Here is a 251377-nt window from a genome sequence, read left to right as displayed (position 1 = left end):
CTCGGGGAGGGGTCCGGACCAGGACCTTGGCCTGGGCTGTTTTATGAGGAGTGACGTGCTGGGAGATCCATGGGGTGGCTGCCACCATCTCGAATGCACAGGGAGCCCTGGGCTCGGGAGACCCTGCAGTGCAGCCCTGAGGGGTAGCAGTAAGGAGAAGGGTGAGCTGGGTGCAGTTTCTTGACCTCAGCTAGTACCAGGCCAACTGCGGAGTACCCAAAATGTTGGGGTCTTGTTCGGGGCAGAGCACCCAGAACAAATGGGGTTTTCATTCTTTCTTTATCATCTCCATCCCTCCTTCTTCTCCCTCTCGCGCATTCTCACACAGGTTCAAGCCCGCGCATGCACGTACACTCTTTCATGACCAGCTGTATCTGCTTTCATGATCACACACGCGCATAAGCCCCCATGGCGCCCACGTGCTCTTATGAGTACACATGATTTCATGACTCCCAGGTGCATGTGCTTTCATAACCACACATGTTCACTCTCACGACTGTACACGCACCACATATTGGCATGACCGTAGACATACGTCATGAGTCCTTGACATATGACCACACACAATCTGTCTCGCCATTATGTGTACCTACCCACCATTATACATACCCACTCACTGCCCATGCACACGCTCTCAGGACCCCGTTCTCATGACCATACTCTTACCCACATGCACTCTCACGGCCATCCATACACACCACACATTCTCATGACTCTACTCTTATATGCTGTTGCATGGATGCACATGTCCCCCCACACATTCTCTCTCTCTTTCATAACCACCCCCCACACCCTCTGTGACCATGTACACACACACTTTATGACGCAGTTCTGAGTACTCTGGGCTTTTCATGCCCTGGCAACTGACAGCACTTCCCTCTTGTGTTCCTGACGCCCCTCCGGGAGGCTCTGGTTTCTGCTACGTGGCAGCTCCCTAATCTATGGGCTAATCTACTAATGCAGAGACTGCTGAGCTTTTTTTTTTTTCAATGCCAGAAGAACCATATTTGGCCTGCAGTTTTGGACCCCTAGTTTTGAAAGATTTTTATTCTCCAAATATGCCACACTGATTATTTTGTTTCTTCTTTTGCAAACAATTTTTAAGGACATATATGAGTGTTAACCAATGGCTCTGATGAGCAGAAGTTGGCTAGGGTTACTGAACTTAATGAGGTAAGTTCAGCAAAAGCCATGTGCTGTGTTCAGGGGTGCAGCCTTCATCTTGGTTGATGCAAGTATATGATCTCTGGGAGACCTTTAGAATATGGGAAAGAATCGGTGGCCCCCCAGTGTCACCTGTGCAGCCTTCTCAGGCTGATTGCCCTGCGGCACTGATGTGCTGACTCTCCGAGGGAACAGGTGTGTTTGTTTAACAAGGGCCTTCTGGAGACGGTACTTAAACTTACAATGCTTTTTAGAGTTGGAACCCTTTTATACAAAGGAAACCTTAATCAGATGTTCAGAAACATTGACAGATTTGGAAATTAAGAAAAGGGAGTTCAGAGTCCTTTGCTTTTGCCTTCCCTCTGTGCCATGGTATTGTCCCTGAGCAGCCCCCAAAGGTACTCTCTCAGTCTGTAAATCCTGTCTTCTTTTATTTCTTTAAAGATTTTATTTATTTATTTGACAGAGAGAGAGAGAGAGAGAGCATGCAGGGGAGGGTCAGAGGGAGGAGCAGGCTCTCCTCAGAGCAGGGCGCCAGTTGCTGGACTCGATCCCAGGACCCTGGGATCATGACCTGAGCCGAACGCAGACACTTAACCGAAGGTGGACGTGCTTAACCGACTGAGCCACCCAGGCACCCCTCCCATCTTCATTTAAAGAGGTAGTTGTGGGGCGCCTGGGTGGCTCAGTCGTTAAGCATCTGCCTTCGGCTCAGGTCATGATCCCAGGGTCCTGGGATCGAGCCCCGCATCAGGCTCCCTGCTCAGAAGGAAGCCTGCTTCTCCCTCTCCCACTCCGCTTGCTTGTGTTCCCTCTCTCGCTGTGTCTCTCTCTGTCAAATAAATAAATCTTAAAAATAAATAAATAAATAAAGAGGTAGTTGTGATGACTCTACTTTTGGGTATTTTAGAAGAGGAAGTACTAGAAGAAGAGACTCCCACTCCTCCTTTCCCCACTAGCCTTTGACGTTAGTCCCCCTGGGGTGGTGATAGTGAGGGTGACCATACAGCCAGGTGTGTCTCAGCTTACACCTGTGTCCTGGTGTGATTGTTCACAGTGCCTCCATTCATTCTCAAGAAGGGCCTGGTTTGGACAGTAAGTCGTATGCTCACCCAAGTGGGAGGCCATGTCTCGGGAAGAAGTGGCCCAAGCCTAACTTCTGGGGAGCAGCTGGGGAGATGGGCTTCACAGAAACAGGCCCAGGGGAGCCTGTTAGATAGAGACCTCGCTCCCTGTGCCTACTTGAATGTGAGCGGCATGAGGACATGGAGGGCCTGGGTGGCCGTCGGTGCCCACGGGTCCTTTGGTAGCATTTCATACTCCTCAGATCAGTTTCTGTCTTATCTCCTTGGACCCACATGATGACCTCGAAGATCACTAGAGCGTGTTATGTGTTAAGACCTTCATCTTCCAGTTTGGGAACCCAAAGCCCAGAGAGATAAAGTCTCACTGCTGGTCTTTTCGGGGGCCTAGAGAACTGGGTGCTTTTGAAGGGATTTGTGCAGCCATGAGAAAGTGTCAGGAGAGCTTTTCCAAGAGTTTTCCTCTGGCAATGGCTTCCTCTAGCTATATGGATTTTTAGTTTTCTTACTGTGTTCAGAGTGGGCCCGGCCTTGAGGTGCCTTAGGAGTCTAAGGTGCTAAGAGTTGCCCCTGAATGCTGGGCCGTGATCCCAGCCCTCTCTGTATGTTAACTCCGGTGATCCTCAAATCAGCTGTCTGAGGTGGGCATTGCTATCATCCCCTCTGGGCTCATTTCACAGATGAGGAACTGAGGCTCAGAGAGATTAAGTATCTTTCCCGAGTCACATGAGTGGTCAGTGGAGGAGTCAGCATTCAGACCCATCAGTCTGCTCCAGAGTCTTCCTCGCAAAGCAGGAGTGGCCCCTGTCTTGCTCTCAAGAAGCTTTACTTTTCAGAGGGCAAGATAAATGAACCTATTCCCAGGCCTTGAGCCAGTTTTTACCATTTTGGAGTTCCTCTTCTTTGAACTTGGGCAGGGATGGCCTGCCCAGGGACGACCCTGTCACGTGTGCCTGTTCAGTTCCATGTGTGTTGTGACCCTGCGTTGGAGTGTCCAAAGATAAGTAGGACATGGTTCTCACGCCCGAGTCTTCAGATGAGATGTTGTGGCACAGAGAGAGGTCGGAATGAAGGGCCGTGGTGGGTCCATGGAAGGGTCGATCTTACCTAGGGAGGAATCAGAAAAGGCTCCATGGATGAAGTAGTGTTTGAGGTGGCCTTAGAAGGGTGATCAGAAGTTCCTTAGGCTGACATGGAAGGGGAGACTGAGGCAGGCTGGGTGAGATGCTAGAAGGTTGTGAGCCATAGTCAGTCCAGGGAGCATGACAGTGAGCAGGGTAGGGAGTAACAGAGGAGGAGGTTCACTGGGCTCTCAGAGGAGAGGAAGAGTGAGGGCAAGGCTTTTTGGGGTGGTGGGCTGAACAGGGAGAGGGACGGGGGAGGAGAAGCTTCTGGGTTAGAGGGAAGGAGAGGTGGCTGCTAAACGTCATTGCCCTGGGACCATAGTATCTGAAAACCGCGCAGGGTGAGGGGAGGCCAGGGCTGTTTCTGAAGTTCCTGCAGGAATGTGGTGTGGTGTGTGGGGCTCAGGGGACTGCTCACAACTCAGTTTGGAGCCCCTACGGGGGACGGGGTTGGGGGAGAGATTCGGGAGGATGGCGGCTGAGACCTTGGGCGTGGGTCGCTTCCAGTGGGGAAGTGGCCGCTCGGGAGCATGGTGGCAGCTGTGCAGAGGCCTTCCTTCCCCAGGGGGACGGGTGGAGGAGGGCCGAGACGAGCGGTCCCTACGCTGCCATGGCCTTGGACGAGGGCAAGGAATTGTGACGGAGTCATGGCCGCTCTTCCCCTTTCTCAACCTCCATCCCCTCCTTGGAGTCAGACAGACTGGGATGGAGTCCTTGTTCTCCCTCTTCACAGCTCTGTAGACTTGGGCACATGACTCTGAGACCCAGTCCTCACATCTGCGGAGTGGGAAGAATTGAGTCTTCCTTGTGGGCAATTGTGAGGATTAAAGTAAGTGAACGTATGACGACCGATAGCACAGTGCCTGGCATGCGGTAAATAGTAAGTCAGAGGGGCACTCATAATTGGTATTATTTTCCTGGAGGAGAACACCTCCCTTCCTCTGGTCAAGTGGGGGCACGGCCCCCCTCTCTTACCTCATCGCCGACACCCCCTCTTTGCCTAGCTCATGGCCCACTCACACGAGCACAGCGCCAGCCAGCTTTGCCCTGGCCCTTTGGCCTCCATGAGCTCCCTCACCAAGGTGGGGCCGGCCTGCCATCTGGTAGGGCAGTGGGGAGCCAGCCCGCGCGCGCGCTTGTGGCTGGCCAGAGCATCAGACCCAAGTGCACAGCCCTCCTGTTTGCGGCGAAGAGATGGGGGTGAATTTTGAGAAACCAGAGAGGCCTCCGATTTGCCAGACACCTGGTGCGGGTCTGACACCCACCCCCAACATGCGCACGCACGTGCTCACTCACCCCCACGCCTGCTCTCTCTGGAGCCCCCTCCCTCTGTTTCACAGCCTGCCCACACTCCTCACTGGCAAAGCCCCTCAAATGCTCACTTTGGGGGCTGGTAGCTGTCGCCTCGGAATCAGGACCTGGGAGTGTTACTTAGAAATGGTGCAGGAGTCGAGGAGACTTCTGTTAGGCTGAGATGATAATTGCGCTATTTAAAGCTGGCCCCGGAGCCAGGAGCCAGGTGTCCCTGCGTGGCTGCCCTAGAGCTCCCTTCTGCTCTCCATGCTGCACCAGCAGGGCCAGGGCGGGAGGGCCCGGCCAGCCATCTCGGGGCATCTGCCTGGCAGCACCCTCTGGGCTCGTCCTCAGCCTGCTCTCACGATGCCATTTCACTAGGGGAAGCGGAGTAGCTCCCTGGCACCTGGCTGGGAGGGAGGCTGGGAAAGGGCCGGTGGCAGCCAGCTTCTCTGTTGCCAGAATGACCAGGAGGATTTGGGGAGGCCAAGTTGGACCCAATAGCTAGCACATTACCGCGGGCGGCCTGAGGTCTGTTCTCCCTTCCTGAGAACTTCCCAACCCCTTCCCTGTAAGGAGCTAGCACCACCCCTCCCACAGGCCTGCCTTTGCCCACCACTCATGGTCATTCACACGCCCCTGTGATCCTGCACTGCTTTCTGCTTTCCCAGCCTCTGTTTATCTGTGATCTCCTCCCTCGAGGGTGGGCAGAACAAGGGTCGTGGGTTCCATCTGACAGCAGAGCTCCCAGCAGATGGTGACAAGCCCAAGGTCATCCAGCTGATCTCTAGTAGAACTGCAGCCTAGGTGCTCAGAGTCCCAGCTCTGGGCTCTCTCCTCTCTACTACACTGTGGGATGCCTGGGGATCTGTTGGGCTGAGGCTGCTCCCAGGCCCCTGAGCTCCTGAGCATGCTATCCTCTTCTCCAAAGGACAGATTCTGCCACAAGGGGCCCCTTCTCCAGCCTGGCCTTCACTCCTGCTCTTTCATTTTTTCCTGGGGTGGGGTGGAGGAGTGGGAGGAATGAGAGCCGGGCTGCTGAGGAGCTTGGAGAGGTCTGGTGGGGGGGGGGGCATCGTGGCGTTCAGCCTCACAGATCCGAGCTTTCAGGGTGAAGGGTCCTGGACACAGTGGGTGGGAGAACCGGAGGAATTGCTGATATCAGCACCAGTGAGTTACCAGTCCTGGCAAGACTGGGCTGGCAGCCCCTCCTGTCCACTCCCCGCTGCTCTGTGGGGCAGGGATGTTGAGGCAGGGAGGGTGCAGACCGGGGTGCTACTTTTCACCTCTGTCTTTTGCTGGGACCCTGCCCTCCGCAGTGGCTGTCCAGCTTGGGGAAAGGGTCCTCTGGGTTAGTGTCTGTGTCTCGTCTGTCTGGGAGCATATGTGTGGCCGCACACGTATGTCCCAGGTCCCCAGCGTTCTGCGTCTGCCTGTATGCGTGTGTGGCCGTACCCCCGTGCCAGCCTGAACTCCTGAGCCCTCTAGGGAGGGCTGTGGGGGTGAGCTCAGGAGTTCTCAAGCTGGTGCTCTAGCTTGTGTCCGATCCAGGCCCACATTCCTCCCCAGCCTCCCTCCTGCTGCTCCTATTTCTGCCTGGATCCTGAGTGCTTGGGAGTCGGGGGTGGGGGCGGCTGGGGGGGGATGACAGTCAGGTTCAGGTGGAGGAGGCTTGGCCCTTCTCTGGTTTCCCTGCTGGGCTCAACCCTGCCACAGGCTGGGGGCTGCCCAAGGTCTGACTCCTCACGTTGGGTCCCAATACCTCCTGTCCCCTCCCTGACCGTCCCAGCCTGCCTGTTGCCCGGTCGGCCACCTGCGGGGTGTCCCTGTGTCTCCCAAATGGGGAGAGGAGGGAAGGGAGGAAAGCACCATTTATGGAGCATCTCCTGTGTGCCCATGGCTGTGCTGGTGGCCTCATGTCCTGTTCCTCATGCGGCAGGAGCTCTGAAGACAGCTTCCTCCGAAAACTGATCAAACGGTGGCCTTCCAGCAGTGGGCAGGGGGGTTGGAGGCTGATGGCGGGCAGAGAAATCCCCAGCTGCAGCCGCCTTCCCGAGCACACCTTCCTTTGCTCTGACCACTGGGCTCAAGGCGTCACATGAGCCAGGCTGTGCACACGCTAACCGCCCTAGCTGGTGATGGCTGGCAGTGCCAGCAATGGACAGTTACACAGAAGATGCCCAGCCACGAGCAAGGGCCCGTGCACATCAGGGGAGTGACACCCCGTACCCCCACATGACCCTGGGGTCCTTTGCATCGTTCAGCTCCTGCTCCAACACAGAGGTGGTGGGCCACGAATTCAGCATGGAAGCCTGCTCTTAACCCGGTTTCAGGAGTGGGGATGATTTGAGCCAGCCTCTTTTCCAAATGATGGGCATGGAGCAGGTCAGGGCTGTCTGCCACCCCAGTGTCCAGCCCATGCCTTTCCAAGGAACCAGACTGTGTCAGTGGTCAGGGTAGGAGCCACCCTGCTCCTGTTTCCTATGACCCTACTAGCCCACCCGGTGTGGACTCCCACCCACGAAGAGCCCTTTAACCCCTTCTGTGCTTACCTGGGCCTAAGTGCGGGGGAGAAGGCCATGGTGGGGGCAGAGACCCTATTCCCCGGCCCCCCACTTTCCCACCCCTGGGTCTCAGGAGGACTCTGGGCAGCCTGCTGCCTGCTCCCTTGCCACTGACTGAATCATTTCTATATTTGGCCAGTGAGGCACGTGGGTGGGGAACCACTCCACTGCGGCTGCACTTCTGACAGCTGGGGGTGGGGAGAGCGGGAGGCGGAGGCTACGGCAGGCAGCAAGCTTGTGCATTCCTTGGGAGAAGTAAGGAAGGCTCCATCTGAGTGAGTAAGCCTGGAGCAGGGCCATGTGCCACCACCTCCCTCTCCTCCCCCACCCGATGGTCCAGGTCCTGTCTCCTGCCCCCACCCCCGCCCCTGGATGCCCTTCTCAGCTGGTCCTCATGGCAGGCTCTTCTTCCACAGACCGCTGCCCTCCAGCAACGATGGGTGTCGCTAGACCCAGCTGGGACTCGGCCAGGCCCCAGCACTCAGCCTAAGCGAAGGGCCCTCTTCCAGCCTCGCTCTCTCTGCCTGTCATGGCCACACTCGGCTGCTGCCCGCTTGTCTGGGGACATAGGGCACCCAGCCCCAGCCCTGAGAGCTTAAGCCAGGCGCTCTGGCTCCATTCCACAGGGGCGCCCCGGGCACCAGGCCCCTTTCAGAGCAAGGGCAACTGATGCCATGGGAGAAGCCCCCGCCCACCTGTCCACTCGCCTGGCGCTGCCCGCTCTGAGACCCATGCACTGGGTCCCCCTGGAGGCGCCAATCCTGTGAACTCCTCCCCTGTCCCCCGACGCTGAGAAGGCCCTGCCCACCCCCACCATGTGTGAGGTGATGCCCACAATCAATGAGGGGGACCCCCTGGGGCCCCCCCACGGCGCCGACGCTGACGCCAACTTCGAGCAGCTGATGGTGAACATGCTGGATGAGCGGGAGAAGTTGCTGGAGTCCCTTCGGGAGAGTCAGGAGACCTTGGTGGCCACGCAAAGCCGGCTCCAGGACGCCCTGCATGAGCGGGACCAGCTCCAGCGCCACCTTAACTCCGCCCTCCCCCAGGTAAGGCCACATTGTCTGCACCTCCCTCAGCCCCTGCACTTTCCCCTACCCCGGCCCAGCCCAGATAAGCTGGGCCCTCAGCTTATCTGCATCTATTTGCATATCAACAAACGGAATTCACAGAGCATTTAACTTTCCTTTATCTCCCTACATAAATCCTTTCCCTGTCACTCCCAAGCTCCTCAGCCTGGAATTGGCTTCACCTGGAGAAAGGGATGGAATTTGGTGCTGGAAGAAAACCCAGCCATAGCTGCCCACTGCAGTGAACCCATGCGGCCAGCAGGTGGCACCCTAGACTGGAAAGACACCTCTGCCTTGCCGGCACCTCATCAGTGCCCTATTCTTGGAGGTGGTGGGTGGGGAATCAGAGGGTGGAAATGGAGAAGCCTTAGGAGATCATCTAGTCCACCAATTATTGCACAGATAGAAAAAACAAGAGGCATTGCATGGAAAATGCTAGGCAGAGCTGAATCTAGAAGTCAGGTATCTTGACACCTGTCTTACCCTCCTTAACAACACTACTGCTAGCAATGATAGTCACCGTTTCTGTGTGTTTTCTATGTATTAAGCACTTTGTGCGCAGTTTACCTTGCTAAATGCTAACAGCAATGAAGTTGGTACCACCATCATCTCGATTTTACAAATGATGGAAGGTGATGCTTGAGATTAGCCAGTTGCCCAGCGTGTGTGTGTGTGTGTGTGTGTGTGTGTGTGTGTGTGTGTGTGTGTGTGTGTGTGTGTGTGTGTGTGTGTGTGTGTGTGTGTGTGTGTGTGTGTGTGTGTGTGTGTGTGTGTGTGTGTGTGTGTGTATGGGGGGAAGGGGTTGCTGCCGGGACCGGGGAGGCAGCCGTGAGGAGCCACACACATGCCTTTTCCCCACATGTGGGGAGAAGAATTAGGGTGAACCCAGGTGGGCTGCAGAAAGCTCCTGCCCAAGGCTCAGAAGTTGTGGGGGCAGAGTCTTGTGATGCTTCATCAACAGGGATATGGAGCCCTGCTGGTGAATGGGGTTCACGAGGCCCCGAACAAGCCGTAGATTGAGGAGCCACACACATGCCTTTTCCCCACATGTGGGGAGAAGAATTAGGGTGAACCCAGGTGGGCTGCAGAAAGCTCCTGCCCAAGGCTCAGAAGTTGTGGGGGCAGAGTCTTGTGATGCTTCATCAACAGGGATATGGAGCCCTGCTGGTGAATGGGGTTCACGAGGCCCCGAACAAGCCGTAGATTGAAGGAGCCAGGCCCTGCCCTTGGGGCTCACAGACTAGAAAGGAGATAGATAAAAAGCCAAGTGATTGGAAGACCAGGCAGGGGAAGAGAAGAGTGGCCTCAAAGGCTGTTAAAACAGCATGGATGGTAGAAGTCACTTGTGCTAAGTGCTTTCAATACATTGGCTCATTTAGTCATTGTAGCAACACGGGAGGGAGGGCTCTACTTCTATCTTACAGATAAAGGCGGGGCTTCAAAGAGGCTAGGTAACTTGTCCAAGGTCCCACAGCTAACGGGACAGGGCTGGGATTTGATTCCAGCCCCACACTGGGAGCTGCAGGAAGGCAGGGATTATGTCTTTCTTGTCACTGTGTCCCCAGGGAAGAGCACAGGACCTGGTACACGGTCAGTGCTCACAGTACTTGTGGTTGAATGATGGGCTCCTAAGCTGGTGCTCTTGAGCTCTGTTCCAGACAGTACTTAGAGGAGGGACACAGCCTTCCACGGGGGAGTCTGGAAGGGTCCCAAGGAGGTGTATCCTTTCAGACGGGCTTTGAAAGATAGACGTGATTTCATCAGGTGGTGACAGAGGGTTGGGCTTTCCAGGGGGAGGTAGCCCACTGAGCAAAGGTGTGGAATCAGGACGGCTTGCTGGTGACTGGACATAGCAGGTGACCCAGGTTGACCAGGTCTTAGGGTGTATGAAAAGGAACCATGAGAGAGAAACTTGAAAACCAGCATAGGAAGCTTCTATTCAACATTGTGGACAACGCCGTGCTTTGGGAGATTGTCCTGGCAGCAGTGTGTCAGATGGGCTAGAGTTGGGGAGGAGGCTGATGTCCTGGGGTGGGGAGCCCAGGGCGGGGCCGGGGGGAAGAGAGCACAGGTCCTTTGGTGGGGGCGTCATGGTATGGGGCTAGGGGCGTACCGAGTCCTGTCTCTGGGTATAAGTATGTGTGTATGTGTGTGTGAGAGTGAGTGAGTGTGTGTGTGAGAGAGAGTGTTTGTGAGTGTGAGCGAGCGTACGTGGTGCGTGTGTGAATGGGTGTGCGTGGGAATGAGTGTGTGTACGTGTGAGAGTGAATGTGTGTGTTTGTGGTGCGTGCGTGTGTGTGTGTGTGTGTGTGTAACCTGAGGAGTGGAGCAGCACTGGGGCTAGGCCTGGCTTTCTGGGTGTGAGATGTTTGGCCGCCTTTGGCCATGGCCTTGACAAAAAGGCAATAATCAAGGAACGGGGTTAGAGGTATGAGGCTTCTCAGGCTCTGGCATCCCTGGGTCCCTTGGCCCTTTCCCACAGCCTTTCTTGTCCCCTGTTGCCCAATCTGGAGTGATAAGAAGGGGTTGCTTCGGAATTCTTCCTTCAATCATGAGTCCGTGGTGGATGAAGGAGGCTTCAGTTGGTAGAGGACCGCAGCCACCGTTCAGTCACTCCCAGGCTCTGGGCATCCACAGAGTTTGGGTCATGTCTCTGAAACCTTTTCCGGAATGGGGTGATGTCTGCTTGAATAAACAGGATACGACGGACCTGGAACTGTGGGCCGGCCTCTCACCCTTGGGCCCTGGCCCTGACTGAGATGGGTGGGCTGGAACCGTGTCTCCGCGTGTCTGGGTCTGACAGTGTGGGAGCAGGGCTCCTCGAGGGGACACTTTGAGCATGGGTACTCGGTAAGGCCAGAGCGAGCGCCCTGGCATCAGGCACCAGGATGCAGCCCTGGACTAAGGAAGCGCGATCCCTGGGATGTCGCCTAGAGCCACATGGCTGACCGGGCAGGTCTGCAGGCTCCCTTGCTTTCACCCACATGGGTCCTTATTTCTGTCCCCTTATTTCACCAGCCACCTGTAGCTTGCAAAGCCCCGGGGAGGGTGTGGGAGGGAGCTCCCTGGGGCACTCGCTTCAAAGCCCCCTCTCTTCCTTGTCTAATATCCGCCAGTCTCTGTTGGGGCCTCACTGTGCCAAACCAGAGGTGAGACTCCCCTCCATCTGTTTCTAAAGGATAATGTCATTAAACAGAAATACAAACTAGGGGAAAAGATAGAATTGGGTTATATTGTTGGCTTGAGGAGGAAGGGGCTGCAGAGCAGATTCGGTGACTCTCTCGCTCTTGTTTCCACCTCTGTACCCCCCTTGTACCATAACACATACTTGGAGTGCACGGAGGACCCAGAGACGGGGACCCCTCTGGGGGCACACATGCTAGCTGCAGCTTATAGCCCTGCAATGTGGATGGGTGGGGGCTGTTCTGGGAGCAGGTGCCAGAAGTAAGGGATGGGTGAGGAGATCCCACCACTGGTGTGGGCATGCAGGACACTGGTCAGGGGGCAAATCCCCGAGCACTCAGGGGCCTTGGGGGTTTTCAGGAATTTGCCACCTTAACCCGGGAGCTGAGCATGTGTCGGGAACAGCTTCTAGAAAGGGAGGAAGAGATATCAGAGCTGAAAGCAGAGCGGAATAACACAAGGGTAAGTGGGGTGACCTGGTGTGTGTGTGTTGGGGGGCGAACCCCCTGACCAAGGGTGTGGCCAGGGCCGGGCCCATCCCCGGCCCCGTGCTGACCTCTTCCTGTCTTATGTTCTGGGGTCGGTGCTGGGTTTTTCCACCCGTAGATGGGGGTGGCCCTGGGAAGGTTGGGGTCCTAGGACAGAGGCCAGGGCTGCTGGCTTGGGGAAGATATTCAGTTGGGGCAGCGGCTGTTTACTGGCATGAAGCATTTCAACATTTTAACAACGGTGCACACGGCCCCACTCATGGCTCCTCAGCGGTCACGTGGCCCTGCTTCTAGCCCCTGGGGCACATGCTCACAGCCCTCCCTCTTGCCCTGCCCTGCGCCCTGCCAGTTGCTTCTGGAACATCTGGAGTGCCTGGTGTCCCGCCACGAGCGGTCGCTGCGGATGACTGTGGTGAAGCGCCAGGCCCAGTCGCCTTCAGGGGTCTCCAGTGAGGTGGAGGTGCTGAAGGCCCTCAAGTCGCTGTTCGAACACCACAAGGCCCTGGATGAGAAGGTAGCCGGCGGGGCCCACCGCCTGGCCCACCCCACCATCCAGCCTTGCCTCCGTGTGTCCCTCCTTGGCGATTTCTGCATCCCGTGTTGAGGGAAAACTGCCCTCTAGCTTCGCAACTGGCCCCTCCTCCCACCAACCTAATTTCCAGGTCCTCCTGTCAGGTTCCCGCTCAGAGATGTGCCTCTTGGCAGGCCCCTCTCTTCGCCTTATGCCCCAGTGCTGGTAGATCAAGCCAGGCTCCTGCAGCCTGAGGCCCGTGGGGTCCCTGTGTCTTCGTCCATCCCCCCTTCCCTCTGGCAGGTGCGGGAGCGGCTCCGGGCGGCCCTGGAGCGAGTCACCACCTTGGAAGAGCAGCTCGCCGGGGCCCACCAGCAGGTAAGCTGCCTGCCCTCCCTCCACTTGCAGACTGCAGCTCCCGGTAGCCAAGGCGAGTTCACTGCTTTGCCCCCCCTCTGTTGTGCATTGGATTTCTTCCCCAGTCATGGCTGGAGACCGCTAGCCAACTCGAGGCTGGGAGGAGGCAGGGGACTCAGAAGGGTCTGGAATATACAGGAACTTCTCTTTGACTCACTGCCCTGGGTGCTGTGCCCTACAGGTGTCTGCCCTGCAGCAGGGGGCCGGGGTTCTGGAGGGAGTGGCAGAAGAGGAGGGGACTGTGGAGCTGGGAACGAAGCGCCTGTGGAAGGTGGGTCATGGGGACTTGCATGGCAGGGGCAGGGTGGCCCCCAGACGGGACGCGAGGGCCCCACCCTGAATTTGTTCAGGAGAGCAAATGCTTGAATGAAATTTGGGGCTTTCTCCCATATTCCAATGTCTCTTTCCTTCTTTCCCCCACCCCATCTGCAAAGAAATCGGTAGATATTTTGTGTGTCTACCCAACATGCTGCTAGGCACATAATATGTTGTCCACTTGAAGGGTTAGGCGCCATCTACCTTGTGTGTCAGTGTCAGGCCAGATCCCTTTTCTCTCCCGGAGCCTTTGTTCCCTTAGTCAAGCTCCTTCTTGGGTTACAAGATTCTGAGACAGCAGGTAAACAAGAAACTACTGTTTTTCAAAAGAAACGCAGGAGAGCAAGGGTGTTTTGTTTGGTCCCTGTCTGGAGCGAGCTCCTGGGGCCCAGAGGAAGGACGGTGGAGCTGGAGGTGTGTGCGGACTTTGGAGGCAGGGCTGTCATCTGCTCTGGGTGTGCCGTCCCTGGGGTGGGCCAGGGGCGCGGGCTGCCCTGGGCCCTGATGACCGACTGATGGCTCACTGTCCCTGGAGGATGACACGGGCCGGGTAGAGGAGCTGCAGGAGCTCCTGGAGAAGCAGAACTTTGAGTTGAGCCAGGCTCGGGAGCGACTGGTCACCCTGACGGCAACAGTGGCCGAGCTTGAGGAGGACCTGGGCACAGCCCGCCGGGACCTCATCAAGTCGGAGGAACTGGGCAGCAAGCATCAGCGGGACCTCCGGGAGGTGAGCTAGGGCCCCGGCCTGCCCCCATCTGGTTGCGTGCGGGCACTCAGCACTCCGGAGGGCAGCTGCCAGGATGCCCTAGGTGTGGAGGGAGGGCCAGGCCGGGGCTGGGGAGCTTAAGACTGAACACTGGGTGGGGTCCACTGTGTGGAGGAGCGGCGGGAGGGCTGGGTCAAGGTCAGAAACTGGCAGGGAGGCATGGGGAGGATACAGGCAGCCAGACGTTGGTGGGGAGATGCAGACAGGATGGGGGCAGGGAGAAGCTGATGCGCTTCCCTCCCGTCCCCTCCTCTCCCGCCCTAGGCTCTGGCTCAGAAGGAAGACATGGAGGAGAGAATCACAACACTAGAGAAGCGCTACCTGGCTGCGCAGCGCGAGGCCACGTCCATCCATGACCTCAATGACAAACTGGAGAATGAGCTGGCCAATAAGGAGTCCCTGCACCGCCAGGTAACTCCTCCCGCTTGTGTGGGGGCAGGCACTGTACTTGACCCTGGCGGTCCTGAGGATCGTGCTGGAACCTTCCCCTCGTGGCCCAGGAGCCCCGGCATCATGGGCAGCCTAGAACCAGGTTGTCCTTGGCTTTTCTGGCCTGTCACCTGCTCTCTCCTGAGGCGGGGCCATGAGGTGGGGGAGGCTTCGGGGCTCCCTCTTGACTCTTGGTGCCCCCGCTCCCCCCTCCGCGGTGCCAGTGTGAGGAGAAGGCCCGGAACCTGCAGGAGCTGCTGGAGGTGGCAGAGCAGAAGCTGCAGCAGACGATGCGCAAGGCCGAGACGCTGCCAGAGGTGGAGGCTGAGCTGGCTCAGAGGATTGCAGCCCTCACCAAGGCAAGTGGGTCCAGAGCCCCGGGATCTGCCTCTGTCTCCGCTTCCCGAGCTCTTACAGAGCCAGGCAGTGCGTGGAGAGAGCGGGAGGCAGGCAGGGCTGGGAGCCAGGAAACTGCCTCTCACTGCACGGCTCCGGGAAGCACCCTGTCTGTGTCTGTCTGTTGGAAAAGTAATCCCTGCCCTCGTCACCCCTCAGCGAAGTGACGGTCCCCTGAGGAGGGCTGCAGAAGTCCACGGAGAAGTAGATAAGACTGTGCCGAAGCAAAATGTTTTGATGATCATTTACACTATTGTATTAATAGTAGCTTTTGTTGGGGGCTGGAGTGGAAAAATTAGGACTTTCATCTCTGGAAAGATGAAATCCAGGAGGAGATAGGATCAGAGTGGGTGGGGGGCGGCAGTGGGAGCGCAGGCTGAGCATGCCTTTCTTCATCAAACTGAAGCGTTCTGGATCTAGGGACCAAGTCTGGCTGCTTGAAGACTGCAGCTTTAGGATTAGTAAAAGGGAATAGATTTGTACCTGATGGATAGTTAACTTTATGGAGGAATAATTTCTAAGAGGTAGGCAGGCTGAGATCATCGTTGAAGCTGGAAGAGCTGGGTAAATGCACGCACCTAGACATGCGGTGGGCTAATCAAGAGAATTTCAGAGTGTTTGCAGCGGGTTGGATGCTTTCAGGGGGACCTCATGTGGGGTCACCAGAGCTACCCTCCCCCAACCCGTGGAGAGAAGGAAATCAGCAGTGGGTAAGCAGCAGGCCCCAGAGCCTCTGGAGGATAGAGGCTGGCTGCTTTGAGCATGTCATCATCTCTATGATGATAGGGTTAGACTTGGCGGTGTCAAAGGTCTTGCTCGCTCCTTGGGATGCAGTGCTGGGTTTAAGTGCAGTAGAGGATGCCACGTGTGGGATGCTGAGCTGTCAGCTTTCTTATCTGCCCAAACTGACAGGAGGGGATGGACTGAAGTGATTCAGATGTTCAAATGAGTCATAGTAGGGGGCTTAAAGGAGGGATTTCCTGACTGTAGGATGTGTGCTGGTCTGGAATATCTTGTCAGCGGAGACATGGGGTCTCCATCTCTGGAGACACATGAGTGGAAGGGAGTCCACTCTGCCTGGGTGGGTAATAACCATGGCTAGCACTTGCTGAGTGTTTATTGCATCCTAAGTGTTTGCCATGGATTATCTCATGTCGTCCTCACAATGGTCCAGTGGGCACAGGGGCTGTTACTATCCATATTTTACAGTTGAGGCAACTCAGGCACATAGAGATCCAATAACCTGCCCGATGTCACACACTGGGGAAGAGAGGGGGTCGGGATTTGAACCCAGGCAGTCTGGCTTGCATTCATATTAAGTGCAGGTCCATCTACCTGGAAGCATAGAGGAGATTTATGGTAGCTCATGCTTTCAAGTGGAGATTTTTTCTGGACGTGGGGAGTCCATTGGGCTGCCAGCTCCAGGATGTTTTAAGGCAGGCCCTGAGTAGGAAGAACACTTGGCAGGGAGGAGAGAGTGCTTGGGAAGAAGGGCAGTGGTGGTGGTAGTTCTGGTCCAGGGTGAGAGGCTGAGGGCTGGGCTTCGTTTGTACCGAGGCCCTGATCCCCGAAGAGCCCCCTGGCACAGGGTGTGTGGGATGCGGGGCCTGAGCAGGAGGGCAGGGGATCTACAGGCCACACTGACCCGTGTCCACCTCCAGGCTGAAGAAAGGCACGGCAGTATTGAGGAGCACCTGCGGCAGCTGGAGGGGCAGCTGGAGGAGAAGAACCAGGAGCTGGCGAGGGTGAGAGCACCGCGCTGGGCTCTCAGGCCCTCTCCTTGTCCCCAGAGCAGCCTCCCAGGATGGCGTGTGGACAGGCCTGAGAAGAGTGGGAGCTGGGAGGGGCCTGGCCAGGGACAGAGCCATAGAGGGGCCGCAGGAGGTGGTCGGGGGAGCTGGAGAGCGGGCTCCGGGAGGACGAGTAGGGGACGGGTGAGTGGGGTGGAACCAGGCGGGAATGGGCGGCCCTGGGGTGACCTGGGACCAGGTGTGCTGGCTCTGCAGGTGCGCCAGCGGGAGAAGATGAACGAGGACCACAACAAGCGGCTGTCAGACACCGTGGACCGGCTGCTCAGCGAGTCCAACGAGCGCCTGCAGCTGCACCTCAAGGAGCGAATGGCCGCCCTGGAGGAGAAGGTGCGGTGGGTCGCGGGCCTGGGTGGGCGGGGCTGCCAGGGTGGGGCGGGGCGAGGGTGTGGGTGGAGCCGAGGGGAGGAGTTGGGATGCGAGAGGTTCGTCAGGGGCGGGGTGTGTCTGGGACGCAGACCTGGGTGGACGGACCTGGGGAGGCTGGAGAAAGGAGGAGCAGGAGGGGTGAGGAGGGGCGGGCTGGCCTGGAGAGTGGGGGCAGGGAGGGGAAGGCGCCGGCCGGCGCAGGAGTAGAGGAACCGGGGCGGGGTCCCTAGCTCCCAGCTGTTCTCCCCCAGAACACGTTGATCCAGGAGCTGGAGAGCTCCCAGCGGCAGATCGAGGAGCAGCACCATCACAAGGTACCAGCTGCTGGCCAGCCCGCCAGCCTGGCAGGGCCGGGCTTGCGGTGAGGAAGGAACATGACTGTGTTTCATGCAGCTGCTCTGACACCCAGCACCACGCTAGTCTGTGTACAGACGTGATTTCGCTGATCCTCGCTAGCGTCCAGCACGGTGGATGCATCGCCACCCACATGTAAAGAAGAGACGGAGGCCATAAGCACAGGGCATAGGGTGGGCCCCAGAGGCAGGGCCCAGGGTACGATTTGGTGGGGCCTCAGGCCAGGTGAGGCAGGAGACCTCCGGTGATTCTGAGAGGACTTGTCACTGGCCCTGCCTCAGCCCCGTCTGTGAGGTCTGGGTGGGCACCCTGCTCCCCTCAGCTGCCCAGCCGGTGTCGCCATGCGTCTGTGTGGTGGTGAGGGCTCCGCAGGCCTATTCCAGTAGCATCCTTACCAAGACAGACGCTCTCCTGGCCCTGCCCTCCGCCTGCCCGCTGCCCGCCCTTCTGCTCACTTTCCAGTTGCACCTCTTCTCTTGGTGTTGTCTGTAGGCCTGGCCGGGGGCCCCTGGCTTTGGACTTTGCAGGACACTCTTCTGCTTCTCCCCAACTCTGCTGTCCTCTTTGTGCCTCTCTCCCCTTTCCGCCCCTCCCTGGCCCCACCCTCACCCCGGGTCTGCCTGGCACAGGGCCGCCTGTCTGAAGAGATTGAGAAGCTGCGCCAAGAGGTGGACCAGCTGAAGGGTCGAGGGGGGCCGTTTGTGGATGGCGTCCACTCCAGGTACTGGAGCGCGGGAGGCTGGGCGTGCTGGGATGGGGTCCTGGATGGACCCTGAGGAAGGAGACTTCCTCCCACCAAAAGACCGCCCAGGACCTCAGGGTCCTCCTCCTATCCAGGGTGGGACCCTGAGGCTCCCAGAACGTGGCCAAAGTCACCTAGCTCACTTGGGCAGCGTAGAGGGAGCACCTGTCCTCTGAGGGATGCTGAGAGGCAAGTAAAGAGAGGATGCTCCTTCCCCAGAGCCATGGGACACGGGCCGCACTTCCTGATTCCTTGACAGAGGACATGCCATTGAGAGGGGTCTGCTGAGTTACATGCTCACCTATGTCCCACAGGACTTGCTCATGGAGAGTGTCTGGTTCATTCTAGTTCCTCGGAGACACCATCTTTAGGGCTCTGGAGGATTGTTGCTTGAGAGTTAAGGACCACACAGGTTCAGGCAGCAGGCAGTGGGCAGAAAGGCAGCACGAGAGACTGACATGAGGCATCCAGAACTTCCTCACAGTTGGAAGTTGAGAGGCCACGTCATGGTTGTGACCTCCCTTTTTCTGAAAACATTGTAAGAGGTGGAGAGTGGTGCTTTTCACCTGCTGCTGGAATTAGGTCCATGTTTTAGGGAACTTCTGGATTTTTCTCCACATTCTGTGAAGTAATTGACGTTGAACTCAGACCTCAGTCTTGCTGCCACTTCTCTGCCCAGAGAGGCAGGGTGAAGATTGAGGATACTAGTGGGCGATGCCCCTCAAGGTTCATGGCTCCTGGCTGTTTTCTTTCCAAACCAGTCTCACAGGAGGGAGTCTTTGAGGTTCCCTTCAGTCATGCTTTTGCTATGTCAGGGCAATAGGGATCCATTTCCCTGAAGAGTGGTCACAGGAAATGTGTACATACACATTTGTATGGAGGGGTAGGGCTTGCATTAGGGGAAGGGACATTGAACCTGAAGAAGAGAAGCCTGGGGGTGTCTGGGGTGGTAGAGACTTAAGTACCATCTTCAAGTTCATCAGGAATTATTGTTTAGGACAGCGTGGAGAGAAGCAGGGAACAGAGACAGGGAATAGCAGCTGGGATCCCTCTGACTTCTTCCTTTCCATAGGTTTCTCCAAAGAGAACCCCACCCCCACCCCCAATGAATACGACTCATGACTCAGAGAACACCAAGTTATTTCCCGCTGCTTGCTTTCCTTAATGGCTGAGCATTCTTGGCTTTGACCATAGAAAGACTGGACCCATCATGGGATTGGGACTGAGTTGGAGAAGAGAAGAGGGGGATAAGCAGGAACTCCCTTTTCCCTGCTCCATTTCCCTTATCCATTGTAGGCTTGCCCTGTCCCTCTGCCCTGGGCCCCCTCATGGGTTCCAAACTGGGAAGGCATCATAGGGAAGAAGAAGTGTCACTAGGGAAGGCGTCCAGACATTCCAGAGCATCATTACTGGGATTCTAAAGCCTCAGGGTTGGAATAAACCCAGGGGGCATCTAAGTGGTTTTTCTAGCCCATGTATCTGATAGAGTGTCCGGGCCTCCTGAAGCTTCCTGGGGGAAAGGGAGTCGGCCTGGGTTGAATTTCCGCCAGGAACTCAGTACAGATTATGGGGAAATCCAAGGAAAGTTGCTGAGGAGAAGACAAAGAAACAAAGACTTTAGGGATTAAAAGGACCTTCAGAGACCCGCCCTTGCAAAGTCCCTCAGTGCCCGGAGCTCTCCAGCCCCGTTCTTGTCAGATGGCCCGAGAGCCAGGGTTGAATACCTCTGATGGAGAGCTCAGCTCTTTAAAAGCCACCAGTTGCATCATAAACCAAATCTTACCATCCGAAGGTGCTTCTTATGTTAAATGGAAAGCTGCTTCCCTAGAACGTTCTCCCCTGGATCATTCTGATCCCTGGGGCACCAGAGAATAAATCGAATCTCTTGTTTACACGGCAGCCCTTAAACCATTTCCAGTAGCTTTCTGCCAGCTAAGACTTCTCTTCGCCAAGCCAAAGATCCCTTAACTCTTTGGACCTAGTGGGTGTGAGCTGGGGCTCTCAGTCCTCAGGGCTGGTCTTTTCTCCCCCCCCCACCCCGCCGCGGCACCCCTCCCCAACCACTCAAGGTCGCACATGGGCAGCGCAGCGGATGTGCGGTTCTCCCTGAGTGCAGCCACCCACGCGCCCTCAAGCCTGCACCGCCGCTACTCAGCGCTGCGGGAGGAGTCTGCCAAGGTGAGGGGTGGAGGGGTGAGTGTGGAGGGGTCTCCCCGGGGAGTTTGGGGTCAGTTCGGCCGTGTGCCTGGCTCCAGTTTCACAGACGGCTGGCGTGCGGTGCAAATCCTCCCCCCCCCCCCCCCGTGTGGACAACAGCTGCAGCCCTGGGGTTGGGGCCATTGTTAGCTGCAACAGCTGTGCCCCCTCGCCTTGGCCTCCTGGTGGGCAAGTGGTGGGGCTGGCGGGCGGCCAGCCAGTCCCTGAGGCCCTACTGAAGCGTGTGCACGTGTGCCTGGGGGTGCAGGCGTGTGTTTCTGGCAGTCAGGGTGGGAGATGCAGGGGTGAGATGGAATTGGCCAGCTTTCTGGAACACAAGCTGTGGTTTATGGGGGAGATGAGGAAGGGATGGCAGGTTTAAGTGGCCCTGGGGAGATGGCACCTGAAGTTTTCTGAGAAGCAGCTTTGCGTTCCTGCTGAGACTGCCTGGGGGGCGGGGAGGGGGAGCAGGAAAGAACGGGGCAGAAGAGGACCAGGACCCACCTCATCTTCTATCTGGCGAAACGTGATTCCATCCTAGCGCCATAATTGTTAAGCATGCTGTGCCCTGAACCCAGGTCCTCCCTATGCTCTGAGGCACTGCAAGATATAGGTTAGAGAAGGAGGGAACTCCTAGCCTGCTGGGGGAGGATTCATCTCTGCCCTTAGGAAAGCCCTAGTCTGATGGGGTCACAGTCTGAAGGGATCTCTTTCTGCCCTCTCCCTTTCCTCTTTCTGTTGATAAGAACACAGCAGGTGCCCAGGAGCTAGAAAAGAGCCCTAATGGGAATTTGGGGGTCTGGGTCCTAGAGGATGGGGTTGGAGCACCTCTCTGTCCCTGGCCCCCCTGCTCTTCTGGCTCGCTCAGCCCACTTCTGTCCTCTTTCCTCTTCTGGGCCTTTATCCACTGAAGAGGTTGGTAGGGTGACTTCTGAGACCACCACTTCTCAGGGCTGGGTACGGGATCCTGCGATGTGCTGAAACCCTGGGAGACGCAGGACAGACAGGACTGCTTGGCTTCTCTTGTACCCTGGATCTAGTTACTCTTTGAGAGTTTGTATTCATGGAAAGGGGTAGCCTTTATATAGTGCCAGACACTGTGCTAAGTGCTTTCCATGCATGTCCTCACTCTGTTCTCACGATTACCTACAACGTAGGTAGGTACTATTACCATCCCCGTTTTACAGATGAAGAAACTGAGGCCCAGAGAGGTTAAACAATTTTACCTCCGTTGCACAGCTAATAATCAGATTTCAAAGCAAGGCAGTTTCTTTCTGGAATCTGTTCCTAACCACTCTGCTACCTGGCTCCTTGAATTGGGGTAGTATTTCTTAGACTCTAATGGGCAAATAAATCACCTGGGAAATTGGTTAAAATGCAGATTCTGAATCAGTAGGTCTGGGGTGGGGCCTGACATTTTGCGCTTTTAACGAGTCCCCAGGAGGTGCCAGTGCTGCTGGGATAGGTGGGGAGGGGCCTGCTCCTCCGCAGTCTGGTGTGTCTTATTCCTACTCTTCTCCCCTCCTTTACTAAGGACTGGGAGCCCTCTCCACTGCCTGGGGTGCTGGCCCCCACAGCCGCCCCTGCCTTTGACAGTGACCCCGAGATCTCCGACGTGGATGAGGATGAGCCAGGGGGTCTGGTGGGCTCCGTGGATGTTGTCTCCCCCAGTGGCCACTCGGATGCCCAGACCCTGGCCATGATGCTGCAGGAGCAGCTGGATGCCATCAATGAGGAGATCAGGTTCGGGCTGGGGCGGAGGGTCTGGGAGGTGCCTTGTAGGACAGGGGCCACTTTAGGTTCGGGCACTGCAGGACAAATTCTACGTGTATCTGCTTGTCTCTTCTAGCTGCCCCTCTGAGTGCTCAGTCTAGGGACTCCGAGCAGGGGGCATCAGGCTCCATACCGGATGGAGAGGGGTGAGACCTCAGCCTGACTTCTCGGGCTTCATTTCCCCTCCCGGGGCTAGGGAGGCTGTGTTCCTGCAGCTCCTGCGGCTGAGACTGGAGACCCCCGACCGAGACCACCTCAGGGGGAGAACTTTGTAGATGCTCCGGTCAGTCTGCCCCTGCATCTCTGGGGGAGGCAGCATTATTTCCGTTGTTCAGCCAAGGGAACCGAGACCAGAGAGGTTAAGGGATTTGCCCGAAGCCCCACAGTAAGTGGCGGGGCCAGGATTCGCACTCAGGTCTACACTCTGTGTATTGTAGCATTCCTCCCATCCCTAATGAGGCGTCGAACAGAAACCCGTGGCAGGGAAAGCGATCAAGACCTGTACTTTACCCTGCCTTCGTAGGAGGTTTGTGAATGTTTATGACCAGCGGCAAGGACAAATCTGAGCCAGAGGGCTCAGAGCTCATAGGGCTATAGGGGACATCTGGTTCCATGGTTCCCGCACTTTTGGATTTCACAGACCAGTTAGAAAACACACACACACACACACACACACACACACACACACGAGAGAAGGGTAGTAACCTAGGGCTGCCAACTTTTATTCTGCAAAGGAACCCATGAAAAGTAACTGCTGTCCCCTATCACAACCATTCTACAAAAGAAAGGGCATATTAACACCCCTGACGTTGGAAAGACAGACTCAGAATAAAGACAAGTCCAGCTCCTAACGGACAGTTGGCATTGTCACATCAACACATGCGTGTGTGTACATGTGTGTGAGGCTGTGTACACACGCCCCCCCCCCCCCAGGATTATCATGGGTTTTCTCATTTTTCATGGAACACGGAAAACTCCATCAGGGGTCAGCGTCAGTTAAAGGACCTGGGTTCGGGGACGGCTGGCTTGGACATTGCATGGGTCTCGTGGGAAACTGAGGCCAAAGAGTCTAACCCTAGGTGGTCCACGTAGTCAGTGGTAGGTCAAGAATTCTGCCTTCCAGGCTGGTTTGTATCCCACTGACTAAATTCCTCCTTTGTTGAGCTGGGGAGTTTTGTTACGTGAAGTCAGCTAACAAGACAGACAGAGGAATGTTTCTGAGCTGCAGTGGGAAGATCGGGCTGTGTCCACGAGGCCTGGCGTGTCCCAGCGATGCCTGAAACAGTGCCGCGTTCCCCTGGGCATTGCCTGCTGCCTGGGGTCCCAGAGCGGGGAGTGCGGTGCCGGCACCTGCCTCCTGCTGGGCCTCGCTGGGGCCAGTGTAACGTCTGGTTTTGCTTGCCTCCCAGGATGATCCAGGAAGAGAAGGAGTCCACGGAGCTGCGTGCCGAGGAGATTGAGACTCGAGTGACCAGCGGCAGCATGGAGGCCCTCAACCTGACCCAGCTGCGGAAACGCGGCTCCATTCCCACCTCTCTGACTGCCTTGTCCCTGGCTAGTGCGTCCCCCCCGCTCAGCGGCCGCTCCACGCCTAAGCTTACCTCCCGCAGTGCTGCCCAGGACCTGGACCGCATGGGGGTCATGACCCTGGTGAGAGCCTTAGGACAGTTGATGAACAGCCCTAGTCAACTCTGGGCTCTGCTTTGGGGGCTGGCCGAGGGTCGCTGCGAAGGCTTGGTAGGGCTCACTCCTTCTCAGCTGGGCCTGGCATCCTCTTCCCACGACGTGTGTAGACCCCAGCGTGTCAGGCGGCCAACATGTCCCTCTGGCCTGCGCCCGTCATGTCTTCCGCAACCCTTTCTCTTGGATAAGTGCAGAATGCTTAAGAAACTCACCCCCTGCCCATACCTCTCCCTCTCTTCCAGAGGTGGCCTTGACTTATTTTTCCAGGCTAGCTTTTTTTCTGCTGGGGTATTCTCTCTCGGCCTGTGTAAGGCACTGAATCCTATCGTCTCTTCCTAAGACCACTGGGCTACCCTTGGGGTGGACTTTTGGGCATCCGGAGGGTGATGCTGAGCTCACCCTTCACTCTCTCTTCCAGCCCAGTGACTTAAGAAAGCATAGGAGGAAACTGCTGGTGAGTGCTGCCCGATGACCCAGGTACTAACGGGTGAATTCTCCCAGGCCCTTCCCTTTTGGCTTCTCTCCCCTGGCTGGGCCCTTGAGTCTGAGTCTGGGCTCAGAGAGGGCCCCGTTCTTCCCACTGCATTTCTCCAAGCTCCTCTGCCTCGTCTGGGCTGGGTAGGCAGGCCCCAGATCTCTCCCTCTATCCCCTGACGGCTTCACTGTCTGTTCAGTCGCCAGTGTCTCGGGAAGAGAACCGAGAGGATAAAGCCACCATAAAATGTGAGACTTCTCCTCCTTCCTCACCCAGGACGCTGCGGCTAGAGAAGCTTGGCCATCCAGCCCTGAGCCAGGAAGAAGGCAAAAGGTAAGTGGCACGGGCCCCACTTTGAGTCCCTCTACGGCCAAGGTCATCTCATCCCCCCCTCCTGCCTCTGGAGGGACGGAGTCTCACCTGTCCAGGTGTCTGAACATCTCGCTTCTCTCTGAAACACTGTCAGGGAAGGACATTCCCATGTCTCCTTCGTCACCTGCTCTGATCATAACCTGCACTGCTCCCCCCCCCCCCCCCGCAACCTCTGCTGCTTACCCTAAGTCCTTCCAGAGGTCTTACTCCCAGGTCTCCTGTTATAATGAAAGCATGTTTCTTTTCATTCCGCCCCCTCGTGGCCGTCCTGTAGTGCTCTGGAGGATCCGGGCAGCAACCCAAGCAGCAGCGACGGCAGCCAGGACTCCTTGCACAAGGGCGCCAAGCGCAAGGGCATCAAGTCGTCCATCGGCCGCCTGTTCGGGAAGAAGGAGAAGGGCCGGCTAATCCAGCTGAGCCGGGATGGAGCCACGGGCCATGGTGTCTGTCCACGTCCTAGGGAGTGGGTGCAAGCAGAGGGGCCAGAGCAGGAGGGAGTCCTGGGATCCTGCCTTCTCCGCCTGCCTCCCAGGGGGCCCGTGGGTGGAAGCCACAGGTCAGGCCGATTTCAGCTCCGGAGAGGAGAGGCGAGGCAGGTGGTTTGGGTTAGAGCTGTTTCACAGGGCCAAGGGCTGCCGCAGGAGCCGCTGGCTCCCACCACTGGAAGCGTCCGGCTGCAGGTGGGTGGCTCTACTTGGAATGCTGTGGAAGGGATTCCTGTATGGGCGAGAGGTTGGACCTCTGAGGTTTCTTGCAGTTTGAAGGTTTTCTGAAGTACCGTGCTCAGGACTTTCGGGAGGAATCTCTGGGTTCTTTCTTGAGGAGAATCGGTTCTTGATTAGAACTTATTTCTAGTACATCTGGCCTCCAGGATGCAACATGTCATAATGCCTATTGATGGCTTCATAGATATTCGGAAATGCTTGGGCGGGAGTAGCATTACCACTTCTGTGCTAATATAAAGTTCTTGTGTGTGCTTGGCACCTGGCGGGTACACAACAAATGTCGGCCGTCTTTCTCTGCCCTCCCCTATTCCTGCTTTCCTTTCCTTCCTCCCCTCCCTTCCTCCTCTTTCCCTCATCTACCAGTCATTTGTTCAACAGACATTTATTGAATAACTACCGTATACAAGGCTCAGCATTAGGTGTTGTTGGAACAATAGGCCTTTCCCTCAAGGAGCTCAGTGTCTCCTGGAAAGGAAAAAAGATAATATGTATATAAAGAGATGATTCCAGAACGGCGTAATGATAGCAGTATGCTTCAGGTGCTTCTGGAACGCCGAACTCGGCCGTGGAGTGGTAGGGACACCAGCAGTGGCTTCCTCTGCTAGGCAACCGCTGGGCTGAAGCGGGAAGGCTGCGTAGGAAGTGGCCAAGCCAAGAAGAGTTGTGTGTGAGGGGACCGGGGGTCTGGGAGAGGTAGGTTCTGGGTGCAGGAGCTCTGTACACAATCGAGTCTATTCAGAGCGGGGGAGAGAGAGGCTGGGAGGAGTGGAGGCGTGGCTGTGGACCCTAGGCTGGGCCCAGCTCAGAAGGGCCTTGAGAAGTTCTCCCAAGGCAGTGGGAGCATTGACAATTGCGTGCAGGATGAGGGCCTGATTGATGAGAAGAAAGGAACCTCTGAACCCAAAGGCATAATTAGACCTCCCTGCACCTCAGAGAAGGTGGGGATCAGAAGCTGGTTAACTGAGTGAGGAGGAAGAGGAGGAGGAAAGGCACCTCTCGCCTGGGTGGGGAATGAGGTGCAGCACCCTGCCCCCAGCCCTCAGGAGCTGACACAGATGGGGCTGGGAGGGGGCCAAGAAGGTCTGATCTGTGGAAGAGGTGTTCTGTGGGAAGTCTTAGGATTTTCTACGCTCCCCGCACCCCGGCGGCACCTAACCCTGAGACGGCATCTCACCTCGGCTTCTGGATCGCCCACACCTACGGCCGGCCGCACTGTGCGGTGTGCCCAGAACTTGATGAATTCTAAGATGTGGCGCCTGCCATGAACTCTGTAGGGGTCTGGTGTCCTTTTCAGGAGATCCTTAATAGAAGAAGACTGAGCTAGGAATGTTCCCCCGTGGGGTTCGTGCAAGTGTGCTTCCTGAAAAAGAGGCCGAGGGGCACGTCTCTCAGTGTGTCCGTCTTCCCACCCCCAGCCGGGTCAGGATAATCCTCTCTGAGCCCGGAGCCCACTCACGTCTGGCTCTCCGGATTTCCTTTGCACCTTGGTTTGGAGGAGAGCAATGTTCGGTCTAGGTTTCTGCTGCTGAAAGGGTAGGACAGCCTTAGTCCATCTGGCTGGAAAATGCCTGCAGGGTTGAGGCTCTCTGGGGGAGACTCTCTGGGCTGGGGGACCCGTTTGATGCCACTGTGGGGCCACCCTGGATGTAGGGACATCGAGCCGAGGCTCTAGGAATAATGAATGGTCCCATCAGGCCTCCTGGGTTGTTAAACATCGAGGAGCCTCCTGGGGGTCTGCTCCCCAATCCTGGCCCAGGCCAAGGGAGGAAAAGGAGAGGGCCTGGCTCACATGTCTTCTCTTCCCTTCTAGTTCTGCTGACAGACTCCGAGCTTGGTCTGCAGGAGCCCATGGTGCCTGCCAAGCTGGGGACCCAGGCAGAGAAGGACCGGCGTCTGAAGAAGAAGTAAGAGCCACAGGCCAGGGTGGCGCCCGGCACCTCACCCGCTGTCCTTCCCTTGGGTTGCCATGGGACTGAGCATTTCTAGGTGCCACGGGACTGAGCTCAGGCAGCCAGAACCGGATCAAGGCCCTTTCTGAACTGAGTTGGCCTGGTCCCCCTGGGCACAGCAGGGACTAGGAGGTGGTTTTTACTATGACCCAAGGGAGAAGGAGGCTGGGGGGCTGTGGGAAGGTGACCTACGACCTGTGGGTCTCTCGCGGAGCAGACTGAAATGTCTGTGGGTCAGGCCATGTGCAAACAAAGTCAGAGCCCCTTGCCCTCTGGGGATGGAGAGGAGTGCTGCCCCATGGCTTGGCATCATACTGCTTCAGGCACAGAGCAGGGGTAGCAGTCCAGTGGTGGGGAGTTGGGTTGTGGGAGTCCCACTTAGCATAGTCCATGGCCCCTGGAGTAGGCATGGTTGGGAGAAAAGGAGACTAGTGAGTCTGTTCTTCCTCTTCCTGCAAGACACCAGCTGCTTGAAGACGCCCGCAGAAAAGGAATGCCTTTTGCCCAGTGGGATGGCCCTACTGTGGTCTCCTGGCTGGAGGTAAGCCTAGGCAAAGGGAGTCTACTCAGGGGGCTGGTGGGAAGGTTGTGCGGTGTGGGTCGAGGACTCCTCGGGTAGGTAGAGGGGTGGTGTCCGTAGAACTTTCCCAGCTTGTTTCTCCCCTTCCAAGTACACATGTGGCATGCCTAGCACTTAGCCCCGCTCCCTTCCCCAGCAAATGCCCGTACCAGTTACTGTGCAGGGCAGAACTGATGCCACTTACTGCTGATGCCTCACAGGTAGCTTGGTTTGGGTTAGGGGAGCTAAGTATCACTGAGCCATAGGCTTTCACAGGCAATTTGACTCCCTCTATAGGCTGTCCCCTGGACCTGATCACTCATGTGATGTTGGGAAAATCCCCACACATTCTCAGGCCTCAGATTTTCCATCTGTAAAATGGGCAAGAGAGGCATTTGGTGATTGTCATCTCTACATTTCTGAATTCTTCTGCTCTGTGTTTGCTCTTTTGAGACCATGGATGAGGCCTGGCCCTTGCTCCTTGATATTGTCAAGCTCCTGGCAGTGGGGCCCAGATCTTGGGGAAGGGGCTGAACTTACCCCCTGTGCCCGTATCTGCAGCTCTGGGTGGGGATGCCTGCTTGGTATGTGGCAGCCTGCCGGGCCAATGTCAAGAGTGGTGCCATCATGTCGGCCCTGTCGGACACGGAGATCCAGCGTGAGATTGGCATCAGCAACGCCCTGCACCGGCTCAAGCTCCGGCTAGCCATCCAGGAGATGGTGTCGCTGACCAGCCCCTCTGCCCCACCCACCTCCAGGACTGTGAGTGGCGTCTCCCTCACCCAGGACGTTTTTCGGAAGTCCTGGGATAGTATTTGCAAATTTTCCCATTGGTCTTTGGGAAGATGGTAACATTGATTCCTGCCCCTTCTAGTCCCTCAAAGGGCTCAGCCTGGTCTCCGGGGTGGCGGGGGCGGGGGGGTGACACTGATTCCAGGAGGCTCCCAGCAGCCTCGTTCCCTGCCTTCACATACCACTAGTGGGCCCCATCTCCCTATACCCACTGTGCCAACAATTGCAGATCTCTGGGCAGAGTTTCCAAGGGCAGGGCTTCCAGGGGTTCTGTGTTGTTGCTGGACTCAGGGAGGCGGAGGGACAGGGCATTTGTCCTGGTCCTCCAACCTCTCCAGCTGAGTGCAGACTAGTCCATGGACCCTTAGGGTAACATCATTCACTGCTGTCCGTTTCTTTGATGGGGATTCGCCCCTTTTCCACGATCGGTGCCATTCATTCATATTCATTCAGGAAATGTTTGTTGAGCATTTCTAGGTGCCAGGCACTGTGCCGAGCAGTGCAGCTACAGTGATCCGGGGAGGTGCTCTGAGCCAGACAGTGTGCGGGGCTCGGGGCCGGGCCTGTGGGAGGACTCAGGGGAAGGAATGTTTGTACTTGTCCCTGGGGTTCCCAGCTTCAGGGGAATCTTGGGGACCCACAGACAGGACCTGCTAGGTTCCCTTTCTGCCTACAGTCTTCCGGGAATGTCTGGGTCACCCATGAAGAGATGGAAACTCTGGCAACACCCACTAAAACAGTGAGTCTGGCCCTGGGCCTTGGGCCTGGGTTGGGGCTGATGACCCCCATGAGGACGAGGGGAAGGTGGTGGGAAGTGAGAGGGGGTTGCAGTCGGTCTAATATGAGACTGGTATCCCTGGTGTGTGTTGGGTTCTGTTCTCAGGTGGTGGGCTGGTGGGAAAGGAGTGGGATTGGGAACAGTTTGTGTGTGCTGGGGGATCCGTCTCCGGGGGTCCCGAGCTCTCCCTAGGCCACTGGCGCGCTGTAGTGGAGAAGAGCTGGCCTTGGGGATGGGGAGTGCTTTGCTCTGCTCTGGGCAACAGAGTCCTTGCCCTTGTGCTTGATGCTTGCTGGGGGGCCAGGGAATGGGAGAGCCTGGCCCTTGTGGGGCTCCCAGCCAAGCCTGCGAGGTGTGGGAGTGTGTTTTTGCCACACACACATTTGCTGTGCAAACACAGACACATGCACCAGCCCTGTGTTCTCTCTTGACCATCCCAACAAGCTCTCCTTAGTCACCCTTCCAGCCACTGGGGTGTCTGCTCCCTCTGTTTGATGGGGCCTAGGGTGGACGCTTCCAGGTTCCTTGACTCTGCCTATTTCCCCTGACACGCTGCACTCGTTCCCGCTAGGACAGTGAGGAGGGCAGCTGGGCTCAGGTAAGACTCCCTTCTCTGTCCAGAACCACCTCTCAGGAGTTCAGGACAGTATTTTCCCAACGGGCTCCCTGCCCAACAGGACTCCCTGAGTCCCAGTCTGTTTACGTCCCCTCTTCGCACGGAAAGCCGTGGACAGGTTTTCTCCTCCCGCTGAGGCCCCCTCCCTCCTCATTCCCCTCTAGCTACTTGTTCTGGTTTCTCAGGATGGCCAGTGGGGAGCCTTAGAAGGCTGTGTCCCCAGCACACCTGCCTCTTCCCCTCTCTTCCCGGGAATAATGAGACTGAGATGGGTACAAATCCTATTCCTCACTGCATCCCTCAGGGGCACCCCTGGTGAGCTGGGCAAAGACCTTTTACTCATTTAGTTAGTAGCCAAATATTTATTGAGCAGCTACGAGGTGTCAGGCCTTTCTAGGCTCTCTGGATACAGAAGTGGACTCTCTTATATTCTAGGGGAGAGACAGGCAAGAAACACATAACACACCCATGATCACTATGTCATGGGGCGGGGCTCTAAGTACCGTCGAGGAGCACTGTGGATACTTCAGGGGACACCCAACCGGGTCCTGGACAGATCGGTCATAGTATATTTACACAGTGAAACCTCCAGCAGAGGAAATAGATGAAATTTAGAAATATTATGTCAAGTACAAAATCTAAGCCAAAAGATTCATGGAATTTTATACTAAAACTCAAAAATAAGCAAACTTAATAAAATTTTTTTTAAGACAAATACACATCGGAGATCGTAAAAACTGTAAAAACATTTTTTCCAGCAAGGGCATGATAGAATACTCAGCATAGTGGTTACCTCTAGCCGGGCAGCAGGGGATGGGGCGGGGAAGGCGGGCATGGGGGTGGACACAGCCGTGGGATAGCGTGGCTGGTGTCCATCGATGTTGACTTCTTCTTTATGCTTAATAATGAACCTGTGCTACATTTATTTTTATATGTCTAACGATTTCATTTTAAAAGATAAAATCAGTGTTTCAAGCTAAAAAAAAAGGAAGTAGGGTAAGGAACCAGAGTGACGGAGGAGTGCTGTTCCTACAGTCTTTCTAAGGACAGGTAGACAGGAGGCCCTGTGTTGGCAGGAGGTGACAAGAGAGTGGGTGGAGGGGGGCGGCCAGGGGGCGGCTGGGGGTGCGCAGAGGCGGACGGCATGGGGGGGTGGCCGGGGGGGGCGCGGGTGGTGCGCGAAGAGGGGGGCAGCCGGGGGTGTGTGTAGGGTGCTGGAGAAAGCAACAGAAGGCCTGGGGAATTCCTGGACTGTACACCAGAGCTCAGAGTGCTGAGTGTTTCAGGTGCAGGCCTTCACCTGTGGCTTTTGAGTTCTTTAGTCCATACGTAGCTCTTGGATAGATGTGGGAGGCCACTCTGTGGTCCTTTGAAACTGGGCCTGTCCCCTGGGCTCAGTGGGCTAGAGGCCGGCGGGGAACCAGGAAGGCAGGTCAGCCACACAACACCACAAATGCATTCCTGAGTCGACAGGAAGGACTTCATATTATCTGCTGCCTGGATAGCTGCTTCTGTTCATTAGTGTAGATAATTGATCCGTGAGTAGAACCATATCATTCTGAGATCTTAAAAGGTGCCATTTAAAACCCCCACCTCCTACCACTCCCAGCTTCTTAGTGAAAATAAGCTGCCACGGTGGATGGAGGGATTTTTCTCTCCACCGGGTATGCCGGCTATGGCCGGCTGGCACTGCCTTCCTCCCCGATAGCCGCTCTGCCTTGTTCCCCCAGACCCTGGCCTATGGGGACATGAACCACGAGTGGATTGGGAACGAATGGCTCCCCAGCCTGGGGCTCCCCCAGTACCGCAGCTACTTCATGGAGTGCCTGGTGGACGCGCGCATGCTGGACCACCTCACCAAGAAGGACCTGCGAGTCCACCTGAAGATGGTGGACAGCTTCCACCGGTGAGCAAGGCCAGAGCGTGCCGCAGGTCTCCCCCAGCCCTGGGGGGGTCTGTCTGCAGGGATCCAGGGGCCTCCAGCTCCTTGTGTGGCCCGTCTGGGCGCTAATGGGTCTCCCGCTTGTGAAAGCCGGATCCTCGTCTCATCCTGCAATGTGAGGGAGGATTCGGTTCTCTCACCTCCAGCCCTTAAGACACAGAAAGTCATTCTTCCCTAACTTCACATTCTTGGAGATTTCCCTCCTAGGTCTGCATTTCATTTCTTTGTCTTTGGGCTTGCTGAAGTTTCTCTGTTCACCCTGGGGAGCCTCAAACTGAAACCAGTGTCTCGTTTCAGGGTCTAATTCCTTCCAAGTTGAGAGGAAAGGTCTTTCTGGGCCCTAGTCCTGCCTGCATCCCAGATCTGAGCCTCTCAGCTTTGAACCCATGCCCTTTGGTATACGGGATGCCATCCAAGTCTCTCCTCCCCTTTGCTGAAAAGGTCTTCTGTTCACAAGTGTCTGCAGCAGAGGTCTCCACGGCTGGCAGCCCGTGGGCAGAATTTGGCCCCACAATTGTGTTTTGTTTGGCTGACACGGTATTTTAAAGATTATGAATTTAGTTGCCAGCATTTAAACACTAGAAAATTTTACACAAAGTTCTGGATGTCTGGCTTCTCTTAAAAAACTGGAAGCTCTGTTGACACATTCTAGCATGGAGACAGCCAGCTGGTGCTGGTGGTGGCCGCCCTCCTGCCACAGGTAGGCGCAGTCCCCAGATCCTGCTTCACTCACTGTGCTACCTGCTTGAGCGCAGGGGGCACTTGCACGGGGGAGCAAGGTGGGTGGTTATATTCCAGGGGCTGACAGTTGTTAGGAAGGCTTTTTAACATCTAGCTTCAAATCACACAGAAACCTTGCTCTTTGAGCCAGGTTCTTTGTCTTTTACCTCTAATGCCCACGGCCGCCCTGCAGGAGAGGTATGACCCACCTCGCATATTCTGAGTGCCACTCCGCTGGCAAGTGGCACAGCTGGTGTTCAGACCGAGGAGAATGAGAGGATAATGCGACGAATGTTGGGGCTGGGAGCGTGTGGCTTTTCAAGGTTCTCTTGGGGCTCGTGGTCTCTCTGACTCATCAACCACAGAAAGTTCAATTTGGAAGGGATCTAGCTAGCTTCCCCGTTTTATGGGGGAGGAAACTGAGGCACGGGAAGGAGCATCAGGGATGGTAGCCAAGTCTAGCCCTCTTGCCACCACACCGCAGAGCCTGTGATGGTAGAACTCCCTACTGTGACCTCCCTCGGCACTCCCCCACCCCTTCCCAGGGCCGAAAGGGAATCTTTTGTCTCTGTCCCAGAGGCTGCCAGGCCTGGCTGCACCTGTCCCTTCCTCAGTGATTGATAGGGCTGGGGAGAGAAGGGCTGCTCCCCTGCCAAGCTGGGATGCGCCTGGTCGGCTAGCGGACCAGTCAGCCCGGCCCCACCCAGCATTCTGGAGGTCCTCCTGGTGACCCTCTGCCCAGGCCCCAGGAGAGTCTCAGGCTGCACACGTGGTTTCCGGATTCAGCTCTAAGTCTGGAGTACTTCAGGGTTTCTAAAGCGTTTCCCTGTTCCTTACCTCAACGACCTATATACCTGTTTTTATTCCCCTTAACATTTCATAAGCATGCTCTTATGTCTTTAAAAATTCTTTTAAATCATAATTTTTATGGCAAAACACATTTAAAAAACCCTCCTTTGTGTGAGGAAAACAAGCCCGACAGAGACCAGGAGTGTCACCAGGTGACATGGACTGGGGCCAACATCCTTCTTTCTTTCTTTCTTTTTAAAGATTTTATTTATTTGACAGAGAGAGACACAGTGAAAGAGGGAACACAAGCAGGGGGAGTGGGAGAGAGAGAAGCAGGGGAGAAGCAGGCTTCCCGCTGAGCAGGGAGCCCCACATGGGGCTCGATCCCAGGACCCTGGGACCGGACCTGAGCCGAAGGCAGATGCCTAACGACTGAGCCACCCAGGCGCCCCAACATCCTTCTTTCTTGACGTCGATTTCTGAGCTCTTTCCCTTGGAGCATCGTGTTCTCTTGAGCAGCTTTCCTAGAGAACTGGCTGTTTTGATAGGAGAGCTGGCACACATAATCATCGGCAGCGTTCTCCTGATAGTGGTACCATTGCTGAGCGCCTGGATGCTCCAGGGGCGGGGCCGAGCCCTTCCATGCACCACCACCTGTGATGCCCATGGCAGCGCTGCAGGAGAGGGGTGGCCTCATTTCCACGTGCTGAGGGCCACCGGGCTGGGAAGTGGCACCGCTGTATTCAGACCTAGGTTGATCTGACTTTAAATTTTCGCCATGCAATGCAACAGCTTTGAAAGTCCTAGGACTTGGACAGAAAATGATAGCAAGTGAGACCAAAAGTAGACAGAAGGCATTTCCGGTCAGGAGGTGTGTGTGCTTCTGCCGCCTCCAGCGGACCAAGGCTTAAACCAGTGGCTTGAGCAACAATTGGTTGCCTTGGGCCAGAAAAGGGTTCCTAGAAGTAGTGTCTGTGAGCTGTGAGGGATTGTTCTAGGAAGCAGGCCTGCCTGGGTGGAGCTGAGGGGAGAGAAGGAGGGAGTAGGCAGCATGATTTAATTTCACAAGGAGATGGCCTCAATAATAGAGCTGGGAACGTCTATTCCTCCATTTGATAGATGACAAAACCCAGAGAGGCTGAGTGAAAAGCAGTGTTCGAGTGAAGGAAGAACATTCTAATGAAAGGTGGGATGAGCTGCCTCAAGAGGTCGTGAGTTCCCTGTCTCAGAGGTGCTCGGTACAGGTGCTCACACTGCTCAGAAGGATGCTACACTGGTGACACCTGCGTGAAATGGGGGCTTGGACTGGTGGCCTGTGGGGTCCCTTCTAACCTGCAGGTTCTGTGGTTCTTGGCCTGGCTTATGATTATTTATTGAATGCTTACTCTGCATCTGGTACTGTTTAAGTACTTTTAGTACTTTCTGTGAACCATTTCATTTCATTCATTAAGCATTTATGGTGTTGACTATGTGCCAGGCACTATTCCAGGGGTTTGAGATAGATCAGTGAACAAAACAGAGTTGCCCTCATGCAGTTTACATTCTAACTGGGAGAGACAGACAAGGAACGATCTATCTATCTATCTATCTATCTATCTATCTATCTATCTATCTATCATCTATCTTATTTATCTGTCCATCCATCCATCCATTAACCTATCTATAGTGAATATATATACTATGTTAACAGACAAAAAGTACTAGGAAAAAAATTAGACCAGGGTAAGGAGGATTGGGAGTATGGGCTGCAGTGGTGATGGTGGTGTTGCAGTTTTAAATCAGGTGGACAAGGTGACCATTGAATCGAGAAGATGACATTTGAGCAAAGACTTAAAGGAGACAGGGGGTGAGCGATGCAACAGATTGGGGAAGGAGTGTTCCAGGCAGAGGGAGCAGCTAGTACAAAGGCCCCGAGGCACATAGGCAGGCGTAATGTGCTGCCTGTGTTTGAGGAAGAACAGAGGTGTCAGTGTACAAGGGCAAATCATGTAGCATGCGTAGGTCATTGTAAGGACTCTGAGTGAAATGGGGAATCAAAGAAATATCTGTAGGGATCTTTCTGTATGGGTCAGATATCTGTAGGGTCATTCCAGAGCCTAGAGAGTGGGGGGCTGTTGCTTCATTCAGAGAACTTTCCTTCCATCAATCAGACCCATACCCTGGCTGAGAGGGAGGACATGGGTTGGGCCTAGGAGGGGAAATAGCCTTGGGCTGGGTCACATGTAAGCCCTGGGAGAAGGAGGAACACGCCTAGGCTGGGAGGCTCTTTGAGCTGGAAGACGTGGGCCTGGACATGCTATGGCTGCTGGTGGATGTGGAGCAGAGGTGGCAGGAATGTGGCCCCACTGAGACTCTGGCTCAGGGAGGGCTATGTGCCTGCAGAACCAGTCTTCAGTATGGCATCATGTGTCTGAAGAGACTGAATTATGACCGCAAGGAGCTGGAGAAAAGACGGGAGGAAAGCCAGCACGAGATCAAGGGTAAGCTGGTAAAGCTCAGCGGGCCTCCTCTGAAAGGCATGGAGCAGCCTTGGGGGAGCAGGCTCCTACCTTGCTGTTCCCTGCCCTGGGTGAGTGGTGGGGAGAGGAGGCATTCTGTGCCTCAGGGAAGCTCCAAACCCAAGAGGGAAGACTCAGCCCCAGTCTGTGTGATGAGGGAGACATAGTCCATGACCAAAGGACGTTGCCATCTGGTGGAGAAGAAACAGTCCCTGCCCAGTCAGCTGTAACCCCCTCACCCCCAACGATGGCCACCAACTGGACAAATGCAGCGAGTCCCCTAGGATTCCTAGCACTAGAGACTGGTATGGGAAAGTGCTCATGGAACTTGGTGATCTGGGTGGCATTGGGCAGGAAAGAGAGACAAGTCTTAGAAGACCCTTCAAAGGTGGAAAAATAAGAGGACCATTCCAGCCTGGGGGCAGGAGAGGGCCCAGGCAAGGGCTCTGGGGAGAAAGCCGGGAGCCTGACGGCCTGGCCTTGCGTCCTATCGGCTGGCAGGGATGGAGGGAAGTGAGGCTTGTTCTCTAGGAGCCCAGGTGCCAGAGAAGACAGACCGAAGACAGAAAGCAGGGTAGACTGGTGCTCTGGGTCCAGGGAGCCCCATTTCTGTCCCCGGAGGGAGCGTGGCCAAACCTCTTACCTCTTCCTGCCCCTTTCCTTGTTCTGCCCCCCAGATGTGCTCGTCTGGACCAACGACCAGGTGGTTCACTGGGTCCAGTCCATTGGGCTGCGGGATTACGCAGGAAACCTGCAGGAGAGCGGCGTGCACGGGGCCCTGCTGGCCCTGGATGAGAACTTTGACCACAACACGCTGGCCCTGGTCCTCCAGATCCCCACGCAGAATACCCAGGTGGGCATCCTTATCATCAATCAGTCTCAATCTCGGGCTCCCCCTCTGCCCCACTCTCCCGCTCTCTCCTGCTCACACACACGGGTTTATGGATTTGTTGGGGGACCATTCTAGGGCCTGTCTCAGAGGGGAATCACAATGGCCTCAAACCTCCAAGTGGTCCCGGTGCATAACCAAGCTGCCCAGGGAACCAGTGTCCTTGACATACAGAGCCCGCCCAGCCCTGGCCCACAACACTGTGTTCATCCCCTCCCTGCCGTGGGCACCCTTTCCCTCCCCCGACTCCATCTTTGCCTTTGACACTCTGCACCTTTTCCTCACCCTGCTTTTCTGACCCGACCTTTCTTAGAGGAGAACCAGCCCCGGGGTCTGAGGTGATCAGAGAGCCCACTGTCTCCTTTGTCTCCCACCCTAAGGATCTGCCCCAGGGCTCCCAGGCTTGAGAAAGCTAAATATACCAAATAACACAGCCCAGAGCCTCTCCGTGCCAGGGCTTTGTCTCCCCATCACCAGCTCAAAAGATGAGACATCTCCTTAAATTACATTTCATAATTATTATGGGGCTGTCATCCAAGACCATAGCTAAACTCTCTTGAACCTATTTATATGTTTGGCCTTTCTAACTTCCTGTGGGCAATGGACTCTCGAAGTACTACCTGTTGTGCAAAGTACTTTCTGATTTTATTTGTCCTGAACGTGTCCCCGTCAGGCTCCCGCTGGGGAAGGAAGGGCACCACCTCCTCCTCACTGACTGGGTTTGACCTGGCCTCACCTTTGGTCATTTCATCAACACTGATTGTGTTGCCTCGGGGCCCAAGCCTTTGTCCCTCCAGACAGAATGGTCTTAATTCTTTTAGGCTTTCCTCATATAGACTCGCCTCCATGCCCTGATCATTTTAGCCACCCTTGTCTGGACTGTTTGCAGCTGTCAGGGCTCTTGAAATTCAGCCGCTAGAGCCACAAAAGCTATTCCGGGAGCAGATGCGTGTTGGCTTGTGTGAGGGTTGGATGTGTCGTCTTGTAATTCCGGGGGGCGTGTTGGCCTTTTGGGGGTGTCGGGCAGCACGCAGGGCCAGTGTGTCCCATAGGCCCTCTGCGGTGACCCCTCCAAACCAGTTAGAATGGAGAGCACAGATCCCCTGTTCTCTAAGAGCTGACCCCTGCCCCCCATGCGGTTTTCTGTACGCGCCCATCTCCGACCTCCTCTGCTTTCTCGCCCGCTCCCACAGCCTGGGGAGACGTTGCTGAAGTTTGTGGCAGCTTCACCTCTCACTGCCCGGAGGGGCAGTGTCATCTGGATACTTGGAAATTGACCATGCTTTTCTCCTTTCCCATTGCTTAGGAGAATATCACGTTCTAAATACTGACAGAGGCAGGCCTTCTGAAGCTCTGGGGTTACCATTTTCCACCCAGAAATGGGCTTGTTCTTCTCTGTCGTTGGTCTCCTGTCTCTAAATGTGTCTGGGTTTTGTGGCTAGCCGTGCATCTGCAAAGAGCTGCCAGAGACCTCTCTGGTGCCTGCTAACCTTTCTTGTTTTCCTGACTGGTCCATTTAGCTCAGCTCTTAGAGGAAGTGGGAGCTGACCCAACATGGAATTCTTCATTAACAATGGTTAAAAATATCTGGTGGCAGTTTCGAAAATGTTGTTGTTCCTGGCATTTCCCAAATCTCCTGCTGAGTAAGGCTCCTGGGAGGCTGAGTCAAGGCCTGTAGGCACTAGTCAGCCCAAGGGCCACCAACATCTATGACTGAGCAGTCCTCATGGTTTAGATTTTTGATGTGGAGCCTTATGAAATATGTTTCTTTAATCTAAATAAATTAAATCCTTATTTTCCATGGTCTACATGCTTATTTACCCCTCCAGAAAGATAGGAATGCATCATTTTCCCATATAGACAGCTTATGGGGCTTTCCCCCAGTAAGTGAAGCCTGCACATCCATGCATTCTGTGGTCCTACTTTGTTCAAAGTTAGTTTTCTAATGTGCTCCATATGAAAGAATCCTAACAGGAGCAAGATGGCATAGAGGTCATTAACTATACCCCCCCTATCTCTCCGTGTCTCACCCTGTGGACTCCAGGCACGCCAGGTGATGGAAAGAGAGTTCAACAACCTGTTGGCCTTGGGCACAGACCGGAAGCTGGATGATGTGAGTACTTGGCTGTGAATTAGGGGCCTTTGGGATTTGGGCATTGTTGGTTCTCTGGGTTGAAATCCATGAGTTGTGCTTTCCTTGGGCTGATGATTGGTGGGGTGGCCTAAGGGAGGAGAGCTGGAGGGGTTGGGGATGAAGTCAGGGAGTTCAGGGTGGGGAGGGGCAGGGCCAGACCTAACAATAGGCCTAGGGAAGTCTCCATGAAACTCCTTGTACAAAAACTAAAGGCTCTTATGTGTTATACTTCTAGCATCTTCCAACTCTGTGCCCCACTGCCCTCCTAACCACACAGGATTGAAGGTTCCCCCCAAAGGCCATCTCTTTGGGAGCACACCTTTTTCTTCATTTCTCAGACCCCATCTCTCAGTGCTCTCGGCACAGCATGACTCCAGCCTGCTTCTCAGGATTCCTATCTCTAAAAGAGTGTGGTTGTTCGGAGGTCGGCATTATGCTGAGGTCCTTAAAAGAAGGGTCTGCTTGCTGGTTCAGCCGTGCAGTTTGACACACTGGTCCAGACGTTTATCAGTGCAGCTTCCTCTCCAGTTCTACTCTTGAGATACCTTCAAGCCAAGTTAAGGTTCTCCTCTCCTGGCCCCCCTGGCCAGTGAAAAACCAGCCTTTTCCCCTGGGTTTCGTCAGGCCTTTCCCTGAGTTTAGGCTGTCCTAAATGTCCGGATGTCCTGAGCTGTAATGCTCCCATTGGAGATGCCTGCCCAAAGGTACCTGTCCCCTGAGGAGGCAGCCCCCTCCTCAGCCCTCCTCCTCTTCCCCTCCCCTCCTCCCTCCCCCCCACTCACTTTCCCATCACCAGCCTTGCGTGCCTTTGCCTATCTGGTCAGGCTTGGTTGCCTTGGCTCCAAACAAGTTAAAAAAAGAGCCCAGATTATTTATTTTTAATGTTTCCATCTTCAATCAGATCTGTTTCTTCTGCTCTCCAAGGTCTGTGTAGCTTCCCTTTCTACACACCCCTGCGCCGACCAATGCCTCTGTTTAGACTTTTGGGCCTCTTTTTTGGGACACCATTAGTGTTACCTACGTATCAATCTTTCTCCGTTGGGTTTAACAGGGCTAAAGTCCACCTTTGTGGAATGACCGTTATGCTTCAGTAGATAGGACACACTCAGGAATACACAGAATTTGTGGAGGGGTGTTTTCTTCACAGAGGCACCTTGAAATTTGGAGTGTGTTATTTACACACACACATAATGTACGTGTGTGTTTGTGTGTGTGTGTGTGTGTATTCCTGTCAAGGAGATAAATTGCCAGACCCCACCAGCTGTCCCCACTCCCAGAGATCTTAATTTTCTCAATGCCCCTGCTACGTGGACCCCCCCCTTACTCCCCCCACACCTAGGATCTTAGGTTTCTTTGATGCTGCTTAGAAAAATGATGCCTGTATATCTTAGTATGGCGCTTTCTAATTAGAAAGCTATTTATTCCTTCCATCCTTACAAAAATATTCTTTGAAGGCCTACTCTGGGCCAGGCATTGGCCTAGGCAGAGGAGTGTAGTGGTGACAGACATCTCATTTTATGCTCACACTCATCATGTGGGACAGGTTATTATCCCATTGGACTGACTGATGAGGAGCTAAGCTCAAAGAGGTAGCCTCCCTGCTGTCACACGCTGTTGCATGGCAGAGCAGGGATGGAGTGAAAGTGGATCCGATTCCTCTTCTCTCCCCCACATCCTGCTGCCTCCTGGAAGCATGTAGGGCTAGCCAGCCTCTCTGGCTTCAGACATTGGGGTGGGGTTATTGAGTAGATGATGTCATCTTGGCAGCACAGAGGAATTCCTGGGATGCAGCTAGGCGTGGGGCTGCAGAGGACCGGTTCTTGTAGGAAGCTCAAAGGTGAAGGCCAGGTTCTGGGAATAAGGTGGGATTTGGTGGTGGTGGGTGCAGGGGAGGTCGGAGATCCAGGGAGACTACTTCCTGTCCAGCCATCTAACCGCATCAGCAACCTTGAGCTGTCTCTTGAACTGTTTCCTCTGTCAATTCTGGTTCTCAATTTCCCCTCTCTAGCTTCAAGGCCCTGGAGGGTTGCATCCAATTCTCCCCCTACATGGAGAGCAGGACTCCAGGGAAAAGAAGAGAGGAGCAGGAAGAATATCTTTTAGGGGACAAATGATAAAGACACAAGTCTTAGGGTTGGCAGAAGGTGGAAATGGAGAGAGAGAGGGAAGGAAGCAGGGAGGGAGGGAGAGAGAGAGAGAGAAAGGGAAAGCACTCTGGGCTAGGTTAAGGGCAGGATCATGGAGCGGACAGAAGTGATGAGGAAAGTTCCTGATGAACTCACAGATGGGATGCCTGCATAGGAAGCCAGCTGCCATCCATTCATTTAACAAATATTTACTGAGTGCCTACAGTGTTCCCAAGCACTACCTTTGGGGCTGGGGATACACTGGTTGGAACAAAAAAGATCATGGTCTCTGTCCTGTGGAGCACAGAATTTGAAAGTGAGAGGGAAGGAGTTGAGGGAGTGGAGGGAGAAGGAGAGGGAGAGCTTAATGAAATAATCTCATAAGTACATGAAAAAATGATACTAGGGTGGGTGCTGGGACAGAGGCACATGGTGCCAAGAAATGATAGAAGCATTTGGCCTCCTCAGGGCACAAGCAGCAAACCCCAAGGGCTTGGGGCCGGGAGGGGTTGTTGAGGCAAGAACTGGTGGGTTAGTGTCCCTTGTTCCTCTGGCAGCTCTCTACCTGTACCAGTTCTGAGAACACAGGGGTTGGCTTCGGGGTGGGGGAGATTAGACATGGCTGCCAAGCAGGGTGGAAGCGGGCTCTTCAGTGTGGGCTGGGGAAGCCTGTGCAGAGGGGTATCCTGTAGGGTTATGGCTCTGGGTGCCCTTTGGCAGAGAGAATTTGGAGACTCAGCTGGTAGATGGCAGAGGCCTTTGGAGGAGCCTGCCTCTGATCGGCCATCCACCTGACCCATCACTGTCACTAGGTGCTCTCACTCGATCCCATTAGGGATAGGCAGCCTGAGAAAGAGGTAAGACAGATAATGTCCTTCCTATTTTACAGAAACGGAAGCTCAGAGAGGTCCCTTAACTTGCCCAGGGACACGGAGCTAGTAAAATGGCAGCCGGGTCTCCCGACTCCTGGCCGGGTGCACTTCCAGCGCACCGGGCCGAAGCCAGAGTGAAGGCAGGAGGCGTTGCGGGGGTGGTGGCCGCTGCCCACTTCCCATGGCATGAGGCTGAGGGGGGTAAAATACTCGAAAGGTCAGTGAGCCTCCGCAGCCCGGGTTGAGATGACGGGGCTGGGCGGGGCAACAGTTCCAGGATGCTGCAGGATGGTGACAGGTCGGACCAGCGGGGACACCACCCCACCTGGAGGCGGGGAGTCTCAGAGCCTGCAGGAGCCCCTGGGAGTGGTCTCCTTCAGCCCGAAAGGGGAGGTGACCCTCCCCCCCGCCCCCCGCCTTCGGGCGGGCCCGGAGGGGCACCCCTAGAAGCGGCCGCGAGGGCCCTTCGCGCAGGCAGCGAGTGAGGGCCTCCGCGTGTCGCGTGCAGGGCGAGGACAAGGTGTTCCGGCGCGCGCCGTCCTGGAGGAAGCGCTTCCGGCCGCGGGACCCGCACGGCGGCCTGCTCGGCGCCTCGGCGGAGACGCTCCCGGCCGCCTTCCGCGTGGCCAGCCTGGGGCCGCTGCAGCCCCCGCCCGCGCCGCCCAAGAAGATCACGCCGGAGGGTGAGTGACGGGCTGTCGGAGGGGCCTGCGGGCGCCGCTACACTAACGCTGCCGCTGCCGTCGGGCCGGCGGGGCGGGCCGGCGGGGCGGGCCCCCGGAGCGCGCGCACTAACCGCCGCCCTGTGTTCTCCCGCGGCCGCCGACTCCTCCCAGCCGGGACGGCGGGGGCGCCGAGACTGGAGCCCTCCACGGTTCGGACCTACTCCTGCTGAACCCCTCCCCTCCCGCCCCGGCCCTCGCGGGGGTGTGCCCGTGGCGCGGGGTAAGTGGGCCGGGCCCGGGCCGCACGTCGCCCCCCCGCCACCCCGCCCCCGGCCGCTGCTCGCGCGCGCTGCCCCGTGCTCGGCCTGCCCCTTTCTGCTTCTGCCGCCGCCGCCGCCGCCGCCGCCGCCGCCGCCGCGCCTGGCGCTTGCAAGCTTGCGCTCACGCCTGCACCCCCTGGCCCCCCGGGACGACTCCCCGCTCACGGCGCAATGCCTCTCTTTCTCCCTCTCTTTCTCTCTCTCAGCTCGCTCCCACTATCTCTACGGACACATGCTCTCCGCCTTTCGGGACTAGCCACGGCTCCCAGGGCCAGCGTCCTCCAGCTGGGCTTCACAGGCTCAGCTGGCCCCGGCCCCTCCTGCTCGTCCCCCGTCCTCTCACGGCTCCTAGTCTCGTCGGTGACTTTCCAGTTGCCCTGGATCTCAGAATATACTCGTGCGCCCCCTCGGCACCCCACTACCCTGAGTCCCACCGTCTGTCCTTTGTGAGTCTCTTGTGGCTGTGGCTGGGTGTCCACGTTGTCCGTGCTTGGGATCCTGGAGAAGGGACAGGACAGCAGCAGCCCAGGGCCGGGTGTGACTGCACCCTCCTTCTTCTGGACCTAGCCTGGTCTGGACTGTGACCTCCACCAGAGTCCGGCACATGGTGCCAAGGGCTGGGGCTGGGACCTTCCAAGAAAATGGCACTTCAGACTCTGCCTTGCGCAGGCTCTTGGGCCTTCCGGTCCCTGTGCACATCCCAGCTGTCTGACATCTGGTTCCGGCACTCCCAGCATCACCCCTTTCCCACCTCATCTCCACAAGGGCAGCTCCTGTCTCCAGGACCTCCTTGGGGGCAGGGAGGGGGCTGCAGAAGGCCCCGTTCTCTCTCAGGATGGTGAGGCTGGGGGAGGAGGAAGGCTAGGGTGGTGATTCCAGGCCCTTGCTCAAGATGAATCCCAAACGTGAGTTGGGGAAAAATCTGAGAACAATGGGCCCCTGAGCTTTGAGCCAAGGTTAAGGATGGGGAAACTCTCAACCCTCCCGCCCAGTGAGAGGTGCAGGCCGGCCAGCTAGAGGGAGAGCCAATGGCCTGTGTTAGTCTTAAGCTCCAAAGGCAGGGGGAATGCGTCCTGTCCTGCCCCAGCCATAAGGTGTAAGGTAGAGCTGCTGTTGGGGCAGGGCTGGGGGGTCGCGTGGGGTCTTGGCTCCGGGGCAGAGGAGAGCTATCCATGCACTGCGCACTCTGCTCCCAGTATTCCTTCCCTGCTGTCCTCCTCTGCCCCACCTCTTTAGTAATCCAGCCCCTAAGAATATACACAATGGGTGGATTGAAGAGACATTGACCTCCAAATCAGATTTGGGAAATGGTAGTGTGAGGCTCTCTTCCCCTGATCTCTTGGGAAGAAAATAAAGCTTCCCCTTCCGTGAGTCTTATCCCAGGTCCAGGAAATCCAATGTTGGTGAAGGCCCTCACTCTCCTGCTTGCCCTTGAATCACCCACCCCTTGTTCAGGGCTCTTTTGGTGTGCAGGGACTGCCGCCTCCAGAAATTCCGGAGGACCCCCCCACCCCTGCCGCCCCAGCCTCCATCATTTTAATTGCTTTCCTCAGCTGCTTGGTGGCAACCGGGGCTTAGGGATAGAGGTCCCGGTTTTGTCGGAATGTCATTCCCAAGAAACCCCTCCTCCTTAGCCACTTCCTCATCCTGCCAAAATGCCTGGAAGTGTTTGGGACCCAAGTTCAGGGTGAGGTGATGGACCCCAGTGAGAGGAAAGGAAGAGTATCTGGAGCAGGTTTCCTGGAGAAGCGCCAGTGCTGAGCCATCCTACAGGTGGCTGAGCAGCTGGTTGGCAACCTGATCGACTTGGGTTCTGTGCAGGGGCTCGGCTAGCAGGTGGGATAGTGGGTCAGAGCACCCTGGCCAGAAGGAGCGATGGAGCGATGCCAGGGCTTGGAGCCTTCTGCTGTTTTTCAGTAGAGAAGAGGTCCACCCGTGGTGGGGCCGAGTGGGCTCCCCAGGTGTGGGCATGGCAGTCAGCTGCTCTGATTCTCTCTCAGTGTTCCTTGCCCTCCCTGCCCGGCAGGCTGCTGCGAACGGAGCTGGAGGCGTTCTTGAGCAGCAGATGAGTTGGATGGAGAGAAAAGGCCCCTATCCCTGGGTAATGGATGTTAGGATTATGGAGAAACCCCTAAGATTGGTGGAGTTGGGGACCACCAGGCCCTCTGTCTGCATCAGGGGACTTTTGATGGACTAGCCAAGTGGAAGATTCAGCCCCAGCTTCTCCTCCACAACTTCACCCTGTCATGGTTGGCCATGTACCTGGGTCTGTTCAGGGCATCCTGGGGAGTATTGCGGGGAGGTGACGGGCAAGAGAACTCGTGCATACAGTGGTGGAAGGCTTTTATCCTGGTGTCTCCCTTGCCTCACAGTCAGTGTAGTTTTGGAGAATCGCCAGTGCCCCGAACCCCCCTCACCAGCCTCCTGTATCTTGTCGGTTCCCTTCTCAGTACTGTACTGGCTCAGTGCATCAGGAATGGGTGTGTGGTTGTGGATGAGTGTGAGTGTGGGTGTGTATGTATCAATAAACAACCTGGTTTTAAGACAACCTACACATGGCTCTGGTCTTTATTTTATTTTATTTTATTTTATTTTATTTTTAAACTTAGAGCTCAGCTGACCCGTCCAGCTTCCTCCACAGTCCTCTGGGAAGTAACAATCTGAGTTTTAAAGACATAAAGTCAGGAACCTTCTGTTTACTTACCTAACTATGGGATTGCTAGAAAGGCTAATGTTCAGGTTGCCTGCGCCAAGGGAATTAGGAAGAGGAGTGAGGACCCTGATGCGGGGCTTGACTTCTTCCTCTTCTTCCTCTCTACTCAGCTGGTCCAGCGCCGCCCTCCTCCTGGCCTTTCACAAGGCTCCCAGGGCCACTGCCCCTCCACGGCCCCTGCTCAGATCACCCTTTGGCTCATGCTGCAGCAGCTCCCTCTACCTGTCGATCAGAGGCCCACCCCCTCCATGTAGTGTGACGGGCTGCCTGTGACTTGGCCCCAGTGCCCCCTCACTCACAAGTCTGAGTCCCCCGAACTCAGGAACGTCTGTCCCTCGGCCCCATCACCAGAAGGCAACATGAGTGCCTCTTGCCTTCCCTTTGCAGCAACAAACCTTCCAGACCCACGTGGAGCATCACCTGGGAGGCATGACCAGCCCCTCCCCAGCAGAATTAGATAAGCAATGACCCTTTGCGCCCTGGCACTCTGCACCCCACCATGCTAGGCAGTCTTTCTCCTCGTCCGTTCCCACAGGGGGCTGTGAGGAAGGCCCTTGGGTCTGTCTTATTGATCTCCGGGTCCCCAGATGGACACACTCGAGTGAATAAATGAATCAACCTTATCTCAGAGGGTTTTTAGGATTATTATTAAATAAAGTAAAATTTACTGGGAACTATTGTGTGCCAGATACCGTTTAAGCATGCTCAGTGTATTAGCTCATGTAATCCTCACAGCCCTGTGATGTGTTATCTTGGCTGTTTGCAGAACAGGAAATTGTAAGGCTGAGACCACACAGCTGGTGAGAGACAGATGTAGGTTCCCAGGCTAAGTCTTCTGACTGCAGTGCCTTGTCCTTACTACAATATGTATGTTAAAACTCCTGACCCAATGCCAGGACTGCCTACCAAATGTTACTTTCTTCTCTCTCTCTCTCTCTCTCTCTCTTATTTGCTTCTGTTTTAAGTGAGCTCAAGCCTCTGCCCCTTGGCTCCCTCTGCTCCAGCTCCGTTTCCCAAACCCACACTCATGTGGTTACTTGGCTTCTGTGGACTACGTTTCTTCTGCTCACCTAAATTGTGGACTCCTTGAGAGCAGCATAATAGACCAAATCCTTTCCAAGGCTACCACAGTCCCAAACACTGATGGCACAGGGTGGCAGAGTCCATGGGCACAGGTGACAGGATGGGAGCAAGACAAGGCAACCTGTGACGCAGGAAGGGCACACAGAGGAGGGAAGGTGCTGGCCTTGTGCCTGCAAGCCTCTGGGGGTCCCTTCCCACCCACTCCATGGAGGTAGAATTGACCAGCCATGGTGGCCAGCTGGCTACAGGATGAGATCTGAAAGAATCCAGAAGAACTTTTTCTTTTTGGATTGAAAACTGTTTCCCAGTGTTGCCATCCACTGGGATGGGGAATGTGGAAGGAGTGAGCGTACGTGGAAATGTGAGTTTAGTTATAGACATGCTGAACTTGAGATGAGACCCCAACATCATGTTTCTGTCAGTGTTTGTAGAAAAGAAAGAAGATTCTAGATTTCTTTTCTAGAACACTCTCCTTTGCCTCCCTTAGGAATGTTCCAGGAAGAGTGAGAGGCAGAGTCTGTGCCTGGTGGTTGCCTGTGGCTGGGAGGAGAGGCACCGCCAGAATTGCCATGGTGTGGAGGTTTGGGGTTCCCACCCAGGCCTGGGCTATGGGTCCTTAGCCAAGACCCCAGCCGAACCCGGAACCTTCAGTCCTTCTTGAGCTTTGGTGCACCACCAGGCACCTCAGCTCCAGCCTGGAGCCCAGAAGCCAGGAAGTCAGACAAGTCCAAGGGATGTGACATGTTGGTGATAGGGTTCTATCCATGCAACAGACACCTGATTTGAGGGGGCTCCTCTCCTCTCACCTTCCATTGTCCCCCTCCACCTCCTTCTCCAGGTGGTCCTACCAGCTACTATACTGGCAGCACTGAAATCGTTTTCCAGTTGGCCAGATAGATGACCTTGAGAAGTTGGATACCTAAGCAACCAATGGTACTTGAAGCAACAAATAGTACTGGAAGCATTCTGCAGTTCACGCTAATTAGCTAGACACTCTAAGAAGTTCCTATTTACACACTGACAACCCGTATGCCAATTCCCAGTAATTCTTATCTTTACCTTCTAGAGGGTTCCCTGAAGGCCATTATTAGCTAACATTTGATTAACCCGGTTTGATTTATTGCAGGTACTTCCACTGGAGACTGGATTTAAGTTAATTTCCCTAAAGAACTACCACTCATTATTCATTAATTGGGGTCTTATCTGTAATTTAATTGTGAAGGCTAAGCATTTATTTTAGGAAAGGCTCAGTGCTTTGATGACAATTGTTTATTCTGTGCAAATAATGGGTGAGGTTGGGCTTCCATTTGGCAAAGTTTGCTGTTCACACCTTTGAGATCTCAGCAGCTTGTCGCTCTGGTGGGAAGCTTAAGGACTTAAAGACCAAAGACGAAATAGGTACACAATGGCCACCCCTGACAATGATCAGGAACAGTTGACCCTGATGGCCATTACTGAGGACTGTTCATCCTTACCAGGTTAGGAATATGAACCTCAGTTTCCAATTGACATGATGAGTGAAGAAGAATAAACTTAGAAAATATGTCAGCCACTCCAGAGCCTATCAGCTGTGTAGTAGAGACGAGTACCCTTGTCCTTTACTGCCCCTAGCTCCCCAATGAGAAGCAGGGCAACTGAAGGTGGGATTGTATCCACCCAGGAGCTTGGGAGACACCAGGGACAGAGGAAATGAACTTGAGGGGAGCAGACTCCCCCTTTGAATGTGTAGTTTAGCGTTTTTAGTGGATAGTAAGGGAGTGAATGTAGGCTTGAGAGCCAAGGTGTTGCACCCAGGCTTGTGGATCTCCTCATCTCCAAGTGCAGCGAGTCAGGGGGAGCTAAAAGTCATGCAAATGACGTAGGTATTCCTCTCCGGCCGTTCCAAGAAGGTGAGACTGTAAACACAGGGACACGGACTCAAGAAGAAAACCCCACAGATAGGGCAGATGAAGCCAGTCTGTGACTCCCAATAGGCCTAACCCTGACTGGTTGTTGGAGACAAATAGGCCCCGGGGTGGGGGGCTGCTCCCTTCTGCACCCTCACCTTGGTCTGTGAGCCTACTCTGGGGTTTCCTTCTTCTCTTCCGTGAGCACAGTTTCTGGGAGTGGGGAGTTGGCAGCCCTCTTCAGGAGCAAGTCTGGAGGGCAGATATGAGAGAGATGGTCCCACTGAGCCCAGAGCAAGTGCAGAATGGGTCCCAGAGCCTGGGAGGTTAAACTGGGCGAAGTCCCAAACAGGGGCCCTGAAGAATTGGGTGGGCGCTAGAATGTGTCACGCTCCGAATCCCCAGACTTCTGTAATGATTCTGAAACTTACAATTTGCAATAAATCAGACATTCAGCCTAAAGCAGTTGGAGTTAATAAAATTTTTAGTAGATGTTCATGGTCCATTCAAATTCTAGCTCCTGCTATCTCCCCAGCTAGTCCTTATGTAATTTATGTCCAGAATCTTCTCAATTTTCCACCCACCTTCTCCCTTCAGCCAGTAGTTGGAAGATACAGCATCCCATGAAGAGAACCCCAGCTTCTCTTCCTTTGATTGTTCTTTGTGAGGCCCTCCCCCTGCCCCCAGCAGAACTGCCTTCATCCGCTGAACTGTGGGCAGGGAGCCAGGATCCCCTTCAGCCTGGAGAGACGGAAGGGTGTGGCGAGGGGGACATGCTGGTTGGCCTGCAGGGAATGGACAGTGTCTGACCCCAATCACGCTGACCCCCTGCCCCCAGCAGAACTGCCTTCATCCACTGAACTGTGGGCAGGGAGCCAGGATCCCCTTCAGCCTGGAGAGACGGAAGGGTGTGGCGAGGGGGACATGCTGGTTGGCCTGCAGGGAATGGACAGTGTCTGACCCCAATCACGCTGATTTATTCACCTCCCACTTTCCTGCAGGGGCCCTGGTAATGTCACACCAGAGGAGAGGCAGGGATTAGGGAGGGGAAACCCACAACTTCCCACTCTACAACCCCACCTGCTGGCAGGGGGATGAGTGCTGGGCAGAGAGAATGTTCATTAGTTGGAAGGGACTGGACCCCTTGGGATTTAAGATGGAGCACATATACTGGTGCAGTGTCCATGTGTAAGGAAGCGTGCCACAGAACGCTGGCCAGGCTTTCCTCCGGATCTCGAGGTGTTTGTGGATCTGGTCTTCACCCAGCCAGTGGACCACATCCAGCTTCCTTCGTGGTGGTAAAAAGAGCAGGGCTCGCAGCACCTGGTGACCACCAGCAAGATAGCTGCTCAGCTATCTTTTGGAGCTGCTTTTGGAACCTTACCAGGTCCAGTCCTCAGGAGGCACCTGAGGGGCTTGTCTGCACCACTGAGGGGGAGGGGCAGGAGCGGCAGGCACCCCCTCCCTCCACATCATCACAGACGCTCTTCTAGCACCCAGTCTTTATTCATTTTTTAAAAAAGAAATCCAAATAAGTTAGCAAAAAAAAAAAAAAAATTACAAAACAATGTCAAAACCACACGATGCTTAGTTAAGAAAAGAGATCACCCCAAGAGCCCCTGCCCCCCTCCCTGCCTGTCCTGGCAACTTGTGCACAGGAGACCTTGGTCAGATGGCGGCTTTACAAACAACACAAAACATAAAACCACTGGAAGGTTCCCAGGATTCACTGCAAAAGCTTGGCCCCCCAGGGACTTGGGAACAGAGGATTGTTCCTCTTCCTTTCTTCTCCCTCGATTCAGGGCAGGCCCAGCCCAGCCACTGGCATCGGGAAGAGACAAGAACAGGAGATGTACACAGCCCGTCCTGCTCAGGACACTGTCTTCAGCTCTCAGACTGTTCCTCTTGAGGGGGTGGAATTGGCTGCATTATGAACAAAGGGAAGCTCCTGAGTTTGCCCCCCTGAGACGGGGCCCACACGAGGGGCACTCTGGTCCCCTACTTTATCTCCCTGGAAACAGGATGCTCCTTGCTCTAAGGAGTCGGCTAAATGAGAGCATCCATTCCCTCTCTGGGTGGCGAGTTAACCTTATATGGATGAGGAAGGGGCTAGTCTGGCATTTGGCAGCCCCAGGGCCGGCTTTCCGGCATCGGGACAGCCTGGCTTGGGAAGCCCGTGCTGCAGAGGTGGTGGCATCTGTGGCCAGTGTGGGGGGCTCCCACGGACGCCTGGCCTGGCAGACGGTCTCAGTTAGGTATGGTTTCATCTGGAAAGGCCACAGAGACATCTTCCACTGTGATGCTGTCCACAATGGAGGTGAGAGAGTGCAGGTTGTGGGCATCCGTAGGGTCAGCTGTGAGCAGGTGATCTGTAAGGAGAAGGGGGGAGGACATTACCTGGGTGGTGAAGGGGGTTTCAAGACCCAGGACAGGGAATGAGCTCTTTGGGGCTGGCACAGGTTTGCCCGGACGGATAGGTGAACAAAACTCAAGAATCCTACTCCCAGCCCATGCCTTTCCTAGTGCCGGGCCTGCGTACACTGAACGCATGTGCCTCCTCTCTGAACTCCCCTACTTGGCTTAGAATGCGAAAGCAGCTACTCCGAGGTGGAGCCAGGACGGCGCATCCTGGAGACTGGAACTGCCCTTGGCTGGCCCAGTCGCACTGACTGACTCAGCAATTCCCAGGGACCCCTGGGGGCCATTCTCCTCTCCATGGAGAAGGTCAGGCCCCAGGCATGGGCTGGGGAGCCGTAGGAGGCCTAGACTGATCCTTAGCTGGTCAAGGTCTTGAGGAGGCGTAGGGCCTTGTGGCTCACCATTTGGGGCCCCAGGTTCTGCAGTTCCCTGGAGAGACCAAGGGAAGAGGGCTGGAGCAGAAGTAAGGTAAAAGGAGACGACTGGGCCCAGAGACAGGCTGATGGGGTTGAGCCAAAGTTCTGAGGGTGCGGGTCTCACTTACCCCCTGTGTTGGGGCCAAACTCCAGTGTGCTGCCCCACTCTGGACTGCAGGAGGCGCTGTGGGAGCTGCATTCACTGGGCACCTGCAAGATAAGGGTGAAGGCCCAAGGTCAGAGCGCAGGCCATTTTTGTTGGTGTCTCTCTGTCCAGTTCCAACGAGCAAAAGCTCCCATTGTGGGGTTGGAGGGTGGGCCATAGGCTGCAGCCCTCCAGCCCAGGGCACCCCCAGCCTCAGGATCTTCACAATCAGCAACTTTCATGCCCCCGCCAGGCCACAGGAGCCCCTGCTTCCAGGCCTTTCCTGTCCTCCATCCTGGGTGGCGATTCTGTCCTGGCAGGACACCCAGCATAAAGGGGTCCCTGGTTTTCCTGACTCTGGGATAAGGGTGGAGGATAAGGGTGAAGGAAGCAGGTGCAGGCCGGCTGGGGCTCTGGGAGAGACACTGGGTAGATGTTCTCTCTGCTCAGCCACACACACGGGATGGCGTGGGGTGGGGGGTACAAAGTGGCACTTGGCCACTTTCAGGCCCCATCCCCAGGCGCTGGGATTAATTATCACTCCCACCCAGGCTGACTCTGGACTTGCTCTTGGATCCCTCCTTCGGTCCTCTGCCACCCCCCTCCACGTCTGCTTCTCCCCACTGCCTTTAGCTTGGCCTGAAAGGACAAAGGGACACCGGAGGTCAACTGGACAGCCCAGCTCTGATGAAAGAGGGGGTCCTGTGGCCCCTGTAAGATCCCACCTGCCACCTACTCCAACTCTCTGACCGAGCCCCACACTGGGGTCCCCAGGCTGTCCAGGTGCCTCCTGTGCCCCTGCCCCTGGGGCACCTGGGTGGGACAGCCACTTACCCCTGGCTGGGGCCCGCCCCCGCCTCGGTAGCGGAGGTCCCGCTCTTCCTGGTTGAGGGAGCTGAGCAGGGCCTGCAGGCGCTCGATGTACTGGATGGCGCTGCGCAGGATCTCCACCTTGGGCAGCCGCTGGTTGGGGTTGAGCAGGGTGCTCCTCTTCAGGGCCTCGAAGGCCTCATTCACCTTCTTGAGCCTGCGCTTCTCCCTCAGTGTGGCCGCACGCCGCCGGTCCACCGACACCGACTTCCTCTTGCACACCTTGCACGCCCACGGCAGGCACTGGCCCAGGCAGTGCTCGGGGGTCCCCAGCCCCTTGTCCTCAAGGGGCCCTCGGGCCTCGGGGCTCAGGCTGAGCTCAGTCCGCTCATAGCCTGGTGGCTCAAAGGCCTGGAGGTGGACGGGCAGGTAGTTCTCCCCGTCATAGAAGTGGGGTTCCTGGTAGAAGTAGGGGGATGTCTCATAGAGCTCCATGGGGTCGGAAAAGCCTTGTTCCTGCCACCGGCCCCCAAGCTCCTGCAGCCCCTCACACCAACTGCTGGGTGCCATTTAAACCCTCCCTGCTGGCATGGAACCAGAGATAAATATAGCCAATGCCGCAGAAACCTGAGCCCCCCCTAAGCTGTTGCTGCACATCAAGACGTTTACAGTGGATTAGATGTGATTCCCTTCCCTCTCCCCCCAGCCCCCACCCCCCCCCAAAGCCTGCCTGCCCCAGCCTGGGCTGGCTCCTGTGCACGGGGAGGGAGGCCGTCGGTGTAATTTGATTAGTTTTCATTTCTCAGCAGCCCCTGTGGGGCAGGGGAGGTGGGGGAGGACACACATTCTCCTCTCATCTGCTCCTTTCAATTACTCCTAGCCAGGCGGCCTGCCTGCTTTCCCCTTGCTAGTCCCAAAGAAGTGGGGTGTGGGGGGGAGCCGAGGGGAGGGAACAAGGAAGGGCAGGGTTCAAGGCTGGAAGGGGCCTGAAGAAGTCAATGTGTCCATCCCCCTGCCTCCTGACAGCACTTAACCAGCCTCCATCCATCAGAAGCATGAGACCACTTCAAATTCGGGGCATGTTTGGGGGCTCAATGTCCAGGGTAAGAAGGAACCTGGACTTTTGGGTTTCCAAAGCAGCCTGGACATCTTAGGTCTCAGGTCTCCTGTAACGGGGGAAATTGAGGTAAGAAGAATTTTTTGGTCCCTTTGGCAGGGGTCAGTAGAAGTTTTCCCTTTGACCCAGCTGGTCAGGGGCAGAGCAAGAATGAGGACTTACAGGCTACTCCTTGCCACCTTCCCCGCAGTAGCAAGGTCAGGATCTATTAAATCCTCTGTCTCCTCCTTCTCTCCCTCTGGATCATTTATCTGTCCTTCTGTGTTGCTTCTTCAACTCCGTTTACTGCCCCATCCGGGCACCCAGGTTTTCCTGGCTGCTTACTGTGGGTGGGGTGGGAGGGAGAGAAAGCAGAACCCTCCAGACTCACTTTGAATCTCGCCTCTCCTTGGCCACCTGGTGTGGTGGTTCTGCATCTTCTCGTCTAAGCCATCAGTTTTACACGTAGTGTGTAGGTCTCAAATGTCAGTGGGAGGAAGGACTACTATATCTTCAGGCTTCTCAGTCCATGGTCACCTCTCAGCAGAGGGTTTGCGGTCTGAGAGGACCAACGTTCCCAAGACTGTGGGCTGGCCTGAGAGACCAGCAGTGAACAAGCTCAGCCCTAGGGCTGAAGAGTTACAGGGATGCCCCAGGCAGGGTCTCTGCCCTCAAGGACCTGACCATTAGTAGACCCCAATGGTCACCTAGTTCCCCCCAACCCATGATTCCTGAGTCCCCTTCACGGGTGGCCATTGTCCAGCTGCTGCTGACCTCACAGGGCAGCCTATTCTACTGACGTGCAGCTCTGGCCACAGAGTGGCCTTCTGGATTTTGGACTGTGATGTGCTTCCCAAAAATCCTTTGGTCCCGTTTTTTCTCTAGGATCCTGTGGATTAAGTCTGATCCCTCCTCCACTTGACATTTGAGATTGTTATAAGTTCCAACCGGTGGCAATAAGAGGAGGAGGAATGGTGCCGGGGACTCAGAAAGGACTTCTCAGGGGTGGTGAGACCCATATGGAGCTTGAAGGAGCCGGCTTTCTTGCCGCTCATGGTTTATGGTGAGGAGCCAGGAAAATGCTGGTGTCTGTTTGGGGTAGGGACTAGAGATGAGGAGGGGTCACAGCTGGGCAATAAAAAAAACCCAAGCATGTTGAGGGAAGCAGTGAGGTCTTCACTGGGTTCTTGGCTTCCCCAGTGTGGCAGCAGGGGGGACTCTGGGTACTCAACCCTGCTTTGACCCTGCTTTGACCAGCTGGGCTGAAGAAGAAGTGCTATTTCTAACACACATCCTGCCAAGCAAAGAGAAAAGAAAAAACTTGCCTCAGTTTACACCCTAGTCCTATGAGCCCTGAGGAAAGAAGTGATGTGGAAGTTACTATGGAAACCGAAAAATTGCATCGTTTGGTCCTTTTGGGATGCAATCTGCCTTGCCCCTAAACAGGTGTTCACATCCTCTAAAAATGGAAGCAGGAAAGCTGGGCTTGTTCTGATTTCCAGGATCTTACTATCTAGTTGGCGAGCATGGACGCCGAAATGTGAATGTTAAACTGTAATGTAAGAGAGAGCTATTTTAATTCAGCAGGAAACATGGGGGCTGTGATCGATTGCAAATGAGTGGGCTCATCAACCCAGCATTTCGGGAGTTTATAGAAAGTCAAAATCACCCAAGTCTGGTCTCCGTGGAAGGCTTGAGGAGGAGGAGAGTGCTGGGCTGGCTCTCGGAGAACAGGTGGGATTTAGATGAGAAGAGAGGAGGGGAAGGTAGCTCTGGGCAGAGGGTTTGCACAGCTCTCAGGCTTCCGGTAAGTAGGCGATTTGACAAGTCTGTAAAGATGGGAGGAGGCCCAGCTGGACATGGGTGGACTCGAAAGCTGAGGCCATAGAAAACCATAGCAGTGATCTAGGAGTGAGGTGCTGAAGGTTCGAGCCACCCACTCAGAGGCGGGAGGATGGATTCCACTAGGAGAGGGTGTGTGTTTCAGGGGCAGAGGGCGTGCGTGCACGCGTGTGCGAGAGGGCTGTGGTCGTTGTAGTAATGAAAGAGCACCTGGCACATGGAAACACCCAATAAATATCGGTCCCTTTCCTTGCTTTGTCCTCCCCATTCCTGGCCTGTATCCCAGGCTATTGCCCTGGCTGTCACTGCCTCCAGGGGACCAGAACAGCAGGAGCGGGGGAGGGAAAACCTGGCCCCACCCCAGGTGTGTATCTATTTATTCACTCACTCTTTCAATCAAGAAACATGTACTGCACACCTTGTGCTGGGTGTTGGGGTCACCGATGTGAATAAGAGGCGGTCTTTGTGCCTGCAGCATAGTCACAGTTGAGTAAGGAAGAGGAGTACACAAAGTTATCTAACGAAGCTAGGCAGTGTTAGCTGGTAAAAAGTGCCATGCTATAATCCAGAGAAAGAATTTACTAACTACTCCCCTTCCTTGGCTAAACCCATTTTCCTAGGGGCCCACTCTGCGTCAGTCCCTGGGGCTGGGGCTGGACCTGGGTGAGAGCGGGGAAATAGGCTCAGTGCCTACTCTCTGGTGGAGGTGTGAGTTTGGCCTTGTGTGTGTGTTGTTTGTCTCTAACCAAGGGTGAGGGCAGAGCTGGAAGGTTAGGGTGATCTTCTGTGTCTGGGTTGCAATGAAGCCCTGTCTGTAGATGTGTTTGTGTATGTCTGTCCGTGTAAGTGGCCTGAGAACCATGTCAGGGCCTAGCTGTGGGGCACAGACCCTCCTAGGACTGAGAAGATAGAGTGGCCCAGGCATCTCTGACCTCAAAGCCCTGATGGGGGGATTGGTCCTCTACCCACCTTGTTCCTCTTTCATAGCTGAGCTGTGGAGCAGCCGCATCTAGGGGCTTGGCCTTCCTCCCCTGCACACTCGTCCACCCCATGCAGGCTGCCCTCTGATGGATGGGAACACATTGGTGCCAAGCACAGAACAGCCTTTGTGCTCGGCCACCAGCGGTGATCCATCAGCTCTAACCTGACAGCAGGGCGTCGGGCCTTAATCCCCACCCCTGCTGGCTTGGGCACACAGGGCCCCCTGCCCCAACTGTAGCCTCCTCCAGCCGTCCTGCTCCTTCCAGAGGAAGCCCTTTTCCCTGGCTGGGGCTCCAGGGCCAAGCTGTTTGTGGCCCCACCCTGTCTCAACTCAATTCTGTCTATTTGCATGCTGTGCTGATCTCATTTGCATGGTAGTGGTTGGGTTTCAAAATGCCAAGAAATCCCCTTCACCTGCCTCTTGGGTCCTTCCTTCCCCCTCTGCTACCCACCCAGTCCTACTCTCTGACTTTCAGCCCCTGCTGACCTCACAGGTGGGCTGACCTGGGCTGCCATGTTGCTGGGCCAACATCAAAGCAAGTTTCCCATTCTGGAGTCTCAAGTGCCTGGCAATAGAGAAACAAAAAGGGGAAGAGTCTGGAAAGGGTGTGGGCTTCTGGCTTCTCCAAACAGGCCCCACTTTTTGTTTTCTTAGCCTGGGTCTCTGGGTGTTATGGATGAGAATTAGGTGGGGTTTGGGTGGCAGGAATGTGTGTATATTTCTAGGGCCTAGATGCATGAATGTGGCATACAAATCAGCTTGATTATTTGGGGAGCGGTAACCTCACAGCAGGGTGAGAACCCATCACAGAATCATAGAGTGTCAGAGCTAGGAGGTAGCCTAAGGATTAGCTAGTCTACCTTCTTTCTTCTACACATTGGGAAACTGAGGCCCAGAGGCGGGATGTGACTTGCCCAAGGGTGCACAGAGCACCAGTATCAGAAGTATGAAGGGTATTGGCCCTTGGACTGCCTGATTTTAGGCCTTGGGGCTGAATCCAGGTGTCTCCTCTCCCTCCCTGAGGCTGACAGGTGAGGAACATGCTTCACATGAGTACGTGCCTTCCAGGTGGGAGACAGTGAGGGAACTGGAGGTGCTCTAGGAATGGAGAGTCCAGGAGATGTGGAGAGATGAAGACAGGAGAATGGGGTGAGAGACACTGGGCTGGGGAGACCAAGGGAAGCCTGGGGGTTTGAGACAGGAGGAGAGGTCTAGAGGCAGATGGGAGCCCCAACTGAGAGGTGAGGAGCAGGGGGGCCCTAGGCCTCCGGAGGCCACACATTGTTTCCATTGAGGACTGAGCATCAGATAACCACTGGGAAATCCGTCCCTGCCTGGAATCTGGAGCTCAGAGCCAGGCTCATTCATCAAGAATCTCTGGCCTTGGGGTGGGGGAAGGTGTGGGCCTGGAGGCGGAAGGGAATGGGTCCCCCAGGGAGTGGGGGTCATGGGGGTGGTGATTGTTGGACACAGAGCACAGAGCTAGGTTTAAAAATAACCAGACCAGGTTTCAGCAGAGTGTGTGACCATGTGAACCTGAAGGCATTTGGAAAAATGGGTGAGGATTTCTTATGAGTATTCCATGTTCCTATGTGAGCTGGGCCTTCAGCTCTGGATTAAGACAAAGACTGTGAGGAAGTTAAGGGCAAGTGGAAGAAGAAACCCTGGATAAGGGTCGGGGCGTGATGCTGTCATTTCTCCTCTCTGGTTCTCTGTTTCCCCATTTGTAAATCAAGATGCTGATCTGAATGATCCAAATGGCCCTTTGAGAGGGAACATTCTTTTTCTGACTTAGCCTGTGGGTCTGGAGGAAGTGCTCATAGGGTCAGAGTAGGACTGTTTGGAGAGTTGTTTGAACGGGGCCTGGCCCTAGAGAATGGACTTGTAGGATCAGAGAGGGTAGGCTTCCTTGGATTTTTTGTCCTTTCCCCATTTCCACTTCCACTCCCATACTCAGTCTCACTGAAAGGCAACCAGATGGTTCTCTGGACTCATTTCAGTCTCCCTAGAGCTGGCTGGCATATATTTGTCATACTTGCCCTCAGACTTAGCCCCCTACCTAGCCCCCTTCCTTTCTAGTACCCCCCCCATTCTGCCCTCTCTGTGGATTCAGAAGCCTTCTGCCTTCCCTGTGGGTTCAGAAGCTGCCCCACCCCCTTCCACTCCATGGACAGCTTCTATTTCTGCCTCTTTGACAAGTTGTGACATATTTGGGAGCAGCTGCTGCCTGGGTGGAGATGCCTTTGCTTTTCTCCTGGCTCTGTCCTCTCCTCCCCAGTACCTCTCCCAACAGCCACCCCTTCCCAGAATGTGCTGGCAGACCCTCCCTGCATTCCCCTCTGTGGAACTCAGACATCCAGCTTTTTCTCCATTTCTACAGGAGTGGCCCAGGCTCTAGACTAATACAAAGGGAGCCTTCTGGGATAGAAAGTCAGGTGGCTGGGTGTGGGGATAAGATCTCTTCTGCCAAGCCCCAAGCTGTGTGGTTTGAAGCAAGTCTCTTCCTTGCTCTGGGCTTTATTTTTCTATCTTTAAGATGTGGGTGATGAATAATGTCTTCCCTGCCAACAGCAAGTAGTTTTGCCACCTGTTAACTGTAGGAACTTGGGAACTCTCCCTGTGCTATTAATCCCATTACTCTTGTCTTCTCTAAAGATTTTATTTCAATGTGACCCACAGAGAAAAATCAGTCAATTGAAATGGATTCAGAAATGATAGGGAAGATAGAGGGGCACCTGGGTGGCTCAGTCAGTGGAGTGTCTCTTTATTTTGGCTCAGGTCATGATCTTAGGGTTGTGGGATGGAGCCCCCCCCCCCCCCCCCGTGTTGGGCTCCTTGCTCAGCGGGGAGCCTGCTTGAAGATTCTCTCCCTCTGCCCCTCCCCTGTGTGCATATGTGTGCTCTCTCTCTCTCTCTCAAATAAGTAAATCGATCTTTTTTCTTTTTTTAAAGAAATGATAGGGAGGATAGAATTAGCAGGCAGGGCCATTAAAAAAGCTATTATAAATATGCTCAGTATGTTTAAGGATTTAAAGAAAAACATGAACATAATGAAGAGAGAATTAGAAGATACAAAAAGGAATTACAGTTTCACCAGATAGGATTTATAGATTAGTCTGCTTTTGTTGCCTAACAAAATACCATAGACCAGAATGGAAAGCAGAAATTTATTTTCTCACAGTTCGAGAGGATGGAAGTCTGAGATCAGGGTGCCAACATGGTTGGGTTCTGGAGAGAGCTCTCTTCCTGGTTTACAAAAGGCTGCCTTCTTGCTGTGTACTCACTTGGCCTTTCTTCAGTGCATGTGTGTATATATAGAGAGAGACCAAGCTCTCTGGTGTTTCTTCTTGGAAGGGTTGCTAATCCCATCAGACGAGGCTCTCACCTTGATGACCTAATTACCTTTACAAAGCCCTGTCTCCAAATACCATCACACTGGGGGCAAGGGCTTCAACATATGAATATTGGGGATAACACAAACATTTAGTACATTATATATTAATAGCGGATTAGATGTTGCAGAAAAAAGTTCACTGAATCTGAATACAAAGCAATAGAAATATCCAAAATGAAACACAGAGAAAAATAATATATAAAAAAAATTTCACTGACCCATGGGACAATATCAAGGAGACTAACATACAGGTAATTGAAGTACCAGAAAGGGGCAGAAAAATGTTGGAAGAAATAATGGCTATAAATTTTCCAAATTTGATGAAAACTATAAACTCATAAATCTAAATCATTTATCCCCAAAAGGATAAACACAAAGAAAACCACACCATGGTATACATCATAATCAAATTTCCAAAAACTGGTGGTAAAGAGAAAATTTTAAAAAGCAGTCAGGAAAAAGAGGCACACTATATATAGGAGAATCAATATTGATTTATCATCAGATACTGTGAAGGCCAGAAGACAATAGAACAGCATCTTTAAAGTGCTAAATGAAAAGAAAAACTATAAACCAAGTCTTCTATATCCAATAAAAATATCTTTCAAGAATGAAAGTGAAATAAAGACTTTTTCAGACAGAGAATAGCTGGCAGAATTTATCACCAGGAGATAGTTACTATAATAAATGTTAAAGGGAGTTCTTTAGGCAGAAGGAAAATGATACAAGAAGGAAACTTGAATCTGCAGAAAGGAGTGAAGAGCATCAGAAGTGCTAAGCATGTGGGTCATATGAAAAGAATTAAATTCCACCCCCAAGAAACTTAAAAATGTCTTTAAAAGATAGTTGCCTATTTAAGGCAAAAATAGTAACCATGTGCTGTAAGGGTATATAATATAAGAATAGAATGTATGAGATCAATAGCACAGAGAATGGGAGGTGGGAAATAGAATTATACTGTTACAAGGTTTCTACATTATATGTGAAGAAGTATAGTATTATTTGAAGGTAGAGTGTGAGAAGTTAAAGATGCATATTGTTAACACTAGAGGAACTTCTAAAAAATAAAATGTAAACCTACAACTAATAAGCCAATACTAGAGTTAAATGGGAATATTAAAAAAATATTCTGTTAATCTAGAAGAAGACAAGAAAAGAGACAAAGAGGAACAGAGAGCAGATGGGACAATTGAAAACAATTTGCAAGATGGTAGATTTATCCCCAACTATATCTATAACTGCATTAAATGTAAATAGTACAACTGGATAAAAAGCAATATCCAACTACAGGCTGTCTACAAGAAATTAACTTAACATGTAAAGACAGGTAGGTTGAGAGTAAAACGATGGAAAAACACATACCATGCAAACACTAATCAAGAAGTGTTGGGCTACCTGGTTGTCTCAATCGGTGGATCGTGTGACTCTTGATCTCGGGGTTGTGAGTTTGAGCCCCATGTTAAGGTGTAAAGATTACTTAAAATAAAAAATCTTAAAAAAAAGAAGAAGAAGTGTGGAGTGGCTGTATTAGTGTCCAGAAAAAGTAGATTTCAGAACAAGAAATATTACCAGGGATAAAGAGAAATATTACATGATAAAGGGGTCAATTCATCAATAAGACATACTAATTTTTGAATGTCTGTGCACCTAATAATAGACCTTCAAAACAGATGAAGCAAAAAATGATAACACTGCAAAGGAAAACTAGATAAATCCAAAATTTTAGTTAGAAATTTCATTTTTGAAAAATTTTTATTCTTTAAGTAGGCCTCATGCCCAGCGTGGAGCCCAACATGGGGCTCAAACTTACAGCCCTGAGATCAAGACCTGAGCCGAAATCAGTAGTTAGTGGTTAACTGACTGAGCCACCCAAGCATCCTCGGTAGAGATTTCAAAGATCCTTTTTCAGTAATTCCCAGAACAAGTAGGTAAAATTAATATGGAAATAGAAGACTTCACTCATTCCATCGATTTGCTAACTGATGTTTGTAACGATAAGTGGCACATGGAACACTGACCAAGGTAGATCATATGCTGGGCCACTGAAAGTCTCAGTAGATTTAAAAATACCATAATAAAGAGCATGTGCTCTGAATGCAATTGAGTTAAATTGGAAGCCAGTAACAGAAATTTCTAGAAAATCCCCCAAAATATTTGGAAATTAAACTTTTAAATAACCCATGGATCATTACTTACTGATCCCTTTCTGTCATGCCCTGTGCTGAGTGCTAGGTAAACTGTGTCTCACTTAATCCTCACAATAATCCCCACAAAATAATTACTATTATCACCATTTTGCAGATGAGGATCTGGAGCCCAGAGACGGTGGGCAGCTGGTAAATTATAAAGCCAGGACCAGAAACTCAGATCCATCTCATGCCAAAGCCCAGCTCACAATCAGTTATGTTGTTCAACAGTCAATTCGTTAGAGCATTTGAGATGGACGCCCCAAATAGCACTGTGCTGGGAGAGCCCTGTTGGGCCTGGGGTGGGGGTGCGTGGCTGCGCTGTTGACAGGTTGCTTGCCTCCTCTCAGCTCCCCATCCCCGGTCTCACCCCCAGGCTTGTTGCTCAAGAGCCTTCCGTGTGGAAAGTTTCGCACTGCATGTTCCCTTGTGCTCTTGCCCAGCCAAATTCGGCTCCCCTGCCCCCAGCCAGCTCTCTCCATGGCAACCTCACTGGCCTTTTGCAGGTGCTCCATCCAAACTCTTTCCAAGTGTCCCTGGTCTTCCTCTTCCAGGGGTCCTACTTCTACTGCAACCCCTCCTGGTGCCCCCATCCTGGCTCCCCCATCCTGGCGCCCCCATCCTGGTGCCCCCATCCTGATCTCAGTGGGCCTACTCTCTGCTTCAGGCCTTTCTGGAACTTCATCCCCGGGCACTCAGTTCCAAGCAAGACCTGAGACACTATGCTCCTCGGACAGCCTTCTCAGACCAGACCCACTGTCGCCAGTCGCCTGGAATCCACGGTGATCAGAATATCCCCAGGCCGTCCAGCACTGCTCAGTGGCTTGCTTTTTCTTGGTCTTTTACTTAGGAGACCCTTGAGCCAGACTGCCTGGCTTGTAATCCTGGCATTGTCACTTTTGAGCTTTGTGACCTTATATAAGTGACTTGACCTCTCTGTGCCTCTACTTTTGAATTCTTTTAATAAGGATAAAAATAGGACCTGTCTCATGGAATTGTTGTATAGATTGAATGGGTTCATATTTATAAAGTGCTTGGCACTTAGTGACTACTCAGTTAACTTAGGTCTGTTATTATTACTGAGCCTGCCTTCGGTCCTTGTCTCCTCCATCAGACTGGGAGCTCCCTGAGAGCAGCAGTAGTGTTTTATTCTATCACTCTATCATACTGGAAGCTCTCTGGGGAGAGGGGCTGCATCTTCCCTAATGAGCCGGGGGCCCCCCGAGGGCACAAAATGTGTCTCTACCATTAGACAGGGACTGTGTCTGTGTCCTCAGGCTCTGAATTTCCTTCTTTGCTTGCCCCTCTGTTCTCAGGACAGGGATGTGAATGTGGCAGGCCCAGGGGAGCCCCCAGGAGGTGAGGATATTGCAGGGAGCAATGTTGTTGCTCCTGTTGCTGTTGAGGGAGCCATGTAGACAGATTCCTACCCAGGGCAGGGTGGCCCCCAGAGAGAGTTGGGCGGCTCTTGGAATGACGTCACAAGGCAGCCTCCAAGGGCTACTTCTGTCCTCAGGAAGGGGCCAGCCAGGAATTGTCCCAAAACCTTCTGTCCATGTCCACCACTGAGGTCATCAGCCCTCAGCACAACCTTACTCCTTTCTCTCCATCGGAAGACCGGAGATGCGGCTGACACGGGGTAAAGAACAGTCCGAGATGCCATTGAATCCTGCTCTGCCACTTGCTAGTTGTGTGACCTTTTATTCATTTACTATCTTGGAGACTTATTTTCACAGACAAAAGGCAATTAGAAAACCCGTTTCTCCGGGCATATCATATACTCAATAAATGTTTGTTGAATGAATGAATGAATGAGTATTTGTTTCCTTTCTTTTGGGGGCAAGGGTTAGGGAGTGGTACAACCAGCCATGCTTCTGGTAAGTTGAATTCTAGCATCTGCAGGCTGAACAGGTCATTGAGATGACATTTAGTTCATTCCCAGCCTTTAATCCATCCCAGGCACACACTTAAATAAGCTCCCAAAATGGAACCCTTGGTAATGCATTCCCATGCTTGGGCCGTGAGAAAATCCCTTCTAACATCCCTTTACCCCCTCCCTACCCCACCCTTAAGGGCACATCATAGGCATGTCTTGTCATGGACTCTTTTCTGTAGCTGGGATGAGGAACGTGGTGTACCTCCCTGAGTTGAGAGTCAGGACATCTGTATTCTACTCCTAGCTCTGCCGCTAACTCCTATGTGGCCTTGAGAAATGGAAGCTAGGATTTGCTGAGTCTCTACTGTGTGCTGGCCACAGTGCTAAGTGGTCTATGTACGTTACCTCCCTCATTTCTCACAAGTGTGTGGAGTGAAGACAGAGTCCCCGTTTTACTAAGGGGAAACCTGAGGCTCAGAGAAGTTAGGGAATCTGCATCAAATCCCACAGCTTGTAAATGAGGAGTTCCTGTCTCTGACTCCATAGTTTCTTTCCATCGTGCTAGGCTGACTTCTCTAGGGGCCTCCGTGTCCTGATTTGTAAAACAAGGGGATTGGATTCAGTGTTCCGGAAGGTCCCTTCCAGCTTTGGCATTTTGTCACCCCCTGCTCAAGACCTCTGGAAGGATCTTAGGAAATTGGTGCTTAGCTTCCTGGCTTGGCTTCCCTGTCCTTCCCCGGCCTTCTCTTTTGTTTGTCTGTCCCCAGGCCCTCCTCAGAATCCTCTTCAGTAAGTTGGTGTGAGACAAGAAACCAAATGTTTCCCTGTAGTTGGGGCAGATCCATCTGTTGCGTTCCCCGAATAGCGGGCTGTGGGAACACTGCGTTCTGCCCTCCAGCCCTAGTGCCTGGAGTGTTTTCCCTGAGCAATACTGCCTATTTGCATTCCCCTCTCTGTGGGGACTTGGGCCAGCCCAAGGCAGGACCCATTTGCTTTTCTGCATCTGAAAGCAGACGGCCTCCTGGTGGTAGGGGTGGGGTTGGGTGGACTTGCTTCCCAGGCCCAGGGATTTTTCCTCTGTAGGCTGTTTTCATTCCTAAAGTGCCAAGCCTTGCACCCTCAGACCACTGATGGAGTTCACTAACTCGCATGCTCCATGCCTTCACTCCATCTTGGCTCCCCCGCAGTGGACACAGAGCCCTGATTTCAGATTTCTAGTCATGGCTTCTCTCAGCCTATGGTTTGCTTTTCTGCATTTATAGATGGGGAAGTTGAGGCCTTGGGAGGTGGGTCAGGAGCTCGGACTGGGACAGGAACTCATGTACCCACCCTTCCCCAACTGGGCTGGACTCCCCACCCCTGTCTTTCAATAGGGCTGCTTTCCCAACAGTGTGTCTGGCTTCCCAAGTCTCCAGTTGCCCTATTTCTCATCTTTCTTGGCTGTAACCAGATTTTTGAAAGAGACTGCTTCCTTTGTTGGCTAGTGAGCTCTCACACTTCCTGGTCCAGGGGTGAGGAGCAATGTTTTCTTAGAATCCCAAACCCAGAGGCAGCTGCCTTCTCCATCTCATGTCGCGTGGTAGGCATTGGCTGGTCAGGGGAAGCACCCTGGGTCCAGAGCAGGATTGACTCAGGGGGACAATGTGACTGTCATTCCTAGGTCATCATCAACAACTACCTCACCATTTAGGACTTTCCTGTTTACCAGGCACTATGATAAATGCTTTATACACACAAACTATTTGGTCCCTACAATAATTCTATGAAGTAAGTATTATTATGTCAATTTTCAGACTGGGAGTCATGGTTAAGAAATTTGTTAACGGGGGCACCTGGGTGGCTCAGTCATTAAGCGTCTGCCTTTGGCTCAGGTCATGATCCCAGGGTCCTGGGACTGAGCCCCACATCAGGCTCCCTGCTCAGCAGGAAGCCTGCTTCTCCCTCTCCCACTCCCCCTGCTTGTGTTCCTTCTCTCGCTGTCTAGTAAATAAACAAAATCGTAAAAAAAAAAAAAAAAAAGAAATTGTTAACAGTACTAATAGAAGGTGGAGGCAAGAATAGAACCCAACCTGGCAGACTCCAAAGTTGGTGAACCGTCTCCTCCATGAATGTCTACTATCTCAGGCTCCAGCCTTAGGCGACCTTGGTGAGCAACTCTTCTTTACAGTGGGTAAACAGTAGGTATTCAGCAAGTGCACGGGTAGATGCTCACTACATACTTACTGATTAGCTGAGCTAAACAGCTAAACAGTGGAGTCCCCGTCATCAAAGCAAGTCCCTTCTTTGGCACAGAATGAGAGTTCGGGTCATTTTTCCTTATCTGGGCTGAACTGAATGTCATTCTCTGTGAACTGGGGTGAATTCCTGGCTCTTTGGGTGCTGGTGGTACCCACTGGGAAAAGTGAAAATGTCATGCAGAGGGGCACAGAACTGTAAACAGGTTGAGGCAAGAGGCTGGACACCTCGACCTTCCAAAGAGCTGTTGCAGAAACGGTGAACTGCATTGAGCTGCCTGGGGATTTGCTTATTCTGAGACAGACAGCCTCGCTCCTAGAGTCATGAATTTAGGAACATTCCATCCACCCATTGGCGGGCACGCCTGGCACCGTTTCCTGTAGCCCTGGGAGTGGGTGTTGGCATGATCAGTGATGCTCATTGTGCCTTATTCCCTACCACGTGGAGCTGATGGAGACAAGCCTCCTGACTTGTCTTCCTTTTGCTTTGCTCTTGCTGGCTGTCCTTGCCAGGGTTGGTTCTTGGCTGTGCGGGTGGGTAGCCAAAAACTTGACTTCTGACCTCTGACAACCCCAAGCCTCCCCCTCCCCCACACTTGCTAACTCCAGTGAAACCATAGCTGCATAGATGATCAGAGCTGAGAAGAATCTCAGACCAACTGTCTCGTTTTAAAAGAGGAAAAACTGAGAGGTAGAGAGGAGGAAGTGACTTGTCTAAGGTGACAGATGGTAGAGTGGGGTAAGCCATATTGGACTTTAGCAGCCTGCCTGCCTTGTCTTTGAGAGCCAGGAAATAGTCATTTAATATACATGTAATGTCTTCTATGTATAATCACATTGCCTCCCGCTGAGCGATCACCCGGCTGTACACACACACGTACGCACACGTACGCACACGTTGTCCAGGCCTCCCTTTGGTACTGCCAGCTCACTGCCCCCGTCTACCCCATCAAAGTTCCTGGGCCAGATTTTTGCCCTTGGGATCTTGCCCCTTTAGGTGGCTACGGGCTGATGTGACAGTGGAAGATATCTAGACCCTTGACCTCTCCTCCTTCCCACACAAGCCGGGGTGCCAGGCAGAGAGCTTCATCGCTTAGAGTTATGAGGCCTTAGGTTGGTTACTTACCCTCACCAACCCTCAGCTTTCTCATTCTGAAAATGGGCATAATAACACACTTAGCTTGACGCCTGGTGCCCAGTCGGCTAATAATGTGTTAGTTACCATGTATTATTATTAGTGGGACCATTATTATTCCTGAAAGCAATTCTCTGGGGGATCTCTTACCTAGCTGAGAGATGGGGCTGGGGTTCCATAAACTTTCCATGATGGGTCCCCCTTTCCCCCGCCACACACACACACACACACACACACACACACACGCGCACGCACAAAACACTAGCATTCTAGGAGTCCTTGGGGAGGTTTCAGTCCCTACCCTGGCCCCATCCATTGTCAAACAAGCCCGTGGCATTTCACGGATCTCAGCTCTGCCTGTTGCGAGTTATAAATAACCCCTGGCCATCTGTTCTGTGAAACCCCAATACCGAGCCCAAAAGCAGAAGCTTCCTAGATCCCTGTCTCCATCCTTACCCATCTTCTTCTGTTTCTGGCAGAATTTTTATTTTCTCTGCTTTAGAATTTAAAGCTCTTCCCAAGCCTGTGTGTGAATTCTCCATCATTGCAGATGTCGAGGAACTCTCTGGGGAATGGTTCTTTTGGAAGGAAATGCCCATTTAAAGAATTGTCCATGGCCGGGCAGGGTCAGTGGCTACACGATGGAAGGTGCACAGAAAACCTGCTGGGCCTATGAGGCAGGTGCCCCCCTACAGCAGAGGAGCTCAGAAGCAGTGGCTCTTGGAGTCCCCAGAGCTAAGCAAACCCTCAACCTTGTTGGGGTGATGAGGCGAGAATCCCTGGGCCCTTCTTTTGTTCTCATTCCTGCCCCCTAAAAAGACATAGGAGTCCTGTGTGCCCTGGCCCCTCTCAACCTGCAATAATTAGCTAGGTGTAATATATATTAGCTAAATACAACAACTGGTTAATCTGGGTGGCTATATGCCATGGACTGACTGTTTTTGTCTCACCCCACCCCTCCAAATTCAGATGTTGAAGCCCTAACACTCAGTGTGATGGTATTTGGAGATGGAGTCTTTGGGAGGCAGTTAGGGTCGGAAGAGGTCATGGGGGTGGGGCCCTCATAATGGGATTAGCGCCCTTTTAAGTAGAAACAGCAGAGAGCTTGCCCTCTCTCCATGTGTACTCACTGAGGAAAGGCCATGGGAGCAGAGCCAGAAGGAGGCTGTTTGCCAGCCAGGAAGGAGGCCCTCACCAGAGCCTGACCATGCCGGCACCTTGACCTTGGACTCCCAGCCTCCAGAACACTGAGAAAATAAATTTCTGTTGTTTGAGCCACTCTGTCTGTGGTATTTTATCATGGCAGCCTGAGCTGACTGACCCACTATATAAACATATTGGTCAGGACACTTCCTCTTCTCAGGAAGAGCATTTCAACAGGGCCTTCCTGGAGACAGCATCAGTGACTGTGGTCTGCTTCTTAGCTGAGACCTGGGATAGCAGCCACCATGTTTCTTCCACCACAAGCCAATTGATCAGAAATCCGTATGGATGTGAGATACAGAAAGTGTTAAATGTATCACATTTTACTAAATAGAAAGTAATATTTATAAGTTACAATGTATAACAATAAAAATTCAACAAACACTCACAGTCTGGCTATTTGAAGGAACGGCCTGTGGCAGCATTGCCTTTGAATGCCTCCCTAATCTTACCCATTCCCTCCTTGAGCTGAGGTAACCCTCATCATTAATTCTGTGCTTACAATTTCCTTGCTTTTCTAGGGCGCCTGGGTGGCTCAGTCAGTGAAGCATCTGCCTTCGGCTCAGGTCATGATCCCAGGGTCCTGGGATCAAGCCCCACGTCGGGCTGCCTGCTCAGCGGGAAGCCTGCTTCTCCCTCTCCCACTCCCCCTGCTTGTGTTCCCTCTCTCACTGTCTCTCTCTCTGTCAAGTAAATAAACAGAATCTTAAAAAAAAAAATTTCCTTGCTTTTCTTTACAGTTTTATCACATTTCTATCCCAAAATGAGACATGGCTTGATTTCATACGTTTTTGAATATTTTATCACTGGAATCAAAGTATACATCTCTTGAGCCTGGCTTCTTTCGTCGGTGTTGTGTTGTGTTGCTATTCACTTTTTCTTTCATTATAGCGCAGGTTCCATTGCGTAAATATACCACAATTTACTTCTCAATTCTATTGCTGATGGAAAGGATGGATTTTTTTCCCCAGTTTGGGAGTTCTGGGAGCTACACTGCAACAGATGTTCTTCTCCACGGAAGAGCTGCTCTAGGGTGTGTATACAAAGCAGTGGAATTGAATTGTTGCCTCACAGAGTAAATATGTCTTAACTTTGTTAGATAATGTAAAACCTGTTTTCTAAGGTGACTGCACCGATTTATACTTCCACTAATAGTGATAATTGTCAAACTTAAAAATTTTGTTTGTTTGTTGGGAGGGATTAAAATGGTATCTTTTGGGGCGCCTGTGTGGCTCAGTCCATTAACCGTCTGCCTTCTGCTCAGGTCATGATCCTAGGGTTCCGGCATTGGCCCCGCTCAGTGGGGAGTCTGCTCATCCCTCTCCCTCTGCCTCTCCATCCACCCCCCGCCCCGTTTGTGCTCTCTCTCTCAAATAAAGAAATAAAATGTTTAAAAAATAAAATAAAGTGACATCTCTTGTGGTTAAAATTTGCATATCCCTGATGACTAGTAAAGTTGAATATTTTTTCAGATATTTATCAGCCATTCATATTTCTTCATTTGTGAAATTCCTGTTTAAGTACTTTGCCCATTTTTCTATTAGATTATCATTTTCTTATTGATTGTAGGAGTTCCTCGTATTCTTTCTTTTTTTTTTTTTTTAAAGTGGGCTCCATGCCCATCACAGAGCCCAGCGTGGGGCTTGAACTCACAACCCTGAGATCAAGACATGAGCTGAATTCAAGAGTCAGACACTGAACTGACTGAGCCACGCAGGTGCCCCTCGTATTTTGATAGTAGTCATTTGTCAGAGAGAAGTACGACAGATATCCTCTCTCACTCTGGTTTCCTTTTCACTCTTAAGATGTCTTTTTGCTTCTTTTCCTTTAGAGTTAAGGATTTTTGTTCCTGTTTAGGAAATCTTTGCCTATTACAAGGTCATGAAGATACTTTTTTCTGTTTTCTTCCAGAAGTGGGTTTTGGTTTGTTTTTTTTTTTTGACCTTTTACATTTAGGTCTTTATGTCTGAACTGAGTTTTGTTTGTGGTGTGAGGCTGTTGGTGTCCCCAGTGGCAAAAGCTGCTGGTATCCCCACAGAGCCAGCTACTGAGGACCCTGATGGCACTGCCATGTGACTGATATTGATAGCTCGCACCCTTCCTCTTCAGACATGTCAGGTGAGCCAATGTCCCTAGCGATCTTTCTTTGTGGGTATTTTCTATTTTTGCTTCATGCTGTTGCTATAGGTTCTTAAATGGACTACTGAGACCTCCCAGGGCTATTTTTTTTGTGGATAACTGTCTGTTGTTTTTTGTGGGGGAACAAAGCCTGCTGTCCCCTACTCTGCCATCTGGGTGATGTCACTCCAAAGTTGTGTTTGCTGTTTATGAATTCTAAATCTGCAGTTATTTGTCTTTAGAATTTTAAAGATGTTACTCCATTGTCTCCTGGCTTTCACTGTTTCTGTTGAAGAGTTTGCTAACTGTATTAGCTCCTTTGCAACAATGTGTCTTTTTATTATGCCTGCTTTTAAGATTTTCTCTTTGGCTTTGTTTTCTCCAGTTTTACTGGAGTTTTACAGTTTTACTATGATGTATTTATGTTTTGTTTTTTTTTTGCGTGGGAGGGGTATGGATATTCTTGAGTCTATGGCTCCATTTTTGCTGTTGTCTTGTTTTTTTTCTTCATTTCTCTTTTTCCTGTGTGTGTGTATTTTATTCAAGTATAGTTAACATACATTGTTATATTAGTTTCAGGTGCACAATATAGTGATTTGACAATTCTATGTATTACGCTGTGCTCATCATGGTAAGTGTGCTCTTAATCCCCTTCATCTATTTCACCCATTCCCCCTACCCACCTCCTCTACCATTTTGGAAAGTTCTAGGGTTTGCAATACTTATATTTCTTTTTTTTTTTTTTTTAAGGTTTTTAAAAAAAATTTATTTGGCAGGATGAGAAGAGAGAAAGAGAGAGAGAGGGGTGCCTGGGTGGCTCAGTTGGTTAAGCAACTGCCTTCAGCTCAGGTCATGATCCTGGAGTTTCAGGATTGAGTCCCGCATCGGGCTCCCTGCTCAGCAGGGAGTCTGTTTCTCCCTCTGACCCTCCCCCCTCTCATGCTCTCTCTCTCTCATTCTCTCTCTCACATAAATAAATAAGATCTTTAAAAAAAAAAGAAAGAGAGAGAGAGAACATGAGCAGGTGGGAGGAGCAGAGGGAGAGGGAGAAGCAGACTCCCCACTGAGCAGGGAGCCCAATGTGGGGCTCAATCTCAGGACCTCGAGATCATGACCTGAGCCAAAGGCAGATGCTTAACTGACTGAGCCACCCAGGTGCCCTAGAATGCTTATATTTGAAGTATCTCTTCAAATACTGCATCTGTTTTATCTTTCTTTTCTCTTCTTCTGGCACACCAATTACACATATATTGGGATTTTAACTATATACTATGTGTCTTACACATTTTCCACCTTTTTGGGAGAGTGAATTTTAATTTTTATCTGATTTTTTTCTATTGATTCATCTTCCAGTTTACCAATTCTTTCTTTTGTTTTGTCAAATCTGCTGTTAGACCCATCAAATAAATTATTTGTTGTTAATTATGTTATTCTATTTTTCAGTCCTAGGATCTCTTCAAGAGAAGAGAATCTTTCAAGATTCTATTCCTCTGCTGAAATATACTGTCTTTTAATGTATTTTCTTGAATACGTTAATCATAGTTATTTTCAAGTTTGTGTCTGGTAAATAACAAATCTGAATCACATATGGGTCTGGGTTTTCCTCTTGGGGATAAGGGTCTTTTTTTTTTTTCCTCTTGGCTTTCAATCTCTTGTGTTGCCAATTTTTGACTGATTGCTAGATATTGTTTCTGATAAATTATAGAAGCTCTAGATGATGTTAACTTCCTCCAGATAAGGATTTAATTTTCTTCTGGCAGGCAGATAGATTATGATCAAATTAACTTGATTCAATTGAGACTGGTCTGTTTCCATAGTACCCTTACTTCTAGGATCTAGTTCTTCCAGTGGCTAAATTGAAAGCCAGGGGCCTTGAACTCTAATTTGTTTCTCCTGAACCGTAGCATTGCCAAAATTTCTACTTTGTGTCCTGAAGCATTGCCTTACATATGCACAATTTAGTCAAATTACTTGGAAAATTGTCTTTAGAATGTTGGGATCAGCTGAGTACATTTCCCTTTTCTTTGGACCTTGGCCCTTCATCCAAGATGGCTGCCATGGCTTCATGCTTTCAAATGGTTTTATCTAGATTTTAAAGTTCTCAGTGTGAGGGATGATCTGATACCAGTTACGTTTTTATAAGTAGAAGCAAGTCTCTCCCCCCCCAGATTAAAAGCTCAATAAGCGCAGGGACCATGTCTATCTTGTTCTTCACTGTATCCTAGTTTCTAGAGCAGTGACTAGAATATAGCAGGTGCTTAATAGATGGGGCAGCGCAGTCTTGGCTTCTACATGGGTCACATTGGTGATGTGATTTGCCTCAGAAATTGCAAGTGAACCTCAAAATCTGGGCAGATGCTGCACCTGAACCACTATGGTATCTCCTGTGATTTTAATTGGAATTGCATTGAAACTATCAATTTCATGGAGAATTGACATCTCTATAATTTTGTGTATTCCAAACTACAAATAAGATGTCTCTCTCCATTTATTCAATTTACTAAGAAAGGCAACATAATAGATTAAGAGCATGGATTCTGTGGCTAAACTGCCTTGGTTCAAATCCTAGCTCTATCACTCAGTAGATTTTTGATCTTGTGATAGTTTCTAGTTTCCTCACCTGTAAATGCAATGATTATAATAATAATATCTTTCTCATAGGGATGGTTATGAGGAATTAGTAGGTTAATAATTGTAAAGCATTAGAAGCACTTGATATGTAATGGGTTTTGCACAACTGTTATATGAAATAATAATTCCTCTTTAATGTTTTCCAATAAAGTTTTAAATATTTCTTCATAAACAACTTGCAACCTTCTGTTAGATGTATTCCTAGTTACTTTATATTTTGATGTTATTTTGAATGACCATAGCTTTAAAGCTTGTATTCTTTGTTTTTGCTGGTTCATGGAAATAAAATTAAGTGAAATTGATTTTTTTATATTGATATTTTTGGTGAGTAACCTTGCAAAATACTTCAATTTGTTCTAATTACTTATCTGTGCATTCTTTAGGATTTGTCATACAGATAATCTTATCATCTGTGGAAAATAACAATTTTGATTATCCCTTATCAATTCTTATAACCTTTCCCCTCCCTTCCTTTTCTCCTTTCCCACCTTCTGTGTCTTGCTTAGAACTTCCAGATCCGTGGGGGTGATAATGTATATTCTCTTCTTGTTCCTGATATTATAGGAAATATTTCAAGAATTCACCATTAGGATATAGTGCTTGCCGTGAGTTTTTTAAAGGTTATCTTTTATCAATTTCCTTCTGTTTCTAGTGTGCTAAGAGTTTTCATCATGAACAGATATTTAATCAAATGTTTTTTTAAGTAGCAAGTGAGATGATTTATCTCCTTTAATCTGTTAATGTGGTGAATTACATTAATTGGTTTCTTAAAAAAATGATGGAACAACATTCATTCCTAGAATAAACCCTTGGTCAAGATGTATTATATTTATATACGTTGCTATATCTGGTTTGCTAATATTTTGCTTAAATTTTGCATGTATATTCATGAGAAAAATGGCCTATAAAATTTTGTTCTCATACTTTTTTTGATCTGGTTTTGGTATCAAGGTTATGCTAGGCTTGTAAAATGAGTTGGGGATTTTTCCCCTTTTTATGTTTCTAGAAGAGCTTTTTTTAAAGATAGGAATTATTTATTTCTTGAATTTTTGGTAAAACTACTGACTCAATTCCCTTATTGGTTACAAGACTATTCAGATTTTGCAAGTATTTTCCTAGAAATTTTTCCATTTCACCTGAAGTTCCAAAATTTTGCACATAGAAATTTTCTTAATATCTCACTATCTTTTTAAAATCCTTGTAGCTTATGTAATTTTGTCCCCTTTTTCATTCTTTATTTTTTTGTGTCTTCTCTTTTTTACACGATCATTCTTGCCAGAGTTTTATCAATTTTATTAGGCTTTTCAAAAAAGCTCACTTTTGGCATTATTGATTCTCTCTATTTTCTATTTTATTAATCCTGGTTCTTATCTTTATTGTTTTCTTCCTTCTACTTTCTTTGAGTTTAATCTATTGTTCTTTATTAAATTTCTGAAGTTGAATGGTTAGCACATTAACTTTTAATCTTTTTCTTTAAAGATTTATTTATGTATTTTAGAGAGAGAGAATGAGAGAGCGGGGGTAGGGGCAGAGGGAGAGAGAAACTTAAGCAGACTCTGTACTGAGCACGGAGCCCAATGTGGGGCTCCATCTCATGACCCTGAGATCACCACCTGAGCCAAAATCAAGTTGGATGCTTAACTGACTGTGCCACCCAGGTGCCCCTAATTTTCAGTCTTTTTATTTTCTAACATAAACATTTGAGATCATGATTTACTTCTAAAGTGCCAGTTTAATTGTATTTTAAAAATTTGACATGTAGTGTTTTTGTTTTTAAGCTTTTGTAAATATTTTTAATTTCCATTATAATTTACTCTTTAATCTATGAATTATTAAATGTTTTTATATCTCTTTCATGGATGATATTTTCACTAACAATAATTCTAGGATGAGAGTTATATTTTTAGTATATTAATGATATAACTTTACTGTCCTCTGGCTTTCACTATTGATGAAAAAAGCAGTCAGTCTAATTGTCCTTTACTTGAAGGTTATATATCTTTTCTCTCTGACTGCTTTTAATATCTTTTCATTCTTTTGAATTAAAAAAAAATGAGGCATCCTGAAAATTTCACTGTGATGTGGTCTAGGTGTCGATTACCTTTTATTTATACTGCTTGTGATTAGCTGGGCTTCCCAATTTAGTGGACGGTTATCAGTTATCTATTCTTCAGTCCCAAGAAAATGTCAGCTATTAACTCTTCAAATACTAAGTCACTCCTTCTCTCTCTCATGTCTTCCAGAATTCCAACTTAATTTTTCTATCATACTTTCCATCTCTTTGTGTCTCTGAACTGCATTCTGGATAATTTCTTCAGATCTGTCTTCCAGTACAATAATTCTCACTTCAGCTTTGTCTGATTTGCTGTTAAATCTGCCACTTCATTTTTAAAACATTTTTTTTTAATTGGGAAAATGCAACACAATTCAGAAAAGTGTGAAAAAAATAAACATACATCTTAACGATTATAAAACAAATTCCAAGTAGTCACCCTAGAAATAGAACATTACCAATAGTCCAGAAACCCCCTGTGTGTCCTTTCATGATCTCTAACCCCTTCCTCCATGAGAGGTAACCACCATTCTGACTTCAATGTAGTTAATGTCTTTGCTTCTCTTTATAGTTTTATCAGCTCTGTCCATTTGTGTTCTCTTTAATAATCTGTATATATTTGGAGTCTTGCTTCTTTCATTCAACATGCTGTTTGAAAGTTAATCCATGTTTGTACCAATGGTTCATTTACTTTCACTGCTGTGAAGTAGTCTATTGTATGAATATATTATGCGTTTTCATTCTATTTTGTTGGGTTGGTTCTTCCCCCTTTTTGAGGAGGAACCACTTTTAACAATGCTGCTATGAACACTGGCATATGTATTTGTATACATATGTATATACCATTGTATATGTATGCTGGAACACACATGTAGGAGTTTCTCTAGGCTATATACTAGGAATGAACTTGTTGGGTCACAGATTGTGTATATCTAAAATTTTCCTAGATAATTCAAAGCTATTTTCCAGAATGGTTGTTATACTAATTTTAAAATTTCAGTTTTACTTAATTCATTTTGAGAATTTTTTTTGTTCTTCTTCAAATCTGTTTGACAATACACTCCCTTGCTCTTTACTCATTTGTTAAATGTCTTCAAGTCTGCACTTTTACTTATTGCATATACTATTTCTGATAATTCTAAAACAGAAGCTATGCAGGTTTGATTCTGCTGTCTCAGGGCTTCTCGACCTTGACACTGTTGATATGATGGGCTAGACAAATCTTTATTGTGGGAAGCTGTCCTGGGCATTGTAGGATGTTTAATAGCATCCCTGGTCTCTACACACTAGATCCAGTAGCACATATTTCTCCCTCTCCAGTTGTGACAACCAGAAATATCCCCTGCAAGGCAAAATTGCCCTGGACTGTGAACCACTATGCTTTCTGGTTTTTTTTCTTCTGGGACCTCACTCATGGGGTCTTGTTTCCTTGTGTTTTGTGATTTGTTTTTACCATAAGCTCATGTTTCTTAGAACTATGCCTGTGGAAATTCTCCAGTGCCTGGGTTGAAGGTGTTTTCTTCCAGGACTGTTTTTTCATTTGATACTGCCAGGCACCTGAGGGCACTGGCAGCTCAAGATCACAAAAAAGTAAATTCTTGGTTGTAATTATTTGGGCCACCCAGGTAGTGTGAATTTGGGCAGCAATTCTGCACAATGGCTAGCTGGTAGTTATTAGTTCTTAAGAGAGGTATTTTTCTGCCTTCTGTTCAGTGCAAATAGGTAGAGCATGGATTTATTTTGGCAAGTAGGTAGAGCATGGATTTATTTTGAATTCACTCATAATAAATTGTAACCTTTGGGCTCCAGGTTTATAGGTTTATTCTGGGAGTGCAGACTCCTATTAGACTCCTCACCTTTGACAAGCCCTCCAATGCCTTGTGAGGTTTGTGAAAGTTGAAGCTCATTGTAAATGTTGACATCAGTGTGAGGATTCTCTCTGGCTCCTGCTTTCACGACTTTAGGCTTCCAAATTCACCTTTCATTCTTTTCCAGACAACTGACGCATTTAAAAAGAGGTGTTTTTGTTTGTTTGTTTGGTTGGTTGGTTTGGTTTGCTTTAAGAAAAAGCCCCAAATCAATACGGCTTTTATTGAGTCTTTAAAATACCACAAATAAGTCTGAAAAGTCATCTGGCACTTTGCTGTTTCTGTAGCTGGACAAATTAGATCTTATTCACCAGCCTGCTCAGAAACATAGATACCATCCCCAAATGTTCTGATATACTTGTTTTAATTGTTGTGGCTTGCTGAATCAAAATAGCTGAGTTTGATACAAGTTCAATGTCATTTCCTTCAAGAATTTAACTCATCTTTCTGGGCTTGAGATACTGAACAAGCAACACCTAGCCTCATCCAAACCCTGTGGATATATTTTTCATCCACGAAATTTTAGGTTTCAACTAGGGAACCATTCTCCTGAGTAACAACATTGATGGGGAAGTGAGCATACCCGACCTCATCTTGTAATGGAAGCCCAGTGTAACGCCCTTGATCGTGTTCTGTACGTGACTACAGATAGTGCGAACGGTAGCCAGTCCTTTTCTAGGTCCCACCACTTGTCAGCTCGGAGCCTCTTCTTTTTCTTTTCAAGGAGACTGAGTTCTGCATCAGTGTGACTGAAGTCTCTTTGCAGGGATCCTCTGGGGACCTTCAGAGTAACAGTGCATCAGAGTGATGTCAACATTTTCTGGAATGTCGGCAATCTTTTGTTGAGAATGGTCTTCATTCTTACAGTAGATGAGGCAGAGTAAAAAGAGGTTTTCAATGATTTTGTCCAGTATTTTTAGTTGTCTCTTGTGAAAGGATCAATCAGTAAACTCCTCTGCTATACTTTAGAACCTGAAGCCCACCACTTTTAAAAAATTATTAGCAATAGTGAAGCTAGCTGAACAAATGCATGGATTTTTAGCAGCCACAGAGAAGCAGTACAAACTAAATTAACATAGTTTATACAGAAGTACACCCCTGTGCACTTATGCTAGATGTGGGTCAGTTTTGAGAATATCAGTGAAGACCATGAGGACAGGTGTTTAACAAAGGGAGCAGTGGAGTGTCCTTCAGTCCAGGCAGTGTCAACACAGACCCCAAGTATACATCGCTAGTGACAGTTTCAGGGGTAGTCTCAGTTGGTATATGAAAAGAAGGAAATGGAGCCAGGCAAGATGGCGGAGGAGTAGGAGACCTGGATTTTGTCTGGTCTCAGGAATTCAGCTGGATAGGAATCAAGCCATTCTGAACACCTACGAACTCAACAGGAGATCGAAGAAGAGAGTAGCAACAACGCTCTGAACAGAAAAGCGACCACTTTCTGGAAGGTAGGACGTGCGGAGGAGTGAATCCGAGGCGATATTCGGGAGGATAGACGGCAGGGGAGGGGGCCTCCGCCAGCCACTTTTGGCAAGTGATAGAGCCGCGTAGCACAACATTGGAACTTTTAGAAGCCGGCTCTGCTGAGGGACGTTGCTCCAGTGGCTAAGCTGGGGGTGGAACCCTCTCAGGACAGCGTGGTCTCAGGACCCTCGGGGTCACAGAAAGACCGGGGCTACCTGAGTGCAGCAGAGCTCCCAGGTATTGGAGCGGGGAAGCCGGCTGCAGAGACGGAGCCGAGGCGCGGGCTCTCAGCTCAGGGTTGCCATAAACTGTGATCCGCGGCCCAGTCGGGCCACTGCTCCTCCCTCCAGCAGGGACCCAACAAGCGGCAGAGCTGGGGAGACTCCCCTTCCTCCCCCAGGAGGAGCAGCACAGGAGCGCACCGCAGGGATCTGCTGGGTTTGGAGACTCCACACGGGGGTCGGGTGCCAGAGATAGAAACGCTTGGTCACAGGCTGGGTGAGCACAGAGTGCGGCCAGAGACGGGGGAGACGGGAGTGACTGACTGCCTTTCTCTGGGGGCACACTCAGGAGCGGGGCCCCGAGTTCTCAGCTCCTCCAGGGTGGAGATTGGGAGGCTGCCATTTTCACCGTCATCCTCCAAAGCTGTACCGAGAGCTTGCAGGGAACAAAAGCTCCCGAGAGCAAACCCCAGCAGATTACTTAGCCCGGACCAGCAAGGGGGGTGGGGGGGGGGCAATTCCGCCTCCGGCAAAGACATTTGGGAACCACGGCAACAGGCCCCTCCCCCAGAAGATCAGCAAGAACAGCCAGCCAAGACCAAGTTTACCGATCAATGAGAACGGCAGAACTCCAGCGCTAGGGGAATACTGCACATAGAATTCATGGCTTTTTTACCATGATTCATTAGTCTTTCAAAGTTAATTTTTTCAACTGTTTTTTTTTTATTTTTCTTTTTCCCCTTTTCAACCAACATCTTATCAATCCCTTTTTTAAAAAAATTTTTTTTTATTTTTCATTTTTAGAGTCATATTCTATCCCTTCATAGTAGTTACCCTTATTTTTGGCAGATATATATATAAGTTGTTTGCTCTTTAAAATTTTGAGATACAGTTTCCTCTAACATATCAAAATATACCCTAAATCTCTAGTGTATGGCTTTCTTCTAGTCTCCTGCCTGATCACATTCTCTCCCCCCCCTTTTTTTCTTTCTTTCTTTCCTTTTTTTTAATCCTCTTCTTTCTTTTTTCAAACATCTTCTTATCAATTCCTTTTTTAAAAATTTTTTATAATTTTCATCTTTACAGTCATATTCCATCCCTTCATTGTATCAACCCTTATTTTGTACATATATAAGTCTTTCTTTCTTTAAAATTTTAGGAGGCACTTTCTTCTAACAGACTAAAATACACCCAAAATCTGGTGTGTGCCACTGATCTATGCACCAGCCTGATCATATTTGATCATATTCTGTTTTATTTTGTTTTGTTCTGTTTTTGTTTGTTTTTATCTTTTTCTTTTTCTTCTTCTTTTTTTCTCTTTCTTTTTTCTTTCTTTCCCTTTCTTTTCCCCTAGTTTCAGGTCTTTTCTGATTTGATTAGAGTATATTTTCTGGGGACGTTGTTAACCTGTTCGCATTTTGTTCTCTCATTCATCTGTTCTCCTCTGGACAAAATGACAAGATGAAAAAAATCACCTCAACAAAAAGAACAAGAGGTAGTACCGTCTGCCAGGGACCTACTCAATACGGACATTAGTGCAATGTCGGACCTAGAGTTCAGAATCATGACTTTAAAGATACTAGCTGGGCTTGAAAAAACCTTGGAAGTTATTAGAGAAACCCTTTCTGGAGAAATAAAAGAACTAAAATCTAACCAAGTCAAAATCAAAAAGGCTATTAACGAGGTGCAATAAAAAATGGGGGCACTAACTGCTAGGATAAATGAGGTAGAAGAGAGAATCAGCAATATAGAAGACCAAATGATGGAAAATAAAGAAGTTGAGAAAAAGAGAGATTCTGCCCTCTGGACCACGAGGGCAGAATTTGAGAGATAAGCGATACAATAAGACGAAACAACATTAGAATAATTGGGATCCCAGAAGAAGAAGAAGAAAGAGAGAGAGGGGCAGAAGGTATATTGGAGCAAATTATAGCAGACAACTTCCCTAATGTGGGGAAGGAAACAGGCATCAGAATCCAGGAGGCACAGAGAACCCCTCTCAAAATCAATAAAAATAGGTCAACACCCTGACATCTAATAGTAAAACTTATGAGTCTCAGAGACAAAGAGAAAATCCTGGAAGCAGCTCGGGAGAAGAGATATGTAACCTATAATGGTAGAAACATTAGATTGGCAACAGACCTATCCACAGAGACCTGGCAGGCCAGAAAGGACTGGCATGATATATTCAGAGCACTAAAAGAGAAAAATATGCAGCCAAGAATACTATATCCAGCTAGGCTGTCATTGAAAATAGAAGGAGAGATAAAAATCTTCCAGGACAAACAAGAACTAAAGGAATTTGCAAACACGAAACCAGCCCTACAAGAAATATTGAAAGGGGTCCTCTAAGCAAAGAGAGAGCCTAAAAGCAGCATGGACCAGAAAGGAATACAGACAATATACAGTAACAGTCACTTTACAGGCAATACAATGGCACTAAATTCATATCTTTCAATAGTTACCCTGAATGTAAATGGGCTAAATGCCCCAATCAAAAGACACAGGCTATCAGATGGGATTAAAAAACAAGACCCAAAGAAGGGCAGAGTGGCAACATGGCAGCCCCGGGAGCTGGTGACCCTCTCCATGCCAAGAGTGGAAAGGCCCCTGTGGCTCAGCGCATCGACCCAACTCGGGAGAAGCTGACTCCCGAGCAGCTGCAATTCATGCGGCAGGTGCAGCTCGCCAAGTGGCAGAAGAGTCTGCCACAGCGGCGGACCCGGAACATCGTGACCGGCCTGGGCATTGGGGCCCTGGTGTTAGCTATTTATGGCTACACCTTCTACTCCGTGTCCCAGGAGCGTTTCCTAGATGAGCTGGAGGATGAGGCCAAAGCTGCCCGAGCCCGAGCCCTGGCAAGGGCATCAGGCCCCTGAACCGGATGGGCACTGCACGTCTCCAACCTGCTGGAGCCCCTTCACATGATGGATGATGCCCTATGACCCTGTCGGAATCAAAGCCTGCACACAGCATCGTTGGCCTCAACCTTGAACGATGATTGAGCCCAAGAATTTTCTGCATTTGTCCAGGTCAAGAGAATATTGCCCACTTTACACAAACTGTGTCCAGTCACTGAGCCCTTGTATTTTGTTTCTTTGTTTGAGAGTTATACGTCCTTGGCTTTTCTCAGGATTTCTGACTTTGTGGTTTACCCTCTTTACCTCCCAGGGGCTTAGCTGTTGTGCATGTGGCAGCTCTGTGTAGTGTTGGAGCCTAAAGTGGGAAAGATGGAGTTAGGCTGAGAATAATAAAACTGAGTCACCTCAAAAAAAAAAAAAAAAAAAAACAAGACCCATCGATATGCTGTCTGCAAGAGACTCATTTATACCCAAAAACACCCCCACATTGAAAGTGAAGGGGTGGAAAACCATTTACCATGCTAATGGACACCAAAAGAAAGCTGGGGTGGCAATCCTTATAGCAGACAAATTAGATTTTAAACCAAAGACTGTAATAAGAGATGAGGAAGGACACTATATCCTACTTAAAGGGTCTATCCAACAAGAAGATCTAACAATTGTAAATATCTATGCCCCCAACATGGGAGCAGCCAATTATATAAGGCAATTAATATCAAAAGCAAAGAAACACATTGACAACAATACAATAATAGTGGGGGACTTTAACACCCCCCTGACTGAAATGGACAGATCATCTAAGCAAAAGATCAACAAGGAAATAAAGACTTTAAATGACACACTGGATCAAATGGACTTCACAGACATATTCAGAACATTCCATCTCAAGGCAACAGAATACACATTCTTCTCTAGTGCCCATGGAACATTCTCCAGAATAGATCACATCCTAGGTCACAAATCAGGTCTCAACCGGTACCAAAAGACTGGGATTATTCCCTGCATATTTTCAAACCACAATGCTTTGAAACTAGAACTCAATCACAAGAGGAAAGTCAGAAAGAACTCAAATACATGGAGGCTAAAGAGCATCCTACTAAAGAATGAATGGGTCAACCAGGAAATTAAAGAAGAATTAAAAAAAATTCATGGAAACCAATGAAAACGGAAACACAACTGTTCAAAATCTTTGGGATGCAGCAAAGGCAGTCCTGAGAGGAAAGTATATAGCAATACAGGCCTTTCTCAAGAAACAAGAAAGGTCTCAAATACACAACCTAACCCTACACCTAAGGGAGCTAGAGAAAAAACAGCAAATAAAGCCTAAACCCAGCAGGAGAAGAGAAATCATAAAGATCAGAGCAGAAATCAATGAAATAGAAACCAAAAGAACAGTAGAACAGATCAATGAAACTAGGAGCTGGTTCTTTGAAAGAATTAACAAGATTGATAAACCCCTGGCCAGACTTATCAAAAAGAAAAGAGAAATGACCCAAATCCACAAAATCATGAATGAAAGAGGAGAGATCACAACCAACACCAAAGAAATACAAACAATTATAAGAACATATTATGAGCAACTCTATGCCAGCAAATTAGATAACCTGGAAGAAATGGATTCATTCCTAGAGATGTATCAACTACCAAAATTGAACCAGGAAGAAATAGAAAACCTGAACAGACGTAAAACCACTAAGGAAATTGAAGCAGTCATCAAAAATCTCCCAACAAACAAAAGCCCAGGGCCAGATGGCTTCCCAGGGGAATTCTACTAAACATTTAAAGAAGAATTAATACCTATTCTCCTGAAACTGTTCCAAAAAATAGAAATGGAAGGAAAACTTCCAAACTCATTTTATGAGGCCACCATTACCTTGATCCCCAAACCAGACAAAGACCCTATCAAAAAGGAGAATTACAGACCAATATCCTTGATGAACATGGATGCAAAAATTCTCACCAAAATACTAGCCAATAGGATCCAACAGTACATTAAAAGGATTATTCACCACGACCAAGTGGGATTTATCCCTGGGCTGCAAGGTTGGTTCAACATCCGCAAATCAATCAACGTGATACAATATAGTAACAAAAGAAAGAACAAGAATCATATGATCCTCTCAATAGATGCAGAGAAAGCATTTGACAAAGTACAGCATCCTTTCTTGATCAAAACTCTTCAGAGTATAGGGATAGAGGGTACCTACCTCAATATCATAAAAGCCATCTATGAAAAACCTACAGCGAATATCATTCTCAATGGGGAAAAACTGAGAGCTTTCCCCCTCAGGTCAGGGACGTGGCAGGGATGTCCACTCTCACCACTGCTATTCAACATAGTATTAGAAGTCCTAGCCACAGCAATCAGACAACAAAAAGAAATCAAAGGCATCCAAATTGGCAAGGAAGAAGTCAAACTCTCACTCTTTGTAGATGATATGATACTTTATGTGGAAAATCCAAAAGACTCCACCCCAAAAGTGCTAGAACTCATACAGGAATTCAGTCAAGTGGCAGGATATAAAATCAATGCACAGAAATCAGTGGCATTCCTATACACCAACAAGAAGACAGAAGAGAGAGAAATTAAGGAGTCAATCCCATTTACAATTGCACCCAAAACCGTAAGATACCTAGGAATAAATCTAACCAAAGAGGCAAAGGATCTGTACTCAGAAAACTATAAAATACTCATGAAAGAAATTGAGGAAGACACAAAGAAATGGAAAAACGTTCCATGCTCATGGATTGGAAGAAAAAACATTGTGAAGATGTTAATGCTACCTAGAGCAATCTACACATTCAATGCAATCCCCATCAAAATACCATCCACTTTCTTCAAAGAAATGGAACAAATAATCCTAAAATTTGTATGGAGCCAGAAAAGACCCCGAATAGCCAGAGGAATGTTGAAAAAGAAAAGCAAAGCTGGCGGCATCACAATTCCGGACTTCCAGCTCTATTACAAAGCTATCATCATCAAGACAGTATGGTACTGGCACAAAAACAGACACATAGATCAATGGAACAGAATAGAGAGCCCAGAAATGGACCCTCAACTCTATGGTCAACTCATCTTTGACAAAGCAGGAAAGAATGTCCAATGGAAAAAAGACAGTCTCTTCAACAAATGGTGTTGGGAAAATTGGACAGCCACATGCAGAAGAATGAAACTGGACCATTTCCTTACACCAAACACAAAAATAGACTCCAAATGGTTGAAAGACCTAGATGTTAGACAGGAGTCCATCAAAATCTTAAAGGAGAACACAGGCAGCAACCTCTTCGACCTCAGCTGCAGCAACTTCTTCCTAGAAACATCGCCAAAGGGAAGCAAGGGCAAAAATGAACTATTGGGATTTCATCAAGATAAAAAGCTTTTGCACAGCAAAAGAAACAGTCCACAAAACCAAAAGACAACCGACAGAATGGGAGAAAATATTTGCAAATGACATATCAGATAAAGGGCTAGTATCCAAAATTCATAAAGAACTTATCAAACTCAACACCCAAAGAACAAATAATCCAATCCAGAAATGGATGAACATGAACAGGCATTTTTCCAAAGAAGACATCCAAATGGCCAACAGACACATGAAAAAGTGCTCAACATCGCCCGGCATCAGGGAAATCCAAATCAAAACCTCAATGAGATACCACCTCACACCAGTCCGAATGGCTAAAATTAACAGGTCAGGAAACGACAGGGGTTGGCGGGGATGCGGAGAAAGGGGAACCCTCCTACACTGTTGGTGGGAATGTAAGGTGGTGCAACCACTCTGGAAAACAGTATGGAGGTTCCTCAAAAAGTTGAAAATAGAGCTACCATACGATCCAGGAATTGCACTACTGAGTATTTACCCCAAAGATACAAATGTAGGGATCCGAAGGGGTACGTGCACCCCAATGTTTATAGCAGCAATGTCCACAATAGCCAAACTGTGGGAAGAGTCAAGATGTCCATCGACAGATGAATGGATAAAGAAGAAGTGGTATATATACACAATGGAATATTATGCAGCCATCAAAAGGAATGAGATCTTGCCATTTGCAACGACGTGGATGGAACTGGAGGGTGTTATGCTGAGTGAAATAAGTCAATCAGAGAAAGACAGGTATCATATGACCTCACTGATATGAGGAATTCTTAATCTCAGGAAACAAACCGAGGGTTGCTGGAGTGGTGGGGGGTGGGAGGGATGGGGTGGCTGGGTGATAGACATTGGGGAGGGTAGGTGCTATGGTGAGCACTGTGAATTGTGCACGACTGTTGAATCACAGATCTGTACCTCTGAAACAAATAATGCAATATATGTTAAGGGAAAAAAAAAAGAAGATAGCAGGAGGGGAAGAATGAAGGGGGGGAAATCGGAGGGGGAGACGAACCATGAGAGATGATGGACTCTGAAAAACAAACTGAGGGTTCTAGAGGGGAGGGGGTGGGGGGATGGGTTAGCCTGGTGATGGTTATTAAAGAGGGCACGTTCTGCGTGGAGCACTGGATATTATGCACAAACAATGAATCATGGAACACTATATTAAAAACTAATGATGTAATGTATGGTGATTAACATAACAATAAAAAATTTTTAAAAAAAGAAGGAAATGGAGCCAAACATCGCCTACAGTTAGACCACACAATAGGTGCATTATCCAGTGCATTCTAAAATTCAAGGAAGAGTAAGTCTTCTTGGTGAGCGTAATTCACTTTCATTGTAAAAGTTCCGTGGAGATGAAGCCCCATTGATGGGGCTGATGCTCCATGATTTATTTGGATGTATCCTCAAGTTTATGAAAAGTGGTCAAGAGCACTGTGGTCAGACTGCCAGGGTCAGAGTCCAGGCTCCCCCACTTAAAAGATTTTGCTTCTTAACCTCTCTGTGTCTCTGTTTTATTATCGTGAAATGAGAATAATTCTAGAAACTATCCCACAAATTTGTTGTGCAGTGTGTATGAATAAGTGCCCATAAGACACCAAGAATAGTGCCTGGAATATATAAGCACTCAATAGATGTTAACTTTAAAAAAGTAAAAAAAAAAAACCACACACACACAAAAAAACCCACAAAAAGAACTCTAGAAACTTAAAGCAAAACTCATACTTAGCAAAATCCAAGACTTTCTCCTAAAATGTGATGCCATGTCCATCAGATAGCACTGCATTTCTTTTTTTTTTTTTAAGATTTTATTTATTTATTTGACAGAAAGAGACACAGTGAGAGAGGGAACACAAGCAGGGGGAGTGGGAGAGGGAGAAACAGGCTTCCTGTGGAGCAGGGAGCCCGATGTAGGGCTCGATCCCAGGACCCTGGGATCATGACCTGAGCTGAAGGCAGATGCTTAACGACTGAGCCACCCAGGCGGCCCCAGCACTGCATTTCTTTACCATTGGTGGTTTCACTGTACTCAGAGTAGTCAAGCAATAAGAAATTGGTCAGTGGTCAGTCACTTTGTCTGTGGGTCCAGCTTAAGTTCAGTGTGAGCACTTCCTCCATCTAATACATCAGCAGTGTTTTACTTTCAAGATGAGAGTGTTTACACGTCTTGTCACATCAGTAACACGTGAGCTGCCTGAGGTCTGATGAGTTGCATCCTTCAAAGTCTTTTAATTCCCTCTGGTGGGAAAGCAGTTCAGTAAATCTTTCCGACAACTTTCCATGATGTCATCACCCAATAGCATCAACATAAACAATGTCTCCATACTCTGCTTCATCTTCTTCCAAACTTCCAATAAGCCAACAAAAGCCCACAAAGAAAGAAAATTCACAGTTTTGGTGACTTGCTCCGTGGAATCATGCAGTGAATGTGATTTTTGCAAAGCGCAAGGTCTATACTCCTCAAACAAATGATGCCATGCAAACTCCTTTCAATGGGACTAAACTGCTGAGACCCTTCTGCCGCCATCTTTGCCTTTGTTTGTTTGCCTAGCTATCTGTAGTGAGCTCTGTTTTTGCATGTTTATAGCCACACTCTTTTTAACAACCTCTTCTTGGGAGGTTGAGGTCTGGTTTCGTCAGAAGTCTCTGGTGGACTGCCTTTCGGGACCAGGGGGCCAAAGTCTTTCCCTGGTCTCATGGAGAAAGCCTAGCCTGCTAAGTGTGAATCTTGCTTTCAGTTTCTGCACTTTTTGCTTGTTTTCTTTAAGTTAGCATTTGTTGGGCACTTACTCTGTGCCAGGAACTATTCTAGATGCTTTCCATGTGATTCACTCAACTGGAAAGGCAACAAGCAGCCTAAGCCACATTTGGCTCTTCTCAATGGGGTAGGAGCAAAGCAAGAGTGAGAGGTCCAAGTCACAGCCATCATCTGCCTGCAGACGCCCCCTGGCCCTGCACTTCCTGACACAGTTGATGGCTCTACTGTCCAGCCAACATCTGAGGCGGGGACCTCAAAGGACCTCCCTCCCTTCCCACATCCCATGTGCTCCTGGCCCCACATGGTCTCTCCCTCCCTGGCTTACCACTATTGCATCACTTTTCACATCGATCTGGAACCATCTCTCTCCCTGTCCGTCTTCCCCTCTGAGGACAGAGACTGTCTTCCATCTCTGGATGCTCAGTGCCGTAGCAGACTCTCAAAAGATGTTCATGGGATAAATGAATAGTGTCCTTTCATTTCTACATAAGAATTTCTTGAGTTAGTCCTTCTGTCCCTGTCCCATTAACTGCCCCAGTTGAGGCTCCTGCTCTTTCCCATCAGAACTCTTAAAGTCACCTCCTAACTGATGTTCCTTCTCTCCACTTAGGCTTACTCCCGCCCACTTTCCTCATCCTCTCAAGGGACATCTATCCAAGGTACAACTGAGAGTGTGCTGTTGTTCTGATTAAACACTGCAATGCTTCTCTTTGACCTTGAATAATTCAAGGTCTCATCACATGCCTCTGTTTCTCCTGAGCCCTCTGTTTAGCCAGGCTAAATGGTAGTGTATGTGCAGTGTGTGTGTGTGTGTGTGTGTGTGTGTGTGTGTGTGTGTGTGTGTGTGTTTAGGTTTCCTTGCCTTTGCACATGTGACTTCCACCTGGGATGCTACCCCTTTTCTTTACCTGCCAATCTCCTGCCATCCTTTGAGAGCCAGCTCGTGAGGACTTCCGGGACTCTAGAGCCTCCAGCTTCACAGGATTAGATCTCTGGTTGAGCATTTGTTGATTGTCGTTGCTTACATATCTATGCCCCCCTCTCTCCCTACCTGCTAGGCTCGAGTCCCTTAAAATCCTGAGCGTGGGATTCCTAACTCCTTGGTAAGCTTTAAAAAATACTGGAGGCAGCAGGAGGGAGGTGTACATCTGTGTGCAGTGAAAACTACTTTCAGCCGAAAGACCCTGGAGGAAGAACCCGAGTCGACACTGTGGCTGACATGGCTGCTAAAGATGGTCCAACCCCCAGAACATGGGCTTTTACTCCAGCCTCCCTGCCTCATCTCTCCATCTATGCGCTCCTCCCATCCTCTCTTCTTCTTTTCTTTTATTCATTTGCCTTCCCTTCCTTCTGCCTGTTGCTATTTAGCATTAATCATATATTGCACAAAACAATATTATAGCAATGGTAAGGGAAATAAGTGATAATAATAGTGTACCCACAATTCTGCTACCACAACAAATCCGATTGTTTTCATTTGTTTAGATTCCCTTCCCATCTTTGTTTGCCCATGTCATTTTGCAGAGTTGTAATCATAATGCAGTTTTAATTTTGTAGTCTACTTTTTAACTTAATATCAGAAACATTTTCCATGCTCCTACATAGTCTTCATAATTATCATTTTAATGGCTGCATAATATTCCGTAGAAGATACGCCAAGTTTTACTTCACTGTTTCCTTTCTGCTGGACGATTCCAGTTTTTCCCTGTTGCAGAGAGTGCCGTAATACACAGGATCTTTTACAAAATTCTTTTTCTTGTTCCTCCCTGTTCACTTTTCTTTACTTTCTCCTCTTTTCACTCTTTCCTGTGTCTCCTTCTACCTCCCCTCCTTGACCACAGCTGTCTCCTAGAACAGTAATTTGCCCCCAAGTGGATATGGAAATCATCTTAACAGGACCCAGGATTTTGGGGAAAAAATTACTACAAATTGGTTATAAAATGCTCCCAAGGTCACTTTTGCTATTTTTGTACCCTTAAAACTGTAAATGGTAAGCCTTCTTGCCCACAAGGGGTAGGAACATAGGATTAGGTAGGACTATGAGAGAAGGCTCAAGCCTATGACAGGGACACAATGTTTGTAATGGAAGAAAAAGAGAGATGACCCGAATGTCTATTGATAGGGAAATAGCTAAGTAAACCATGATCTGTCCATGCTCAGAATATTATGTATCACTTAAGGAGATTGTTGTAGGGATGCCTGGGTGGCTCAGTGGGGTAAGCGTCTGCCTTCGGCTCAGGTCATGATCCTGGAGTCCCGGGATCGAGTCCCGCATCGGGCTCCCTGCTCCGTGGGGAGTCTGCTTCTCCCTCTGACCCTCCCCCTCTCATGTGCGCGCGCTCTCTCTCTCTCTCTCAAATAAATAAATAAAATCTTTAAAATAAATAAATAAATAAATAAAATCTAAAAAAAATAAAGATATTGTTGCAGATTTGTATGTACCAGCTTAGGTAGATAAGCCTTTTTTTTTTTTTTTTTAGTGAATTTAGTTGCGGAATATTTGTAGTTACAATTTATATAAAAAAACAACAGCAAAACCTACACCCACATGAGTACCTTATATTTTCTATGGATATATACAGACATACATGCTGGTAACAGTGATCACCTCTCTGTTTAGGAGAAAAGGTGTGGATTTGGGGGACCAATCAAAGGGAATCGGAGCCTGAACTGCAGTGGTTTCATTTTTGTTTTAATCAAGGAAAATGTATTCACATATGGCTTGTATAACAAAAAAATTAATTAAATGAATGTCGCCACTGTTGTGTCTTTCTGTTTGCATTGTACACTGACCAGCCCGGATTCAAGCGCTGTCCGGGAGGAAATGGAACGTAATAAGAGAATGCTGCTAAATATGCAAATGTCCTTTTGGGAAGAGTGGGCTTTTTGCTCACCGCCCCCCATTGGTATGTAGGTTGTTTCAGACAGTACTGGTGGGCCCAGGGTGGGGAAGCTCTCCCAGGAGGTGAGGAGGCCCCTGACTCAGTCCCTCCCTCTCAGCCAGTCCTCCCCACCCCCATCCCAGCAGGTGGAAGCTGAGGGTTTTGAAGTGTAGTCTCTTGCCCTGAATCCTGGATGGAGGACAACAGATGGGGCCACACAGCCTTGCTGCTCAGACCGAGGGGAACAGGTGGAGGCTTTGGGGCCAGAGTGTGAATGCTGGCGATTCATGAGTGGTGCAGGCAGGCGGAGTGCCCAGCGTCAGGCCGGGGACAGCTGGGCGGCACGTGGGCGGGAGAGGGAGCAGGGGCACGGGGCTGGGCTGGGTGGGTGGGTCCGGCCGGCCACGGAGAGGACGCATGAGAGGGCAGAGGATAAGGGAGGGAAAGAGGGAGAATTCCTCCCACCCACCCAGGGGGGGGGGAGGTCAGAGGTCCCAGGCTGACCTGAAAGGCTTAGGGAGCAGCAGGATGAGTAGACATGGTGAGGGAGGAGAGTGTTCCTTTTCTGCCTTTACCCTCCTCCCCCATTCCCAGCTGTCCTCTACCTAGCCCTAAACCCGAGGCATTTGGGCCATTCCAGCAGCTGTGCCAGGCCTTTGGCTGGGTCAGGGCTGGGGCAGGGGAGGGAAGCAGTTGCCCTCCCCCCCCCCCCCCACAGACAAGGGTTAGGAGCACGGAGGAGGTGACCAGGTTGGGAAGTCATGAACACATGACAGGACAGTCCATGCTTTTCTGCCCAGAACTCCCATCTGCCTACGGCACACCTCACCCCATTTCTCTTTAGTTAAGTGAAAGAGTAGGAAAAGTAAGAGAACTGTGAATATAGTGATGATTATTAGTAACATTTACAGAACACTTACGGTATGCACAGGACTTTTGATTTTGTAATTTATCACTGTATCCTTCCAACAGCCCGCTCTGAAAGTACTATAACTTCCATTTTACAGGTGAGAAAACTGAGGCTTCTTGGTTAAGTAATGTGCTCAAAGTCAGACACTTTGACTTTGAAGGGACAGAAGTAAGATCTGATGTCAAATTTGTTTGACACAAGGGACCAAACTCATAACCTTTGAGGAGGACTGAATGAACAAATTGCTCAGCTGAGAGCCAGCAGTCCCCCATTTCCAGAAGGAGCAAGAGGTGGATGGGCCTAAGTGAGTCTTTTTCATTGTCAGAACTGAGAGCAGTTAGATGAGGTAGGGTGGAAGGTAAAGGAAGCTAGAAAATCCTTTTCTATGGAGTTTTTCCCAAATAGGAGCAATCCCATCCCTTTGGACTGGTTTAGGAGACTTGGCCTGGAAAAAAGGGAACCGAGCACTTTGGGTTGAGCATCAGGAGATAGGAGTCTCTCCATTCCCTCCGGGTGGGCAGGTTTGCTGGCATTCCTAAACCCCAGCCCCTCTTTGTCTTACAGCTTTCCGTATGGGCAAGACAAAGACAAAGACTCCGGGGGTGGGGCGGGGGGGGGATCGGGGGGTGGTGCAGGGACTCCATCTCCCTCTGGCGGGGTGCACTCTGCCGGTGGAACATCTCCCCTGACGCCTGGCGCAGTGCACCTGCGAGTCGCCCTACCCCCCTGAGCCCAGATATGGCTCCTTCTCCCAGCCTCAGGAAGGCGGCACAGAACCGGCTAGGGTTGGGAGCGGGAGCTGCGGGAGTGGGGGCCGGCCCTGGCCAGCTACTCGCCCCACGCCCAGACTTCCGTTCGGCCAGCAGGGGGAGCCCGAGGCCCAGGCAACGGCCCTGAGCGGGGCGGCTTCTTCTGGGGGCGGTTGCTATGGGTGCGCAGATCCACACACCACTCGAGCCTCAGTTTCCTGGTCTGAGAAATGGGAAAATAATTATACTTTCTTCATCAGCAATGTTATCAGAGTTAAATGAGTTCTAGACAATAAAGCATTGCTAGACTTTCTTCTTGTTCTCTTGTACTATGTTATCCTGATCATTCAGCCTTCAATAAATGTTTCTGGAGCTCTCCTAGGCACTAGAAACCCATTTTTAGTCCTGGATGAAGCCTGTCTAACTTGTGGGCCACGGACAGTGGTAAAAATGGAAAGGCTTGGCAACTGGAGGGCTCCTCTGTGCCTCCCAAGCCCCTGACCAGATAGAGTGGGTTGCTCTTCGGTGTGGGTGGACATGTCCAGCAAGCTCCTGTTTATTCCTCTGACCTGGAATTTGGGACTTTAGGGTAGGCCGCAGAGGAGGCAGGGAGCCCAGGCCACAGCCCACCTCTCCCCCTGACTGTAGGAAAATGCACTTAGTGCAAAGACCTTTCACACCCCAGGGCTCTCTGGTGACAGGGCCTTGGGCTCAGGGCACAGGGGCAAGGCAAATGTGAATGGAATAATCCCCAACTAGCATTTAGAGTTCTGCTTAAAATCAGGCTAAAGCCTGGAGCTGAGAGAATGGGCTGAAGCCAGAAGCTGTGGCCAAGCCTGAGATTTTTCAAAGGTCTCTTGTCTGTTGTTTTCCCAAGAATATGGCCCCGTTTGGATGCTGCGGTGATGGAGTCGATGCCTACTGGTTGGGCTTCTGGCTCCCATCCCTGCTGGGCGGGTCTTCCGTCAGACCATCACAGTGGAAGCCTGTGTGCATGGCTGACTTTCCACTTTGCTCCTTCCAAGAAGCCTTAACTTCAGCCAGCAACCCCCCACCCCTGGACGCAGTCCCCAAAGCACCTGATGAGGAATTCAGTGTGACCAGGTGACTGTTCACACTGGTTATGCTGCTTTTCAAATTCCGGATGTTTTGTTCCCTTGGTTGGACCGCAGACTGAGAGGGGCTCGTCGTGATGTGTTGCAAAGAACCTGGGAATGGGAGGCCGGAGCTCATGTTTCAGTGCCAGCCTTTGGTGGTCCCAGGCCTCCCTCCGAGCCTCTGGGTTCTGCACCAGGCAGCAGGACGATACCTCGGATAGATGTGACAAAGGTCCAGGCATGTGGTCCGGCCCCTCCTTCTGTCTGTATCTCCCCAAAACAAGTGAGAACACATGTTCACACAAAAACTCATACACGAATTTCACAGCAGCCTTATTTATAATAGCCTCAAAGTGGACACCACCCAAATGTCCATCAACCGATGAGTGGATCAACAGTGTGGTACAGACGCTCGCAAGACTATTACTCAGTCCTCAAAAAGACACATGTACTATACAGGTGAACTCTGAAGACATTATGCCAAGTGAAAGAAGCCAGCCACAAAGGACCACATGTTGTATGGTTCCGTTCATATGGAGGCTCCAGAACAGGAAACCCCATGGGGACTGCAAGCAGATTAGTAACTGCCTGGGTCTGAGTAAGAGAGGATAGGAGTCAGGCAGTGGGTGCAAGGTTTTTTGGGAAGGTGATGAAAATGCTCTCAAATTAAACAATGGTGATGGCTGCACAATTCTGTAATTATGCTGAAACATCATTGAGTTGTACACTTTAAGTGGGTGCACTTTATGATAGGTAAGTTAGGCATCAATAAAGCTGTTTAAAAAATGCAACTGGGTGTTCTGAATTTAATCTAGAAACTCTCCTTCTGCCCCTCCTTCCCTCTTTCCCCCAATCCTCATGGCCCTCTACTCTCTCTCCGAACATACAGAAGGTAATGGGCCTACTTCTCTTTCTTGAGGGGCAAGGGTACTGTTGGATGTGTGGGAAGGAATAGGAAGCATTTAGGGAGTCTGGATGCCACCCTGCCTAACCTACAACGGAAGCCACAGGAGCTCCCCTGCCTTGATTTCCCCTTCTGCCCACTGTGGGGAGAGGAAGCAGGGGCTCCGGGGCCTTGCATTCCTGAGATGGTGTCTGGGGAGGCCAGAAAGGTGGGGAGAATGGCGGGAGGGGGTGGGCTGTGCAGGGAGCTCTAATGAGTCTGTTACATGGTGGAGCTGACTCGGGAATCTTCCAGGCAGTGTTGGGGTGCCAGGTGGACTGCACAGAGGTACTTCTTTGGCTGCAGTCAGGGCCAGAGAAGCCAAGAAATCCATGGCTGGTGCCCTGTGGGCTGGGGTCAGGGGTGGGGCCAGACCATGGCCTGCCAGATGAGGGGTTGCTGGTGCTTAGGGAAGGCTGATTCTTTAATTGGTCTGCAATGTGGCAGGGCAAACTGCTGGCCATGTGTCTGGTGGGGGCAGTGGGGGGGCGGTGGGAAGTGGGGGAGAGACAGGCTGGGGCAGGAGGCCCAGGGGCCTGCCCTTAAGACTCAGTGGGGGTGGGAGGAGAGGCGCTTGGAGATGGTGGAAGCTAGTACCTCCAGGTCTGTGAGCATCCAGAGCTCTGTGCCCAGCCAGCTGTCATCAACCACTTAGGATCCTTGACAAGTGGGGTCTGTTCTCAGTTTCTCTTCCTTCTGATTCATCTCTTCTTTGCTCCTGCTTCACTCCCTCAGGCTATGAGCATGCTCAGATCTCCCCACCTAAAACCAACCTCTTTTTGACCCCACTCTCCTGCAGCTAACAGTCCATCTTTTATTCTCTTCCCTGCCAAGCTCTTTCAAAGCCTTGTCTGCACCCGCGGCCCCCCTTTCCCTACCTGCTCCAATGTTAACTCAGGAGATGGTGCTTCTACCCCCGCTCCTCCCCCTTCTTGTCACCAAATCCTATCACTTCCCCCTCAGATCCTTCACGGCTGCTCTCCAGGCTCAAACCACTCAGCACCCTTCTTCCTGAAACACCTGCTAGCCTGCCTCCCCCCCCCCCCGCCCCGCCCGGGCTGTTCTTCTCAGTGCCGTGGGCAGAGCTGGCTTCGTTCCAATTTTTCTTGCATGCCCCCCCGAGTGATCTCCTCTCCCCCAGAGCTTTGACTGCCACCTCGATTGAGATGACCCAGCTGGAGCTCTGACTGTCTCCTGGGCCATTTCCACAAGCCTGCTGGCCCTTGCGCCTGGATGTCCCCTTAGGCCCATCCCGCCCAGTCTGTCCTCCTGCCCCCAGCCCCTGAAAGCTGCCTCTCCTTCTTTGTGTCCATCTCACAGTCGCCAGCATTCCCCAGGAGCCCCAGCTAGAAATCCAAGCCATAGCCTCTCCATCCTCCCTGGCTGCTCTGCGTGACTGGCCCAGGAGCCTGAGAGTCCCATGTGATGTCTCTCTCGTCCATTCTCTCGGTTTCCACAGCTTCCTCTCATGTTTGCCTTTTAATCTTCTTTGGCCAAGACAGGTCTTCCTGTTTTACCACTCCCTCCTCCAGTCCACTCTGCACAGGGTCACAGAATGGTCTTTCCAAAGCATCCTTCAGATCCTTCCCCCTCCTGCTCAAAAATACTCAGAGGCTTCCCATCACTAATAGCGTAGGTCATGATATCTGTCTAGTGATTGACAACCTGAAAAGTACTTTTGCACAAATAAAGCAGGTAAAGTAATTATTCCTCTTTTATGGAAAAAAGGACTAAGGCTCAGAGGGGTGCGGTGAGTGGTTGGGGTTCACCCAGTGCTAGAAGGGTGAGCCGGGCCTGGGGCTGAGGCCTTCTGGATTCAACTGGGTGCATGGCCCACGTGAGTCTTCTCAGCCTCCCCTGGGAGGCCACCAGCTGTCACCCTGTAGCCCAGCCTGAGGTGAGCGCCCTAGCCAAGGCCCTGGTCTTGCCCAGAAAGCCCTCCTCCATGCCACCAGAACTTCTCCACAAACACAGAGCATCCTGCTCCTCCTCCAAGGCCCCCAGGCCGGGCCAGCCCAGTGAGCTCTCTGCCTTCTCTGTGGCATCTGGAACGTACCTCCTGGAGCTTTAGCTAATTCTAAGCAGGCTTGACGCTAGCCCTGTCCTCTGGGTGCCACACTCTGAGCTCTTGGACAGCACCTTGGAACAGTGCCATCTTCATTGTAGGTCCCTAATAAATACTAGTTGAGCAAGCCAATGAGTGGATGAGGTTGCTGGAGGTTCTCTTCTCCAAGAACCCCTTCCAGACCAATGGGTTCAGCGATTCTAATAAGCCCCTGACCCTCCTTCCAGGAGTAAAACACACCACATCTGTATCAGTCTCAGCTCCGCCAGCTGGCTTCCCTTTAACCTCTCTGGGCTTCAGTTGACAATGGCTTTGCTACCTGCCAGGTGTGTGGTGAACATTAAATGGGATGCTCTATGTGGGACATAACGTATGTCTTTCTAAACATTCAATTGCTGTGCACCTGGCACACCTTTATTATCGTGGAAGTGTGCATCCACTCGATGCTGGCTCTGTCTGGGTGTGCTAGCAGCCTCCCTCCCTCCCCTCTGAGCTGGGGAAGCTGTGAACGCCAGCTGGGGTTTAAAGGGCTGGTGTTCAAGGGGTTCCCCGAGGGATCCACGGGGCCAGGGCCCAGAGTGCGGCTCATTTCTGGATGTCTCCCCCTGGCACCAGGCTCTTCCCCATCTCGTGGGTGGGTTTGACCAAATTTACTGCCTCTCTGGGTCTTGGTTTCCTTATCTATATAACAAACACGTTGAGTAGAACTTCAGATTTTCAAGTTTTTTTAAAGCCACAGAGCTCATAAAATCTTATATTCAAATAAAATCTCACACCAGGAACCCACATGTGAGATCAGTTAGAGCAGAGGTGCTCTAGCTAAAGCAGGGGTGGCTTTGTGAGCCTCCAAGACCTGACCCTCCTTCCCAGCCTCGGAGGTCCTGAGGCCCTCTGCCAAGCCCTGAAGGGTCTTCAGCACCCAGTGCTACCTGCCCACCCCACCCCACTGGTGAGAGGGCTGCCGGCCACCCTTCCAGCCGCGGCATTTTTAGCTCTCTTTCATCCCTGCTGAAATTCAACAAGACTGGTGGGAGGGAAGGGAAGACCGAGGTTAGAAAGACATCCTGATCCTCACAGGAAGGATGTGTATTGTTCAAGCCGATGCTCCCCACCTGATCGGAGCTCTTTCTGGAAACTATGGGGGAGACTCGGTTTTCTTAGCTCTCTAATCCCAGTGCTCAGCTCACTGTCTGATACAAAGAAGGGGGGCAATAAATGTTTGTTGAATAAGATAAAAGAATGAATGAATGAACAAAGGAACAGAGAGGCTGAGAAAGAAATGAAAGTGACATCCTGCTTCAGGAACACTTCCGAACCGTCTGGAGGCACTTGGACTAACCAGCCCCGACCTAGGCCATGCCTCCCCTGCCCTCCGGAGCATGCGGGCATGCAGGGGAGTTCTCAGGGTGGGGTGAAGCTCCTTCCCTCAGCATCTCCCCCACAGGAGCCTCTGACCTGGGAGAGGGGAGAAGGGTGAGGAGGCAGAGAGACCTAGATTCCAGATCTGAAGAGGGAGGGAGTTTGGAGGAAGGCACAGCAGGGCCGCGGAGGTGGGGTCCGGGGGCGGGGGGAGGGGGGTGGTCGGGAGGCCAGGGGCTTCCCAGCCATCCAGAAATCCTTCCCCTCCAACCTGCCCGCAGCCCTCCTCCCCCTCCTCCTCAGACACATACTGCCCAGGACAATGCCGAGAAACACCACAGGGAACGAAAATAAGCTCCTACCTGCTGGAAAGGGAAAGAGGCAAATCTTAAAACCTCATCCACTCCCCCAGACTTCTCTGGGGGCCTCACTGGCCTTGCTACCCCCCATTGCTGCTGGTATCCTGAGGCAAGGGTGCTCAGGAATGGCTTCCCTCCTTGGACAGGTCCTTCTCTGTCTAGTTTTGAGAATTCTAGGAAGGAGGGCGTGCAAGGTTGTCCCTCAGGGGTGCTACATTTCAGCCCCCCCTTCTCCCTACACCCCTGCCCTCAGCACAGAGACTGTAGGGGTGAGGGACCTGGAGAAGCCCAGGATGGGGCTCTGGAAGGAAAGAAGTCGGACCAAGAAGTAAAGGGGCGAGGGGGTAAAGAGTAGTCGCCTTGGAGTGTTCAGACTCACCGTGATATTATCTTACCCCCAGAGCCACATGCCAGATAGACGCTTTTCACTGGGTACCTGTAGGAGCCCCCAAATCTGGTACTTGTGGGATTTAGCATGACTGGCTGCACAGAGCAGATTCCAGAATTTTGCCCTCCCTACTCTTTTACTGTTGACACTACTCCAGCCGCCTGGGGTTGCCTACTTGCCTTGTGGATAAAATATCTGCGCTAACCCCGCTCCATAACTCAGCTCATTACGCCCTCGCAACTATGCACCGAGGCGGCATTCTTATGCCCATTTTATGGATGAGGAAACCAAGACTCAGCTGTTCCAGGCAGGGGAAAGCATGGAGGGTCATGTGTCTGCAGAGCACGAGTGGACCCTGGCATGGGGAGCGTCATCTGGTCAGGGGGTCCTGGACATACTTCAAAAGCCGGAGAGTTTTTGGCTCAATGTAAATTCTGGATATCTTGTTTCAGCTGTTCTGCGTGTACCTTCCCACATTGTCCTTTTCCCACTACAGACCTCTGATGTCCCCTTTCTCCTGCCACAAAACTCTCTTCCTCTCAGTCCTGGAATCTGCCCTAGATGGGGTAGCCAGGACTCACAACGTTTCTAGGTGGAAAAGCTTAGCACCCGTGGTCTCCATCTTGGCCATGTTTCCCACCTTAGAATGAACTTCCCAGCTGCTGGAGCAGGAGAGGATGAAAGATGTCATTTGTCTAAGTTGACCAATGGGTAAACGGAAGCCAAGGGAGGAGTCGTGATTTACCTGGACCACCCATCTAGTGAGTGGCAGGGTAAGGCCTAGAAGTCCGCTTCCAGCTCTTCTGACTCTTAATCAAGTGCTCTTTTCAGGGCACCAAATGGCTTTGCTGCCCAGGAGCACTCTGTTTACCACGGACACCCCCACTCCCTCCTGCCCAGAAGACTCTGAGGAGGTGGTGTGTTTTTTTCCAGAACAACTCTCTGGGATGGACCCTCACTGGGCCAGCTCTGTTCTCAAACAGGACAGTCTGATCCCCCAGAAGGCCTGGCCCTTGGAACAGGCAGAGGTTGAGGGAAGAGGGGAGGGAGGGAGAGAGAAAAGAAAGAAGGGAAGAGGGTTTGGGTTCATTTTACCCAGAACTGAAGAAAAACAAATGATCTACAGGTATTATGCAAACGTATCCACTACCTGTCAAGCACCCACAGAAAGAAGAATCGGGGGTGGGCTCAGGTGCCCTCCAGAGCTGAAGATGCTGGAAGGTTAGATAGGGTGATGCAATCACCTCTCCCCCTCCCCCACCCCCTGCCCCAACCTAGACCTGCCTGGGTCTTCCTGGGGTTTTTCTGTCAGCTCCATGAGTGAAAATCAGGGGGCTGAGTGAAAATCAAAAGAAAGCCTTGATCCCCAAAAAACATGGGCCAAGGCAAGGGCTCAAGGCAAGCGGACCGACGTGCAGGTTGGCGTGTTCCCGTGGCATGGGGAGTAAGCAGAATGTCAGGATGCCATTGGGAGTGTTGAGGAAGTCTGCAGGGGAAGCCAAGGGAAAGGAGGCAAAAGGAGAGTGGACACTTCCTAGTTTCTCCAGCTGGGCTCCAGGGGAGTACTGCAATTTTGCTGCCTGAGGCACAGATTCCTTGCTCCCCCTGAAGGCAGAAATGGAAGTGATCTTTCCCCAGGCTGGGTTTCTTCTTCCTCCCCCTGGAAGCTTCAACCTGCCCTGACCCCTCCTCCTAGCTGCTCAGCTTCCCGCCCCAGTCCATCCGCACAGTGCTTCAGCGCAGACCCCCTCAACAGAAGCCGTGTGCTCACTCTCCTCTGGGCAGAACCTTTTTCTTGATATCTGGGGATCCAACAAGGGGGCAATGCCCGCAGGGACTGGTGGTGGCCCGGTAGGGCGGCACTGACTCTCTTTGCCCTCCCAGGCCCATCTCCAATATCCACGAACAAGGATATCTCAGGTCAGGGTCTCTGCAAGGCCACAGTCTTCTGGGTGAGGGTCTGCCCCCCCCCCGGTGGTCCTTGGTGGGTACCAGTGGGCCGCCTAAACTGTAAGTGCAGCAGGAGACAGCCCAGGGAGGGATCGGGGTGGGGCACAGTGTGGAGAGCACTGTGTCAGGAGTCAGGCGCCTGGTTTCTGACTCTGGTCCCCTTAGGATTTGTTGTGTGATCTTATGGAAGTCCCCTCCTTCCCGGAGTCTGCTTCTTTATCTGTAACATGAGGGGATTGGACTGGATACCTTTTGGCTTGGGTGTTGTGCAACGAAGAGGGAGGAGGAGGAAAGAAAAGGGGCACAAGGGGGAGGGGGGGTGACAGTGGCTGAGATCATCTTAGGAAGGTAGGTCACATCTCTGAGTCCCAGTGCCCTCATTTGTAAAATGGACATTGCTAATAGACGAATAGGCAGTTCTGAAAGACAGAGGAGATAGGAATATAATGACTCAGGATAGAGCCTGCGAAGTAACGTGCTCTGGAAGGCTTCCTGAGAATATGCAGGGGCTGGTTTCATGGGAGAGCAGGGTTTCAGCAGTGAGGGGTGGGAGCGTGTGCCCCGGGCTTCTAGCTGACTGTTGGGGGGTGGGGGGGGGACACCCTGGAGCCCTGCAGGTGAGAGGCCGGGCCACGCCGGATGCAGGGGTCGCCCGAGGCCGAGCATCACGCATTGAGAAGGGGGCCAGTGAACACAGGGGAGGCTGCCCGTCTGTCCACTCCCGAGGCTGGATTCACACACCAGACCCTGGAAAAGCTCACATTTTCCCAGCTTTTCTCACCCAGAATCATTTCCTTTGTTTAGAGGAGGGGGTGGGGGAGGAGACGGAGGGCGAGGAGGGAGGGGCCCGCGGGTGCCGCCGCCGCCCCCGCCCCTCCCGGTGTGCCGAGCCGGCTTTTCGCTCAGCTCCCGCGCCGGGGGCGACGGAGGCGCCGGCGCCCGAGTCCAGTCCCAGCCAGCGACCGTCCCCCTGGATCTGACAGGCTGGCCCTAGATCGTGCAGGCATCCCCGGAGCGGGCGGTTGCCGACGGCGTCGAGCTGGGAGGGCGCTTGGACACGACCGTTCAGGCGGCTAGGAGCTCTGCCAGCTCTGGTGACCTTGGGTAAGTCTGTGCCTCGGTTCGCCCCCTGGCTCCCCAATGGGGGATGTAGGAGAGGGCTGAGAGGGGCGACCGGAATGCCCCTTGGGGCAGGAGCGGGCGAGAGTCCCTGGCCTGGGAGGGTCCCTGGAGCGGGACCCGGGCGCTGCTGAGAGGCGGGCGCCCGCAGTGGCTGGGGCCGGTGGCGCCGGGCACGTGTGCGCGCCGGCCGGGCAAAGGGGAGCCCGCGCCCCGATCTGCGGCTGGGCTCCGTCCCCCAGCCCCACGCCTGCCTGCCCAGTCCCAGGTACGACACCAGGGTGCTACCTCTTTAAAAGCGCCTGGGGCTGAGCCTCCGCCGCACCATGTGATTGCTTGAAAGGCCGGGCTGGGAGAGCTGCGACGGGAGCCGGGGACGATGAGCCGCCGGTGCGCGGTGCCCGGAGCCCAGCCCTGCCCGGCGCCGCCCCGCAGCTCTGCGCGCCACCAGGTGCCCAGAACTTTGGGCACCGCCTCCGGGACCCCCGGGTGGCCAGCGGGCAGGATGGTGAGCTCCCTGCAGACTCTTCTGTGGGATGGGTGGGCAGAGCCAGGCACGCGGACCCCTGTGGGGTGTGTGCGTGCGGGGGAGCTGCCTCACACCTGATAAAAAAGCCAGTGGAGGAGTGAGCACTGCTATTTTAAGTTGTTGAACGGAACCTCTGGGAATGGTAAGGGGAGGGGACAAAGATTAGGCAGAGAAAGGGCCAGGGTTCCCCTCCAGCCTGGGCAGGCACTAGATGTGCCAAGTGGGGAACCGCTCCAAAGGCAGCCGGGTTTCTGAGCTGCCTGGGCTCCCCCTGCCCCTCCCAGGCAGGCCTCCCCACCCCAGGCTTCCGTGACCACAGGTGCCTGCCTCCTGACCCTTGGTGCCCGTCTGCTGATGTGCCTGGCCTGTGCCTGCCATGCCGCCCTCCATCTCGGCCTTCCAGGCCGCCTACATTGGCATCGAGGTGCTCATCGCCCTGGTCTCTGTGCCCGGGAACGTGCTGGTGATCTGGGCAGTGAAGGTGAACCAGGCGTTGCGGGATGCCACCTTCTGCTTCATTGTCTCCCTGGCGGTGGCTGATGTGGCTGTGGGCGCTCTGGTCATCCCGCTAGCCATCCTCATCAACATCGGGCCACGGACCTACTTCCACACCTGCCTCATGGTCGCCTGCCCGGTCCTCATCCTCACCCAGAGCTCCATCCTGGCTCTGCTGGCAATTGCCGTGGACCGCTACCTCCGCGTCAAGATCCCCCTCCGGTGAGTCCAGAGCCGCTGAAGGTACCCGCTGCGCCCCACCCTGCGCCACATGCTGGGTGGCTCCAGGGCCATCTAGAGAGGATAAAAGGTAGAGCAGAAGACCCCACGGAAGCCAGATAGTCCCTGGGCCATTGTGCCCCAGCCCTCACTTGGCCTTTCGGTCACCTCTACAGTGCCAGGCTGAGCCGCAGTGGAAGTGGGGGTGGGGGTAGGGCTGGGTAGCTGGGCAAATGGGAACCTGGCAGTGCCCAGGACCCTAGAGCCGAAGCCGCTGCTGTTCCCCTGACATGGCCAGGGAAGCCAAGGCTGCCTGTCCAGCCTGGGGTGGGGGCCTTGGAGGGGGCCACCAAGACAGTCACAGTGAGTGCGGGGTGGGAACAAACTGAGCTCCCATCCGGGGATGTGGAAGGGGCTGAGCAGATGGCTAGAGTGGGGTGAGGGTGTCCGGAGTATGGCCTCCCAGGGGCAGGAGAGCTGCTTCTCCAGCCAGCCCTGGGCAGGCTTCCTGAACACACTCTTCAGTTCTCGTGTTCTCTGGAGTCTGCGGCAGCCAGCTCCACCCTCCACGGCTGTCCCGCTGAACCCAAGCGGTCTGATGATCTCTGCCCAACTTCCACTTACGGGATCTCTGTTGCAGGCAGGAGAGGGGACAGATGCAGGTGCCTGCTTTTAAAGTCCCTGTCCTGTTGCTAAGCTGCGTGTGGCTTTGCCAGTCACCTCAGAGGAGCTGATGCTGGGTCCAGGCAGCACCAGGGTGGGTGGCCTGACAGTGGCGGTCCTCAGGCGGGTGTCTGGTCTACGCTGGGGCCTGTCAGGCCATAATCTCCTCACCAGGCAGTGCCTGGGCCACCAAGTGCCAGTGAATGCCTGGGCGCACTGCCAATCCATGTTGGCCCTGGCTGGGACACTCTTGGGAGGTGTGCTGGCCCCCTCTTTGAGTCTGGTCACCAGTAGATTCCCTTTCTACGGGGGAGCTCCGACCATCCCTGGCACCTGCCATCCCCAGAGTAGCTTCCATATCTGGGACATGGGGCCTCTGGCCTCACTTGGCAACTTGCCCGGGCAGGCCTAGGCGCCCACGTTTCTCCCGTGTGCATTGCATTTGTGCACATTTACCTTTTCAAAGCTTTTCTTCAAGCACCACTTTTTTTCCTATCCTCTCCATGATCCTCTAAGGGAGGTGGAGAAGGAGCTGTTAAAGGAGAAACTTCGGAGAGACCCAGAGGGTCTCCCGAAGCCGGTTGGGAGCACAGCCTAGATTCCACTGCCCACCTTCCTTCCTGACTCCCCCTGTCCCGGCGCCGACATGCCAGTCTCCGTGCCCTGCGTACTTCCCTCACAACCTCGCTTCCCAGGGGAGGTGGGCGAAGGCTGCTGCTCAGGGGACGGGGAGGAGGCGGAGAAGGGGGCCCTGAAGCCCCCCACAGGTGCAGCTGCGGAGGGGCCTTCCGGCTGCCATTCATCCTAAGCGGTGGCTGGGCCGTGCAGAGGAAGCTGGTCTCAGCCCATTAGAGCGGCCTGGGCCTCTGAGCCGGACCATTATAACAAAGTGTTGCCACCTTAGGAAACTCACTCAGATATGTAGATGTAGGAGGGTTGCTCGAGAAATTCTGTCGCTGAGCGGGTGCCAAGGTGAACCAAAGGCCCGATCCTGATGTGACAGTGGTCGCAGGCCTGCAGAACGTGCCCTACTCGCCCTGTGGGGATGGGGGTGGCTGAGCCGGCAGGACTGCAGGCTCGGTCTTCCAAGGCGCGGCAGTGGTTGCTCCTTGCTTTGGCCTCCAAGAGCCGGGCGTCTTGGGGAGCTGTCTTCTGAGGGTCAAGGTAGGGGGGTGCCCAGAGGCTAAGAATACAGGCGTAGGTTCGAATCCTTGCTATGAGTTCCTAGCTGTGTGACCTTGGGAAAGCCACTCTTCACCTCCTGAAGCTTCAATTACTTCGTCTATAAAAAGGAACATTAATAACAGTACCTTCTTCGGGCACCTGGGTGGCTCAGTCAGTTAAGTGTCTGCCTTCAGCTCAAGTCATGATCCCAGGGTCCTGGGATCAAGCCCCACATCAGGTTCCCTGCTCAGTGGGGAGCCTGTTTCTCCCTCTCTCTTGCTTGTGCTTGCTCATCAATAAATAAATAAAATCTTTAAAATAAAATAAAATAAAATGAGTAAGCATCATTTAAAAGAAATAATACTACCTTCTTCCTAAAATGACTGGAAGAATATAAACTCCTATGTATAAAACACTTAGTACTATTATAATGCACTTAGTATTACCTGCAAGCTATAAGTGGTATGTTTATGTGTGTGGCTTTATTAATATTATTAACATATGGCTCAAAGTGGGTGTGAATAAGCAAGCCCTGGTGCCCCGCCCCCCACACACTCATGCTCTTCTACAGCAACACAACCACCCCCCCCCCAAACATGTACATGCACGCACGCACACACACACACAGTGCATTTCCAGGGAGGTTTCAAAATACTGCTGAGTTATATTTATACGTGTCTCTTCCTCCTTGGTGGATTGTCAGTGTGTTTAGGGCAGTGACCTGAGCAGCAACTGCATGTTGTCCATTTCTGCAAATTCTCCAGAATGCCTAGCTCAGTGTCTGGCACAAGGCAGACACTCAGTAAATGTGAATTGAATTGGATGAATTTTCAGAACTCACAGGGTTGAGCCTCCATCAGGCCTTCCAGATGTCTAACCTCTAACCTTCTTTCTGGGAACTAGACCTCCCCTGCATTCTCCTTCAGGGATCTGACCACAGCTGCCCCCATAGCTCAGGCCGTTCCTTTGGAGCCACACCCCAGCAGTGTTTGGGAGGGTCCTGCCCCATGGACAGGAGTCTCCTCAGGGAGAGAAAGACTGTTGGGGTCTAGCTTCTAAAGCCAGGATCCTGGAGGCTGGGCTGACAGGCTGAGCCACTCCAGGCCCTGGCCCATTATTGCCTGGCCCCCCTGAAGGAAGAACAGCGTGACCCTCCCTGGGCAGTTAGAGTCAGCAGGCTGCTGGGCCTGAGAGAATATCTCTCAGCCAGAGGTCCCCCTGCACTTGGCTTGCTGCCCTGACAAGCCAGGCGGAGGCAGATGCCGTGGACACTGAGGAGTACTACTGACCAAGCGCTGGTGAGGCATCTGTGGGGCAGCCGGGTGACAGGAGTGAGCTTGGGCCCTTCAACAAGCAAAGCATGGTTTGGTTAGCCAACCACAAATTTTATTTCATTCCATTTGGCAGAAAGCCAAGAGCGAAAAAAAAAAGCTTCACATCACATAATATGATCCAGTTACAAAAAAAGAAAGAAAGAAAAAGAAAAAGAAAGAAAGAGCTCAAATTGTTGATTCATCAATAGCCCGTGGCCATTTACATGTGTTTTGCATCTTATTTGCATAGCACCTCCGCATGCCTGGTAATCCAAACCCTATTCCCCTGAGTTCCTACTTCTAGGAATCTCCAGCATTCATCTACCACCCCTCACCCTGAGTTTCTTCGGTGGCACTCTGTGGCCTACTCCAGGGGCCTGGTTATGGGGCTAGGTGCCAACAGGGGGGGTCCCCCACCAAAGCCCTCTCTGTGGGAAGGAGCCCTGAGCAAGAGATGTCTATGGCCAGAGAGGTCGGGGTGGTAGGAAGGGGTGGTGGGCCTCTGGGAGTCAGAAAACCTTGAATTTGAGCCTTGCTCCGTTACTATCTAGCTGTGCATCCTTGGCTAAATTCTTCAACCTCTCTGAGCCCCACCCCCCATCTCATCTGTTAGATAACGGGACTAGATCTGAGGCCTCTGAGCTTCCTTTCAGCTCTAACTCTATGGTTCTTCCTTATCATGACTCCTGCTAATGTGGTGTTGAGACCCTGGAAAGTTTGTGTTGGGTTGTGTCTTCTAATTCCTCGGAGTTCTGAGCCAGGCACAATGCTACGTGTTTGTTTGTACAGGCTTCATCCCATTTAGTGTTCCTAGGCTCTCACTAGTAGACAGTATTGCTATCCCCATTCCGTGGACACTTCTGTAGATAAACTGAAGTCTGAGGGCCAGGGAGTTTCAGTGATTTGCCCAGGCAAACATCTTGTCAGGAGCAGAGACAGGATTTGAATCCGGGCCTGTCTAACAGATGTCTTTCACCAGTGAGAACGTATGTATCTTGAATCAGCCGCACGAAGCTGTGGGACTTATGGAGGAGCTTCCTCAAGGCTGTCCGTGGGGTGATTTTTCTTCTCTGATCTCTGCCAACGGCCTCTGCACTCCGCTGGGCCGTGCTGCGCGCCTCCCTCAGTCCTCACCTTCGCTCCAGTGGGCAGCGGAGCCCCTGGCTGGCCTGCCTCTGTCCACAGCTGGAGGCCTGCCCGACTGGACTGCTGCCCCGGGGGCGCCCAGCAGAAAGGGTTGGAGGCCAGCATGTGGGGGCAGGGGAGAAATCTGGTAGATTTCTGGTAGAAATCTGGTAGATCAGGACATGTTCGCTGTTAGGAATCAAGTTAGCCCTTCCCACCCTGGTGAGCCTGGGGCTTTTTGGCTAACCAAAGTGTCTCCTGTGCTTGTACCCGAGCAGGCGACCGCCTGTGGCCTCAGGGTCCCAGAACAATTGTTCTCTATGGTGCCGTCTGTTTCCAGGGGTGGTAGTCTGTCTCCAGCCCCCCTACGGGTGGGTGAGTCACAGGCCTAGAGTGGCTGGGGGGAGAGGAGCCCTGAAGCTTGACTTCCTCACACTTGCAGAAGGGGAAACAACAGGGGCCCAGGGCTCCAGCATGTTCAAGGTCATTCCGCTAGGAGCCCTTTCCTCCTCCCAATCCTGGCTGTCCAACCCCAGCCTCTGGTGTAGAAGGTTTTGGGCAGCAGGAGCCCTTGGCAATTGCCCCTCCTCAAGGAACAGAACAGAGCGTGCAGCCTCCGCAGGGGAAGTCAGCAAATCAGTGGTGGTCTTCGAGGGAGACAGTGAAGAGAGGATGTCACTTTGAGATGGAAAGGGAAATGTCTTTGTTTGAACGAGGGCTAGCCTTCAGGTGGCTTATGCTAAAGAGCCTGCTGAGTGCAGGGGGGACAGAGATTTTAGTTGAGACAAATGTGGATGAGTTTCAAGGATGAAAGAAAGCTTCCCCAGGCTTTCATTGGAACAGCTTCCAGGAGGCCTCTGAGGGCTTTAGGAGCAAGCTGCCCAGGTGTTAATGCTGCTTTGGAAGCAGGCGGAATGACCACGATGCCCTCTAGAGAACCCCTCGACCAAAGGGTCATAGGGTGGAAGCTTGGAGGCTATGCCCTGACATTTGATATTTATTTCTGAGCATGAAAGCTATCCATGCTCATGGTGAAAATGTTGAGAAATATAAGGAAGAACAAAGATGACAAAGTCACCAGTAATTCTACCACTTACAGATAACTAGTGTTAACATTTTGGTGTTCCAGAAATTTTTTCCACATGTATCTATATATACATGTCTGTATCTCTAAATATATATAGATATAAATATAATTTTTACATGGTGGAGAGCATGTGTGGCTCTATCTTCCACATTGTTTACTTTACTGTATCCTAAGTATCTCCCTATGTCAATAAGAATGATTTTGTAAGAATTTTATGAGGGTAAAATATTGGATTGTCTTTTTGTTCATCTTTTAGGTCTCAGCTAAAACAGCCCCTCCTCTGGGAGGACATCTCTGACCCCCTCTCCACCTGGACCAGGCCAGTCTCCTCTGTTAGGTACTCAGCTTGCATCTACATCTTCCCTGGTGCTTATGGTCCAGGTGGTTTTTCTGAGTTTGCTACACAAGAGGGCCAGGACCCCATCTGTGTACGTATCTCCTGTGCCTGGCCCAGAGTAGGCATGCTGGACACATTCCTTGAATAAATGAATTTCATGTTTTATTGATTCATTCTTATATTTTTGGCTGTTTGGATTGTTACTGATTTTGTATTATCACGATTAACACTACACTAGTACCCACAATTTGCATTGTTTGTGCGGTCAGGGCCAAGCCCAGAGCCCTGGGTGTGCCTTCTGGTAGACAGCACAGCTTCCATCTGTCAGGATTTTTAAATGAGGTTAAATATTTCCCCTCTCTCTTTACTCCACCTCTCCCCACTCCTCCTGCCCAATTTCACGGACACTGCAGATCCCCAGAGGTGCGTCTGGTACTCCTCTGTCCATTTGCCCTTCTGGACTGGGCAGGGCAGGACGGGCTGGCCCAGCCTCCTTCTCATTACCTAGTCTCTAGTCCCTGAGGCGTGGACATCCTGTTTCTTTGCCCCTCAGTGAGGAGAGCAACCCCCGGGGAATGGCTCAGAGTGTGGCACTTTCTAGTTGGCCCTATTTGGCAGGGTGGGTACAGAGCGTAGAGGAAGGAGGACGGATGGTTCCCTGGGCTACGTGAATTACCTCTTCAGCCTCAGTCTCCTTAACTCAAGCCCAGAGGAGGCTGCCAGCTGCTGTAGAACAAAGAGGAAGCTGGTGGGGCGTGGTGGGAGAGGCTGGTGGGTGGGTGGGCCCTGGCATTCATGCCCCCTTGGAAATACCAGCTTGGGGGTGGGCAGGGAGGTGGAACCAGCAGCAAGGGCCTTCCCTGAGCCCAAAGAAGAGGAGCTGAGGCAGCTTCTCCTGCATTGCTCCTTGCCCTGGGAGTTTTACCCCTAGCAGGAGTAGAGGTAGAAGGTCAGGGAGATGGTGACTTCCACAGATCTATTTCATAAACTGACTTTGAGCCCCTGCCATGTCCCAGGAGCTTTGCAGGCCTTGCGCCTGCGGATACAAAGATGAGCAGGCTGGTTTGGTCTCTCCCTCCATCTGGAGGCTCTCAGCCACTGCTGAAATTGTGGATTCCTGCAGACCAAGGTGGCCGAGGACAAATCCCCAACCTGCCTGTGATGGGAGTGGGGGTGTCAGGAGACTGGCCCCTGACACCTTACGGTGATTGGGTGGCATAGCTGGACCCTACTCCACACCCAGTCTCTGCAGCCCACGTCATGTGGGAGAGGCCCTTCGGGACTATCTTCCTGCCGCCTGCCTCCAGAACTTCTCTGTCCTTAGAGAGAGAGGGCAACTGGTTACCCTTTCTTGTCCTCACACAGGGCCCTGATATAGATAGATCTATTCGTTCGTTCATTCATTTGTTCATTCAACCAATACTTAACCGAATGCTTCGTATGTGCCAGGCATTGTTACAGATACGTTCATTAACAAAACAAAGATCCCCCTAGAGTGTGCATTCTGGTGGGTTGGAGGACAGCTGCTGAGTAATAACCGCAATACCTGATATGCAGAGTGTTAGAAGGTAGGATGTGCCAATGGGAAAAGGAAAAGAACAGGCTAAATGGGACCGGGGATGCCAGGGTGGGGGTGGGGAGAAAAGGTTGCAGTTTTAAATGGGGTGGTCACAGAGGCTCCCTTGAGAAGGTGCCATTTGAGCAAAACCTTAGAGGTGAGGGACTATGCTGGGCAGATATTAGAATATTTCACACAGAGGAAATACTTAGAGCAAAGGTCCTAGGGAAGGAATGTACCTGAAGGGTTTGGGGACTGGCAAGGAGGTCTGTGCAGCTGGGGTGGAGTGATAAAGCTAGAGAATGGTCGGGGATAGGACTGGAAAGATAATGACCCACTGGCTGGGAGGCTGTTGGAAGAACATTGGCTTTTATTCTGAGGGAAATGGGAGCCATTGCAGGGTTTAGAGCCAAGAAGCCACATGATTTGACTTAGGTTTTAAAGGCTCACTCTGCTGCTGTATTGAGAATGCACCGTAGGGGTAAGCAGGGGTCTAGTTAGTTATTGCAGTAATCACATGAGGGAAGAGGGAGGTGGCCTGATTCAGAATCAGGTGTCGAGCTGGTGGTGAGAAGTGGTTAATTCTAGATGTGCATTTTCAAATTTTACTTTTTATTGACCTAAAATGTTTATATATTGAAATGCTTAAGTCTTAAGCATATGGCTCAATAAATTTTTGCATGTGGATATATCTATGTAACCACCACCCCGATCAGTATTTGCAACTTTTTCAGCACTCCAGAAGGTTCCCTTGTGTCCCTCCCATACCCTCTGAAAGGTCACCACTATTCTGACCTTCATCCCCATGGATTGATTTTGCCTGTTCTTGAACTTCTATAGAGGGAATCAAGTAGTATGTTCTCTTTTGTGTCTGGCTTCTGAAGCTTAAAATTATGTCTGAGATTCATCCTTGTTATTGAGTGAAACAGTAGGACTTTTTTTGTTTGTTGGATGGCTTGTGGTTTTTTTTTTTCTCATTGCTAGAATTCCATTGCATGAATGCACGATGATTTGTTAAAATTCTGGATGTGTTTTGAAGAGCCGAGGAATTTGCTTATGGATTGGATGTGGGATGTGAGAGAAAGAAGAGTCAAGCCTGACCAGACTTTCAGTCCTAAGCAACCAGCTGGATGGAGTTGGCATTATCTGAGGCGGGAAAGGCTGCCGGGTGGTACAGGTTTTGTGAGAAATGGAGTTCAGATTTGGACACGTTGCGTTTGGGCTATCTGTTGAATAGCTCTGCAATGTTGAGCGGGTGGTTGGACGGATATGCAAAGATGGAGTTTAGGAGAGAGATGTGGGCTGGGGATACAAACATGAGAGCCACTGCATGTCGATGGGGTATACATCCCCAAGGAGCCTTGATGAGATCTTCAGAAAGAAAGGACAGATGCGGAAGAGATGAAGCCTGAGGCCCGCACACTGAGAGGTTGGAGGGAAGAGAGGGCACGGATGTAGGAGGAAAACCCAGGGCCCCGAGTGAGTCTGGCGCCCAGGAAGGGGAGCTTGGAAAGTATGTCAAGGAGAAGCGAGGGACTGGCTGTTGCAGATGGCTGTCCATGGCCCTAGTGGGATAAGAACTGAGAATTGCCACCAGATGTAGCAAGGGCAACGTCAGTGGAATGGTGGGAACGGAAAGCTTGACTAGAGAAAGCTCAAGAGAGGAGAGGAAGGAATTGAAGGCAGTTGGCATAGATTACTCTTGAAGAATTTTGTTACAATGGGAACAAAGCAATGGGGCAGAAGCCGTCAGGAGAAGTTGGGAACAAGGCATTTTGTTTTGTGTTGTTTTCTAAGATTGGAGGGAAATTAGTACACTTGTGTACTGATGACTAACCATCCAGCAGAGACTGCAAAACTAACATTGAAGCTAAGGAGAGAATTTCGGGGGTGATGGCTTTGGTTCGGCCGGCGGGGTTGGGACCCACGCAGAGGGGCTGGCTTAGAGGCGCTCGGAGGTCACCTATCAGGCAGGAAGTCAGAGTGTGTGGGTGCGGATGCTGAGAGGTGAAGTTCTCTTCTGAGTGTTTCAGCTTTCTCCGGGAAGTGAGGAGCAAGGTCATCGGCTGGGGGGGAGGATGCGGGAGGAGGAGGTAGGGAGAGGAGCAAGTGTGAAATAATTCTCTGGAAGTGGGGAAGGGACTAGACTCGGGAAGTGGAATATAACTGGGGGCAGCCTGAAGGGCCCGCCAGAAGTTCACGGTTCACGGTGATGAATCTGAAGGGAGACTCCAGCCGCGTGGTTATGGGCTTATCACCAGCCGGGTTCAGCTGCACTGGGGCAGGCATGGGAGAAGGTGGAGAGTTCATTCCTGCATTCATCCAGAAGGGCCAGATTCTGGGCCAGGCACTAGGTGTCTCATCATGGTTATGGTCAAGGAGTGGGCCCTGGTCCCTGGGGCTTAGGAACTGGTGGAGGGAGAGGGCCAGCACACAGATTAAGTGAGCAGGTGGCTACAATCATAACTCGAGGAAAATTCAAGGAAGGTAGCCACCCTGCTCTTTTCTGCGGCAGGCTCTGGTGTCTCCAAACCCTGAGTCAGTGTCCAAGGAGACCCTCAGGCGCCCGAGGACTTAGGTAGGGCCTTGTAGGCCTTGTGGTTCACGGTCAAGAGTTTGGATTTTATTCTAAGTGCGCGATGAAGCCTCTGAGTGCTTTAAGCAGGGAATAACAGTATCTAAATTACCTTTTTAAAAGGTCAGAATTCATCAACGAAATATTAGCAAATCAAATCCAGTGATAGATAAAAAGGATAATACATCACAACCAAATAGGGTTTATTGCATGCGCGCAAGGGTGGTTTCACATGGAAAGAACTCAGTCAGTGTATTCAGCACATTAACATAAAAAGGTCACCCTGCCCGCTGTGTGGGGGATGGGCTGGACAAGCAAGAGAAGACTGTAGGAGGTCATGGCTAAAGGCGGGGGTGGGGGCGGGCAGGGATCCCAGGAGGCAGTGGAGATGGAAGGAACTGGAAAGAGTTAGGGTGTGTTAGAGTTAGAACCAACTGGTGATGGACTGGGTGTGCAAAGTGGGAGGAGGGGTCAAGTGTGACCACCATGTTTATGTTTGAAGCCATTGGGTAGATGGTGGTGCCGATTCTGGAGAGAAGGTGGGGAAGGAAGAAACTGGAAGGAGATTCAGACCCTACTAGATACTCAAGTGGAGGTGATATGCTAGCGGGTCCTCTCTCTTGCTCGTTCCCCAGCTTTCATCTCTTCATGGGGTCCGGCAGGTGGCCCTTTCTTCCCCCACACAGCTGTGAGGAAGGGGTCGCTCAAATATCCAGCCAGCTTCCTGGGTGCCTCCAGCCTCTCCATCTACTGTCTTCCCACCTCACTTCTTAGGAGGCCGTTGGCTTCTTAGGCTGGAACTGCACCAATAAGGATGCATGGCTTTGGGCTCCCTAAAGCTTCCAGAAGGAGACAGCAGGGCTGGGGGTTCTTCCTTCTTGCCAGGCTCCATTCCAAATGAGACACAGTGGCTTCTGGGATAGCTAAGGGCCCCGAGTCTCTGTCCATCCTCCCTTGGAGGGATATCCCCTCGGGATGTCCCTTGGATGGCACCCTCCCCGGACTCTGTGTGCCTCAGAGCCTCCTTTCCCACCTGCATTGCTGCAGCCCACCAGGCCTGGCGCTCTGCATTGTGCTCATCCCCTGCGTGGTGGCTGTCCCTCCCCCATCCTACAACAGCCCCCCCCCCCCGCAGAGCCACGGTGGGGCCCCGAGGGGTGCAGCAGAGAGGTCGGTCAGTCCCCAGGCAATGAGCCAGTGTCGGCTCCGGCCCTGCCCTGATGGGCAGAGCAAGTGGGACGCGGGGGTCGGGGGGCCGCATCGGGGTCTCTGGCGCCCTGGGCTGCTGGAGAAGCCCTGTCTGTCCTTCCACAAAGAAGCAGTTTCCTCCTTTTGCCTCGTGCTTTGCAGGGCAGCTGGCTGGGTTGGCACAGGGACCGAAGGCCAGACCTCGCGGCGGGCAGCGTGCAGCGTGCAGCCTGATCTTAGAGGCTGCCGGGTTCCGATTCTCCCCTCTGCCACCCGAGGAGGGGCCCAGACTACAGCAAGGCGAGAGTTGCTTCTCAGGCCCTTTCTTTGCCTATATCCCAACAGACCCAGGAGCTCTGATGCACACCCACTCAGCTGGAGCAGGAACTCCCCAGGCAATGATCCTCTGGCGGGCACGAGAGGGGAAGGTCTATTTGCAAAAAAGCCCCTCTATGCCAGATATTTTTAACGATCCCCTTTTCAGGGAGGCATCTCTCTTGCCCTGCTTTACAGAGATACATCAGTGGAATGAAGGGTAAGAGCAGTTTCCCCAGACCGGTGGTTCTGCCACTTTGGAGTGTTTACTTAACCTTTCTGAGCTTCCGTTTCCTCTTCTGCCAAAGAGGCTTCTTAATACTTCCTTCCAAGGGTTGTTAGGAGGCCTAGAGATGAGCTGGGTTGAAGGACTGGCACGTAGTAGGCACTCAGTGAGTGGGGGCTCTTCCTTGTGTCCAATAACCCTGACTCGTTTTCCCTTTACCGCTCCATGTGACGTGACCGCCGGGGTCCCACTGGGCTCAGGTCCGTGTCAGATGGGTTGTGTGCCCCGTGAGGGCAGGGTGTGGCTCTCTCCATCTGTCTTGCTCACTGTATCCCAGCACCTAACACATGCCCGGCTGCCGCCTAGCAGGTGGCTAAGTCAGTGTCTGTCCGGGGAAGGAATGAGAGAATGCTCGCAGGGACGAAGGAGGCCTAGGTGGGGCAGATGGAGTGGCCGGCTTGGGAAGAAGTCAGTCGGATCTTTCATATTCATCCATAGAGGGCAGAGGCAGGTACTGGGGAGCGTGAAAGGTTATTTCATTAAAACATTCCCAAGAGATCAGAGGTGGGGATGGGGGCAGGGAGGCAGAGGGCTGAGGTTCCCCGGCAAGTTGCAGGGAGAATCCTGGTCTATGGCCCTCAGCTTGGCTCCCTCTGGTCCCCATGCTCCTGTTTCTATGAGGGGATGGTGTGAGCAGCCCCTCCTGAGCCTTCCTTGTCGTCCCGAGGGGCTGGTGTCTGAGGGAGCTGAAGCAAGGGCTCCCCTGGGGGACTGGCGGCTCCGTAACTGCTCCCTGGGTGGGGGGGGAACATTCAGGGTGTTTGGGGACTCGCAGACACAGCGGCCAAGGTGGCTCGTCCTCTGCAGAGTAAACACAACCCCCCCCATCCCCCACGTCCTGGGTTCTGAGGGCTCCCTTGATGACAGTGGCCCAGCAAGGGCTGGGGAGAGACACAGACACCATTCAGAGTGGCCGCGTCAGGCCCCAGGGGCTGACAGTCTGGGAGTGAGCCAGCGAGCCAGCAAGGGGTGTGAAGGCATGATGTCTCTGCCACCACCACCTGTAATCGTGACAGGAGGCCACTGTGGCTTTGGGCTCCTAGCGGGGTATGCGTGTGCATTCACCCGTGCACAGCTGGGTGTGTGCATGTGTGTGAGTGTGTGTCTATGGAGGGGTTATAGCTTTTTATTTTTATCTTTACAAATAAAAAACAATATCCTGGAGGGTCTGGAAGCCCTTTCATTTGACCCTGCTTGCTCTCCCCGACCCGCACCCCAGCTCTCTGAGGCCCAGGCAAGAGTCCCAGCCCAGCTAGTCCCTTTCCTGTTTGTGGCCCCCCCCAACCCCCAGTCCTCATGCCCCCCCCACCGTTAATCCTCCTTGACATGAGAACACAGTTTATGGATTCAAGTCAACAAGTGCTTTCTGACAACACAGGGCCTGTCCTCAAGGGCACAGACCCACAGTTTGGTGGGTGGGACACGGTTTACCAGCTGCCATGCAGCAAGAGGTCTGAGCAGGCCTGGCCAGCACCCAGGCACACAAGGCCAAGGTCACTCCCCCAGCCAGGATGCTCAGCCCCACACCTCCTTGTACCTGTGCTCAAAACTTACTTTCCCTGCCTTTGGGCCAGTCGCTTCTTACCCTGTTATCCTTGGAGTAGAGAAGGATAAAAGAAGGGGATTTAGCATGTAAGACCACATCTTAAACACACACATACACACACAAGCACCCCAGAAGCTATTTTCTTCTCTTCTCTTGTCTAATTCCTACGCATTCTTTAATACTCAGCTCAAATGAGACCTTATCCAGGAAGCCTTCCTTGATCTGCCTTCATGTTCCTACAGTTCTTCTTCAAGGGCTTTAAACAGCCCTTGTCAAATGGCATGCGGGTAATCTCCCTCACTTGCCTGTGAGCAGTTTGTATGTTTGTGTGTGTTGTGTGTGTGTTGAGGGGAGGGTGTCCAAACCTATTCGTCTCTGTCTCCATAGTGCCCAGCGTGCTTTCTGCCCATTTTTTTTTAAAGATTTTATTTATTTATTTGAGAGAGAGAGAGAGAACGAGAGAGAGAGCACATGAGAGGGAGGAGGGTCAAGGGAGAAGCAGACTCCCCCGTCGAGCAGGGAGCCCAATGCGGGACTCGATCCCGGGACTCCAGGATCATGACCTGAGCCGAAGGCAGTCGCTTAACCAACTGAGCCACCCAGGCGCCCCTTTCTGCCCATTTTTGATATCCGATGACTGGCCCAATGAATCAGTGAATGGATGGTAATAGTAACAAGTGATTCTTGAACACCTAATATGTGCTAGGCCCTGGGCTACATACTTCATATGGACTCTATTTATTTATTTAGAGTGCAAGTGGGAGGGGGGTGCGGAGGGAGAGGGAATGGACTCTCTTATTTAAATCCATGCACCGTTTTATGTAGAGGCACTAACAGTGTTTGACATTAGTAGTATAATATAGCCCTAATTTCCACAGTTTCTGAGAAGCTGAGGCTCAGCAAGGTGAACAACATGCTATCAGGCACATGACTGAATGAACATCTGAATGGATGAATGAAAAGATCTGTATTTGAGCCTTGACTCCCAACACTTATTCTGGTTGATTTGGGGTAAATCACTTCCCTCTCCGGGTCTCAGTTTTCCCATCTATATAATGGGCCTAATTCCAATCCCTACCGCAAAGAGTTATCTGTGAGGCAGTGTTCTTGGAATGGGAGGGGAGAATGGTTTCATTGTCTGGAACTACGTTGGCACTGGGATGTATGTGGGGGGACGGAGGAGTTACTGTGATCCCCACCCCCAGCCCAATTCTGCTCTCTGGCCCGTGGTTCCAAGAGCTGCCCTAGGGCGGGCCTGATGGCTTGGCACGGAGGTAGCAGAAGGAGCTGATGTTTTCTGCAGGGCTGCAGGTGCGTGAGGGGAGCAGAGGCCCGGAGAGCCAGAGGGAGATGCCCTGAGGAGGTGGGGGAGGGTCAGGAAGTGGGTGCTGCCGCATGCCTGGCAGGGGAGCCAAGTTTGCCTTTGGAGCTGATGTTGAAAGAGAAAGTGTCTTCCCTTTCGGGTGTCTACCACTTGCTGAAGCTGTCAACAGCTCCTGACTCCAGCACGCTCCCCAGGCAAGGGCATGCCGGCAGAATGGAGGCTGCACACCGCCAAGGCTCCCTGTGGAACATGAGGGGGGCAGTGTGCCTTGAGGTTGGTGGCGAAGGAACTGACAATGACTTACATGTTCAGCCTGGCGCAGGGCTTTCACTCCTCAGCGAGGGGCCAGCCCCGGGGGGCCACCTGCACAAGAGAGCGTGTCCGCTCCCACTGCTGGAGTCACTTAGGTGAGGAAGGGCCTTCTCTGGGCCCCATTCTTCCTGTTGGAACGTGGCCCGCACCTGAACTCAGTCTGTAGGCAAGACTTGGAGAAAAAAAGAATGTTCCAGCGAAACACCTGTGAGGAGTATCAAGAACAGGGGGCCTTCGCCCAAACCAGGGGAGGCTGGGGGAGACGTGATTTCCCCATCTGGCCAGTACAGAGGGAGGCTGGGGGCTTGGAACCAGGAGGCCAGATCTCGGCGTCTGGTCTGCCACTGGGACAAGCCACCTCCCCTCGCCCCATGGGACCTGCATCTCCATTGGTAGAGAGGACTCATGGCCCCCACCCGCTTCCCCGCCAGGCTGGCCACACTGCTCTTCTAGTCTGGCCTCTGCTACTTTCATATTCTGACCTTAGCCAAACTCTCTGAGCCTCAATTGTTACGAACAAAAATGGAAGTAATAGTATCTAGCGCATGAGACTGTCCATTGTTAGACATGAAAAGGAACGTGCAAACCCAGCGTCTCCCTGCAGGATCATGGGGCTCGTTCTTCCCCTTTCCTGCTGTTTGGTGGGAGGGAGGAAGATGGATGGATAATGGTGTGTGTGTGTGTGTGTGTGTGTGTGTGTGTCTGTGTCTGTGTGTGTGTGTGTGTCTGTGTGTGTGTGTGTGTGTGTGTGTGTGTGTGTATCTTCTGAATCTGGTGCGGTTGGGGTGGACAGCTGACACCATCCACCAGCGTGGCTTGAGGGGCTCCTCTACATGCATGCCGAGACCCTTGGGGAAGTGGCCGCGTGGCCGGGCTGGGAGGCGCCCGAATCCCTACATGCAGGTAATGGTGTGTCCCAGCGCTGTTCTGGATCCAGCACCTTGGGCACCTCCCTTCCTGCTCCAGGCTCCTCCCCAAGGCCAGGGGAGGAGCCTGGAGGGCCCCCAGGAAGGGGACATGAAGCCTGGGCGAGTGGGGGGAGTGCCGGCATGTCGAGTATCTCCTCAGTGTCCAGAGCAGCGCCGGGTGCCTTCTCTGGCAGCATATTTAATTTTCTGTAGTTCTGCAAGGCTGAGATCAGCATCATTTTACACATAAAGAAATAGGTGACCAGGGAGGTAAAGTCACTTGAAAATGGTTACCCAGCTCATAAATAGCCAAACTTAGAATGGAACTTGGTGCCTGCCAGATACCAAAGTGGATGCCATGGGTGGGATGCCCCACTCCCCGCTGCCACTGTCCTCGGGGATTTCCAGACTGGGGACCACAGCCCCGACTGTCCTCAGGGAGCTTCTAGGCTGAGATGGACACAGAACACAAGATTCTGCAGATAGTGAGGGAAATGAGCACAGACTGAGCTAAGATGGCTGAGGCTTCCGGGGCAGAGACTGCCCGTGGGCACAGGCCTGGCCTGCTGCCCGGTTTCCTCTAGGCCTCGCCTGCTTTCTCGCAAGCCCCAGGGCCTGCGTGTGCTCATTTGCACGGCTGCCTCAGTCACAAAGGCAGGGAAGCTAAATCCGGAGGTGTTGCCAGCATCACAGCAGCAGAAATGATCCCACGCGGTCCACGGAGGTGAGAGTGGTGGAGATGGGCTAGGGAGGCAGCCCAGTGGGCCCTGGGCTGGGTCCTGGGCTGGGCGCTGTGAGGGGCTCAGAAGGACCTTCTCTGCCGCCCACAGGTAGAGTGCATCCTGCAAAGAGCACTGGGCCAGAGTCAGAGGAGCCTGGGTTCAGTGTCAACACAGACGCTAACCGGCCGAGCTGCGGCCTTGGGCACTCACGGAACCTTCCTGGGCCTCAGTTTTCCGATCAGCGAAATGGCAACAATCCACTCTTTGTTTATGTGGCAAGCTGATGTTTGCGACAAGTTGGATCGCTGGCTGGGAAGCGCTTTGCGAGTGGTGCTGGGCTGTGTCGTTATCATGTTGCCGAGATGGGGAGCTTCTCTCCCCTCCTTCTCCTCCAGTGCTGGCTCCTGGCCTTTTCTCTCTGTGCACGGTGGAGCTAGCCATCCATCAAGAGAAACAGGTCACACAAGTGGATTTGCGACGGGCCTGGCAGGGGTCTGTGTTCCTCTTTCCTGTAGGATCTAAGACAATGCCTTTCCTGTCTCTGGGCTCCTCGGTCGGCCTCCTCCCCAAACAAGGACAAGGACGGTTACTTTTGTGCCACATATTGTGCTGAGGGCCACTGGGTCCTGCCCCTCACGCATATTCTAGTCTGATAAGTTCAGGCAATATGGGACACTAAGGACGGAGAGACGCTGGTCCCTGTCCTCACTCCCCTCACAGCCTCCTGGAAACATCAATGTGTGAAACACAAAACACCGCCTTTGGAGGCGGCCAACCTGAGTTGCCATTCCAATTCCGGCCACCGGCCCTGTGACCTTGGGCAGATCACTCCGTCTCCTGGGACGACTGAGGAGGGACGGAAGGAGAGACTGTGTGCCAAATTCTGTGTCAGGTGGTGACAAAGGACACAGTGGGGGCTGGGCTGGGCAGATCTCAGCTCCATTTTACAGATGTGGAGATGCAGATTCTGTGGCATCTCTAATGCCTGTCACGTGCCTGGTAAGTGCTGTGTTGCCCAGAGCTTCTTGCTCCCTGGCCAACTGGCGTGACTCCATCGGAGAGGTGGGGACCAGCGTGGAGGTCAGGGGAGGGAGAGGTGTGGGTGGTCAGGCTCCTGCAAGATTTAAATGTTGGGGGCCCTGAAGGAGGACCTTCCAAACGGCCCGGATGGTTGGTGTTGGTAACATGGAAGCCACCTCGGCGGCCCCAGCTCCCCCCAACCCTGACCCCGGGCTGTGGTGCGTGTCCTGCCTGGTTCTTGCCTGGCTGAGTCTCCAAGGCCCATTACCGCCAGCTCTCTGCATTTTCTTTTCCCAGCTCTGAACACGGCACTTTGAAGTTTTCGTGAATGGTAGATGGAAAAAAAAAAGGCTTTGATTTAATAAGCTTCCTCCTCCCCCACACACATCATAATGTGAGATTCCCCCATCCAGGGTCGTGACAGATGTGAATGATTTAGAGGGCTTTGCAGAAGTGGGAGTAACTGAAAATGAGTTTATTGATCAGCCCTCAGAGAAGCTGCCTCGCCAGAACCCTGCACTGGGACGCTGCCAACGGCTCAGGCCGCTCTGTTCTCCCGGGGCAAATGACAGGGGTGCCGGCCAGCTCCCTGCACGGCCAGAGAACATTCTCTTCCCCACCCCCACCCAGGGCTGGCCCTGAGGAGAAGGGCTGGTCTTGCCGCAGGAGGAAGTGTGGTTAGACTCTTGCTAGAACTACCTCATTAAGTGGCTTAAATGTACCAGGGCTGGGTGACGGAGGCAGGACCCGAGGATCCTGGAGATCCTCTGGAAGGTGCCTGATCTGTGTGCGCTGGGTGCAGACTCTTCTGCCTGCCGGAAGGGCTGGTGTGGAGAGGAGCGGGGAGCCTTGGGCAGACCTCTGACCCTCCCTCTGACTTACTTGATCCGCATTTAAAGTGATTATTGCTATCATCAGAGCAGTATCTACCATGTTTGTAACTGTTCTCTATTCATTGGATTTGTTCCTTGTTCCTTCCTCCTGCCCCCTCTTTTTCTGCACTTCTGGTTTTAACTGAGCATCTTATATGGATGCGTTCTCCTTCCTCAAATATTATTGGGTGCCTACTGTGTGCCAGGTACTGTGGCAGCTGCTAGGAATACAACACTGAACCACACCTGCGTCCTGCTCTCGGGGTACTTGCAGTTTTACGCATGAGAGGAAAACAGAGCTCACCTTAAAGTTCCACGTGGGGAGGAGGAGGGCATCAGCCTCCAACTGTGACCCAGGAGATCCAACATCCTACCTCCCGCCGCCTGCTCTCCTGGGAGGGGGAAGCTAGGCCCTCCCTGCCTCCCCTCACCCCGGGCAAGCCTGCCACTGCATCAGACTCCCAGTGCCCCCCAGCTCATTTCCATGGCTGGGGCAGAATAGAGGGGGCACCAGAGCCGATGCAGGGGGGGCCGGAGGGGCGCAGGACCAGGGTTGCCGTGCACTGCTGTCTGGGCGGCTGCTGACCCGGAAGGACTGGAGCCTGGGCTGGGCCTGGCCTGGGACTCGGCCATGTGGGGCTGGGTGAATATGCATGCGTGCAGTGAGACCCGAGGCAAACAAGACAGCAGGAGACACCCGGGAGCAACTGCTGAAAAGTGCTGGAATTCTTACCACTGTTGTTAGTGCTTTTGGGCTCCAAACTCCACTGACCTGGATGTCAGTGGGGAGAAGGGCCAGGACCTGGGAGAATAGGCAGCTTCTTCCAGGTCCGAAGAGCTAAGTACCACCTTGGGTCGTGAGGCAGCAGAAGGGACTGAAGTTAGACCCAAGGAGGATTTTCTGATAGACAAGGAGACGCTGTGGAGTGGCGGTCTGATGGTGGGAGTGGACTCTTTCAGAAAATTTCCAAGATGGAGAGCTCCCTCTGTCCTCTCTGTCCTCCCACATCCTGCTGTCTGTCACATCTCTTCTATTAGCAATAATCGCGCCTCAGATAAACCTCATTGACTACGATACTGCCGCTGTGCAAAGCTGTCACATCTTTTCTAGAAGAGAGCCTATAACTTTAGGCAGCCCCAAAGGCCCAGGCAGCAGAAACAGAAAAAGAACCCACGCCCCATGAGAACAGTTGCGTCGCCAGGGTGAGCATCCCTTTCTCCTAGGCCTGGGGAGGCCCAGAAGGGGCACTGCCCATGACTCCAGGCCTGGCACCTGTGCAGAAGGCCCGTCTCCTGGGTCCCAGCTGGGCTACCTACTTTGGGCTGCCCTGGAGTCTGCATGGGGTCTCCCTGCTGGGGGTTACATTACGGTCCCTTGACGGATATAGGCTTTCAGGCAGATGCTGAGTATCCCGTGGTTTCTGACAGGCCAGGAGATACTCAGGAGTGGGAAGGAGAAAGGGCATGGGCTCCCCGAGTCAGCCTGCCCGTGTCTCCAACCCCCACACTGGCCACTTCCCCCAAGAGAGCTTTGCTGGGCCCAGCCAGGAGTGTGCCTTCTCTAGGACCCTGTGTGGGGTTTAGTGCTGGGCTGAGCGAGCTCCCACACCCCACCCCTTCCCCATCTCAGACGGATCAGGAACACAGGCTAATTCTGTACCAAGGTTGGGTTAGGTGGGAGAGCTAACTGCAAAATAAAAACGAAAGCCCTGTGACCAGGCTTCCAAAATGAAACAAGTCACTTTTTTTTTTTTTATCTGTGTCCTTGCAACCTGTTTTGTATCTCTTTCGGAGCTGACTGTATTTTCCGGTAGAATCAGGGATGTCCTCTGGGTGGCGAGGTGATAAGGCTGGGCACCAGTTGCTATCAGGTACCAGGGCCCGGATGAGTAAGCGCACCAGCCCCATGGTCACAGTGAGCCTGCCAAGCACATCTTCTCAAGCCCTTGTGCTGAGGACAGAACTGAGGCTCGAGGGATGGTGACTTGCTCAAGGCCACGAGCTGTTAACTGGTGGAGCTGTAGCGTGAAGGCCGATGTGACTCCACAGCACACTTCTGCCAGCCAGTCAGTCCCTTACTCACTCATCCCACCACCATATACTTCTTTCTCTTTCCATCCTAGGTTCCTGCCAGTCTTCCTCTCTGTGGGGCGCATAGCTAGAACATGAAACCTCAGGGGAGGGACTCCCTTCTGGGGACTTGTGGGTGCCTCAACCCCAGCCCCTGGGTCCCTCCTCCCCAAACTGGGAGAGGAGTTTGGTCCTCAGGGCTCCCCTCTCCTTTCTGTTAACGCCAAGCTCAGCTCTCCCTGTAGGATGATCATTCCAGAAGAGGGGAACACGACCTGTGGAGCTTGGGATACATCTGGTTTAGTCCCACATCATCTCCATGAGGACACGTCTGCTGCAAAGGGGAGGGGTCTCCCCCTGACCTGCTCACTCCCAGCAGAGCCCAGACCAGAACCTGGGTCTCTTGATCCACACCAGGTTGGAGGTGGTGCTCCACGGGCGAGCTCTCCCTCTTTGGGGGGTCCTGATGCTGCGGTGCGGGCAGGCACCCCTCAACGGGCAGCGCGGACCCCTCTGTTCTCTTGGGCCCAGGGAAGTGCGCACATTCCCAGGACCCTCCTGCACTGGCCCTGCCGACGGGCCAGCCAGACTGGAGGATCCCTGGCCACCTCTTGTAAGTGACCACTGTCTGCAGAGGCCACGGGGGCCTGTGGGAATGATCCAATCGGCTCCCCTTCGCCAGAGGCAGGCCTTTCCACCTCACTGGAAAAGGAATTTGGCCCCTTTCCCTCCATGGTCGTCACGGTGAGGCCTCACTGCACCAGCCACTCTCAGGTCATTAAATCCACACACGGACAGGACAGGTTTTTCCGTCCCACCCACCGGATGAGTCAGAAAGTCACCCATGGCAGGTGGGGCCATATGGCCTTGGTCTCTTTGCCACCCTAGCCTTCCTTACCTGAGAGCCGGAGAGAATCAAGTCTCAGGCAGGAAATGGCCAGGAAGGCTGGGTCCAGTTTCCCCAGTTTCCTGATCAGGTCAGACACCCTCCTCCTCAAGGACCACCCAGTCACTGGGATGTGGGGCTCCACCCGGCCTTGGGAGTCAGAGAGCTGCTTCCCATTGTGTGTGTGTGTGTGTGGGGGGGTCGCATCTCAAAATCACGCACGGCATTGTTTCAGATGCAGTCCCTGGGTCTCCGTTGTCTGTACGGGGACATCCTGATTCACCCTCAATGGGGGGAAAGGCCTGGGGATGGCAGGCAGATATAGCTGAAAAACGTGCCTCCCTTAAATCTGAGATCCCGCTCCCTACATCCACCCCCCTGTCCTCCCAGGAGCCTCCTTTGGAGCTCTGAGCAAATCCAAAGGCCCCCTTGTAAGGATGAGAGAACACGCCAGAGAGCAGAGGGCTCCATCACAAGGCACGCAGGCCTGTGGCGGAGCGGGCGATGCTGGGCATCCGTGCAGCCTGTGAGTCTGGGGCGGGGGCGGGGGGTCCCGGGAGCTTTGGCCTTGTGGGCTTCAACACGTGCTGCTGTCTCGTCAGCCTGGCTGCCCGCTTTGGGCAGCGCTGTGCCCCCTTGTCGGACAGAACATTCCTTGAAGACAGGAGTTAGGTTTTTTCTGCTCACTGCCAGATCCAAGGAAGAGGCTCTGCATCTGGAGCAGGGAAGGTGGGGGAGGTTGTTGGTCCCGGAGTCACATATGTGCCCTTGATTGTCTTCCCACCAGGCTGTGGAGTTTTTTGTCCCCAGCAAGTGACCAGGAGTGATTTCCAAGGCCCATTTACACTAATGACCTAATCAATTTATTCAGCTCTTTTCTTTCAAGGAGTTCCGAGCATCTGTCCCTCTTCTCTGTAAGCCTTCAGGCTGGCCCTGGAGGTGTCAGACCGGTTTCCCTTTTGGGGATGGGTGACACTGATATGGGTGGTAGCTGATGCCACAGGGTCTGAGGGGAGCAAGACTCGAGGCAGGGTGATTAGGACCCAGACATCCTGTGCCCCCCCCGCCCGGCCCCCGATCCAGACTCCCCTGGGCAGCATTACTCTTAAATGTTTGGTCCCTGGAGTGTGCCCAGCGCCTTTGATTGTATCTGGTTTCCTGTTCTCCTTGGGGAGGAAGAATTTCTCTGCAGGAAGTAGTTTAATAGTCTGAAAGCCTTACTTCCCTGGTCTGGAGACCCAGGTTTCCAGTTGCAAGTGGTCTAGATCCTTGATAAAAAGGGAGGCAGGAGGGAGGGGACCCGAGCTCTGTAGCATTGCTCCTTCTCAGACACAGAGGAAAAGGGAAGGAGAGACGAAGGATTCGGTTCCTGACTCTCCAAACTGCCGGGGTGCAGAAACATGCTCCTCGCTCCCTGCTCCAGTCCTCGGCCCGGTGCTCTGGCCACGTGACTGGGGAACACGGCCAGCCAGGCCTGACGACCCTGCCCTGGCCTCAGCAGTCGACAGAACACTTCATCACCCTTATCTTCCAACAGAGACACATCTAGCCTTTTCCAGACCGACCATGTGGCTTCTCTCTCTATCTCTCCCTTCTGAGTCCATGCGGATTTGTTAAGAGTCTGGTCAGTTCTCTGCTGCCCCTGGCAGGGAGTTCTTCGTGATGACTACACTCGGTTCTTTCCACTCCGGCTTCACTCCTGAGCGGCTGGGGTCTAACCTGGAGCTCAGGGGTCACTGAGGTGCTTACGGCGGAGGGATTGGTTATGCAGGTGGTGAAGCGTCTGAGACGTCAAGGGGACCATGAGGGAACCCAGAGCTCAGCAACAAGGGGAAGTCAGCCCTGGGCTGGGGGACAAAGAAGGAACTGGAAACGAGGTGGACCTGCGGGCTGGGAGGGGAAGCCCGCAAGGAGAGGTAACAGCTGCCCAAGGCACAGAGAGGGGGGTGGAAATATCCCGGCTTTCCTCTCCTCCCTCGGTGCCCCAGTGCCTCCTGTGGACCCCGCTGACACGGGAGCTCCGGAGATGCAGCCTGCAGGGCTCAGCCCCTGTTGAGACGGAGCAGGGCAGGGCGGGGAGGGAGGCTGAGGAGAGCCGGCTTCAGGCACAGCACGCTCCAGTCTTTTTTTTTAATTGTTATGTTAATCACCATACATTACATCATTAGTTCTTGATGTAGTGTTCCATGATTCATTGTTTGTGCATAACACCCAGTGCTCCACGTAGAACGTGCCCTCTTTAATACCCATCACCAGGCTAACCCATCCCCCCCACCCCCTCCCCTCTAGAACCCTCAGTTTGTTTTTCAGAGTCCATCGTCTCTCATGGTTCGTCTCCCCCTCCGATTTACTCCCCTTCATTCTTCCCCTCCTGCTATCTTCTTCTTTTTCTTTTTTCTTAAAATATATTGCATTATTTGTTTCAGAGGTACAGATCTGTGATTCAACAGTCTTGCACAATTCACAGCGCTCACCATAGCACATACCCTCCCCAATGTCTATCACCCAGCCACCCCATCCCTCCCACCCCCCACCACTCCAGCAACACTCAGTTTGTTTCCTGGGATTAAGAATTCCTCATATCAGTGAGGTCATATGATACATGTCTTTCTCTGATTGACTTATTTCACTCAGCATAACACCCTCCAGTTCCATCCACGTCGTTGCAAATGGCAAGATCTCATTCCTTTTGATGGCTGCATAATATTCCATTGTGTATATATACCACTTCTTCTTTATCCATTCATCTGTCGATGGACATCTTGGCTCTTTCCACAGTTTGGCTATTGTGGACATTGCCCAGCACACTCCAGTCTTGTTTGAGCCGTGACAGAGCGGCTGCTCTGAGCGCCTTCCTCTGGGTGGCAGTTCTCCGTCCACCAAAGAGAGTTCTGGGGGGCCTCACTGCCCTCCCCTTCTCTTTTCTCTGTCAAATGCTTCTTTCCTGCCTAGGCCTCAGGGTCTGTTCATCGCCTGATGACATTCTGCACTTTTCCTGTTCTTTGGAGGCTTTTGGTTCATGTTCTCAGAGTCAGCCTGAAAGTCAGTCCCCAGTGGTGTCGGGGAACGAGCCCCTCTCTGAGGCTGTGGGCCGGGAGAGGCCACCCCTCGGCGCTCAGCCAGGGCCTCCGACTGGACGTGATCTTATCTGTGAAAGGGGCCTATTCATGAGGCACAGGACCAGCCAGGAGCCTGGGCACGCTCATGGCTCCCACTAGGACTTAGCTTGAGATGGAGACACGGCTTCTCCGGACCGCAGGCTGGAAGACTCCGGGGAAGCTGGGTCTGGCCAGGGGAGCTTCTGCTGATCCCGCAGTATGTGGCTGCAGCGCTGGGGCCTGGGCAGCTGTGGGTGTGTTGGGGGCTGGCTGGCACTGGCTCATACCTCCCCTAAGAGGCCCTCATCCGAGCGGCCTATGGTACAGCACCTAAGCGGGGCGCCAGTTGTTAGCCAGTTCGTCAGCGGGCTCCCCACAGCTCCCAGTGCGTCAGGGAGTCGCCCAGGGCATGATTCTTCTCATCCAGGGCGCTGTGATTGCTTCCAGAGCGACGGCTACGCCTTTCTCCTCTGACTTTCTCTAACTGGGCAGCGACCACTTCCTCTTTATTTCTGGTTCTCAAGATGTACTCACGGGGTAGATCCTCAATCAATCACAAATGATTGAATAAATCATGTTTATTTATCACTGAATTTTATTTATCATATAGATAATAGATCATAAGTGATTGTATATATGGATGTATGGATTCACCTGCCCGATGTTATACGTATGTATTCATTTATTCAGCAGACAGTGATTGATCACTGTTCTAGGTACTGGGGTTGCAGTGGTGAACCTGCAAAATAAAGGCCCTGTCCTAAATGGACCTTATATTCTGCTGGATAAATGCATACATATATATGGAGATAGAATGAGAGAGAGACAGGAGGTGGTCAGATCTGTCAAGAAAGTTAAACACGGCAAGAGGTACAGAGTGGTGGGGGCTGTTTTTGCCTTCTGGTCAGGGAAACTTCTCTGAGGAGGTGACATCTGAGGTGGCATCTGAATGAGGGGAGATGAGCAGGAAGGGTGAAGGCCCCTGGGTGGACACAAACGAGGGTCCAGCAGTGTGGTGTGGACCTCACCAGCAAAGGGGGTGGGGTTGAGGCTAAGGGGAGGGGCCCCTTGAGGAGACAGGGATCCAGGAGACTCAGGAAATGGAATCTCTCTCTCTGCTCAGTGGCCAGGATCAAAACCTGGGCATCATCTTGATTCTTTCTGTCAGCTGGACAGCCAGACTCAACAGCAGATCCTGTTGGATCTGTTCCCAAGTGCACCTCAAGCCGTCCACTCCCCCCCGGCCGCTGCGCCAACTGGAGTACATCACCTCCTGTCTTGCCTGGTTGGCTAAAATAGCCTCCCTGTGGTTGTCTTGCTTTCCCTGCTATAATACATTCTCCACAGGGTGGTCCGAGTTAGCTTTTTTAAAAACAGAAATTGGAGGATATTACTCCTCTGCTTGCAATGGCTTCCCTGCACTTAGAATGTACCCCAGAACCTTGACTGTGGCCCTCCCAGCCCTAGGTGGCTGTCCCTGACCACAGCTGGGACTGACCCTCCCTACCCTTGCCCTCACCGGCCTCACTAGCTGCTCTCTGTTCCTTAACCTCCAGCCTCAGCACCTTCACCTGCTGTATTTTCTGCACGGAAGGCTCTGCCTAACCCCCCACCCCGATCTTTGCCTGGGTGGCTCTTGGCGATCATTTAGCGATCAGCTCAGCACATCCTTCCCAGAGAGGCCCCTCTGCCCACCAGCTACTCACTCTCTCGGGTGTCCTATTGATTTCACTCTCTGAAATGATCCGTTTATTTGTTTATACATCTATTTCCTGTTCCCCTGCCTCTAGAAGTTTACTTTCACGAGAGCCTGTTCTCCTCAATATTTCTGAACCCTACCTTTACCACTTGGTACCTGGCACCTAAAGGTGTTCATGGAATATCTGTTTAATGACTCAAAAGGAGGTACCTTGTTTGCTTCGTCACCCCAACACCCACCGCTAAACAGCTAGGCAGCTCACAACAGACCAGCCTGAGGTCTATGAAGAGGCCCGACCTGGAGGGAGGTGGGGGGCTCCCAGGCAGGTCTAATGACATCCTCAGAACTGCTCAATCCAAGGAGCTCGCCATGGCTCCCTGCCACTCTGAGGCTCCACCCTCCAAGCCCCCTCCACCCCATCCCATGGGAGTGCCAGGGCTGGGTCCAGCCAGGCTTTGGACTTGGAAAGATCTGAATCTTAGCAATTCTGTTTCTACGTCTTTCTCGGTAAGGGACCTTGGGCAGGTCTCATAATCTGAGTCTCAGTTACTGTAATTAGAAAATGAAAATAATAATCATAATAATACCTGACTCATGGGGCTATCTTTAGTCAGTGCCGGGTCTGCAAGAAGTATCAATAAATGTTAACTTATTAGCATTATTGTTGTCATTATTACTGATCAGTTAGCTGTTATTTTTCTTTTTGTTTAAAGATTTGTTTATTTATTTGAGAGAGAGAGAAAGAGAGAGAGAGAGCGTGCACATGAGTGGGAGGGGAGGGGCAGAGGGAGAGGGAGAGACTCTCAAGCAGACTTACCGCCGAGTGTGGAGCCTGACCCAGGGCTTGATCTCACGACCCTGAGATCATGACCTGAGCCGAAACCAAGAGTCAGACGCTCAACCAACTGAGCCACCCAGATGCCCCAGTTAGCTGTTATTGTTCAATGCCCCTCCCCCGCCTTAGCCTTCAGAACTTCCCTCTTCTATGTAGCAGCCCTGCCAGAGTGCAGGGGTGTGGCAGAGGTGTCTTCTGCCCTGCCCTGTTGGGTGCGGGATTGGTAGTCCCCCCGGCCCCACCTTGTCCACCTCTGAATCACACTTATTCTGGTGGCATCTGTGATGGGAGATACCTCCCCACTCAGCCAGCCCGGGAACCCCCTTCCACCTCTTTCCTGAAGCCCTCCCTCCCCTTCCCGCCGGTCCAGGTACACAGTATGCATGTTATCACCATCATCAGGAAGGCGCTGGCTGGTAGACTAACTCACACTCTGGAATTAGTACTGTCTTGGCTTTTAAAAATAACACACAGAGGGGCCAATTCTTAACCCAAATGAATGGCTCACCCATGGTGGGATTTTAAGCACCGTGAGGGAGACGCTGGAGGTGATGGGGCTGGTTCTGTAAGGAGCTGCCCGCCCTGCTTGCCTGTGGACAAGGCCCCACTGGTGTTTCAATGTGTCCATTCTGTTGCTCCCCCGCCTGTGTCTATGGGACACTGCACGCTCCTGAGGACAGCTGTCTTTCTGGCTAGTTCCCACCACAGCCCCGGGGGTGGGGTGAGGCCGCGGACCCCAACTTGGGAGGGACCTCCCAAGCTTTGGAGGCACATTCAACGACGCCCTACCCCATGTGCGCCCCAGGACTTGCAGCTTCTGCTTCTCTTTCCCACATGTGGGGAGAGGTGAGTTTCTCCCTGGCCCTGGGACGCAGTCCTTCCTGTGGGAGCCTGCCCCACCTCAGCCAAGGTCCTGGGTCCAGCCCTTTCCCACCATGGAGAAAATAGCAAGAAAAACAGATGAGAACTGATACCCTAAGCTGCAGGTCTGCTGGGACCTGGCCCTGGAGGAGCCCCAGGAAAGCTTTAACCCTGGGGCTCCAGGCCGTCAAGAAGGGCGAGGGGAGGAGGGGGGTGGGCGCCTCCCTAGTGAGAAGCTGCTTCCTCCTTCTCTCGCACCTGGGTCAGTGTCGGGACCCACCTCTTCTCTCAGTGGTCATCATTGCTCAGATGTGGGTCCTGGGCAGCCTCCCCCCACCCCCAATCCCCAGGCTGCACGGCAGCACAAGGTCACCTTGTCCACCCCCCTATCTCTGGGCATACCCTCCTTGACCAGGGTCCAGATGTTCCCATTCTAAAGCTCTTAGGAAGGGGACATTTGCAATCTGCCAATCATCCCATATCTAAGTGACCCATAGTGAGCCTGGTGCCCCGGAGGAGAGCTGGTCTTGGAGTCTGGAGACCTGGGTAAGTTATTGGCCATTTCTGGGCCTGGGTTTCCTAATCTGTGAAATGGTAATCCCATTATGTCCTGCATCACAGGGTGGTTACGGGGATGACCTGAGACATGAATGTAAAGGGCTTTGTAAATGATAAACATGATATAAATCATACGTGCGATGGGCTGTGACCCGGGGCGGGTGGGCAGGGAAGGGCAGGTGCCTGGCCTCCATCCTTCCTCTTGCAGCTGCAGCCTGATTAGGTCCTGCTGAGGCTCACCCTGGAAACCTGCCCCCCAGCCCAACCTCATGACAGCCATGGCAGTGTCCCTCAGCCTTCTGTCTTGGCAGAATGATCTCTGCCTCTTTGGTCTTGCTCTATAGATTCACCCAGAGCTTCTTTCACCATAGGATGTGTGGGGAGCCCTTTGAGATCATCACTAACAAGCCCTGAGCCAGATATTTGCAGAGCAGTTAAGTCCTGTTGGCTGAGCATCTAGAGATACGGGAGGTTTTCCAAGTATGAGTGTTACTAGGGGCTTGGAAGGGAGGAGCTTGGGCACAAGAATATTGGTGGGGTGTTTACAGACTATTTCACTTATGTTGTCTCATCTGGTCCTTAGTCTCTGAAGCGGGGTCCGCTGTCTCATTTTACTGAGAAAGAGTTGATCTAGTAGGTTGCAGATTGACTTCTAGTGTGTGCACCAGGCTGGCCCTCCTGCTGGGGATCCAAGAGGCGGGAATGGGCTTCAGTTGCAAGATAGCAAGGATTATGTGTAAGAAAACTTAGGGAGGCACCAGTGAACTGGGTGCCTTCAAGGTGCCTTGGTGCTTTGGGGACACAAGGGCCCTATGATCACAGAGTAGGGGAGGGGTCATCACACTGACATGTTGGAATCATCTAGGTTCCTCCCTTTCCCATTGGAACGATGAGGAGATTGGAAAAGAGCTTCCATGATCCCTTCTAGTGCTTGCTTCCTTGATGGGATGGGGGGATCTGGTTTCTCCCCCCTGCCAAGTCATTCCCTTCCCCCTCCCCGTAAAGCCTTCCCGGATCAGTGGGCTGTGGTGCACAGAACGGGGTCCAGGGTGAGAGGCGCCGTAAGTAACGTCACTGTAAAGAAGAAAACCACCGATGCTGCAGCACACGACAGGAGAAACCAGAGTCGGAGGGAGGCCTCTGCTTTCATCCCCATGGGTCTCAGGAGCTGCTTACAGGCTCAGCGGGGCACTCCATCCATCTCAGAAGCTGCACTGGAAAATAAACTGGGCAAGCTGAGCCCACCTGTGCTGAGCTGGCTCCCCAGCACCGAGCTGGGTGGGCCCCAGCCCCTGGCACTCTCTCCAGGGCGGCATGTGGGCAGAGGACACGCTGGCTGCAGGCTGCACTGGTTTAAAGGGAAGTGGGGAGCTCCCAGGACATTGTGTTGTCGGCCTCTTCACCCAAAATGTGAGCCGCAGAGATCCTTTCTTACTGGCACAGAAAACATGCATGTTTGGCATTTGGCTGAGCAAATGCACCCCTGTGCATGCATACACGCAAGTGCCTCGCTTGTAGCAAATGCTCTGTGAACATGAGTTGTCTTTCCTGAGAATGATTCCCCCATTAGCTTGGGGGTGCAGAGCTGGTGCTTGAGCACAAGCCCTCAGGAGATAAGCACTGCGCGGTGATTGGACGGGGGAAGGGGAGGTAAGCTTGGAAGGGGAGGTGGGGGCACTGGTAGGAGGGTATGGGGCAGAGCCGGAAGGAGGGAGGTGTGCAAGGCTTTTTTGGACAGTTGTGTCAGCTGTCAGCTGGCCTAAGGGGAAGAGCGGCTCACTGATTTTCTGGCTGTTTTGGGTCAGCGTAGCGTAGGAAAGCGTTGCCACCTTCCATGCGGCCTTGGGCAGATCATGTGATTGCTTTGAACCTCAATTTCCTCATCTGTCAAGGCTTTCCTACCTTAACAGGACCGCCACGCTGCAATGATGAGGTGACCAATGGCGATGTGCCGGGCACACATGATTTTTACTTTGGTGATTTTATTAAAACTCCTCCGGGAGGTCCTTTGTTATTTTCTGTTATGATTTTTACCTTGATTTTTAGTTCGCCATGATTTTTACGTGACCCAGGGTTCCCACCCTCTGTGGGCGAGATGAGCCAGTGCGATGCAAAGCTGTGGCCCAAATCTTAGATCCTGAAGACTCGGACTTCTAGCCAAAGACCCGCAGCTCCCTGCTCACTGGGCCCTGGCTGGGGAGGGGGTCTCCTCTTAGAGACCCCTGGGGGCTGGTGGAGCCTGGGTTGGGGGGACTCACACTCTATTCTCCCCTCCCCCAGGTACAAGACGGTGGTGACTCCCCGGAGGGCGGCCGTGGCCATCGCCGGCTGCTGGATTCTCTCCTTCGTGGTGGGTCTGACGCCCCTGTTCGGCTGGAACCGGCTCGGGGAGGTGGAGCGGGCCTGGGCAGCCAACAGCACCGAGGGCGAGCCCGTGATTGAGTGCGAGTTTGAGAAGGTTATCAGCATGGAGTACATGGTCTACTTCAACTTCTTTGTCTGGGTGCTACCGCCGCTGCTGCTCATGGTCCTCATCTACCTGGAGGTCTTCTACCTGATCCGCAAGCAGCTCAACAAGAAGGTGTCGGCCTCCTCTGGTGACCCGCAGAAGTACTACGGGAAGGAGCTGAAGATTGCCAAGTCGCTGGCCCTCATTCTCTTCCTCTTCGCCCTCAGCTGGCTGCCCCTGCACATCCTGAACTGCATCACCCTCTTCTGCCCTTCCTGCCAGAAGCCCAGCATCCTCACCTACATTGCCATCTTCCTCACCCACGGCAACTCGGCCATGAACCCCATTGTCTATGCCTTCCGCATCCAGAAGTTCCGGGTCACCTTCCTTAAGATTTGGCATGACCATTTCCGCTGCCAGCCCACACCCCCCGTTGACGAGGACCCCCCCGAAGAGGGGCCCCACGACTAGACTCCACCTTCCGATCCTGCCTGCCCACATCGGGGGCATCTCAGCCCAGTCCCACCTCCCCACTGGTCCCGCTCTTGAGCCTTCCTGGCTGGGCTGTGGGGTGTGGGTGCCCTGTACCTCGGGTCCTGGAGGAGGTTTGGGAGGGTGGTCCATGGGGAAGGAACCAGGTAACCTGAGGAGAGGAGGAAAGTGGCTTGAGCCTCCCCAGCTGTGTGACCATCCTACGGGCAACCCAGTGCTTCGGGCTGGACGGACCTGGGGAGACTGAGGCTGCAAAGGGGCCATGTGGGCTGGGAGGGCAAGCTTAGGCTCCCGTGGCAGTCAGGGGAGCCTGCTTGTCTCTGGTGGTAGTGGGTCAACCCTGGGACCAAGCCTAAGGAGAGGAGAGGATCCCCTCCAAGATGGAGGGAGGGAGAGAAACTGGACATCATGGTTTTGCTTTCTCTCCTTTCTGTAGAAGGTGGCAGAGCCACTGAGGGGCAGGAATCATGGAGCCTCAGTCCCCGCCTCCCAGGACCCTGAGCGGTAGCCATGCCGGGTGCCAGGGTGTCTGCTCTCCCTGCCCCGGGGAGCCCAGGTTTATACTTGGAAGAGGCAGAAAGAGTGGGTTCAGAAATCATTCCCAACTTTTGCTTTATTCTCCACCAGCCCTGGGACCCTGAATGGGGGCTCCAAGCCCCCTGGAGTTCATGTGGAGTTTAAGAGCTGGCCTCGCACAGCCACCGGGTGGCAGCACTGAGCCCTTGCTCTGGTCCGGCGTGTCCCAGTGTCCCAAGGAGGAGCTTGGGCTATAACTACCTGTCATCTGGGCTACCAGCCCCACTAAGCCCCTGATGATGGCCTGAACTCTCCTAAGTGACACCCATCTCTGCTGTTTCTGGGCCAGATGGAGAGGAGAGGCCCAGACATGCCAACATGAGGGAGCATTCTGCCTGCCTTTGTGGGGGGGGGGGTGGACAAGGGAAAGTGCTGACCGTGGGTACTCATGGGATGACTTGTGACAGGCCAGGGGAGACCACACCCCTGAGAGTGAGGCAGGGAGGTCTGGCTGGCATTTAAATGTCCCCAGTATCCCTGGCACTAGTTTTCAGGGGCTTTGGGGCTCTGTGGCACAGTGTAGGCTTCAGAACATCCAGGGAAGAGTCCACCCTCTGCCAGGCTCTGGGGGCCCTTGTACAGAGGAGTGGGGGTGGGGTTCTGTGAGTGGTTCCAGGCCCTTCCCTTTCTCGGAGGTAGGATGTGCCCTGGGTCCCAGGGAGGGCCGCCTGACTAATAAAGACCGTGAACCCTGATGGAGAGCATGCCCCTGGCTCCCCACCCCCACTGCCATCTGAGGGAAGCAGACAACCTCAGCAGAAGAGAGTTGGGGGTGGGGAGCGTGGGGGGGCGAAGCAGGGAGGGGGGTATGGAGGCGTTCAGAGCAAGGAGGGTTCCAGAGAAGAGTGTGTCTCTTCCTATAGTTATGCTCTTGGCATAGAAAACCCTGAATGTGAAAGCAAGATGTTAAAAATCTCATGTCTGGAAACCCCCCTGAGATCCTGAGTCCCCTCCCACTGACATCTTCCTCCTGATGTCATAGGTGGAGACCCCCTCGAGGTGACGCATTCCATCCCCCTCGCTGCGACACAGCGCCTCCCCCATCACAACGACGCTCACCGGCACAGAGGCCCCCGCACTGAAACACAACACACACCTTTATTTGAGCGGTTCTCACCCAGAGTGCACCTCTCTGCAGGGGCATCCAGTCTTTGCACCTCCCAGGCCCCCTCATGCCCAGGAAGCCGGGCCTGGGACCTGCCAGGCCTACCCCAGGCTCCTGGGCTCTGGCCTCTAGGGGAGGGAGGCGAGGCAGGTACCAGGGAGGAAAGCCATCAGCCATCACCGTGTGAACGGGGTTCTGGGGCATCCGTGGAGCTTGATTCTGAGTCTGGTGGCCCCGAATCCCCAGGTCTGCAGCACCTGGCAGAGAACATGCTTCATGAGCCCTGGGATTAGACAGAGCCGGGCTCTACCTGACCTGCTCAAGAAGTGAGACAGGGCAGAGGGACAGAGCACCCCTCTTTCCTTCCCAGGCCTCCCACCCCAAGGGCCCAATGCCCAGCACTTAGCTCTGCCACTGCAGCTCAGGGAACCTTCCCTACGTGTCCAGAGCCTCAGAACCACCTGGGAGGGAAGGTGGGCCACAGGTTGTTGTCCCCTCTTGCTGACAAGGAAACAGGCCCAAGGGAATGCCCTGAACTAGGCCCCTGTCCTATGCGCACGTTGCCCGGGACTGCAGATTTGTCCCCAGAGCTGAATGCCACCTTTCCCCGGCCCCCACCCCCACCCCCTGCTCTGGCCTCTGGCCCCAGAGGCCGAGGGTCCAGCCATTTACCGTCCTCTTCGTCACAGCCTCCTGTCGCTCTTCAGTGTGTGGCTGATGCTGGAAGAGATGCCACAGTCAGAGTGGGGGAGGGACGCGTCTGCAGGGGACCCGAGTTGGGGGTAGTGGGGTGAGAGGGGCTCAAGGCTACACGCCCTCACCCCAGGTAATCAGTCAGTCTGGGTGGCAGACTCTACTACCTCCGTTCCTTACATTGGGCTGTCCTCCCACTTGGAAAATCCTTCCACTAGCCAGATCTCTCCATCTTTACTAACCGTCTGTCCTGCCTTGATTTCCAGCACCCAGCCTCATCTAGTCGGGCAGGAGAAGAGGTGGCTTCTATTAAGGGATGGTCCCTGGAGAAGGACGTTCCTCGTACCTTTCCCTTTGACCTCCAGCCGGCAGTCCACGGATGCCTCCCCTAGCACATTGACAGCCTTGCAGGTGTAGACCCCAGAATCAAAGGGGCTGGGCTTCCGGATTTCCAGGGTGCAGATGCCTTGCTCAGAGAGGGCACGGTATTTGGGGTCACCCTGGATGTTCATCTTGTTTTTCATCCAGATGATCTTGGGCTAAGGGAACATGGTCAGAAGAGAGCTGAGGAGATTGTGGGGTGGGATGGGCTTTGAAGGAGCTGTCTGGGAAGATTCCCCAGCCCACTGCCCCCACCCAGGGCACAGGGAGGCTTCACCCCTTACCTTGGGCGATGCTCGAACACTGCAGAAGAGCTGAGTGCTGTAGCCAGGAGTGGAGGTGTGGTCAGCCAGGGGCTGGGTAAATGAGGGGGCTTCTGAGAAGTCTCGCTCCACAAACCCTTTAGGTTTGGCAACAATATCTGGGTTCAGGAGAGAAAGGGGTGCAAATTTAAGGTTATAAGAGTAGACCTCTTAGAACTGAATTCATCCATTTTCCTAAAATAACCACTATAGCTTACGCTTAGGTGTCTTATTTATTCTACTTAGCATCCTTCTGCAAGAGTGAGTTTGTTATTACTATTTGACAGACGGGAAACTAAGGCCCTTCATGGATGAGTGACTTGCCCAATATCACTTAGTGAGTTTGGGGCTTAAAGGGTAGACAATCACATGATGACCATGGCTCTCTGGGCAGAGAGCTGGTGGTCTGGAGGAGGATCTTAGCTTCAACGAGGGCAGGAGACAAGCCATTTCATTGCTGCCGTGGGATGAAGGAGCTCTGTGGCAGGACCCCAGGCTCCTGGGATCTTCGGGAAGCCAGGCATGGCCAATATGTGAGAATTTAGAGACAGAAGATCTCAAAGAAGCAGAGGAATGTCGGGACCGTGCCTGGGTGGGTCAGGGAGAGGACAGAGAGGGCAACGAGCAGGAAAACTGGATAGATGAGTTGCTCTTGGCCGAGGCTGGGGACTTGCAACCCAGAGATCCACATTTCATTTCTGTTTGTCTTTGGAGACCTGACTGGTTTTCCTTTTTTAAACAAAAATATCTTCTTCGTTCTGTGCAGCACAGGCTGGTGTTAAAAATTTGCGTGTGCCTTCCCAAGCCTACACAGACTCCGTGCTGGGGGGTGGGGGGTGGGGGTGCTGGAGATCACAGGGTGACAGGGAGCAAGGGCTTGGCATTTCATATCTGACGCAAGCACGTCACGTGGCCGTATGGAGACAGTAAATACCCATATCTCTCCTGTCCATCTGTGTGGTGTTATATGAGGGTCAGGAGGCTTGTGTTTGAGCCAACTCACCGGACTCTACCTACCCACGCACCCCGCCCCTCAGAGTAGTGCCCCTGGGACACCGCGCATGAGCCCCCGTGATTGCTTCGATGCTGGCCGCCACCAGCAACTTTGGAATAAGTGCACAGCCTCCCAAGGGGCGCATCTCCTTTGCACGGGTTTGCTCTGATGTGTTTGTTAAAATCAATCAACCACATCCATTTCTTTATAGTCCCTTGTGTGAATGCGTGAGCGTGTGCGTAGCTGTGGAGTGGGTGTGGAGAGGGCAGCAGATGCTCTGGCGAGCGGCACCCACGGGGAGCCCACAGGGAGGGGTGCTGATGCCTCAGGACAGGCCGAGCCTGGCTGGGTAGGGGGGCGGTTGGAGGGAAGGAGGGCAGGCCTGGTTTGGTGTCTGGCCCCGGGCCCAGACCCACCTGCCTTCTGGATGCGGGCTAGCTCCTTGGTGGTCGCGGCCGAGGCACTGAGCCCACACTGGTTCTCCGAGAAGACCCGAAAGGAGTAGGCGTTTCCCACGATGAGGTCAGAGATGGTGCAGGTGGTTGGGTGGTAGCGCTCCAGGACCGTGAACCATTGCTGCGGGGACCCAGGCCTGGTCATCCTTTCCTCTGACCCTTGCCCTTGCCCTCCTGGCTCACCCTGGGGCCCCTTCCTCAGAGGTGCTCATTCCAGGCTTTATCCTGAGGAAGCTGAACCATCCAGCTTTGGGAGACAGGGTCCCTGGATACTCAGATGACCTCGCTGGGGTCCTCAGAGAATTCTAGATTCTTACGGCTCAAAGTGTGGCCTGAGGACCTGCATACTCAGAATCACCTGGGAACTTCTGGGAAGTACAGGATCTCAGCCCCCGCCCCAGACCTAATGAGTTAAGATTGGCATTTTAGCAAGATTCCCAGGTGATTCATAGGCACATTACATTTCCAGAAGCACTGCTTTAGACCTTGAAGGGCCACAGAGAGCCCCCCTTGCAGTCTTCAGGAGGCAGCTGAGGCCCAGAGAGGAAAGGGATCTTGCTAAAAAGCCACATGAGGACCTCAGGTTAGTGGTAGTTAGACTAGAGCACGCTCCCTGGACTCTCGGAGGGCTGGGCCTTCCTGGCCACCTTGGCCACCTCCCCCCCACCACACGCTGCTCCAGCGGGCCTCACCCCTGTCTTTTTGTCTGCCTTCTGCACTGTGTAGCCCAGGAGCTCTGTGTTGCCTGTGTCCTGGGGCAGTGTCCACTCAAGAGCAGCGTTGCAGCCCCAGACGTCCAGTAGCCGGATGCTGCTGGGGGGTCCAGGTTTCTCTGCAGGGCCAGAGTGTGAGGGGGGTGAGGGGGAAGGCTGGGCTTGCTGCAAAATCCCCACACCCAAGATCTGGCTCCTGTCACACACTCCCTGGCCTAATCCCGTCAGCGGTCAGCTCTGGGGTAGGAGATGGGGTCTCTGGGTCCCCAGCACGGCAGCCCCGCCTCGCCTGGCCCCGTACCAATCACCAGGATGTCGATGGCTGCCTTGGCCTCCAAGCCTTCCAGACGCACAGTGAGCTCATAGCAGCCTGAGTCAGAGCGCCTGGCCGAGCGGATGAAGAGGATGGAGTCCTGGTCCCCGGTGCGCACGTTCACTCGCTGGCTGTCCAGGGCGTGGCCATTATGGGTCCAAGAGGCCTGAGGCTTGGGACTCCCCTGGGAGGGAGGAGCTCTCAGGGCAGATGCAGGAGGCACCAGCACCCCATACCCACTCAATTCCGGGGATCTCTGGAGCTGTGCTCAGGGGAGCTGGCCCCATCAGCCCTTCCAGGAGACGCAGGTGCTGTTCACAGCCTCCTTCTCCAGGTGTCCAGCCAACCCTGGGACCACCCATCCCGACCACAGGCTGGAGAATCACAACTGAGTCATGTGTACAACGGAGGGAGGGTGCAGCTCTCTTGGTGGGTCTCATGAGGGCCTCTCATGAGGATCCTGACATTTCCAGGGTTCCTCCGACACACCTCAAGTAGGGGCCCTGATTTCCCTCCAGGCTGTTATCCTGGGCAGGGGCCACACCTACCTGGAAGGGGATTTGCAGGTTGACTGGCTCTCCCACCTGGCGGATGTAGGTCTGACGAAGGTGGCGGGGGACTCGGATCTTGGGGGCCTCTGCATCAAAGGGAGAGGCTAGGCTTAGCACAGCACGGGGTTGCTGATTGGAGGCTACTGTGGTAGCCATAGGAAACAACCGGTGAGGGTCGCTGGCTGGGCAGGAGGGCTCCTAGTTGTGCTCTGGGGCTGCCTGCTTGTGGGAAAGGCTAATGGAGATGCAGGGGCCCAAATCCCTCAAGGCCCTTGGGGAGTTGAGAGCTGGGAGGTTCCAGGAGGGCAGGGCCTCCATGGTGTGAACTGGTAAGCATCCCGGGCACTCCCTTGGCGCCCTGACCCTGCCAGGCTGGGATTTACCCTGCAGCTTAGGCATGCCAGGGCTCCAGATGGGTCCTGGCGGGCTCCTTGGCTCCCCCTAGTGGGAAGCAGGTGCTGCACCTGTCGGCCTGCATTCCCAGGAAAGGTGGCCATGCCTTCTTCCTCCTTATCCAGCATCCTCCATTCCACAGCAGCCCAGAACTTCCAGAGAAGCCCCTGTGAGATCCGTTTGCCCATTTCTCTGTCGGAGGCCATATGGGAGGATTAGGATCTTTCCCTTCTTAAATGAGGGCAGAGCAGCTATACCCCTTCTTTCTCTGTCACCCCTCCCACTACCTTTCAGTCTCACAGTTGGGAAGTCCTTCCTGAAATCTCACTTCAGTCCCATGCTATGGGGGGGAGCCACCTTCCTGACCATCACCTAATCAGGTGCAGCCACCAAAGCCGCTGGGCATTCTAAGGGGAGGCTGCTGCAGCCCCTGCCATCCTCCCCGCTCCCTGCCCCGGGCGGGGGAAGGAGCGGTGGAGGCTGAGGCTCCTCGGCAGCAAACAGGTGGCAGCAGTTGGTCGGTGGCACACAGGCCGGAGGGGAGGAGATGGTGAGAAGGAACACTGTGTCTCCGAGGATTAGCTGTGCAGGCCCTTGGCTCTGGGGGCATAAGGAGTGGAACGATCTAGGGGCAGCTGCAGGGGGCCAGGAATGCTTGGCAGCTCCAGGTGGCTAAGAAGGGACAGCTGAGCAGCCGAGGATTCTGGACAAGGTCCCCACCCTGCCCTGCCCATGAGGAGGGCCTGGCTGGTCCCTGTTTGTTCGCGGCCTCCTCCCCCTCTTCTCTCCAGGAAATCCCCTTCTCTCCTGCCAGAGGAATTATAATGGAGTCGTGGGTGCAGAGTCTGGCTGGCTCCTTCAATGTTGGGCCTTGGAGTAGAGAGCCATGGCCTCCTGTACCCTCTCAGAGTCTGAGCTCCTGGGGCAGGTCCAGGACCCTCCCAACCAGGAGGGCTTCCTGGCACCTCCAGGTTAGAGTCGACATGTCCATACTGTGGCTGCCAGGTGGGGGTCATGTCTGCCCCAGACTCAAGGGATGGAAGGGTCCCAGAGAAGACTCCCGGACGCTTGGTGGCACAGGAATGGTCCTGTATGGGAGGCAGGTTCTGGGATTGCTGCTTATAGGCTGAGTGACCTCGAGGGAGTCTCGGGCCCCTGGGGACCTGCTTGGCTTGGATGGACCCCCTGTCATAGCCCGTGATTCTAATCTCTCTAGCCCCGTGGTTCCCACATCTCTTGGGCCTTGAAGTTGAGAAGTATTTCCTTGAATCCAAACTTGACCTCTCCTGTGGCTCTGAAGCCCACTCTTTTTGGAGGCCTCCTGTGGGTGCAGGGGAAAAGAAAGAAGGTAGAGAAGACCTCAGGCCACCTGCTGGCCTGTGTCTCTCTTCACCCCGGGCCCTGGGCTGTCCCCAGAGACCTCAGATCAGACCAAATGACTCACTGCCATTAACGGGCTGAAACCCGATCGGCTCTGGGAAGGGAGCAAGGGTAGGCTTGAGGCTAATGCACCCTGCAAATAGAAGTCTTACAAAGGGACAGCAGCTGGCCTCCAAGGTCCCCAGCACACCGCTGCCCTCTGGGGATGGAGAAAACTTCACAGGCCTGCAGGCTCTCGTCTGTTTCTCCCACTAGGGACGTGGTGGGATAAGAGGCAAGCAAAGACTTCTCTCTGTTCAAAAACCTTTGGGAGGATCTGGAACCCAGGCCATATGACACGAGCAGAAAATGGGCAGAACACGAACTTCCCTGGCCGCTGGAGGGATTCAGATTAGATAGGAGGAAGAACAAAATGGCTTTTAGCATTGGGACGCTGAGGCAGGTGACCTGGGGGAGCTTGAGCTTTCATTTCTGGGAGTCAGGGACACCCTCCCCCAACGCTTGGGGGCTGGGCCACTCAGGGAAATGGCCTCTTTGACCTCCAGAGGCTTGCTGCTGAGGAACCTGGAGCTTTCTTAAGGCAAGATGGTGATAGCATGTGGCTTATGCATGTGAGGGTGGGATGGGGGAAGATGGTTGTCTTGTTTCCTCTGCCCAACAGCCTCAAGTTTCCCTACCTATCACATAACGTGCCCGGGAAGGGCTGGGAGCAGGAGATAAAAGGATGGGCTTTACCGATGATCTTCTGGATGTGGACAGGCTGTTCTAGCACAGCTGGTGGGCCAGCCCCTGCAGAGCTCACTGCAGCCACACGCAGGAAGAACTTGTCCCCCAGAGCCAGGTTCCGCATGGTCAGCTGGGTCACCATCAGGGGCCGGGCGTTCACGGGCACCCACTCTGAGCCTGGGGAAATGGACAGCATGCAAGGCCCCGGCTTCACGGCCATGGGCATCCTTCTCAGTGGGGCTTTCCTCCTCCCTGGTGATCTGGGGCAATAGACCTCCCACCCCGGGCCTTATTTTCCCCTTGCTGTCCTTCCCTGACTTCTTGTCAAATGTATCCTAAAGCCCGGAGAGGGTTGGACACATCTGCCAAGTCATGCAGCAAGGTAAGGACAAAGGCAGAGGCCAGGCTGAACTTGGCCGCCATGGAGGTGAACAGGACAGAGGCAACAGGAACTGGGCCATTGCCCTGGTCCCCTGTTTCTCTTCACTGTCTCCTACTCTTAAGTACGCCCGCTCCTAGCTTCTCTGTCGCCCACTCCTGCTTGCCCTCCCCGGGCAGGCTCCTCTGAGACTCAGCATCTCCTTCACTCCCTATCAGACCAGCACCCCCAGCAGCCCCGACCCCTCTCTCCCTGTTACTCAGAGGCTCCCTGGAGCTGGAGGATGGGGTCGGGGGGTGTCTCCTGAGGTCATTTGGACATCCTCCTGCCTCCGAGGTCCATGGGGTGAGCAAGAAGTGTTAGGTGAGTGGGTTGAGGGGACCGCTTGCACTTTCTTCTTCTGTATCTCCCCCCAGACTGGCCCAGCTGCAGGGTCTGGGGGCTTGTTGCTGTGACTCCCAAGCCCACCTCCCCTGGGGGTGTGCAGGGCTTAGCCCAGAGCTCACCTCCTTCTCTGCAGAGCTCCAGCACATAGCCCTGGAGCCCCAGCCTCCCTAGCCTCTCCGGTGGCTCCCAGCTCACGGTCACCGAGTTGTCGCTCACATCCTCCAAGGCCAGCCGCAGCGGGGCACTGGGCCCATCTGGGGGAGAAGTAGGGGGAGATGAAGAGGTCTGTGGTGGAGAACGCTCCCCCGCCCGCACTCCCTGCCCCACCTTCTTGTCACCTTCGCTTGCAGGGGCAGGTTTAGTGGCTGCGGGGGCCGCAGGGGCTGTGGGGGCAGGCGCCTGTGGCGTGGGAGCCCGCTCTTCCCCGGCGGACTCCAGGGCTGCCGCTTCTGCAGAGGGCTCTGTGGTGGGCGCCTTGGCCAGCTCAGAGGAGGTCTCCTCCGGACCACAGGTGGGGGCCTCCGAGGCGGCTTTCTCTGTCATTGCTGGGCTGGCTGAGGGTGGTCAGGCTGGAGTGTGCAGGGGTCAGCAGGAGAGGGTCTGGGCCTCCAGGGTGCCTGGGACATCTAGGGCCAGACTTATATAGTCGGGGGCTGCCCCACCCCCAGCCAAATGATGGTTCCCAGCTGTGGGGTCAGGTCAGGCAGGGGGACTGGGGGGCAGGGAGACGCCTAGGCCAGGAATAGCTTGGGGGGAGGAACTGCAGGGTCCCTTGAGGAGCGCACTACCCCGTGTATCGCTCGGATTGGATCTCGGCAGCCATGGTGTCGGTGCCCGGAGGGGAGGAGGGCACAGATAGATGAGATGGGGCATTGCCAGGAGCCGGTGCCAAGCGTCAGGCCAATGGGAACAAGAGCTTCCATCTGGAGAAGGAATCCAGATCACGCTTTGTGTTTGGCCTCTGCGGAGCCACTTGCACCCAGGGCTTCTCAGCCAGGTGCTGGGACCCAGACTGCCTGAAGCAGCCTTCCCTTCCCCCAGCTTTGCTTCTGGGATCCCACACTCCCCTCGGCCTCCCGTTCCCTGGGCATTCTCACATGTGCCGTGTGGGGCTGAAGGTTCCAGAGAGGGAGGGGATTGGGATGCCCAAGGTGGGGCTGGTCGGAGGAAGGTCTTCCGGCAATGGGGCCCCAGGAAGGGGGCCTAAGGCCCCCGGTTACCGCTTTTGCTGGAGAGGACCCTGTCTCCCCAATCCCTGTGACAATCCCCTAGCCCTTGGCAGTGAGATAAAGTCATGAGGCAGAGCTGGAAGAGACCCCGGAGGAGGACGGCACTCAGAAACTTCTAGATTCTTTGAAGCAGGGAGGGTTACGAGGCAGGTACAACCAAATGTCTAGTCACGGATTCATTCACCCAATAAAACATTCAGACCGGCAATCATTTAACAGGCCTGAAAATACCACGTGTCAGGGAGGAGGGGAGGCCACAGGGGTGGTCGCTGTCGGTGGGAGCGACGGTCGAAGACTTCCCTTTGGAAAAAGGGGGACGGCATCTGGTAAAAACGGAAAATGGGCATGTCTGCCGCCCAGCAGTGACGGCCCTAGAAAACATCACACGTGCCCAGGAGACATGCATGCCAATTTGCACAGCAGTATTATTTGTCATAGCCCAAACCTGGGGAAGGCCCCTGTCCCTCCACAGCTCACTGCGGAGCACATGTGCACGTATAATCCAAAATACAGGACGGGATGAGCCAACTGCAGTCTCGGGGGCGACCTAACAGATCTAATAGTTTCAGGGTGAACAAAGAGAGGAAGGCTCAAGAACAGTGGGACCCCACCCATGTTAAATTCAAAGGCAGGCAACCCCACACTCTCTGCTTCCAGGGGCTTCTGTAGGTGGTGAGACCCCAGGGGGAGGCAGGGGGAGGTCAGGAGCGGCTGTCTCCAGGCGGAGGGACAGGGTGTCTGTGCTGGTGGGGTCTCAGGGGGCACTACTGAGGTTTCGTTTCCCTTCCGGGGTGGGGTGGGGGGGGTGTTACACAGGTTTTCACGAGTTAGTAATTCTTTAAATGAAACAAATCCATTCTATGCACTCTTTAGCATGTATGCTATATCCCAACATCCAACATTGAAAAATAAATACACAGGAGTGTGGCTGCCTTTCACTGCCGGTTGTCCTCGTTGTAGCGGAGGGCCTGGGGAGCCTCAGGGTCCGGCCCTGCCTGGGTGCCCGCACCCTCTGCCAGGTGACTCCGTGTCCTGCCAGGCAGGAGGCGGGCCCCGGAGACCCGATCCCCATCCCTGGCCTCTGACTCCGCAGCTATAAGTGAATGTGACTAACTCTGCAGGACCCTGAGTCAGCCCTGTGGAGCTTGTCCCAGGCTGGGGGAAGGGTGGCTCCAGGGAGGAGGAGGGGTTTGGCTGCCCTGGAGGGCTTGCAGCCCCAGGGGGTTTGGAAGACCCTTGTGTGGTGCGGTGGGCAAGGTGTGGCGACTGGGGAATTCCTGGCCCCACTGGCCCGCGATGAAATGCCAGGTACCCTGCCGAGGCTCTGGCCAAGCTCTCACTTTCTTTGCTTTGAGCAGGGCTGTGACCTTGGGATCAGTTGCATCTGCTCAGCTCCAGCTGGTTCAGATTTCAGGGTGGCCAATAGGTACTTCCTTCCCTACACCTCAAACCAGTGTCACAAACCAAGGCACGGATAATCGGAACATGAGGGAATCCACACATAAATTCTCTTTGATTTTGGAGTGTGCCTCTGGACTCCAGATACAAGGCATGCCTGGGGCCCTGGGAATTCTACAGAAAACTGACGAGAGCATTTCTACCTCATAAAGGCTGCAAGACCGGCGGGTCTTCTAAGCCCATCCCAACTCATCTGTATTCCCATCCCACCTGTCTGCCACCTCATGTCCCCGGCCACAGCCTGAGCAGAGCAGCCTTGTCTCTACTCGGGTTGAGGGCCGAGTGTGTCCCAAGAGGAGAGACAAGGGAGACAGAGGGCTGAGCGGCAGCCGTAGGACATCTGACATATTTCCGCCCAGCAACGGAAGGGGTTTTTAAAGGTCATGAGCCACCTACCCGTCTCTGGGAGTCTCAGAGGCTGGACGGCCATGTGTCAAGCACCCTGCAGAGGCTCCAGGCCTGGGCCAGAGGGAGGGTGCCGGAGGTCTCCTTCTAGCCCTGAACGGCCAGGGTCAGGGCTCTCTAACCTGGCCCTGGGTTGGCTCCCTACCCCCTCCCAGGGGCTCAGAGGAGATGAAGGTTTGGAATGTGACTGCCTTCCTAGTACCTGCTAACCTTCGAAAAACAGAAAAGTCTTCTTTCAACGAGGAACTACGGCAAGAGGTCTGGACTACTTTATTATCTGGAAGGCCATCAGCCCTCCTGAGTTAAGTCCACAGCGGATGGATCTGAGGAGGCTGGCCTCCTTTAGGGACTCCCCGGGGCCCAGCAGAGGCCAGGGTAGCCTCACCTCTGCACCTTCTACAAGCTCCAAGCCCCCAAGTCTGAGAGAGGAATCCAGAAGACATGAGGGAGGGAAGCCCAAAGAGACCGACGCAAGTGCCAACACACGTGAAGCTCTGGCGCTTTATTGAGCAGCAGCTGCGGACTTAGGGAAGGGAAGTGGGAGGGGAGACGTGATCATGCTCCTGAGTGCAGGTGTCAAGCTGGGCTTTGCAGAGGGGTAATTCGTGTGGCGCTGCTTCGTGAGAGATGTGCTGCTTGCACGGGCCACATGGTGCCCCTTGGCAAGGAGGCCTGGGGGTAGGGGAGTCCCAGAAATCTCCTTGTGTGGGCCTGGGGTCATTGAGCATTTTCATGAATCAGCAGTGGTGTGCTGACCCCGGGGCTTCCACCGTGCTGGCCCCCAGGCCTTAGCTGCCCACGGCCTTACCTCTACCTGTTGGTCCACTGGAGCTGAGCTCAGACGGCTCCCCTGCGGCCCTCTGTGTGAGGTCCAAGGGAGGGAGACTGAGGCTCAGTCGGGGACTCAGCAAGGCGGGCGATGAGGCTCTGGGCCAGCAGGGATGCCCCTCGCCCCACCGTGTGCAGGACAGGGGCTAAGCCGCGCGGAGCGCCTCCTTGATGGCAGTGGTGAGAGGGAAGCGCACACCCCCGCTGCAGAAGGCACCCCGGAAGTCATCCAAGTCCAGAGCCCACACCATGATGCCGGCCAGCTGCTTGTTTCTCAGGTACTGCACCTGGCAGGGAAGACCCAGAGGGGGCAGAGCTGGGTTCCTGGGCTAGAGTGTGCACGGGGCGGACGTGCTGCCTGGGCCCCTGCCTAGGGAAGGGAACAGCGGGCACCCAAGACCTGAGCCACCCCGCCCCCACGACCCAGCACCGCCCTCAGTGCAGGGGACCTGAATCTGGCTGCTTGGAGCGGGGCTCCCTCTCCCTCTTCATCCTGGGGCGTGGCCTTGAGAACCTACCTTGTTTTTGACGCTCTCCTTGTCATCGTACCCCACCCACTGGTTGCCCTTGGTGGCATAGGAGACCTGCTGGCCAGTGAGTCTATGGACCGTGGTGAAGTGGAGGAAGTCACAGATCTGAGCAGAGAACGGGGCCGGGTGGCATGGCGAGCTGGGTGAGAGGGTGCAGGTCACCAGGGAGATGCCCCTCCCCACATCTCTTTCAGCCCCTTGCTTCATCCCGCTCAGGACATCTGCCCCTAGCCCCCAGCCCCCAGACTGCAGTCCTCATGCTGATGTATGTAAACCAGATGCAGACACCCTAGGGTTCTGGGGGTGCTGTAGCCTGAGGGCATGAAGGGGACTCTGGTTTGCTTCTGGCATCTTAAACAGGGATGTGGGAGATGATGGGTTGACGTAAGGACTGGCCCACGGCAATACAGAGTAGCAGAGGCAGGGTCCAAAAAGAACCCGCCTTTGGGCCATTGCTCTTTTCTGGGCTGGCAGGAAAACCTCAACTAGGGCCGGGGGGGGGGGCGTGTCTGGGAGCTTGGTGGTGCAGACCTGGTGTGCCTGCAGGAGACTTAGTAGCAAGAGGCCTGACCTCCCCACTTGCTCCTCCTCAAGGTGTTAAGTTCACCGGAACATATGTTTTTATTCCCAAAGGAGGAAATGGGGGTTGGGAGGCTCACCTTCCTCAGGGCCTCTGGGTGTGTGGGGATCTTACGTTCTCCCTAGCTCATACCTCATAGTAGGCCAGGATCCCTTCCTCCTTGGTGAACCGGCCTGGTAATCCGGGCCCTGAGATCGGGGCTCCCACACGGGTCTTGGAGGAAGCCAGAGTGAAGCTCCTCCCAAAAGCAGGGATGCCCATCACCAGTTTATTGGCTCGGGCTCCCAGCCTCAACATATAGCTCACGGCATAGTCCTAGGAGGGGGGGCAGGGGGAGGGGAGGAGTTGTTAGCAGTGCTGGGGGTGCAGGATGGGCAAGACTGTACTCCCACTGCTGCCTTGACAGGTGTTCCAGGCGTACCCGGCATCTGGGACACGCTTCCTCCTGGGAGTTGATAATCGCAATCTAAAATGCATTTTGTAGTTGCATTCTCCAAAGAAGGTCTTAGGTAAATGACTATTGGCAACCAATCCGGTGATCAGCTCGGGTTACATGCAAATGCAAGGCTGGTCTAGACCAGACTCCTGCCTCCTCCCTTCTGCAGGCATGGAGCACTCACAGACTTTGGGCTTCAGTTTTCTCATCTGTGGAGTGGGCCCCCTAAGCCCCCCCTTGCAGGATTCCCCAGGGGCACAGCGTTGGTGTGTGAGCACTGGCAGGTGGCAGGTCTCTGTGGCCCCCTGCCTGGCCAGCTACCCTCCTTCCAGGCACTCACGGCGTTGTTGAATCTGTCAGAACTCGCATCCTCCTGGCCTCAGAACAGGGGGCTGTGATGTCCTGTGGTCTGACGCCAGGCTCCGTGAAAGTCATAGCTCATGAGGCTGATGAAGTCCAGGTGTCTGGGGAAGAGAGGTCAGAGGGCGAGACAGGAAATTAGAAAGGCTCTTGGCCTCACACCCATCACCCCAGCACAGTGGGAGCAGGGCAGGCAGGCAACCCTGAGGCAGGTCCCGTAGAGCCCTGTGATCCACTGTCTGAGCTGCCTGGCCACTTCCCCTCCGCCGCACCCGGGAGTGGGCTCAGAGCCCCACGAGTGCATTTAAGGCAAGAATGGAGTTCTTTTATTATGTCCCCGGCACACGATCTGGAGCTGGCCTCTGTCTTGCCTTCCACCCTCCCCTGCCTGCCACCTGCCACGTTCATCTTAGTGAAAGCAGATTAAAGAGTAACATCAACAGATAGCCTGGTGGGGAAAAAGCTGGACCAAAGGATGGCCTGAACCTATGATCCACTGGAGTGGGGAGGAAGGTTTACACACACACACACACACACACACACCCACCCCAGGTGAGAGGGACCACATGTGGATTGCATGAATATGAGCTTCGGATATTTGGGGCAAATTGTTGAGAGCCACCTAGTTCCCACCTCCTAAACGATCAATTTAAACAGAGTCTATGCCTCCCCGAGATCATAAAGAAGATTCTGAAAAGTCATAGTGAAGAGCCTTTGTTCTTTATTCCTGTGTTTCCTAAGATCCAGGTCTTCAGATTCCACTAAGACATCAGCCCCTCGGGACTGTGAACTGCTCATCCTCACGTGCAGAAGGGGGCAGGGTGAGGAGGAGGGGTGGACAGGGGAGGGCTCGCCTGTGTGTGTGAAGGCACCTCGAGGCATCTAGCAAAGCAGAGTGTTACTGCTACTGAGCTGTGTCTCCAGTGACTAGTGCTCTGGTGGAGAAAACACCCCGCAGCGGCCGGCCGGTTTGGGTATCATCTCCTACCTCCTTTTCCACAAATGCATTCACAGGAACTCTCTCAACTGCTTAGCACAATACGCCGTGTAAAAACGGAAGGACAGGGATTACGGTGCCCCTTTTGACAGATGGGGAGACTGAGGCATGGAGAGCAGAAGTGACTTGCTCAAGGCCACACATCAAGTTTTTGGAAGAACGGGGATAGAAATCCAGTCTTCTGACTCCACGTGGAGTGCTGGGGCCGGGCGGGGCTGGGGACTCACTGGGATATCTGGGTGATGTCATAGCCGCTGTCGATGGTCACCTTCCCTGCTGACACTGCTGCGCTGAGAAGCAATTGCTGTCTTGTTCCCTCCTGGGCTTCCCTCGCAAACTCAGCCTTCATTTTCTGGTTGGGAGAGAGGCAGGTGAGTGATGGGGAGCCCGGCTACGTGCGAGGGAGTCTTGTGAGAGAGGCTGAGGTCTCCGAGCATGTCATTGACCTTCCCCATCTGCTGGGACCCCAGCCTGACTGCGCTTCAGGGCGAATGCTAGAGCGGCCCCTTGGTGGTCCCACCTGGGGCTCACCCACCCTTCTCCTAAAACACTGCTTGGACCCATCCCATCCCCACACCCCCCACACACCCATCAACGCTCAATTGCTCCCTGCCCGAGAGGGACTATGAAGACAGACAGTGGTCCTCGGTGGCCCACAGATTGTATTGGAAGAAATTTGTTTTTCAGTCTGTGTTTTGTTCCTGCCAGTACATGAGACTACAAAAATTAAAGTGGTCTTTAGATTTGTATTTAGTGGTCTTTAAAATTAAAATGATATTGGTGCTGTGGACAATTTGTTTAGATAATCACTCTGCCCTGTGGCCCTGGAGATGCTTGGGCTGCCCTCATCAGATGTGGCCAAGTGTCCCCAAGGCAGTGCATGCTGGGGAGTGGCAGCATCGATTTGGGAGCAAACAGTGGATAATGATGCTCCCCCACTAGGTGGGCTTTCCACTTAGTGACGTTCTGCCTCTGAGGACCCCATCGCACTTCCCACCGTGGTCACAAGATGTCTTCCTTGTTGTGTCAGATCTCAGGGCACAAGCCAGTTTGTCCTTCCCCAGTCCGGGTTCCCGGACCCTGTGGCCAGGCGGCCTCAGACCCCTCTCGGCCTGCCCTCAGGCGGCCGTCCCCTTGTGCCAGCACCCCTCGCCCCCGCTCTCCCCGACCGGCCAGCACCTTGACCAGCCTGGTGAAGTAGCGCTTGTCTCTCCGGTCAGGGTAGAGCCAGGCCAAGTCGAGGCCGTCGAAGCTGTGGGTTCGCAGAAATGGTGGCACCGACTTGATGAAAGTCCTGAGACTCCAGGTCTTGGAGGCTATTTTGGAAAATCTAGGGCCCAAATCACCCCAGTGATGTGCTCAGCACTGACATGCTGGTGGCCTCGGGCATCTCCAGGGGTTTCTGAGGCCTGTGATGCAGGGGCCTGAACCCCCGAACTCCAGAGGGGCATGGCTGGGACGGGACCCACCCCCAGGCATCTCAGACAGAGCTCTGGAGCGGCCAGTCTGGGTTCCAGGCCCTGCTCTAACACCTACTAGCCAAGCTGCCTTGGAAAGGTCATAACCTGCATCTCAGTTTCCTTGTCAGTGAAGTGGGGATAATTGCCGTGTCTCACGGTGCTGTGGTGGGGATCCCCTGTGATTGTGGCTAGACGGGGGGCTGAAGCTGAGCCATCACTCAGTAAGTGGGAGCTGTTAGGGCCATGTCTTGCCCCCCTTTTCAGCCCTGCTCCAACCCTACCCACTCCAGGGAGTCCCTCCAGGCTCTCTACACTCCCCAATTTTCTGTTCCTTCCATCTCTCTCCTTCCAGCCCTAAGGGCAGTATCTCCCAGAAGTCCTGTGGTTTCAGGTCTGAGAGGCAGTAGACGGAACACCGGCCGGGGGTCAGAATATCCACGGACAATGTACTGTGTGACTCTTGGCAAGGCTCTCTCCTTCTCTGGGCTCTGGTTTTTTCGCTGTACACGGGGCGGGCCCCCAACAACCATTTAGTCCCCCGTGCCTAACCTGTCTGCAGCCCCTGTGGCCCTCTACAGTGGGTAAGGGAGACCTACGCCTTCTCTCCCCATTCCATCATCCTCTGAGGAGTGGGTCCTACCTTTGAGAACCAAAGTTCCATCCTCCAACAGAGAGGAGGGTCTTCAGGTTGGGGTTCCTGTGGGGCACAGGGAGGCAGGAGGGCCAGGGTGGAGTGAAGCTGTTGTAACATGGGCTGGCCCCATGTGTGGGAGGCTGTTGCAGGCTTCCAGCATCGGGTGGGAGGTCCTTCCAACCCTGAGATTCAGGGTTCTAGGAGGCATAGACTTTGCGGCAGTTACTCTGAGGTATGCTGCCCGTTTTTGTTTCCCCTGAGTGGGGAAGCCAGGAAATGGCAAAATAGGATCATGAGTATTTTCCATGTTCCCTGGAGAGGCACCCCCAGTGGGGGAGAGGACTCCCCTTCCCCAGGGGAGCTCAGCTGGCCTTGTTCTACAGCCTGCCTCTGTCACCACCAGGCATGGCCTAGCACGTACCCTCATCATCTGCTCCCACCAAAGCCTAGGCCCTCCACTTCCCCAGCCAGGGTCCCTGGGGGCCGTCCCACAGCCTCCCGAGCAGAGGCGCCCTGCCCTGGGACCAGCCAGTCTAGCCCTCCATCTGCCTCCTGTCCTGGCAGCCTGGGGCCCAACCTGTTCTTGAGCATGTTCAGTGTGTTATAGAGGGTGACATCATTCCACTCCCAGGTGTCAATGTCATTGTTGCTTATGTTGGCGAAGCTGTAGATGATGTGGGTGCAGAGGAAGGGGTCGATGGCATCTGGGAAGCAGCTCCCAAAACTGTCCCGGTACCGGGACCAGCTGGTGTAGTAGCAGACCAGTTTGTAGGCAGAATCTGGAGAAGAAGTCTGGGGTGGTGCCTAAACCAGGACGGAGCCAGGGGCCCTCGGGCTGAGCCCTGAACTGAGCACCGATGGAGTACTGGGGGCCAGGGCCCAGATGTGAGCCAAGTTAGCATTCTCAACACAAGGGGCTGGCTCAGTTCCCTCTGCCTCTGATGACAATAAGGCCTATTCTGAAAAGGCTTTGAACAGATTAAATGCAGTAGATGAATATCCTGCAGACTAAGGACAGGGCACTGTGTGCAGTGAGCGTGGGGGCTGGTGAATAAAGGTAAAATGGGACTCGGGGCAAGTAAAGAAGGCTTCCTGGAGGCAGTGGCTTAGGAGAGAGGGAAGGAGAGGAGGGATCCAGCCCAAAACAGCCAGTGTCAGAAGACCCTGGCCTTCAGAGTGGAGCCTTGCGGAACCTGCAGGGGGTCGTCGATCTGGGAGGTTCTGTTTTTTCTCTGCCTTCCTGCAGGAGTGTCCCTAACTTGCAACTCACCCAGAGGGGCAGTCCCCAGCCCCCCTCAACCTGTCCCCCAAGCTGGGGCACGATCAGAGTGGACCAGAAAGTCCTTCCTCTCCCCATTCCAAGTCCTCCTCCTGCAGAGTGAGCCTTTTCCGGTTACAGAGGAAGAACAGCGGGCGTCACCCGCCCATGCTGCCCCTGGGCCCAACTGCGGTGCCCACCAGACCACGAGTCCGGGCCTTCAGCGGACCAGAACCTTTGAAGGGTTTTTATTTTGAATAATTCCAAATACACAGAAAAATAGAGGATAGTATAATGAACATCCATATGCATATCGCCTTGGTTTGACATACGTTAATATTTCTGAGCCATGTGAATCACAGAAGAAACTGGAAAGTGCTCGCCTCTGCCAAGATCTCCTCCAAAGCACCCTCAGCACACCCCCCGTCTCCCGTGACTTGAAAGAGGAGTTACTTACAGCTCTGGAGCAGCACCAGGACCACGAAGCCTGAAGGGAAATCCCGAGTCAGACCCCCTGCAAGGATATCCTGCCCTTCCTTCTGCTTCCACGCCCCACCCAGGCAATCAAGGGGTTAACACCAGTTGTCCTGCCCCTGTTTCCCCTCCCTCCCACCCCCTCCCCCAGCAGGTAGGAGGCCAGCCCCTTGGTGCAGTGGCTCCCTGGGCCATCTGGGCCTCTCAGCCTGAAAGCCCACAACCAAGCCAGCCTCAACCGGCCCAGACACCTGTCCGAGGCACCCTCAGCTCCATCCTGGCTGCAGCAGAGCGGGCCGGGCTGTGGCTGCGTCCTGTGCCCTCAGCTCTCTGTCTAGGCGCTTAGACAGGGCCTCTTCCCTGGGTTTCACGCTTCCTTTTTATACTGTCCCCTTCCACTTCCACAAGCCCCCAAACATCCCATTTATGGGAACTGAGCTGTGTCAAGGAAGGATTTACCAGCGGGGAAGGGGCAAGGGAGGAGCACTGTGGGCCACCAGAGGAAGATTGAGAAAGCTTGGAGAGTTTGGGCCAGGTCTCTGGGAGGCAACTGCCACCCACGGGGGTGACGAGGCGGTGGCTCCCGGGTGAGTGACCCAGCCTCATTCTCAGCCACCTTCCTCATTGCCTTCTGCACCCCCCACGCCCTACCCCCACTTTTCTGCCTGCAGTTTCCGGGCTTTTCTGGCAGCCTCTCGGTTGGCATCACGAAGCCCTAGGCCCAGGCCCTCGGCCAGGTGGAAACAGGGCACAGTTGAGTTCTGAAGCCTGCAGTGTCCCAAACAAGGCTGTTATTTACTTTCTCTCCAGGCCCGCAGCATCCTGCCTGACCTGCTCCCCCCTCAGACTTTCTCTCTCCAAGCCTGGTTCCCACAGCCTGGCCCAAGAGTCAGGTGAGGGTCTGACAGCCTGGGAGCAGTTGCTGTGCTGATAATTTAAGGGAAATCTGAGGAGGAATGGAACCCCCCCACCCCGGCTGCTCTGAGGCCCGATGCTGGTTTGCTTCGTTTTTGAGAAATTCCAGTTCCAGGGAGCGAGAGGGGTTCTGCTGCAAGCCTGGGGCTGCAGTGAGGGATCAAGGAGTCAATTCCCCGCAGCCCCAGATTTCCCCCAGGAGCAGACAGTCCCAGAAGATCGAGAACCTCCATAATCTCTTTCAGTGATGCTTCTGACACTCAGACCTCACGATGTCACCCCTTCCCCAAGGCCTTGAATGATTCCTTATCACTGTCAGGGTAAGACCAAAGCTTCTTAAGGAGTCTGTGCGGCTTTGCCCTCTGCTCAGGGATACTTTCTTTGGCCAAAGATCCAAGATGTCTCCATTCTTTGCAGGCTGCACATTAATGAATAGGCGAAAAAAAAATTTAATGAATAGGCGGCGAGTGAAATGTTCCAAACTCTAAGAGCCAGAGTGGGTCAGAGGGCTTCTTAACAAAGTCCTTTTATTTTTTATTTATTATTTATTTATTATTACCTCACCGTAACATTAGGTAATAATCTGACATTAGCCACCGCAGTTTCACAGCCCTCCCTTGGTGAGTGAGGTCTCTCCCCTTCTCCCCCTTCTCTCCTTTCCTCTCCCTGTAAAACTGGAACGACCTCTCTTTATTGGTCGAGGAGTGGATAAAAAGTGCTTGGTCCAGAGTCACTCTGTACGTACTAAAGGGTCCCTGCTTCTCCCTTTTAAGGCAAGTGCCTCCTTTTGGACCCTACAGGGTAGACAGCAATGCCAGTCAGTGATAACTTTTCCTCGTTCATTGTGTGCTGAGAAGTGGACATCCTCTAATCTTTAAAAGAAGTATTACAAAGTAGTGTGCAATAAAAACATTTTCATTACAGGGTGAAGTATGTTAAGAACACACTTCCAGTTTTCACTCTTCCTTTGTTAAAAATGATCTCATAGGCTCAGATTGGCACAAACCTTGTTGGCCCATGTCCCTCTCCAAACCCGTTTATTAATTCCACATGTTCTACAGGAAAGTGGCATTGTCACAACAAATGGCCAAGATACCCCTGGGCCTGCCTCAGCAGCAACGGCTGAGGGTCCCATGGCTCAGCCCCTCCCAGGCTCATCTCATATCCTCCTCTTCCCTACACTCCACCCATACATGCCTTCTTTCATATCCTTACGTTTGCTCTACCCTTGCCCACCACAGGGTCTTTGCATATGCCATCGACGTGCCTATCAATAACTGAAGGGCCTGAAGTTTTATGCTGTTTGCAAACTAATGAGACAGCCACAGTTTCATGGATTCTGACAGAAGACACGAGAGTCCTAGGTCAGAGACAAAGGACTTATTATTCATGGCACAGCAAGAAGTGTGAATTTCATGTTTGTGTCATTTTCTGTGATGAGAAAGCAGCCATTTTGAATTGCTGTCTGGGCATTTTCTAGTATGACAACCCTGCTCACACTCAGAGTCTGGACATTTAGGTAAGGACCCAAGCTTAGGATTCCTGCCACAAGTTCTTGCTTGGCTTGTCCCGATATACCTTTTAAAATAACCACTTAGAGTTGAGCCTGTGAAAGTTATCTCTGCCCCAACCACCTTATAAGTAATAGGTGCTTGTTCTCTATCTCCTGCCCACTCGTGACCTGGGACAAAGGATGGCCCTTCTCCCTGCTGATGGCCGTTTACCCTCGTTTCTGGGATTTGTAAGTAAAAAAATCTTGTGACTTAACTTCCCTTGTGTGACTGTATTGAAACCATGCCTTCAGTCAAAATGACCCCAGGGTTTTCACTTCCCCCAAATGGGAGCTCTGATGCTGAAGGCGCCCACCGGCCGACCCCATGTGGATGACTTGTGCCTCTTCATTCAGCAGGTCATAATCTGCATTTTCTTCATTTAACACACCAGCTGTGGGGCCCCATCACACTTCCCTTGGCCCCACGTTCCAGGGGGGGTGACGTTGGAGTGGCCCAGATGAATGCTGTGCATGCAACGTCTTGCACCACAACAGAGGAACTCTGAGTTTAAGAAACCCGAATCTTTTACAATGTGCATAAGCCTGCCTCTCCTTGGACCTGCGGGGAGACATTATCTTTATTACACTGGACAGTCAACGAAACTGCTTTTTGCTCCACGGGAAGACACTGTTTCTATCTTCAAGGCTGTTTGTTATACAAACATCATCAAAAAGGTAGGCTGGAACAAAGACAGCCTGTTCCTCTGCTGCTAGGGTGGGCAGAAATGCAAGAGACCCATGGGGAGTTGTCTCCCACTATGGCCCCTCTGTGCCCACTTCATTCCTATTCATCCTTCAGATTGCAGCTCAGCAAGCACCTTCAGAAAAGGCAGATCCTTTGGCAAGAGAAACCCCCTTAGTGGGGTTGTCAGGGTACTTTGTGCCCCTTTTCCTAGTACCCAGTGGGGTTATAATTTTACATCTTGCGTGTGGATGTATTATTAACGTCTGCCTCCCTCACTAGACTATAAGCCCAGTAAAGGCAAGGACTGGGCCAATTCTTTTGAAGTTAATTTTTATAATTTTTTTAGAGTTTAAGTACAATTAACATACAGTGTTATATTAGTTTCAGATGTACAATATATGATTCAGCAACTCTATACATTAGTGCTCATCACAGTAAGCGTACTCTTAATCCCTTCACCTGTTTCACCCATCCCGCTGCCCACCTCCCCTCTGGAAACCTCCAGTTTGTTCTCTGTATTTAAGAGTCTGTTTTTTATTTGTCTGTTTGTTTGTTTTGTTTCTTAAATTCCACATATTAGTGAAATCATATGGTATTTGTCTTTCTCTGACTTATTTCACTTTGCATTATACCCTCTAGATTCATCCACATCATTGCAAATGGCAAGATTTTCTTTTTTATGGCTGAGTAATATTCCAGTGTGTGTGTGTGTGTGTGTGTGTGTGTGTGTGTGTGTAACATGTATATATACATAGAGAATCCACGTCTTTATCCACCTATCTATGGATATTTATCCATTTATCTGTGGATGGATACTTGGGTTGCTTCCATATCTTGGCTATTGTAAATAATGCTGCAATAAACATAGGGGTACATGTATCTTTTTGAATTAATATTTTCATTTTCTTTGGGTAAATACCCAGTAGTGAAATTACTACATCATAGGGTAGTTCTATTTTTAACTTTCTGAGGAACTTCCATACTGTTTCCCACAGTGCCTGCACCAGTTTGCATTCCCACCACCAGTGCAAGAGGGCTCTCCTTTCTCTGCACGCTCACCAACACTTGTTGTTTCTTGTGTTGTTGATTTTAGCCATTCTGACACGTGTGAGATGGTATCTCATGGTGGTTTTGATTTGCATTTCCCTGATGAGGAATGATAATGAACATCTTTTCACGTGTCTATTGGCCATCACTATGTTTTCTTTGGAGAAATGTCTGTTTATGACTTCTGCCCATTTTTAGTTGGATTACTTGTTTTTTGGTGTTGAGTTGTATCAGTTCTTTATATATGTTGAATATTCACCAGGATTGGGTCAATCTCATTTATTTTATTGTACCCATCCCCAGTGATTGACATAGAGTAGATGCTTAGTGAAGTACTCACTGAATGACTGGATAAATGAATGAATGAGTGATCTCAAGATGGTCCATGACTCCAAACTCTTCGATTTTGAACCTGATGTTTGTGAAATTGCATCTCATTCAATAGTTCTGGCCACTCTGAATAAGCCCCCATACTACACTGGTCACCATGTACTCATTCAACCAATGCTTACTGAGCCCTCACAGGTGCCTTGCACTGTAGGAGAGGGCAGAGACAGAAAGCTGAGTGAAAACAGAGTCCGTCCCTATCTTCTTGAAGTATATGGTCTGTCAGAGAAGATGCACATTAAACAAAGAATCACATAAATAAGTAATTTATTACAATTGTGAGACGTTTACCAAAACAATTCTGAGGGTTGGGAGACTTTATAAGTGGTGTGGGTGGTCAGGGAAAGCTTTCATAGGAAGTGATGTGTAAACTGAGGTGGGAATGAAGGGAAGGTGCTGGTCTGGTTAAAGAGCACGTAAGGCAGAAGGAACAGAATAAAGCCTCGGGTAGAAAGAGGCTGCCATGTTCCGGGAACTGAAAGACCTCAAGAGTAGTTGAGGCAGGGAAGGTAATGAGGGGGGCACGGATGAGGCTGGATGAGGAGCAGGAGTGTGCACAGAACTACCTCTCCCAGGACAAGTTCCTGGACCCCCGGGGCTGGCCTTTTGGGCATAAATGTTTGGAGGATCCCTTCCTTTTGCATGGGGTGTCAAAGCAAACAGATGTGGTGGTAACTTCCCACGAAATGTTTGAAGGGGAAGTCCTCTTTTTATAGGTGAGTCTTTTCCTCCAGATGTGAACTTCTGCCAGGCAGGAGTTCAAATTCATTTCCAAATCCTCAGCCCCGGCTCAGTGTTGTAGTTGGCACATAGTACATGCTCTCAAAGTCTCAGAGACAGAAACCTTTAGACAAGAAAACAATGACTTGGGAAAAGGGAAAATGAGCCAGACTTTAGGAAGAAAGATTGGCTTGTCAAATACAAAATACAAGTATTTAAAGGGAAAAAAAAAAAAGATGACCAAGGCCACCCTATTCATGGTGGAAATCAGCCGCTTTCTTACACGTTCATTATATTTATGACATATCTTCACTTGTTAGCCTAGTCACAATCAGGGATAAAATTGTTTTTGTCAGAGAGTCCATACTTATGGCAACTAAGTCAAGGCTTATTATTCTGGAGCCCTGAACCAGTCAGGAAACCTGTTGTTTTTGGATTTTCTCCTGATGCACAGTGTCCGCTGCCCCTGCTACCCGACCCATCCCCTGTGGTACTCAGTCATGAATGGAGCAGGGTCAGGTTTTGCTCCTATGGGGTTTCTTTCCTTGTGGGCAAGTTCTTGCTGTTGAGAAAACTTTAAGTTGATTAACCCCTTTCTGACTCAGTGTCATTAAATGAGTATTTTGTTTTATTTGATGAAAATTTATTTCCACAAGTATACTAAGAGGCATGGATTAATACATAGACACTTTTTTTTTTAAAGATTTTATTTATTTGACAGAGAGAGCATAAGCAGGGGGAGCAGCAGAGGGAGAGGGAGAAGCAGACTGCCTGGTGAGCAGGGAGCCCGATGCAGGGCTCGATCCCAGGACCCCAAGATTATGACCTGAGCTGAAGGCAGACACTTAACCGACTGAGCCACCCAGGCGCCCCGACACTTTGTTTTTGAATGGCTAACAAAACCAGAGCCCTGTGATACTGATGCTTTATCGTGAACTTCTGTCTGGAAGCTTTGTAAAGCTCCTCAGGTTGTAAATTACTTTTACGTGTCAGAAGAATTTTTACCATCTTTTTTTAAAGTTTTCATTTATTTGTTTGTTTATTCATGTATTTGAGAGAGAGAGAGCACAAGAGCACAAGTTGGGGGAAGGGAGAGGGACAAGCAGACTCAGTGCTGAGCGCAGAAGCTGACACGGGGCTCCGTCCCACGACCCGGAGATCATGACCTGAGCCGAAATCAAGAGCCAGATGCTCAACCGACTGAGCATCACCCGGGGCCCCATTACCATATTTATTAGCATGATTTTCTCTAAGATTCCCATATTTGTTAATAGTTCTGGCCTGCCGGGAAGTGAAATTTTTTACTACCAGTAATGCTGGAATTTCTTAAGTCAAAAGGGTTGTCCCAGAGAAGTTTCTTCATCATAGATGTCATTCCCACATGTGCATTGTAGTCTTTGTTCTTTAATAATGGGTTTGTCATACCTAATTAAGTAGAATTTTCGGCATGGCCAATATCCAATTATATTCTGGCAAGAAAAAGGACAGATTCTTATTGAACCTATATAAACAACCTACATGATCATAAGTATCAGTTCCCTCTAAAGGCGGAAAAACTATAGCAATTCAGTTACAGTCTTTCCCCCTCAAACTTATAAAATAGGAAATTTGGTCACAAAAACTAAAGGAACTCAGTAAAGTCACTTTCCATATTATTTAACCTTTATTATTGGTTTCTGGATGAGGCCAATCAATACACTTCATTAATCTATAAAACTATATTTTTCACTGTCCTGATCACGTATTAGCTTATGATCTATATTTAAGATCTCTCGTGGAATTCTTTTTCTTTTGTAATTTGAAAGTTCAGTTGGGACAAAATGACTTTGAGAGTGCTTTAATGGGCTGTAAGTGTAAAAATAAACTGGATTTGAAGATATAAAATTTTTAACATGTAAAATATTTCATTAATTTTTTTTAGATCAATGACATGTTGAAATGTTACTGTTGTGGATATACTGGGTTAAATAAAATATAGTATTATTTTTTAAAAGTGCTTCATTCTAGTTTGTGTAGGTATAATCTGTTGAGGGTAAGAAATCAATGGAACAGGAAGGTTTTTTCCTTATGTCAGTTAATGTAAATATTCATCATAAATGAAATCAGTTCATTTAATTCTAGGTAGTTCATTTTTATTTGGCTGCTCTTGGGTTGGGTAGTCTATTTCTACAAAGTTGTATGGTTTTCAGTTGCCCTTATACACAACCACTCAGCTCTGCTGTTGAAGTGGGAGAACAGACACAGATAACAGTAACCCAACGAGCATGACTGTGTTCCAATAAAACTTTATTTACAAAAAGAGACAGCAAGTTGGATTTGTCCCAAGGGCCACAGTTTGCTGACGCATATTCAAATTTAGACCAAAACCACTCCACAGATTCTGACTCGATCACTTAATTCAGTCTACCAGGTCCATGGCAAAGATGTCAACTTACACAGGGAAACCTGTAGCCATGGGTGTATGTCCTGTGGTATCAAAAGTCAACAATTCAGTTCTTTATTGATGCCCTTTTGTTATTTCTTCCAGAGGACTCAATTCCTGATCTTGAGCTTGTATCAGGGGACTTTAATAGATGCAGGGAAAAAGGAAATATCGTCTGTAATTATAAGATTAATTAATTATCATCTGTAAGAATGAGATTAGATGGTTCTGGTTAATCAGCAAGAATGGAGGAACTTGGAGTCTTTTATGAAGGTATAATATGCAAACAATTTGTGAGACTGAGGGCATTAGCGAATCTCCAGGGTCTTTATCTTAATGCCATAAAGTAAGAATGTTTTCAATTGACAAGGATAATTAAATCTAGGGACAAAATTTAAAGTAAATGACTGTGTTGACAATTATTGTGTCAGTCTCTGTCCATGAACATCAGAATGTTTCTTTTCAAAGTGAAATGTGAGCATGATTGTTTTCAATAGAATAATTGAAATGTTGAAATCAATACATTTTACTTATGAATACTTAACCTTAGTAAAGCTGGATGTTTCTTTCTGATAAGCAGGAATAAACAGAATGGCTCTGACAATTGTGTCAAGCTAATCAACCCTCTGGAGAATGGCACACAGAACTCATTATTTCTCATATCTCCCATCTCATACAGTGAAAAAATAAATCCATGTGTTAACCATGGCCATCTAAAAAAAAAAAAATTCTGTGAATTGTTTGGTGTAAAACACATCTTCACAGTTTCTGCATGTGGGGCCTGAATTTGGGCAAGGTCAAATTTGAAAGAGTTGTCCGAGGATACAAGACATGAACTTACATAAGTATTTAAAGGCAAAAATCAATCATAAACAATAATTTTTTAAAACACACAGCAATGCAGGTAGTAATAATTTAGGAACACGAACATGTTCAAAAAGGAGGGATTTATGTTAAAATGTAGAAATCTAAGAAAAGAACAGAGAATTAACAGAATATGTTTATAAAAGGGGATTTGCATCGTTTGGGAGTAGGTTACATTGGTTAAAAAGAACAGGTAGTAAATCTCAATTCTACGTTTGCTCCTTGCATAGATCATTAGTGTAATAATATACAGTAAAAAATACAATACTAATGAGTAAGTTAGTTAACAACAAGCCAACTGATTAAAAAATTATCACATCATTTCTCCTTTCGAACTCATTATTTATAGCAATTTTATACACAAGAAAATGAATTTTACTTTCCCTCAGACCATCCAAGCTTGTGAGACAACCTCAAATTTGTCCCTTACTATCTTCTTTTATGTTTTGGCATAAGGATATCTTTTGTTTATAATAAAATTATTCTTTTTTTCCCTCTTGATAAACAAAAACATACCCCATTATCTTGCAACACATCTTGTTATAACAGACATTTTTTTACCTTTCTTTAAAATATCTATATGTACATTAACATAACCCGAAGGCATTTATTCAAGCTTTCAACCTGTTACTGCTGGCTAAGTAACCACAGGGGTATTTTTAAATTATTTTGTTCAAGTATCCAAAGACTGTTTATTATTAACTCAGATTAACATTAGTTTAAGGTCTTAAGGTTAATTAAGGCTCTGGAAGTTATAATTTGAAGCATTAACACTGTGTGTTCTTTTAGCATGATACAAAATAATCTCTTTCTATAAAGATGCTACCTTTTATTATTAATGTAGCTGAACTCTTTATTTTACAATTTTATAATCTTAAATAAATTAATCTTAGTTTATATGACCAGAGAAAACAGTAGAAGAAATTTAGGCAATTCGAAATAATTGTACTTTCTACAAGTAAATAAACCCATGAGTTGTACAGACCAGAATATTGTCTTCACATTGGCTTTATGAGGGTGGTAGAATTAGGGAGAAGGCATAGAGCTGTTTATGAACCAAACTTATTAACTGGTTTAATTTTCCCAAGGAATCATCTTGATTGGGGTATTATACAAAATTTTCTTCTTATACAATTAGAGATTAGATTTTAAAACTTTTAGTTTGTTTTAACAGTAATGATTTTGCTTATTTTATAATATTTTATATATATAATTTTATGTATTTTATATAATGAAGGTCATTAATTAAACTCATGGTCAAAACCCTGTGGACAATTAGGTCCTTGGGACAGATGCAGTGTTGAAAATCTGAGTAATTTGGGGATTTCCTTCTGAATTTAGCAGAGCAAGGTCTCTCTTTTGTAATGCCCACATCCCCTACAACGATAATCTCCCTTTTAACCTTATATATAAATTTCTGAAGAGGCTTTGATTTTGAATCATTAATTATTTAGAGAAAGAGAGCTCTTTGGTTTCCTTTCATCTCGGGTATAGGATTTTCACCTCGGGTATAGGATTTTCACCTTTGTCACTATCAACAGCTACTGGAACCATAATGAGTACACTTGACAAGCCAGAACTTTGGGATGAAGAAGAGGTTCTGAACTTAGAACAGAACCTCCACTGGCACCAACACAAACCTCGTGAACACAGAATTCGATCAATAGTTACAGAAACACACACAAAACCCCTTCTTAACCCTGTATTCTCAAATGCCAGAAAATAGCAGAATCCTCAATCACATTCCTCCCATCAAAAAAAGAGTCCTGGGGGAATCCGATTCCAGAAACCCCCCCTGCTGCTCTGGGACAGACATTGCTCAGTGGTGGGGCGACATCCCACTTCTGCTGCCCCTGGTGTGGGCACAATTGGCTGTGCTCCTTTAGAACCAGAAATGAACTTGGCCAAGAATCAGATTGGGCTCCATCACTTCACAGAAGATCCCCCAGAGGAGCCAGGGAGGGTGAGCTGAAGACTCTAGGGCTCCAGGTCTGGACAAGGTGCATGTGATCTCAACACCCACAGTGGTGGGACCTCTAGGAAGAAGTGGTCAAAGCAAGGACCAGACACCAACGCTTTTAGAAAAGGGAAGAAAATGGTCACTTGGGGAAAGTATGAGTGAGTTGGTCTTCTGATGACTGACTGACTAAATACAAAAGACAAGTATTTAAAGGGAAATGTGAAAAATGACCAAGATTACCATGTTTACACCATTCCATTCATGGTGGAAAACAGCAGCTTTCTCACAAGTGATCACCGTATTCATAACAGACCCTTGGATTTCAACACAGCAAAACTCAGGGATCAAACATTGTTTTTGTGAGGAATCCAAATTTCTGGGAAGTATTCAAGGCTTGTTATTTGGGGGAACCAGAGCCAGTTAGGACAGCCCTGTTTGTTTGTTTTTTTCCTCTTTTTCCTGACTGTGATCTATGAAGTGCTCAGTCATATTGGAAACAGGGCACAAGGGGCACCTGGCTGACTCCACTGGTGGAGCGTACGACTCTTGATCTTGGGGTTGTGAGTTCGAGCCTCACATTGGGTGTAGAGATTACTTTAAAAAATAAAATCTTAAAAAAAAAACCAACACAAACGAACAAGAAACTGGGCACAGGTTCACCTCTTGCTCCTGTAGTGCTCACACATATTTGGTAAATTAACTAAAGTTCACAGTTCCTCATAGAATTATGAAAATGGGTCTCTCTAGAGAAGCCACATGAAGATAATGGACAAGTGATCATGCAGGTCCCCTCAGCTGACCTGTCATAGGTTTCTCGGTAAGCAGACAGGATGGGAAGTGACCCAGGCTCCATTTCTGCCTGGACAGGTGGGATGGCCGTGTGGGGGGCCTCCTCCGTATGGGAGCCAGGGCCCCTGCAGGTCTGCGTTGTCTGGGTGGTGGACTAGGAAGAGAAAGCTGGGTGAGGAAGCACTCAAGAACTTGGGGCCAGCAATCCTCACTCACCCGAGGGCTCCTAGATCAGCGATGTATGTGTTGATTTTCTATAGGACCCCTGCCCTGGCCCATCTTGTTGAAGAAGGCGTGACCACTCTGGCTCCTCTGGGCAGTCCCCTGCCAGTGGTCTTGGCTGGCTTGCTCCCCCTCCCACCTCTCTCACCTCCACGGACTCCTCCGATGGGTGAGCTTCTCTCCCTCCCCAGCCCTCTGCTGCCAACTCCCCACTTCAGTCTTCCTCCTTCTGCTTCCAGACTCACCTCCTCCTGGAACCTTCCCCTGTTTCACCAAGTTCACTTCTAACAGCTCTTTCTTCTGGCTCTGGCTCTATAACCATTGAGTTGTGGGGATTTGGGAACACCTGCCTCTGTGGGGGTGTGTTTGGTTCCCGTGTGTTCTAGCTCTCCTTCTAAAGGGGGAACTCTCTTTTCCCTCTGCCACACAGGGAACTCCCTGAAGTGAAGGGCTCTTTCCCTCCTTTCCTTCTCAGATGTGGTGCCTCCTGGGGGCAGAGGTTGTGTCTCCTTCCACTGAACTGCTCCACCGCCATATTGGTGCAGGAATCTGACTCTCAACAGATCTCTTCAGCCCAAGGACTCAGGTCTCTGGTAAATGTCTTTGGGTAATGATGATGGTGACTTCAAGCCACTGTTCTGAGGGATGTCTTGAATACAGATGGTGTTTTTAGTAACCCCTCATTGGGTTTCCCTTCCTGTTCAGGGGCTACACTCCCATTCACTAAGACATTCTCCCCCTTCTCCTCTCCATTCAGATATCCAGAAGTAAGTACGAGTTCATGAAACGCACACACACACCCTCTCACTTCCGTAAGCTCTAAATCCCATCTGCGAGTGTGTGGCTCTGACCTGTCTAAATAGCCCTTGTCATCATAAGCCATGGTCTCCTCTCTGGGATTATTTATAATGCCAGAGAAAGGAAATACCGGTAATATACAAAACCAGGGTCCCAGTGACCCCAACCCCACGCTACGCTGTGGTAGATTCAGAGAGGGACCTCTCACTCCCATTCAGCAATGCCACCTGCTGACCTTGGGAACATTATTCCACCCTTTCGAGCCTCAGTTTTTCCCCAGGATGGGGATTGATGAGAGAGACATTGTACGTCAGGCTCTGATGCATCAGCAGATGTGCAGCAGGGGCTCATTCCCTTCCTTCTCCACTCCCCACCTCACCTTCTGGCTCTTCCATGGCATTTCCATCTTCTGCCATTGAGATGCTCCCGGGGGCCCTCCGCTATGCACTGAGGTTGAGGAGCACTTGGGCAGAGCTATATGGATCTCTTATGCCATAGCCAGGAGATGATTCAGAGGATAGTGAGAACTTCCTTTAAGGGCTTCCAACATGAAAAGAAGCAATGAGAGGTTTCTACAGAGCCTCTGCCTTAAGGATCTTAAGCCTCGGGCCCTGTGGCTTGAGATGACATAAGAAGGTCCCTTCTGGAGCCTGGGAAATGCATGAGGTTTGAAGAGAACAGCTTATATGGTAAGAAGATCATGGTTGACAGCACAATGGCTCCCCAAAGCCACCCCTGTCCTGCTCCCAGCACCTGGGGGTGCATCGCCTTCACGGCCGAGCAGGCTTCGAGGGTGTGTCGAGGTTAAGGAGAACTAAGAAAAGAGCCATTATTTTGGCTTCCCTGGGTGGGCCCAATGTAATCACAAGAGTCCTTCAGACACAGAAGAGGGACGTGGTGATGGAGGGCAAGGAATGCAGGAGGCTTCTGGAAAGTGAAAAAGGAAAGAAATTGGATTCTGCCCTGGAGCCAGAAGGAAGGAGCCCAACTGACACTTGACTTTAGCCTCATAAACTTGTTTTGGAGTTCTGATGGTCAGATAACAAATACGTGCTGTTTTTCAGCCACAAAGGCTGGTGGTATTTGTTATAGCAGCCACAGGAGAACAATCCAGAGATGGTGTGCTCTGTCTAACAAGGCAGCCGAGAGCAGGGGACTTGTTTCCAGGTCTCTCGGCCGCCTGTGCCAGGGCCCGGCCCCCAGTTTTCTTCCAGCAGACCTGCCTGCGTGCGGGCACTGTGAAGACATGCCCCAAAGTGCCCTTTCTGCTGCTAAGTGGGGCCTTCCGGGAGCTGAAGCCTGTGTGGTCTGGAACGAGTGCCCCTGACGTGTTGAAAGGAAGGGCCAGTGTCCTTAATAAAAACAAAGTCCAGGCAGGGCTGCCCGGGCTGACACCGGAAGAAGAATTCCCATGTGGGGAGGGGCAGCAGTCTTCTCCATCCCCTCTCTGTCTCCAGTTTGCCAAGATGAACCTTCCCCCTTGGAAGGTTGTCACCGAGGGGGCCTTGGGGACACTGGTCGTCCCGTCCCATGCTGGCCCAGGAGAAGGTGACACCCCTCCATCTGCAAAGCTGAGTCTGAGCCAGGGCATTCAAATAAGCCTTTAGGGGAAGCTCCAGGGTCCCCAAGGGAAGCGCACCCTGAGAGACGGGCATCCGATAAACAGAGCTCCACCCTGTCCCCCGGTTCCACATGGAGAAGCCATCTTTCAGCCCCCGTCTGGTGACGCACCGCGGCTCTCAAGCCGGGCCCTGGGAGAACCGGCCCCAAGAGCTGGGAAGCCCTCTCCCTCCTGCCTAAGGCCAGTCTTCTGAGCTCTGGTTTCCAGGGAAGACCTGTCCTTTCCCTGTGACTGAAACCCGGCGTGTTCCTCATCAGGAAGACTGAGCTCCCCACCTACAGACATGACCTGGCTCCTCACTGAGGCCCCAGGACAACTGGGAGAACAGACTTGTCACTCAACACCCTGTCAGTTACCCACCTACGCGGTGTGGTGAAAGCACTAAATTGTTCACGAGAGCCCAGGCGTCTTTTGGCTGAAAATGTCATGCCATCCATCCATCCTGAGAGGGGAGGTGGGGGACTTCCTATGAGCACCAAATGCTCGACACGTATTATGCCCGTCGCCCCCTGCCAAAGCCTGGGAGGAAGGTACTGTTCTTCCTATTTTACAGATGAGCAAACTGAGTCTCGGGGAAGAGAATTTGTCCAAAGTCACACAGACTTTAGTGTGGGGGAGCAAGGGCTTGAAACTTGAACCCATGGCCTTTCGACTCTTGAGTGGGGGCGTGGTTTAAGAAAGGCTTCCCCGGGTGGGGAGGAGAGCAGGTGGAGAGGGGTAGAGCGACCATAGAGTAAGAAAACTCATGGTACGTAGTCAGACAATAGAACAGAACAGTTGAAACTGGGACTGTCCTAGATTATCGGTAAGATCTTGCCAAGAAAGGAAGTCAGGAGCTAACTATAGAGCACGACCATGACTGTCGGAGCTCAGCTGGTCTCTGGACTCGAATGCTTCTCCCAGCTGGTGAATTTCCATTCTCCCCGCTGTTCCGCTGCAGGACTAGCTTTTAAACCCTGAAACTGAAAGAGACAGCCAGGAAGCTAGCAACCAAGGAGTCTTTGTCCGGTTCTGCAGCTAATTTGGGAGGAGAAAGAAACCCTACAATATGGTGTTTGTGTGGGCAGTTTTGAGAAATTGTGAAAATAAAGGAAGCGGGCGCTGAACCCTGGGTAGCGAGAAGACGGGAAGTAGGAGCTCTCAGGAGGCGGCCTGGGAAAAAGGCCGCACCTACCCTTCTGGGAACAGTCACCGAGCCCCTGTGGGGTGCCAATCCGGGGCTAGGCTGGGTGGGCTCGGAGTGGGGTTTAGTTTGGATGGTCAGGGAGGCCTCTCGGAGGAGGTGTCCTGAAGCTGGAATCTGCGGGATAAGAAGGGAGTTAGCCATGTCAAGAAGCAGGGAGAGAGCGATCTAGGTAGAGAACACCCTATGCGGTCCCAGTGGTGAGAAACGGCCTTGGATATTAAACATTAAACATTGAAAAAAAAAAAAAAGAACAGCAAAAGAGGCCAGCCTGGCTCAAGGGAGAGAGGCAGAGGCATGGTGTCAAGAGAGAAGGGTCTGGGTCAGGGACCCTCAAAAACCGTGAAGGCGTTTGGCCCTTGGTGTGGCCAGTTGCCATTGAAAGTTTAAGCAGGGGGTACACCATAGGATGGACGTTTTGAAAAGCCACTCTTGCTATCTGCAGAGACCAGATTTGGAGGGGGACTGGAGTGGAAGAGGCAAGAGCATGAATAGCTACCCGAGATCCCGGCAGGACAGCTGACGGCCGCGGCTAGCTGGCGGGGAGGGAGACGGAGAGAAGCCGCCAGACGCTAGACATTTACTGGAGGGAAAACCAAACGTACTGATGCGTTGACTGCAAGAGCTGAGGGAAAAGGAGGAAGCAGGAATCACCTTGGGGTTCCACCTCAGCCACGTGGAGAGGCTTATGGCAATTTTCTAAAGTGAGGCACGCTGGAGGTGAGGATAGCTTTTATAATAAGGGCTTCTATTTTGGGCAGAGTAAAGATGAGCTGTTTACACCTCATCTGAGTGGAGAGAGCAAGTAGGCCAGTGGATAAATGCATCTGGAGCTCAGAGGGGAGGTCTGGGCTGGAGATATACAGGTGGGGGAGTCATTGGCATAACCATGCTATTTCAAGTCTTGGAAATGGATGAGATCATATCAGGAGGGAAGGGCAGAAGGCCCCGGGCAAGCCGTGAGGCATTCAGACAGGCAGAGATCCCGCAGAGGTGGAGTAGACCCAGAAGGCGCGGGTACAACCACCTCATTCACGCAGTTAGCAAGCCTGCAGGTGGCGGGCTGGTGCAGGTGCTGGCCGCGCCAAGGCAAGAAGACAAGGCCCTTGACCTTGAGGGGCTCGTGGTCTATGCAGGTGCAGCCCTGTGAGCCGATATTTACATACAATGTGGTGCAATATTTATAGAGATGGGCCCAGGAGAAGGTACTGGAGGATGTGTCTGTAGCCTCAGGTCCCAGAAAGAGGTGTGGCCGAGTCTAAGGAAGGCGCCATGGACCTGAGGAAGATGGAGAGAAAGGATGTAGGGGCTGGGAACTCTTTTAGATCCAGCATCCTTCCTTGAGACTCCCTGAATCCTCTAGAACCAACTTTAATCCCCACCCCAGCCTCCTTCTGCCAGAGCCCCCACCGTCCATGAACCACACTAGGGAGCCCTGTTCATTCCTCATTTCCACCCCACCTCCAGGCCTCTAGGTCTTCTCCCCTTTCCTGACAGGTTAGCACCCTTAGGAAAAGAACTGTTTTCTACAGCAGGATTAACTTGACAGCAGAATGGCCCTCCGGGAAGGCGGGAGGCTGTCTCGAAAATGGTTGCTTCATTTCTCCTGTTGAGAAATCACGCATGTTGACCAGTTTGTATTTCACACTGCTTGAAAGAAAAGAGAAATCTGTCTCGCTGAGCTTTTCAGAGAGAACGAGGTCAGCCCCCTCGTGACTGCAGGCAAGAGCCCTCCACCGACCAACCCCCGCTCCTGTCAGCTGCTGAGTGCAGGGGACCAGGCTTCTCCTGCTCACTTGACTGCCTGGGTCATGGTGCCCTTGTGGCTCCCCCTCCCGTGCCTATGTTGAGTCCATGAACCCACACAGTCTGGCCCTCACCTCTTCCTCCATCCTGATCTTGTGCTGCCTCCTTCCTGTGCCCCCTGCCTGGTCCAGTCTGGACAAGCCCTGGGGATCCTGGCTCTCAGCACTCGCCTGGGTTAAGGCTCTGCCTCGGAGACCAAGGAGGGTCTGGATCTGCATCCAGCCTCCGTCTCAGTGCTGGCGCCTCTGTTTGTTAAAACCTCACTGCTCACTCATCCAAAGAGGATTTCTCCTTCCTTTGAACATGTTTAGTGTGTTCCTATTTCGTTGCCTATGGCTCGTTTAATCTTGAATCATAATGCTTCGTGGGCATGCTTTATCACCCCTTCTGGACTCCATAAACTCCAGAAGATCAAGTGTGTGTCTGGGATCAAATCTCATTTATCTCCATCCACAGCCTTGGCAAAGAGCTTGAACGTGCTTGTGGAGTGGATGAGGTTAGGTCAAGTTGAAGGGACTTGCGCTGATGTGGGAAATGCAGCCTAGGGCTTGATGTCATTGGCTCCCTGGGAAAATGCTCCTCTGCTAAGAGAGTCTATGAAGGGCTAGAGAGTAGTTTGTTCATCCACCTGTCCATCCATCCGTCCATCCATCCGTCCATCCATCCGTTCATCCATCTGTCCATCCATCCGTCCGTTCATTCATCTGACAAACCTTTGTTAAGCATCTATGCTAGAAATAGTGTTAAATACTGGAGCTATAGTCATAAGGCTGGATCAGTTCTTGCTCACGTGGAGATTCTGTCCTAGCCCAGGGAGATAGATAATAAACAAAGAAAACGCCACGTTGTGGTAAGTACCCTGATAAAAATAAGGCAGAGTGAGGTGCTCATGTGACCATGAAGGGGTTAGAAGGGCTCTCTGAAGAACTGATGCCAAGGAGAGAGCTGAAGAGGGGCTGAGGTGGGGGGAGGGGGCTGGGCATGCACTGTTTTGGAAAGGGGAACAGACAGGACCAAGGTTTGAGGTCAGGGAAGGTGGGGACCGAGATGGGACAAGTTTAATGGGTATGAGGAACAGAAGGAAGGCAAGAGTGACCAGATCCTGGAGAACAGGAGGCGATGAACACAGATGATCCACCGTTCAATAGGGGGATGGTGGTGAGAAAGTCAATACAATACAAGGTGGCAGAGTGCACAGAGCATAAGCTTCAGACCAAGGTCTGGATTTGGTCCTGACTCTATTACAGATGTGTGAACTTGGGCAACTTTTCTGAATCTTAGCTTCTTTCCTTATAAAATGTCTAATTTGCAGAGTTTTGTGAAATTAGATGGTGTAATGGAAATAAGCCCCCATCATGTTGACTATGAATGGTAACCTGTAATCCAGGTAGTGACGTGAACCCGAGCGTTGCTGGGTCTGGGATGGCTGGAAGCCCCGGGCTGAGAGGGACAAGTTAGCAGTTGTCCTGAGGAGGCCCCCTGGCCCTGTCCTAATATCATCTCGCTCTTCCTCTTCCTCCTCACCTCCCAACCTCTCTCCTTCCATCTTTTTCTTACCTCTTTATGTTTCTTTTTATTCTCACCACAATTTCTGACTCTCACTTTCCTTCACATTATTTCAAATCACATCAGCTCAACTGCCCCAAATTTAGAATAAAGACATATTTTAAAATATTGATTTAATATTCCTTTAAAAATCAGTCGTGTTTAATGCTTCATAGATCGCTGTTAATGCAAACCTAGCAGCAGCATCCATACCTAAACTAAGTAATTTTATATGATCGTATGGCCCCCGGATGATTATTTTTTTCCACTGAGATCACTGTCTCTTAATAGAAAATGGCTCCTACCACTGGATTAAAGGATTAGAAAGAGATTGTCTCAAGGCATTTGGGGACTGGGGCAGTGGGAGAAGATCTCCACTGGCTGGAGAGCAGAGATCTGGATGCCCTCCACAGGCCAGGAACCTCTGAGTCACTCCAGGGATGCTCTGGAACACAGCCTGGACAGTTGGCTTGGGGTCTGTGGCTGCCCCTGCAGATGTGGAACAGAACAGATGGGAGGGCAGGGATGGCCTGGCCCGGGTCTGCAGGTGGAGATGGAAGCCTGGAGTGATGCATAAAGACAGGCTCTGGCATGAGGGGTAATGTGAGATGCCCTGTTCCCATTGTTGCAGCTGCCTGTGAACAGAGGCCAAGAAAGGATAAGTTTTGTGGGTGTAAGTATGTGTGTGTGTGTGTCAGGTGGGAAGAGGGAGCTACAGAGCAAGCCCCCTACATTCTGTTCAACGCTTATATTGAAAGGGCCTTGTAGGTGGAAGAGCAGGGGGGCCAGTACTTAAGCCAAATGGAGGCTCTGGCCCTTGCTTGCTTTCCTGCTTTCAGGGAAGGGACATCCAGCAGCTGGTGGTGGTTGGCTGGGGCCGGTAGATCATCTAGTCCAACCGTGAACTGTTCAGCAGGACACTGAGAACCCAAGATGAGAAGTGATTTGCCCAAGACTGCACAGGGAAGCAAAGGTAAAGGCCTGGTGTACTTTCCTCCACACCAGGGCACATTTGAGTCTGGGTGATGGTGGTAAGAATATGGTAGGGTGACAATCTGTCTGTACTCTGACTTTAGGGATCCCAGATATCTACCTTCAAGTCCTGCCCTGGTTCATGTTAGAGAGTCTGAGCCCTTCATACTCAAAGTCTGTCTTTCAGTGGGGCAGGGCTGAGTGGAGCCCTGGGTTGTGCACTGGAAGGTGGCCCAAGACTTATCCATGGACACAAATAAGCCACATGTGGCAAATTGAGAGCTAACTTTAAAAATGATTAATGTGGAGATTTTCACCCCCCACAGAAGCCTAAATAAGGTCACACGAACTATTGCTACTGCTCAAGGATCTCAAATTAGATGCCAGGAAGGAGCTTAGGGAAAACAAGACACCGGACAGTGGGTCTGGGCTGGTTTAGAGGGGTCTGGCTCCTTGATCCCCTAGCTGTTCTGCTTCAGAAAAAGATCAAGGGCAAGTTGTAGTGATGGCAGAAGTTATGGGCACTGAGTCCTCCTGCCATTTTCCTTTGATGCTTCCCCTTCTCAGGTGGCCCCTTCAGCATCCCTTCTTGGAATGAAGGGGCCAAGGGAGTGGGGGCACAGGGAGGGTGTCCTCTGTTAAGCCTGGGCTTCTGGCTGCCTGGCCTCATCAGTTTATTACTGGCCTGGGTGACAGCTGAGAATGGCAAGGGCACGCTGAGGAGGGAGCGGGTGGTGCTGGGGCCATCCTAAGCTCCCAAGATCTCACATGCCATGTGGTAGGGGCTGGGGAGGGGGGAATGGAAGGAATGTCTGTCCATTCTCTCCTCCCCACTCCCACGCTCAACGGAATGGCAACGCCCAATAGGAATTTAGCAGTGGGCTTTTGGAAGCCATCTTTCTGTCCTTGAGACAAGTTTAGAAAATACCTTTCTTTGCCCAAATGACTGAATTAATGAAGAGGGATCTGGCTATTTTCTCTTTGCACCAAGCTCTGAACATGGGAAAATGGGCTTTATTATAGCAACAGACAGTGGGATGAGTGTAAGGAGCGCTCCACAGTGGTAATTCCACAGTGCAGCAGGGGCTGGCCTTCGAGTGTGATGTGGCAAAGGGGGTACCCGGGCATCCTTTAGCTGCTCCCCACTCCTGATAAAATACCCTTTGACACCCTCTCAGAGGCAGCTGCATCTAAAATGCTTTGCCACCCTTTCCCATTCTGTATCTCCGAGGGCACTGTTTCCCCAGCCAGGGTCCACTCAGTTTCCCCCATACTCAGTGGCAGCAGGCCCTGGAGTGAAGGGAGATGCAGGGCTCTCCCAGGTGCGGGCCTTACAGTATAGGGAGAAGGGCATTTCTAGGCTTTTGCCTTTTATGTGTGTGCAGGGTGACAGGGTGGTCAGTGCGGAGGAAGGAAGCTGAGAGGAAGGAGGAAGATGCTGCACTGAACTTGGATCCCCCGGGGGGAAATCTGTGGACTCCCTCAGTGGCTTCTTGACGAACAACATTTCCAGGAGATGACTGTCCACAGACCTTCAACAATGTAGGTCCTGAGACCTCTGGGAAAATGGCAGGTTTACAGCCTGATCCAACCCCCTCCAGGGCCACTTGGGAGGGACAGATGGAAGGGAGAGATGACCAGCAACCTCCCTGACTTTCTCTCAAATAAGGGCTCTTCTCCGGGGAACACAGAGATACTGGTTCTGAGTAAAACAAAAGGAAATCTCATGCCACCAACTATCACCCATAGGCCCCTTAGATCCTTAGTAAGTTCAGCTCTCAGCCTACTCAAGGGAAAATTGGAAATGTGGTGGCTCTGTGACCACTAAAAGACACTGAATCAGCAGTTACAAATTATCTTCGAGGAAGCATGGAGCCAAGATGGCTTTCCCTTGGTGACAGCTGCCAAACATTCAAGGAACAGATAAGTTCTGTGACACAACTCTTCCAGAGAGTTTTATGAGGCTAGCAAAACATGGACACCCTAAATCAGTTTATTATTAGCCTGGATGGCAGTGGTGATGACCACAGCATCCTAGAGTGTAAGAAAGAAAACACGCAGGCCCATCTTACTCGTTAATATATAAACACAAAAATGTGACACGCAAGATCAGCCAGATCCAGCAATGTACAGAAAAGATAACCTGTCATGACCGAGTTGGATTAATCCTAGGAATGCAACATGAACTTAACAGGGGAAAACTGATGAATATAATTTACTTCATTAATAGAATAAAAGCAAAAATTTATTATAAATAAAAGCCACTTGACAAAATTCACAGTCCTTCTTATGGAAACTCTCAGGAAACCAGGAATAGAAGCAAACTTCCTTAATCTTATGAAAGACATCTGTGAAAAACCTACATAAATAGCATACGTAACATTGAGATGTTGCAAACATCTCTTTACAGGCCAAAAATGAGATAAAATACCCATTACCCCTGCTTTTATTCACCACTGTATTGGAGATCTTAACTGCCACAGTCAACCAGAAAAATAAATGAAGGCATCAGGTTTGGAATGGAAGAAGCAAACTTATTTGTGTAGATAGTATGATCGTCTATATAGAACATGGCAGAACAATCATTACAATTAATAAGACAGTCTGAAAGTTTTCTGGAAACAACACCAATAACCAAATGCCAATGATATTATTATAAGTTAGCAACAATTAGCTAGAAAATTTAGTTTTAGAAAAGAGAAATTTATAACAGTAATCAAAAACTTAAAAAATATAGGATAAATATAATAATAGATGTATGAAATTTTAAAGAAGAAAATCATAAACTTTTATTAAGATATATTTTAGAAGTATAAGCCAATAAAGAGATATACCATGTTTTTAGATGGGGAGACTCAATATCATAAAGATGTCAATTCTCCCCAAATTGACCTATAGGTCAATGAGACTAATCAAAACCTGAACAGAATTTTTAACTGAACTTAGCAAGACAATTCTAATATGTACATGGAAAAGTAAGGACCAGGAATAGCCAAAATGTTCCTAAAACAGAGAGCATAGTACATAGAAGGATTTGCTCAACTGGATTTCAAGACTGATCATAAAGCTTTAGTAATTAAGTCAGTCAGGTACTGGGGCAGGGATAGAAACATAGATCAAGGAACAGAAAAATGACCATGCATATTTAGAAATCTATTTGTATGAAAAGAATAGATTATTCAGTAAATAATGCCAGGAATTTCCACATGGAAAAAAAATAGGAATAGTATCCCACCTCATAGCACACTTGGATGTCACTTTCAGAAGGATTAAAGACCTAATGATAAAGAACTATAAAACTTTTAGATGGCAATTTAGGAAAATAATCTTTTTGGTCTCAGACTAGAAAAGGATATCTTTTTTTTTTTTAAGTTTTTTTTTTCCTCACCCAGCATGGAGCTTGAACTCACAACCTTGAGATCAAGAATCACATGCTCTTTTGACTGAGCCAGCCAGGCACCCCTAGAAGATTTCTCAAACAAGATGCAGGAAGCACAAACCATAAAGGATAAACTTTGTGAATTTAACTACATTAAGCAACACTCAAAGAATGAAAAGCCAAACCTCAAACTGGGAAAAGATACAGCAAAACCTGTAACTATCAAGGACCTGAGTTCAGAATATGTATAGAACCCCTACATTTCAACAAGAAAGAGACAAACAACATGAACATGGGCAAGCAACACAACAGATTATTCACAAAAGAACAAACGCAAATAGCTTGCAGACATAGAAAGATACTGAAATAATAAGTAAGTAAGGCAACGGGATCTTAAACCGAAGTGAGATGCCATTTATCACCTCTTAGAATGGCATAGAGTAGGGGGTAGGAATGGTGAGGATGGGGTGCACTAGGAACTCTGCAATGGTAGGTACATATACTTTGGGAAAACATCTGCCTGCACCTAATAAAGTTGACCTTGCATGTGTCCCAAATTCTACACATATGTACCAACTGACATGCTCAAAAGTGTTCATAGCAATGTTGTCCACATGAACCTCAAACTGGAAACAACACCAATGCCTACTGACAGCAGAATGTATAAGTCATGGTTTAGGCACACAGTGGAATACTATACAGCAGTGAAAAGGAGTGGGTTCCAGCTAAGTGAAGATAAAATTGAGCCACAACAAACACCACACAGTATGTTTCTACATAGGTCAAAGACAGTCTAGACTAAACAATATCTTGTTTAGGAATATGTACACAGTCAGTAAATAAGAAAATGAGGGACTGAATAACCAAAATCTAGCTAGGCGTGTATAGGATCAGGGAGGGGCGCATCAGGAGCTTGGAAAGTACTGGTAATGTTGTGTTTCCTTACTTGGGTAATGGATTCATGGGAAATATGGAACATACATATTTTATTTTTTTATTTTTTTAAAGATTTTATTTATTTATTTGACAGAGAGAGACACACAGCGGGAGAGGGAACACAAGCAGGGGGAGTGGGAGAGGGAGAAGCAGGCTTCCCACTGAGCAGGGAGCCCGATGCGGGGCTTGATCCCAGGACTCTGGGATCATGACCTGAACCGAAGGCAGACGCTTAACGACTGAGCCGCCCAGGCGCCCCAGAACATACGTATTTTAAACACTCTTTTGTCTACATAGATTTCATAATTAAAACAAAATAAAAACAATAGAGTTTCAGCTCTCACTGCTTAGGTAGGGTGTGGCACGTTTGGAAGTGGGTGCAGGTGGGGGCAGGGGGCTGTGGGCCCACCAGGAGAGCTGGGTCCCGGTTGGGAGAAGGGATGAGGGTTAAGTATTTGTCTGGGGTTCTGGCAGGTGTATTAGTCATGGTGGTAAATGCTATGAACGTGCTCAGAGAGAAGGCCAGAGGGACCTGTCCTTTATAGGGCTGAGTGGTCATCCCTGTTAGGTAGAGTGGCCAGACATTCATGGGTTAAGTCACATGAGGGATACAAAAATTCCTTTCAAACGATATTGCTCAAAGCTGATCCCACCAATAATCGAGGGGCATTTGCACCTGACTCAAAGGCCTGCTCCACACAGGGGTGCATCACCTAGTCTATAAGTAAGTGTTGGGGGGCTGGTGGGGCAGGCTGATGGGTAAAGGGAAAAAGTTTAGTTTAAAAAATTGTATTTGCTGGGGAGCCCGGGTGGCTCAGTCGGTTGAGTGACCGACTCCTGATTTCAGCTCAGGTCATGATCCCTGGGTCATGTGATCGAGACCCACATTGGGCTCCTTGCTCAGGGGAGAGTCTGCTTGAGATTCTCTCTCTCCCTCTCCCTCTGTCCATCCTCCCCTCTCAAATAAATAAATAAATCTTTAAAAAAAATTTTGTTTTAAGTAATATTTGCTTTGGGGCTGGGGTTCAAGGCTAATGGGGTGATGACAGAAGTCTGGGGGTTTCTTGTGAGAAGCTGGCATGGCTGAGGTTAAACGGGGGCGTCTGGGGACCTGACCACCAAACTGGGATGGGATGAAAGGAAATGAGACCAGGAGACCAGGGGCCTGATAAAGGGTTTTGACTCTGTGTTCATGATGGAGACTCGGTTCTCTGGCCAGTGGAAGTGGTTGGTAGTTACTAAGCACAGGGAATGCTAGGATTCGATCCAAAATTTAGAAAGATCGAGCTGGTGGCTGTGTGGAGGTTGGCCAGGACAGGGGAGGGACGGGAAGCAGGGAGACCAGTGAGAAGACCAGTGACAGGTGGCGCTGGCCTCAGCTGACACGAGGACCACGGGTTTGGAGAAGACCAGAGAGAGGCCGCGGTTAATACTGTCCTGAGAATGAAGCTAGCACCAATGTAATACTGCGTGTTTAGGTGGACTTGGGCTTTAGACACACATGCAAGAGCTCATTCTGCCAAAAGGAGACTCTGATAAATTCTTTTTTTAAAAGATGTATTTATTTATTAGAGAGAGGGGGAGGGGCAAAGGGAGAGAAGCAGATTCCCTGCTGAGCGCGGAGCCCCTCACGGGGCTTGATCTCAGGACCCTGAGATCATGACTTGAGCTGAAATCAGGAGCCGGATGCTTAACCGACTGAGCCACGCAGGCACCCCTCTCTGCTATATTATTGACTTATCCGGCCCCCAGGAGGTAAAGAAAGGACAGAGAAAGGAGGAGGAAGGGAAGGCCTGAGTGCTGATCACGAAGAGGAGGGCTTAACACCACCTGACGGATGAGTTGATAAGGTTCTGTTTCTTTGCCTAAAGTCAAACAACCAGTAGGTGGTGGAGCCAGAAGTCAGTCTGCACTCCCCAAAAGGAAACTGCCACCCAGGCCCCCATTCTGAGCACTTAGGAGGCTCATGTCAGGCACGGATGTGGCATATTTCCTTGGAGTTGAGACCTCAAAGGAAGGGAATGTGTGTAAGAGCAGACCGGCGCCCCGGGCTGAAGAAGAACAGACTTGGGAAGGCCTGAGGATGGGCGGGGCATAGGCCTGAGGAGGGGCGGGGCGGAGAAGTGCGAAAGTCATTTTTCTAGGGATCTGATACTGGCTGTACTCAGGTAGAGGGTTAGGCCAAGTCGTCTCTCCCACCCAGCCCCAACTCCAGCTGCCTGCCTGAGTCCCCCCGCAAAACCCAGCTCGGGTGAGTGCAAGGCCAGATGGGCCATCAGGTGACGTGCAGATTTTCTTCAACCAGAATGATCAAGCTTCGACCCAAAGCCGCAAGGACCGTTGGGATAGCTCAGTTATCCAAGGGGCTGCACGTGTGTGCTCTCCTGGCCCATCCTGACCTCGGTAGGCCTCAGTTCTCACCCAGAACTGGGTGAGAATCAGTCTTTGGTTTAAATTCCTGTAAAAAGGATAATATCGTCCCTGCCTCATCTGCCAAATAGGAGCAGTAGGTGACATAAGGCAGGGGAGGGGCCTGAAACAGGATTTATCTCAAAGTGAGCCCTCAACTCCTACCTACCTGGGGTCTGGATTCCCGTTTTCTTGCTGAGCCAAGAAAAAGCTCTTCTCTGCTGCCATCTAGTGTGAATCTTGGGAATGACACCTGAGGGGAGGTGAGTGGGGAAAAGCTCTCCGGTGAGGTCACCTGGGCCCTAAAAGCTGCTGGTTGGAAGGTGGTGAGACGTGACGCAAGGCCTGTCACGCCCGGAATGGGCCACCTTCTCACCTCTGCATGCCTTATGCTACCCTCTCCTCTTGGCTTCCCCACCTCCCCAGTTTTGAACTAACAGTGTGCTTAGAGAGGCGCTGTAAGTCACCACACCCAGGGTTAGTGGGGTGCAAACCACAGATTTATTTTGCAAGTAAAAGAGGCATCCCAGGAGGGCCAGAACAAAAGGAAACATGGCTGAGAGCAGAACGCTTGGATACGGAAAGACCAGAGAGGTCCACGGGATTGCAGCCCCTGGGGAGAGCTGGGGAGGCAGGCCGTGGAGTGACCCCAGGGGCCTGGTGGCTGGGGCTCCAGGGGCCTCGGGCGCTCAGCTCCACGTGCAGCATTTGCAGGAGGAGCTGAACACCAGGCTCTGAGGGCAGCTCTGCTGGAACAGCCTCCCCGCTACACAGCTGTAGTAGCTGCTCTGGTCCCGAGGGTTAGGGTAGAGCCCGTCGGCTTTGCCTTGGCAGAAGGTGCCCTGTTCAAGGCTGGGGCCATGCTCAGGTTCAGAAGGACGGGGTGGTGTGGGGACTTCCGGTTCTGGGGTGCCTAAAGGCATATAGGGAAGACCTGGGGAAAGAGGGAAGATTCAGCCAAGTCTCCCCCAAGGGATCCCCACCCACAGGCAGAGAACAGTCCGACAACACTATGCCCACGGCTGCGGCACAGCTCAATGGGCCATACGGGGGCCACACGTATAAGAGGCAGTCGATGGCCACCCACCCTCTGCGCAGACCACCCATGCACTGGCGAGGGCCCCCGGGGGTCTCGCACTGCGGGCGGAGCGCAAGCTTTCCCTTTGAAGAGAGGAGCAAGCTGTGGTTCCCAGGCTAAGGGCCCCCAGAGAGAAGCCCCGGTTACCGACACCCCCGATGGGCATTGCCACAGTTAGAAAGGGGAAGAATAGCCTGGAAAGAGAATGGTTTCAACAGTTTCCTTAGCCCTCGGGGGTGCATGATATTTGGGAAATCGCAGTATTGGGACAAGGTTATTTCCTCAGAAGGAGCCAGGACCTGCAGCTCAGGGGGGTGGTGTTGGTACCCTAGCCCCGAATTCTGCCTCTGGTCCCGCACCCCTTACTCACTCAGCTCCAGCTGCAGTGCTTTGATGAGGGGGTAGAGGCCCTGGTTACAGAAGAAGCCGGCGAAGTCGTCCATGTCCAGTGCCCAGACCATGGCCCCGCCCAGGCCCTTCTGCTTCAGGTAGCTGGCCTGTGAGGGGAGTGAGACCGCAGGTGGAGGAGTCTGGGGCAGCCCGGCCAGGCCCGCCCCAGAGCCCGTCCTCTGGCTTCTTCATCAGAGACAGGGCTCTTGTTTCCAGCACCCCCAGGCCATGAGTGGTCTAGGCTTCTGGACACAGCCTTGGGCTAGAAGCCCAGGTAACCGAGTCCTGATCCCTACCGGGCATAAGTCATTCTAGAATCCTCCTGCCTCAACAGGAGCATGGCCTGGGGTGGGCATGAGGGTGGAGGTGTGAGGAGTGGATGCGTGTGAACTTCCTTAGGTTGGAAGCTTTAACATCTCTGTCTTTTCTGGGCTGAGCTGCTGTGTTTGCGGGCACTGCCTGCTGGTTGTGATTAATCCAGTTACCAAAGGGATGACGAAACTTCCCCAGAGATCTGAACACTTTCCTGTCTTTAGGTCTTTGTCCTCCCTCGAGGGCCTTCTCTCCAACACTAGATCCCCAGGTCGTCCCCAGGAAAGGGTTGTGTGTTCCCTTAAGGGGGCTTCCCTGTCCCCTAAGCCTGCCAGGGGGCCCTGGCATGAGGCAGGGTGTTGGAAGGTAGGGCCGGTCTGGGGCCTGCCCACCTTCTCTGCTTTCAGACTTTCTCAAAGACCTTTCCACCATGACCCCTTCTCCCATCTGTCTCCTCCAGCCAGGATCACTCTCCCTGCTCAATTCTCCCAGAGCCCTTGATCTACCCCTCTAGGAAGACCTGCCATTGTCTGCCCTGCATCATAAGGGATGTGACTTGTCCAGATGAACAGGTGCGGGTGCCTCTGCAGGAGGTCACAGTCTCATGGGGGACAGAGGCATGGAAATACATAAATGCAGGGGAGGGGGTGGAGAGATGGGGTAACTGGGTGATAGACATTGGGGAGGGTATGCGATGTAATGAGCACTGGGTATTATATAAGACTGATGAATCACAGACCTGTGCCTCTGAAACCAATAACACATTATATGTTAATTAATTGAATTTGAATTAAAAACTGTAAAAGAAAAAGAAATACATAAATGCACTTGTTTTGAACCACCAACATTGGGCAAGAGTTGATGGGGGGATGGTCATATAAGTAAATCAAAAGGTCTATAATTTGAACATGCACCAAATATTGTCAATGAGCTGAATAAAAGGATACACCTCACTGTATTTCTCCTCTTCATATGTCTGTAGAATCTGCATTTTGTTAAAAACAAATACAAGTATGAAATAAAATGCAAATTCTTCCAAGAGTGGTACTCAGTGTAGAGCAACTTTTTGTGATCATGTCTTTTCTTAGGTGGTAAAAATACAAAATACTATCACCAGAAGATCTGTGACATGTTGAGATATTTTAAAGGAGACTCCTCTCTGAAGAGGTTCTGAATGTTATCATTCAGTGTTATTGACAGGCTCGGGCCCACCCAGGACCACCCCCCCCTCCCAGCAGGGCTGGGCCTCACCTTGGTTTTGAAGCTCTCCACATCATCGAAACCTACCCACTGGTTGCCTTGGAAGGCATAGGGTACCTTCTGGTCCTTGATTCTGTGCTCAATGGCCCCCTTCCAGGAGCAGACCTGTAGAAGCAGAGGGCAGAGCTGGGGAGGAGGCACCTGTGCCCCCTTGCCAAGAGGAGACTAGAGAGTGGAAAACTCCTGCCTGAAGGAGTCTGCAGGACCCGGGAGGTTCTAGATTGAGTGACCTAGGACCCTGGATTCAATGAGGCACTGGGGCTTAACGATAATCCAAGATGACAGATATGGATAGGATTCACCAAGCCAGAATTCGCTATGCCTGACATCCTCATTCAGAAACTATGGGAGAAGCAGCAGCCCCCACCCCACCCCATATTAGGGGTGGCTGTGGGTTCTCCTACCTCGTAGTAAGCCAGCAGCCCTCCCTGTTTGGTAAAGGGGCCAGGGGTTCCAGGCCCCGTGGCTGGGGCCCCTACTCCAGTGTCTGATGGGGAGGCCAGGGTGAAGGATCGTCCATAGGTGGGCATGCCAAGGATCAGTTTGTTGGCAGGGGTCCCCCTCTGCAGCCACAGCTGCACAGCAGAGTCCTGGTGAGGGGCAAGGAGGGGCAGGGTTAATTCACCTTGCCTCTGGCCTGGTTCTGGTCTTCCAAAGCTGGGGGCCTCAGAGAAGCTTCACAGTGTTCCAGCCTTACTAGTGTTCCAACCCTGGCCTGTCTTCTTTAGGTCCTGTCTTAGATTCTTGACCCCAGAGAAAGAGAAGCTGCATGGCAATCTAGACAAGAGCGTGAGCTTTGGAGTCAGACAACCATTCACGGAGGCAATATTTATTCACGGCCCATTGTGCGCCTGGCTAGATGCTTGGGATACATCAGGGAGCAAAGCAGCCGAGATCGCTGCCTGTCTCAGCAACTTACTACTTAACCTTGCTGAGCCTTGGGCTTCCTGTCAGTTACATAGAAACAACTAAAATTGCAAGAATTACAAACTATGATGCAGGTATAAGGTCCAGCAAAACGCGGTAACGAATTGCTGTGATCATGCTTGTGCTCTTTGCGGTCTGCTTCATTTATCTCTGTGTTCCTCATGCCTAGAACAATGCTCAACACTTAGATGCTCAGACAGAAAGAATAAATGAGTACATGGTGTCCTCATGTGTACCTGACCAGGGCCTTCCCCCTCATGTATGACTTGACGTGACATCCCCAGCCTGTGACATGCGGACGTACCCAATCTAAGGATGTGGAATAAATAAATAATGACAACTCCTCCCTCAAGCCAGGATTACGGGGTTCCCCCAGGAAGCTTTCTGTTCAAATCTAAGTCCTCCTGTTACTCCATACTCTCTTAGCACTTAAGTAAGGAACACTTTTCACCTAATATATCCATATTTATTTCTTTTTGCTGGTCTACGTGAGTTATCTCTGATCAGACTGGACCTTTCCGAAGGCAGAGGGCAGGGCCCCCTGCTGAGGTCTATAGCACTTTGTGCAAGTTTGGACAAGTCACCTTCTGGCCAGAAGCAGTCCTGGGCACACAGTGCAGAGAGTAGAAGGCCTCTTTGTAAGAGGAGAAAGGCCTCCCTTCCCCATGTGGATCCAGGGCACACAACCTGGAGAACACAGTGCTGCTGGTGGGCTTTAGGGCCCTCGCCTCTCAGCTGAACGTCTCTGGGTATTTCCTGGCTGGGCTGGGCTGGCTTCCCCGGGACCCACAGTTTTCCAGATGGGGGTGCAGGGGCTGGGCTCAGTGTGAACTACGGATGCCTGACTCAAGTGCTCAAAGATGTGTCCCTTATTTGTGAAAGAGCCCCAGAAGTCTAAGATGTTCTACCCAAGCTGATACACTTAAGATTCAGGCTCCTCAAAATTAAAAAGCATTTTTATTTAAGGTTTTTTGTTGTTGTTTACTTTTTAAAAAGAAATAATAAGACTGTTCTTAATTTTTAAAATGCAGAGTAGGCTTATAAAAACCCTCTGGGCGGCTCCACCCGGGTGAGCCAGGCAGGAAACCTCCACTCACCTCAGCCTGAAACCACACCAGCCCTTCGCAGGGGCTGGGACTGGGGTGGAGGGGCGCTGCCCCGAGGGACATTTCCTGATGTGTTATCAGCTTAGGAAAGTTTCCACCTCCGAAAGCACCTTCAGAAGGTCAATCGGAGTGACCAGGAGGGAAAGTTTACCCATTGTCTTGAAGGAAATGGGGTGGGGGGTAGGGAGGAAGCAAGAAGCTATTTTCGCTGGACATTCAAGCTCAAAGGCAGCCTCCTAATGAGTCACTGCTTTGTTTGATGTTGTTAAATTGGTTTGTTGTGTCTAATATCAACCAGGATGCTACACAGAAGTAAGGTTTCCCCTCAGAACTGGCATAGGAGAAGAAAAGAAACAAGCAAAGAAACAAAAAGTCCTGGCTACTCTGTCCTGCTTTGTTACGCTGCTTTTCCCTTCCAGTAGGGCCTCAAGGCTCAAAAGAGGCCACCTGGGGGCGCCTGGGTGGCTCAGTTGGTTAAGTGTCTGCCTTCGGCTCAGGTCATGATCCCAGGGGCCTGGGATCAGGCTCCCAGCTCAGTGGGGAGTCTGCTTCTCCCTCTCCCTCTGCCCCCACCCCCACCCCCGGCTCTTGCTCTCTCTCAAATAAATAAATAACATCTTAAAAAAAAAATGGCCACCTGACAGGGCTTGTGGATGGGGAGTCCTGCCTCGCCCCTGCAGCCACTCACCACGTTCAATTTGGCTGCTGCCCTGCTCTCCCCCTGCCTCTTGTAGAGGGGGCTGTTATGTCCTGTGGTCTTCTCATAAGAGCCATGGAAGTCGTATGCCATGAGGCTTATGAAGTCCAGGCTCCTGCAGGAGGGGTGGAGAGAGGGGTGAGGGACTAGTGAGCAGCCCCTTCTTGCTCCTTCCTGCCCTCACTGTGGGGCCGAGAACAGGACCTCATGGTAAGAGACAGGGGTGCAGGCTCACCCCTGGTCTGTAAGAGGTGATCAAACAGCACTCCCTAGTTCCCCTCCAAGTCCCCAATATTGAGGTCATTGTCATTCCGACTGTGGGGTTGGCGGCTCCCGTCTTTGGCATCCTTCCCACAGCAACCTCAGGACACCTCGTGCCCTTACCATTTTGGAGGCAACTCTAGCTCAGTGTTGCTCAAACTTTCGTGTGCACATGAATCACCTGGGAACCTCATTCAAATACAGGCTCTCATTTAGGAGGCCTGTGGTAGGGCCTGAGATCCTGCCTCTCTAACAAGCACGCAGGTGCACCCTCAACACTTTGGGGTGCCAGAATCCAGATGACTCATCCTCTGGCCTTCACTCTTGCCCTCCCAGGGTGCTTGATGTTAAGACTGAGTTCCCAAGGAAAAGAGCAAGGATTCCAAAAGAGAGGATCTGGAACATTGGAGTAGCTGACACAGTGAGCAGATGCTGCCTGGGTCTGCTGCTGGATGGTCGGCCTTTCCCAAAACGATACCTCGCAGGTGAGCTCCTGCTCTACTCCCGGGGCAGCTCAGCCTGCTGTGGCATCTCCCACCTCGGAGAACACGGCTTCCCTATCATCCGCCTGAGACTCACTGAGCGATTTTGTCCACCTCATATCCAGCATCTATGTCCTTTCTCCTGGCCGGTGCGGCTACACTCAGAAGGAGGCGTTCCTTCCCCGAAGTCTGGGCTTCCTGCTGGAAGGCGTTGGCCAGGTCCTGCAGGGGCAACTCAGAGTGAGCACAGAAACAGGGACCAGACAGGCCCTTGGGGGCTCCAAGCAGATGCTCACTCTCAGGAGTCTGAAAACCGACCACAGGGCTGGACTGTGCTATGCTAACACATGAAGCAGTGGACCCCGGGGACATAGCAGCACCCACATGTCCTGTGAGGCCACCGGTCCGGGCCCCCCCTGGCCAGTGGGGTGACTCTCTCCCCCGCCCAGTCATACCTGCACCAGGGCTGTGAAGCGCTGCTTGTCTGAAGGAGGGCTCCCCCGGCTTCCTGGGTACTCCCAGTCAAGGTCAAGCCCATCAAAACCATAATTGCGCAGAAACTTAATGGCTGAGTTGACAAAGGTCTGACGGTTGTTGGCTGTCGCCACCATATCTGTGAACCTGTGGGGTGATGAAGGACAGTGTGGGCCTGCCTTGCTGACAGGGGGCCACTCTCTCCCTCAGACACGAGCGAGAAACTCCTCAGGATATAGGTGGCCGGCCATTTGGGCCGGGAGGATGCTGGGAGGGCTGCTTCAGAGGCTGCTGAGATATTTGCCGTGGAGTGACCAGCCTGGCCTCGGAAAGACACAACCCAGAAGTGTGTCCTGTCCCCAGGGCACATTGCCTTGCCTGGAGCTCTGCCTCCTCGAATGCCCTCCACCAGCCTACTGCCATGTCCCTGCTCAGAGAACTGTCCTACCCTGAGTCAGAGCTGGCTGTCACCCCAGCGTGGAGGTTTAGAAAAGAAGAGCGATCAGTTTCTAAAACGAACAGAGAGAAGTACAGCAAGGTTAGTGAGGATCTGGGTAACCCGAGAGCCTGCGGCCCTCACTCCCCGGTGGGTTAACACGGTCATTTTCTTCAAACTCACATTCGTAAAATGCTTGTGCTATTACTAGTCCAGAGCTCCTTGAAATCCTGAGCTGCCCGAAGAAACTCCTCCCCACATCATCCTGATGCCCAGGATCCCTCCAAGAAGTGTCTCAAGGTTTCTGATCCTATTTTAATTGGTTTTCTATTGACTCATTAATTTGATTAATAGCAGCAGTTCTTAAGTGGGTCCACGTGCTGGGATCCCCAGACGAGAAACCCCTGAATTCCAGGAAAAAATCTGCGTATAAACAGTATTTGGGGAAGGTGGGTCATAAATTTCATCAGGTTTTCAAAAGGGCTCATGATCCAAAAAATTTTAGAAATGGGACGCCTGGGTGGCTCAGTCGGTTAGGCGTCTGCCTTTGGCTCAGGTCATGATCCCAGGGTCCTGGGATCGAGCCCCGCGTCGGGCTCCCTGCTCTGCGGGGAGCCTGCTTCTCCCTCTGCCTGCTGCTCCCCCTGCTTGTGCTCTCTCTCCGTCAAATAAAGAAATAAAATCTTGGGGAAAAAAAACCAAAATGTTTTAGAAAGAGTGGTTTAGAACTTTGGGAACCTTATATTCTGGACTTTCTAGGAAAAGTCTAGGTTCAAATATCTCATTCCATTATCTCCATAATTCCTCAAAAATGTCCTAGAAATGCCAATATTTTGGGCAGCCAAGCTCACTCTCAGAGGTGGAACAAAAATTCTCAGATAAGATATCCTGTTTCAGAGCTCCGGAAATATAGACACTACATGTTGTCTGGGATTAGCTGGGACTCTCCCTCTACCCATTTCTTGGAGGAAGAGACTGAGACCTGGAAAGAGGCCAGAATCTCTCCTGCACTCCTGGCAAGACTGGATGTGTAACAGTCTGGAGCTAAGCCCCCTCCACAGCCCTCCGAATGAAGTACCAAGAGCCCAAGAGGAAGGTCAGCCCCCAGAGTCCAGCCTCCCCTCCCGACTCCCTCACCCTGACTACACTTCAGCCTGGCCTGATTCCCTGACCAGGGCTCTCCCTTGCCAGTAAGTCGGGTCTCCACCCACTGGCTCTGCCGTACAGGTGCCCACGGCCAACTCACTTCCGGGTGCCGAAGTTCCAGCCCCCAATGGCAAGCAGCGTCTTCAGCTTGGGATTCCTAGGAAAGACGACACAAATGCCGGAATTGACAGAATTTAATGCCTAGCCAGCTCCCGGGGCTCACCTCACTGATGGGGAAAGCAAGGGGTGGTGGGTGCCCTGATGGGCGGCTGATGGGGTGGGGGTTGTGTAAGTCCCTATGCATAGAGCCTGGATGGGGGAGCTCTAGATTGGGAAAGAAAAGGCATGTTCCTGCCTTCAAGGGCCTCCCATCTGGCTAGGGAGATATACAGACAAAGAACTCAGGAAGCAGAGATAAGGGCGGATCCATAGAGAGGCTTTGTCAAGGTGGCGATAACACTTGAGCTAAAGGATGGATAAACTTTAAGAGGAAGAAGGGCATGCATACCCAGCAGAGGGAAACAGTTTCCCAACCCAGACCCCACTTAGACCTAAACTAGAATGGCCCTTAAGGAGTCCCTCTCGGGTGCCTGGGTGGCTCAGTTGGTTGGGCGACTGCCTTCGGCTCAGGTCATGATCCTGGAGCGGCGGGATCGAGTCCCGCATCGGGCTCCCTGCTCAGCCGGGAGTCTGCTTCTCCCTCTGACCCTCCCCTCCTCATGCTCTCTCTATCTCATTCTCTCTCTCAAATAAATAAATAAATAAATAAAATATTAAAAAAAAAAAAAAAGGAGTCCCTCTCTACCCCTACCTCTTCCATATAAGCACAGGAAAGCCCAGAGAGGTGATGCAACTTGCCCAAAGCCACATAGCAGGTCTGTAGCTGAATTGCAGCCCTGGGGAAGATTTCTGACTCTGAGAAGAGGTACCTGCCTTCTCTACCTCCCATCCCCCTCCAGAGCAGCTCACATCTTCTTCAGGCCATTGAACTCCTGGTATAAGGCCTCATCGCCCCACTCTATAGAGCTGAGCTGGTGGTTGTTCATGCCCGCAAAGGCATAGACGAGGTGGGTGCACAGGTTCGGGTCCACATCCTTGGGCAAGAAGCAAGTGACCCCCTGTCTATACTGGGCCCAGTTGGTGAAGTAGCAGACCAGCTTTGCGGCAGAGCCTGGCCATTGGGGACAAAGATAAGAAATGGCAGTCATAAGGGTCTGCTGAGGACTGTCATCCTCTGCCCAGGAGCAGAACCTACGTAATGCCAGAGAGTGTTAACTATGACTCTTGACCTGCTGAAGGCAGGTCGGCAGAACTTTCAAAATGCAGTTTGGAATACTTCAGAAGATTCATTAAATTGCAAATATGTGAAGTAGCAGAGAAGAGACCTCAGTTACATGCCTGCGTTTATGTTTTAAGTCTTGCTTTAAAAAAGCTTTATTTCGGGGCGCCTGGGTGGCTCAGTTGTTAAGTGTCTGTCTTCGGCTCAGGTCATGATCCCAGGGTCCTGGGATGGAGCCCCTCATCGGGCTCCCTGCTCCGCAGGAAGCCTGCTTCTCCCTCTCCCACTCCCCCTGCTTGTGTTCCCTCTCTTGCTGTCTCTCTCTCTGTCAAATAAATAAATAAAATTTTTAAAAAATAAAATTAAATAAATAAATAAAATAAAGTTTTATTTCTTGCAGAAAATCTATGTTAATATCGCTGATAAGGTTCTAATGAAGAGTTTGTTTTATCTAGGAAAAGGCAGCTTGTTTCTGGAATCCCCAGAAAGTTTGGGAATTTTGGGGGGCTGGGGCGTCTGTTCCTAGAAGTTTGATCTAGCAGTGACGGCCTCCACAGAGGTCAGCGCTATGCTAGGTTGACCAGATAACCAGACAGCAAGAAGGCTGACTTTTATTCCTGCATCTGTCAGAAATGCACTTTGGGCCGATTACTTCTTCAGCTCTGGCCCAGGGTCCCCAGCTGAAAATGACGGGTTGGTCGCTGAGGTTTCTTCCAGAACTTGCGGTCTATGAGGGTGTGGTCTGCACGAGCCAACATTTTATGCCAGGGACTTGCCAGAATCGTGGGTTTGTACTGGAGTACATCTATGGCCAGTGTCTAGACCTGAGGACTTCCTTTAGCCCCGACAGGGTCTCTCTGCAATCGCCTCTGCCTTCCATGTGGCCAGTAAGAGGTCAGGGGAGAGGGAAGGGGGTGCAAAGTGTCTACAGGAGGCTGTGTGGAAACCCAGAGCATGAGGGGCTGTCTGAGACTCCACTGGGAGAAGCTGGAGTCCTTGGGTCATCCCTGGCTCTAGCCAGAGGCCACTCAGGAGTAGAACTTGCCAGTGGGGGCTGGGAATGTAGCCTGCAGTGATATAGGAGGAGGAGGATTGGCGAACTCCCCAAAGCAAAGGGTTAACCCGGGGAACAATACATCCTAGGACCTACCATCTAGGAGGAAGCCTGGAGGCTCTTCTTACACCATACCCTGTTATATCAAATATTGTCCATGGATTTTTGTACTAGAGAGGCAATAAAATGTGGTGGTTAAGAGCAGGGTCTCTGGAATTTTAATGCCTGGGTTGAAATCCCAACTCTGCTGCTTTTCAGCCAGGTTACTCAGTTTTTCGCTCCATATCATGAGAACAATCATCATTTCTACCTCAAAGTACTGTTGTATGGATAAAGAGTTAAGATATTAAATACTCAGAACGGGGGCGCTGGGTGGCTCAGTCTTTAAGCGTCTGCCTTTGGCTCAGGTCATGATCCCAGGGTCCTGGGATCGAGCCCCGCATCGGGCTCCCTGCTCGGCGGGAAGCCTGCTTCTCCCTCTCCCACTCCCCCTGCTTGTGTTCCCTCTCTCGCTGTGTCTCTCTCTGTCAAATAAATAAATAAAATCTTTAAAAAATAAATAAATAAATAAATAAATCCTCAGAACGTTGCTAGCAGACAGCAAGCTCTGTTCTAAGTCCTTTACATATATTAACCCTTGATTCACACAAGGCTCTGTTAATATATATACCATATATATACCAATATATATACCATACCATAAACCCAGAAGTAGCTTGGACTTAAGCTTTTGGGGAAATCTTCAACCTTTCTTCCCCATGTTTGTTATTTCTGTGGCCTCAGGCTGTTGCCTCCTGGGAGACCAAGAGGAGAACTATTTGTCTAACATCACAGCCCCGCCTCAAGATGAGGGTCTGAGGAGCCAGCATTCCTGGGGCCATGGACACACAGGGAGTGGGGTGGGGTGGGAAGGGAACCCCAGAATCCAAGTTGCTGAGCATCCCCCAGAGATCTCTCTCCTGTCTGACACGGGAAGTAGCCCTTCTTGGCTCCCCCAAGCCCTACATGCCATCAGTCCAGCAGAAACGGGAGTATGTTGTCTAGGTGGAGCTAAGGGGCTGGGATGTGGAGCTGGGTAAGACTTGAGCTCCTTCCCTCCAGGAGCTCACTGCCTGGTCGGGGAGACATCTATGCCAATAATTAGCAACACTGACATACATACTGGGAAATGTGTTCAGCTCTGTGAGAGCACAGAGGTTGGAGCAAGTGACCTCAGGAAAGACCTGAGAGAGCTTGACAGTGAAGCTGGCCCCATGGACATGCAGTTGGGCTAGTAGGTAAGGCAGCAAGAACTTTCCCTGAAGGAACGGCAGGGCTGTTTGCGGCACAAGGACACTTGCAGGGGCCTGAGCTTTGGAGGAGAAGCCCCACGGAAATCTGGCAAGAGCTCTTGATGTGGGGGGTGGGGGTCGGGGTCAGGGTTGGGAAGTGAGTGGGGAAGGCAGCAGAGCCCAGGGAAGGGGCTGAGGGGATCCAGGGCTGGCCTCAAGAAGGTACCACTTACCCTCCCTGCCTCCAAAAAAAGAGAGCATCCAACTCTTGATCTCAGCTCAGGTCTTGATCTCAGGGTCATGAGTTCAAGCCCCGCGTTGGGCTCCACACTGGGTGTGGAGGCTACTTCAAACAAACAAACAAACAAACAAACAAACACAAAACAAAACAACAAAACAAAAAAGAAAGGCTCCACTTACCCCACTGGATTGTCAGCAGAACTATCAAACCTAAAGCAGCACAAGAGAGAAGGCAGAGGTTAAGAGGTCATTCGTATTTTCCCCGGACCCTATCTGCCTCTTGAAGCCCAGGAGGTAGAGATGGTCAGAGAGGGGTAAGCCCAGGGTGGTTTCCTCCAAATCAAACTTCTTCTGTCCAAAAGGGACCCAGGAGGGCACCGTGTCCATCCTTTCACCCCGGCCAGACATCAGGGACCCTCCCTGGCCTGAACTAGTCCCAGAGCTGATGGGTTTCTGAGAACAGAGGCTGCCCCTCCCTAGAACATCAATATTTAGGAAGATTCTAGGAAAACCCGTGAGGAGAGAATGTTTCTTTTGGAACAAGCAGAAAAACTGTCCTGGGGCTGGTGAGAGCCAGTGTGGAAGGCCTAGGTCAGAGATGCCATCTCTCGGTGAGCCCTCTGCACCTCTGTTCACCCCCACTAGCTCCCTACTTCCTGCTGCTTTCCCACTGCACCTCATTAAGAGCTTGGTTGAGTTACCAGCATCCTTGGAGACCTAGGGCCCAGCAGGACTCCTTTAGAAAGATTTATTTCACCTTTTTGGTGACCTTGGATTTTCCTGTTAACCTAATGGAACCTGTGTGAACACTTTTTAAGGACACCCAAAGTCATGGCCTCCAGGCTGCCCTCTTTCTTGCAGGACAACCAGCACGGAATTAGGGAAGAATTCTTTGGCAGTGGGCATCCCTTGGAAAAGGCCAAAAGCAGAAGACTAAGAACATGGGAAAGATAAAACCACCTACTGCAGTGGTGTTTGCTGACTCTGGGCTTGCAGAACAGGAGGAAAAGTCCATTTCAGCCTGTTGAGAAAAGCCTCTCCTTGCAGCACTAAGTCTCTTGGATTAAAAGAGTCCAGGGGGACCCCACAGGAACGGAATGACCCTCTGAAGTTCTCCCGCTTCCTTGCAGACAGCACCAAGAAGCCACCTAATAACCACATCCTCACCTCCTCACAGCTCCCTGGGCCCAGCCCACTCTCCCAGACAGTGCCCACTCACCTGCCCAGGCCATGGACCGTGCCATGGTGCTGGCTCGGCACCAGACTCCAGCCTGTGCCACCAGCTCTCTAGACCTGCTCTCCTTTTGTCAGGCTGCCCTGATCCACCATAGCCTGAAGTGTTGAAATCAGGCGGTGGCGGTGGGGAAAGAGAGGGTCTGGGGTGTGGCGTGAAGCTAGGGTGTCACATAGCATGGATTGGGCAAACCTAACACAATGGCCTTTAGCAATTCTTGGTTTTCTGGAACAATCACAGAGTGTAAACTGGGCCCTTGGCATGACCAAAACTGGGAGGCAGAGAGAGGGAAGCAGGAAATGTTTCTAAGCCTCCTGCTGGACAAGCACGGTTCTCATTTCCTTGGTGGGAGTTGGTGAAGACTGTGAGTGACCTATAACTTAATGGGCTTGGGAGGAAAAGGAATGACTCACAAGTCAGGGGAACTGGGCTCCTGACCAGCCTGCTTGCTTGCTTCTCCACTGCCCCCTCTGGAATTCACTTGCCCTCTCTGTAAGATGATAGGGTTGCAAATATAATATGTATTTCATGAAAGTTCTATTTTATTACCCTCTACATGATACTAATATATTTTATAGTCATTGATTGAGAAAAATACCTAATGGCAAATGACAACTATGAGCTTGTTAGTAGTTTTAAATGCCTTGGTTTTCTTTGTCTCTTTTTTTTTTTTAAATAAGCTCTATGCCCAACGTGGGCTTGAACACAGAACCCCGAGATCAAGAGTCACATGCTCCACTGACTGAGCCAGCCGAGTGCCCCTTGAATGCCTTGTTTCCTATAAATTATATATATATTAATTTCCTATGGCTGTTGTAACATATTCCCACAAATCTGGGAGGCTTAAAACAACAGAAATTCATTCTCTCTCAGTTCCAGAGGCTGGATGTCTGAAACCAAGGTGTTGGCAGGGCCATCTGTCCTCTGAAGTTTCTAAGGAAGAATCTTTCCCTGCACCTTCCAGCTTCTGATGGCTTCTGGTATTCCTTGGCTGGTGGTGGCATCACTTTGACCTCTGTCTCATGGCCTTTCCCCTGTGTCTCTGTGTGTCTTCTGTTACCTCTTACTAAGACACTTGTCATTGGATTTGGGGCCCACCTTAATCCAGGATGATCTCCTCTTGACATTCTTGCCTTAATTACATCTGCAAAGACCCTTATGCCAAATAAGGTCACATTCTGAGGTCCTTTTTCGGGGGCGGGTGGCATGGGGAGGAGTACCGTTCAACCCGCCATAGGACCTAACTGTGTTCGTGTTACTGATTCTGTCTGCAGACAATGTCTGGTGCGTGCATGAACTCCAGGGTCCCAGGCGAAACTTGGCAGCTCTTAGGTGATCAGATCTTTGATCCTTGACCTTAATATGAGTGGCCTGGATGGCTGAGTGGGAATGTCCAGTGGCAGCAGGTTCTGGGGTCAGGTTGCCTAGATTTTAATCCCAGCTCTGCCATTTACTCTCTGCACAACTTTGAGCCAGTTCCTTAACTTCTCTGAGCTCCAGTTTCTTCATTTGTGAAGTGAAATCCTCAGAGGATTATTGGGAAGGCATTACACATTGGCAGCTCTTACTCTTGGTTCTGCCCTGTGTGTGTCAGAGCTCAGGGTCCTGGTAACCTCTGTGAGGTCCCTAAGAGGGTGGGAACTTGGTACCCAGATGGGCAGGCCCTGTGTTCTCGCTTTCCCTGCGGCAGCCATGGCCTTTTTTTTTTTTTTCAAGATTTTTTATTTATTTATTTGACAGAGAGAGACACAATGAGAGAGGGGAACACAAGCAGGGGGAGTGGGGGGAGGGAGAAGCAGGCTTCCTGCGGAGCAGGGAGCCCGATGTGGGGCTCGATCCCAGGACTCTGGGATCCTAACCTGAGCCGAAGGCAGACGCTTAACGACTGAGCCACCCAGGCGCCCCAGCCATGGCCTCTTTTTTGATCATTTCTGTTCCCTTCCCTCAGGGATCCTTCAAAGGAGCCTGCTCAGGGTCCCCTGAGATCTGCAGCTCCTGGGATGTGAGCGAGAAGGGGAGGGTGAAGTGGTGCCTGCCTCTCAAGTCGCTCTTTGTTCTGTTCTGCTGATTTGTTTTCTGTCAAGTACTTCCACTCCTGCAGGGTGAACGCATGAGTGAAGATCGCTTCTCCAGAGAAGCCAGTGGCCTTCCTTCACTTTCTTGCCACCCCCACAAACACAACTGAGCTGTCAGCTTGGAGCTTTTCTGACTCAGCTTCCTGTCCCCAAGAGGACCCTGAAGAGCAGGGCCCAGCATTCTGAGTTGCTCCAAATACCCGTCTGGCCCAACTCATGTAGGGTTTCCACTATACCCAGGAGCCCACCATTAGCATTGCTACCTTGGTTAATGCAGCTGATTCTTCTTCTTCTTCTTCTTCTTCTTCTTCTTCTTCTTCTATTGTTTTCTTTTTTGTTCCAGACCATTTCTTCAAAGGAAAATAAGTAGGAACCTATTATATGAAACAAGCTCCTCTAAGTTCCTCGGGGAAAAATCTGGTGAGGGTCAGGGGCTCTGACTCTTGCCCTCTCGACACTAAGATCAACATGTCCTCCACATCAGCTCCCATGGCACCTCTGCGGGGGAAGGACTTGCCTTCAGTTGGGGACACTGGCAAATGCAACTATGTGCCCTATCTCCTAAAAACCAACAATACATGTCATAAACTTTGAAATGCTAAAGGCATTTCCATTAAAATAAGTAATAAAGAAAGCTTGAAGGCTACGACCACAGTTGCTCAGCATTGTTTTAAAATTTTGCCTATTATAGGGGCACCTGGGTGACTCAGTCAGTTGAGTGTCTGACTCTTGATTTCGGCTCAGGTCATGATCTCAGGGTCGTGGGAGCGAGCCGCATGTGGGGCTCCACACTCAGTGGGGAGTCTGCTTTGGATTCTCTCTCTCCCTCTCCATCTGCCCTTCCTCCCGTTCCCACTCTCTCTCTCTCAAATAAATAAAAATAAATAAATCTTTAAAAAAAATTTTTGGCTATTATACTAAGAAAAGGGGAAAATATATATAGTATATGAATGATATAACTGCCAATAGTTGTAGATATGTTTGGATATCTACAAAACCCTTCTGTTTTCTAGACTCTCAAAAAAATAGACCAGGAATAAAACAGAATTTGCTGGATTTAAGGTGAATTAATAGCTTTTCTCTATATTAGCAGAAACCAATTAGAAATAGAAACGGGGGCAAACGTCTGATCTACAGAAGTGTCAAAAGCTATAAAACACTTAGGACTAAATTTAATAACAATAAATTTGATAGTAAAATCCATAAAACTTATTGCAGGACATAAACAAGATCCAAACATGTGTCTGCACAGGGAAACTATATCATTAAAAAAGTGTCAGTTCTCCGTAGGGCGCCCAGGTGGCTCCGTCGGTTAAAGCGTCTGCCTTCGGCTCAGGTCATGACCCCGGGGTCCTGGGATCGAGCTCTGCATCGGGCTCCCAGCTCAGTGGGGAGTCTGCTTCTCTCTCTCCCTCTGCCCCTCCTTCCCGCTTATGCACTCTCTCTCTCTCTCAAATGAATAAACAAAATCTTTAAAAAAAAATGTTAAGTCTCCTCAAGTTAAAAAAAAAAAGATAGTAATGATGAGGGACATACTATACAAAACTTACTATAAATCCATTGGGATCAAAACATGGAATAGGCGCCAGAGCAGACAAACAGGGGTAGATCTGAGCATATATGGAAAACATATGTCCAACAAAGGCAATGTTTCAACTGGGCAGGAAAAAGATGTTTCATAAATGCCTATGACTTAATTGTCTACCAAACTAGAAAGAATCAAGGTTGGGCCCCCCACACCATATATAGTAGTGAGGATGGGGTAGGATGAAAGGGTGTCCTGGAAGTAAAGGGGGGTGGCCAGAACCCAGCCAGAGAGGGCGAGGGGAGGCCGGGGGAGTGGTGCTTGAACAGAGCTTTGAGAACTAGTAGTGTGGCAGGCAAAGAGAGAAAGGCAGGATGGTTTGGGCAAGCATACCAGATATTCAGTGATGGGTCGTCTCAGACAAAACCGCCCATCATACTGCAGGGACAGTGAGACAGCATCCCATCAGTTGAGAAGCACTGATTGAGGAAAGCAGGCTGGGGGTGAGCTCTGCTAAGGGGCTCTGCGGGGGAGGGCACTGGACATGCCAGCAGGGGAGGAAGGGGCTGCGTTGCTTTATCAACCTGGAGGATAAATCACCCTCCTTTATCAACCTGGAATTCTTCGGCAATTGTGTCTCAGACTAGGTAGGGTATATCTGAGGCTCACCTGATAGGCCTGACCCACACTGCAAAATATCAAGGAATAGAAAGCTACAGCCTGGGGTCGAGGCCTGAGAAGCAGAAGACAGGCGCATGTCCGGTGAAGCCCAGGGAGTGACCCAGAATACCCACCCGTGAATTTCTAACTCAAGTAAGCAGGTCTCGGCCTCCAGTGCAGGTGGCCCATGTCTAAGCTGAAAGATCCCTGGTACCTTCAGCAAGCGCTAATCAACAGCATGCCATGCCTCTGCTCCTCGGCCTTCTCCCTCCCGGGGCAGACTTCCTGGGCCCTCACATCTTACAGGGATCCATCTGAGTCAAGCCTTGCCTCTTCCCCAGTCATGCTGGTCCACACCAACTCCTGCCATGTGGGAGCCATTCCTTCTACCCAGAGCAGGAAGACACTCTGCTTGAAGACCGAAAGGCCTGGGTGTGCCTCAGTGGATCTCCCAAGAGATGACATCAGGGGGCTTTATACCCTTTCTTCCATCCCCATTGGCTTCTCTCACCCTCTCTCAGCCACACCTCCCCCCCCAAAAAAAACAAATTCAGGTAAGGCCAGTGTGCTTGATACACAATAAAACTTCAAGATAAACCCCCGGCCTGCCCCACCCCAGAGCAGACTCTTCTCCAGAAATTCTGGAGCCTGCTCTGGTTCACACACATCCTAGTTGTCTGAGCCGGGGCGAGTTACAACGTCTCCAAGCCTCTGTTTCCTCATCTGCAGAATGGACACAACACTACCTATCTTCCTGGTGAAGTGACTCGAGTAGCGAATGTGTGGAAGGGCTTGTAAGTGACCGAGCACCAACCGGATCTTGGCATGAGCCCCCGATCACAATGGGCGGCGTCATGCTGTCCTGCCCTTGCCGCCGGCCGGCATCCCGTCTGGACTGTGGCACCGCCCCCAGCCAGGCGGGCCCGGGCCTCTCCCCGCGACGCCGCTCTGTGCCTCCCCACACTGAGCATGCGAGGAGCCTTCACATAAGTCCGTTAACTGCTCCTTCCCACATTCCAGGTCTTCCCCACCCCCCAGCCGGTTCCTCCAGGCACCCAGGAAGTACCCCTGAGCCCCCCTTCTCCCCCACCCTCACATGACCGGGGGCTACGAAGAGCCCTCCCTCCTGTTCCATCTCCTCCGCCATCCCCAAGCCCCGTCAGCTCTCGCCCTGTCCACTGGAAGCCTCGTAACTGTCCCCCCTCCTTCCTGCTCTTGTCCCCTGCCCTCCATTCTCCACACAGCCGCCAGGGCAGGCTTTGAGAAACTGCAACCCCATCCTGTCACCCTCCTGCTAAGACCCCTCCGGGGTTGCCACTGAACTCAGAATAAAATACAACCTCCTTAACTGTGTCTCTTGAAAATTCCAAGACTGCTCTTTCATTAAGGCCTTTGCACCTGTCATTGCCTCTGCCTGGAATGTTCTCCCCTGTGATCTTCACATGGCCGGCTCCTTGTCCCCATTCAGTCTTCTCCTAAACGTCCATATAAAGTGGTGCCTGCCTCTCAAGTCGCTCTTTGTTCTGTTCTGCAGATTTGTTTTCTGTCAAGTGCTTCCACAAGCTGATTCTACCCATGGAGCATCTATCTATCTATGCACACGTGCCGTCTGTTGCCTATCCCTGGAGCGCAGGCTTTGTGAGAGGAGGGGCTTCGTCCTGTTTATTCCTTTAGCTCTACTGCCTAGAACATATCCCAGCACACAGTAAGTGCTTAATCCTTGTCTACTGAAAAAAAAGAAAGAGGGGCCCCCGGGTGGCTCAGTCGGTTAAGCCTCCGACTCTTGATTTCGGTTGCGATCATGATCTCAGGGTCGTGAGATGCAGCCCCACGTCATTGGGCTCCGTGCTCAGTGAGGAGCTGGCTTAAGATTCTCTCTCTGCCTCTCCCCCCTCCCCTGCTTGTGCTCTCTCTATCTCGAAAGAAAGAAAGAAAGAGAGGAAGGAAGGGAGGGAAGGAGGAAGGGAGAGAAGGAGGCAGGAAGGGAGGGAGGGAGGGTAAAGGAAGAGAGAGAGAGAGAGAGAGAGAAAGAAAGAAACAGAGAGAGAATATGGCCTCCAGGGTGCTGCATGATCTGGCCCCAGCTTTCAGGCTCACACTGATCACCATACCCCAAGTGCTCTGGTGCTACTTCATGAACACAAACATGACCAGCTCTCTCCCACCTCAGGGCCTTGGCACATCCTGTTCCCTTTGCCTGGAATGTCCTTTCTTCCCTCTTCTTGTCCTCTAGGTGTTGTCTCAACTGTCACCTCTTCTAAAGGCCTTGACTACCTGATTCCTGATACTCTCTCCTGAAGCAGCATGCTCTTTCCTTTCCAATACCTTATCCTAATTTGCAATTATATACTTATTTTGTGAGTTTGTGTATTTAATGCGTGTGTGTGTATCTCACTAGGCCAGAGGCTCCAAGAGAAGGGACCGTGTCTGTTTGTCCACTACTATGCATCAACAGCCCCAGGGGCTGGCACATAGAACAGGAGGCCTCAAGAAAATATCTGTTGAGTGAGCTAATTATTGAATGTTATTTCCCAGGCTCCTTTAATACTCAATGTCAAGTGCTCATGAAGTAGCCACTTGATGTGAGAAATGCAAACCTCCCCCTCAATATACAAATATACATATATGGTCTAAATATACAAATCAAAACCTCTTAATGTATTAGCAGAAGGCGTTCTCCCCAAAGTGTGGGTACCCAAAGCTGGATAAAAGAGGATCCAGGGTAGAGTGGAAACTCCTGAGCTCTTCCCTTTCCTATCTGGCCACCTTTGGATGAGCCTGAGTCCTGGACAAGGGTGAAGTTCATGGCTGCTGGCTGATGTGGCCTTCAGCCATGCTGACACTCAGGTCTGGGAGTCAGGGCACCCTCTGGGGACAAAGGACATACTGAGTCCCCTCTGGTCATGTGGACTGTGGCATTGCCCATCCAAATGTCACCTTATTTTCGGATCCTGGTGGACCACATCCCAGGGGAAGCTGCTTCTCTTAGCAATAACAGGTTTGAGCCTGAGGCAGTTGGCATGCAGTGGGTACCAGAACTGAGAGAGAAGGATCCGGTCCAGCTAGAGTGGGTCAACATGGGAAATACAGTCTATTCACCCCCCAAGGCTCTCCCCTACCTGTCTGCTTCAGATGCTCGGAGACACCAGCTCCTTTCCTTCTCTTTCCTTTTCCCGTTCTTTCTCTCTCTCCCTCTCTTCTTCCCTCCCTTGTATATTTCTACACATAATTTTTGATATACAATAATGTCCACTGCATTCCTTGCAACATTCAAAAACATAACATAAACCCAAAACAGGCTTAGGTGTTGCCTCTTGGAGCTTGGAATTCTATGTCAAATTAAAAAAGATAAAGGGGGCAGCTGGCTGGCTCAGTCAGTGGAGCATGAGACTCTTGATCTCGGGATTGTGAGTTCAGGCCCCACGCTGGGGGTAGAGATTACTTAAAAATAAAATCTTGAGAGAAAGAAAGAGAGAAAGAAGGAGAGAGAAAGAAAGGAAGGAAGAACGATTTCCTCAATATATTATTAAAGAGAAAAAGCAAAGTGTACCCATAGCACATGGCAGATTGAACAAAGGTATTTATTTATCTCCACTCTCCTGAAAACCCCAAAAATAGCAGTTAAAGGAATGAAATGGTATAAATCAACTAAAACAAAGCAAGTGGGAGAGGGGACCAAAATTGATGAGACATAGCAACAAATGTTTGAGCATTTGTTCAAATACTCACATTTGATAATGAACACAGAGTGAACAAGCGGGACCAGCTTAGCAGACCTGAAGGAGCAGAGACCTCAGACTGCAGGTGGGGAGCCCACGGGAAGCAAGGGCCTCATGCCAGGGCACCCTGGAAAGCCACAGGAGTTGGTAGAACATTGCGAAGTGGAGTGAGGCTGACAGTAAGTGTGGGTGAATTGTTAGACCCCCAGATCCTCTTCTTCTTGGAGCCCTGCCTGTCCAAATGGGTTCTGCCCAGCTTCTGGGGAGCCAGTCATAAAATTTGGATGGACCAGAGTGACTGTAGACTTGGGAACACCTTGCCCAGCACAGAGGGGAGTGGGGATGAGGGTGTGGGTGCCCTGACTGAAGACAGAGACCGGCTGCCAGGAGGGCGGCGCGCCGTGATCGTATAGTGGTTAGTACTCTGCGTTGTGAAGACAGAGACTGATGATTGGGGGATTATGTGAAAGTCTGCCCGTGGGATGCTCAGACCCCAACCCTTCCTTCCACAAGAGCCCCAAGCAGGGCATTGGAAAGTTCTTCTCAGGAAAAACTGACCAGCCTGAAAGAAAAGTTATTGAAGCTCAGACCACCAAAACTCAAATGACATCTAGGGACCCCCAGTGGAATAGCTGTGTCCCTGTCCCATCACCCCAAGGTGGGGCCCTGAGATAAGAAACCACCCAAGCCCGCAGAGCTTCCAACAGTGATGACTCACTATGGCATATGGAAGAAAAGCCAAGATCACCAGACACTTGATGAAAGAGTCCCCACATGAAAGATAGAGCAAAACAAACAGAAGAAAAGGAACGTAAAGAAACCAGAGTGAGGGGTGTCTGGGTGGCTCAGTTGTTAAGCGTCTGCCTTCGGCTCAGGTCATGATCCTAGGTTCCTGGGATCGAGCCCCGCATCGGGCTCCCTGCTCAGCGGGAAGCCTGCTTCTCCCTCTCCCACTCCCCCACTGTGTTTGCTCTCTCGCTGTGTCTCTCTCTGTCAAATAAATAAATAAAATCTTAAAAAAAAAAAAAAGAAAGAAAGAAAGAAAGAAAGAAAGAAACCAGAGTGGGTGGCAGGAGAGGCTTCTGATTTTCTAACCTCAAACAATTACATTCTGCCTACTAACAATGAGCATACATTACTTTAATTACTTAAAAATTTTTTTAAATGTCCCTGTTTTCTGTACACCTTCTGGATAGTAAGTACTGAGCCAGGCACTGGGGACCCTGAGATGAATTCACAGCCCCTGTCTCTGTGGAGTTTACAACCTGCAGGGTTAAGCACTGTTTTTTGCTGAGGTCATTTTTCCACATGCAAATCCCCCTGTGAGGTGCAACCCTCTGAGAATTCACACTTCTGCCTCTTGTAGGGAGCATCTTTGGTCCCAACCGCAGCCTCTGAGGCTTTTCTTATCTTCCCCCAAACTTGAAGTTGAGACTCCTTATCATTCAAGGATTTAAACATGTGTGCAATGGTGGTGGCCTTTAGCTTGGGACCTTGGGCCAGAACTTGCTGGTCCCTCTGAGATGGGTTTTACTCAGCCTCTGGGGAGCCAGGCAGTGAGGACTGACCAAAAAAAGCCCCTGTGGGAGCATCTCAGCCCTAAAAGGGTTTCCTCAGCTCCCACTCAGGGGCTGTGCTCAGGCTTCTAATTTGGGGGTTTCCACCCACTCCCTGTCCACTGACTAAGTGACTCTTAAGTGTCTGCTTCCTCTCCTGTGAGCTCCCCAAGATCATCATTGGATACTTTATCACATGGCCTGGGCTGGGCTGGGCAGATCCTGGCAGGACGCCCTTGTATACTTGTTTATAATTCTCAGTCTCAATTCTGGGCATTTGAGTTTTTCCTTTAAAAAAAAAACAAAACTGGGCGCCTGGGTGGCTCAGTTGGTTAAGCAACTGCCTTCGGCTCAGGTCATGATCCTGGAGTCCCGGGATCGAGTCCCGCATCGGGCTCCCTGCTCAGCGGGGAGCCTGCTTCTCCCTCTAACCCTCCCCCCTCTCATGTACTCTCTCTCTCTCTCTCTCTCGTTCTCACTCTCTCAAAATAAATAAATAAATCTTTAAAAAAAACTAACATGTCAAACCTCTGCGTATTTCATTCATCTTTTAAAGGACACAATCTCATATGTTTATTAATTGATTCTACAAGTTTAAGAAACTGGTAGGAACACTTAAATAGCAAATGTAATGAATTGTTGGAGGCTGAGAATAAAAAGCTGCCGGGGGCCCAGTCTACTTAGTGGTGTCACGCTTTATAGATCTTACCTCCAGAAGCCCCACCTGCGTCTCACATTAAAGTTTAGGAAAAAATCTCTTCACATACATTCCCTTCAGGGGGAGGGGAAAAGCAGCTATTTGGAAATATGCCTTGAGCATTGTCCATATAAAGGCTTGTCCTCTAAGGGAAGTTACTCTGCCAGAGCTTTATCTGAGCTTGGGAGAATCAGTGCACTCCAGCCCTTCTAGCCTTGTCTTAAGGGGATAAAACACAAAGGCTAAGAAATTCTTTTGAAGAGCAGAGCCCAGAGACTCAGGTCCACTAAAACCTGAGATTTAATCATAAGATTATAGAATGCTTCACCTCCCCAACAATTTACCCCCCCATCAACAAAGCTCCAGTATAATAACAGTAGATTCCAACTGAGAGAGATGCATGACACAGACTTTATGTAAGACGCAATTCTAAGGGAAATCCAAAGACAACAGGGGAGGCAGAAAAAACAACAAGGAAACTAAACTAATAGCCACATGAAACATGAAACTCAGGCCAGCTCCTTGCTTGATATTATGTTAAAAGCCTTATTATTTCAGTTTCTATTACCTCATACATCATCTCTAACTTTCAACAACAACAACAAAAAATGATAAGGCATAATAAAAAGCAAGAAAAGGGATGCCTGGGTGGCTCAGTCGGTTAAGCATCTGCCTTCGGCTCAGGTCATGATCCCGGGGTTCTGGGATCGAGTCCCGCATTGGGCTCCTTGCTCAGCAGGGAGCCTGCTTCTTCCTCTCCCTCTGCCCCTCCCCCTGCTTGTGCTCTCTCGCTCTCTCTGACAAATAAATAAATAAAATCCTAAAAAAAATAAAAATTAAAAGCAAGAAAAAACAGTTTGAAAAGAACCAAATTCAGATGGGACACAGATTTTGGAATGATCAGACATGGAAGTTCAAGTTAATATGATTAATATGTTAAACACTCTAATGAAAAAGTAGACAACATGCAAGAACAGGTACATAATGTAAGCAGGAGGTGGAAACTCTAAGAAGCAAAAGGAAATGCTAGAAATCGAAAACACTGTAACAGAAATGAAGAACGCTTTTTATAGGCTCATCAGTAGACTAGACACAGCCAAGAAAAGAATCAGTGAACTTGAAGATATGTCAATAGAAACTACCCAAACTGACAAATTAAGAGAAAAAAAGAATTCTAAGAAATGGAATAGAACACCCAAGAAATGTGGACCAATTACAAAAGATATACATGGAATGGGAATATCAGAAAGAGAAGAAAGAAAGGAGCAGAAGAAATATAAGTAATAGTGGCTGATAAATTTCCAAGTAATAGTGGCTGAAAAATTCCAAAATTAATGACAGACTCCAAACCACAGATTCAGCAAGCTCAGTGTACACCAAGCAGGATAAATATGGAAAAAAAAATACACCTAGGCATATCATATTCAAACTGTAAAGCATCAAAGACAAAGAGAAAATCTTGAAAGGATGAGAAGAAAAATACACCTTACTTTTAGAGGAAAAAGGATGAGAATTATATCAGACTTTTTTTAAGACTTTATTTAATTATTTGTCAGAGAGAGTAGCACAAGCAGGGGGAGTGGCAGACAGAGGGAGAAGCAGACTCCCTGCTGAGCAAGGAGCCCGATGCTGGACTCGATCCCAGGACCCTGGGACCATGACCTGAGCTGAAGGCAGACATCTAACTGACTGAGCCACCCAGGCGTCCCTATATCAGACTTACCGGAAACCATGCAAACAAGGGCACATGGGAATTGGGAATATTGTTATAAGGTGCCTGCACTACTCATGAAGTGGTATAGAGTTAGCTGAAACTGGACTAATGTTAGTTGTAAGTGTATATTGCAAATACTAGGAAAACCACTAAAAAATGTTTGAAGTACACCTGATAAGTTGAAAGAAAAGAGAAAATGCAATCTTATGACATGTTCATTAAAAAAAAAAAGTGTGACTAATAGAAAACAGTGACAAACATGGTAGATATTAATCCAACTATATCAATAATAATTTTAAATGTGAATGGTCTAGGGACACCTGGGTGGCTCAGTGGGTTAAGCGTCTGACTCTTGATTTTGGCTCAGGTCATGGTCTCAGGGTCCTGGGATTGAGCCCCGGGTCAGAGTCCATGCTCAGCAGGGAATCTGGTTGAGGATTCTCTCTCCCTCTCCCTCTGCCCCTCTCCCTACTTGCTCGCACGCACGCTCTCTGTCTCTCTTTCAAATAAATCTTTAAAAAAATAAAATAAATGTGAATGGTCTAATTAATACAAATCAAACGATATAGACTGTTAGCATGGATTAAAAACCAAGGCCCATCTATGTTATTTATAAGAAATCCACTTTAAATATAAAGACACAGATTAAAAGTAAAAGGATGGAGAAAGATACTGATGAGCTGATACTAATCAAAAGAAATATGAAGTAGATGTTAATTTCAGAAAGCAGACTTCAGAATAAGAAAAATGATCAGAGATAAAGAGGGACATTACGTAATGATAAAAGTGTCAGTTCTCCAAGAATACACAGCAACCTTTAATGTATATACACCTAAAAACAGGGCATCAAAATATGTGAGGCAACAACTGAAACCTTCAAGGAGAAACAGACAAATTCACTCTTACAGTTGGAGACTTCAACATCCCATCAAGTACTAATCCCATTCATGAGGGATTCCACCCTCCTTTCCAAAGTCTTCATTAATTAACCTCCCAAAAGCTCCATCATATTGGAGGTTAGGATTTCAACACATGAACTCGGGAGAAAAGGGACACAAACATTCAGTCCATAATATCAGGATAAATACATAGGCGTGGAATTACGGGATCATTGAGTAGATATGTGTTTAACTTTATAAGAAAACTCCAAACAGATTTTCAAAGTAGTTGTACCATTTTAAACATCCAAGAGCAATGTGTGAGAGTTCCAATTATGCCAAATGTTTGCCAACATGTGTTGTTGGCAGTTTAAAAAATTTTAAATATTCTGGTGGGAGTGTAGTGACAGCTGACTGTGATTTTTATTTTTTCCTGCTGAGTAATGATGTTGAGCACTTTCTCATGTGTTTACTATCCATTTGTATGTCTTCCTCGGTAAAGTGTCTGTTTGAGTCTGTCATCCACATTTTTATTGAGTTGTTTGGTGTTGTTAGTGAGTTATGGGAGTTCTTAATATATTCTGGATAGAAGTCCATGTTCAGATATATGTATTGTGACTGTTTTATACCAATTTGTGGTTTGGTTTATTCTTTTCTTAGTTGAGTCTTTTGATGGACAGTGGTCTTTAATTTTTAGTAAGTCATATTTAATTCTAATACTTCATAAAAGAAGAATTTCTTCTCTGGTTAATGGTTTTTTATGTACTATGTAGGAGACCTTATGACATATGTGTGTGGGTCTATTTCAGAACTCTGTTCTGTTTCGCTGGGTAACTTTTTTTGACCTGTCTTCAAATCCATAGGCTTCCACAGCTATTGACGTCTCCTATGCTAGATGAAAAATTTAACTTTGCTACTTCCCAGCTTTTGTCAAAGTAAATTGTTATATAAAAACCTCAGTTCATAATGATGCAGTCTTTATTATATATAATTGTAAGAATTATCTTTATCTCATTTTTCTGGAGTTTTGCATCATGCGAATCACAATTACTTAGCTTATATAATGTTATTTAGTTCTACTGATTTAATCGTTCTTTGCCCTTTCTTTTATAACTTCATTTTTTTGAGTTCTTCATTATGATTCGTTTTTCAGCCGGCAGGGATATTTCCTAAAGAAAGATTTTTCAAAAAGGTTATCAGTTATCAATGTACTTTCTGCCTTTCAGCTCCAAATCCCCCCTTCATAGATGCCTGAACAGCTCTCCCTTGCCCGCTTGTACACGTCGGGCGTCGTCAGTAGAGGGCGCTAGAGGGACAGGGCGGGTGGGGAAAGGACACTTCTGCTCCTGGTTCCGTTGCACTTCCCGTCCAGCTTGCTCCCGGACTGGCTTGCTGGGAAGGTGCTATGTAGGGCGAGGTCACTGTACACACCATAACAGGGCACTCCAACAAGCCAGTTGGAGAAGGTGCTGTCAGTGTCACAAAAACTATGTCCTTCCTGACTTCTGCCCCTGCGCCAGTGGGCGCATTGTTCTCTTATAACCTGTTGGCGGGAATCACAGTCCTGTTTCCCTGGATGAGGTCCTTCACACACTCCCTTAGCTACCCTCGCTGCCACTGCCTGTCCAGGCCCTGATCACCTAGCCTAGGCTGGTGGCTTCTCCTGGGGACGTTATCTTTCATCACTCCGTTTGGTCCAGCTTAAGTTTCACCTCCCAGGAAACTTCCCCACCAGCTCGACTCAGTGTTTCTCCCTATTCTGTCCTCTCCTACTATCTGTGCTGGTCTTAAGTCATTTTCCTAAGTCTGTTCTGCCATATAACTCATCATCTCTGCCAACCTGCTGAAACCTGGTCCAGATTAGCGGAGGAAACGCACGTATTTGCATGGAAATGGCGCCCTCTGTTGGTAAATGTGTATAATGACTGTTTTTTTTTTTTTTTTCATCAACGGCGTAAGGACCTTCACTCAGGGCCCAAAGCAGAGAGAACCAGCGATAGTCAAGAAAATTCAGCTGCCCCTCTCTGCTCATCCCATTCCCTTAGCAGGTGAAATTCAGCACACTGACCAACCCACTAGATTTCCACCCCTTACTATCACACTAGGAGGTTTCTGATACTCACGTCTCCTGGATAACAATCTCTAACATTTATTGAACACTTGCTGTATACCAGGCATGGGACTAACTTCTTTCTCTACATTATATCATTTTATTTTCACAGAAATTTTATGAGGTAGACACTTGGGTCAGGTTTCCTAAAAGCAGATTTCAGCTCATGTGATCTACTGAGGAAAAACCTTCAGGAGAAAAAGAAAGCAGGATAAGGCAGATGATGGAACTAAGCAAGGTTGTGGCCTCAGCTGTGGTCCAGCATCAGCTTGATTCTGTGGGGAACTCTGGAGCATAGATTGCATCAGAGATAATCCTATCTTAAGGTAAGGGGGGCTGGTCTTTCCTACCCCTGTGTCAGGCAGTCATTGGCTGCAGGCTCCCAAGCAAGGCAGCATCCATTAAGCCAAGGGAATTCTCTGGAAAGGGAATAGCTATGAACTGTTAGCACCAGTCCTCATACAGCTGGAGGGTGAGTGCACCAACCCAGGAAAGAGGATCTGGTTGGGTACAAAGTGTCAACAGTAGTATTTTTATTTCCACTATTCAAATGTGGAATCATGATCTTTCACATTTGTAAATGCTTTACGAAATCTGGAGTGTTTTCATACTTAGCATCTCATTCAGTGTTGCAGTAAACTTGAGAGGTAGTGATTATAATTCCCATCATAGGAACCAGGAAAGAGACTTCCTCAAGATCACCCAGCCAGTTAAATGTCCTCTCTGTTTGTGAGTAGCATCTTCTCAGACATACAGCCAGCTCTTGTGGGTCCTACTTCAGACTCTCCTTGGTGATGTGGAGGTTTGGTGGTTTATGGTAAGATCTTAAAGCCCTTTTAACTCAGACTAAGTACTAACGCCCCTTCTGAGATTGGGTAAGAGAAAATATACCTTCTTACCAAAAGGGGGCCATGCCTTGCCTATGTGAAATCGTCCTGGGCTTACAAAGCTCCTGCGAAATTCCCCAATGGAAAGAGAATGCTCCTGGGGCATTGCTCACCTGTTTTAGCAGGTCTCCTTAGCAAAGTTTCCTTAGAGGTATCCCAAGTGACCAGAGTCTGTCAGACAAGCCTGGGGTGGGGGTGAGGGGCTACATGAATGCCCCTGTCACAGGAGGAGGCTGTGTGCCAAGTCCAGTGGCAGAAGGATGGAGTTTCCTGGATCTTAGGGGAAATGTTCTCTCCACCACCCTCTCGGGTCCTGGGCTTTGAACCCAAGGTGCATCTGGATTCATCAAGGGTCCCTGGGCTGTCCTCGAATAAATGAGCATGAAGAGTTACATTAGACAACCCTTTCTCCAACAGTGGGAGCGCATATAGGGGCCCCACAAACATCATATTGTAGCGGGAAAGCATGGTTTAAGATCTCATTGAGGGGCGCCTGGGTGGCTCAGTCGGTTCAAGAGCTGACTCTTGATTTTGGCTCAGGTCATGATCTGGGGGTCGTGGGATCGAGCCCTGCACCGGGTTCTGCGCTGAGCATGGAGCCTGCTTGGGATTCTCTCTCTCCCTCTCCCTCTGCCCCCCACCCCTGCTCTCTCTCGCTCTCTCTCTAATTAAAAAAAAAAAAATCTCACTGACAGGTTCAAATTCCCCACTCCATCACTTACTAAGTATCTCAGCATGAGGTACAAATGAAGGTAACAGAAAGCCCACAACAATGTGGCTTTAACAGGTAGATGTTTATTTCCCTCCCACGTAAAAGCCTATAGGTAGGAGTCCGGGGCTGCTACCATGTCCCAGTCTCCTTTCAGCTCTCTCTCCTGCTGTTCCTAGTGGGTGGCCCTCCTCTTCATGGTTCTAGGTGGCACCCACCTACCAAACAGCAAAACAGAAGAAGGAACAAAGAGGAAGGGACAGAAAGCCTAAGCACAAACTGTGCCTCATGGAAGTTTCCTAGAAACTGCCACAAGACACTCCATTTACTTCTTATTGGTCACAACTCAGTCACATGACCACACCTAGCCACACAGGAGGCTGGGAAATGTAGTCTTCTTTCTAGGCAGCTCTGTTTCCGTAACTGAGATAAAGTAGTAGACAATTATTGGGGAACTACTAATAGCTTCTACTACAGTAGGTGTGTGATCTTGGGCAAGTCTCATGACCTCTCCAAGCATGGAGATAATGCTATCTTACCATATATACATTGTTGTATTGCCTGAAACCTCCCATGCAAATCATCTAGCCCAGAGCCTGGAACAAACACACCATGCACAACCGACCTTTTTGTTCCTTTCTGATTCCAGGATTCTGGACTGTGCACTGATAGCTCTCATCCTCTCAGATGTGGCCAGAGCCACTGCAGCCAGTTTCTGAGTCCTCTCCCAACCAAATTCCCACAGTCAGCCTGAAATTTCCCAGGGCTTCTGCCTTGGGCCTCAGAGTACTAGAGTAAAGCCATAGTGACTTGCTTTGTCCCCCCGGCCAACAACCCTGGAATCTGTGAAAAGCGATTCTCCCCAGCCACCTTTCTTCATCAGATAGCAATTTTGCACAAGAGAACACCTGCCCCAGTCCCTCACTGGAGCCTCAGACTCTTGTCCTGGTGCTGGTGGCTGAAGCCCAGGGAAGATGTCAGATGCGCAAAAGCCTGTATAAAAGGCTGAGACGGCTCCGCCGAAGAGGTCTGTCCTGCTGTGCATGAGCAGGGACCTCACACATGTCAGACTCTTCTATCAGAAAACTCCCGAAGGCTGAGAGAGTGTTAACCACCAACCCCTGACCCCCAAGTTTAGAGGGTAACCCAAAGCAAGTGACCACAAGTAATAGCATTTCTTTCAGTCTGCTCTTTCTTCTTTATGCCTTCAGACTTTACGTTTTGCTGGCTTACTTCAAGATACATTTCCCTAAACTTTTCTAGCAAAATTAACACTCCAGCAAGATATTCCACGTTTATCCTTTAGCTTCCCCTGTCCTTGGCCCAGTGTACATGCTCCTTGGAGTCACTGCATTAGCCCCTTTCATTCCTGCCCCCACCTCATGCCATACAAGCCATGGCTCATTGGCCTTTGAACAACACGGGTTTGAATTGCATGGGTCCACTTATATACAGATTTCTGCTGATGAATACAGTCTGGTACTATAAATGTATTTTCTCTTCCTTATCACTTTTGTGATAACATTTTCTTTTCTCTAGCTTGCTTTGTTGTAAGAATATAGTATATAACACATACCACAAACAGAATCATTGTTAATCGACTGTCTAGGTTATCAGTAAGACTTCTGGGCCACAGTAGTAGGCTCTTAGTAGTTAAGTTTTGGGGAGTCAAACATTATACTTGAACTTCCGACTGTGTGGGGAGGTTGACATCCCTAGCCCCCAAGCTGTTCAAGGGTCCACTGTATTATCCTCGCTGACATATTTGCAAACTGAGATTATTCCGAGAAGTAATGCAGATTGCCCAAGGTAACACAGAGAGTAACAGGCTGAACTGGGATTTGGATCCCAGTCTATCTGATTCCAAATCCTTGTCCTGTTGTTATTATGCTACAGTAAGTAGGGGTTACCGGGGGCCCAGTAATGGAATCTGTTGCTAAGGGATCTTGGTCACAGGGGGCAGTGGGTGAGGAGGGACGGCCATGAAAGAAGGCCTCTCCCAGGTGAGGAGACTGAGCTTTGGGGACTGTGGGTCATTGACCCCAGTAGTTAGCACCAAATCAACCTAGCAAGATGCCCAGAGGCTGGAGAGGTGCCATGGCTAATAGCATGGGGTCAGCTTGGGGCTTCCTTGCACGCTCCTCATATTGCCCTGGCCTCCAGGGCAGAGAGCCAGGACCCCGTAGGAGCGAGAGCCCCTTGGATCCTGAGCCAGCAACTCTGAAAAGAGAAAGCTCCCTTGTGAGCTGCAGTCAGTCATTAGTCCAGGGGTGTCCAGGACAAGTGACACCAAGATGGCCTGGGCCCAAAAAAGGCAGGACAGGGACACTGTCTCAACCTGTATGTTCTCTAGAAGACAGAAGAAGGGCCCTTGCTAGAAGGACAAGCGAGGGCCCGAGGGCCCCCTTATCATCATGGAGATGCTGAGTGTGGAGGAGAGGATGCTACAGGAGACTCCTGACGTGGCAGGAACGATGTAGGCCTGGCTCCCCGCCAGAGACGCCCACCTGGCCTCAGCCTCAGGAGCCCCCAACTTCACCTCCCTGCTTGAGGATGTGACTTCTTGGTAGTTCCATCTGGCCTGCCCTTCCCATGACTGAGAGCTCCCCCCAAGGGAGGGCCATGGCGGGCTCCTTCTCCTGGACCCCCAGTTCCTACACCAGGACCCCCTACATGCTAGGCACTTACTCCACAGCGGTGGGTGCCTTGTCCCACAGCCCCTGTCCGACCGCGTCTCTGTTGAAACATCAGCGATTTCTTCGGCCTAGACACTCACCGAGTGGGCCCAGAATGCAGAAATGGCTCCTCGTCCTCCCCTAAAGAAGGTTTCCGCGTCACACAGCCACCACAGAATATGAAGGGCTGTTGTTCAGACAGGTCGCCTGTAGCTCGATGGGGTCAGTGGTGTGGCGTTAGCCACTGTCCAGCCAGGGAGAATGTGGTAAGGAGGCCTTGGCCGCTGGAGATGAGAAGACACTGTGAGGTCTCCCTGCCAGGTTAGGTGGGCCTAGTGACACTCAATGGGCCCGTCTGCCTCCTCGCTGGTTCCCAAGTAGGAAGCTCCAGCTTGCTGTGTTATCTGGGGAGAGTCACTTGAACTCTCTGAGCCTCATCTTTCCTTCCACACCCCAGGGAGGTGAATCCCGCCTTTGGGAGAATGAATGGAGGTAAGTCCATCTGGTTCCTTGGAAGAAAAGGAGAGGAAGATGGGAACTCTTCTAGCTTACTAGTCTCAGTATCCCCACAAAACCCAGGACAGACGTGTTTTCCTGGGTGTATTTGGGATCGTCCAACCTGGTGTGTGTGTGTCCAGACTCACCAGCAGGGGGCGCTGGGCCTCTGTTTTGGTCTGGGAGCTGGGCACATCTCAACAGGTGTTGCCCCAGGCAAGGTGTGTCTGGCAGCCCTGAAAAGGCACCTGGTCCCCAGAGCTCTAAAATAGCTGATTGTGTTTATTTAAAGCCAGTCACCATTTCTCACTGTCTGACTTCCTCTGGGTGTGTGTGTCGGTGGAAGTGCTTGAGTGCAAAGATCTTGACTGGCTGAGTGTGGGGGAAATGCCTGAGTGGGCCTCCGGGCTTTGTCCTGAGTGGGAGGAAGGGGCTTCTCCTGTTCAGCCATGTCCTGGGTTCCAGGCAGTGGCCAGGCAGCACGTCTCCTACAATTGGAGAGGGAGCCCCCCCTAGTGCTGGACAAGAGTACAGAACCACTGGCCTCTGTGTTAAGTCCAGAAAGGAGTCACTCTGTAGGCCCTGCAATGGGAAGGACCCACTTGAGTGGCCTCCAGAGGAAGCCCCTGGAGGCAGCCCCCCCACCCCACCCCCCCCACACACCCCAACCCTTGCTCCTGCTCTCCAGTCAGTTGGGCCCAGGATGAAGGAAGTCTCCCTTGCTTTCTGGCCAGAGGAAAGGGGCAAGTGGTTGCAAAACAGCTCTTAGGTTCCTGCACAGGAAGGCAAAACAAAACAAAACAAAGCAAAACACAAAATGAAAAGCTCAGCGAGATCACTGTCTTACCGCAAGGGAAGTAATTGCTCAAGTCAAATCAGCCAACCCGGGCTCTGTCACCTGCTAAGCCCCCGGGAGTGGACCCTGCCCAGGCGGGCCAGCCTGTTGGGGGCAGGAGAAGAAGCAGGGCCTCTGCCCCGGAGCTCCTGCCTGAGCGGGAATGCTGTCCGCCCCTCAGGGAACTGCAGGAGAGAGCAGCTTGCAGGATGATAGTCTACCAAGGACAAGTCAGGCTGTTTCGAGAAAGGCCCGAGGCCATATGGGGGCAGAGAAGGTGAACTCAACCTGCCAAGTAGACAAAGTGCTAAGGCCCTTCCCACTGCCCAGTCAGCAGCCGGCTCTCCTCTCGCTTCCTGACTCCTCAGAGTGTCCCCTTTTAAACACTCACTGAAGGGCCACTGTGTGACCATCCTCCCCAAGTTGGAGGCAGGGATAAGGAGCTTACAGAACAAGGTGGGTGCTAGACAATCACGACAGAGTGACAGGCCCTGAAGAAGCCTCCTGACGGGAAAGGTACCCAGGAGGGCCAGCTACAAGGAAACCTGGAGGAAGCAGCGACGTTGTCTAGGCAGGTGACAGGGACAAGGCCCCACTGTGATTCCTGTCCTGGAGGGACGTGGGACCAGTGTGATGACTCGGGGCAGACCACAAAGCACTTTAGTTTCCTGAGTTACTTTACATACCTTTATTCTGTGAGGTAGATCAGAAAACGAAGCTAGGATAAGTTAAGTAACTTACCTCAAAAAAAAAAAAAAAAAAAAGCTAAGTAAATGCCTCAGGATACATCCGAGAGATCTCTGATTGCACACCCCAAGCCTTGACTGGGTCTTTAGGTAGCTCCTGACCCCCCAACCGCCACCCCCACAGCCTGAGGCATGACCTTGGTGAAAAAAACAGGGCCTGACTTAGCTTGACAGGTCTAGAACTTGTTTCTGTTTTATTTCTCAGGTGCGGGATTTGGGGAACGTCAGGAGGCCTGGCTCACATCCCCAGACACACAGGAGGGGGATGGGCAAAGAGAATGCCAGTGTGTCCATTCACAGGGGAGCAAGAGTTTTTGTCAGTAAGGCTGGTGCTGCAATTGGCGGGAGCCACCCCTTCCCCTCTGGTGGTGCCCATGAGCGCAGGACCAGAACAAAGGGAGCTAGCCCACCAGCGTGAAGGACTTCCGGTCAGCCAGGCCCAGAGACAGAGACATGCGACAGGCTGAGAAGCATCAAACGGTGGCTCTGGAGCTGACCTGGGTTGCAATCTTAGTGCTACCTGTTCCTGACTGTGTGTCCCTGGCAGGTTACTTAAGCCTGAGCTTCTTCGTCTGCTCGATGTAGGTAATCATAGAACAATCCAGAATAGCTGGGTTAGCTTCCCTGTCCCTGCAGAAGGTGTATTTACAGCCGTCCCCACCGCTGGATCCACTCACACACTGTGGCTACCCCATGCCCTCCTCTTACGTGGGGGCCCTCCAGTCAGGCGTCTGAACAATTTGCTGGGCTGCAGCTTCATCTAGAGATGTTCTGCTCCTGAGGATGCTCTCCACTCAACTTGTTGGGGACATGCTCTGTTTTTCTGGGAGATCTGAAGATGCTGTACCTCACTTCCCTCAACCGTATGGCCTCCCTGGAGAGGTCATTTTCCAAGGACACTGGCTTCCAAGTCCGGGACCCTCATGATGCTACCGTCTGGGACCTTAGCTATGTGACTCCCCGTTGTGGGACCCCAGCTTCCTGGCCCCTCCGTTGGGGCACACACACACACACACCCCCCACAGGGCTGTTGGGAGGATCGGACTCAGGCCGTCAGGTGTCTGATGTCAGGTGTCTGACCCTGAGCAGCGTGTGGACAGGACTCCACAAATGGTAACTGTTTTGTTATCGTAGTGATGTGGGTTTTATGTGTCAAGTTCAGAGATGTTATTTACATAACTACGGCATAACTAGGGTGTACGATGACAAGAGCTCATAAACGGATGGCTGTGATGGCCCAAGGGTGGGAAAGACCAGCATCACAAACAGCGCGATATGGGAGGCTTCCTACAGGGGTTGGACCCAGGTCTGCTTGCACCTCTGCCCGCCTGGGCCCTCCCTCAAATCCTGCTGGCCCGCCTTTCCGAGTGTCCACTCCGGGCGCTCCAGATATGGGAGCTGGGGAATGGGAGAGGGGGAGGACGCCCTGCAGAGTGGTCTGCTCCTTGACCCCCCCAGGGTGCTTCTTGCCTGGAGACCTGAGGGCCCCTGAGGAGTCTGGAGATTTGGGTAGGTAGGAAAGAGGCTGTGGGTAGTTTGGTTAGGCAGGGGGACCCAGGCCTTCCTAAAGAGCCTTTTTTCTCCTCTCCAGCCGCTACCCCTACCCCACATTCTATACACAAACCCCTGAGGGAGACAGGCAGTCCTAGGCAGGTCTTTCTGGGGACACCCGATTCAGTCACACTCTCTAAGAAACCACACTCAGACTAGCTCCCCATCCCTGCTGCGGTTTGGAGCCTGCTGGGCCCAGGGAAGCGTACACCAGCCTGGAGCACATGGGACAGAGCTTACAAAATTCCTCCAATGCTGTCACCATAATCCCTGCTCACAGCAGTCCTCTGGGGTGAGCAGAGCAGAGCAGATGTTTGGCTCTTGTTTTTTTGCATTCAGAAACTTTTATTAATAGTCCCTAAACCACAAGAATCAGATGGGTTTTTTGAAGGGTGCTAAATGCGTAATGATTTCTATCTTGAGCATTTAATGAAAATTCTGCTGAATTCTGGATTGTATTCCACCATCTCAGTTTGCTAAGGCTGTGAGTTTTACTGCCGTCTTTATTTTCCCAGGTGCAGGGGAAGGGCAGTCCATACCATGGTGGGGACCCTGCACGTAAACATTTGGGCAACCTAAAGATTTGCCCCACACCAGCCTCAACACATACACAACCGCCTTTCAACCCAAAGTCAGTGCAAAAGAGGAACTGGAACTCAAGGTTCAAGTCCAAGTGGATGATCCTATTCAGATATTGAAGTCCCCCATTCTTGAATAAAAGCTTTCACTGCGCCTCAGCAGGATGTCAGGGACGCTGGTGATGCAAGGAGCCAGCAAAGAAATGTGGCAAAAGGCATAGGATCTAGAGCCAGACTGCCTGGCCTGAATCCCGGGGAAGGTAGTGCCTTGGACCAGTTAGCTAACTTCTTCGTGTCTCAGCTTCATCATCTGTAAAAGGGGACAGCAGAGTTTTTTAAAATTAAAAAAAATTTTTATTGAGGTGTAATCGACATATAACATATTAATGTCAGGTGTATGACATAATGATTTTGATATTTGTATATACTGCAAAATGATCAGCACAATAAATCTAGTTAACATCTGTCACCATATATAGTTGCAAAGAAATTATTTTTCCTGTAATGAGGGCTCTTAAGATCCACTCTCTCAGCAGCTTTCAAATATGCCACACAGTGTCCCTAGCTGTTGTCCCCATGCTGTACCCCCATCTCCATAGCTTATTTAGTGTGTAACTGGAAGCACTTTCTGACTCCCTTCATCCATTTCGCCCACCCCCACCCCCTTCCCCTCTGGCAACCACCAGTCTGTTCTCTGTATCTGTGAGCTTGGTGTTTTATTGTTGTTATGAGGTCACACAGTAGCAAATGTTTTCTTCCCGTTTTCCAGACGAGAAGACTAGGGCCCAAGAGGGAAAGGACCATATCCCTCACCTTAAAGTCATGTGGAGACGGGACTTAGGTGTGTCCCGAGGGGAGTGAGTCTCCCAAGGTCCCTGTGGCCCCTGATGAACTGGGTGGCTCAGAAGGGTAGCCTGGCGGACACCCGGCTCCACTTAGCTGCCTAGCGAGACTTGCCAAGTCCTAATGCTCCAGAGGAGAGGCGGGTACCTAGTGCCCTCCCTGACCCAGGCCCTGACCACTGGGATGGGGCCCAGCCTCACAAAGAGCTGTCAAAAACGTGCCCTCACCTCCCGCACCCACCCAGCCCCCCTACATCCTGCCCAGCCCGGAACAGAAGGAGTTAGTAAGCCCTTGGGGAGGGAGCTTCACTCTGCAAATTCCTGAGTCTAGGTTTTCCCTGCTTTCGCTTTTTTCCAGAGCTGACAGGAGAGGGAGAAGCTAGTATACATTTCTGAGCCAGGGGTGTGGACGGGGAACCAGTCTGGACTCCATTACATATCAACATCAATTCTGCCTGTTTTAGCAGGTCTGCCCTAGCTGGGGCTTTGAAAATCGTCACGGTTAAAACCCACGTTTGGTCGCCCCATCTCTCTGTCTCTGTCTATCTCTGTCTATCTGTCCCTGTTCCTGTTTCCTGTGTCTACTTTGTCTCTCTCTCCATACATAGACATGTGTGGGTATGTGGGTATACATGTGTATATTTATAGACATATACTTGTGTACACTATCTACAGATAAATGTGTATATCTCTAGATAGACCCACACACATACATGTATATATTGTCTCTGTCTCTGTGTTCTCTCTCTTCACTAATCTAACTTCAAGGTCACGGAGCTGCCCATGGATGGGACAAGGGCCACAGGGCCACCTCATCCACTCACTACCTCTGATCAGGATGGTCCTTGGACCACTGGAGGTGGGTTAGATTTTCAAACAGACTTCTCCTTCTCACTCTTGTCACTGGGGAGTCAAACAGTCTCCCTATCTCCCGCTTTGGCCAAACTCATATCCTTCGTTCTGCAGTTCAGACACTAGGTCTGATGTCCCAGCAGGGAAAGGGTAAGGCCGGTCAGACCCTGGCCCTGCCGGCTGCGTGCTGGAATTTGGTGCTTTACAGGCCTGAGCCTTGCCAGGGGGAGGACAGGAGGTGGCAAAGGCAGCTCGGGGAGTGTGGCAAGATGCTGTCACGGTCCTGTGTGAGACTCCAGCCAAGTGCTGCGTACAAGTCTATTTATAGACACACACACAGAACCACGCACACACGAGAAAATACTACTTGTTTCCTGGAAACGCGGACTGGCTCTCACAGTCTTACCAGCTATGACGAGCCGCGTCATCCTCAGGCAGGGAAAGCTACGTCCTCTCCTCCCTGGCGTCCAGCCGCTGCATGAAGAGCCATCTTTGGAAACCAGATCTCATTGACTCTCTCCCCCCTTGGAAACCTGCAGTGATATCCCCTTGCTCTCTGGAAAAGCTCTTTCCCCGACGTGCCTGAGGCCCTGCTAACTACTGTAGCTCGGCTTCCACCCCCACGCCTCCCCACACCCCCTCCCAAACCAAAGCATCGTACACGGTGCGCCAGACCCCTTTCCACCTCTGTGCCGTGGCGCACACGGGGCCTTCGGCCTGCAGTGCTTTCCCATCGCCCGTTCTTTGGGTGGAGCCCCGGCCACACACTGTCTCCTCCGAGCATCTCACCCCCTGGGCAAAGTTACCCGTTCGGCTGGGGGCTTAGGACTGCACACTTAGCTCTTAAAACTGTAGTTATTTCTACTCCTGTCTCCCTCTCCAAACCATGCACTGTCCAAGGTCAAGAACTGTCTCTTACTCATTTTTTGCATCCCCAGCATCTAGTCCAGTGCCTGATATAAGGGAGAGGTGCACGTGGGCTAGCGTGTCCGATTGTCACTGCGGAGCTGCTGAGGAAGGGCTCGGGGCTGGTGTTCGGTGGAAGACTGGGTTTGAATACCGGCTCTACCACTGGCTAGCCAAGAAATTTTTCAAGTTATTTAGCCTCTCTGCCAGTTTCCTCATTGCATAGAACAATAGAACCTCATGGGGCGCCTGGGTGGCACAGCCGGTTAAGCGTCCGACTCTTGATTTTGGCTCTGGTATGATCTCAGGGTCCTGGGATGGGGCTCCCCTCCCTGACATCGGGTTCCCTGCTTTTGGGGGAGTCTGCTTCTTTCCCTCTCCTTCTGCCCCCCCCTGTTTGCACGTTCTCTAAAATAAATAAATCTTAAAACACACACACAATAGAACCTCACTTATATGAATGTTGCAAAATTTGAATGATTTGCATATAAAGGATTTCATGTAGCACCTGGCATATATACACATGTGATTTTTTTCTTACAACCCCTGTTTTGCCTGTCAGCAAATCCGGTAGGGTCTTCCTTTAACATATCCAACCAGTTGTTATCTTCCCATTGCTCACAGTCCAGAGCAAACCACCATTATTTCTCATGAACATATTTCGATGGGCTCTTACCTGGTCTTGCTTCCACTCTTGCTCCAGATCATCGATTTTCAACACAGCTGCCAGAGGTGATCTCTTAAAAATGTAAATCAAGTCAGGTCACTTTTCTGCCAAAATTCTCCTTTGGCTTTCCTACCTCACTTGAGAGTAAAAGTCCAAGTCCTTGATAGGGCCTCTAGGGCCCTTTATAATTAGTCGACGCTACCTCTGATTCCATCTCCTCGCTTTCCCTCTTTCTCTCCTCACTCCAGCCACACTGGCCAACGCACTGTAACTTAGCCCTACCCCACACAGCCCTGCCCCAGTGCCTTTGCACCTGCCATTTCCTCAGCCTGGAATTCTATTCCCACAGAAATCCTCGTGACTCCCTTGCTTACTTAGAGTCTTCACTCAAGTCACCTTCTCCATGGGTGCTTGCTGACCACCCCCTCTAAATTTTTGATATGTTCGCTATCAACTCTTTCTAACTCCCCTCTCTCTTTCAGCCTTCATCATGATTAGAAAGATAGATTTTATTTATTATCTTGTTCAGTGTCTGTCTCCCCCAATAGAATATAAGCTCTAAGAGAGCAGGGATTTGCCTATCTTGCCCACTGCTGTATCCTCAGCCTCTAGAACAGGGTCTGACACAAAGTAAGTACTCAGTAAGTACTTTGTGGAATACATAGATCATTCCAGGAAGTTTTGTGAGAGTCCATTTCCCCTCTGGTACCAGAGCTCGGTGTCCTGACCGCACAGATGAGAACTGAGATTACCGTAAAATACTGGGACAGTGGCATCTGGGTTGGGCCAGAGGCCCTCCTCACTGCCCTGGGGTGTCAGAACTGACTCAGAAGGCAGAACCCCAAACTGTGCTTCTGTCCTCAGACTGGATTTTCCCCTTCTTCCAGCCCAACCCAGCTGCGTCTGGTAGAGCATTTGGCTGGGAACTCCAAACTCATCCTTTTCTCTGGAGAGGCTGAGTGTTGGGCCTTGGACCCAGGAAGAGGGATTGGCGCGTGAAGATCCCCCACAGATCAAAGCCACGGGGCCTAGGAATGTTGTCGCTGCCTCTGTCCAGTTTTCTTAGGGTCCCCACAGGGCCTTCCTAAGGTAAAACGCAGTGCCATTCTTCTTGGACTCGGTTTCCTAAGGAAGCAACGCTCCCCAGAACAGGTCCATGGCATCACATGTCTGGGCCCAACTCCAGGCCTGCTAAATCAGAGCCTCGGAGGTGAGGCCTGGGCATCTGCATTCTACGGCTCCACTAGGAGATTCTTCATTAAATTCAAACTTGAGAGGCGCCCGTCAGATGGTGACCTCCTGGGGTAGGGACCATGACCTTCTCACACTCCAGCCACCCTAGCTCCAATCTCACCCCCTCCCCTGCTTCATTTTCCTCCTTAGCACTTCTCACAATGCAATCTGATATGGTATGTGTATATTCCACTTGCTTATCCTGCTTAGTATCGGACCTTCCCCCACCCCCACCCCCCACACCCAGAATGGACATTTTGTCTGTTTCAGTCGCTGTTGTATCTCCAGTGCCTAGAACAATGCCGAACACATAGTAAGTGCTTCAGCAAATAGCTGTTGAATGAACAAAGCCCTCCTTGATAAGAACTCCCGGTGAGGGAGGGGGATGCTATAGGAGGGAGGTAGTGATCCTCTTAGGATCAGTGAGATTGTCCCTACCCTCAGGGGACTCTCAGAGTCCCCAGGCAGAGCAAGAGCCAGCAATCCCACGTGAGTGAGTTCACGTTGAGTCATCTTCTACCAGCCACCTGAATGTTAAACCACTTTGTTTAGCGCCGGGACACACAGCAATGGGGCTGGAAACAAGCTGTGCGCTTTTCCTCCCCCAAGACTCCCTCCCTTTTGCCTTCGCTACTCCCACCCCTCCTGTAGGCCCCTTCCAGCCAGCAGACCTCCTTGGGCTGCTCTGGGACCCCTTGTCCTCCATGTGGCCCTAGGAAGCTCCAGGGCCCAGGCCTGTGAGACGAGCAGTCTGCTGCCTTGTCACTGGGCCCCTGCCAGGCCTCCTCCTGGCCTCCGCTCGAGCTTGCTGACAGCACCGACCCTGTCCCTACTGACCTTCCTCGGCCAGCACCAGGAGCACCGTAGGTACTCAGTAAGGCAGGAGACTGTGGCTTTAGGGAAGAAGAGCATATGGAACACAGTTCTGTTCAGGGCTTAGTGGATGCCGGGGCCCAGAGGAGGCTCAACAGAGGGCTTTTCCTTAGTGGGAAGCTCTGTGTATCATACAGGGAACAACTGTGGAGCAAGGGAGTCTGCAGCAACATGCCTCGATGCTGGAGCTAAGTCACCCACCTATTTCCCCTGACCACTACCTCTGGTAATAATAGCTAACATTTATTGAGTATTTACTGCATGCTAAGTGCTGGTCTAAGCATTCCATAAGGATTATCTCATTTAATTCTCATAACATTCTGAGGCAGGGATTATTATTATACATATCACATGCCTGTCAGGGCCTGTGCCATCTTGGGGGTAAGGGCTGTGAAGCGGTTGGTAGGAGCCCCAGCATGTTATGCTGAGGGGGTTAAGGAAGAGATGGGGAGGAGGGACTCTGTCAGCATGGAGACCCCACTGCACATGAGGTCCCATGAGCTTTTCAGAGCAGACAGGCCTAGCTCCATCTCTGTCGTGGCTTCGATCCTGATACCACAGGGTCTCTGGAATGTCCTTCGGGGTTCCCCAGTGTTTACAAGCTCAGCCTTCAAAAAACCCAACCCAGGAGGCAAGTGTCTAGGCTTGTGAATGTTTGCCTCATACGCTGGCCATTCTTGATCCCTTCATCCAGTTAGCTTTTTGTTTGAATTAGGAGCGCAACAATTCGGAATCTCCCTTCCCTGTCCCTATTCCCTACCGCCCCCCACAGAGGTCTCCCACAGGGGTCAGGGCTAGGTCAATGCCACTCAGAGGGACCTCTCCACTGTCCCTGCCAAGCCAGCCCCATGACTAGGAACTTCTCTTGGTCCTTTGGCCCTGGCGGTGGGCCCTCCACCCTGCTCCCAGGCCCGGCCTCTGTCCTGAGAGCACTTTGTCCAGGCTTCCAGATGTGAGTAACATATCACATACAGGGGCACCAGGCACTCCTGGCTAGAGCGAAGGTGGCAGGGAGAAGGATTGTGACAGGGTGTGAGAAAGTCAGAGGGCAGGAGAAATTGGAGAAGGCGGCAAGGCCAGGTCCTCCCTCCCAGCTTGGAGGCTGGGTCATTAGACAAGGTCTGTAAATAACATCAGAATGGTCTCTGGGGCTGTGTCTGAACCATGACGTTCTACTCCCCAAATAGACCTTGACTCTGTGCCCCAGGCATTCCGTGGGCCCTGGGGAGGCGCGAGAACCTGTCCCTCTCCCTCAGGGTACTCTAGAGCCAGGACCCAGGGCACGGGGACCCCCAGTTCATGGGTTTACGGCAGGGCTCTGCTGAAGGTATGGTAAGCCTCACCTCTGTCTCATGCCGGTGTCCTGGGAGCACTCAAAGTCCCTGTTTTCACCAGTTCGTAAGAGTGACAAATACTGCTGTGTTTTCCCCTGAACATAAGCAGAGGTTCAGGTGCCCAGGAGCCAGCACCAGGAGCACTGTAGGTACTCAGTAAGGCAGGAGACTGTGGCTCAGAGGAAGTCCGTGTCTAAGCCCTCCAGACATTCATCCACTCCCGCCCCTATGTTTCAGGTCCCCGTGGAAGGCTCTGAGAGCGTGCAGTGGGCAGACCCCCAGTACTCGCTGCTTGCTGGAGGTGGCGGAGAAGAGGCAGGGTGGAGGAGTTCATGGCCAGAGCCACACAAACACGCAGCGGTTGTCCAGTCCCCAGTGCAGGGTCTCCCCTGCCACCCTCCGTGTCTCCTGCTTTCTTGCCCTACTCGGTCCAATAATGTCTCCTCCTCCCTCTGTAGGGCAGAGGGGTGACCCCGAATCTGCCATCTGCCACCTCCCTCGATGCCCAGGTCTCTGCCAGGGTAATCTAAACGACTCGGGTAACCAAGATAAGCGTCTCGCTGCAATTAAACATTGACAGGCCTTAGCGTGGCGCTCAGTTGCAGAGAAACTCCTGGGTTAGTCCACAGGGAGGCAGAGAGAGAGACCACAGCAGCTGGGCCATTAAAAATGGATGGAAACCAGCCCCTTTCAGAAGAGCTGTGTCTCTTAAAGTGGCAGTTCTCCTGTTGGCCAGAGAGGGAGGGACCACCGGGAAGACACAGAAGAGGCCAGCAGGGCCCAGATCCTGAGCCAGTTTCTAAGTCTCGGCTCTTCCTGCCCTTTCCCTTCTGTTGGGTACAAAGAGCGTCGGCTCCAGGGTCAGGCAGCCTTGTTTGTCTCAGCTGCACCCCATAGCACGGCTTTCAGCACCCTGAACCTTCGTTTGTTCATCTGTAAAATGGGCTTAATCCTTACCTAAAGATTGTTATAGGGATGGAATGAAATCGCACGTATAAGTTATCCAGCACAGTGTTTGGCCAAGAGCGCTGATTACCAAAGCTTAGTCCCCTCTCTCCTTCCTCCTGGAAGGGAGTGACTTTCTTCCCAGACTTGAGTGTCCTCAGGGAGACCCTGTCTGGCTGGGTGGGATCCTTTCCCTGTCCCCGGAGCTTCCAGAGACCCTGGCCTCGTTGTTGGTTTGCTGGTCTGTCTTCCCCCACTAAACAGGAGGAACCTCGACAACAGCTATCTTGACCACTACTGATCTCCCAGCCGCCAGCTCAGTCTGGCATATACTAGTTGCTTGGAGAATGTGAAATTAAATGATTAGAAAAAAGAAAAACCTTTTAAAAGGATTCACAGGAGACCAACAAACTGAAGGTTTGTTGACAAAATGACAGAAGATGGAAGGAACTGAGCCTCTTTTGCACAGAGAAGGTCATTACAGGCTGCCCAGGCTCACGCATAGCCCAACACCCCCACTTTATAATGGAGGGGATGGAGGCCCAGCGAGTCGGTGGCAGAGCCCCACATTTCCCTGGGCTCCCGACTCCTGGTTCCTTGCTGGAGAGCTGGGGCGGGGACCAGGAGGCTTTGCACCCATCCCCTGTGAGCAGGGGAGGACCCTGTTCCTCGCCCGGGGACCTAGAGGAGTTACGTGACTGACACAGAATCAGCTCAGGGTGAACCTGGACCCGGGCAGCTCTCCGGCTGTCTAGGCCTGCACCATGGCCCCTGGAGCACCCAGAATTCCTTGTTTGCAGGATAAAAGGGTACTCGGCCCTTCAGTCTTGGTTCTAGCAATTGCACCACGTACTCCCTGGACTCTGGGAGGTCAGGGGTTAAGTGGGAGTGTTTGAGGAGGGGAGAGGATGAGCCCTTTCCTTACACATTGCCCCCAAAGAACCCACGGAATCCATCTGTTATTGAGTCACCCTGTTACTGTGGGACCCTGAACTTTACCCCCATGGAGCCACCTCACAGCCTCCTCAGTGGGGTGACCCAGGGGCCGGGCTGGCTGGGCCCCTCCTCGCCCCTGAGTGGCCTGCCAGAGCAGAGGTCGGGAGTGGGAGATCCAGTCCCAGCCAGCTTCTCTGATAAGTTCTTCACAGCTTATCCTGTGGGTTCATCGTGAAGATCATGTAATACCATAAATGTGAAAGTTCTGGGAGATAAATACCTATCAATATAAAAAATATTTGGCTAATGCGGAACTGAATCAAGTCAGGGACACTTGGCCAGGCAGATTTCTTTCTTTCTTTTTTTTTTTTTTTAAGATTTTATTTATTTATTTGACAGAGAGAGAGACAGGAAGAGCAGGAACACAAGCAGGGGGAGTGGGAGAGGGAGAAGCAAGCCTCCCGCCGAGCAGGGAGCCCCACACGGGGCTCGATCCCAGGGCCCTGGGATCATGACCCGAGCCAAAGGCAGACACTTAACCAACTGAGCCACCCAGGCGCCCTGGCCAGGCAGATTTCTTACACTGAAAAAATCCTCCGACCTTCTACCTCCCAGGCCCCCAGAGTGGCTGTTATCCCCCCCTTGTTGGTGGTGGACATTCCTGTGCTCTCCATAGTCCGTAGGAAGGGGCTGAGCATTGTCTTCTTGCTGAACCTGGAGTTCAGAAGCCAGAAGAAATACCTATATAAATGCTTGAATCAGTTCAATGGCGTCTGAATTGGGGAGAGAACTTCATTTCATAACAGCAGAGAAATAGATTCGCAGGCCTCTTGAGTAAGGTCCTATAATGACAGTATTTACAGGGCCCTGAGGGTTATTGAGCGCTATCACCTCATTAGTCACAAAGAATCCTACGTGATACTCTTGTAATTCCCACCTTACAGATGAGGAAACCGAGGCACAGAGAATATTAGGTAACTTGTTCAAGCTAAGGTTTGAACCCAGGCAGTTTGACAGAGCAGCCCAAGCCCCTGACTCCTCATCACACAATTTTGATTCTACTTGACAACTCTGGGGAGCCTGCTGGGTGAGGGGCAACACTTGTTACGATGATCAACCCCAAAGAAATTTCTCTGGACCTTTGGAGGGAGATTCAAAACACCTCTTCATCCCACCCAGTTCTACGTTTGCTTGATAAGCTAGGAATGAAGCTATGCTGTGTCTTCTAGAAACTTCTGCTCCCTGGGGCAGTAGGGCATTTATTTGAAAAGGGCTTCTTCCCACCTCAAAGGCTCATCTGCCTCAGCAACATGGGCAGCTCATGGACACAGGCAGTGATAGCTTTCAGACGGGGAGCTGCTGGGGCGCTTGCCCTCTGCCACACCTCCGAGAGGCAAGACCAGCTGGGCAGGGCAGCCCACTGAGAGCTGAAAACCTGAGACCTTTGTCCTTCTCTAACAGGAGGGATTTCCCCAGCCCCTCTGCTGAAGGCCCGGCTCTTCTTGGTTTTCTGGGCTCCTGGGGCAGGCAGCTGCTTTCTTGAATGCCCAGTGAATCCCAAATTAGCTTAATACATGAGGAAAATAAATACACAAAACCCCTCTACAGCCAGAGAGTGATTTGTCTACAAAGTCCTAAGTGGTAGAAATAAAATTTTGCCCCACGGAGCTGTCTGGCTGTGTGCCCTCTCAAAACGACACACTTCGATTCACTACATTTATTGTGACCCTGTGCTGTGGGGGGCAAAGAGGTACCGGCCGGCTATGGATCAACAAGGAACAGGCTTTTATTCTCCTGACGCTAGGACTGGCAGGAGCAGATGAGACAAGCACAAAGACCATGGAAAAAAACTTGAGGATATTTTCCGCACCCCACAAGCAACAGGTGTACCCGTCGGTGGCAGGATTTGAGTACGTGAGCCCTGAGGAGACGTAGTGAGATGCACTCAGCTGCCCAAGGAGGGGAGACTTGATTTGGGTTTGAGGGAAGGAGGGCCCCTTCTAGAGATGGCGGCTGGCAGTGACCGGGCCTCTGGGTGGCAGGGGTTGAGGTGGGGGGGGGTGACAGGCAGAAATAAGGCATGTGCCAGCACTGTTCACGAGACGCCTTCACAGCCGCATCTCATCTGATCTGCAGGCCACTGTAAGCAGTAAGCAGGCTTCGTCGCCCCCAGAGGAGGAGAGTAGGCTCGGAGAGGCTTCTGAGAGGCAGTGAACCCAGGGCTTCTGACTCACATCCTTTCCCCTACGTGGAGGCCCAGCCCTCCCGCAGCGTGAACTCTTGGCTTCTATAGAAGCAGCTTCCTCCCGGCCTTGGGCAAGGCCCCCTGCAGATGCAAAGTCCTGGTGCTAAGAAGTGAGTGTGCAGGGGGCCACACTGATGACAGCCGGTGGCCAGACGGCACAGGAACAGCCCGGAGCACTCAGGGCCTGAGCCGGAAGTGATCCGATCACCCAGTGAGGACGGGTCGGGGCGGGCTCAGCGGCAGGCAGAGCACCCCAGGAGAAGGGTGGGGAGACAGCTAGCTCAGGGGGCGATCGACGCTCTGCCCAGGGCCAGGGTCTAGCCTGAGGGAAGCAGGGCGGTGCCAAGGTCTTTGGTGGCCAGAGGTAAGGGTGAGGTAAAGCCAATCCCACTTTAAACCCATCAGCCGGAGGACAGCTGTTTCCTGTTTCCGGAGCCAGCACCCAGGAACCCGAGGAACCTGGTGACCTGGGGTCGGGGGGGGGGGGGGCGGCTAGGGGGGGCGGAGGAGTTTGGGGTAGTGCTGTAGCTGTGAGGAAATGGAACCTGTTGCCCAAGCACTTCCCTTTCAGCCTGATGTCTGCTCTCCTCCCCAAGAGGAATGGAATGCAGGGGGCGAGAGGTTTTCCGCCCTGGGAACCTAGAGTAAAACCAGTCCGCACAACGACATGGCCCTTGGACTGACGGCAGGGACCCGTCACTTTGGGAAGTGCAGGCAGGAATCCTTGAGTCGGGATGGCGCCTTCCCTCCTCTGTCCTCCTCTCATCCCCAACCCCTCCCTCCCAGAGGACAGAAGCCTGCTCCCCCAAATTCTGCGGGGGCCACCTCCCTTGGCCTCCCTCCCTAGGATTTGCTGATAGACGAAAGGACACTAGCTTTTACTGAGCCCCTACTGTGTGCCCTGCCCTGGGCTTGGCACTGTGTCACCCAACGAAACAAAGAAGACCTATCTCCTGCCCTGCGGAGGCGTCCACCCGTCAGGTTTAAAGGTCTGAAGGGACAGCCATCCATAGGGCCGAGCCCAAAATGGCCGAGGCTGTGAAAAGAGCGAGACAGGTCTGGAGGAATAGGAATGCCACGGGAGCTGAGGCTAAGGAGGAAGACGTCTCCAGGTGGAGAACTGGTAGGTGGGGACAGTCTTCAAAGTATGTGCACACACTTTGACTCCCTTGACTCTCACGATAAGAGAAGCCAGCCAGAAAGTATACTCCTTATTTCAGGGATAAGGAAATTGAGGCACAGCCGGGATGTGAACACCTATGGTGTTTCCATGCTCGCGGCTCTTTCTTCCAGGCCAGGCTGGGACCCGGATAGAGGAAGAGGTGGTCTGGGTGATGAGGTACTAGAGGTAGAAGGAAGCTGAGGGGCGGGGGGCCCCGGAACTCCTGACAATTCAGGCTAACTTTCCCTGTAGGTGACCTAGAGAGGCCTTCTTCAGTCACTGCTGCTGCTACTAATAGTAATAACAGCTACTATTTATTGTTTTCTACATGCCAGATGCATAAATATTACACAAGGGATTCATATGTATGACATGCTTTGTAGGCATGATCACTTTTAAATCCTCAAAAGAACCAATAAGATACTCGTATTCTTATTTTTCGGACAATGCCTTGTCTTGAGGTTTGGGGAGGTTAGGAATGTGCCCAAGACCTCATGGCGAGTGGCAGAGCAAAGACTTGAAAGCCCACCCTCGGGACCAGTGTGCAGGACACCTTGGTATGATCCAGCCGCCCGGGATGCTGGCCCCCCAAGGAAGCAAGACCTCTGCTCTGCAGTCTCTTCCATTCCCAGCCTTAAAACCATTTTCAGCTAACCCCCTGAGCTTAGGTCTGGGCAGTCAAGGCAAACTGGCCGAATCCTGGGCAGATGCCCCAGAGGAGGGCCACTGTCTCTGCCCCTGCCGCGGACTCCCGTTTTCTCTCTGTGCTGGGAGTTTGGAGCCCAGGAGGCTCCACCAGCCACTCTCTATCAGGGGAAGTAAAGAGAGGAAGTAGGCCTTAGACAGGGGAGGGAGAGGGGGTGGGTGAGCACTGGGTGTGAAGGGACAGTTTGGGAGGCCCTGGGGACTTTCCCCTGTGCCTGAGCCCCACCCCCAGAAGGGCAAGCCAAGTTGCTCAACCACAGGCTGAGCCTCTGCTCGTTTCTGGCTCTTCCCATCTGCATCTTACTTCTCTTACACCCCCTCTGCAACGCATCCCCCCCTTCGGAATCCTTCCTCATCACTGCCCTCCAAGCCCCCTCACAATTTCAAGTGGCACAGGCAGGACTACAAGGGCCACACTCCAACAGGCTGCACTGGAACACCGCGGGACTTAGAAACGACCCCTCACACACACACCCACACCCACCAAGGCTCCATAAAGAAGCCTGGCGGAAATGGAGCCCTGAATCTCTGTCCTTTGGTGTCTCTTCCGTTTCCAGTCCTCCGCGTGGCACTAACCATCCCTAAAACTTCCTTTTTAAGGCTTCTCCTCCGTCAGCCCCTAAGCCAGACCTCTTTTTATTTGACTCCGCTCGGGCAGCGGTGGGTGGGAGGCGGCTCGGGAAAAGGGAAGCCCGTCCCTTACAGTGGCGCCCCTAGGGAGACGTTCTGGGGGTCTCCGGGGGCACAAGGGCCGTGAGTCATTTTGTTTGTTTAGCGAGGAAGAAGATGGAGACGCGACGGTCCCCAACCACCCCACTGCAAAGCTCCTCTTCTGGCTCCCAGGGTAAGAATGCGCACCGTCGCGGTCAGTGAAGTGACACTCGGAGACGAAACAGACTGCAGACGCCCTTGGCCGTCCCAAGCCCCGGGCACAGAATGTGCCCACGCGCGCGACCCCCGCGTCGCACCCACGTTGGCCCCGCCCGCGGCCCCCGCCCGCCCCCCGCCGCCGCCCCCCGCGCCCCGGTCACGCGCGACGTCACTTGTTTTCGGGCCGCGGTGCCCGCCCCTCCCCGCCACCCGCTGACGTGGTTCCCGGCTCGTCACCGCCCGGCCGACGGGAAGCGCTGCCCTTATATGGGCGCGGACTCCGGAGGGGCCGGGCGACAGCTGTCCGCGTCCCCAGCCCCGCGCTCGTTTTCCAGGCCCTTCGCAGGCAGGGGCAAAGGTGAGCCAGTTTGGAGAGAGGATCTGGCTTTTACATGTCGTTTGAGAGCCGAGGCAGGGAGTGCCCAGGCGCGCAGCCTTCCCTCCCAGGCTTTATCTCCCTGCACCCTCCCTCTTTGGGGCTTCTCAAGATGTCATGTGCAGAGCGAGATTGAAATGCCGATGAGGACTTGGCCTGTAAGGGATGCACTCCGTTCCTTAATTCCCCCACATCCCTAAAGTCCAGGGCTGTGATGTGGAGGCCAGTGTGCCCTAGTGGGAAGGACCTCCTTGCCTCCGCTGGCTGACCTTAAGCCTCCTAATGCCTTTGGGCCTCAGTTTCCTTACTCATAAAGTATAGAGGATACTTGTCTTATGGATCAGATGAGCCTTCCACTTGTTGGTGCAAAACAGCTTTGTAAACTGGGAAGCGTTGTGCAGAATCCTGGGTGGTCACTCTGTGCCCTGGAAGAACCTGTTCGGGTGCCCCTTCGGAAGAAGGCAGCAGCAGAGGCCCACATGTTGCCTCGGCCTCCAGAACCTGCCTCTCTGGGGCCTCCCCCAGCTGCTCTGGGAATGCCCTTTGACCCTGCTGAAAAGTGGAAGCTTTGTAAACAGAGTCATCTGGTGTTTGCCTCCTGGCTCCCAAGGCTGTGAAGGGCTGTTTTGGGCCTCTCGCCTGTAAGCAAGTGGTGAGCCTGCTCGAGCTGACCCTTCCAGTTAAACCTGGGAGGGAAAGCGGAATGGCCAAGAGCCAGCAGGCCAGCAGTCCTGTGAATGCCTCGTGCAGTACTAGACAGTATACAGGACTGGCTTGTCTGACCTCCAAATCCAGTTCAGGCTCAGAATTCCCAGCTGGTTCCTGCTGGACCCCAGCTGACTGCTGGCACCTCCCCTCCAGCCCCGTCCGTTTAATTGTGGCCTGTGTTTGTGCAATGCTCGTCTGCCCCCATTTCTCTGTCCACTGGCTGGTTGGCACGCAGCGTCCTCCATGTGCACGCTTCCTCCGGGAATTCGGAGTTTCCTGAGGGCAGGAACCATTTCTCCCCAAACTAGACAGAGGAGCCCCCACTCTCCAGCCTTGAGTGTGGGCGCCACGTCTCCTTCCTTTGATCGCTCGCTCTTAGACAAAAAGGACAAAAGGTGTTCGGATCCTGGAGTCAAGTGGCTGATTTATGACCCATAAGTAAATGGCAGTGAGGCATGGTGAGAGCCAGACAGGGCGAATGAATCTCTGCAGTGCTTACTCTCCCTCTCTTACTCGCCAACACCTGACTTCAGTGATCTCCACGGAATCCCCTCCCTGCCAAGGAGGACCAGGCTGGGTTGCTGAGAAGTAGATTGCACAGTAGGCAGGAAGGAACCCTCTTTTGGCAGTGGTTGTCCTCATTAAAGTAAAGGAACTTGGGGGCAACACCTATGGCCATGCTCCCAGTGGGTGAGCCGTGTCAGCTGAGGTCAGATGCTCTTTAGGTGCTGGCTAAGAGTTGTTCAAAGATGCATTCCAAGATCTATGAGAGATCCGATGCTCTTCCTCAAAATATTCCAGATTCCTCTAGGAGTGGGGATGGAGAGTGGGGAAGACTTTTCCTTCTCATCATTGCTTCTGGCTTTGAGCTCCTATTTTTCTCCAGTCAGATCAGGTTAAGAATCATCTTGCTGGTCCATGAGTGTTTTCACTGTTGTGAGCTATAGGTTTCAGCCCTTTTCCTTGCAGATTCCTCCTGTTTTCTTTTGCAGAGTAATTCAGCTGTTCCTAATCCCTACCCACACCTCTGCACCTCTCTATGAATTCAGCAAGATAGGTTCAAAGCCTTTATGTGTTTCAGTTCTTAAGCGGAGCCCCTCCTCCTAAGCCAGGCCAGGCTGGACTGGGGTGGTGGCCTTCCTGGATTTTTACATGAGGATGCTTACTTACCATAGATTCTTTGAATTCAAAACCTGGGGGACAGGGAGTTGTTACCTTGCTAGGAGCTTACCCATTCCCACTAAGATCATCATTCTGCTCAAACTGGGGGCTCCCCCTTCTCAAAACGCTCTTAGCCTTATCTCATAGCATTCCTCTCTCCACTCACCTCGGGAGTTGCTGCCAGGGGACCCACCTCGCTTCCACAGAACTCCAGTGCTGTGGGGAGGCAGCAGAAAGCACCTGCAGGCATCTGGCCACTTGCGTGACTCAGAGGACTCAACCCCTGACCTCAAGGGAGTTTCCTGAACCAAGAGGGAGGGTGGGAGGGAAGCTGAGCATAGAAGGAAACATAGAAAGGATGTTGATTGCTATTTTCCCGGCCATTTATCCTGACTCTGATTACTCCCACTGTCATCATGGGCTCTCATTAAAGCCCAATTGAGAAAGATACTAAATGCCAACTGAGAATAACTTCAGATCCTTTGGCTCCAATAGTCCAACATAGGCATTCAAACCATAAATTCCTTCTTTTTTTTAATTTTATTTTAAAGATTTTAATTAATTTATTTATTTGTCAGAGACAAAGGCAGACGCCTAACCGACCGAGCCACCCAGGCATCCTCATAAATTCCTTCTTGAGTTCAGTGTGTGTGTGTGTGTGTGTGTGTGTGTGTGTGTGTGTGTGTGTGTGTTGGGAAGGGGTGTTACTTTAACAGGCCAACTTGGATGCTTTCTTACATTTTACGATGAAGACTATATAATGCATGTATTCCTTTCTTGACTTGGCTTCCTGGAATCTCACAGATAATTAAGGGGTCAATAAAGGAACTAATTCAGACACATTAGCAAATACCTAACTTTATCTCTCTCCCTCACACTACTAATTGGTTTCTGATCTTTAATATAATATAAATATATACATATAATTATCCTCTTTTATATGTGTGGTTCAATATTTTAAGGTGTCTCAAATTCTTCAAATTATAAGTAATAATAATTAACGTATACTTACCACTATCATATGCCAGGCACAAATCTAAGTACTGTAAACTCATTTAAGTCGACAGCTATATGAGGTAAGAACTGTTAGCCTCATATTATAGATAAAGAAACTGAAAAAAAAAGAAAGAAAGAAAGAAAGAGAAGAAACTGAGCACAGAGAGCTTTAATAACTTGCTTTAGATGGCACAGCTAGGATCTGGGCAGTGTGGCTCCAAGGCGTGGGCTCTGACCACCACACTAGAATAAATCCAAGCTAGTTCAGAAGTTTAATTATGAACCATCAAGGTCAGTCCTCATCAGAACAGGGCTGGTATCCTAAGCAGCGGAGACCACCCCTTCTTAATCTGCAGAGATTCCTCCCCACTGACCTTATTCTTGGTGCTGGGGTTGGGGGTAGGCAGTAAGATTTAGAATCCCTTCCCACCCCTTCCCAGGCCCACGCCGCCCCCCAGCCCCTTTTAGTGTCTTTTCTGACATGTCCATCATCCTGTCCATGTGTACTTTTTCCTTCACTGATATGGGAAGAATAATGTTCTCTCTCTATCACTTGCATGGAGATATGAATTCAACCAGATTCACCGAGTCCTTACTGTGTGCCGAAGGCCGAGGTGTGTGCCAGGCATTGAAGTACAAAGGTATAAGCCAGACCCCGCCTTCAAGGGACCCCAATCTCACAGGGCTACCCAATGAACTATAACACCAGCCTATGAGCTATGGAGTTATAAAGAAAGGAGGAAGTGACTAATTGCAATGGGGAATGGGAGGTTGCGGTGAATCCAGGAAGGCTTCACATAGGAGGTGACACAGAAGCCAGGTCTTGAAGGAGTGAGCAGCCTTTTTGATGGGCAAAGACGTGAACAAAGAGAATTCTAGGCTGAGCCCATAAAATGAGCAAAGGCACAGTGGGATCAAAGTGCAAGTGTGTGTTTAAGAAACCCTGAGAAGGAGGTTAACTGAGCTTAGAGGCTGGCCCAGATTATAAAGGCCTTGAGGGCCAAGCTCCGAATTTGAACTTCCTGTAAGGAGCCTTCAAAGCATTTTAAGCAGAAGAGAAAGATAAATCTGTGGTTAGAAGGAGTTTTTACGGCAGAGGATAGACTGAGAAAAGGGCGTGAAGCGGAGCGCTCCAGGCACACAGACCGTGTAGGAAACTGCTGTGATTGTCCAGGCGAGATCTGATGGCAGAAGCTTTAGTGATGTGGAGTAGAAGCTGTTTCAAACGGATGATCAGCAGCGCTGGGTCCCTAACTGGATATGGGGTATCAGCTCAGGCAGTAAGCCCCCTGGAGATATGTCACCGAATCAGGAGATCTGGTGAGCACATATTCTACTGGGCTCCAAGGAGTCAGCAGTGTGGAGCACAGATCACAGATGAAGGAAGAGACAGGGTGGAAATCCTGGCCATGCTTTCTTGCCACAGATAAGCAAACTGAGGCTCAGGGCAGTGGCTCCCAGTCTGGCTACCCGGCCCCTTCCCTGGAACCATATGGATCAAATGGGAACCATATGATCAAGAGCCGGGGCTGAGCCACAGGACAGTTGACAAATACCGTGGGCCCCGAGCCAGGAGGCTAGAGGCAGGATGCTGCAGGCCCTCTTCTGCAGATTCTTCCTTGTGTCCCTCTTTCTTGAGTCTGCCTCTCTCCACACTGGGCTGTCACAGCTGTGATTCCTGCCTGCCCCAGACACCCAGCCCCGGGAGGCCCGGCCCCATTATGGTTCTGCCAAAACAACATCTGGGGAAGCTCCTATCATCTCAGGGCCTCTTGTTTTCTGTCTGGAGATGAAGGAGGTTTATCCTGGGCCCCCAGGAGTGAGGATGAGGAGGGTTTACAACGTGTCTGTCCTCTGAGTTTGGGAAAGAGGCAATAAATTCAGCTTCAGATCTGCCTCTGCCCCCAAGTCCATGTGTTCCCCTGGCGAGTTTCCGGCACTTTCAGTCACACCTTCTAGTACCATTGGAGAAGGCCCAGAGGGTGAAGGTGTGGGAGGTCACATTCTTGGGGGACCTCCAGGATAATAGACTTTTAACAGATAGTTTCCATCCTTTTGCTCGGATGATACACCTAGGGAGTCACAGAAGCAAAAACACATCACTGGGGACCTTTCCAGCCACATACTGGTCTGGCCATCTGTCCACATCTCCCCCCCAACCCCCCCCCAGCTCCTACCTCGTCTCTCACGCACTCTCTCTCTCTCACACACCCTCAGCCATCCTTGCCTTGCTTTGCCTTTCCCCTGCTGCCGGCCAGGCTGGCGAAGGAGGGGAGGAAAGCAGAGCGTCCCTTCGCCTGTGGATGCTAGTGGGTCAGTAGGGTACAGCAGCTGAGAAGCAGCCCTCAGGGACAAAGCTGTCTTTGGGGGAGCAGATTCCCTCCCTCCATGGGGCCTGGCGTACCATCAGCCTCAGTTACAAGTTTGATGAATTAATAACACTTCCCAGCTCTCTCCCAGAGGGAGGAGAGTGAGTCTGCAGGAGACAACGTGATGATGCATGATGACGTAGAGGGCATGAAGGGGTGAATTTGGGGAGCACAAAGCAGGCCCTAAGAGCCCAAGTCCAAGAACCTGGAGGTCTCAACCCTCCAAGCCATGGAGGTAACCCTGTGGTCTCCCAGGTCCTCTCCCCTCCCCCCAGAGCAGAAGGGGCAGTTCCCTGCCCAGCACTCTGGGTCTCAGGTCTCCTGGCTGAGCCTGGCTCTCCGGGGCCCTGGGTTCGCTTTTCTCCCAAAGCCCAGTCAGGACTAAATCCCCACTCCTCCTGGCGCTGGTTACTGTCCGAAGGGCAAACACTGTCATCCACATACCACTATGTACATGCCCTCCAATACTCTGACTCCCACAGCCTCCCCTCCAGACCCCTTCCCCAGGCCGTCTTTGGTCCAGCAAGTTCCCCCATGTCCTCAACCCCTCTGAACATTTTTGTTACATCGTGACCTTAACGGAAGCCAGCTATACCCCGAAGGCCCCCTCAGGGGAGCTTGTCTCTGTGTCACACCCCACACCCCTCAGGCTCGTGCAGGGGGGCAGAGTCCTCCTCGCTCTGCCTTACCTTTCCCTGGCCATCGTTCCCCATCACCTTCTCTGAGGTCTATTCTGTCCCCCTGTAACATTGTCTTTGCCCTCCTGCTCACTCCTCATTGAGCCAAGATCTTGCACCCACAAGCCTCCGAGCTTTTCTCTCTACCCCAATCTCCTGCCGCTGCCCAAGGAAGCTTCAACATCTGTATGAACAGCTGAACTCACTCTGTCCCTGGGCTCTCACTCTCCCGACTCCATGATGCCAAATGACCATGTCCTGCTGTCAGCCTCCAACACCCACCACTCCCCTGAATCTCCAGAGCCTGGCGCCCAGGCGCTGCCGATAGAGAATCAGTAAGCCTGGACAACTGATTATCCGGGGTCGGGTTAAAGATGTCGGCCAGACTGTGAGCCTGGTGACTAGAAAAAGAATCATAATGCCATTGAGAGTTGAGAAAGAAATCGGAAGTGGGGAAGAAGGGAGAAAATGATCTTTATTTGTTACATGTTGAGATTACAATACTGGAAGAATATTTCGGAGATGTCCAGTTCTCAGTCGGAAAAAAAACCAAACAACCAAACCAGTAGTTGGGAGCTCAGTTGTCAAGTTGGGGTTAGAGATGATGGTTTGGGATTTATTCTATATCGGGAGATAGTATAATTTTTAAAAACCCAGCATATCTCCTTGAGAAATGGTAACCATTGCGTGGCCTCAGAAGGACGTGACAGCGAGGGGAAGGGACCATGGCGAACTGGTCTTAGGTGCCAGTCACCGCTGAGCAGGAACGTGGGACCAGTGTTAACAGATTCAGGTTTTTAAAGAGAAATCATCACAATTCTAGGGTTTAAAAACATAGGACACTTCCGAATAGTTAAATGTTGACAACTAATTTTTAAAACACTTAAAACACTCTACGGGCCAGACAGAATATCTCTGCGGTCAGCTCTGCCTCAGGGGCTACCAGTTTGTGGCTTCTAAGCCACACAGGTGGCATTTGGGAGAGAGAGTTGAGGAAATTGGGAAGAAATCAGGGACTGTGCTGTGGGGAACATGAGCCTCCTGGGCTCCCAAGCTCACCTGTGGGTATGCCCGGGGCTTAGAGAGGCCCTGAGTTTTTTAGCCACTGGGTGTCTGGTGGGCTCCCAGGTTAGTGGCAGCAAATGGAAGCTGGCATCTGCCACGGATGTCTCTGTTCATTATCTGGAAGTTGGGTGGCAGCTGCTGAGGTTCTGATACTTTCCAGCTTAGATGCCACTTTGGGAAGGAGCCTGCAGCCTTCACCCAGCCACCCCCTGTGGCCATCTCATCCCGCCTTGGAAAGATGCCCCGTACCCCAGAATGTCTGAGTCCTGGCCGGAGCAGGCATCTGGGCGAGCACATCCTAGATAAGGCTTACCTTCCTAACAGGAAGTGACTCTGTTGTCGAAGTTAGCTGCTTTTGGTACCATTAAGTCTTCTTTTGCTCCTATCTTTAGAGCAAGTGGAGGAAGCGTTACTTTTTAGCTTTCAGACTCTTCTCCACTTCGCCACAAGTTCTCAGAAATGGTCCTGAGGGACTCGGGAGTTGTTGTGACCCAGGGATTAGGAAGCCCTTCACATATTTATATTTTACCAGGGCTTCCTTCAGTCCAGATGGGTAGTTTTCCACTTAACCCTCAACCCTAATCATCTTTGCATTAGCTATTTCTGTTCCTGTTCTCGGTTCACTTTGGGACAGGTGAAGGGGTTTAAAGACAGAAATTTTTATTCTTTCATTCCTGTTTCTGATTGTAAAGAATAACTCCCAGACGGGCTGGCCTAGGGCTGCTCTTGAGAGGTACAACTTTGTGAGATGACAGGGAACCCAAAAGATGTCCTGGGCATGACCCAGCGATGCTCGCAAACAGTGATGAACATATTTGGCAGTATTTCCAGCCTGATTAGGAAGTGAGGAAGAGGCGTCTGGTCCTCCCTGGGTGGTGTTTCTTATCAGCCCTGGGCAGCAGAGTGAGGTTGTCACCAGTGAGGTCTGAAACGAGGAAAGATCAAATTAGCATCTATACCAGCTACACTCAGACATACCCTGCCAAGTCTACTCTGCCCGCCAAAACGCGCACTCCACCAAAACATCCACACTTCACGAAATGACATTCCTCAATATATACTAGTATAAGTACATTTTTTAAAAAAGATTTTATTTATTTACTTGACAGAGAGAGACAGCGAGAGAGGGAACGCAAGCAGGGGGAGTGGGAGAGGGAGAAGCAAGCTCCCCACTGAGCAGGGAGTCCGATGCCCAACGCTGGGCTCGATCCCAGGACCCTGGGATCATGACCTGAGCCGAAGGCAGACGTTTAACGACTGAGCCACCCCGGTGCCGCATAAGTACATTTTAACATCTATAAACACATAGCTATATCCCCTCCTACCCTCAAACATCAGAGCACACAACACACTGAAGTGTGAACTCACTCAGATATACATATATGCTGCCCTCCCTCCCCACGCTGGTACACACAGAGACCCACAAGAACTACACGCTACACAGTGTGGGAGTGAGCTGACGTCATCTTTCTAGAATACCTCAGTCCAGTCTCTGCCAGCAGATAGGCTTCGCTCAACCTCAGGGTTCCACATGTGGTCAGGAAACTGAGAGGTACCCTTGGCGACCAAGCCAAGGCCTTGGAGGCCTAACAGGACACCGGGAAAGACAAGCGTCACACCCAATGGTCCGGGGAGTAGAGAGCAAGTCCTGTGTGATGACCCCACAGACGAGGCCAGAGCTGAGGCCCAAGGAGAGGGACCCTGTTCTGGGGGTGGGATTAGGTCTGAGGAGGGCAGCGTGGGATGCTGCATGTCACTCTACAATGGGCCACATAGGTGGGCCAGACAAATGGGCGAGATGGGCATCCAGGACCAGGGAAGTCAGCGGGTCAGGATCACAAGGCACAGAAATTTCTGGTCCAGATGAGGCACAAGCTGATGTCCACCCCCACCCCCACCACTGCATGCCCCCTTGGCCATGGGTGGGGTCACAGGTCAGCACCTTGTGTCAGGGCAGTGCATGTTCAGAATTCAACTCAGGGTCCCTTGGGCGGAGGGGGTGGGAAATGAATGAGGAGGAAGAGGAGCAGGAAGAAGAGGAGAGCGGGGAGGGGGCGACCCACCATCCTTACCCCGGTGCTCCAATTAGACCTTGACAAGGCCAAGGAACGGGAGGCAGCCCGCAACATGCAAAGGGAAGAAGCGAAACTTGGACTTTTGAGCTTCTAAGGATCTGGTCCTAGCAACTGAAGGGCAGTTTCAGGGAATTTCAAAAAATAATTTGGACAACTATCATATATTTGCCCTTATAAGAAATGGATTGAGAATGAAAATCCTGAGTTGGGTACAATTACAGTTACACTGCATAGTGACTTGGGAACTTTGAGTGTGGGATAAATTAAGCCTCTTCTCCCTATAGGCTGGTAAGTAGAAAGGAAAGAGGATGAGGAGTGGGGGGAGTGCCTTCTGGTTCCTACAGATGCCCTATACAAAGTTCAGGAACTAATCACCAATGAGGAGGCGAAGACACATCGGGGTAATGGAGGAGGGTCAGGGATAAGACCTCCTTGTTCCTTCCCCCAGATGCACCCTGTTTGCCCCCAGTTTGTCGCACCATCACCTGGAATAACAGCTCTGTGGGACCACGTGGAACTGTGGGCCATGCCATTGTAACAACAGCACAGAGACTCCATGGGCCCATGGAAAGGGCGCCATATTTGAAGTCGGCAGATGTGGTCCTGGCTCTATTGAGAAGATACAAATGACATGTGACCTGCTGAGTGATACAAAAATCTACATAATGACAGAGTTCTGCTTCCTAAGGCAAAAAACAGGTGATGGTCTGTCAAAAGATTTTTTTTTTTTTTTAAATCAGTTCTGGACAAAAGCAAGGCCCAGAACCCCCAACCCTTGTCAAAGACACACCCACCCAGATGTTAAGTATTTTCAGATTTAAGTGGTGAACCGCCCTGTATACCGATCTATACTTTGATCTGTTTCTCTGACTTCCTTGGTAGTTGCCCTCAGTTCTGGTCTGGGCGACACCTGGTCTCCCTGGATGATGCACTGTAGGTCTTCCTGTTTCCACTCCCAGGCCTGCTTTCTGTAACAAATCATTTTCCTCTCAGCAAGCAGAGGGAAGAGTCTCATCTGGCCTGATCCAGCTTTGGGGAGGAGCTGGTGAAGAGGCCATCTAAGAGATGCGTTCCAGGGCATCTCAATGAGCTAGATGAAGCCGTGGAGCAAAATATTTGAAATCTAAACTGTCCTGGACAAATGTAGGACAAATGAGCATGGTAACCTGTTTTCAAGCAACCTGCAGACTGTTGTTGAGATAAGCTGTCAACCTCTAAAAATATCCCTAATAATACCAAACAATAGATTATAAATGCCACATAAAGTGGTACAGATAACATTAATTCTGTAGAGGGAGAATGGTCAGTGCGGGTTTTCAGGGCGGAAGACCCAGCTTCAGCTGTACCTTCAGGAGTGTGGGAGGGAGATTGGGAGAGGTGGGTAGGAGGCAGTGAGGTGTCCAGGACATAATGGCATGAGCCCCTGTGCGGCAGAGCCAGACATCTTCAGGCATACCTGGAATGGGGGCCATGTTACAGAGCAGGGATGGGGATCATGGGCAAAATGTTGAGGGCTCTGGGCTGCAGAACTGCTCTGATGCTTGGAGAACAGTGAGGAGAATGACACTGGAGCACAAAGTGGCAGAAACCTAAAAAAGTGGATGGGGCCACATTATGAAAGATCTTAATAGCAGGCAAAGGAGTCCAGACTTAAAGCAGTAGACAAATGGGGGTGGAGGGTGTTTCAGAACAATCTGAGCAAAAGAGCAAGTGAATGCAGACTTTTGGGAATGCAGCTCTCCTAACAGTGGGAAGGGTAACTTGGGGATAGGGTTTGACAAGTCTACTGCAATCATCTAAATATGAAGAAGCAACAGGTCTTGCAGCTGGATCTGAGGAGCAAAGTACAAGGAGAAGTCAAAAGTGAGTGTGAGTTTTCAGGATGGAGTGCCTGGGGAAGTGATGGTATCTCTGACAGAAATGGACACCAGGACATCTCCAGGACAGGCGAAGACAGTGGGCTTGGACTGACACTGAGGAGGTGGCTGGACACCCAAGGGCGGGGCAGAGCGGGTGATGGGAGTGGCAGGGTGAAAGCACACAGACTATGCAGCTGCAAAAGTCAGTTGTGAAAGAGTAAACATCAGAGTGGACAATGTGAATAGGGTTTCTCTGAGGAAGGCAAGGGGAGAGAAGAGGGAGAGGAGTGAGGGAACACAGAGAGGGAACAGGGGCGGGAGGGGATCCAGGGCTGACACAGCTGGGGAAGGAGGCTGAGAAGCGTGGCGTCAGGTGCCCAGGAAAAGGAGGAGGGACTGCCTCCGGAGGTGGTCAGCAGGGCCCAGCGTTCAAGAAAAATAAGAATTGACAGAGGCCATTGGGTTTGAATCATTTAACAAATATATATGGAGCACCTACTATGCCAGATGCCTGATGTGGGTCAGAAGTTAGCCCCAGCGAGGGGGACATCTGCTGAGCCCCCGTGATGGTGCCGGGCCCTGAGCACAGTCCTGCCTGTGGACCCTGGAGACTGAGGCTGGGTTCTTTCACCCAGAAGCCCGTGTTTACAAAAGCTTCAATCCACAAGGAGGAAGGACAGGAGAGGGAGGGCTGGGCCCCGAAGGGAGGAGGAGGAACAGGGAGTAGATGGGAAAACGTGCGTAGTTGAGAGCAAACCACTTATTAAAAAATTTTGGCATTTAAAGGAAAGCGAGAGCTAGGAAAACAACTTGAGGGGACAGAAAAGTCTTACAACACTGCCGTCAAATAGGTAAGACTTGGATGCTACGAGGCAAGAGAAAAGGCATTGGCATAGAGGAAGGGGAGAACTTGTTTGGGGGAGGTGAGATTATCGTCGAAGTAAATAGAAGACTTAGTCCACATTTCCGAAGAGCCTAGAGAAACCTATTTAACAAAGACGGCAAAGTGGTAACATGGTGACAAAACGTCCGGGTGAGTGGTTCTGACAGTGGGGACTGGAAAATGTGGGAGCCGCGAGGGAGAGGTGGTATCAGCAAAGGAAGGCTTCTTGGAGGAGGTGGCCGGTGACCTAAGTCTTGAAGGACTGGCGGAGAGGAGAGGTCCTGGCATTCCCAGCGTGGAGCGAACTGGGCGCAGCTCTCCGTCGCCGAGCGGCTTCGGCCACTCCCCGGCTCCCCTTTTTCTCCCCGCGCCACCTCGGCCCGCAAGCCCGGCTCGGCTTCCTAGCACTGACGTCAGCGGGCGATGACCTCAGCGCCGAGGAGGCGGCGGGGGCGGGGGCGGGGGCTAGCGGCCTGGCCTAGCAGGGGAAGCGCGCGGGGCGGGGCGGGGCGGGGCGGGGCGGGCGGGGGTGTGGCCCCGCCCCCATCCGCTGGCGGTGGCCAATGGGTGCCGCCGCGGGCTCCCCCGCCTCTCGGAACAGTATGAAAGGCGCGTCCCGGGTAAAGTCCCGGCAGAGCCCGAGCAGCGGCCCAGCGAACAGAGGAGCCCTACAAGCCAGCAAGTCCCACCGGAGCCCTCTCACTGCTCCCCGCCGCTGCCACCGCCGCCCGAGCCGCGCAAGACATGAGCCAGGCCCGCTGGACCGGGAAGAGAACAGACATGCTGCCGGAGATCGCCGCCGCCGTGGGCTTCCTCTCCAGCCTCCTGAGGACTCGGGGCTGCGTGAGCGAGCAGAGACTAAAGGTTTTCAGCGGGGCTCTCCAGGAGGCACTAACCGGTGAGCACCCGCCGAGGATCCTGGCTTCCGTCGAGCCCCGCCGCTGGCGCTGGGCCCCTCCTTCCTGCCTGGGCCGTTTTTCGTCTCCTCTTAGGGCAGGGCTCCCCTCGCGAGCAGCTCCGGGACTCGGTTTCCCTCCAGCCCCAGGGCGGCCCGCATTCCCCCATTCGCCTGGGTCGTGTCTCCCCTGTGCGGCCCCGCGCTCGGGTCTCTGTCCGTGATGGTTCTGGTCGGGCGCGTGCCTCCACACTGTCGCGGACGCAGACCCTTGTCCTGGAGTGCGAGCCCAGGCGCCGGCTTCTGTCCGGGGAGAGGAGGCACCTGCGGGCCCGAGTGCGAGCGAGCTCATTCCCCTTACTGAGACGCCGGGGGCGCCGGGGGCGAGGCAGCCCGGCCAGCCAACGGGTCGTCACGGGGGAAGAAGGCGCAATTGAGCCTTCTCAACAACTTGGATCCTTAGCCATGGTTCTTCCGGCGGCGCGGGGCTGCGCTGTGCCCGGGCCCGTTGTTGACTTGTTCGGAGTTGGGATCCCGGCCCCCCTTTGTATGCTTTGGCCCCCCTTAGCCATCTGCCACCCATTATGGTACTGAGAAAGCCTTGTAGGTAGTACCTGCGCTCTGCTGGCCTGTGTGCTGGGGGCGGGGGCGGCGTGAAACGGGAGGTTGACAAGAGATAAGCAGCGACTGCCAGGGGAGAGACCTACCTCCCAGCTGTTTCTAGCCGGTTGGCCGCCGGTCTCAAGCAGCGATAGCCATCTCCAAACGTGCCCATGCAGACCCTGCCTTCTGAGGAGCAACATATGTTTCATCAAAAAGAACCCGGTTTTGACTCCTAGCCACTGCAGAAGGTCTCTCTGGCTTTTGAAGGAGGCGGAGGAAGCCTCTGGGGCCCAGGGTGGGAGACACAGTGACTTGCTGTGGGTCTGACGGTGATGGCAGCCTTGGTCGCCTTGCAGCTTCAGCTCATAGGTCTCCAGAGGCCCTGCCTGGACATGTCCTCCCCAGTCTCACCCCTCCTTAAACAGTGTGCCAAAAGCAATACACCAGCTACTTGGGATTGCCCCAGAGCTATGGGACTCCCTCCCCATACACACTCACATCCTTGTCCTAGAAGGAGTGAGGGGGGAATCCTATAAAATGCTCTCTGCTTCAGTGGCAGGAGGGTTTCAGGAGGGTCCTGGAACTCCTGAGAAACCACGTCGCTTACTTAAAATCTCTGGGTTCCTTCCTCTACTCCTATTCCTTCATCCCCATCCCCCCTTGTGGCGGCCTTCACAGCCCAGCTGCTCTAACCAGGGCATCTCCCTCTCGTTCCATCCCCACAGAGCACTACAAACACCACTGGTTTCCTGAAAAGCCGTCCAAGGGCTCTGGCTACCGCTGCATCCGCATCAACCACAAGATGGACCCCATCATCAGCAAGGTGGCCAGCCAGATCGGACTCAGCCAGCCCCAGCTGCGCCGGCTGCTGCCCAGCGAGCTGACCCTGTGGGTGGACCCTTACGAAGTGTCCTACCGCATCGGGGAGGATGGCTCCATCTGCGTCCTGTACGAGGAGGCCCCGGTGGCTGCCTCCTATGGGCTCCTCACCTGCAAGAACCAAATGATGCTGGGCCGGAGCAGCCCCTCGAAGAACTACGTGATGGCGGTCTCCAGTTAGATCCCCCGCCACCCCCACCAGGCACTCTACTGTACTCATTCTGCCGTGACAACAGGCCACTGCATACCTCAACCTGGGGAACTGTATTTTAAATGAAGAGGGTTTTTTTTTTTTTTTTTTTTTTTAAGAAAAGGAGAGAAAAAAAAACCAAAAGATTTTTTTTAAAGAAAAATCCTTAAAGGGAGCTGCTTGGAAGTGGCCTCCCCAGGTGCCTTTGGAGAGAACTGTTGTGCGCTTGAGTCTGGGAGCTGGTGCCTGCCTCACAGGAGTGGGGAGTAGTAAGGGGGCAGGCCTGGCAGGGGTGAGGTGGGGAAAGCTTGGCTGGCCCCCCAGGAAGATGTGAGAGGGAGCAAGCAAGGTTAGCAACTGTGAATGAGAGCGGTCAGGATCTGCTGTGCGGCGGAGAGAAGAGAGGCCGAGTTCAGACCTCTCGCTCTCCAGAGCAGGACACCTGCATCCATGGCTCCTCTCCTCCTCAGGGGCATTCAAGCCTGGACTTCAATGATGCTATGTTGCCTAATCTTCTATTTTTCTGGTGAGATCCAGGGCAGAGAGTGAAAAGGCCTCTCCCAGTTGCTTCTGTCCTAAGTGGCTTTTCTTGAAATCATGACTTGTTTCTGATTCTGTGCTCAGGGGCCTGTAGATGTTGCTTCCCAGGCAGGAAACAAAAGCTTTTTGTTTTGTGGGGGGTCGGGGGAGTAAGGCAGGAGTTGGAGGTTATTGGGGTTGGGACGGAAGGGTACTCTGCACAAAACCTTTGCTGTGTGCTGCTCTTCATGTCAGTGTGTGTGGTGAATAACTTGGGGTGATTTGCAATGGAATTTTGGGACCCAAAGAGTATCCACTTGGGGATATTTGTTTTTGGCCAAAACCTTCTTTTTGGAACCACATGAAGTCCTGATGCTGCTGCCATTATACCTTCAGGAGTTGGCTCAAAAGCTACGGGGAACTCCGGGTTCTTTATTACTGCCTTCTTTTTCAAAGCACAACACTCCTCCCTGACTCTCCCACACCTGTCCCCTTCGGGTTGGGTCATAGAGCCACCCAGTTTTCCAGAACAGGAGCTCTCACTCACTGTGCAATATGGCCTCCTGGGTCCCAGGAGAGTCTGAAGGAGAACTGGCTCTCAGAACCTCCTGGTGCCCTGGAGGGCTTAGGGAATTCTCCCTCCATCCTCGGGACTCTGGCTGGCTGGTCAGCCTTGCCAGGTATTCCTTGGCTGAATGGGAGAATGCCCCAAGTTCTGCAGGACTACTTGGTATTCTTGTAGGGCTGACACTAAAAGCCACAATCCTGGGCATTGTTTTTGTTTTTGTTTTTTTTTCCTCCCTGGTGCTCAGAGCACCTGTGGGGAAGTTGCTGTCTCAGTACAATCCAAGTTTGTCTGTAGACTTGTGCAATATTTACTGTTCTGGGTTGGAGCCCATGGAAATCCATACTGGGAAGAAATCCCCTTTCCTTCGGTTTTTCAGTGACATTAGTGAGGGGTCCCTCAGAAGGCCTTGAGTTTCCCAACCCCGAGTCACTTTAGAAGGACATAGCTAGAGCATCTGGTCAACTTGGCTCCCCTCCTGTCCAGCGTAGTAAGAAACCTAACCCCCCCCCCCAGCCCCCGCGAGGGTTCCTGCTCCACTGCCAGTCCCCTTCCCTGGATTCCTGAACTACTCCGTTTTGACACAAAGGTGCTATTTATCAAACACTCTCCCCCCCTACCGATTCCTGCCAGTTCTGCCCCCTTTTCAACTCTAGACTCCAAGCTGCCTTCCCAGACCCTGCTTCCAGCCTTTCTTGCTTTAAAGGTAACTTCAGGCCCACAGACCCAAGAGCTCCTTTTCTGGCCTGTGGGTGGAAACAAAGCTGTGAATCCCCACAGATTGTGGTGGTGCATCTTGTCTGCAAACGGGTCCCTGCCTTTTTAGAAGCAGCCTCACGGTCTCGTGCTTGATCTTCTCTTGTTTTTTTGATGTTCACTTTAAAAAACAGCAAAACACCCAGAGCTGGACTGTTGAGCAGGTCTGTTTCTCCTATTAAGTAAAAATAATAGTCCTATGTTTGTAAGCTATTCTGACAGAAAAGACAAAGGTTACTAATTGTATAATAGTGTTTTTATATGGAAGAATGTACAGCTTTATGGACAAATGTACGCTTTTTTTGTTACTTTAATAAAAATGTAGCAGATGAAGCCGTGTGGTATAGAGGTCACATTCCCACATCAGCCCTTCCAAATCCTTTCTTGGTGTCTCGGTATTTCTCTTTGGTGATATTCCGAAGACCTATAGCATGTGGCTGGTATAAAAGAAAAATCTAGTTGTGTGACTCCTTTCTTCATCCTTTAATGAATGTTATCACTTCCCTGTGACAATGCTGGACAGGATGGGGTTCTAGACTGAGCACTCCTGAGTCTGGCCAGGTCTCATGCCTCTGTTACTAGGCTTCTGCTGTGCTCATTTGCTCATTCAGCACGTGTATACTGTCTGTCTGCACGAGGCACTGATAATTCTTACACATGATTATAAGACTCATAGCCCAAGTCTCAGACTGAGGTGGTGAGCCGAGGACACTGAACCCCTTCCCAGGTTGGGACAGAATTGTGGGAAAGTTCCAGGTCCAGGCTCTCCATTACCTCCGGGGACTGGCATTTGGTACCTCCGCTCTTACTAGACAAGAGCAGTTGGGCCTCCGGATCTGGGCACTGGAGCCCAATGTATGACTGGAGACCAAGGCTGCCAGTGAGCTAAAGAGCATCTACTCCTGACAGCAAAGGTTTGAGAGCCAGAGGTCTGTTACCAATGTGTTACTCCCTCTGGCTGTATGGATCGCACATATGCAAGGACATGAGAAGTCTTCATCATCCCGGACTCTTGTGCTCTGTCCATGAGGTTTTGACACAGGCTTCTGCACCCCAACCCCACTTAACAAGCTCAGCAGTTCCCACGGAGGTCACAAGGACATCATGGACCTGGGCTAGTTTTTTTTCCTGGCCAGAGGTGGGCTGTATTTAAATTTTGAACACATTGATTCATGAACAGAACCACCCCCCATCAAAACACACTTCATTTCACACCTCCAGGACCCTCCTCAACAAACCCGCGGTTGGCCTAGGTGTCCCGGATGGCAGGGAGACCAGAGAGGCTGTGTATGGCACAATGGGAGGGTAGAAGAAGCAGGAGTTGGGGCTGGGGGGGAGCTAGCTCATCTGTCTCACAAATAGACTTGGTTATAAGGCCCCACTTGTGTCAAGAGGTTATTTGAAGGAATGGTCCCATTTTTGTCTGTAGCTTCTAACAGAAATGTGCTAGGCACTCATTTGTAAGGACCCGCCTTTGGGGATGTAAGGATGGGCTTAAGGTTGCATTTTTGCCCATCCCGGTGTGTTATTCTTGTCAGCACCTGTCTTCTTGTTTCCTAACAGGCTCCACTCATGAAGGAGATTTCATTATGTTCCTACTGTCTGGCAGAAAGCCCAAAAGGGAAGGTTATCTGGAGGTCAGGGGGACATCGTCACCCACCTCTGTCTCCAAGCCAGGGTGACTGCAAAATGGCAGATTGATTTGGGGATTGTTCTCGGCTCCTGGTAGCCTGACAGTCCCTCAACTGACACGGGAGTGTTCTGTGACCGAGCAGGGTATTACTTACTTTAGATCTGACCCATTTTAGCAGCAGCGGCAAGTACCCCTTGGCCAGCTGGGGGTACAGGGGCTGTGGACCCAGTTTGAGGGTTTGCGGCTGGTGGCTTTCATGTGTTCAGGGACTGGGTGTTGGTTGGTCCACTCTGCTCCCAGCAGCCACACTTGGAACACCGTGCCAGCCTAGGAGACCTGCGCTCGGTCAGCTGTTTCTGGATGATAACGCACTGTCCAGAGAGCGTAGACAAGGCCTGGGAGTTGCCGATTAAGAGCCCATCCCAGCTTCTGATAAGGACGTTTGGGTGGGGGAGGCCTTGATGCTTCAACAAGCAAGCCCAGGGGGAAGAAACCTTGCCCTGTGAGTCTGACATCAGCCTTGTAACAGCCTTACGTGAGCCAGGACCCTGAGGACTCCTGGCTTCCAGGCCCATACCGGCACCAAGGCCCAGCAAAGCATGATGCAGTGGAAAGAGTTCTGGGCTGGGAGGGAGGCTATATGGGTTGTAGTCCAGATTCTTCCTAACTAGCTGTGTGAGTTTGGACAAGCCTCTCAATTTTCCTGTCTCAGAAATTAGGGAGTTAGATTAAATGACCTCTGTTCCTTTCTTTGGCTTTTGATTCTAAATCATCTCCATTATCCTGGCAATCACAGAAGGCAAATTAGCACAATTATTATCATTATTTTCAATTAGATGAACCAGAAGGTCATTTGGGTTGGGAAGTGGAGAAATAGTCTTCCCCTTGCTTGAATCTGACTCCAGCCTATGATAAGGTTTCAATTTTCCACACACAGTGAGGCAGTGCTGCAGAGGTTAGCGGCTCAGGCTCTGGGGCTAGGCCATCTGGGGGTCTGATCTCGCCTCTACCACCTACCTTCTGGCTCTGCCACCTGGAGCAAGTTACTTCAACCACGCCCCCATTTCCCCATTTGTAGAATGGGACTAAGGATAGAACCCATCTCAAAATATTGAGGACGATTTAAATGAGATCTAAACCACTTAGAATAGCCCTTGGCATATTTAAATACTCTACAAAGGAGAATTGGAGTTTTAAGTAGAAGTTAATCTGAAATGGTTGTGAGATGAATAAGGACACTCTGACATTCTGATAACTGGGAAGAAACCATTATTTAAGGAGTATTTCTACTAGAGCCTCCGGGATAGCGGCAGTTAACAACGTCTGAGCAGCCTGTGTTCTCCCCCATTGAAAGACGATTTTCAATCCTTTGCTTAAAAATCTTCACAGCCCAGGGGCGCCTGGGTGGCTCAGATGGTTTAAGCATCTGTCTTCAGCTCAGGTCACGATCCCAGGGTCCTGGGATCGAGCCCCACATCGGGCTCCCTGCTTGGCAGGGAACCTTCTTCTCCCTCTCCCTCGACTGTTCCCCCTGCTTGTGTGCTCTCTCGCTCTCTCTGTCAAATAAGTAAATAAAATCTTAAAAAAAAAAAAAAATCTTCACAGCCCGGACGCCTGACGCCTGGGTGGCTCAGTCGTTAAGCATCTGCCTTTGGCTCAGGTCAAGATCCCAGCGTCCTGGGATTGACTCCCACACTGGGCTCCTTGCTCAGTGAGGAGCCTGCTTCTCCCTCCCTCTGCTGCTCCCCCTGCTTGTGCTCTCTCTCTCTGACAAATAAATAAAAATCTTAAAAAAAAAAAAATCTTCACAGCCCTGGGGCGTCTGGCTGGCTCGGTAAAGCATGTGACTCTTGATCTCAGAGTTGTGAGTTGAAGTCCCCACACTGGGCGTGGAGCCCACTTAAAATAAAAACAAAACAAACAAACAAAAAGTCTTCACAGTCCAAGAGCCCTTCCTGGTGTCAGGTAGCCCGGAGGAAGTATTCCATAAGTCTTCGCAGAATGAATGAATGCACTCATGTCTGATCTTTGCCATTCTTGCTGAAATGTACCACGTCCTCCTTGCCAGACATTTGACCTCACTGGCTGGAGGGGAGCTCTGACCTCTTGGCTCCGTCAGCTGCTTGTGGATTAATACCAAACTGGGCTATGTGCTCATTCACACACAGAGTGGGTGGGGAAATGGATTTTCCAATAACAACTTTGCTTATCTCCATCCTGCCCACGGGTGGAATGAACCCACGCGCTCCTTCCAGGAAGAGAGAGAAATGGGGAAGCTGAGAAGGGC

At 51.6% G+C, this 251377-nt stretch overlaps 7 protein-coding genes and 2 pseudogenes across 10 annotated transcripts; 4 read left to right on the top strand and 5 right to left on the bottom strand.

Moving 5' to 3' along the window:
- The first annotated feature begins 8042 nt into the window (after window positions 1-8042).
- PPFIA4 (PPFI scaffold protein A4) lies at window positions 8043-44084 on the top strand. The gene is made up of 28 exons (XM_028120243.2): window positions 8043-8276; window positions 11841-11942; window positions 12318-12482; window positions 12783-12857; window positions 13078-13167; window positions 13747-13938; window positions 14242-14388; window positions 14631-14765; window positions 16464-16547; window positions 16809-16940; window positions 17231-17293; window positions 17963-18054; window positions 20145-20253; window positions 21806-22014; window positions 23454-23694; window positions 24146-24181; window positions 24402-24535; window positions 24849-25015; window positions 27110-27203; window positions 27708-27789; window positions 28369-28569; window positions 29276-29338; window positions 31724-31899; window positions 35827-35924; window positions 36620-36795; window positions 38876-38944; window positions 42472-42646; window positions 43155-44084. The coding sequence occupies exons 1-28, from the start codon at window positions 8043-8045 to the stop codon at window positions 43202-43204; spliced, it is 3591 nt and encodes a 1196-aa protein (XP_027976044.1). The 3' UTR covers window positions 43205-44084.
- Window positions 44085-50877: 6793 nt separating this feature from the next.
- Window positions 50878-52989, bottom strand: MYOG (myogenin). Its single transcript, XM_028120371.2, has 3 exons — window positions 52444-52989; window positions 51593-51674; window positions 50878-50999 (listed from the first exon to the last, which is right to left on the bottom strand). The coding sequence occupies exons 1-3, from the start codon at window positions 52987-52989 to the stop codon at window positions 50878-50880; spliced, it is 750 nt and encodes a 249-aa protein (XP_027976172.2).
- A 28291-nt stretch (window positions 52990-81280) lies between these two features.
- LOC114221963 (cytochrome c oxidase assembly factor 3 homolog, mitochondrial pseudogene) lies at window positions 81281-81996 on the top strand (annotated as a pseudogene).
- A 20448-nt stretch (window positions 81997-102444) lies between these two features.
- On the top strand, window positions 102445-134024 carry ADORA1 (adenosine A1 receptor). Its single transcript, XM_028120324.2, has 2 exons — window positions 102445-102785; window positions 133385-134024. Exons 1-2 carry the CDS (start codon window positions 102445-102447, stop codon window positions 134022-134024), a joined length of 981 nt encoding a protein of 326 aa, XP_027976125.2.
- Window positions 122042-122192, bottom strand: LOC114222050 (U4 spliceosomal RNA; annotated as a pseudogene).
- Window positions 134025-135536: 1512 nt separating the features above from the next.
- On the bottom strand, window positions 135537-143936 carry MYBPH (myosin binding protein H). The gene is made up of 11 exons (XM_028120102.1): window positions 143732-143936; window positions 143513-143647; window positions 142637-142804; window positions 140126-140214; window positions 139566-139761; window positions 139244-139383; window positions 138513-138672; window positions 137085-137221; window positions 136766-136958; window positions 135881-135983; window positions 135537-135699 (listed from the first exon to the last, which is right to left on the bottom strand). The coding sequence occupies exons 1-11, from the start codon at window positions 143934-143936 to the stop codon at window positions 135537-135539; spliced, it is 1689 nt and encodes a 562-aa protein (XP_027975903.1).
- A 3523-nt stretch (window positions 143937-147459) lies between these two features.
- Window positions 147460-154318, bottom strand: CHI3L1 (chitinase 3 like 1). Its single transcript, XM_028120331.1, is given in 10 exon segments — window positions 147460-147600; window positions 147832-147948; window positions 148556-148738; window positions 149200-149323; window positions 150444-150568; window positions 151396-151546; window positions 152317-152373; window positions 152888-153089; window positions 154026-154055; window positions 154294-154318. Coding segments are annotated over 10 exon segments (1155 nt in total).
- Window positions 154319-180732: 26414 nt separating this feature from the next.
- On the bottom strand, window positions 180733-199671 carry CHIT1 (chitinase 1). Of its 4 annotated transcripts, none has more exons than XM_088017377.1 (11): window positions 199560-199671; window positions 192848-192877; window positions 189793-189994; window positions 188924-188980; window positions 187223-187388; window positions 186865-186989; window positions 186016-186139; window positions 183699-183884; window positions 183286-183399; window positions 181703-181829; window positions 180733-181188 (listed from the first exon to the last, which is right to left on the bottom strand). In XM_088017377.1, exons 1-11 carry the CDS (start codon window positions 199564-199566, stop codon window positions 180944-180946), a joined length of 1383 nt encoding a protein of 460 aa, XP_087873503.1. In that variant the 5' UTR covers window positions 199567-199671; the 3' UTR covers window positions 180733-180943. The 4 variants fall into 4 exon arrangements, with proteins under 4 accessions (XP_087873503.1, XP_027976051.1, XP_027976052.1 ...); XM_028120250.2 differs by lacking the exon at window positions 199560-199671 and adding an exon at window positions 193887-193989; XM_028120251.2 differs by lacking the exons at window positions 183699-183884; window positions 199560-199671 and adding an exon at window positions 193887-193989.
- Window positions 199672-243668: 43997 nt separating this feature from the next.
- BTG2 (BTG anti-proliferation factor 2) lies at window positions 243669-247790 on the top strand. The gene is made up of 2 exons (XM_028120187.2): window positions 243669-243948; window positions 245274-247790. Exons 1-2 carry the CDS (start codon window positions 243795-243797, stop codon window positions 245606-245608), a joined length of 489 nt encoding a protein of 162 aa, XP_027975988.1. The 5' UTR covers window positions 243669-243794; the 3' UTR covers window positions 245609-247790.
- The last annotated feature ends 3587 nt before the right edge of the window (window positions 247791-251377 follow it).

Source organism: Eumetopias jubatus, unplaced genomic scaffold (assembly GCF_037043125.1).
Source record: "Eumetopias jubatus isolate StellerSeaLion01/CBP00866 unplaced genomic scaffold, mEumJub1_p1.0 scaffold_12, whole genome shotgun sequence".
Lineage (NCBI taxonomy): Eukaryota > Metazoa > Chordata > Mammalia > Carnivora > Otariidae > Eumetopias > Eumetopias jubatus.
The sequence above is the reverse complement of the archived record's forward strand: the minus strand, read 5'-3'. Positions and strand labels throughout refer to the sequence as shown.

Bases quoted from the DNA above. Each gene is read 5' to 3' on its own strand.
- ADORA1 (XM_028120324.2), top strand. From the start codon at position 102,445: ATGCCGCCCTCCATCTCGGCCTTCCAGGCCGCCTACATTGGCATCGAG. The intron at 102,786-133,384 runs GTGAGTCCAGAG...CCCCTCCCCCAG, and splicing joins CGCGTCAAGATCCCCCTCCG to GTACAAGACGGTGGTGACTC.
- MYOG (XM_028120371.2), bottom strand. From the start codon at position 52,989: ATGGCACCCAGCAGTTGGTGTGAGGGGCTGCAGGAGCTTGGGGGCCGG. The intron at 51,675-52,443 runs GTAAGTGGCTGT...CTTATCTTGCAG, and splicing joins GGGGCGGGCCCCAGCCAGGG to GTGCCCAGTGAATGCAGCTC. The intron at 51,000-51,592 runs GTAAGTGAGACC...TTCTCCTTACAG, and splicing joins GTTTGGCCCCAACACAGGGG to ATCACCTGCTCACAGCTGAC.
- MYBPH (XM_028120102.1), bottom strand. From the start codon at position 143,936: ATGACAGAGAAAGCCGCCTCGGAGGCCCCCACCTGTGGTCCGGAGGAG. The intron at 140,215-142,636 runs GTAAAGCCCATC...CCTTTGATGCAG, and splicing joins CCACATCCAGAAGATCATCG to AGGCCCCCAAGATCCGAGTC. The intron at 135,700-135,880 runs GTACCTGCCTCG...GTTGTGTTTCAG, and splicing joins GCTGATGGCTTTCCTCCCTG to TGCGGGGGCCTCTGTGCCGG.
- PPFIA4 (XM_028120243.2), top strand. From the start codon at position 8,043: ATGTGTGAGGTGATGCCCACAATCAATGAGGGGGACCCCCTGGGGCCC. The intron at 18,055-20,144 runs GTACTGGAGCGC...CAACCACTCAAG, and splicing joins GTGGATGGCGTCCACTCCAG to GTCGCACATGGGCAGCGCAG. The intron at 38,945-42,471 runs GTGAGTACTTGG...TGTCGCGTGCAG, and splicing joins CAGACCGGAAGCTGGATGAT to GGCGAGGACAAGGTGTTCCG.
- CHIT1 (XM_028120250.2), bottom strand. From the start codon at position 193,911: ATGGCACGGTCCATGGCCTGGGCAG. The intron at 188,981-189,792 runs GTGAGCTGCTCT...CGTCTTTCCTAG, and splicing joins TTCAATGGCCTGAAGAAGAT to GAATCCCAAGCTGAAGACGC. The intron at 183,885-186,015 runs GTGAGTGGCTGC...GCCCCTCACCAG, and splicing joins CAGCAGCCAAATTGAACGTG to GACTCTGCTGTGCAGCTGTG.
- BTG2 (XM_028120187.2), top strand. From the start codon at position 243,795: ATGAGCCAGGCCCGCTGGACCGGGAAGAGAACAGACATGCTGCCGGAG. The intron at 243,949-245,273 runs GTGAGCACCCGC...CCATCCCCACAG, and splicing joins TCTCCAGGAGGCACTAACCG to AGCACTACAAACACCACTGG.